The sequence below is a fragment of the Rattus norvegicus genome, chromosome 2 (assembly GCF_021556685.1).
Source record: "Rattus norvegicus strain SHRSP/BbbUtx chromosome 2, alternate assembly SHRSP_T2T, whole genome shotgun sequence".
In the NCBI taxonomy this organism is placed as follows: Eukaryota; Metazoa; Chordata; class Mammalia; order Rodentia; family Muridae; genus Rattus; species Rattus norvegicus.
The window spans coordinates 50,332,957-50,621,314 of record NC_141535.1 but is presented as its reverse complement, the minus strand read 5'-3'; the positions used below and the strand labels follow the sequence as shown (position 1 = coordinate 50,621,314).

Sequence of the window (288,358 nt, the reverse complement as noted above, 5' to 3'; positions counted from 1 at the left end):
TGCTGACATATGCTCTTTCCTGTTTCTTTCTGCAGGCACTCAGCGCTATGAGTTTTCCTCTTAGCACAGCTTTCATTGTGTCCCATAAGTTTGAGTATGTTGTATCTTCATTTTCATTAAATTCTAAAAAGTTTTTAATTTCTTTCTTTATTTCTTCCTTGACCAGGTTATCATTGAGTAGAGCATTGTTCAATTTCCACGTATATGTGGGCGTTCTTCCCTTATTGTTATTGAAGACCAGTTTTAGGCCGTGGTGGTCCGATAGCACGCATGGGATTATTTCTATCTTTCTGTACCTGTTGAGGCCCGTTTTTTGACCAATTATATGGTCAATTTTGGAGAAAGTACCATGAGGAGCTGAGAAGAAGGTATATCCTTTTGCTTTAGGATAGAATGTTCTATAAATATCCGTTAAGTCCATTTGGCTCATGACTTCTCTTAGTCTGTCGACATCACTGTTTAATTTCTGTTTCCATGATCTGTCCATTGATGAGAGTGGGGTGTTGAAATCTCCCACTATTATTGTGTGAGGTGCAATGTGTGTTTTGAGCTTTAGTAAGGTTTCTTTTACGTATTTAGGTGCCCTTGTATTTGGGGCATAGATATTTAGGATTGAGAGTTCATCTTGGTGGATTTTTCCTTTGATGAATATGAAGTGTCCTTCCTTATCTTTTTTGATGACTTTTAGTTGGAAATTGATTTTATTTGATATTAGAATGGCTACTCCAGCTTGCTTCTTCTGACCATTTGCTTGGAAAGTTGTTTTCCAGCCTTTCACTCTGAGGTAGTGTCTGTCTTTGTCTCTGAGGTGTGTTTCCTGTAGGCAGCAGAATGCAGGGTCCTCGTTGCGTATCCAGTTTGTTAATCTATGTCTTTTTATTGGGGAGTTGAGGCCATTGATATTGAGAGATATTAAGGAATAGTGATTATTGTTTCCCTTTATATTCATATTTGGATGTGAGGTTATGTTTGTGTGCTTTCATTCTCTTTGTTTTGTTGCCAAGACGATTAGTTTCTTGCTTCTTCTAGGGTATAGCTTGCCTCCTTATGTTGGGCTTTACCATTTATTATCCTTTGTAGTGCTGGATTTGTAGAAAGATATTGTGTAAATTTGGTTTTGTCATGGAATATCTTGGTTTCTCCATCAATGTTAATTGAGAGTTTTGCTGGATACAGTAACCTGGGCTGGCATTTGTGTTCTCTTAGGGTCTGTATGACATCAGTCCAGGATCTTCTGGCCTTCATAGTTTCTGGCGAGAAGTCTGGTGTGATTCTGATAGGTCTCCCTTTATATGTTACTTGACCTTTTTCCCTTACTGCTTTTAATATTCTTTCTTTATTTTGTGCGTTTGGTGTTTTGACAATTATGTGACGGGAGGTGTTTCTTTTCTGGTCCAATCTATTTGGAGTTCTGTAGGCTTCTTGTATGCCTATGGGTATCTCTTTTTTTAGGTTAGGGAAGTTTTCTTCTATGATTTTGTTGAAGATATTTACTGGTCCTTTGAGCTGGGAGTCTTCACTCTCTTCTATACCTATTATCCTTAGGTTTGATCTTCTCATTGAGTCCTGGATTTCCTGTATGTTTTGGACCAGTAGCTTTTTCCGCTTTACATTATCTTTGACAGTTGAGTCAATGATTTCTATGGAATCTTCTGCTCCTGAGATTCTCTCTTCCATCTCTTGTATTCTGTTGGTGAAGCTTGTATCTACAGCTCCTTGTCTCTTCTTTTGGTTTTCTATATCCAGGGTTGTTTCCATGTGTTCTTTCTTGATTGCTTCTATTTCCATTTTTAATTCCTTCATCTGTTTGATTGTGTTTTCCTGGAATTCTTTCAGGGATTTTTGCCATTCCTCTCTGTAGGCCTCTACTTGTTTATTAATGATTTCCTGTGTTTCCCTAAGTGTGTTCATGTCTTTCTTGAAGTCCTCCAGCATCATGATCAAATATGATTTTGAAACTAGATCTTGCTTTTCTGGTGTGTTTGGATATTCCATGTTTGTTTTGGCGGGAGAGTTGGGCTCCGATGATGGCATGCAGTCTTGGTTTCTGTTGCTTGGGTTCCTGCGCTTGCCTCTCGCCATCAGATTATCTCTAGTGTTACTTTGTTCTGCTATTTCTGACAGTGGCTAGACTGACCTATAAGCCTGTGTGTCAGGAGTGCTGTAGACCTGTTTTCCTCTCTTTCAGTCAGTTATGGGGACAGTGTGTTCTGCTTTCCGGCGTGTAGTTTTTCCTCTCTACAGGTCTTCAGCTGTTCCTGTGGGCCTGTGTCTTGAGTTCACCAGGCAGCTTTCTTGCAGCAGAAAATTTGGTCTTACCTGTGGTCCCGAGGCTCAGGTTCGTTCGTGGGGTGCTGCCCACGGGCTCTCTGCAGCGGCAGCAACCAGGAAGACCTGTGCCGCCCCTTCCGGGAGCTTCAGTGCACCAGGGTTCCAGATGGTCTTTGGCTTTTTCCTCTGGCGTCTGAGATGTGTGTGCAGGGAGCAGTCTCTTCTGGTTTCCCAGGCTTGTCTGCCTCTCTGAAGGTTTAGCTCTCCCTCCCACGGGATTTGGGTGCAGAGAACTGTTTATCCGGTCAGTTTCTTTCAGGTTCCGGCGGTGTCTCAGGCGCAGAAGTCCTGCCGCTCCTGGGCCCTCCCCCACGGGAGCCCAGAGGCCTTATACAGTTTCCTCTTGGGCCAGGGATGTGGGCAGGGGTGAGCAGTGTTGGTGGTCTCTTCCGCTCTGCAGCCTCAGGAGTGCCCACCTGACCAGGCGGTTGGGTCTCTCTCTCACCGGGTCTGGGAGCAGAGAGCTGCTGCGGGCCGGGATCCGCGGGTGTGGGACTTCCGGTAAACACAGACCGTGCCTCCTAGAGAAATTCTGCTTCCGTGTCCCAAGCTCACCAGGCAGCTTTCTTGCAGCAGAAAATTTGGTCTTACCTGTGGTCCCGAGGCTCAGGTTCGCTCGTGGGGTGCTGCCCAGGGGCTCTCTGCAGCGGCAGCAACCAGGGAGACCTGTGCCGCCCCTTCCGGGAGCTTCAGTGCACCAGGGTTCCAGATGGTCTTTGGCTTTTTCCTCTGGCGTCCGAGATGTGTGTGCAGGGAGCAGTCTCTTCTGGTTTCCCAGGCTTGTCTGCCTCTCTGAAGGTTTAGCTCTCCCTCCCACGGGATTTGGGTGCAGAGAACTGTTTATCCGGTCTGTTTCTTTCAGGTTCCGGCGGTGTCTCAGGCGCAGAAGTCCTGCCGCTCCTTGCAAAATACTTTTACCCACATCAGCTTCGTGGGGTCTTGTTTCTTCTCTCTTTAGCTTTCTGATTTTTATAAGTATAGATGTTAGATTCAAACTTTGAATTGGTTAGGCTATAGATATAGTTCAGTCAGGAGACTGCTTGTTTACCATGCCTGAGTTTGATCTCAAATAATACATAAAGTGGGTGTCATGGTGCACACTTGTGATTCTAACACTTGGGAGGTGGAGGCAGGAGGATCAGAAGTTGAAGGGCAGCCCTGGCTGCATAGCAGAGCTTGAGGCCTGTTCTGTGTTAGCTACAGAAAACCCTGCTTCAGAATAATGCACAAACATGAAACAAATATCCTTAATGTGCATAAAAAAACTAGGAACTAACAACCCCTGATAAAAGGAGCAACACAAGCGAATACATAAGTATATACTATATGTATTCAGAATGTCTCAGTTACTTTTCTATTGCCCTGATAAAACACTATGACCATGGCAACTTAGAGAAGAAAGAGTTCACTTGGGCTTATGGCTCCAGAGTCTGTCATGGTGTGGAGGCAAGGCAGCATACAGCAGTCACGGCAGCTGGAGCAGAAAGCTAACAGCTCACATCCTTTGCCATCTGCTCAAAACACAGAAAAATCAACACTGGGAATGGTAGGTAGCTTTGAAACCTTAAAGCTGTGTCCCCAATAATGTACTTCCCTCAAGCAAGTCTACACCCCTAGAACTCCACACAGGGTACCAGCAACTGAGGACCAAGTGTTCAGATACAGGAACCCCTGGGGGACATTCTTCAAACCACCATGCAAGCCAGCATTGCAGTGTGGCCACCCTCACTGAAGGATCAAAATCCAAACGGCAATGGGCTTTTGTACTCATTTTGTTGCTTACCGGATTGACAATTCAATAGCAGCAATAACAAAATGGAATCCATTATTAATAAAGATGTGGTAAGGCAAACACTACCATGCTTTTTTGACAATAGGATACTGTACTGAAGTACGTCTTCTTGATGGGAGTTTTCAACACAGGTCAACCGAATGTTTCTGTTAATGTTATGGAAGTTAAGATTTGTTAATGATATGGAAGTTAATACTATTTCCAGTAGTTTCAAGTCTAGGTCTATTCTTCCAAAAGACTGCATCCATACACTACAATGCCAACCAGCCATCCATGATGGAGTTGTGCTTCTACCTTTATTGAAACAGAATTATATTATAAAGTAGTAGTTAGTAAAGAAATGAGGAAAATTTGCCAAGCCATATGTTTATATATATATGTATATATATATAACTATATATACAATTCTGTATAAACATGAAGATTTCTTGTGAGTGATAGAATGTAGGTGACTTAGTACACTTTAAATAATACTTGAAGGTATTTCCAGGATAATCTCATTAAAAGTTTCCTAATACTCTTCTAAATTTCATTAAATCCAATGTTGGTTTTTTTTCCTTCTCTTCCCACTCTCCTGTATTTATTCATTAGCCTGACCTGGCATTCTTCCCTCCTTTACACTTATATGTCCTTGCAATTTACAGTATACACTAAAGTATTTTATTTTCTCTATAAACTTCATCTTTATAACTCCTTTGCTATGAAAGGAGTCCTCAGAAGGATGCTGGAAGGAACTCATTTTTCTTCCCATTGCTTTTCTAAGCCTTCAAAATTTCGTGTTCCCTCTCTAGATAAAATATAGCTCCTCCAATCTCTCCCTCGCTTATATTTTTATCATAACTCACTCATGTCATTATACATCTCAACAAGATGTGTGAGAGTTATTACTCGTGAGTAGATGTGAAAGAAACTAGAAAGTTGCAAAGATGAGCTTTTAGGCCACACAAAGGAATAAATAAATGGCGGGTAGCAGGGGAGTAAGTGAGCTGCAGGTGCCTGGATGTCTGTACATCCTTAAATAACCGGCTATGTGACTTTGAGGGTTAGCTTTGCCCTGCCTCTCACTGCCTTTTCTAACGCTTATCTTCTGCACTTGCCAATGATGCCAATGCACCTTAAATTACAATATGGATCTACTTTATATGTTTGAAAATTAATATCAGGATTGAGCTTAGGCAGATGTAGAAGGAAGCCAACATTCAATCTCAGATGAGTCTTCTGAGCAGATCAAGGGCCTTTTAATACCCTTGGCCTTCTGATCCCACAGCTGCTACTTTTTCTAATGAGTTTACCTATTTGGGGTCTAGTATCTCAACATGGCTTCTGCCACCTCTCTTGATATACCAACAGTATTGGATACTCTCTTCCTCCCAAGTCTTCACAGAATGGAGTTAAACATGCTACTGATTTAATAATACCGCTGGAAATTTCAGAAGGGTAGAAAATTGCAATTCAAAGAAGAATTTGTAGCAATTTGATTTTCAGGTGTATCTATATCTATCCTATAGGGTCCTCTTCTGTCTCTATTTTAGCACACGATAATTCATGTATCCCCTATATAACCAGAAAAGTTATAGGTGTCCCTTCATAGGCTGGGACAAGCTGGTTTATGATGACAAAATGAAGCAGGATGTTTTGATTTTTCCCAACTCTAGTCTAAAACCTATCTCCTCAGATCTCTTATAAATATCCCCATATTAATCTTTTTAAAGGCTTTGTGCCTTCTGAGAAAACTACTTTCAAAGAATTGTAACTTGACAAAAAAATCTATAAGAGAGTGTGACTTGGATTTAGAAGCCAAAAGTGTGGGAACATCTAAATTATTCTAATTCATATAATATCACACAGGGGTCTCTGTAGTCTAGCTGACCAGCTTCAGACCATACTGCTATCAATGGTATTTTATTTGTTTGTTTTTTTCTATTTTTCTTGTTTAAGAATATTAAAACTTTAAAATTTCCAATTTTTAGAGGAAATAAATTTATTGATTAGAAAACATTTTATCTCTTTTTCCTTGAAAACTTCAATCTAGAGTAAGACACTATCATATTCTTTTTTTTCTTTTCTTTTCTTTTTCTTGGAGCTGGGGACCAACACTATTATATTCTACATGCTTTCCTTCCCAGTAGCACAAAATCAAAGACAAGAACTGACCATTTTATTAATATAATACAAGACAGGTTGGTACAGCATCTCTAGAACCATCAACAGTTGGTGATACAAAGTGGTTCACTGTTCTTTGCTAAGAATCTTAGTGCTTGGCCAGTCCCTAATCCTCCAAGTGGAGAAGAACTGGTTGGCTCTGTATACTTCCTGGTCACTGCTGGCCTCTGCGTGCATGTGTGCAACCATACGAAATAACAGTTCTACCTCGTGCCTTATCTTTCTTCCATTTTGAGCCAACTAGAGCCTGACACTTTAAATTCTGTCAATTCAGTTACATTTTCCACTAGTATAGTATTTAGGTACCATTGGGCTTAAAAGATAAAAGGTGGATGGCTGAATAAATCAAATCTTCACTTTGGGGATAAAAACATACCAAGAAATCTAGCCATCAAATCCAATGCACGGGACTAGTGTTAAGTAGCTGAACAGAAAGAAATTTGCATGCCAGGTTGGATACTGTTTATCAGGCTTAGTGATCCATTCCTGTCTGAATTCCAGGATAAGACAGAAGCTTTAGTTGCTTATTAAATGGCATTAGGTGTAGTATCAGAATCACCACAGGAATGCCAATAGTGTGATAGCATCTTTGAATGTGGAGCTAGAAAGTTCCTGTACAAATCCTAGCTTTGCCTATTAGCAGTATTTCAAATGTGGGCAAAATGCTTAATTTTTCTCAACTTTCAGTTTCCCTAGTCTAAGCTGGTGAGTGTAATTACCTTTATTTTGGGGTGCCCTAATGAGGACAAGAGGTAACAGCTGTTAAAAGGCTTGGCAGACTAGTGAGGAACAATCACTGTGTGCTTATGTCACAAGGGCTTGTCATTTACACCTTCAGAGATTGGCTCTGTAGGATCTTGAGTGTATCCTGTACAAGTGGGACAAAACCAGAACATTATCCTCTCAGTGACATAAGCATAGCCTCACACCAGAAATGACATAAACCTTTTGCTGGCCAACGACTATTCCTCCCAATTCAATGGGTTACTGACTATAATCTACATAGGCAAATACCAACGCCATGGTAAAGTGAGAAACTATCCTGGGGTGCACGTCTGTGATCTTAGCTTGTGGGACATAGAAGCAGGCAGATCAGATATTCAAGGTCATCCTTGACTTGTAAATCCAAGTCCTGCTTGGGCCATACGAGACTTGTCTCAAAAAAATGAAATTAAGTGAATGAATGAATGAATGAATGAATACTTTTAAAAATGTCATAGGAAGTTCCATAAATTCTTATTAGTGCAATGGTGCAGTGATCTGAGTGTTTGTCTCCTTAGGAGCATAAACTTAAATCAAAACACCAAGGTACTGAGACCCAGAGAACTCATTGTCCCGTTCAATTGTGTGAAGACACAGCAAGAAGAGAGAACATGGAAGCCAAAACTGGGGAGGGGGGGGAGTCCTCATAAAGTGTGAAATACCCCTTGATCCTGGGCTTCCCAGCCTCAGCAACTGTGTGAAACACATTTCTGTAATTTAAAAGCCCCCCTGTTCAGGTCTCTCTGTTGTGGTTGTCCACGTAGATTAACACTCTTTTAAAACATCTCTCACTTTACCTCTGTGCCGCTGCACATCTGCGTACATCATTCACCTCCTCATTTCTCATTCTCAGGCATGGAGTCTTCTATCAGCTCACAATAACTTTGATCGAGTGGCGGCTTATGCTCCTTTTTTTTTCTTGTCTGTTTCAAGGCACTCAGCCCAAGTTCCTCTCAACTATCTCCCTCCCATCTCACAGACTGCATTATTTTCAATTAACTCCCAATAAGTCTTAATAGTCTGTACCCTGGCCGAGCCAGAAGAGTTAATCCCTGTTTAAGCTAATAGGTTCAACTTCTTCAACAAACAAATCTTTCATGAGAGCTGCTGACAAGCCAGAGAATTGGCTGACTGAGGTTTCATTGCTTCTCTTTTTCCTCGATCTTTCTCTTTATTCTACAGGATATTACTATTTCTATTGATTTCTGGTGCTGGAGAAAATGATAAGAAAGAAGAGGGCACAATCTAGTAGGAAGGTGGTATACTCCCTTTTTGCTACCCCAGTCTGTGCCCAGACATCTTCTTTCTTTCTGATCACCAATGCCTCCATTTTATTTTCTTCTTCTTTTAATTGGATAGTTTATGTACACTTCAAATGTTATCCCCTTTCCCAGTTTCTCTTCTGAAACACCTATATCCCATCCTCCCTACTCCTGCTTCTCTGAGGTGCTCCCCCACTCACCCACCCACCCAATCCTGCCTCCTCACCCTGGCATTTCCCTACACTGGGGCATTGAGCCTTCCCAGGACCAAGGACATCTCCTCACATTGATGTCCAACAAGGCCATCCTCTGCTATATATGCAGCTGAGGCAATGGTTTGCTCCGTGTGTGCTCTTTGGTTGGAGGTTTAATCCCTGGGAACTCTGGGGTGGGGTGGTGGGGGTCTGGTTAGTGGATACTGTTGTCCTCCTATGGGTTGCAAATCCATTCAGCTCCTTCAGTCCTTTCTCTAACTCCTCCATTGGGGATCCCATTCTCAGTCCAGTAGTTGGCTGTGAGCATCCACTTCTATACTTGCCATGCTCTAGCAGAGCCTCTCAGGAGACGACTATATCAGGCTCCTGTCAGCATGCACTTCTTGGCATCCTCAATAGTGTCTGGGTTTGTTATCCATATATGGGATGGATCCCCAGGTGGAGCAGTCTCTGGATGGCCTTAACTTCAGTCTCTGCTTCATGCTTTGTTTCCTTATTTCCTCTTGTGAGCATTTTGTTCCCCCTTCTAAGAAGAACTGAAACATCCACACTTTGGCATTCCTTCTTATTGAGCTTCATGTGGTCTCTGAATTGAATCTTGGGTATTCCTGGCGTCTGAGTTAATAACCACTTCTCAGTGAGTGCATACCATATATTCTTTTGTGACTGGGTTACCTCACTCGGGATTATATTTTCTAGTACCATCCATTTGCCTATGAAGTCATTGTCTTTAATAGCTGTACACTCCCTGTGTAAAGGTACCATATTTTCTGTATCCATTCCTTTGTTAAAAGACAATGCTCTGGGTTCTTCTAAGTTTTTGGCTATTATAAATAAGGCTGCTATAAATATAGTGGGGCAAGTGTACTTCTTATATGTTGGAGCATCTTTTGGGCATATGCCCAGGAGTGGTATAGCTAGGTCATCAGATACCACCATGCCCAATTTTCTGAGGAACTGCCAGACTGATTTCCAGAGTGGTTGTACCAGGTTGCAATCTCACCACAATAAAGGAGTGTTCCTCTTTCTCTACATCATCACCAGCATCTGCTCTCATGTGAGTTTTTTATCTTAACCATTCTAACTTGTTTGAGGTGGAATCTCAGGGTTGTTTTGATGTGCATTTCCCTGATGACTAAGAATATTGAACATTTCTTTAGGTGCTTCTCTGTCATTCGATATTCCTCAGCTGAGAATAGGGTTATTTGGCTCTCTGGAGTCTAACTTCTTGAGTTCTTTGTACATAATGGATATTAGCCCTCTATCAGGTGTAGGATTGGTAAAGATCTTTGCCCAGTCTGTTGGTTGTCTTTTTGTCCTAATGACAGTGTCCTTTGCCTTACAGAAGCTTTGCAATTTTGTGAGGTCCCATTTGTCGATTCTTGATCTTAGCGCATAAGCCATTAGTGTTCTGTTCAAGAAATTTTCCCCCATGGCCACATGTTCAAGGCTCTTCCCCACTTTTTCTTCTATTAGTTTGAGTGTATCTGGTTTTATGTGGAGGTCCTTGATCCACTTGGACTTGAGCTTTTTACAAGGAGATAAGAATGGACAATTTGCATTCTTCTACATGCTGACCTCCAGTTCAGCCAGCACCATTTGTTGAAAATTGCTGTCTTTTTTCTATTGGATAGTTTTAGCTCCTTTGTCAAATATCAAGTGACCCTAGGTGTATGGGTTCATTTCTAGGTCATCAATTCTATTAGAGATCTACCTTCCTGTCTCTGTACCAATACTATTACATTTTAATCACTATTTCTCTGTAATGCGGTTTGAGTTTAGGGATGGCGATTTCCCTCAGAAGTTCTTTTATTGTTGAGAACAGTTTTTGTTATCCCAAATGAATTTGCAAATTGCTCTTTCTAACTCTATGAAAGATTGAGTGGGAATTTCTATGTGTATTGCATTGAATCTGTAGATTGCTTTGAGCAAGATGGTCACTTTTACTATATTAATGCTGCCAATCCAAGAGCATGGGAGGTCTTTCCATCTTCTGTGATATTCCTCAATTTCTTTCTTCAGAGATTTGAAGTTCTTGTCATACAGATCTTTCCCTTGCTTGGTTAGAGTCACACCAAGGTAATCTATATTGTTTGTGACTATTGTGAAAGGGGTCATTTCCCTAATTTCTTTCTCAGTGTGTTTATCCTTTAAATAGAGAACAGCTACTGATTTGTTTGAGTTAACTTTATATCCAGCCACTTTGTTGAAGTTGTTTATCAGGTTTAGGAGTTCCCTGGTGGAATTTTTGGTGTCACTTAAGTATACTACCATATCATCTGCAAATAGTGATATTTTGACTTCTTTCTTTGCAATTTTTATCTCTTTGACCTCCTTTTGTTGTCCAATTGCTCTAGCTAGGACTTTGAGTACTATATCAAATAGGGAGGGAGAGGGTGGGAAGACTTGATTTAGTGAGATTCCTTCAAGTTTCTCTCCATTTAGTTTGATATTGGCTACTGGTTTGCTGTATATTGTTTTTACTATGTATAGGTATTGGTCTTGTATTCCTGATCTTTCTAAGACTTAACATGAAGGGGTGTTGAATTTTGTTAAATGCTCTCTCAACATCTAATGAGATGATCATGTGGTTTTTTTCTTTGAGTTTGTTTATATAGTGGATTATGTTGATGAATTTCCATATATTGAACCATCCCTGCATCCCTGGGAGGAAGCGTGCTTGATCATGATGGATGATCGCTTTGATATGTTCTTGGATTCAGTTTGCGAGAATTTTATTGAGTATTTTTGCACCAATATTCATAAGGGAATTGGTCTGAAGTTCTCTTTTATTTGTTGGGTCTGTATGTGGTTTAGGTATAAGTGTAATTGTAGCTTCATAGAATGAATTGGTGAGTTTTACTTCTGTTTCTATTTTGTGGAATAGTTTGAAGGGTATTGGTTTTAGGTCTTCTATGAAGTTCTGATAGAATTCTTCATTAAATGCATCTGGTCTTTGGCTTATTTTTCAGTTAGGAGGCTTTAAATGACTGCTTCTATCAAACCTAAGGATGATAGGTAGAGAAGAAAGTGAAGATTTCCAACTTAAAGTGCCAGTAAATATCTTTATCCAATTATAGAAGAAGACTTCCCTAACTTGATAGAGAGAGAGAGAGAGAGAGAGAGAGAGAGAGAGAGAGAGAGAGAGAGAGAACCATGAACATAAAGAAGTCTACAGAACTCCAAATAGACTGGACCAGAAAAGAAACACCTTCTGTCACATAATAATCAAACACACCAAATGCTCAAACAAAGAAAGAATATTAAAAACAGTAAAGGGAAAGGGGCAAGTAACATATAAAGGCAGACCTATGAAAATTACACCAGATGTCTCACCAGAGACTATGAAAACGAGAAGGTGCTGGGCCCTAAGACCCTAAGAGAACACAAATGCCAGCCCAAGCTACTGTACCCAGCAAAACTTTCAATTAACAGAAATGGAGAAACAAGATATGCCACGAAAAACCAAATTTACACAATGTCTTTAGACAAATCCAGCCCTACAAAGGATAATAGACTGAAAACTCCAACACTAGGAGGGGAACTACACCCTAGAAAAGGCAAAAAAGTACTTTTCAAGAAGCTCAAAAGAAGAGATTCACACAAACATAACTTCACTTCTAACAACAAAAATAAAAGAAAGCAACAATCACTTTTTCTTAATATCTCTTATCATCAATGGGCTCAATTCCCAATAAAAAGACATAGGCTAACAGACTGGATATGTCAAGAGGACCCAGTATTTTGCTGCATACAGGAAATGTACCTTGGTGACAAAGACAGACACTACCTCAGAGTAAAAGTCTGGAAAATAATTTTCCAAGCAAATGGTGGTGTACTCCTTATCCTGGGTGGAGTGTTACATGTGACTCAAGCTTCGACTTAAACAACAATTAAAAAAAAAAAAGGCACTGTGGCACACACCTTGAATCTCAGCTCTGGGGAGGCAGAGGCAAGCAGATGTCTGAGTTCAAGGCCAGTAGAGTCTACAAAGCAAGCTCCAGGGCAACCAGGGCTACATAGAAACCATGTCCTAAACAAATAGACAAACAAAAACTGGGTGTGTGATACCTGTGGAACACCACCAGAAGAACAAAAAGGATGTAGACCTTTGGATTTGACACACATATTCACACTCGCAAGGGGGAAGGTAGGACAATAAGAGGTTTGTGATAAGGCTTAAGTGGATAAAGTCTTTGTTGGATAAGCACGAGGATCTAGGTTCAGATCTCCAGAACCCACATGTTGTAGATTGAAAGATGATCCCCATCCCCACATAGCCACACATATTTGAATGCTTGGTCTCCCGTTGTCAGAACTATTCCTGGGAACAGTTGACAGTGTGGCCTTGTTGGAGGAGATATACTACTGGGCGCAGGCTTTGAGATTTCAAAAGCTCATACCATTTCCAGTTAACTCTCCCTGCCTTGTTCAGGTGGATCCAGAAGTGAGTTCTGGGCTACTGCTCCAGTATTAATGTCTGCCTGCCTGCTGCCTCTCTATGGATTCATGGCCTAGAACCATAAGCTCCCAGATCAGATGTTTTCTTTTATAAGTTGCCTTAGTCAGGCTGTTTTGTCACAGCAATCAAAAAGTACGACACTATGTAAGCCTGGACTAAAATCTCAGAATTCTTGTGGTAAGATGGGAGTAAAGACAGAAGATTCTGATGCTCGTAGGCCAACTCACCTGGTATGTACAATGGAGAATGAAAGCATAGCTCAAGAAAATGTAGAAGGCAAGAATCAACATAGGAAATTGTCTCATGACCTACATGTATTCGTGCATGCATCATGCCATTTGCATGTGTGTGCATACCTGCATACATACATACAAACACATACACACAGAGAAAAAGATGATAATAGATAAATAGATTAGAGAGAGAGGAAAACAATAATGATAATCTTTAAAATGAGTCTTGCTTAAGAAAAGAGAGGAAAAACTACCAATAAGTCCTTCATCTCCCCAAGAAAACCATTGTTAACAGCAAGTAGATATTAAAAGATTCAAATATTTCAATTTTGGTGGGATATTTCTCAGTTACTAGAGAGCTTAGCCAGCACGCATGAGGCCCTGGGCTTATCATTCTATCGCACTTAAAGTGGAATGTCAGGCCTCACACCTATAATCCCTATAATCCCAGCACTTGAAATGTAGTTTCAGGGGAACCAGAAGTTCAAAGTCAGGGCTGAAGGGATGCTTCTGAAGTTAAGAGGGCTTTTTTTCTCATCCAGAGGACCCAAGTTCAGTTCACAGTCAGGTGACTCAGAATTGCTTATGACTCCAGAGCCGACACTCACTCTTCAGGGCTTTTTCTACAAGAGCCTACACACAATTCCCCCATCTCCAACATGTACATGCACACAGATAGAAATAAAAGATTTTTGAAACAGGAAGTTCAAGAATATCCCTAGTTACTTAGAGAGTTGAAGGCCAACCTTAGTCATCTAAGACCCCAGTTCCAAAATATAAAAGGAGGAAGAAAGATAAAATGAAAGATTAAAATTCAATATGTAATATTGACTTAAAGTACAAAATATTATATTAGAGAGTGCTTGAGTTTCCTTTTCTCTATTTTTACTACTGATTGTGACTAATAGAAATGTTCAAGACATCAATCTAATAAAATTAGGGAATATTTTGAAAGTGCAACAATATTAACAAGATGGTGATTATTAGGCCACCTAATGTGACATTGGAATTTGAGCTGGAATGTTTGGAGAGCATTTATGTCACAACAATCAAAATGTTGTATTCATATTCTGACAGCAATCTCACTGGAAGGAATTTATTAGATAAATAAGTACCAGTACATAAATCATAGTATTACTAATATTATTTATAAAAGATTATTAAAATAAATGCTGTAGATTCATACATTGAAAGTAAAAGTCTCTTGAAAATAAATGATTCGTTGGTTGAGGTGACTAACACCTTTAATCCCAGTACTGAAGCAGGCAGGTCTTTGAGGCCTCCATGACATCTACATAGTGACTTCCAGGCCATCTAGGGTTACATAGTAATATCACAGATCCAGAAAGACAGACAGACAGACAGACAGACAGAGACAGAGACAGAAACAGAAACAGAAACAGAGAGACAAAGACAGGAAGAGGAGAGGGAGTAGAATCAAGAAGGAGGAAAAGAAAGATGAACGGGGAGAAGGAAGAGGATAAAAAGGAGGAAGAGGAGCAGGATGAAGAAGAAGGAGGAGGAAAAGAAGAAAAATGATATGATCAAACAGAAATAAAAATTATATAGCCTAGACCATGAACATTCTTTTAAGTAATATTAAAGAAAAGATCATATTTTAAGGACCGATAATGCAGGGTAGATATGAGCAAGGCACAATGACTACATATACCACTATGGCAAGAAGAATTACATGTCTGTATGCCTACTGAAAATGTTAATTGAGGCATTTTAATGTTTTATTTTGAATGTTTTCAGATGCAGTCCAGGCTGCTGAAAACTTGCTATGTAGCTGAGAATGACTTCCACCTCCTCATTCTCATTCTTCTTTCCCCTAAGTGTAGGGAATACAGGCCTACATCACATGTCTGACTAACAAAATTATACCATTAACCTTAGTATTTGAAGGCAAGGAATGGCATACACAATATCAAGTTCAAGGCCAGCATGGGCTACACTGGAAAAAAGGAAAAGGTAGAGACGTTGTTGAAGTTGGACAAGTTGTTTAAAACAAGCTTTCTCTACATGGGGATGGGTGTAAAAGTTGCTCTTAGAAGGAAACTGATGACTAAGGTAATTATCTTCAGGGAAATTCCAACTGGTGGTGGGAGACCAGAGCAGAGAAAATTTCATTTTTACCTTTATTTAAGTTTTGAATTTTCTTACCAGATATATGAATTGTGTTTTTATGTGGGAGTGAGGTGTCAGGCGAAAAAAATTCAAGGCCATTTCTGTAGTCTCTCTTTTGTTTTTGTGTCTAGATAAAGTGGAGGTTTATCTTTTTCAACTTGCATAAGTCGGAGTCCATGACTTGTAGGAAAGCCCTGTGTCTCCTGCCTGTTTCTTCTCCAGCAGAATTGTTGTTACTGTACAATCATTATTTCCGCGAGACAGTGACTTTCTTGGGAAGTTGATACAAAAGAGGGGGTACATTTTTGGTTCAAATTTCACATCCCAGACACAAACAGTATGATGTCATTTCTACATCGTTCCCTGATCTATCAGTTCACCAAGTTAAACAGCTGAAATCCTTTCTCAAACAAATCCTTTTGCAGTCAGCAAAATGAGGCAATTACATGAATAAGTTTTTCCACTTGGCCTATTTTTCTGCCCGTGGTTATTAATCAGTCTCACTCACCGCGTTTTCCATTTCACATACACTCTCAGGCGCTACTCCAGGTGGCTAAACATTTCGCATTGCCTTTAAAAAAAAAAGTCAGGCAAAATCCTTTGTCCACTGAGCAAAATAGATGTATTCCATCGCTGACTCCAAGTCTCTCCCAAATTACTGAAAATAACAGAGTGGCATCTACCAAGGGGCAGTCAGCATAGACAGCTCTTTTGCCTGATGAGACGGTATTTAAGTAGAAATGGTTACCTTAAACAGACGACTAAACGAGTTCCAGTCGATGCCTGCTGTCCGCCATCCCTTCAAAGCCTTGGATTGATTGTTCTAATGCTTTGCCTTGTCTTTCCATAAGCGTGTACACTGTGGCATCAGAAACAGCTGTTTCTCATAAAAAAAATAAAAAAACAAAAAACAAAAAACAAACCCTCTCTCAGACTCTGCCTCGCCGTCATCAGAAACACTGTTTCATTGTATTCCTTGCTGTATCTTTTCTTTAAACGTTATGTGTTCGTTTCGTTTTATTGTTTACAATTTTGTTTGCTTTGTCTTTTGAGACCGAATCCCACATATCGGAGGCGATGAACTTAAACATATCGCGGAGCTGGGGGATGACCTTAACTTTGAGATCCTCTTGCCCCTGCCTCTTACAGGTTGGAGTTAGAAGTGTATATCGCCACACCAAGTTTGTGGGGCGCTGGGCATCGCCGCCAGGACTCCCTGCAGACTAGGAAGCATTCTACCTAATTGAAGTATAGTTCTAGCCTTACTTTATTTTGGTTTTGAAGGGGCTTGAATGAACTAGGTACACTGCGCTGGCACCACAAAGAGACCCTTTGTCTCAGCCTCCCAAATGCTGACATTACTGGAGCATGTAACTATGCCCAGATCAGAATAGTATTTTTTTTTAAATAAGAGCATTTATTTATTTAATGCCGAAAGGTACAAGAATGTGTGTGTAGAGATCAGGGGACAAATTGTATGAGTCAGTTCTTTCCTTTCATTGTATGGTTTCCAGCTCTGGAGTTGGGTGGTCAGGTTTGGCAACGAGACTTTTTACCAGCTGTGCTGTCTTGCCAGCCCCAGAATCACCATTTCCTCACAGAAGTACTATGTACACACAAACAAGTCAAACTCAGTCAACACGGAGTGGTACCTAAGCCTTTACAAAGCGTCTAGCATCATTGTATCACACTGTCAATGCTTTTACCCTCTCCATGAAGCTTCTCTTGTACTTAGTCTGCACTCTAATCCTGTCAGATTCCTATAGAGTGACTTTCCCTGAGAGGTCACATAGTTGTGACAATGGACTCATAATGTGTACAATCTTCAAAGGAAGGATGGGCCCCAAGTCACTGCATGGCTATGTTGACAGATTCACAATGTCTACTCCTAACAGTACCATTGATCTTGGTCCACTCCTGGAATCTGGCATTTGAGCCGGGGATCGTAATATTTTACAAAACTTTTCAGGTGGTACTCATGTAGAGTCAAGGTTGAGAATACCTGTGAAGGGACATTCTGCCTGAAACTCACCTGTTGTCTTGTCAAATAAGTGCCCAGCTTCCTCAGGGACTCCAGAGGATATGTAATCACAAGTCAGAGACAGGAGAGGCCATAAAGTACAAGTACTGTGTGTGAACACATTCTCTCCTTTTCAACTGTTTGGAATTATCTGTGTCAGTGTTCATTTCTAAATGTCTAACTCTAGAAAAGATGTTTCTCATTCTACAGTTTACGGTTAGTTCTGCTATAAATATATACCAGAAAATAAATGTCTCACAACTCCCTCTCATCCCTCTCATCTCTCTCTCTCTCTCTCTCTCTCTCTCTCTCTCTCTCTCTCTCTCTCTCTCTCTCTCACACACACACACACACACACACACCACTTTTCACTTTCCTTTTTTCTGTTCCTAATGTCTTCACTGATATCCAGGAACCTCATCCCAATTGTAGAGAGCTTTGCACTTAGCTAATTAGCTTTCAAAAGTACCAATTACTCTCTCAAGACACATAAGAGTATTTATGTTTAATAGATCAGGAAATGGAAAGATTTCCCATATTAGTATATATGAAATATTGTCTATAAAATATGTATATCACATCAGTACTGAAATAATAATAATACATCTAACTCCAAGTTTTAAAACCAGGCCATTGAAGTACCTGTGAAAACCATGTACCTTAACAAGCAACTTTCCCCATTTCTGTTCAATCATTTATTGAATTCCAATGAGTGTGCCTTCCCATCTCTTTTTCCTACTCCGTTCTACACTTCAATAAAATAGCACTTCCAGTTTTCTCTGCCCTCCAACTTCACAGTGGGATAGCTACTAGGAGACAGTAGGAGATGCCAGAATGACAGATTATCTTGTTGTTTTATGGTATTTCCAGCAATTCCCATCTCTTCTCTGTAGGTCCAAGTCTTGCCAGAGGGTACCTCCCTTCATGGACCAGCTCTCCCCAGGCAATGCTGATCTTCCTTCTCACTGGTGTCTAGCCTCCTGGCTCCAAAAGCAAACTGCTGTTATCCTTCTAGGCCTTGGGGCACACTGTCTCCTGCTCTGAGTAGCTGACTCATCACGTCTGGTTTGGACTCCATCACCAGGGCAGCCAATCATTTATATTAAATCATTTCTGCTTTGAAGACCAAGAATAGTTTCTGATTTATAAATGGACACTAAAAGCACTTTTATCTCTAGTTTGCTAAGAACATTTATCATGCTTAAGTTTTATTGAATTCACATTGTATACTGCCACCCCCCCCATAGGATTTGTTGTTCCTCCTGTAATTTATTAATTTGAAGAATTGTATATATCAACCCATACTTTGGTTCCCTGTGTAAAGAAAAATGTTGGGTTCATAGGAAAAACACAATTTATTCTCCACTTTATACTATGTGATGAAATTTTTATCTTAGAATGCTGACCAAAAGTTCGTGGCATTTTCTTACGATTTTGTGTTCTTATGTATGCCTTGTATTGTATACCGTCACTCAAAACTGCGGTTGTCTTATTAACAAGTTAATTTCCCATCTTTTTTTCTGTCCTGAGATAGCTCTTTAAGATGGAAATAATCCAGAGGGTTTTTTTTTTTTTTGTATTTTAAATCAGGTACAATATGTAACCAGCTCTGCTTCTTCTAGTTTTCTGAGGGGAAAACCCTCAACTTTTGAATTGGAACTCTGTACTATATCAGGAACTCTGTGTTTTCTATGCATCTTAAACAAGGTAGATTTGAGCTATGGGGAGTTTCATGCTTTCTCTCCGCTTCTATTTCTTCTTCTTTTCTTTTCTTTTCTTTTCTTGTAAGTCAGTTTAGACTATTATTTCTGCCCCTGAATTCCATGGAACCGTTCTCCTTTCATCTACTGTCTTCAGAATTACTTGGTCCAGTAAGAGGGGTCAGAAGATAAAAGAGCTTGTCATAGGAGACCTGAGCTGATCTGAGGATTTTTCTGTTAGTTACTGGGCAACTGTTGTGAAGAGACACCATGGCCAAGGGAACTTATAGAAGAAAGCATCTATTTGGGGACTTGCTTATGGTTTCAGAGAGTTACTTACTGATCATCATGGCGGGCAGCGTGGTGGCAGGCAGGCATGCTGCTGGAGCAATAGCTGAGAGCTGTATCTGATCTACAGGCAGGAGGCAGAGAAAGAGCAAGACAGGGACTATTATGGGCTTTGGTAACCGGAACTCTCACCGACAGTGACACTTCTCTTCCAACAAGGCATGTCTTCTAGTCCTTTTTCAACTGTCCATCAACTGGGAACCAGACATTCTGATACATGAGCTTATGGGGGCCATTCCCATGCAAATCCCCACATCCACACACAGGTGGAAGGAGAGAACTAAGTGCACAGAATGGTCCTTCACAAGTCCTGCCAGCCCCACACAGTGCAATAAAGAAACTTTAAATTTCCCTAAACTTTAGAAAGGAAACTTGCCCACTTTCTCTTTGACTTATCGATTTAGCTTTTCATAACTAGTTATATCAAGGACTATTGTGTTTTTTGGGTCAGGTAAATTGAGGAAAATTGCTTGCCTTTTAAGTCTAAGGATTTGAGTTCATTCTTTGGAACCCACAGTGAAAGGAGACCCATGACTCTTTAAGTTTATTCTTTGAATTACACACACACACACACACACACACACACACACACACACACACACACCATGGCAAACATGCATGCACCTATATTCATACACACTATACGCTCACAATAACAGCAATAAAAACATTTTATGTTATGATTGTATTATTTATATTTTTATATCTGGAGACACACATATAAAAATTTGTATGTGTATGTGTGTATCTATGGTAAGTGGGTGTGTATGTGAGTGTGTTCATGTGTGCCACAGTGCACAGGTGTAGGTCAGAGAACAACTTTAGCAGTTGGTTCTCAGCCTGCTTAGTCTCTCTCTGTTGACAGTAGAGTCTTTCTTAATATTTCTGCTATTCAGCATGCTTTAGACTAGCTGGCTCATAAGCCTCCAGACAATTAATTTTTATTAGCATTAATATTTTTCACAATGTGCTTTTAAGATGTAGCCTGGCATTGTTACCATATATTAACAAAGCCACCTAGGGAATTTTACAAATACTGTTTATCTTGATTTTTTTTAAAAGTAATACTGTAATATATTCCTATCTATATTAGTACATACATCAATGACATTTTCCTAGAAAATAATTACTGAACCACTGACACAGTCATTCTGGAGACTAAAGCACAAATATGCCTATATTCTGTCCCCAAAATAATGATAATAGTTGACTTTGATACAAAGTATTATTTCTTTGCACTCCCACCAGTGGAAATGAAAGCTATTCATTTTTATGTCTGAGTGCTATTTTATATCTGGCAAAGATTTTAGAAGGCATCTCATTTCAGTGTGTGGTCTTTGTGCACCATAAAACTAAATTACTACACATGCAGTCATTCATCTCGAACAGACACCGTTGTTCTGTGCTCTATGTTAACGCAACCATCATCATTTTACTCATCAAAAACAGTTTCCAAAGGAAACAAATATATATTCTTCAGTTCATACATTTGATATTGGATTTCCCTTTTATTCTGATTTCTTGAAAAACAGGCGAGAATGATACGCTAGTTGTCAAGTCGATCATACATACTGCCTTCATCCGGTATTCTCCGTGTGGTCTACATTTGATCAGACTGGTAAGTAGCTCTGGAGACTGGCCTGTGGCATTAATCATTGCAGATAAACTCACACTTCCCATTGTCCCTGCCCTGTTCCTTGCTAATTTTTTTCTCCTATAACAGAAGACTTTAAAAAACAGACTCTGATATATTCTTCCCTCCTCCCAGCTTCCCACAACCGTTTAAAGACTCAACTTGACCTTTCTTCCTGTTCTTACTTCACGTTACCAGTGTGTCAATACCTGAGAGATCTCATCAAAGGCTTAATGTCTACACCCCACTGACTCACTCTTTATCACAATTTGATCTTCCTTATTCCCATTCGATTCGTTTCCCAGTAATGTAAGTGTTTCCCAGTAATGTAAGTTTTTCAGGTTTCTCTTCTGTAATATCTTTCTCCGAAGAGCAGCTGTTAGCCTTATTTGCCCTTATTTACAGAAAGTCAAACGTGCTAGTCTTCTCAGATGACAGTTGTTATCAAACTTGAGAATAAGAGCTTGATGCTCTGCTGAAAGGGACCGGATATAGATCTCTCCTGAGAGACACATCCAGGGCATGTCCAATACAGAGGTCAACGCTAGCAGCAAAGCAGCAAATTAAGAACAGGACCCCCTTTGGGGGAAATTAGAGGAAGTATTGAAAGAGTTGAAGGAGCCTGCAACCCCATAAAAACAACAATGCCAACCAACCAGAGCTGCCAGGGACTAAAGCACTATCGAAAGACTATACATGGACTGACCCAGGGCTCCAACTGCATAGGTGCAGAGAATAGCCTTGTTGGGGCACCAGTGGAAGGGGAAGCCCTTGGTCCTGCCAAGGTTGGATTCCCAGTGCAGGGGAATATGAGGGAGGGCAGTAAGGTTGATGTATGGGGGGATACCGGTATGGGGGAGGAGGAGGGGAGGGAATGGGGGCTTATGAACAGGAAACTGGGAAGGGGAATAACATTTGAAATGTAAGTAAAGAAATATATCTAATAAAAAATTAAAAAGAAATATATGTAAAGAAATATATCTAATAAAAAAATAAAAAAGGAATGTATGTAAAGAAATATATCTAATAAAAATTAAAAAAAAAAGAAAAGTTATGCCTTAAAAAAAAAGGACTTGATGCTCTGAAGACAAAGAGAAGGTCTTGTGGCCATGGCAATGAGCAGTGCTGACCAGAGCAGAGCCAGGCATTGATGGGCCCCTAAACATTATCACTGTTGCAAAAAGGAAGTTTTCTCCTTTTCTCCAGTGTTACAATCGTCTTGTTTTTAAATCCTCTGTAGTCTGCTGTTCAGAGCTGGATCTTGAAACCTCACAGTTTCTGTTTCACATTAGGCTTTGTTACAAAATAACCAAGTGGGCTATTAAGCCACACCCAGCCCTACTGCATCAGGCCATGTGATTTCCCAGGTCATCTGAATATACCACTCATTGCTACAGCCGGTGACTTAATTAGTAAATGAAGCAAAAAGCTCTCGTTTCTAAGTGATAAAGAAGAGGCACTGGCTATTATTTTGAGTTGCAAAACAGGTTATTCTGTCCTAGTTTAAAACAGAGGGGACAGGGATAGATATCAAGGTTTTTGTTTTTTTTTTTTTCTTGAGGCACACCTGTGGTAGAGTTACTTTGGCTGAGGGAAGCCACTGGAACAATTGGAGTCCATTCTCTTCTTTGTTCTTTCTAAGGTGTGTGTGTGTGTGTGTGTGTGTGTGTGTGTGTGTGTGTGTGTGTGTGTGTATGTGTGTGTGTGAGGGGGGGGATTCACACCCTTTAATGCACTGTTTCTTCCATGTGAAGTCTGGTTAGCACATGTGGTTAACTGTTGGAAGGTTACAAGCGAGCAGAGCTGTTTATCATGACCTTTAATCTTTACCTATGTTAAGTTTCTTGATCAGCTCATGATTGCCCTGTACCTACGTGTGCAAGATTTCCGAACGACTAACAGAATAATATAGAGTGGATATTATTTTGAGAAAAGGCAGACTTCAGAACTGGAGGAGCTAGGCGCCAACCAGAAAAGATTGCAGTCTTCCTCTGTTTCATCCTACTGTGCTCCTGCCATTCTTGTATGAAGTCAGGAATTAAGACAAACAGTTCATAGTTTTAAAACAACAAAAATGACTACCACAAGAAAGCAAAGGCTGGAGGACTGACTCAGCAGTCATGAGCACTTGCCGTTCTCCTAGAGGACTTGGGTTTGATTCCCAGAAACACATGGCAGCTCACAACCATCTGATACTCCAGTTCTAGGGAATCTGATGGCCTTTTCTGACCTCCTCAGGCACCAAGCGTTCACGTGGTATGCATCCCTCACAGATAAAACACATAGAAATAAATAAATTTTACAAAAAGAAGTAAGATTATTGACCCATAATTATCATTTCAGATACAAATATGTGTATAGTTTGAAAGAGAAAAGTGGGAACTAGAAACCCAACTAGAAACTCAAGTTACCTGAACCATTGGCTGACTAATATTGTTAAAAAAACAAAAAGTAATTTATTTGTTTGCATGTGTGTGAATGCACAATGACCTACATCTGCAAGTAAGGGGACAGTTTTCAGAAGCCGGTTTTCTTTTGACCTCCAAACCTTAATTTTCATATTATTGATCTTACTGATATTTTGATATAAGGTTTTTCTATATTGCCATCAGTAGCCTGATACTTGCTAGGTAGTCAAGATCAGCCTCAAACTCACAATTCTCCTGCCTCACCCTAACTTGAGTGGGTCACCATGGCCAGCGTATCTTTATTTCACAGTGACTGTACATAGAGAACTGGCAAGGGGCTAGGTGTAACTTCGTTCTTGACACAAAACACTCTATAACTGTAAAACCAAAACAATAAAATGGAATGTGTAAGTTCAGTAACCTTCCTTGCAACTACACTGCTTATCTTCAAGGAATTGAGGTTTTTGGAAGAATAACCAGGTTTCTCACATAATGTCAGAACTTTGACTACAGAATAATAATACCAGTTTTGTTGCCATTGATGTTCTTCTTTTTATTATTATTAATTTACCACATTCGTTGATGTACTCTTTCCTCTGCCTGGGCTCTAGTTAGCACATGCGGTTATTGTTAGAAGGTCACAGGCCAGCCCAGCTGTTTATCATGATATTTATCTTTTCCTACTTTGACATTTCTTGACTACTTCACGGTTGGCCTGGACCTCTGTCTGCAAGATTTCAGCACAGCTAGCAGAATGCTGTATAATGGCTCTATTGAAATACTGATGTAATCTTAAGCTACCTAATCTCTAGAAACGACACTAGTGGAATAAGTTTAGATTGCAGGTTAGAGAGACGGAGGGCTGGAAACATTCTTTTGATTCTCAGTTGTTTGCAAACACATCCCCCCCCCCCCACACACACACTTAACAATCGAGGCAGTCTTTTTGTCTGCCCAAGACCTGATTCTCATTCCTATCCATTTAGGAGTTGGTTGGGCACAGCTGATGAGTCTTACCATTTCCCCTTTCTTTGTGATTGCTTTAGAGTCTCTTTGAGACCTCAAAGACAGAAGAGGAAGTCACCTGAGAGTTTCTGGGTAAGGGTTTGCTCCTTACAAAAATGAAAGAAACTTTACTGCCCACTTTTCCCACCTCCCCTCTAACTCTCAAATTGATATCCACGATCTCAACTGTTGCAGCTGCAAACCCTGCACGATGAACTTCATGATGAAACCAGGTGATAAGGAAGCCAGAGAGAAGGAAGGAAGATTCCAGGTTTTAGACACAGTACCAAGTCACCACCAGCAACTCCAAGACAAGGAATCTTATGATTTTTTATTAAATACTATAATGTTAGTAAGGTGGTCTCCTTTCTTCTGCTTTCTTTACTCCTCTTCCTCAGCTGTGGTGCTGACAATCAAGTCCAAGCTACCAGTACCAACAAGACGTCCCTACTGACCTCCTCCCCAGCCCGTGAGTAAGGATTCCCATTTCATCTAAACACAGTTCTGCTGATGGTGGTTTGATTGACTTGGTGTCATGATTTTATTGAGAAAGGGTCCCATATTCTGTAGTTCAGCCTGTCCCCAAACTCACAGTACCTTTCCTGCTACTTCTTTCCAAGTGCTAGGATTACAGGCATAAGCCATCACATCTGGCTGTCTCTATTTTCTATTAGTCCTGTCTTGTTATATTAACTTTATTCTGGGGAGTCTCTCATTGCACTGTAATTGCATCACATTCATTTCTATTACCTCGTTTCTGTTGATAGCTCCATTATTTAATAACCCCATGGTTGCCTCTCCTTGTATAATGCAATCTTTTAGCATAATACATTAACAATATTGTGTTCTGTTTTGCGTGTGTGTGTGTGTGTGTGTGTGTGTGTGTGTGTGTGTGTGTGTGTGTGTGCATAGGAGTGCTGTCATGGGTGTGGGCATGTGAGGCCAGAAGTCAACATCAGGTACCTTTTCCAATCTATTTCTGCCTTCTTCACCTTGTGTGCTGGGGCACGATCCCTTGCAGATTCAGTGGTCTGTCTGGTCAGCTTGCCCTGTAAATCCCAAGGGCTGGGATTACAGGTGTGCCACCACACACACCTGACATTTCTGTGGTTTCTAGGCATTTAAACCCCTGGTCGCCCACTTGGGTGGTAGTCACTTTATCTACTGAGCCATCTTCCCAGCCTTAGCTCCAATATACATTCTTCATGCTGATGGTATGGAACTCACAAAATACATCCACCAAAGTGGTGACCAACTTTTTTATATTCTGCCACCCAAAGCTGTATGTGTGAGTTTTGATGCTTTGATGTCTCTAAATTTTAGAGATTTCAATTTCTTCACCTAACTGCATCTTCGTGTCTCATAATGTTGCCACCCTTCCTTGTTAACAAGATTTCTAGCTGGTTCAGGTTACTGTGCTCTTTGGTTTTTCTTGGTACACTACAGCCTCTGACTAATAACTACTGTAATTCTTAGGAATTTTAGGAAAATTCTCTTTCCTTTTTAGCAAAATAAAATTCCCCTTTTACAGGAATAACTCTTGGTTTGATCCTAGCCGTCACAGAAATTAAAGTCCGAGTAACAGAACAAAACACAATGGCAGAAGCTACCGACCATGAAGGAATCCTAGCAAGTCTACTCTCTTTCAGGAGGTGGGACTAACACCGTACACACCAGTGTCCTCCAGAGAGATTTCCTATGCTCGGGTTTAAAGATGGCAGCTGATAATTTGCCTAGACGATTAAGGGAATGCCTGCTCAGAAGACCGACGGATTAAACAATGGCAGATCCACATGCAAGCGGCAGACTAAGCTCGCAGACGCATATCTTGGATGAACGGGACACTTCTCCTTTTGCCAGATTTATTGACAATTCTAAAACTCTTTGATTATGGAGGAAATATGGGGCTATGTGATTGTAACCATTCACTCCTGACTCTCTCCATTTCCTAAGGCAGCGGTGAGCAAAACCAAACGGTGGTGGAGCAAAGCAGCTCACATCATGGGACGTGGGGAGCATAGCTCCCAGGATCTGGATTTCACTTCCAAAGGCTCACCTACCCCCACCTCCTGTTAGTTTCTTCCTTCTTCAGGATTTCATCAGCTAAGATTTCCACCCTTTCCTCACCAGAGAGGAGCCAAGACTTTTTAAAGAAAAATAATATATTTTATTGATTCCTTGTGAATGCCATCCATGTAACAATGTGTTTTGACCACATTTGGCCCTAACCAGTTCTTCGACTCCTCTGGCATCTTCCGCCCCATATTCCATTTCAGCTTTAAGTCCTCTTTAATATTATTTGTTTTATGACCTCTTAGTCTAAAGGACCGAGGTTTTTGAACACATGAACCTGTGGTGTATATTTTCAGTACAAACTATAATACTTAAATGTACATGTGTGTCTGCGTGTGTGTGTGTGTGTGTGTGTGTGTGTGTGTGTGTGTGTAAGAAAGAGACAGACAGAAACACAGACAGAGACAGAGACAGTCTGCAACTGTGCATTGTGGCACAGCCTGTAATTGCAGCCCTTGGGAGATGGAAACGGAAAATTAGGAGTTCAAGGCCTGCTTTGAAATCTTTCCATTTTATTACATTTATTTATGTTTGTATGCATGTGTCTGTATGTCTACCTGCCTACTGGTATGCACCTGCCATGGTGTGTTCATGCCCCAGGGTAAGTTTGGAGGTCAAAGGGCAAGTGGGAGGAGTAAGTTCTCTCTTTCCATTATATGGGCTCTGGGGATTGACTTCAGGACAGGTCATCATAGCTTGGCATTAGGTATCTTTATCTACTAGGGCCTTAATCATTGGCTCACTCTTTCTTTCTTCCTTCCTTCCTTTCTTTCTTTCTTTCTTTCTTTCTCTCTCTTTTTCTTTCTTCTTTCTTTCTCTCTTCATTTCTTTCATTTGTCTTCCTTCCTTTTTAAGGAATAACATAACAGTGGCCACAGCAGGCTTGTATCACTAGGTTATCAGCACATAGATGCCACTCTGATTAGCAGAAATTGTTAGCTGAATGCAGATGGCCATTATGCTAAACCACTGGTAAAGAAGTGAGAGAAAAAGATTGCTGTTCGTGTCCTTCTGTTGTCTTGCACATAGCTATACAGTTCAATATTCCCCAGTCCCTTATCTGCTTTTTTTTTAATCCATCTCTTTTATTACAGGGCACAGTGATGGACTTAGAGAAATGAACATCCTCCAGAAGTCTAGCCTGTTTGGTTTTGGTTTTTTGATTCAGGGTCTTATGTAGCTCAGTTGGCCTCAGATTCCCCATGCAGTTGAGGATGACTTTGGATTCCCGATTCTCCAGCTCCCACCTCTCAGCTGCCAGCATCCCTGGCATGTGATGACATACATTGCCAAGTAACTCAAAGTTCTTGAATTTGGAGTTGATGCTCAGTTACTAGAAAAAAAATGGTTTAATTCTTTTAGGAGAAAGTTTGAGACTTTTATGTTAAATTTAAAAAGGAAAGGTCTGTATCATTTTTTGACCAAACCAAAGCAAGGATATCTGTTTTCATGTGAGGCTTTTTCCTTTCTGAGGAATTCCCCAGTGCACCAGTTTAGAAAGCACCGCCTGCTTTAGAAACTAAAATGCCAAATGCTAGCTTCCCCAGCCTCCTTTGCAGCTAGGGTACAAACATATGATTTCAGTTTTGTCAATCTGTTTGCCAGTGCTGAATTTTGACTTGGGAATTAATAAAAATGAAACAGATTCAGTTATGCTTTCTCTGTTTCTCGTGCAGGCAGTATAACAGCTGCTAAAGTATCTGTTGTCTCAAGAACAAGTGGGAGTTGGAAGGGTGGCTTAGCAGTTGGCTTAGGATTGAGCAAGCCTCACAGTTGCTGTTCTGCAGGCTGCTGACTTCTCACTGGTGGTGGGGTGGTTTCCTCACTAGGTTTGGGGTGCATTTCCTGGCTGCTTTGTTTTGGGTCTAACTTTGTAGCCATTACAATAGTTCCAAAATTACTAAATATTTTTGTGGTAAATGTATTTACTGTGAAAGCCGGACACATTCTGCGCTTTTGACATTTAGAACTTCAAGATAGGGCCAACAAAAACGGCTTAGAGGGTGATGGCATTTGCGGCTGCCTGATGGCCCCAGTTTGATCTTTGGAACTCACATGGTAAAACGAAAAAAATGACCTCCACACATACATAGGAGGTACACACACACACACACCGCACACGTACTCCAAATAATCCAAGATTATGCAAATAGCAACTTAGCACACATTTATCTCTGTGTGTTCATGCATGCCAGTGTGCTCATGTGTGCATACACAGTGGTATGTTCAGGTATGTTCTTGTAATGTTCTCCCTCTTATCTTATTTTTTGAGATAAGGCTCTTCATTGGGTGTGGAGCTCACCGGTTTTGCTAGATTAGTTGGCCAAAGGGCCCATGGTCTGCTTGTCTCTCCACAGCTGTGCCAGGGTTACAGGTATATCAACCATCGTGCCTGGCTTTACGTAGGTACCAGAGACTGAACTTAAGTCCTCATCCTTATGAGGCAAGCATTTTACCTACTGAGTCAACTCCTTATCTCTAAGGATTTGTCTAAGTTAAGATGTAGTGTGTGTCAAGCAAGGTAGAATAGACAACTTCAGAGAGTAATTAATCTAAGGATCTCACACACACACACACACACACACACAGAGAGAGAGAGAGAGAGAGAGAGAGAGAGAGAGAGAGAGAGAGAGAGAGAGTAAAAGCTGCAGGTGTATGCTCCCTTCAGCATTGATTGCCATGATTGAAAGATGGACAGGAGAAGGAGATTGTCCTACTCAAATGTGTGGATGAATAATTAGGTTTGTTGAGGAATGTGTGAATGGGAACCACTGAGGCTTTGGAGACCAGCTTAATGCCTACTTCATGCTTCTATTTCAGTCACCCATAGTGAAATCAGAGGAGCAGAGTCCAGAGTCCCAGCATTTGTTCACATGGCAAACTGATATTTCTTCATTTGAATGCTGCTAAATCTCAAATGTACCTATATGCCCAAGTACAAGCATATTTTAAGTAAATTTTAGATTCATATAGTTAGGATATTCGATTTTGTACCTATACAGCTGTCTGTTATACATAAGATATAACATAACATGCATAGTAACTCTTTAGTACACATTCAGCATACACCTCTATCTGTGACCAAGAGATCGTCTCATGAGTCAGTTCCCCCACCCCAAAGGATAGAAGAAAATAGATGTCTGACAAGAACATATAAATATTTTTAGTGTTTGCATCATTTTACATTCCAGATCTATTAACATTGCTGTATTTTGAAAAACAAGAAGGTGGTTTATATTAGACAAATGTGTATGTAGGACCTGAGAATTCAGGGATTCCAAAGGCTTCTATATTCTGCAACCAGCCTAATGTGGTATTGCACTTATGCACTCTGATCTACAATTGTCAAGTCTAACCCAGAGCTCAGAACATTGCAGGGATCTGGCAGTGCCTGGGTTTGTATTAGCTTCTGCAGGGGTTTTTCCACCACTTCTTCTGCCTGCCATGTCTCCTGCTACTGTCTTTAAGCATTCCCTTAGCTGCTGAGCTAATGTGCTTATGTCTCCAATGGGGTTCGAGTGAACCTATAAATGATTAAGGATGCATTAGCTCTCAGGAGGGTTGCTGTGATTCCCTGAAGAAGAGGCAGCGCTTAGAGACCCAGTCGTACAATTTTCCTACACTGTGGCCTAGCTTTGAGGATGAAGTCGCATTACTCAGCAGTGAACAGTATAATTACTCACAGCAGTTCGCCTGGTGGCATATGACATCCAATTTACAGAATTAAAGGTAATGTGATTCAAATGAAAAATAGGTAGTTTTAAAGAGTGAATGGCCAGCTCGACTACTGAAAATGTCTGGGTTAGAGTCTCTAATGTTTGGATTTTTATAAGGTTTTCATTTTTAATTAATACCGTGTTCAACTTGATGTTATTCTATGGGGATTTTCTAGGATAAAACAAAACTAAATTTTGTCTGGCGTGATGGCATATATCTGTAATGCCAAGACTTAGAAGGCTGAGGCAAGAAAATCATGTTGAGTTTAAGATGCTACATGCTAAGACTATGTCTTTAAAAAGATTGAAGGAAGATGGGAATCAGAATTTAGTTGTAAGTTAAAATACAACGCTCAAAGAGTTTTGAAGTCACATTTTGCAGGTCTATTGGGATTAAAGACTCTAAAAAGATAGAGAATAACCAGGAAATAACAATATTGTATGAAATATGCTAAGGATAGAATTGCCTTAAGAAGTATGTTTCAAGGTCAACAAGGCATTCAAGTCCAGAAAAATAAATATATTTATTGCCAAGCCTGCCTATCTCAGTTTGATCCACAGGACGTATAAAGCAACAGAAGGTGGCAATCAACTCTAGCAAGTTAACTCCTGATCTCTGTATGCGTATGAGGGCACACACATCCCTAAATAAACATTTACATACAAAATCAATCAATAAATTTAATTATTAAAAGAAAACATGACTTGAACCTGTGAGATGATTCACTGGGTGAAGGTACTTGTCACCAAGGCTGAAAACATGAGTTTGATCTCTGCGATGAGACAAATCCTGCAATGTGCTCTGATTTTCCCACATAGCATGTCATACCGTGTCCCTCCAGTGTCAGAGCACAGGCTCATACCCCTTCCCCCCATCCCACATACATTAAATAAAGTTAATTTAATAAAGAATTCTAACTGGGAACCTTTCACAGTAGTCTCACATAACATAAACTATCTTGAGATAACTCTCATCAAGTAAGTAAAGATTTGTATAATAAAGCTTTAAGACACTGAAGAAAAAATAGAAGAAGACATCAGAAGATGGAAATGTCTCTACATTCAGGGATCTTTAGAAAGAAGGTTTTGTGTATGGAGGCATCACCTGTCAAATTATAAAACCTCTGGCCTATAAGAAAGCATAGGATAGAAAATGGGATGTCCCAGAGGCACAAAGGATTCTGGGATAGAAGCAGGGGTGGATAGAGTCACCAGGGAGGAGGTGAGAACAGAAGCACGGTGTCTGAGCAGAGATAATCAGCCACATGGCAGGATGTAGATTAGCATAAACGGGTTATTTTGAATTATTAGCTAGTCAAAGAATGGCCCTAGGTATGTGGCCTAGGTATCTGTAAATCTAGACTGTGAGTCTGAGTTGTTATTCTGGGAGCTTGGGGCAAGAGAAAAAATAGCCCACAGTACAACAGGGGCCAGTAAAATTAATATAGTAAAAATGGCCATCTTACTAAAAGCAATCTACAGATTCAATGCAATCCCCATCAAAAATCCAACATAATTCTTCACAGATCTTGAAAGGGCAAATTTTCAATTTCATATGAAAGCGCGTATACACACACACACACACACACACACACACCACTCCCCTCGCCCCAATAAGGTAGCTAAAAGAATCCTGAATAATAAAATAATTTCTGGAAGTGTCACCATCCATGATTTCAAGTTGTACTACAGAGGTATAGAAATAAAAACAGCGTCGTATTGGAACAAAAAACAGGCACTTGGAGCAATGACTTGACGGTCCAGATGTAAATCCACACACCTATCTGATTTTTGATAAAGAAGCCAAAAAAGCACTCTGGAATAAAGACATGTCTTCAACAAATGGTGCTGGTGCAGCTGGATGGCTGCATATGGAAGGTTTCAAGCAGATCCGTACTTAGCCACCCTGCGCAAGACTCCAAGTGGATCCAAGACTTCGACTCAAAAACAGACACACTGAACCTGATGGAAGAGAAAGTAGAGACCTGCTTGAATTTGTTGACCCAGAAGACAGCTTTGTGAGTAGAATACCATACTATCAACAATTCATCCACATGTCCTTGTGGAACTGAGGGACTTTGGTGTAGCGGAAGACACCTTTATTCAGACAAAGTGGTAGCTTACACAGTGGGAAAAGATTTTTATCCACTGTATATCTGACGGAGGGCCAATATGCAACATATATAAAGAACCCCTACAATTAGGTATCAGGAAAACAAATAACCGATTTAAAAAGGGGATACAGATCTAAACGGAATTCTCAAGTGAGGGGAACTCAAGTGGTTGAGTAACGCTTCAATAAAAGGTCTTTAGCTGCCAGGTAAATGCAGATCAAAATTTATTTGAGATTTCATTTTACACCTGACAGAATCACTAAGGTTAATAATTAAATGGAAGGTCATTCTGGCTGCGACGTGGAGTAAGGGGAACAACCAGCCACTGCTGGTGGGAGTGCAGACCTGGACAGCCACTATGGAAACCAGGGTGATTCTTCAATGGTATAGGAATTGTCCTACCTCAGAATCCAGCTCTAACACCCTTGAAGTGTCCTGAAGGGCACCTCATCCTACCACAGAGACACTTGCTCAACCATGTTCCTTGCTGCTCTATTCATAAGAGCAAGAAACTGGAAACAACTAGATATCCCTCCACTAACGAATGAATAAAGAAAACGGGATACATTTACACAACGGAGTAGTATACATTAAACTTGCAGGGTGGAACTAGAAGAAAAGAAATCATTCCGACTGAGGTAACCCAGAGGCAGAAAGACACAAGTGATATATATTTGCTTATATGTGGATATTGGTTGCTAGTTAATCAATGGTAACCAAACTACAATCCATAGGACCAGAGGTTAGATATAGAGGAAGGGACTAGGAGGAGATAGATAAATCTCCCTAGGAAAATAGAATACAAGGCTATGGATGGATGGGGGAGGGCTGTAATGGGAGTATCAAATGGTGAGAGGAAGGAAGAGGGGACAAAGGAGGGAATATAGGAGAAAGAACTAAAATTAAAGGCCATTTGAAGACTAGTATGGGAACCTAATAAAATAGGGACTCCTAAAATACATACATAGATGATCTAAATGAAATCACCAAATAATAGGGCAGTCAGAGTCCCAACTGGCCAATTCTTGTCACCAAACAAGCTTCTGGTACCAGGATTGAATTATATCTAATTGAGTTTGTTGGCCTAAAGGTTCCTATAAGAACCTTAAACAAACTGAGCTATTGCCAAAGATATAGGATGTTCTCTACAAATGTCAGCAAGGCTCCATTGCTGCGGACAGCGCCTACACAACTCATTGATCATGAGGAAATCAAGCTAGGCGACTACCTAGAGCCTTTGCTCCTATATTCTAAGGTCTTAGGAACATGAAGGTGCTCTGTGTGCCAAAAAAAAAAAAAAAAAAAAAAAAAACCCAACCCAGCCTCAATGCTTTGATTTACAATGGTGTCCTGCCTGCAAGAAAAGCCAGTGCAAAGGCAGTGCAAAGCTTGTGGGAGTAACCCAAGCAATATTGACTTGAGGCCCATTCCATGAGAAAGAACCCACTCCAGAACATTGCCCCGGTCTCCAAGAACATGAGACTGGCTAGCTCCAGAATTTAGGGAAAAACCAAACACTTCATAAACGAAACAAAACAACCGCCATCACCAACAAAACACCAAAAAAACCCAAACCCCAAACAGAAACATAGAAATAAAATGACTCCTAATGACATTCTACTGTACTCATTGATCAATACCTTGTACAGCCTTCATTAGAGCAGCTTCTTCCTTTAGCAGGCTAGAACAAACACTGAGAGCTGCAGCCAGGCATTCTGCAGAATGAGAGACCTTGGAACACTGAGCCCTAAGTGGGATGTCTCCATTAAATCCCTCTATAAGGGTTCAGCGATGCCTTCCCACATACCCGTGATGAGGAGGCAGACTAAAAACCGGATGGGACGGAGGGCACCAGGCCTTCTAAACACAGCAGGAGCAATGCACATATAAACTCACAGAGACTGATACCATTTACAGGGCCTGTCCTAGGTAGGGGTCCTAGAGCTGAAAGGGAACACATGACCCCATCCCTAACTCAGAAGCAATATCCAATTGATAACCACTTGCAAATGCAAACTTACTTTCCTCCAAGATAGTCTCTCACTTCTTAAAGGGAGGACTGCAAGCTCAGCAGTAGATGTCTACAGAGAACCAAGTCAACTGCATCTTTGTGGGTTTTTTGTCTCATAGTGTTGTCAGGGCTTTTTCTCCTTCCCTTCCTTCCTTCCTTCCTTCCTTCCTTCCTTCCTTCCTTCCTTCCTTCCTTCCTTCCTTCCTTCTTCCTTCCTTTCTTTTCTTTTCTTTCTTCCTGCCTTCCATTCTATCTATCTATCTATCTATCTATCTATCTATCTATCTATCTATCTATCATCTATCTATCATCTATCTATCTATCTATCTATCTATCTATCATCTATCTTCTCTCTTTTTACCCTATAAATCATTTTCATCTATACTATTGCCTCCAGTTTAGTGTTTTTGTGGAATACCTTAGTGGGTCTCTGTTTCTTGTACCTTCTCCTTTTCCTTTTTGTTTGTTTTGTCCAATTCCAATGTGCTAGGTTTTTTAAAATCTTATTATATTTCATTTTCTTATTATCACTACACGCTGGTTTGTTTTCTAGTGAGAGACAGAAAAGGGTGGATCCAGATGGGTGGGAAGGGGAGGGACTGGGAGGTATAGAGGGAGGGGAAACTGTAATCAGGATATATTATATGAGAAAAAAATCTGTTTTTCAATCAAAGGAAAAAATAAGAAAAATAGAAGAATTTTAAGCTGATCTAATCTGCTACAGATTTTTGTTTCATTTCTTAATGGTGAATGTGACATTTCTTGATATTTAGATTTGAAATTTCTTTGTAAAATGCATTTTATTATCTTGTTTTATGTGTATTTGTATGGATCTGACTGTGTGTGAACCTTGAGTGTGCAAAAGCAGCAGATCCCTGGAACTGAAGTACAGGTTCTGAGCTGCTGTGCAGGTGCTGTGGAACCAAACCTGAGTCCTGCACTGAACCACTTCCCCAGGACCAAATTTAGATTAAAAACAAAACAACAACAAAACAACAACAAAACCCCAACACTTGGGAGGCTAAGACAGGAAGATTATGAGTTTGAGAACATCCTGGATTCCACAGTAAGACTCTTTTAAAAGCAAATGAGAGGGAGAGAGAGAGAGAGAGAGAGAGAGAGAGAGAGAGAGAGAGAGAGAATCTTGTAAACAAATTTATAGTCTATCATATCTAAGTGTGTGAACTTGCAGATTTCCCTGACGAAAACTCCCACCCCCACCCCCCAGAGGCGTTTCTCTTTTAAAAATTTGACTGTGGATCAAATCCTAACACAGGAAAGGCCTTGAGTCTGGCAGGCAGATGCCACCTTGGCTCTTGTCCCTAGGTCTGTAGTCTCAGGCTCAGCTCCTTCACTTGCATCTTCCTTTAATATAGCTGCTGTGTCCTTCACTGAACTATGCCACTCACATTTCATGGTTACTAAACAACACTATAAATAGAACTCACCAATCGGCCTGGTATGTTAGCATTTAGAACTCACCAATCAAAAAAAAAAAAAAGAACTCACCAATCGACCTGGTATGTTGCTGTCTCTGTGATCTCTGTCCTTGGGAGGCTGAGGCGGGCAGCAGGACCAAAAGTTCAAAGCTGTTGCATGTACAGTAACAATCCATCTCAAAGACAACAGCATAAAACTCTCATAGTTCATCAGAGATACAGAGACTCCTCCATCTACCGAGGTTTGTTCCTAGGGGTGGGGGGGGGGAGTCTAGCCCACGCATTGTGTTGAGCAAAATGAAACCTTAATCTTAGCAGTAGAAGTTTCCCTATCTTTCCGTACAATCTCTTTAACCCTATACAGTTGAGAAGTTTGACCAAGGGCTGCAGAGATGGCTCAGCAGTAGACTATGATTGCTGCTCTTCCAGGGGACCTGAGTTACGTTCACACAATGCATGTTGGGTAGCTCACAGCTATATATGATTCAAGCTCTAGGGGATCAAAGACACCTGGCTTTTGAAGGTACTTGTACATAACTATGTGTACATATCTACATGCAGACTCGCACACCTACACATAATTAAAAACAATAAAAACATATCTATCTAAAGAGGACGGAAATTTGACGGTTTGTATATGCTTGGCCCAGGAAGTGGCACTATTAGGAAGTGTGGCCTTTTTGGAGTAGGTGTGTCACTGTGGGCCTGGGCTTTAAGACCCTCACCCTAGACGCCTGGAAGCAGTTTTGAGGAAGGCATATCAGATATCCTGCATATCAGATATTTACATTATGAAATAGTAGATATTTACATTATGATCGACAGAAATAGCAAAATTATAGTTACGAAGTAGCAGTGGAAATAATTTTATGGTTGGAAGTCACCATAAAACAAGGAGCTGTATTAAATGAAGGGTTGCTCTTAGACTCGCTTCCTATCTTCTCATTCTAAACAAAAACATACACACACCAAGAAAAAGAATCTATAATCCTTTAAGTTAGAAATGAAAAGGAGAGGGGAGGAGGGGAGAGGGGAGAGAGATTATAAAATCGAAGAGTTAAATCATGAGCGGATCCTATTCCCCCCCAATCCCACTGGGGGAAAAAAAAAAGAAAAGAGGTTTGTTTAGCTCATGATTCTTGGGAAATAAAAGAGGCTGCAGGAAAGGCTTGAATCAAGAAGCAGTACCCAGGGCCCTAGAGAGCTGTCCTTGAGTCATTGCCCTCCGCCTTCCTGGGCATTGCCAAGTTTGTTGCCCAACTACTCCGGAGGGCGAACTTACACTCCAATCAGATTCCCCCTCAGCAGGAGGTTACAGTGTGTCTGGACCTGCCAGTAGATAGTGATTTCCCTGAAATGCCACTGGATACAAGAGATTGGACGTAGCTCATGTGGAAGAAGCATTCTCTGTTGTTGACCCCTGCTCCCTAGAAAGCTGGCTTTTGTGCTTTGCAGAGCTTCCGCTGGACCAGTTAAGCACGTCTGACGCGCGTCAAACACAGGAGCTGGCAGATTTCCTTTTTGAGTTGGAGAAAATACAGTAAATGTAAAATAACTGTTGAAGTTAGTGGAGTGCAACAGTGTTAATTTTATTTTTATCTTTTTCTGTGTTCTGAAATTCTCATCAGGAGGAAAAATTAATCATTTTCTTCTTAAAAAAATGATTATTTGGAAATTGGGCAGTTAGCTTCTTTTAAAGTAAATTTTAAAATTCTTCCAGCTGGGGCTGGGGCTGTAACTCAGTGAAATAGAATTTGTCTCGTGTGTCAGAGGCTAGAGGTTCAATCAAGCTTTCTAACAGAAGGAAAAAAAAGTCGGTAAAATCTAATGTATGTGTCATTTTAAGAAATATGCTCCCTATAATCCCAGTACTCATGAGGCAGAGGCAGGTGGATCTCTGAGTTTGAGTCCAGCCTGGGTCTACAGTCAGGGCTACCCAGACACACACACACACACACACACACACACACACACACACACACACACACACACACCTCCCCTCACATACAAACACCTAGAACATCCACACTCAGAGATTAGCCCCTCAGGGGTTTGCTATGGTCTCCACACTATGACATACAACTATTCAGATTTTAAGGATCTGGCTTTATAAAGACTGACTTCATAATATTCTCCCTTCGGCTTCTAAACATAAATTGAGCGTGACAAAAGGAGAGCCAACAGGAAGGTGTTGAGACATTGTTTTGAGTGATTACTCTATGGGGTTTCCTTTCCAGAACACTTGACTTTCTAGTTTGTCCCAGTCATGGTCTTGTGGACTTTCTGCCACATTTGATTTCTTTTGTCTTTACTGCTGGTATCAGCAGCAATTGCTACAATAGTGCTAGGGGACAAGGCCCTTCTAAACGCAGTGGTGGTTGCAGCCTCCTCTCTCAAGTGTCAGCTATGATCTGAGACTGGCTAGACTGGTCTTGGTTCCCACTTTGCCCTGTGTAGCTTGCTCTTTCTCCTGGGATCCCATAGACTAAGTCTTGTTTTTCTCCTCATATTGGCAGGAGTCCAAGATACCAAATCAAGCCAAAATGCATTCTTGAAGTATATTCGTTGTCTTCTCCCTCCTCCTCTTCCTCCTTCTCTCCTCTTCCTCTTCTTCTACGTCTTCTTTGTCATCTTCATGTACCTTCATATAACTTACTGTTTGGTACACTCACGGGTATACCCAGACTCACCAGGCTGTAATGCCTACCCCACTGTCTATGAGGCTGAAGGGATAATTGAGCAGCATCTTCCTCTCACGCAGACTGACGGTCAGGGAGACTTGGGAAGAGTAGTGCAATCTGCTCAACTCAATTTTGTTTTTTTTTTTTTAAATAACTGAGCATAGTTTTATAAAATTTTTGAAGGGATTATGGTCTATTGATGCAATGTAATTATATTTTCATTCACAGATATTTCCCTTATGACTTTTTTTTTTAATGAGTGATTTACTTCCAGAAGCTGATGGGGAGGAGGGGGAAGCAGATGTATGAGGCCTACGACTCACAGCATCGAGGAGGCTAAGGTTAGCAGGTGGCCACGATTGGTTTTTATTTTGTTTTTTAAAAGACATTTTTGTTTTTCAATTACATATGCGTGTAGAGTTCAGAAAAGGGCCTCAGATCCTCTAGAGCTGGAATCACAGGCAGTTGTGAGCCTCCAATGTGGGCCTAGGGAACCAAGCTTGAGTCTTCTGTAGGAGCAGTACATACTCGTAAGCACTGATCTACCTCTCCAGACCTGACCGCCATGATTTCAAAGCCAGCCTAGTTAACATAGTGAGTTCTGGGTCATCCTATTCTACAAAGTGACATCCTGTCTCAGTTCTCTCCCCATTAAAACACAAAACAAAACAAAATGAAGGAATGACAACAAAAAACCCCATTTTTTCCATCTTTATTAACTTGAGTATTTCTTATTTACATTTTGATTGTTATTCCCCTTCCGGGTTTCCAGGCCAACATCCCCCTAACCCCCCCCTTCTTTATGGGTGTCCCCTCCCCACCCTCCCCCCATTACCGCCCTCCCCCCAACAATCACGTTCACTGGGGGTTCAGTCTTGGCAGGACCAAGGGCTTCCCCTTCCACTGGTGCTCTTACCAGGCTATTCATTGCTACTTATGCTGTTGGAGTCCAGGGTCAGCCCATGTATAGTCTTTGAAAACCCATGTTTTTAATAGCTTTTAATGTCAACAGATTATTCTATAACTGATTTTTCTGTCAGTGATGACAGTAACGATATTAGCTCTAATTTCTCTTTCATTACCAACTTCCTTCATAAACTAGAGGAAGTTAAAAGATCAGGCATGGTGAGGTACTCCTGTGGTTTTATCAAATTAGAGAGAAAGGCAGGAGGATCAGGGAATTCAAGGTCATCTGACACTAACTATACATAATGTTTTTAAGGTAGGCCTCAAGAAAACCATTTGGAGCAAGACATTTAAATATGAGGTATTCTCTACACAGGAAAACGGAAAGGCCAAAGATAGCGAGAAAGTCAGGCTTTGGACAAGCTGCTGTTAGGTATCTGAAACCAGGGAAAGAGGAAGCAGGCACTTGGACTGCTCTGATGCCAAACAACTTTGTAGGATCTGGTCAGTGGAGTATCTACACTTTCACAATAATGAAACTTGCACAACGACATTACTCTGAAGAGAATGCTCCTATGTCTTCCTTGGTTCATACAGAGGCTCTGTTGCTGCTGCAGGTAACATTCTACCGTTTCTACCTGAGCAAACTGGAAAAAAAAATAAAGCTGACTTTTCAGAGGCAATGCTTCCTGCTCAAAGGCAAGTTTTTCCAGCACAGAACTTCTCACATGCTTGCTTCTCTACTGAAACCAGGGTGTGTTCATGTGTGTGTGTGTGCATGCATGCACTTGTGCACAGGTGAGTGTGCTTATCCTTGAGAAGGAAGGGTCATCTGAGGCATGGGCAACTCTGGAGTTAGGGCACATCCCAATCAAGGTCACACAGATCTTCAGCTGAGTCGCTGCCTCTGCTCTTGAGAATTTGAAAACATGAAATTCAAGGGTAGAGGAAGGAGGTGTTGGGACAGGAGTTTTTATTATAGACAGAAAGCATACAGGGGAAAGCTTAAGCATATACTGAGGAAGCAGAGCTCTGAAAGCCAGCCTTGCTGTGGAGGGGCCCCAAGAGACGGGGAAAAAACCAACACTATTTGTCTAAGGGCTTTTTATAGGACTTATGGCAGAAACTTGGATAAAGACTGGGTAATTTATGTTGATATTGGTTAATTCTCTGAACATCACACTGGTTGAGAGGAATGAAGGTCCACGTGATCTATGCATGTCCCCCAGGCCCAGTCACAAAGATAAGGTACTCTTCATGTTCAAGTAGGGGATTGGTCATGCCTCCAAGACCCTCCCTGTCCATTTTGGATTTGTCTTTAATGCCTGTCGATCATGGCTACCTGCTGGCCATTACTGTAGACTGGCATTGCTAGTCATGTGTACATTAATGTTGTCTCCCCAACTTAACCCACGGTGGGGTCTACCAATTGTTAATTACCCTATACTTTTTGATTTTGTATTTATGTGACTCGTGTGTAGTTTTGCCATGGAGCTAACTCCTACCACAGGCCCCAATGTGTAGCCACTGTTGTTATGGTTATCTCTAATACGCCTTGTCTGTGGTGTGATCTGAGTAATTCTCTTTCCTGAAATAGGGGGAGGCTTTTCAGAAGTGAAGGTTAGTTGGTTACAGTTGGCTTGATTAGGAAACAAAGGATTATAATTAGGATTAAATTCGAATTATAAGGAAAACAACAATGCTTGTGTGTGTTCCTCAAGGGGCAGGAACCAGTCAGCCTACCAACATTGGCTCAGAGCCTTGCCATTTCCCTTATCTAGTCAGTTTGGTTATCTCATACCCAGTGTTTACCATAACTTTAATCCTAACATATTTCATAACCCAACCTTTGTTGTTTTTACCTTATTTCAACCACTAAGTTATACTCCCAGTCTCTCCCCTCCTCATTTTCTCTTTGCTGTTTTTGAGGCAAGGTTTCAGTACCTCAGGCTAGCTTCAAACTTGCTTGTAGCTGAGGATAGCCTTGAAATTCCGAGTCACGTGCTTCTGTGTGTCACACACTGGAACTGCAGCATTGGTCAGTGTCTACCAACTGATACACGTCATCAACTATTCTTCCTTCTTTCTTTTTCAGACACACAGAGACATAGACAGACAAGGGGAGAGAGGGAGAGAGGGAGAGAGGGGGGAAGGGGGGGCAGGGAATATGCATGTCCAGTCAAAGGACAACTTACAGGAGCCAGTTCTCGATATCTTTCATGAAGGTTCTGTAGATCAAATTTAGGTTACCATGCCTGGCAGCAACTTGGATCCCTGTCTTTTCTTTCATCAATAAACTCTCTCTCTCTCTCTCTCTCTCTCTCTCTCTCTCTCTCTCTCTCTCTCTGTGTGTGTGTGTGTGTGTGTATGTGTGTGTGTCTGTCTGTCTGTCTCTCTATCTCTTTCTGTCTCTTTCTGTTTGCCTGTCTTTCTATTTGTCTGTCTGTATGTCTCTGTCTCTCCTCTCTCTCTCTCTCTCTCTCTCTATATATATATATATATATATATATATATATATATATATGTATATATACCACATATATATATATATATATATCACAGAGAGAGAGAGAGAGAGAGAGAGAGAGAGAGAGCGCAAGAGAGGGAGAGAATGTGTGTGAGAGAGATAGATTGGGAGACAATATAAAATCCTGTCTAGTTTATACTTCTGCTATTAGGCAGCCCCGCACCTAAAACAACCTAGACAGTAAAGAAAAATATGTTAGGGTTGGCAACCTTTTTGTTGGAAGTTTGCTAATGTCAACATTTCAGGAGGCTGATGTGCCAAGTGGCATGAGGAAGTAGATTTGTACCATGTGGGATAGATGAACTACTGGCTTGGATTTAAAGCTATACCACTGCCGTGGACACACCTGGTACTGTCGGAATGCAGTTGAGATCGGGCCAGGCACAGTGCCAGCCTATGATGTAGGCTAAGATTGATATCCTTGGACAGACTATAACTTCCTTAGAACTGCAAGCCTCTAATATAGGACAGTTGTTCATGCCACCTTCTGCCAATTTTGCCATGCAAAGCCTGCAGGGATTGAGCAAGTTTTATTATGCATTTTCTCTTTCACAATATTTCTATGGAATAGAAGTAGGTGTGTACAGTCCGGGTTTGCAGTTTGGGCTGGCCTGGAACCCTCTCTATAGAATCTATTTGCATTGAACTTGCAGCCATCTTTAATCTCTTTGTTCCTGGGGTTCTACATTCTATGGATCATTGGTAGCCAAAGCCCTGTTCCTCTCACGTTTCCACGTAGTTGCACGACAAATGATTAATATTCAACTTTCTGGTGAAAAGGAAAAAGACCCACCATGTGGTGATTCCAACCTCTGTGGTGGAATATCCTGACCATAGCTAATTTCAAGGAGCTAATACGAAATCCCTGAATATGGGGTTGGAAAAGAAGTGCACAGGTGGATTTGAAAGTTCGGCGGTGCCAAACGCAACGCCACACTGCATCCGAATTATTCCACTCCTTGCAACACCGTTCTGCACTGTCTCTACTCCTGTTTCCTTTCTACACTCCGCGTCTCCAGCATTCCAGAATTTGTCTTCACCACTCCAAACTCTATGCTCTTCTGTTCCCATTTCGCTCCATGGAATGCTACAATCCCCCATCTCTTAACAAATATTTGCTGAACGTGGGCCGCGTTTCACACGTCGGCTGAAATAGAGCAGAAAGGCTGTTGAACGGAGCAAATCACTCAGGCTCAGAGCCTCTTAAAAAAGGAAGCCAAATAGTAAATGTATTAGGCACTGTTACTGGGGCAAGCCCAAAGGACACGCACCAGTTAACGGACAGTCTGTCCCTGGAAGTGTCACGCTGTGATCAAACCAGGCATATTGAAGACATTATTTCTTTGCTATGATTCACTTCCCATAGACTCGTATTATCCTAGGTGCGGTCCTGAGAAATAGAGTCAGCTGGCTTGCCGCGTCATTTTGATTTTGTCTTTTTGTAGCTAGGTGGTTGTTGATTATTTAGAATCAGGTTCTCACTCTCTAGCCAGGCTGGCCTGGAACTCAACACGTAGCCCAGGCTGGCTCCACCCAGCCAAGCCTCAAGCTTGCATGTCTTCAACTGCAACCTGCCAATGCTAACAAGCAACTCCATACCTGGCTGAGATGACTTTTTTTTTCAGACTAGCATCGGTGTTGTGTTATACTGTCCCTACATGCACATGGCCTCTAAGCACGTGAATGGGCACTAGACTCTAGATTTAGCATACATCATCACTGTCCCTTCATCTGCTACCCAACGTTGGCTGCCTGTCCAGGAGATGGGCCCTTGACTTGAAGTGGGCAGATCAATCCTTCCCCACTGTGTTCAAATGGTACCTGTGTGAAATGAGCAGAGAAAACAGTTCCTCATTATTTAAAAGAAATGATGTTGAGAAACAGAAATAGGAAGGGAGTCCTGATGAAACCCAACTTCCAGTTCAGTTCCTGAAGGGCCTGGTTTCTCTTATTCTTCTTTAATCCGGTATGTCGCCCATGTATGCTTCCCGACTCCTTGAGCCAACAAATCCCATCTACTCATTTCTGGTTCCAGTCAGAGGTCTACCATGCAACCTGATGGCTCCTGACACATACGATGCCTCAGAATGAGACTTCCGGAAGGCAAGGCTACACTGTAACTCCCAGGAAGTGGGTGGGCAATGCATTGAGACAGGTGCTTGCCCCGAGGCTCCCTCAGTCTACTTTCAGGATTTCCAGATAGTGGCAGACACATGGGCCTCACCGTTTCGAACTAGAGAGTATCTCTGTTCTGGGAATTACAAGTTACTTGTAGCAGATTCACCCAAATGATATGGTTGAAAAAAATCACTCTGTGCGCTGGTAGGAAAATGAGGAATTATTCGGTTGTACATAGGAGCGATGAATACATTTCTACTAAATCATGTTATTTCTGCATGTATAGATTCATCTCACTTCTCTCCTGCAACTGTTAAGGGACAGGAGCCTTTCTTCTTTGGATAAGAACATTGAGGCTTTTTGGAATCGAAAACAAGTGATGTTATAATTTAGGGATAGAGTACTTGCTTAGTAAACACAGTGTCCATAAAACAAACAGCAGAAAGAAGAAGGAGAGGCTGGTGGGGTAGTGCTGGTCTGTAAATACTAGCACTTGGAAGGCTGAGGCGGGGCATGGCTGAGAGTTTCAATCTAGCCTGGTTATAACCTAGGGAGAGACCTATCCAAGGAGGAAAAAGACCTTAAAGACCTGAAGAGGACAGAGCACACTGAAAGGGGGCTAGAGCGATGGCTCCGAGCTTAAGAGTGAGCATTGCTCTTTGAGAGGACCAGACTTCAGCTCCCAGCACCTACACCAGGTGACTCCCAACAGCCTGGAGCTCCAGCTCCAAGGGTGGCAATGGCACCTTCTGGCCTCCGAACAGGTACAGGTGCACAAAATAAAAACTAAAACAAGGAGGCAGAGAAAGGGCAAGGTAAAGAGGTGATCCTGGATGCAGGCCAAAGTGTGAATTATCTCATTTAAGTCTAGACCACATCACTATGCTTTTGATACAGATTTTATAAAAACAATTATTTGGAATAGATGCTGGCTTTGCTACATCCTGTTCCAGATGTTTAAACGTATCACACCTCAAGGGGCACGGCCAAAGCGAGTTTAGCTTTAAACCAAACCAAACCAAACAAACAAAGGCAGAGAAAATAAAAAAGAGAAATTAAAAAGGAAACAACAACAACAAAACCCCAAAACCACAGGAGTTGGGCGTGGTGGCTTAGTCTGGCCTACAAAGTGAGTTTCCAGGCTAGTCAGGGATACATAGGGAGGTCCTGTCTTTTTAAAAAAGAAGTCAGACAAAAGAAAAAAGAAAGTCCGATCTGGAGCATGAGTAGTATGTAAGAACACTCCTCTGAAGCCTTTAGGAAGCTTTACTGCAACCACCACTGCTTCTTGACTCTGGGACGGAAGAAGCAAGTCAGCTACTGAAGCATAACTTCCAACTTTTCACCTCGCTGTCTCAGAGCTGAGGCTTCCAATTGCTAGCACTGGATCTTTTGCCACCGCGTGCCTTGGTAAACTCTAGGTAACCTTGAAGCCTTCTCTACCCACTACCAAATGGAGACTAGTTTCCCTAGTGATCCATCGGGCCTGTGATTGGTGCCCACATGGTCCTGTATGAGGACCTGCCAGGATTGGTTTATATGCTATTATCAGTGGTTTTACCCCTTGGCTATAAAATCAGTTTTTTTTTTTTTTTTTTTGGCTCACTTTATGACAACATTAACCTTCAGTGAAGTCCTTCCAAGCCAGACAGGGAAGGGAAACTGAAGACCTTGGGTGGTCTGTGGATGAGCTCCTGAGTGTGGTCAAGTTTCAAGGGATATGGATCTGAGCAACTGTAGGCCTCCAATGAGTGCCACTTGTCACTGTAGTCAGGCTAAGGATCACTGTGTCCAAGGCCTATGAGGCGAGCTTTAACCCTGGAAAGCCCCACCTAACTGCTGTGGGAGGCTATGCTGTCTTCTGTTGTCACTAAGGGCTGTGGGAAACTGAGGATGACAAGAGGACAAGTGTGAGAACACAGTGTTTAAAAGGCTGGAGTTATACTGTAAGCCTCCAACCCCACGATAAGTCCTTCTCCCCACAGTGTCTCCCGAAATAAGTCTCTGCACTGTAAAGGGTTTGAAATTATATAATACTCCTCTAGGTTTATCTGCCCAGTCCTCAGGCCCCCCCAGGCACTCACTCAGGCTTGCTAGCACAGGAAAAACTTCCCCTACTCACTCACTGTTCCTATCCCGGAAGATCAAAAGGTTCCGACCACATGATTGATAACACCTCCTATAGTCCAGACACTGGTTGGTCTTAGAATGCAGAACAGTACACCTATGGTGTGCCAGGGGAAACTTCTTCGTAAAGATGCTAAAGAAAAGTACTTGGTGGAACTTGGTTCAGGTTCAGTAAAGGAGAGGATCTCAGCAGTATGGTTTTCCAGCTCAAGGTAACAGGGCCGGAAACTTTCCCTCGACTTAGTCCACAGAAGAGTGGCTTTTGAAAAGTAAGTCCCAAGCCAAGTATCCCTCACCTAGGGAGTCCCCTTGGGCCAATTTCTTATGAACAGAGCTGTGGGGAAGGGGAAGAACATGGGAGTTTTGGGAGTCTCTCAGAAAGAGCTTCATTTTCTAAAGAGCTCCTCAAAGAGGTCAAACTTCAACCTCGGAGCAACAAAAACCAAGAAGCAAAAGCAAAAGAAAACAACCCTCACTACTACTACCACCACCACCAAAAATCAAGGCATTAAGCAAATGGGAGAGTCCTGGGGTGATCTCCATGCTTTCTCCCTTTGCTTGATGTGATTACAAGGAACGACTTGTTCACTTTATTTATTTTTAATTCGTAAAGGTTTTTTCTTTTCCCCTTTCTCCCTCCCAGCCACTCCGGCTTGGGTTTCCATATGACTCATAATTCCTTCTGAAAGTGGAGTCGAATTCATAAAAGTGGTGGAAAGGGGGGGTGGTGGTGCGGGAGAGGCTGGGAGCTCCAGGGAGTCTTCACTACCTACACTGTCACTCAGCTCCCGGCGCGAGTGGCAGTCGGGGGTGGGGAAATCCAGCCTGCGCGGATGGCGGATACTATTAAAGCCCCAGCGGCGCGCAGCCGGGCCCGGTGACCCGCGGCGGGTGCGGGAGGGTCTGCGGCTGGCGGGCGGCGCTGCAGCAGCCTGGGCACGGCCGCCGCCCGCGGGCGCGAGTGTGCGCGGGTGTGGGAAGGCCGGCGTGCGGGCCGCGAGGGGTGTGCGCGCGTGAGTCGGAGCGGGGCTCGCCCCTCGCCGGCGCCTGCCGCTCCACGGCTGCCGATCGCTCTCCAGCGGTCCCCGGCCCCCTTCGGGCCCCTAGGTTCCCTACGGCCGTCAGTCCGGGCGGGGGAGGGAGAAAGTGAGACTCGGTGTCATCACCATCCATTGTCAGAACGGGAGGAAATTGGAATCCAGCAGCGGCGAGCAGCAGCTGGGCGGTCACATCTGGGAATGCAAAGCCGACCTCCCCCCCCTCCTCCTCCTCCTCCTCCACCTCCTCCTCCTCCTCTCTCACCCGGGATCACTTCCGAAACCACTTCGCCTTCAGCCCCTGCCTCGGCCAGAGGTTTCATTTTTAACTGAATATTTACGAAAGCTGGAAGCGTGCGAGGGGGGTGGGGTGGGGTGGAAATAGCGGCTGCTTCTTTTCCAGGGATTTATTTAATGGGGATGTGTTCAAGGCAAGAGAGAATTCAGAAGGATATCGACGTCGTGATCCAGAAGTCCAGAGCAGAGAAAGACTGCCTGTTTGCAGGTGAGTTCTTGCCTCTCGGATCCTGGGACCTGGAGCCAGTCTCCCATCTGACCACCCCAGTGCCCAGATTTCTGACCGAGACGCGTGTAGCTGGGGGTGTGGGGCGGCAAGTCCCCGTTCCGGGTGCATTTGGAAACAGCTGCAGCGGCATGAGCTGGACCCCCATGGGGAGAGGGGCACGAGCCTACCCCCCCCCCCAAAAAAAAACCAACCCACCAGGCCAGGGCAGTCTCCGGGTGCAGGACCCGCGCGATCAGAGCGAAGGGCCGGGCGCTGGATTCCAGCCATCGGCGGTGGCCGGAGCATCCGAGCTTTGCCTCCCGATTCCGGCAGCCGCGGCTGAACAGAGCAGGCTAAAGCCCGGCGGCTTTGCGCCATCGGCCGAGCGGCGGCGGCCGGGAAGGGACCGGCTGCGCTGCGCTGCGCGGCGCTGCTCCCGCCAGGCGCCGAGGCCCCCGGAGAAGGCAACGCAGGGCCGAGCTCCCGCCCCCTCGGCTGCACCCGCTCCTGGGCGAGCGCGCAGGACACCGCCCCGGGGAAGGGATGGATTCCCGGGGTTCCTGAGCTACGCAGGCCCAGCCTGGGGGTCGCTTTGCGTCCATCTTTACCCCCCCACCTCCAAGGCCGAGGGCAGTTTGGGCTTCGCAGCCCGAAGCCTGGCAGGGGCTGCTTCCGGCTGCCTGGCTGGGAAATTCCCGCTGTTGCCATGGCACCCGGCACTTGTTGCGGGGGGCGGCCTCCCGCTGCACCCCGCGGGGTGCTCCGCATCCCCTTCTGCACCGCCCTGCTGGCCGACCCTAGTTTTCCAGCCTTTGCTTCCCTCCCCATCAGGCCTCCCGGGCTCACATGAAATAGCAAGTTCAAGACAGAATTGGGGTTAAAAACAGTCCATCGGGGTGGCTTATAACAAGACTTTCCGTTTCAGATTTCAGATACTCAGACTCCACCTTTACTTTCACCTACGTTGGCGGCCCCAAAAGGTATTTATGTGTATAGAGTTGCTTCATTTCCTGTTCACACGGCTGTGTTTCCTTTGTTCTAGCGTCTTCCGTGTTTGGGTATTTTGCTTGTTTGTTTAAATCTTTGGACTGCTATCTAGCTGCATTCCTTTTCTATAGCAGAGGGAAAATAAATATGTTTGAAGTTTTTTCTTCCTTTCTAAAGCTAAGCTACAGAGGATGAGCAGAACTCTTCATACTAAGAAACTGTTCTGCTTCAGGAATAGATTGCTGTTTAGGCGTTCTGGATTTGACACAGGCGACTCGGTGCAAAATTGGTATATTGAGCATGGAGTAGAATACGTGAAAGACATAAAATGCCACAAAATAGTTTGATCGCCAGTGGTTATTCTGCCAGTGTGTGTGTTTCCATTTTCCTGAAGGTTGGCATAAACATGTGGTCTCCCAGTTCTCCAGACGTTTTCTTTTTTTTTTTCCTCCGCAAAGGAGTGGCTATTTTGGTTTTCGCATTTAGTTGTAGAAAAGATTTTGGAGAGTTATGTATGTAGCTGGAGTGGATGGCTTTTTCTTTGAGGGAAGAATGAGAGATGCATATTTTAGTAGTAGATTGTCAGGGCTTCGATGCAACGCAAAGCCAATTTTGAACCGAGGAAGTAGAATTTGCATCAAAAGTTTCTGTGTAAACACACCTTGCTCTCTTCATTTTTGTGGTTTGGGTTTTCTTTATGCTGCCTTAGAAGAGCTGCGGCTACTGACTTCGTCTGTGGAGGCTCCTCAGTCTAGTTCTGTTATTAGGAGTCGACATTCAAATAGCTTGACCACATTCCAAAATATCTCTTAGCTAATGGAAACATTTATGAATATAGAAATTGCAAAGAAGCTCTGCTCCGTAAATATTTCTTTAAAAGTTTAATAATTACATGTACCTTTAAAATACTTAGAATTTATGGTGCTTCATTTATCTCAAAATAAAATTTTGGAATGGTTATCCTATATCCAAATAAAGTCACCCTCGGGCCCAAGATTGACCTAACGTTGATGGACTGGTTGAGCATGTATCAGTGAATTATTAAGCTTCATTGCCTTTTGGGGAAAGAATAAATTATATTATTTCCTAATTTCTGAGAGTGCCATCATTTTTGTAATTATGGATCAAATTAAATTAGAGGATGTTTGATTAAATTAACGCTGCTCTTACACTTAATATCCAAAGGACATTATCATTTGACTGATGTCCTCTTGGATAACTATAAGGGCTAAAACATTCTTTGTGACAATTGAAATCATTCCTAGGCAGTCAGGTGGAGTCAGTTGTCACCTTCCTTTAGTGGATTGTGGGGACAGGAACACCCCAAGTGGGCTTTTCTTTGAGTTTGGTAGGGGTGTGTGTGTGTGTGTGTGTGTGTGTGTGTGTGTGTGTGTGTGTGTGTGTGTCTTTCTGTAGCCTAGCCTGGCCTACAACTCAAGGTAGTCCTCCTGCCTTAGCTTTCCAGGTTCTCCAGTTTCTGGTAAGACACTTGTGGTCTCAGTGTCTGTACTAGGAGGGGCACACTATGACTTTAATCTCTTACATCTGTTAGATACTGCAGTTAAGATTTTTTTATTAACCCTTCCTGAGCTAGACTTCAGTAGCTGGAGGTGGCGAAGTTATGAATGTCTCCAGGATCACGTCTAAGGTGTTGGGATGAACAATTAACTAATTAAGATAACATCAGTTTTCCCTGTAGGAACAAGTACCATAACTACTTTTAAAGTGAGAAGTGTTTCCTTTGCTATGTCATTCTATTAGACGGTAGTGTTTTTCTGTCGTGCCTATTTAAATATCGGGAGCTTGTGTGCATAATATGGAAAGAAAATTGGTAGAGCTCTGTGATTGCCTTGTTTTCTCTGAACAAATACAAAATCATTTAATACCGGATAATAGGTCGGTATATTTGTGTTGTGGGGCAGAAATTTTTCTCAAAAATATACTGCTTTCATTATCCATGTTGGAGACCCACAGTTATTGTCCACTTCCCAACCTGACATGAAGATCAGGTGTTTAAAATTAAAATATTCTTTTTGGATTTTTATTCATTTATTTATTTTTAAAATTGATTTTGATACAGTCCCACTGTAATTCAGGCTGGCCTGGGATTCACTGTAAAGAACACTGTGGCTTTGGACCTTCTGTTTGTCCTGCCTCTGCCCCCCTGAATGTTGGAGTTACAGACATGACCAAGTACACCAGCTGTGTCTTGATTTAATGTGCCTACCAACTTACGGTGTCAGATTAGTGTTGTCATGGCAAGTAGATTAGACTTCACCATCCAAGGAAGTCTTCTACAAAGAGTAGAACATGAATTGATTTTAGCTGCTATTTCATTTAAACCATTAGAAATAATTTTCAATCCAAGTTGTCAATAAAATTTAACATACCATTTAATATCTTACACTTTCTAAGAATGACTTATATGTCCCAAACATTATAAAAGGCAATTATTCATATTGCTACTAAAAGAAAGAATACTGAACTTTCATGTTTGCTTTGTTAAACTTTACTGTGTTTGTTGATCAGTGGAAATGCAGCAAGATAATTTGATGGCTCGGCCTAAGTATCGGCCTTATACATAGGGGCAAAGTACTGGTTAATATTAGGTATCCTGCCTTGGTGGACTGAGCTGAGGGGTGCGGAAGAGGAAATGGTTGGATTAAAGCTGGGAAAAGTACATGCAGTTCCTCTCCTCACTTTCGGGTGTTGAGGCTCAGAGACACTTCAACACGAGTGGCAAGGTTCCATCTATGAGGTTAACTGAGGAGAGCCAAAGTGTGAATCCCCTGTTCTCAGTCCACAGTGCTGAGGTCCATGCTGCTTCCTGTACCGAGGCTGCTTGACCCTCCTGAGGATGCGAGCAGGTTCACACAAACACACACACACCAGACAACAGAGCTGTACAGACACTTGCAATGTGTAATGTCTGTTGGTTGGGAAAAGATGTTAAATATTGTGAACTTTGCTCTTCCTGGCAGCTACCTCCACTTAACATTTGCTCAATACATAAAGTTTATTTTCACAACCCCTCTTCCCACCCTGGACCCCAGTGCTGCTTGATTTCCCGTGTTTGCTAAGAACAGACCTCAACTCTCCACAGTTTAGAGTTCATGCAAAAAGACATATTTTCCCCCTTACACTTTGTCATGCTTCTGACCTTCTGGCATTTTCTTTTTCCTAGACGAAGTAGCAGGACATTCCTTAAAACCTCAAAGGATAGGCGCCCTGATTTTGCATCTTGCCTGTGGTCAGACAGGGAGTTAGTGCCAGAAGAAGCAAAGGGATAAAAGGCGCTACACCAGATAACAAGGAGATAGGGAAACTGACAAAATCGTTGGGGCCAGAGGTTATTATAATAACTTTAGGCCAGAACCAAGGACACAGTTGCCCCAACTGTCTGACTGCAGATTGCTGTGGGATTCCCTGAGCTTTTAACCATGGAAAGATTGTGACAAATAAAACATAATTATGTTTTAAACAAACATAAAGACCTCTGGTTGTTAGAAGGTTCGAAGGGACTGGAGAAGTGATAAAGCTGGGAAAGACGTCTGTCACCCAACGATGAGCTGAGTTAAGTCTGTGGACCCACCAGTCCCCCTGAAAGTGTCCCTCAGTCTAGACTGGGATCCCATGGCTTGTGCCTGAGCAGGTGTGTACGCACACAAATGTGTGTGGATGTGTTCACAGGGTGCAGAAAAGACAAGTTAAAGTGTTTAGCTAACAAAGCATGCAAAAAAGAAGGGAAACACTGCAGAGTTTCTCTGACTTCTCTTAGTGTATTAGTTTATGCTTTTAGCGTTTTTACTATATTCGTATAAAATGCACACACCCAGAGACTGGATTATATTCTTCTGAGCAGTCACGTTCTCTTTGGCGTGTAGTCTGAGGGACTGAACACAGCATCTCCGTGTTCTACAAGTGTCCCACCCCTAGTCTGCATTCCTCCCCTTCTTTTGACTCTCTATTAGTCTTTCACTCTGCAGGCTAGACTTGAACTCATGCTATAGCCCTATCTAGTCTGGTCCTTGTGATATTCCCACCTCAGCTTCCAGAGGGGAGTGGCATTACAACCTTGGGTCACTGGTGCTTGCTGGGAGATCACGGTTAGAACATAATACTAATTTTTTCCTTTAGAAAGGATACATGTATAAAGGATACAGATGTAATAACCTGTTCGTTAAATGGAGGCATTCCCAGTCGAAAAGCATGACGGCATCCTAAGGATTGTAATATTTAAAACGAGTGTACCATATCCCTAAAATACCAACACCTGGGAGCCTGAACTTCAAAAATTATGTTTCAGGCCAGTCTGGCATATGTATTGAAACTCCATCATTAAAAAATATCTAGTATTTTGTATCAGAGATTATGAAGTTTGAAGTGTAGTATTCAGCAGAAGCTGTGCATTCGCCTGTCCATGTGTAACCTCAGCTTATGGGTAATCTTCCTTCATGACATACACCGTCATGAGTGGATTGACATCTTTTGGGGCACAGTTCCTTACCCAGGGAGATGTTCCGGAGCAGAACTCCTTGAAGTGTCTGCCACCTCCTGTTTCCCAGCATGGTCTGCCGGGTCCTTCCTTCTTATAGTCTGCCCTGCCTCCCTTTTGCCTTAGAATCCCTAAGCATTCTTCATTGTTGAGATGCTCGCCAAGACAAAATTTTCATGTCAGAAATCTTCCCCTGGAACCACTCCCTCTAGGATTCTGCTAGATGTTTCTAAAGCCGTGTCATAATACACAGATGCATGCTATATGTATGAAGGGCTTCCTCTTCATCCGCCCACACTACGGTGAGATTACAGAAGGTTCGTGTGCATCTGTGATGTCTAACCTACCCAACATCCTGGTTTACCAACGCAGTACGATGGGGTTTTCCCTCATGATGGAAGGGCCTAGTGTATCTGATATCTTAGGGCTAATCTGCTGAGTGTATATTGGCTTTGCATTATTATAAAGAGGAAGGCTTAGGTTAAAACGACCCACATCAGGGGCTGCCTTCTAATTAATTGCTTGCTTACATTTCTTTGTCAGCGTTTTAGAGAAGGAGCTTTGACCTGTTCACTGTGGTTTCCCTTGCACCTCAAGCACTGTCTACTACACGATTCTTTCTCTAAGGAACATCTAATTAAGATTAGATGTTTTAACAATTATGATATGAATGCTAAAAAAACTCTGGCAGGCACAAAGGGATTCTCTAACTTAGATGACCAAATATGGAGATTCTTGAACACTTGAGAGAGCCCTCACTCTGGCGATGCCACATGTAATATAATTGCGTATGATTCTGACATGACACAAGTTGCCTGGCCACGTTACAACTTCTGTTTTCTGTCTCTTATATTCAGGTTGCTTTGGGTGGGTCGGGGGAGGCAGAAACACACACAGTGCCCTCGTTTAAGATAAGATTCTAGTTATTTGGTAGACTAGAAATTTCAACTCTTAAAAGTAGTTAGTCCAGTTTAAAAAAAATGCAAGATTCTTGTCTTCAAACCAATTTTTAAGAAGGTCTGAGCCCACCCAAGTTCCCAGAGTGTTAATTTCATACACATGGGTGGCTTTAGGGAGAGACAGGCTATACGATTGCAAAAGGGCATTTGTTTTCTTTGGATTTCATTGGTAGCAAAGTATGTAGCCTTTTCATATATGTAGATTTAGTGTGTGGATGTGTGTGTGTGTGTGTGTGGTGGGGCGTGTTCATTCCATGAACATGATGTGACCCAAGTGTGGAGGTGAGAAGACCACTTTTGGGAGTCAATTCTTTCCTTCTGCCACACAGGTTCTGAGCATAGAGGAGGTTGCCAGGGTTAGCAGCAGATGCCTTTACCCACTGCTCTGGCCAGCCTTGGACTTCCTAGGAAAGGAGAGTGTATAAGCACATGGGTTAGGGAATCTGAATCCGAAGGGTGACAGAGGTAATCCAATCCTTGTTAAAAAGGTTCCATTTCTACTGTTCAGAAAGGGCATAAGAGCTCAATATAGAAATCCTGGAATACACAGCTATTTGAACCGTCAAATGCCCCTCAAGATTTCAGAAGAACGATCACTTTTTAAAAATAGAACATTAACGTATTTCTTTTGGCAGCAGGGGCTTGCTTACCATCTTTTAATATTACATTAGTTATTCTCCAAGAAAAAAAGAGAGAAAGAAAGAAAGAAAGAAAGAAAAAAAAGAGAAAATAAAAGAAAGAAAACACAGCTTCTTAAAAATGTCTTCCTTAAAGTGTGAATGCTGCTTGTGATGCTGGAATGACTGCAGAAGGGGAGTGTGAAAGAAACCAAGTAAGTAAATGGGGACCTGAACCCCCAGCACTGGGGATTGAACCTATGTCCCTTTTGCATGCAAAGCAAATGCTCTACTCCTGAGCTGTAACTCTTAAGTCATAGCTGCCCAGCTGGGCACAGCGATGTACATGTACAACCCTAGCACTTGGGAAGAAGAGGCAGGGGCATTTCTGCAAGTTCCAAGTGGGGCAGGTACGTAGAGAACCCTGACTTAGTAGAGACCGAAGTGGCGCTGACGCCCCCTCCCATCCAGCTGCTCCGTCTTGTGTAAGTCTAGAAAACAATTCATTATTAAATGAAATCTCAAGCCACTGCCGTATAGTAACCGGTGGTTTCGCATGAATAAGCTTTATTAAAGTGTATATAGTTAGGATATTTAACCTTTATTTTGTGGATTAAGGCTATACTGTTCACGATACTTATTTTGCTGAACATAGTCTCAGCAGAGCGCCTATCTCTCTTCTTTCACCTTCCTTGTTTACATTGAAGAAAAGTAGGCATTTTGCTGCTTACATTATAACTAAAGAAATTGAGGGTAGGGCAATTTAAAATAGGTTAGCTTTGCACAAGACAGTAGGGCTATAGTTCAGTCCAAGTCAATGTTTATGTAAGGTTTAGGGGAATTGGTTCAACTGGCCTGACCAGAGTTTTTGGGAATATTTGGGGACAGGGAGGGATTGCTAAGGGATGTTTTCCAGGGTTGGTATTGAAAAATCTACTGGTTGGCAAGAGATGTGCCTGGGCACAGTGCACAGCGTAATAGTTGGAAAATTATGTACCTTGGCCCTGGAATGTTTAGGCAAATATTTGACTAATCCATTTAAGTTCCCGATCATTACGCCTCAGCACTGAGGGGAAAAAAAAAACCTAAGAGAAATTTTCATCAATCCTGAAAATATTTTTTAAATTTTGTACCCCGATTTGCCTTCCTGTGGCTTGTGCTTTAATAGGTGAATCTTGCCTTAAGATAAAGACCACAGATTTAGTCAGTTTATTTTAGGCAAGTATTGACAACGAGATACTTTTATTTCACACTGTTTTTCTGTACCTCAGTGAACACCGGTAGGAAATAGGATAATAATTATTTCTATTTAATAGGCTAGGTCTTTAACTAGGAATTCTCCTGGTTTAGCCTCCTCCAGTGCCTAGATTAGAGGTGTATGTCACCACAGTTGGCAAGAAGTCTATTTTTAGAAATTTGTGTGTGTGTGTGTGTGTGTGTGTGTGTGTGTGTGTGTGTGTGTTTCATGCTATGCCCAAGTTCTCATGGGAAGGAGCTTGTGTGCTGGGGTGCATGTGTGGGTTGTCAGAGGACAACCTCTAGCTGTTTGGTTCTCACACCCCACCCTCCTTGAGACAGTGTCTCTTAGCTGCTTTTCCAGTGTATACACCAGGCTGGTTGTCCTTTCTTTACCTGCTGTCTCTCCCATGGAGTATTGGGATTGATTGCAAACACATGATTCCACATTCAGCTTTTACTGGCTTCCAGGGATCTGTACGCAGACCACCGGGCTCTACCCATCGGGCCACCTGTCCTGCCTCTTAGCCCCACTTTATTTTTGTGCTGTAATTCAGGTTTCCTCTTAAACACAGCTCCTGAAATGCTCCGCCCCACCTGCATGGTTGACGTCTCCATCTCAGCTCAGCATGTCAAAACAAACCATTTCCCCTTTAGAACAAGCTCTGTTCTCTCGCCTTTTCCTGGTCAAAATCCTAAGTTAAGAGTCTCAGGCTTCACAGATCCAGCTGAAGTCCCTTTCTGACGTCCCCCTTCCCCCCTCACTCCTCCATCAGGCCACACACACACTTAGGAATTGCTCTTGGCAGCAGTATCCCCCTGTTGCCCTCAACTTAGACTACTAGCACTAGTGTCCTTTAAGGTCCTGATTATTATATTCTTACCCATTCAATTTCTTTACCAGCTGATTTAAAGTATTATTATTTTATTTATTTATTTATTTATTTATTTATTTATTTATTTAAAGATAAAATCTTGCTCTGTAACTCCAGCCTGGAACTTGCTATATAATACAGGCTAGTCTGGAACGTGGGGCTGCCTGCTGGGATTGTAGGCATGCACTACCAGACCCGGTTTCCTTAAGTGTTTCCACAGCATAAAGGGAGTCACACATCCCTACTCAGCAGCTTTCAAATGTCCCCATCATTCCCCCCCCCCATCAACCTTAAATTTCTGGTTTGGCTTTCAGGAAACAGGTTCTGCATCCACCCCTTTTTGGAACATCTCAGGCTTCTGAATACTGACTCTCTCTTCTCTGTTTATTGACCACCATCTCTCCAACGAACAACAGTTTGATTAATTTAGCATTCTGCTTGTATAATGTATAGGAGCTTGTATAATGTAATTGGTTTGGGTACCACTGAGGTTGTGGATCTTAGGATCATAGAGACATCTGTGTCTTCCCAGTGGCGAATCCAAATCCACTCATTCAAATGTGTGGTGTATTTAGAGGTGGGTAGAACAGAATAAAAAAATGAGAGGACAGGACAGGACACAATCTTCTAGGATAAGAGAACACATGGATTATCGCCTTCTGTTGCTGGCCACTTGAAAACCCCAGCAATGAACGTTTTGAATGTTTTATCTGAGTATTCCTGAGATGACGTCTGGCTGAGGTACTGAACACAGGATGACAGGGCCGTACAAGATGGCACACTAGTAGAGGACCTTCCTTCCATGCACAAGGCTCTGAGTTCCATCCTCTAAATGGAGGATGACAAATGGGTCCACGTTCAGTTTAACAGGGAGGGAAGCTTCTAGAAGCTGCAGGAGTCAGACCAGTTCTCAGCAGGACTGCACTCCATGTTTATTTCTCCACACCTTCAAAGACAAAATAAAACAAAATGAAAAAAAAAAAAAACCCAAACAGCAAAATCAAATCAAATCAAAGCAAAACAAAACAAACCCACCAACCAAGCAACCAACCACCGCCAACAAAGCTCAACCACCCATGTCTCTGTTTCATCTCTGCTCAACCCGTAGAGGCCCTTACTTAGAACTCATTGATAAAACCGTTGGGGTTGAAATGAGGAACAGAAATGACTGTATTTCCTGGCCTTTCATACTTAGAAAGAAAAATACTAGAAACACAAAACAAGGACAAGATCAGATACCAAGTACACAGACTCTACCAGCTTAATTGTAAGTCAAAACCAGAACAAGGCAAAATGGTCCCAGAGAGATGTGTCAATATTTTGTTTAGACACTATCATTCCAGTGCCACTCAGTGTGCCAAGATACAGTGAATATTTATGTTTCTTCATGCCGGAGCGATATTATTTCCTATGTCATATGAAAGCATTCCCCAAATGTCTTATTAGATCTCAGGGCTATGGCCAGATATGTCGGGGAAATGCACGGTCGGTTGTGATTGAGCCGTTTTAATGGTTCGAGTCTTAAGAGTATTTTCTATAATGGTACTCATTACACACGTCCATGAGGTGAATGAAGCTTTCAGGGTTGCTCAGACTTACTCGATTACGGATGTAGACGGCCTCTGGAGAATTGTTTTTGTGGAAAACACTTTGGCAAACTCTGTGTCTTGGAGATAGTTCACGGGTAAACAACAATGTCGTGCCTGGCAATCTGAACCCCGAAGTTACTGAACCCTGAAGAATTTCTTCTTAGCTTTTTTGTTTTTTAATGAATGTGCTTTGTAACAAGGAGAGACCTGATTAAAAGGCAGCTGGTGTTTCCTGGTACTAACTTTCCTGCACATGGATTTGTTTCTGTGATCCTCCCTCTGTCCCCTGATTGTGCCCAGGTGGGTTCTCAGGTCTTCTTACTTACTGAAGGCCTGGGGTTAGTAGAGGCGTCCTTCCTGCATGATTAGAAGTCAGACTTAAAGAGGTGTTGTAGGTAGATAACGGTTCTGTAGAAATGCTCATTATATCCTTTAATTCCGGCTGCTGTGGCTACTGTAGGGCGTCTTGGTGAACAGTCTGGTGGAGCATCCTTTGGAGGAATTCATGATGGGGGAACTCTGGAATTTGTCCAGATAGTTCATTTCTTTGATAAGTTATATTGAGAAGGGAAAAAAAAACCAAACCCCAAACCAAACCAAACCAAATCAAAAAAGCAGCAGCAACAACCAACTAACCAACCAACCAACCAACCAACTAACCAACCAACTAACCAACCAACCAACCAACCAACTAACTAACTAATCAACCAACCAACCAACCATGAGAGAAAATATCTGTTTGGTTAAAGTCATTTCCCTGACGGAATCCCTGATAAGTCAGTCTCAGCCTCCCATGTGCCTAGAGCACAAGTGTAAAGTGCTTAACGTGCCCTTGTAAAAGGCGGCACCTGATAGCCGTAGGAAGTCCTATATCACTTTTGGTGGTATTTGACTGCAGCTCAGAGGCCTCGGCTTTCAGGTGCACTGTGGTGGACACTGAGGTTGGCAGGTATTTTGGATAGTTTCTGGTGATCATCACTGTCATCGTCTAAGAATTAAGAATGCTCCATGGCTTCTATGATTCAGGGAAGGTACAGGTATAGGACAATAACGGATAGTCTATTCATTTTAGGTTTCTTATTTAGATGTGCAAAATCTTAACTGGATGAATTGTTTGTGGCAACCCATGAGACAGAAAACACACACACACACACACACACACACACACACACACACACACACACACACACACATACACACACCCCTTAGTTTTGTTTCCTATTGCTGTAATAAAATACCCTAATTTAAAAAAAAAGGAAGGATTTATTTTATCCCACAATTCCAGGCTACAATCAGTAGGACTTGAAGCAGCTAGTTAGATCAGTCAAGAGTAGAGAGAATAGATACAGGCATGCTTGTATTTAGCTCACTCACTCCACTCTTACACAGCCCAAACCCAAACCCAAGCCTACAGGATGGTGCTGCCAACAATGGGCAGGTCTTAGCACCTTAGTTAAAATAGCCAAGATAATCCTCTACAGACAGACATGTCCTCACAGTAACCTGATCTAGACAGCTCTTTACCAAGACTTTCTTCCAAGGTTATCCTAGATCATGTTGAGTTAACAACTAGAAACAAAAACTAACCTTCATACCTTGTCATTGACCGAAGAGAGGTCTTAAGTATTAACTACTGACTTAGGTTGAATACTGAAACCTACCAGGTAAAGCTGATATAGTAATCATCTCTTACTAAAATATATCACAACTAGACACCAGAGAGAAAAATATCCACCAAAAAGTAGCTAATATTTTATTACCACTATAAAATTTGAAATGATTTCTGTAATGAGTTGGTCATATTTTTAGGGAACTGAGGAAAAAGTTTGACTAATTTGCTGTGAGCCAAATTCTTTTTTGTAGGGAGGAAAGGAGCCTAGTGGAGACGGTGATTTCTGTGTGTCTTAATTAGGTGATTTCAGTGAGATCGCTATTCTTGGTGGAATTTGGCTTCAGACTGGTAGAATTTGGGCCAAGAAATGCTTTAAACTTAATTTTTTTGAAATCGCACTAGTTTAATTTAAAAATGTGTTTCATGTGTTGACTTCCTATGCCATTAGCCTCACATTTCCTGGACCTTCAATTCTTGATGTCTAGCGCATGCAGAATCCTTTTCAACTGTGGGCAGTTGGCAGGGGGGAAATACCAAGTTGCTGTAGGAATTTTATAAAAGTTTCTGTTTTTTTGAGATAAGGAAATGATTTGCAGCGTCTGAGGACATTTTGAATATTATCCTGCTTCGAATGTATCTTTATGATCCAAAGCCTGTATATAAAGATTCTAAGCATAGAAAAATTTTAAAAAAGACTTATTTATGTGAATGTGAGTGCTTGCATGTATGTATGTGCACTTTGTGCCTGTGTGTCTGGTGCCTGAAGAGGCCAGAAGAGAGTGCCAGATCCCAGGGAATTGGAGTTATAGCCATTTATGAGATGCCTGTGGGTGCGGGGAACTGAACCTGGGTTCTCTGCAAGAGCAGCCAATGAACATAATTGCTGAATCCTCTCCAGCTCCAAGAATTGCTTTAACATTACCAAGGCACAGAGGTCTGAATCAAATAAATATAAAATAAATTTACTACTTTTATGAAGTAAACATGCCTTGGTCTCAGCTAAGTACCTGGAAATCAATCCCAATGTTACATTAATAGGAATCTATCATTGGCTATTTAGTATTCTAAGAGATACTAACAACCTTTATAAAGAGTTTTCATCCTTCTGTGGGGTACCTACTGTGCCTGAGAAATGTATTACTATGTAGGATGGACTATCATAGAGTAACAACATACAATATAAAATATAAAAAGACCCTATATACCTTAACACAGCAGTGGAGAGGTTCATTCATTTAGTTGCACTGATTCATTGTAGAGGCAGAGTCTCCTCAGAGAGGCCAGGTTTCCTCAGATTCCTTGTGCGATCTTCCTGCCCTTTCTTTTTCAGTTGTTGGGATCCAGAGGTCACCCACACATCTGGTTTATGACTTAATCCTCTCCCTGCCCCGAGAGTTTGCTATGTGTGATTCCATATACTTAGTGAAGAAAAATGTCATTAAAACAGGTGTGGTGCTACAGGCCTGTAATCACAACTCTTTGGAGGTAGAGACAGGGTGAGTAGGAGTTCAATGTCATTCTCAACCATGTAGCCAGTTCAAGAGCAGCCTGAACTACATGAGACCCTATCCCTCTCTCTCTCAAAAAATAAAAACAAAAACAAAAAACCAAACAAACCCCAGGAAAAAAAAACAGACAAAAGACAAAGAAAGAAAAGAAAACAGAAAGAAAGGAAAAGAAAAACTTTGATTAAATTTCCATCTTGTAGTTACTTAGATCTCTCTCTCTCTCTCTCTCTCTCTCTCTCTCTCTCTCTCTCTCTCTCTCTCTCAGTGTGTGTGTGTGTGTGTGTGTGTGTGTTCAGATTTGTATGTGTGTTGAATGTTGGCCTCACCTTGTGCCTTGTTTGAAGTAGGGGATGCTTGTTACTTCCCTGAGAAGTTTAGCCACAGCTGTTCTCCAGCCTAGGCTTCTGCCTTTTAAGGGATAGTTTCTAAGTGGAAATGGAACGCATGCAGTAAGAAACAGATCAGAATTAGTCTGGCTTGGTGGTTTACACCTTTAGTGCCTGCCCTTGAAAGCTGCTGAGTTGAGGCCAGCCTGGGCTACATAGTAAGCCTATATCTCAACGAAACAAGACAGAGCCATAAAATTGGATCTGAGTGAAGAAGTAAAATCTGCTATGGCACTGATCCAGTCAGCCCTGAACACTGTTGGCGCTGAGCTCTGCCAGGTTTTCGTAAGATCTATGCATTGCTATGAAAATACAAGCAGGAGTCACTTTTGTAGCCCGCTTGAAGGCATGCAGATATCTCGAGTGTTATGAGTGTCACCGTTGGCTGAAATGAAATACTGGGAGAATAAACGGACAGTCTAGTTAACTTGCAGACTAACCCACAGGTCATTTCTCATAGTGGAACATAGGCAGGTTCTACTTCCAGCTTAAAAAAAATAAAATCAAACCAACCAAACCAAGCTAAACCAAATGAAACAAAACAACTTTTTTTTTTTTTTTTTGGTTGTCAGAACAAATGAGTCATGAATATCCGATCCCATTAGAAATAAAATGTCATCCCTTAATCATTTTAGTAATCATAACTTAATGGCCCTTAAAAATGCTTCACTTTTTAAAAAGCTTTCAATAAAACATAGTCACGCACTTGAGATCTCTCCTTGCTTGCCTCCTTCCTTCTTCCTTTCCTCCTTCACTCCCTCCCCCACCTCTTTCTTTCCTTCTTTCTTTTCCTCTTCCTTCTTCCCTCCTTCCTTCCTACCTTCTTCTCTTCTTTCTCTTTCTGATCTCTTTCTCCTCCCCATCCTCTTCCTCTTCCTCTTCCTCTTCTTCTTCCTCCTCCTCTTCCTCTTCCTCCTCCTCCTTATCTCCTCTTGCTCCTGCTCCTCCTGCTCCTCCTCCTCCTGCTCCTGTTCCTCCTGCTCCTCTTCCTCCTCCTTCTCCTTCTCCTCCTCCTCCTCCTCCTCCTCCTCCTCCTCCTCCTGCTTCTCCTGCTCCTCCTTCCCCCTTCTCCCCTCCCCACCTCTCTCTGGCTTAGAATGTTAACTGACCTGTAGGAAAAACCCCATTTAATCAGGACCACTGAGAACTCACTCTGCAGTCCAGACACTAATGACCTGCAGGCAGTTCTCCTGTTTCACCTGTCTGGGGCGCATTACCCTTCCCTGTATCTGCAGAAGCAGCCTCACATGTACCCACATGTACTCCTGCAGCTCCAAATCCTCTAGGATTCCTCAACTTTTGTGAGGTAAAGGACTTAGTTGAAAAGAAAAAGGAGAAAAAAACACACAAGATGACAATTCTTTACAGTTTCCACATACCTGCTTTGGACATCCCAGCCCTTTGGCCCCATCTTAGTCCTTCCTTCTTCCCACGTTCTCTTTACCCAGTCTGTTGTTTGCACTGTTAATGGACATAGGTTGTCAGAGGTGTTCCTGGAGTGGCAGATTTTCTTGATGGATCAGAATAAATAGAAGGATTTGGTTTTGTGAGACTAAAAAATGTCTGTCTGTCTGTCTGTCTGTCTACTATTTATCATCCATCTCTCAGTGTGTGTGTGTGTCTGTGTGTGTGTGTGTACGTGTGTGTGTGTGTACGTATGTGTGTATCTGTCACAGCAAGTGTATAGAGGTCAGAGGAGAACTTGTAGGAATCTGTTCTCTCCACACGGCATCAGGGCGGGAGGCAAGTGCCTTTACCCTTCGACTGAATCGTCTTTCTGGCCTTCGTGATACATATTTGGTAGCTTCAAACCTTAAATTTTTCTCCCGGATTCTTAGTTACGGCTCTGTCCTGACAAAGCAGCGTAAGTGTCATACATAGAGCCATCTGTCATCTTGGCAGATGGCTACGCTTAGGTGACTAGAATTTGCTGAGTTGATCAAGGTTATGCCATTGGAAACTCGTTTTCCCAAGTGTGGTTACATTATTCACTTTTTTGGCTCTTGGAGATAGGGCTTTATTTAGTAGTAGAAGCCAATGTGGACCTTACTCAGTATATAGCTTAGGCGTGTCCAGAATTCATGGCCCACTTCCTGCCTCAGTGTTCACAGGGTCGGCCAACACACACCACTGACTTTACTCTAGAGTAGCAAAACCTGAACAGATTTAGGGCTTGATGAAATAGACAGGGGGCCTGGGATTATATGTGTAGCTTGGTGTAACGTCCTTCACTTGTAAATTGTTTATTTTATTTGAATTTAAGTTAAATGTTCTTTCATCAGGAATAGAAAGTAACATTTTGCTAAGCTAAATTTTAATGAACACATCATTTTGTAGTCACTTAATATTTTCAACTTCTGTGCTAGTACTTAACTTTCTGGATAGGAATGACTTGTCATGCAGGGCGATTATGGCCTTGTTACTGCAGAAGTGAAGTTTAGCATGTCAGTTGTTTTATTTCTGTGATTGTGTGTGGGCACGGCACAAAGATGTGGAGGTCAGAGGATGACTTCTGGGAGCTCGTTCTTTACTCCCACTGTGGAATTTGGGCATCAGACTCAGACTGTCACATTTTTCAAGCCAAGCCTCTGTAAGGCTGAACCATCTTACCAGCCCACCCTCTTAAATTGCACATATGTTGTTACAAACAATGGTTTGGTGGGGTGGGGAGACGGCTTAGAGAAGTGGAGTTCAGATCCTTTTTACTCACATAAAAATCCAGGTACTGGGAGTGAGGGAAGAGGAGGCAGAGACTGGAACGTCTCTCAGCCTGAGTTCCGAATTCAGTGAGAGACTCTGTCTCAAAACGTAATAAGGTAGAAGGCCGCAGAGATGGTGGCCAATGCTCGCACTGATCTTGCAGACCTAAAATTGGTTCACAACTATCTAACTCCAGTCTAGAAGATCTGAGTCCCCCCTCTGTCCTCCATGGGCACCCTCCTGACATCTACTCCTCCAACACTCCCATAATAATAAAAATAAGGTGGAAATCAAATGAGGGAAGACACCTACTGCGAACCTCTGGCTTCCACAGGCATATGTAAACTATTGTACCCATTTACCAGCACATGTGTACTCTACCCCCGGAAATTCGTATACAAAATTGCCTTTCGCTGCACAGAGACAATATGTGCTTGCTTATATCTCTTTAATCTTGCTGTTGTAAAATTAAGCTTAGAGGCCTTATACTATTTAAACATTTCAAATTAGGTCATGTAAACGTTGCATTGGACTTTTGATTCATAGAAAAGCATCCTCAACCATTGTAAGATAGATTTATAGTCACTAATTGTTGAGGTGTGGACCAGAAGTGGACACAGAGTGTCGCTGGTATTTTGATGCCAGTAAGCTGTTTTTCTGTGCTATCTTACATCTGAATGACAGCCTCTTTTTTCTCCCCCTTCCCAAATAAATATTGGAACATATGGTCTAATAAGCGTGCGTACATTGGGGAGGGCGGGATAGAAGGCTTCAAATCAGGACTGACCTGGAAAAGCTTGGGTCCCGGTTTCTGTGGCTCAGGTTGGGGGGAAGGGATGCATGGACGTTCTAGAAGCCCTGGAAAGTAGAGGGCAGATTGGCTGCAAAACGTGGAATCCCCCAGGAAGGGGTTGAGGGAGTTTTTGTGGTTAAGGCAGCAGGGACTCAGATTGAAGCCTTCCAACCTCCTAGGCACTGCCTTCCACTGGGTGGCACTGAACTGTGAGGACCCACTTACTGTGAGCAAGTGTTTTTAACCCTTCTCAGACCCATCAATCTCCGAGTACTGTAAATACATTTCCCCCCTCTGGCTACTTCACAAGGACATTGAGGATTAATTAAATCTAAAAGAAAGTAGTGCAGTGGACACCCTGGAGGCAGGAGAGCTGTTTACCACTTTCTCAGGACTCTCCCCTTACTCATCCAGCTTACAACTCTTCCCGGAGTTCAGATCACAACGGGAAACAAACATGGGTGTTTAGCACGACTTCCGCTTCCTTTACGTGTTCTTATTTTAGTTAAGATCTTATTTTTTGATCATTCCGTGTATGCATATGTGTATGTGTGAGTCGGGGCACATGCGTGTGGAGGGCAGAGGACAGCTTCGTGCAGTTACTTCTCTTCTTCCACCTTTGTGTGTCTTTTACATACCATGCGTGGGATGCCAGGCGTGGTGGCAAACGCCTTTAACAGCTGAGCCATCTCGCTGACTCCTCATACTCATTTCTGAGAACACCTACAGTTTGAGTGCACAGGTTCTAGCGTTGCTTGTGTCAGCAAGGCTCGATCTTTGATTGACAACATGCTAACATATTTATACTTTGCGCACTCAACGTTTTCTTTCGATATTTTGAAGTTTTTTCCCCACATCTACTCTAAAGTATGCATAGACTAAACTTGTGCCTTTTTATGCCTTGTACTCAGTGCTGTGCGAACTTCTTTTTGCCAAAACAATGAAAACGCATCTAGTCTTATTTTCTGTGGTGCATTTAGGTTTTTTTTTTGAGGCAGAGTCTGAATTTGTCGTGTACCCGAGGATGTCCCCGGACTAATCCTTCCGCTTGTGTTTCCTGAATGCTGGGGTCACAGGAATGTACTGCCAAGCACAGCTATTTTAAAGGAAGATTTTGTTTTTAGTTATTGGTATGTACGTGTATGTGTGTGTGGGCGTATATGCATGTGAGAGCAAGTGACTGGGGGCCAGAAGGAAGTGCTGGATCCCCTGGAGATGAAGCTGTAGAAAGTGGTGATACACTGCTCACGGGTTTTGGGAGCGAATGCAGGTCCTCTGCAAGAGCATCATGGATTCTTCACTGCCGAGCACTCTCTCCAGCCCCGAATGCTCAGAAGGTTAACATCATTGGTTTTGTCAAAACCACTAGGTCAGATTTGCAAAAGTGAGGTCTCTTATTCTCCAATTTAGCATTAAAGAAGTAGACATATGCTAGTCTACAGAATGAACTAAAGCATGGTAATATCTAAGGTCACAAATCAGTAACCATTTATAAACAATTTTAGAAGAATAGATACTATTTTCCAGGGAGGGAGGGGTGCCTTTTAGGTTGGTTCTTAGAATTTGACTTTTGTTCGTTTAGTAGTCTTACTAGACTGTCTGTTTATCTGGAATAAGATGCTGTTATTGTAGCAAAGGCTGGTTTGAGTTCCTGGGCTGCACAGTCTCTTTCAGCCTCCTGAGGAGCTGGGCCTAGAGGTGTGAGCCATGGCACGTGGCTTCGGGTTTATTAAATGATTGTTTGAATGAGTGACTTGGACTATGGCCTGACAATTAATGTTAACCTTTCCTTTTATTTAAGCACATGGAGATTGCTGTGTTCTTATGGTGTCTCTGGGTCTCTCCCCTGGCTTCGAAAAGACATAAAGATCCTCTGAATTAAGTTGAAGAAAGGAGAATTTTCTTGATTTAGTTCTCAGTTTGTACTATCTATCTATCTATCTATCTATCTATCTATCTATCTATCTATCTATCTATCTATGAATGCTACAGGACCTTTTTTTTTTTTATTAACTTGAGTATTTCTTATATACATTTCGAGTGTTATTCCCTTTCCCGGTTTCCGGGCAAACATCTCCTAACCCCTCCCCTTCCTTATGGGTGTTCCCCTCCCCATCCTCCCCCATTGCCACCCTCCCCCCAACAATCTAGTTCACTGGGGGTTCAGTCCTAGCAGGACCCAGGGCTTCCCCTTCCACTGGTGCTCTTACTAGGATATTCAGTGCTACCTATGAGGTCAGAGTCCAGGGTCAGTCCATGTATAGTCTTTAGGTAGTGGCTTAGTCCCTGGAAGCTCTGGTTGCTTGGCATTGTTGTACATATGGGGTCTCGAGCCCCTTCAAGCTCTTCCAGTTCTTTCTCTGATTCCTTCAACGGGGGTCCTATTCTCAGTTCAGTGGTTTGCTGCTGGCATTCGCCTCAGTGTTTGCTGTATTCTGGCTGTGTCTCTCAGGAGCGATCTACATCCGGCTCCTGTCTGCCTGCACTTCTTTGCTTCATCCATCTTGTCTAATCGGATGGCTGTATATGTATGGGCCACATGTGGGGCAGGCTCTGAATGGGTGTTCCTTCTGCCTCTGTTTTAATCTTTGCCTCTCTATTCCCTGCCAAGGGTATTCTTGTTCCCCTTTTAAAGAAGGAGTGAAGCATTCACATTTTGATCATCCATCTTGAGTTTCATGTGTTCTAGGCATCTAGGGTAATTCAAGCATTTGGGCTAATAGCCACTTATCAATGAGTGCATACCATGTGTGTTTTTCTGTGATTGGGTTACCTCACTCAGGATGATATTTTCCAGTTCCAACCATTTGCCCACGAATTTCATAAAGTCATTGTTTTTGATAGCTGAGTAATATTCCATTGTGTAGATGTACCACATTTTCTGTATCCATTCCTCTGTTGAAGGGCATCTGGGTTCTTTCCAGCTTCTGGCTATTATAAATAAGGCTGCGATGAACATAGTGGAGCACGTGTCTTTTTTATATGTTTGGGGCATCTTTTGGGTATATGCCCAAGAGAGGTATAGCTGGATCCTCAGGCAGTTCAATGTCCAATTTTCTGAGGAACCTCCAGACTGATTTCCAGAATGGTTGTACCAGTCTGCAATCCCACCAACAATGGAGGAGTGTTCCTCTTTCTCCGCATCCTTGCCAGCATCTGCTTTACCTGAGTTTTTGATCTTAGCCATTCTCACTGGTGTGAGGTGAAATCTCAGGGTTGTTTTGATTTGCATGTGCTACAGGACCTTTCTATGTAGCCCAGGACGGCTTCAAAATGAAATTATTGGTGTGAGGAGCACACAGTGGGGCTTGTGCTTTTTTAAAAGGGCAAAAGGTGTCTCTGAGATCAGTCACCCCAGCACTGTCCAGTAGATTGCTCAAAGGGGAGACGGGAGCAGAGCTGGTTGTATAAGAGAGCGGCACGTAGGCCTACAGTCACTGATGTGAGGCTGTGGGTGTGTAATGATGGCAAAGCAAAAGAAAAATTACAGGCCCCTAATTACTGCATCAAGACTAAGGGTAAGTGACAACCAAGACTTTATATGTCTTCATGAACTCCATTTGCTGCAACTTCAGGAGTGATGGAAACATGATAAAATGTCTCAATCTAGTCTTGATAGCATTGGCAACTTCTGCTTAGAGCATGTGAGCCTCTCAGAGAACTTGACGAATAGGGCGCTATTCAAGACGTAAGCTAGTGTTTAAATGAATTAGTGACTAGTCCCCAACTTTACTCACACAGTCACAATAATCATAAATTAAACATAAATAATAATAATAATAGTAAAGCCTTATTAGCAAGGTGGCTGTAAGGAAGACAGGAACTGGGAGATGCTGTTGATGGTAAGACTTCCTCCTGGTCCTCCCGGGGACTGGGAAAGGAGTGAGTGCTCTCTCTGTGTTAGGTGCTGGGCCTGTCAGCCATTCTAATGGCTGGTTCTGCAGGTAGTTCTGCCTCCCAAAGATGGTTGTTTGTAGTCACTGCTGCCTCAGCTGTGTGTTTCACTTAACAAACGGTTACTGTACTACTCTCTCAGGAATATGCATTTTATAGCATCCTTCTTGGGTCTCTGTATTTAGTTTAAACAAGTTATTTGGAGTAGACTGGAGAACAAGGCAAATAAGCCAGAGCTTCTGGAATGCCAGCCTTGATTGTGGGGAACCACACAGCACACAGAAGCATCTATGTCACGACATGTGCCTATAACAGTGCCCTTAGCCAATGACAGGGCATCCAACTCCACTCTGGTTTAATTCAGATACATTCCCTGTTTATGTGGTTCTAGTTGGCTTTCTGGCCTGATTGGCTCAGGGCTAACTCTTGCCTTCCAGGATTTGTTTTCTGTTTGTTTGTTGTGTTAACTATTTATTATTTTCTTTAGTTCTTGTCTTCCACGTCCGTGAGAGCTGTTCTCCCAGGGCATTGAAGAACAGCCTCCTCCAGTTCAGGTGCTTCGCCCTTTTCCCCATGTCCAGATGCCTCCTGTCCTCTGTCCCACCCCTAGAATCAAGGATCAGGGATAAAATGAGCCATTCCTAGGTTAACTATCTTGCTGGTTTGTGACGAGGTCTGGCTGTGTAGCCAAGGTTGACTTCTCCATAGACTTTCCTAATTCCCAGAATTATGGAGAGGTGCCAGTGTGCCCAGACTAACAGGGACATTTCTTGGATAACATTCCTGCCACAGGTTTTCACGTTTCTGTTTTATTGTAATTCTTCTTGGCTTAAGGGAATCTAGAACGCAGTTGGCTTTAACTTAGACAAATAGAGGTACCGTGCTGTGTGAGAATAGTTCACCCTAACCATAGTTCACTAGCATCTTCATAGAACACAAATGGGTATTGCATAAAAAGATGTTTCATAACAGAGCTTCTTCAGGAATGACATAACGAACCACCCCCTTCCAACTCAGGTCTAGGGGATAATGATATGAAATGTTTTATTTCACATAATTCTAAAAATCACCTAAAACTTTTATGGTATCCTTGACTCAGGTTTCAGGCCCACAGATTTATATGATGTACTGATGTGAATTAGTGACTACTAATGTTAATTAGCAATTAAATCATGTGTTAATTCTCATCTTCAGGGAACATGAAAGTTATGAAAGTTCTCAGGATTTATATTATGTCTTAAGAATAATGATGACTTGTCTCATTTCATTTTTCTCCCTTGGTTGGTAGAGTGGATGGCGAGAGAGACAGTGTCTTGCTATGTAGTTCAAGGTGGCTCAGGTTGGCCTGGAAACTACAGCTATCAGTTAGGAAAGTTAAGGATGTCATCATATATTAATGGTGGAAGTGTGGCCCGAAGTACTGACAAAAGAATGGTGGTTCGGATGTTTTGATTTTGGACAACATTCTTCAGGCCTGCTTCCTTATTTGTGACAACTAGAAAAGATGTTTAGAAGCAGCCACCTTTCCTTGACGAGTTCTTTGGGGTGCTGTACGGTTCTTGAGGGAAACATGATCTTCCAGGAATGTGTACTCTGCAACTGTAGGCTGGCTACTTGACCTTCTTCCTCTCCCCATCTGTTTTGCCAGCTCTTTCAGCCTCGATTTCCTTGGCATTCGCGGAGCTTACCTTTGGTTATACCGCAACAAGCAAACAACTGCAAAATTAGAGCTGCATAGTTCTACTGATCTTTGCTATTCCCCTTTTCTGTTCATCTTGGTGGGAGCCTCTACTCCATTAATTCATTCCTGGAGTCACACTGAGACATTATGTTACCTGGCAATGTTGAATTAGTTGTTTTTCTGATTAGTGGGTCAAAATAACCAATAAAAGAAACACAGGGGAAGAAGAGTTCATTGTGGCTCATGGTTTAAGGTACAACCATTATGGTGGGAAGACATGGTGGCAGGAATTGGAGGTAGCTGCTGATGTCTGCAGTCAGGAAGAGAGTGATGGATGCTCATGAATGCTCCAGCATGAAGTTGAGCCTCCCACATCTAGGGTGGATCTTCCCACTTCTCTTGACCTAATCGAGAGAAGTTCCCTTCTAGATCTGCCCAGAGGTCTGTCTCCTAAGTGAGTCTAGATTAGTGGTTCTCAGCCTGTGGGTCTCGACCTCTTAGGACACAGGGGTTGAAATGAGCCTTTCACAGGGGTCACCTAAGGTCATTGGAAAACACAGCTATTTACATTCCGATTCACAACAGTAGCAAAATTACAGTTAAGAAGTAGCAATGAAAATGATCTATGGTTGACAACATGAGGAACTGTACTAAAGGATGAAGCAAAGGATGTACCCAGGATGTAGTCATGTACCCCTGCTCAAGATCCCCTCAAGTTGACAATTGTGCATTGTCTCTTTGGTCTCCATTTAAAGTAAACAAACTTGAGAGAACTCTATGTGGATCTTCTATTACCACAGCATAGAAGTGACACTCACTGTGTCCTCTGTCACTGCAGGGTGATAGTTCACATTTTCATGTAGATATGGGTAACTGTAAAAGTTGTAGGAAAGGCAGCAAAAGATCCTGTGGTCAATATTTCTGATTCGGAAACTACCTTAAAAAGGTTGAAATTTCTGAATACTTCATAAGGTCAGTGACAAATACTTCATTTCTTGGGCTGGTAAAGGTCTCCACTATTCACCCATCTTTGCTCACCTCAGAAATCTGGTACTGTCTAAGGTGCCTGCCTTTCCCACTAAGGGAACACGAACAATCATCACATTCTTGCTGGTTTTAATTCCTTGAGTACAGTCAGTGGCCTGTAACAGAGGTCTGTCCTCTATAGTTCTCACTTCTTGCCTTCAGTCTAATTGCCTTTTCCAGATTTGATTTTTTTTTGTCCAAGTTTGCTTCACCCCATTTCACTCAACCCACAGCAAAACAGTCTCAGTTACCTACAAGATCATGTTACTTCCTCTTGACTGTTTCAAGTTGCTCTTGACCAAAGAGTCAAGTCCAAATTCTTCATGTGACACTCAGATCTCCCTCAGCTCTGATGTATCCACACACACCCTTTATGTATGTGTGCTTGTGCCAGGGTGCACATGTGGAGGGCAACCTGAGAGAATGCAATCTTCTTTCACCATGTGGGTTCCGGGGATGAAGCTCAAGTTGTTAGGGTTTACCCATTCAGTGAGTTCTCTCAGTAGCCCTTAAATCCCATCTCTTGACCATTTTAGCTTCAACTCATCACTCTCCACTACTCTGTTACTCTTATTGCTTTGTCAATGCTGTTTTGTTTGTTTGTGACAGGGTCTCAGTTAATCCAGACTAGGCTGGAGCCCACTGTTTATAGCTCAGGATGGCCTTTGCTGTGTTGTAGGATCATAACTTACATGTAGCTTACTCTAAGATTTTTTTTCAGAAAAATAGGTGTATTATTATTATTATTTGTATTTCATGTATGGGTGTGTGTCTGCATATATGTCTGGGTACTACATGTGTGTCTAGTGCCCGAAGAAGCCAGAAGGTGTCAGATCTCCTGGACCTGGAGTTATGGACGGTTGTGAGCTATCATATGGGCATAGAGAATTGAACCCAGGTCCTCTAGAAGAGCAGTCTTAACTCCTGAGCTGTTTCTCCAGCTAGAATTGTTCATCAAGAGTTGAAAGAGTTGTTCATCCAGTTGAAATGGAAACATGTCTCCTTGTTGCTGTACTATTTTATTTAGTTAGTAATGACATGATTAATAACTATATGATGATATACTGACAGTGGTTAATCGTAATAATAATAATAAAAGTCAGGTTTTTTTTTGACTAGTTTTATGTTACTGCTATAGTTCTAGGTTGTGCTATGCTCCAACTTTCACAGTGATGGTGACGGCAGACTGGGGCTGAGGAGCAGTGAGTGAGGGCTCTACCTTCATGAGGGACTGATGTCCCTGTGGGACCGGGGTTACTCCTGAGGGTAGGACTGCTCAAATGCAGGTTGGGCTTTTTTATTTTTTTAAAGACACATGGCTTTTGTCTCTGGCCATGGGTGATATGCCATGAAGGCCCTTATGAGATGCTTGCATTAGCTTGGATTTACAGTCTCTGGAAACACAAATCAAATAGATAACTCAGTCTTCCATACTCTGTAATAGTAATACAAAACTGACTGAATCAAACTGTAAAGAGCAAAGTTTATGCTCTGCTTAGCACAGTGTCCTCATTATTTAAAGCAAGGGTGTGTAGTGATGCCCCAGTGGTTAAGAGAGCTGGCTGCTTTTCCAGATGACCTGGTGCAATTCCCACTACCTACATGGTAGCTCACAACCTCCATGATTCCAGTTCCAGGGGAATCTCACACCTAATTCTGACCTCCACGGGCACACCAAGTATCCAGACCCACATGCAGGCAAAAACCCTACACACATTAAAGAAAGATGAACGAAAACTTTATTTCATCAAGGCTTTTGGTTGAAGGCCTGCATGGTCTTGGGGCATTATTGGACGAGTTTACCTGTGAAATATTGCCTTTGTTCTCGTGACTGCTTTTCTTACTTCCATTGATGGTTTGCCATGTAATTTTATGTCAGCTTGGCACAAGCTAAAGTCATGTGAGACGAGAGAACCTCAATCAAAGCAAATGCTTCCACAGGATCCGACTGTCGCAAGCCTGTAGAGCATTTTCTTATTTAGTGGTCGTTGGGCGAGGGCCCAGGTCACTGTGGGTGGTGCCCCTGGCTGGTGGTCCTGGGTTTTATGACAAAGCAAGCCGAGCAAGCCGAGCAAGCAGCATCCCTTCATGGCCTCTGCATCGGCTCACATTCCAGACTACTGTCCTGTTTGAGTGCCTGTTCCAACTTCCTCGAGTAACTATGATGTGGAAGTGTAAGCCAAATAAATCCTTTCTTCCTGAACTTGCTTTCGGCCATGGCACTTCTTCACAGCTGTAGTAACCCTAAGTAAGACAGGAATATACAAATTAATACTGTTTTTCTAGGTCTCTAATCAATTGACCCACAGGCTACTGTCTTTTAAAATTCAGGGTAACTTGGCTAGTTGTCCCCATGTCTTAAAAGCACCAACTAACTGAACAGCCTCTTGGGAGTTTATTCATCACGGCACAGCACTTAGAACAGTTATTTATAATTACTGTTATTCATCATTTATAATTACGTTTGTATTCATCTCGACTCTAACTTGCTTGACACAGGACTATATATTCTAATGTGTGCTGCTAAAATCACTAACCCAGAAAGAATTGGGAACTCTTAGGATTTGTAGTTTAAGGGTTTTGGGGATCTCCCTAAGAGATTCTTCATATAATTTAAATATCAGTGACCTTAAAGAGATTAGCAAATTAAAGTGTCAAGAAATAGATCCCTACTCCACCATTTTTAAGACAGGGAAATTTGGAACTCTGTATAGGCTAGGCTGACCTTTAACTTGAAGTCCTCTTGCCTCTGCCTCACACGTGCTGGGATTGCCATTGTGAGCATCATGTTTGGCTTGAAAGGAATATTTTAATAGCTTTTGGTTTCTTGAGACAGTGGCCTGCTATGTTACCTCAGGCTAGCCCCAGTCCTTCCCCTGGGATCACACAGGCCTGTGACACTGGGTCATATTGAACTGCATTTTAAATGCCTATTGTTTGTTGTGATTTTAATTACTCTTAGTAACCGGTTCCTCTCATTAATTTTTAAAAAGCATATCAAGATTTAAATGAATGGAAGACTAGTTTGGCCCAGTCTTTTCCTGCTATGCCTTACTTTTTGATGGATTAAAACAGTGTCTCACTCTGTAAAGCGTGCTCACCAGATTAACCATGTTGTGTAGGCTTCCTGGGAACTTGTGGTGATGCTTCTGCCTCAGCCTCTCAGGTCCTGGGATTACAATTCTGAGACTCCACGTGTAGTTTTCTCAGCCTTTTTAAATTTAACACTGTCGTTCCAAGATTTTCCAGGCAGGCCCAGGGCAGATACGCTCAGCCTTTGGTTTGAATCTTAGCCTTGTATTCCTGTATCAGGAGTTATGCTGACTGATGGAGAACATGTTCAGAGTCTAGGGAAATACCACAGAATAAATCTAAACCTCTCTTGTTCATTATATTCTGGTCTGTGCTGCCTATAGTTTTACATTTATTCAGACTGGTTCCAAAAAGTCTTAGCAGTTCATACGTAAACAAGTGAAAGTGATTATAATTTTATCGCCAAAAGATAATGTGTGGACTGTTGAATATATCCAGTCAGCACTCCTCCCTCACAGATACACACAGCTCTCTCTGTCAGTTATAGAGGGTAATTCTTAAACTTGTGTATAATGAGTGGTGTCTCTCGCCTCTAGCCCTAGAATCCGAGAAGCTGAAGCAGGAGGATTGCCTTGGTTTCAGTGCCAGCTATGGCCATATTATAAAATCTCAGAGACAGAACAACGAAGTGAAGGGTTATCAGCGATCTAAAGCAGCATTATGCAAGTAAAGCTTTTGTTTAACAATGCCAGGAAATGGTTGTGTAGGCTCTTCTGGTGTACCACATTTTGTGTTTAGGACACCTTTTTAGCATATTTCTGTTTACAGTGCCTTGTATTTATTAGCTGCATGTCTATTCACTTACGTAGCTGGAATGAAAGCTTGGGAGTGTAGCAGCCTGTGTGACGTTACCTTTCTGGAGGTGGCCTCAGAACATACGCCCGCCAGTGTTCTCAGGACAGCCCATGTAGGAATGGGGAATATTTTACAATTTTTGCCACTTACACGGGAGCAAAGTTGGCTACCATTATGACTTTGATTTTTTTTTTTTTTAGTCAGTTGAAGGTGAAAGCGAATAATATTCTTGTTTACTTTGTTCCTACATTTCATCAAAACCCTTTTGAGGGGTTCTTAACCACGTGTTTCAAGGCAGGGTATCTGTTCTGCTCCTATACACTTGGTATCCTTGAAGAGTTTTCTCAAGGTGGCTTTAGGAACCTTCCTTTTAACCACTCCTTGACAAAATAACTTTTCATTTTAGAAACCAGAACCTCATTTCCAGGCTATGGAGTGTCTGTGAAGAAATCAGTTCCCAATTACAGAAGTGGAATTAAAATACCTTATAGAGATTACCACATTGACCATAATATGGAGTAAGTGCTCAGGTCGGCCAGAAGTAGTGGTGTGATTGTGACCTTAGGGTGACATCAGTAACCCTTAGAAACAACAAACTGGTTGTTCGAGTCCACAGTAGTCATTCAGGCCTCCTGACAGAGTGGACTGGGTTACAAATGATTGCCGGGGTTTGAGCAGCTCAGCAAAATTGAATACTTGTTAGATGCATTTCATAAAAGCAAATGGGTAGGTCTGTAATTAGCGCTGTACATGTACACTAATTAATCATTATTATTGTCTCTAAAAGAGCTAAAGATTTGTATATGCTAATCTTTTAATGATTCCCTTAAACAAACAAGTATGGTCATGTATGCCCTTCCTTTGGTGGTGGTCCAGTTTTATTTTCGTTTGTGTCTGTTTCACTGCATTATTTATAAACTTAAGTTTCAAAAAGTTTGTGTGTGTGTATGTGTGTGTGTGTGTGTGTGTGTCTGTATGTATGTGTCTGTGTGTGTGTATGTGTGTGTGTGTGTCTGTGTGTGTATGTGTGTGTGTGTGTGTGTGTGTGTGTGTGTGTGTGTGTGTGTGTACACCCACCTTTTCATGTGCACAGGTTAGTTGGGAATATGGAGGTCAGTGGATAACTTTGTAGAATATGTTCTCTTCTCTCACTTTTCTGTGGGTTCTGGAGATTACATTTAGACCAGCCGGCTTTCTTGGCAAGGGCTTTACCTCCTGAGCCATCTCATCAGCCCTGAGAGCCTCTTTTGGAGACAGCCTCTCCTGAAGCTTACACTGGTGTCTTGGAACCTTCGATCCTCCTCCTCCTGCTACCTCCCAAGTGTTGCCACCCCACCCCACTTCTAAGCATTTTATCTTTAATCATAAATTATTTTGATTTTGAAAATAACTCTGCATTTACGTTTGTACTCCCTGAATCACAGTTTGATATATTTTTGCATATGAAAAATCCAGGCTTTGGTGTGCTTGAGATAAAGATTTGTGATTTTTAAGAGTTGCCTTGGGATTAAACATTTTTTAAAAAATTCACTTGTAGGGATCCGTTATTATTTTTCACTGTGGCATCATCCTGACATAGTTCAGCTAAATAATACTTTAAGCAAAGGTATGATTTAGATGAAAACTATACGCTATTAATTGTTATAAATTATGCAGCTCTTACTTATTAAATCAGTACAAGAGCACATAGAAGACTTAATGCTTATGGTGAAGACTATATATATATTTTGTGCAGTGAGAAATAACTCACTCAGAATACACGATGGAGCTGAAGATTCGGGAGTCCACACTGCAGGACTCATCTCATTTATTATCTCGTGGTCTTCCTTTAGATTGGTCTGTCTGCTGTATGAAAGTGGCGAGAACATAGACTGAAACAGAAATCATATATGTGAAGGCTAGGAGTTCATCTCATGCTAATTTTAAAACTGGGTGACTTCAGAAATTGGCCTAAAGTTTAAATTGAGCATCCAAGGTATTGCGTTTCACCGTGACTTGGTTAGCTGATCAGCCCATGAGCTTCTCTTTGAAAAGCTGGAACATCTAAGGTAGTTATAGTCACATCTGAAACACAGTAGGTCTTGTCACCTTTGCACTTGCAACTTCTTCTGTGGCTAGGGCTACAGACTGTTGTGAGCCCCATGTGGTAGCCAGGAGCCAATCCCAGGCCTTGAAAGAGTGGCCAGTGCTTTTAATCACTGGGAGAACCATTTGCAGTAAAATATTTTGGGGAAATGGTCTATCTGTCCTTCTTAAGCATGACGGAGAAAAAGAGAAAGGCTTAGGACACAAGAATAATTGTCTTCCTTTTTCTTTTTCTTTTTCTTTTTCTTTTTATCCTCAGTATTTATTTTGAGACATGGGCTTGTGATGTGGCCCAGGCTTGCTTCAAACCCACTGTGTAGCTCAGAGTAGCCTCAGACTGTCCAAGATCCCCTTGCTTCCAAAAAGCTAACCATATTCTTCTGGATTGGAAACCAGGACACAGATGTCCTTGGATATTGGGTCCTGTGGGAAGAGGATAGCTGCTGAGTCTTGTCTGTCTTGCTGTACTTGGACTTTTATCTGTTCCAGGGCGTGGCGAAGAACAGTCGTGTGTGTGCTTGATGTGACTGAGTGGATGGCAGACATTCGCCTGAGGAATATGGATCTTGGCAGAATTGGAATCTTCAGAAATATCAGCATTGATGGTTATTTAATTTGAAGAGTGTTTGTATGAACGTTTTCCAAGTCATTTCATTTTCATAGCTGCCTCTGTTTCCCAGTTAGTGAGCAGAGAGAAGTGTAGACTTAATGAGATGAGAGAAAACTGTATTCTGTCTGTCGACAAAGATATCACCACTTTAGACCCCTCCTAGGAGTGCAGGAGAACATGCGGGCACCTGAATTACTGCAACACCGTCCTCATTGTCACAAGAAATGACATGCTTGCTTGCTGCACATTAGGTCTAACTCAGATGTCCTGCGAGGCGCCTGATCTAATTCTGAAGTGCAGATACAGATTCTGGAGGATCTGTGATGGTCTGAGGTGGGAGGACCCTTTTATTCATAAGCTACTAGGTAGACTGTGCAGTGTAGTTTGAGTGGTACGAGGTTGCTGGGATACAGAGCCTTCAGCAGCCCCTCAGGCCTTTCACTCAACATTCATCGGCTGGTTTTCTTGACAGGTTAACGTCACCATTGGATAAGTAAAGTTTCATTAACCAAGTGCAGGGAGATTGTGTACTGACAGAGTCTGTCAGCTTTGGGAACTGATGAGACAAACAGAACTAAATGTGCATACTTGGTTGAAAGTCCCACTATAGGCATTATGTGGAGAAAAGTGACGCTTTCAGATATGGCCAGCAATTCAAGTCCCCTCCTTGTGCTATAGGAGAGGCCAGAGGCACCAGCATAGACTTCTGCAAGAGGGAACTGTGTGTCAAAGGTGAGAAAAAAAACCAACATTAAAACATGTCGTCTCTGAGCTACAAAGAGAGCTGGACTCTTCAAACGTAACAGTGAAGGTGCAGGTCTCTCTGAGTCTCCCCTGGCCCCTGATGGTCCAGTACGTGACTTTCCCAGCTCTAAGTTTTAAACACCACGAGTTGATTGAAAAAAGAAAATGTTTTCCTTGAGTGCTCTATGGTTTCCCAGCCTCAATTTCTGTTTGGCCTTTTCTTTCCTCCGGTAATGCAGTGACTTAGTATACTTAATTGGATCCACTATAAGGAAGTAAACAACTGTGTTCTAAATTTAACCAATTAAGCTTTGAGGCAATTATTTAAATGAGTAAGAATTGGAGTTCACACGTTCTTCTTCTTTTAACGGAAATCTCTGGGCTCTTTCTTATATTGAATAAAATGAGGTTTGCCATCATTTTTACAACGTTATGCCTCCTCCCAATGGGAACCATGTTCAATTAATGTGATAATGCTTATTTAGCTCTCGTCTTAGGCATTTCTAGCCATTCTTATTTATCTTGCAGAAATCTCCACTGGGTAATCATTACCTTTATAATCCTCACTCCCAAACCCGAGGCAGCACCTGAGACCGAGCAGCTCTCACCAGGGCACGTTTTGCTGTTACTGGACTTGGTGGATTTTCCTATCTCTGAGTCAGTGGAAATTCCCTGGATGATGCCAAGGAGAATTTATCCTTACATTAGAATTTATATTAAAAAGGAATTGATATCCAAGTCTTACATGTTCAAATATTAATCTCCAGCCGGGATTCTACCTTTTATTTTTAATATCTGCTGAATTCACAGTATGGATTTTTAATTTTAGAGTTCATACCCATTAAAGGTCTAATGTCGCTCCATGATTTTCTCAGAAGAAAGATCAGGTGGAAAGTGGTTCCCCTCCTTACTCATAGGAGATTCCTCATGGATATAGGATCAGGTAGGGGGAAGGGAAGAACCAGTGGGGTTTCACCGAGATGTGCAGCGAGGAGGTTCAGTTACTAAACATTCAGTATGCAAGTGAATTTCCTACCTGGGACAACACTTTCAATTCTTAGAGCAAATGTAATATGCTTCCTGTTTGTCTTTGCTTAAATCTTAATTTGCTCTCATTGGCATAGTTTTTGTCAGTGACGCAGTACGCTTGGCATTCTAATTGTGTGGCTATGTTTAAAGTTTGAAAGATCATTTCCCAGGTGCCTTTGATCAGTATGATTGGTTCTTTTCCATTTCCACAGTTTATAAGATTGCCAAACAGATAAAGTTAGCCTGAAGACTATTAAAGAATGAGTTGATTAATGACCCCCCAGAATAAGCTGTTCATTCTGCTGATAGATCTCCCTCTGCTCCGGGGACCCAGTCAGTGCAGGAGAAGGCTTGCTGTTACTCAAGTGACGTGGTCAGAGACAAACATCTAGAATTTCTTTGTTCTGTCGTCATTTTGTTTAAAGGTTCAAGAATCGACCTTGTTCTTACAGGGTTGACTCATGAAAATAATGGGCTTAATTTTGGAGCCGTGATGATTTTATGGAAGCATGAACCACTGCCCTTTTCTTGTTTTGACAGTTGACCTTTTAAACTTAAATAACATGTGGTTTTCCTGCGTTTTGTTCCAGTCTGTAGAACAGGTAATTTGGAACACATTCATCGTTAGTTGTACAGTTCGCGCACAGCTTCATAAATGTGGTCCTCCTGGAAAGAGAGGTCTTCCTTTACCATCTAAGAAGAAGCATTTAACATCAGTCACATCGTGATTATTAATATCATAGTCACGGGGACGGAACCTAAAGCAGCAGGGGTGTAGGAAATGCCTGCTACTCGGTTCCTACTCCTTCCCCACTGTAGCTTTACTTGTTTGTTTTCTGAGACCGAGTTTCTCTGTGTATCCCTGGCTGTCCTGGAACTTGCTCTGCAGATGAAGCTGGCCTTGAACTCACAGAGAACCACTGGCCTCTGCCTCCCCAGTGCTGGGATTAAATAAAAAAATTAAAGACAGTTTATCTGTGTAGTTTATGTTAACCTGGCACTCATGACACCCCTGCTTCAGTCTCCAGGCACCATTTTGGTTTGTCTATTAAAAAGGGCAGTAGACAGAGGCTTTTTGCTTTTGTTTTTCTAAATAAGTGTGGTGCCCTATGTGTTTACACAGTTGAAGTAAGTGGACCTGTATATTGTACAGCAATAAGTAGCTTGCCTCGTGCTCACTGATAAAGCATCAAAAGAGAAGGTTGGTTATGGTTCGAAGAATGTGTTTCTGTTTTAGTGGAGGTTTCTAGAACATCAGCTTTAAACTTAGCCTGAGTAACCCCAAGTGACAGTTTTTAGTACTTTGCATTGCACCAAATCATTTAAGCCGAATTTTATTTTATTTTTTGAAAGCACTTCAGCCAGGACAACAAACAAAAACAAAGCTGGAGGTTTGCTGAAACTAAGTACTTAGATGGCGCTGGCTTCTGACATCTTACTGCCAAGAGACTGTTGCAAACCTCAGACCTGCTACAGTGTTGCTCTCCCATTCCATTCAGCCTTCCTTTTTCTGTCTTCCACAACTAAACAGCTAAAAGGAGTTTATTTTCAAACCCCAATGTCAGAGTTCTTCAGTTTAAATAACGTTAAGTGCAGCAACAGGGTTAGGCAAGCACAGGCGGGAACATGAAACATGGTGGCTTTTCTTCGTGGAATGGTACCTTAGAGGCTCCCGGTCAGGTGACGGGAATGGGCAGACCCTCTCTCCATAGACCTTACCATCTGAGCCGATCACCAGATTCAAGTTCATACAAACTGAGGAGGAGGTAACGGCAGAGCAGATGGTAGTGAAGTCAAACAAGATTATCAGGATGTGGCTGTCACTTGGAACCTCCATCTCGTCTGTTCTGACTGGAGAGGATTTCAACATTGGAACTGTCTAGCTTGGACTTCCGTTCACAGAGCCGACAAAGGGCTTTGACCTGCCCTTCTGTGGATTTATATTTTCGAGGCCACCGCTCCATCCTCATTGCATGAATATTTATTGAGCACTGGTCTGCTCAGCTCTCTTCATTGTAGAGAACATCGTTGTTGGATCCTGAGGTCTTAATTGAGTCCACTTACTACCTGGTCTCTATTCCTTTGACAACAAACCAACTTGGGGACAAGTGCCTCCTAGTTGTCTCCAGCTTGGAGACAAGTGCCTCATAGTTGTCTGCCCCAGACCAAAAAAAAAAAAAAAAAAAAAAAAAGCCACTGGTGGAAGGTGCCCTTGGATGGGACATTTTGAGCCACCCTAGGTGTGAACTTACTTTTATGTTTGTACAGTTTACTGTGTTTGGGAAAGTGCAAAAGAGAAGTGGCCAGAGATTTTTTTTTCTGGAATCTCTTAGTGCTTTGTGTGTCTTAGCCTGCTTTTTTCCTTTTTGTTCTAGCAGGCTAGCTGTAAAGAATAGGAGTTTGTTCGCCTCATGATTCTGCCACTTGGGAAGCCCAAGAGCATTGCCTCTCTTCGGCTGGGCCCCTGATCAGACTTTGCTGAATCATATCATGGCTGGGGAGGTAGAGGGAGTGCAGCAGCATGGATTCCTTCTTATGAAGACTCTCCCATTAATATGCGAACGACATCTCAGAATCCTACCCTATCATCTCGTCTAATGCTCTCGACCTCAAGAGGACCAGTCTCTAAATACCATTGCCATATGAATTTGACATTAAGGTTCTAAGGCATGGAACCTATTGCGTTCAAACCATAGCACTGGGATCAGAAACGTATTAAATGTCTATCCATCCTGATACTTTTCTTAGCTTTTAGAACTTAACATTTCCCTTAATTTCCCCCACAGTAATATCAGATCTAGACTATAAAATGATTGCAGTAATAACTTCTTGTTAGCTTAGTGGGAGGAATAAATGACTCACAAGAATGGCAAATAATGAGTGTTTGGTGAATTACTGATAAGAATGGCTGTTAATATGCTCATCTTAAGAGTCTGCAGACGAACGCAGTAGAGGGTAGGAAAACCCAATCCTCAGGCAGACGTTACCGTGGGATCATAGTTTACTCATCTTGAGAACAGGAGCTCTTATTTATGGGTGTGTACCACTGCACCCAATTGGTTAAACTACAACTTCTTTTTTAGTCTTCTTTTTTCTTTCTTTTCCCTTCAGTTTTCCTTTCTTTTTTCTTTTTCTTTCCCTTTTTCTTTCTTTTTCCTTTTCTCTCTTCCCCCTCTCTTTTCTTCCTTCCTTCCTTCCTTTCTTTCTTTCTTCCTTTCTCTCTTTCCTTCTCTCTCTTTCTTTTATTTTATTTTATTTTATTTATTTTATTTTATTTTATTTTATTTTAGACACGATCTCTCTTTGTAACCCTGTTTGTCCTGGAACTCACTATGTGGGCTTAGCTGGCTTTGAACCTGACACAAGGGACCTCACTTGAGGAGTTGTCTCCATCAGGTTGACCCGTGGACACATCTGTGTGGCAGTTTCTTTACTGTTAATTGGTGAAGGTGTCCCTAGTCCATAATGGGCTGGTATTACCCCTGAGCATGTCATCCACAGAAAGGTACACAGACAGAGGTGAGCCTGGATCATGACTGGAATGAGCCAGTAAGTAACATTGCCCTGCAGCTTTTGCCTCAAGTGCCTGCCTCAAGTTCCTGCTTTGACTTCGTTGGATGATGGAATAACAGTGTAAAATGAAACAAACCCTTTCTTCCCCAAGTTGCTTTTCATTACAGTATTTATTAACAGGAACAGAAAAACAGAACAGGGGACTGAGGCAAGAGGACCAAGAGCTTGGCTAGCTTCGGCTGTAAATGAACTCATGGTCAGTGTAGTAGACTGCATAGCAAGCTACAGGTCACAACCAGACAAAACCCCAAAACCACTGCCACCACGACCACCACCACCAGACCACCACCACCAGACCACCACCACCAGACCACCACCACCAGACCACCACCACCACCACCACCACCACCACCACCACCACCACCAGACCACCACCACCAGACCACCACCACCACCACCACCACCACCACCACCACCACCACCACCACCACCACCACCACGTCATCTTTGTCCTCGTCCTTGTCCTCCTCCTCCTCTTCTTCCTCTTCCTCCTCCCAGATCTTGGAATTCAGATTATGGTTTGTTTTTATTTACTTTATACTCTAAGGAGGGGGAACGACATTTAGCAGAGTTTTCTAGTACAGAACAATGACCTATGTTTCTGACTTATTGATCTGTAAGATTGTACCGCTTTGGTTTTATGGCAGGCACTTTGCTAGATGCTGGGAATGTACTGGTAAATACAGGAAATGTTCTTGGTCTCAGTATGCAGTCAGGAAAAAAAAAAGGAAAAAAAAACCCAAAACGTTTACAGCATTATTGTAGAATATGTGACATAATAATGAAGAATGTGAACTCTGTGTCTAAGAAAAATGCAATGAGGGTCCGATGATAACACTTAAATTTGGTAACGGGTTTGAGTGAGTGTAAATTCTGTTTTATTGACTACTTGTATAGAAATAGTTCACAGGCAGGAGAGAACACACATCATTGACTGGTGTGTAAGGATTTTAAAGATTGATGCCAATATGAAAAGTATATGGAAGACATCCGTGACAGTGTTAAAAGGTGACCAGCATTTACCACACAGCTATTTGTTCAGGCACACTCGAGAGAGCTAGAGAGAGAGTGTAGTACAAAACTAAAGTGTTTATTGTTTTAAGTGCACATCTACAAGCCGGTTAAATATAATTCTCATATATTTTTCACCATTTTTTTGTGGTGTGAAATTATGCTAAGCACAGAAATAGAAATACACACTCAGAAACAAATAGAATCCATACCTTTCATTGAGGTGTTTCTCACCGGAAGCCAGGTGTGGTAGTATATACCTGGAAATCCTAGTACTTAGGATGCTGAAGCCAAAGCAGGAGGACTGTGGATTTCAGGCTAGCCTAGGCTACGTGTCAAGACTACCTCAAAGCACAAGGAGAGGGACAGGGAGAAGGAGAGGGAGGGAAGGGGGAGAGGGAGAGAGAGAGAAGTTTGTTAGTTGTTTGTTAATGTGATGATCACTCTTGACTTCCAACTTGATAGGATGAGAATCATCTAGAAACCTAGTAGAGCCTCTCTCTCTCTCTCTCTCTCTCTCTCTCTCTCTCTCTCTCTCTCTCTCTGTGTGTGTGTGTGTGTGTGTGTGTGTGTGTGTGTGTGTGTGTGTGTGTTTATTTCTAGAGACACTTAATTGAGCAGGAGACCTGCTTGCTGACTGTAAGAATGGTACTGGTCAGTAGGCTGCAGACAGGATGCAATACAGGAAGAGGTAGAGGAAGCCCTCCAATGTGGGCATTCTTCCTGTCTCTGGCCAGTGTGATGTCAGCTGCACTGCTCTCCATGGCCTGTGTGCTGTAAAAGACTGCAAACTGCCCTCCGGGCAGAGCACTTGTCATGGAAACACTAGGTCTGACTAATACCATACCCAAATGTTTTCTCTCTTCTCTAGACTGTTGGTCTTTCAGTCACCCACTCTATTTGCCTAAGCAGCCGTTAGCTCTGCAGCCCTAAACTTTCACTCTCAGGGATAACTCTTGGTGTGGAAATTTACAGCTGAAAAGGCACAAGAAAGCCCATGGTAAAGAGCCAGTGTTTGGAAACTTGGACCAAACTTCAAGTCTTAAAGTCTCCGAAGCTCTCTCTGTAGTCAAGATACCTGTTCTTTTACCTGGAAGGTCTACATTTTCCTTTCATTTGGTCCTGAGGTGTCTTTCTGGAGAATGGCTAAAATCTGCAGCTGCCAGACAGGTTTATCAAGGTGGCCATTAGACTGGAGAGATGGCTTGGCAGTTATGAGCACTGACTGCTCTTCCAGAGTTCCTGAGTTCAATTCCCAGCAGCCACATGGTGCCATCTGTAGTGAGATACAGTGTCCTCTTCTGGTGTGTCTGAAGATAGTGACAGGGTCACATCCATAAAATAAGTCTTAAAAAAAAGAGTGCCCACACCAGTCTCCTAGTGTGCCAGTAAAGTGAGCCACAGAACCTAGAAAAAAAATTCAGAAGCCTCTTCAAATAAAATAAAATAAAATAAAATCTTCTTGAATTCCAGAAAAGGTATAGTTTGGAAATGTTTATTTAAGCAGATGACTTTCCTGTTTAGATTTGATTTGAACTTCTGAAAATCCAGGATGGTTTCCATTGATGGTTAAGGCTAAAAAAGGTACTTACCTGAGCCCTAAGTCATCTGAATCAACCTCTTAATAATTTTAAGCCTTTGTTGGAACTGTCCCTTTTTAAGCACACTTGTCCATGGAGGGAGTCAGATTGAATTGTCTCGATTATGCTCTTATGGTGATTTAGCATTTTATTATAGTCTTTCTTGCTCTGTCATGTTATTGAAACCTATTAAAAATCCCAAAATTTGAGAACAGTGTACTTTAGGTCATTTAAAATTAGTTCTGTTTCTGAGATTCCAGCAAGTGTAGAGGGGAGACTAAATATCTGTTGTTCCTCAGATTTCCAGGGTCAGATTTGCAAATATACTCTTAAGCAATGGATGGTTCTGGGGTGAAAGGGTAGTACCAGGTCCAGGAAATACTGGCCGTGGTAATATGTGTCCAAAGATTCTGATTCAAGACACTAGCTTCTTTCTGTAACCTTATGCCCATAACGTTACGCTTTTTTCTCACAGCACTTGGAACATAACTCAGCTAGAAACAAGCAAGTATTTGGAGTAACTACAGTGAATTTGTTGCTGTCCGCGGGTGGTTGCCTCGGTGTTTGTAACTTCTGCACTTCTTGTTGGCTGAATGATATGCCTGTCACTGAACACCGAGTTCTGTAAAAGAAGTTGATTGTGAAAGAAGCCAAGAGTGCATACTGGAGAACAAATCATAAGTATCGCTAAGGACAGGGCTTGAGGGTATTTTGGGCAAAAGGAAGCAAAGTGATTTGAAGCAAGGAGAGATGATTGGAGATGCAGTGATTGTGCATGAAGAACCAACAACCTTTGGTATTTTTTTCATGAGATGCATGGGCAGGGAATGCTGGTGTGGGTGTGAAGTGATGATATAGTTTTTGGCCCTCTGACATGTCCATCAGATGACTGCCCTCTTCCTGAAAACAAACACACATGACAGGCATCATCTGCACGCCTCCCGGGAGACTAATAATTATCATTGTTCTTGTTACTGTGCATGTATGTGGTGTGTGTATGTGAGTGGGCACACGTGTGAAGGTCAGAGGGTGACTTAACACTGTGAGATCACTCTCAGATCACCAGGCTTTTAACTCCTGAGCTGTCTCTGGTCCCCACATCAGTCAATTTTGAAGTCTACTAAAAGCAAGTGAAGCCTTTAGAGCATTCATTCACAGTTCCTTTTGGTTTCAGCACAATGGTCTTAAGTGTTTACTCTCTGGCCTTTAACTTCCCAGGTTTTAATCTGAACCACTGGGGGAAGTACCTTTCATATAAGGCGATGTTGCATTTTATTTCATTTGGAGGCAGGGTCTTCTTATGTGTCCTAAACTTATATCAAATCTGTGATTCTCCTGCCTCCACCTCCCCAGTGCTGGAGTTGCAGGTGTGTGCTACCATGCCTAACTCTGAAGCAAGATAGGTTTGATTTGCTACACGTTAAAGAGGATAGATTTTGTAATTCCTTTGAGCTGTATTTAGCATTGGCTTAAATTGTTTTCTTAAATCACATTAAATCCTTTCTGCAGTTAGAGGATGTCAAGCACTGTGCAGAGGTTGCCAAATCTGCTGTAGGGTGAAGAGCCTGTTTTATTTTATTTAGCCTTTGAGACTGGAGGCACATCAAAGCCCTTATCACTGTATTTGGGATGTGGTCTTTATTGGTCTCCTGTGGCTGACTTCTGGCTACATAACTCCCTGTGACTTTTTGATGAAATGTGTAGGACTTCAAGACATGCCTATTTTTCTGCTATCTTTGAAAGTGGACTTTGAAGAACTAATTACTTGTTTGAGTCTATAACCACTCACTTTATTACTTTATTTAAATGTTTCCTCTCTGTGTGGTTACATCTAAAGACTATTTTTTCCAGTTTGGGGACTGGAACACAGGTTCTTGCACATGCTGTGCAAGGTTCATTCAATAAACCTAGCCTTTGGATTTTCAAGACAGTCTGTTAGATAGTTCAAACTGACTGGCCTCTTTATTTTTTTTATAAATTCCTATTTACCTACCATCCAATCATCCATATCATATATTTATGTAACATGCATGGTTGTTTTAATGCACATGTGTGTTCGTGCACCATGTGCATGCCTGGTAACCACAGATGTCCTGGGGTTGGGTTTACAGATAGTTGTGAGACACCCTATGGGTGCTGAGAATCGAACCCCATTTTCTGGAAGAGCAGGTAGTGCTTTGAGCCATTGAGTCCTCTCTCCTGCCCAATGGCTGGCTTTTAATTTGAGATCTATCTGCTTCAGTCTCCTGAGTGTTGGTATTACAGGTTTACGCCACTGTACCTAGCTACCATTGAAGACTTGAAGTAGTAATTTCAGCATTCCACATTATAAAGTTAGTCCTTTAAACTGCCCTCCTGCACATGACACCCACTAACCGGCCAAAGGGATTACGGAGACTTGAAATGAGGTGCAAGGGCAATATGCTGTAAGTACCAACATCCACACCAGATTTCATAGACTTAGTACAAGCAAGACAGTGTAAGATCTCATCAGTAACTTTCATATTAACCACATAAGAATGATAGTTTTTAAGTATACTGGACTAAATTAAATTATCATCATTTCTCTTCTTGATGAAGGATCTTGCATTTTCAAGTTGGCCTTGAACTCAACATGTAGCTCAGACTGGAATTCAACTCCTGATGGTCCTCCCTGCCTTCACCTCCTGGATGCTTGAGTTACAGACCCAATTAACAAAGTGTTACCACACCCAAATAATAAAATACATTATTGAAATAGATTCAGGCGAAATAGATTGAGGTGAGCGTGCAGTGTGCTGAGAAGCAGGGGGTGACCTTGGCTCTCCAATCCTTCTGCTTCGCTCTCTCAAGTGCAAGGATTATAGACGTGAATCACCATGCCCAACTTCATTTTACCTTTTTAATATGACAGTTTCAAATTATAAATGTGGCTTGCTACATCCTCCTTCTGGACAGCATTGCTTTTAAAATAGAAATATGTTCCGTATGTTCAAAATGGTTTTAGAATCCCAGATTCGTTGATCTATTTGAGGAGCTGTGAGATTACTTTAGAGCAATGTTAAGTACAAATGTGGACCTACTTCATGATCAATAATTTTTTTCCTGGTAGAGTTAATAAAAGTATTAATAGTGCCTGGGGAAGGGACTTAGCATTTCCAGCTGGGAAAACATTAAACCAGCCAAGGCCATGTCCTTATTACCATCCTGATTATGCTGTCTGCTCAGTGTAGATGAGACTCATGTAAACATTGAATATGTTTTAATGGAAATTTGTCTGACATTAAAAAATCATTACCTTAAGATTTTGGCTATTGATACAAATGGTCTGGTAGTGAGATTTGTTTTGCGTGGATGATGAATTTCCAGAGACCTAAGTAAAGATAATCAAGAGGTTTTCGACCCATGGATTATAATTTCCTCACTCATTTAAAGGAGATCAACCCCAGCAGCCATCACCTTGCTTCTTTTTACATCGATATTTCTCCATAAACATGGGAGACTTTTTTAAATAAAAGTACTGATTTGACAAAAAAAATATTCAACAAAGGTTGCAATAAAAGATGTTCAAGTGTGAAACATAATTGGATGGGAGAAAAGTACTCAATGAAGCTTTTAAAGCATGCACTTGTGTTACTGTTAAAATTACATAACCGATTAAGACAGTTTCTTTTTCTCAGGACCACGGATCAGAAGAGTGTGTGATTTTAAGGTCAAAGTGAACATTGCGATGTCTAGTTAGATTTCTGGGAACTACTGTCCACTTAAAGCTCGCTCACATAAAGGGTCAGGTCACTAACAAGTATGGTTGATTAAGACCTGAGGGTGAGCTGTGATCTCAGATTGAAGGTACCAGACCAGCTGCAGAACTAAGTGTGATAAATAGTCCGTCCATACAAAAACTGCACAGTCCGTTTATTACATCACTGTCACTTGAGATTTATTCTATATGTACAAGTGTTTTGCTCGCATGTATGCGCTTACCCCACATGAGTACAGGGTTTCGTCAGAGGTCAGAAGAGGGCATTGGGCACCCTGGAACTGGAGCTGTGGATGGTTGTGAGACACCATGTAGGGTCTGGAAATGGAGCCTTCTGCAAGAGCAGTAAGTTCTCTAAAGCACCGAGCTATCTCTCCAGCCACCCATTTATTGTGTTTTCTTTGTTTACTTGATAAATACTTTCAGTTTGGTTATTCTTGTTTTGTAAAGTACAGTTCAGGGTTTGATCTGCATCAGAAGTCTTAAAGTGCACACAAAATACTCGGAAGTCTGTACTGTCACTCCATTTGCCTTCTAGTGATGGCACATGGCTATGACAACCTCTGCAAGGCTCTCTTTCCCTCTGCTGCCCCTCCCTCCCTTTTCATTTGGTTTCTTTCATTTAGACGTTTTTAGAAAAAGTTCTGTTCTGTGAGACAAGGTCTCACAGTGTAGCCCAGGCCGAGCTTAAACTTAGGATCTTAGTATCTACTGCCTCATTGGTGATTCCTACAGTGGTCTATCAGAAAACCTGGAATCAAAGTGGCTCAACTCTGAGAGCTTTTATTACCTCAAAAACTGAGCAGAAAACAAAATATCAGACAGGATAGAGTGTATTTCAGGTTAAGTGTCATCAAGAACCTAGCTATGTTGGTTTTGTCCCAGAGCTTTGTTCCACATGTTTACAAGATGGTTGCCATTTAGTGTCAGCATCGTGAGTCAGCTTTCTTTTTTTTTTTTTTTTTTTTTTTTTTCGGAGCTGGGGACCGAACCCAGGGCCTTGCGCTTCCTAGGTAAGCGCTCTACCACTGAGCTAAATCCCCAGCCCCCGTGAGTCAGCTTTCTTGTCAGAGTGAGAAATCCGTCTTGACACTAGGCCAAAAAATATCTGGGTCTTTCCCTTTACCGTTATTGCCCCCACTTGGAGCTAGAGATGGGCCATCTTACTGTAAGAGTTGAAAGAAAGAAGGGCAGACTTGAGGATGGTGGTGGCCAGATGTTCTTTTTCAGACATATATTAAAAAAGGACTTGGGAGCAGCTAACACTGACTGTTCATATCGGGGTCCTTTAGAGTAACAGAGAAGATGGGATGATAACAGCATTTATTAGATTGGTTTATTCAAATAGGCTTTAGATTGTCCAACACCCTAGAGGCCAAAACCCAGTAGTTGCTCATACACAAGACTTTGCGCCTTGCAGTCCCAATTTGGCCCCAGAGTCCTGGTGTCTGAGGAGCCACTGGTCCCCAGTCTATACTAGAAGTGGAGAAGCTTGTGCTAATATTAGCATAGGAAGCAGCAGCACCAGCAGCAACCAAGCAAATTAACTCAGCAGCACGAGGGAAAGCCAAGTGTGCCCAAGGTGAGACGATCTACCTTTTCCGTGTCCTTTCTAGTTAGGACCTTCTGTCTTCTCCTAGAGGTGCCACACACATTTGAAATGGGTCTCCCTAACATCAGTTAAGGGCAGGACAGTTCCTCAATGAAGGACCCATGCTATGTGATTCTGAGATATGGCAAGTTGACATTTAATACCAACTATCATGGGGGCTGGAGAGCTAGCTCAGCTGTTAAGAGCATGTACCGCACTCCTCTAGAGGACCCGGGTTCAGTTCTTAGAACACTTGAAAGTACCTCTGGATCTAAACATCTATACATGTGTGTGTCTACTCTTCCCCCCCATATACACATAATTAAAGGTAATAAAAACAAGTGCTGTGCAAGATGCTGCCACTCACAGTGGGCTGGGCCCTTCCACACCAGTTAGAAATCATGACAGTCTCTTAAAGACGTGGCCACAGGCCAGTCTGATTGTGGTAATTCTTCAACTGAAGGTTTTATTTTTCCTGATATTTCTCTAGGTAGTGTTATGTTTGACAATACACATTACTGTTTTGGATGTGTTTTTATGACAGCTTTGTGACTGGATGTATTTTCTTCCTAAATAATCTTGAGATTTGTTTAGAATTTACTCTCTCTAACCCTCCTTTTGAGGTAGGATCTCACTTTGTAACCCAGGCTCTCTTAGAACTCATGGTAGTCTTCAAGTTTTGGCCTGACTGCTAGGATTACTGGAGTGCATGGCCATGCCCTGCTTGTCCATCTAAAACTTTCTCGTGTATCTAGTACATTGAGTTTAATTGTGAGGATAAGCCAGAGTTATCTACCCATTCCATGATCCATTGTAACTGTTAGGTGAGAAACTGCATGTGCTCTGCAGTTGTTCTAGACCAGTGGTTCTCCATCTTCCTAACTCTGCAACCTTTTAATACAGTTCTTTGTGTTGTGGCAACCCCCAGCCATAAAATTATCTTTGTTGCTATTTCACAACTGTTATTTGCTACTCTTATGCATCACAATGTAAATATCTTCTCTGTAGGGTATCTAATAAGTGACCCCTGTGATAGGGTAGTTAGACCTTCCAAAGGAGCAGCAACCCTCAGGCTGAGAACTGCCGTTCTGGACTCTAGATTTCTCAAGTGGAATTTGTGGACTATCACAGTCAACAACTGCCTTGGTTCTACCAAGACTCACACTGGAGGAAGAAATGACCTTATCTCTCAAACTGATAATAAACTCTATGTTCCCCAGTAATTGATGGGACATTCTAAAATTTATATCACTGCGACATTAAATCATATGCTACAGATAGTTTAACTCATCTGTACTAACTACTTGATTTTGAACATTTTTCCCTTTGGGCGTTTGATTTCAGGACTGTTCTGCCTCTGTCCTCCGAGCGCTGGGATAACAGTTATGTTCCGCTATATCCCACCTGTGCTATTTTATTTTCTTGAAAGTTTATGTCTGTGAAGTTACGTATTCTGCCTCCCTTTTATGGTACTCTAAACCAGCCACAGGCCAGTCTTATTGAAGTAAATTTTAGGAGTTATATTCTTGGTGGTTGCTTTTCGATGTAAAAACGTCTGGTGCCTGGTCTTAAACTTTTTTTTAACATAAAAGTTGTTTACCTTTCTTCTTGTTCCATTAGACTTATCTGTTCCCCTCCCTTTCTGTCTGCTTTTCTCTTTTGAAGCTGATTCTTCCTTACTGTGTGGCCCAGGCAGGCCTCAGTCTTCTTGCCTGAACCTCCTAACAGCTGGGATTATAGTCCCATGCATCCACATCTGGGCGTGCACATAGAACCTTTGGATTCTAAACATTTTCTGATTGCTAAAATCAGAAATGAGCCTGCTCGATAATCTCAATGACTCAAATTAAGGTGTTTAGAGTTTAGAAGATCATGTCTGAATCTAGGCTTGCATTAGTTATTTACCATTCCTAAGGAGAAGTGAAGTACTCCCATCCCCAGCCCCCAGCACACTTACACACACAGAATTACAGGACTCAGAATGCACTTAGGACGAGAAGAAGGGATAGCACTGGGAGAGGAACACCAGCAATGTTCTCCCCCTCCTCCCCAAGTCTCTTGTATTTACAGTTCTTCTCTTTAAGGGAAATTTGATGTTAATCTGAGCATTAGTTAGTTCATATTTTCTTACAGTGCATTATGATTCTTAAATATATTGACTGATTTCTGTAATTTTCCCATACTGGTAGTCATATTTTGCATATGAAATTGGCACTCACAGGCTTCATTTGTAATTTACACAAACATCCTCATAGCCCCTCTTTTGTTCGGTAGACTTGTCTCCATGTTAGACTTACATCTATTAATGTTCTTGGTATGAGTCATTATGTTCTTTGTAAACTGACGGAAAATCTTTCCTCGCACATTTGTAAGAACATTTATTGAATCAATAAATCAGATGCTTGTCAGGCATGCATCCGTGTGAATTGTTGTTTGTGTGTAACGTAAGCATAGTTCTTTAGGCAGACTCCATAAGTCATCATTCAATTACCATAAATATGTAATCAGTCAGTAGTTTATCTTCTGAGGCACAGCTCCTTCAGGAAAGAGGGTTTTGTTATATAGAAACTGCAGGTGGCCGCTGGATGCTTCTAGAAGGTATTTGAGTTCTCTAGACACCTTAAACTTAGATTTCCTGATGCTGACTTTACAGGAATAATTCAGTACATTTGAGGGCTACCTATAATTCACAATTCCTTTCTGGGGAACAGTATGACAAAACTGTGAAACTTTGATCAAAGCTGTTACGTCATTAAACCTCGTCTTTTAAAATCCAAATGTAATCCAGTGGCTGACTAGAAGAATTAGCATTTTGGGAAGATGCTCCTGAAGGAAGGGGAAGTGAGAGGGACTTTAGATTTGTCTGAATGATAGCAAAGCTTCTATTGGCGTGTTCCCTTGTTGTCAGTGCAGAGTTATTTATTCAGATATCTACATGTATGCCACAAAACCAGGCAGCAGTGAGAGCCTCGTGCGTCACTGTACTTACACGTTGTAACATGACACACGCACATTGCTTTCCCTTGGCGGCAGCCTCACATAGCTTTTGTTGAATACATTGCTTTGGTCTTCATGCCTCTGGTATAGCCTTCCTATCTTTCATATAGCGTTTTTAGTTTCCTCAGCAATTGGTGTCATTACCTAATGATGCATGCTTTCCTCCTAGAAGTCTTAATTTCTCCCCTAAAGTTGGAACTTGTTTATAATTTCTCATTAGCTTTTATTTTCCTGCATGTTTCCTGTTCATTGTCAATAATTTAAAAGCGTTCATCAGTTTTCTCATATGGCCAGATACACGAGGTAACTTAGCGGAGCTGCTTCTCTCTCACTTCCTCGCCCATGCTGAAGACATTTCTAGAACTCACCCCTCTCCCCCACTCTGAGCCATATCTGTGGAGGTCGATCCTTCATTGCAACCTTGAGATGTGGCCTTTGTTTTCTAGGTGCTGCGTTTGACTTCTTCTGTTGATAGATTACACCCATGCTGCCAATAAGAAATTGTGTTGAAAACCTTTTCCCCCATAATCTGGGCAGTGTAAAATATCTTTATTTCTTATTCAGTTTGTTTGTTTGTTTGTTTTTCTGGTCTTGTTTTGGGGATAGGTCTTGTTTTGTAGCCTGTACTGGCCTGAAGCTTGCCAGCATGGCTTGCCACCCTCCTGCGTCAGCTTCCCAAGTGCTGGTGTCACAGGCAGATGCCATTTTCAGTGTGATCTTCATTCTCTTGGCTAGATGGTGAAGGGAGGGATTTCTGGGTTTGAGTGCATTCTCATGTCTGACTTGAAAAAGTCGATCTCTAGTGTGTAACGCAGTTTCCTTTCTGATTCTGATTTCCACATATGGATCTTGTCAGTCTGTCTTCCAAGTGTTTGAGAGTTTTGTCTTTGTTGTAGTAAATATTCTCAATAGGGGGTTACTAATCTCCACCTTTGATCACTCAGTTCTCAGATAAAAGACATAGAGCTTTTATATTTACAATAAGCCTTAATTAGCATTAAAACTGGGCAGGTGTCTACCCTCCATGCTATTATGTCTATTTCTATTCCAATAACCCCAAGTTATAACTTGCCATGTTCCATTTGGGCTGCTCTTAATTCTAGTTGACGAGCCCACAAGGCCATGTTTTTTTTTTCTAAGTCACCTACTCCATGGCTTCTCTTCTCTCACCACTTCTCCCCTTCTCTTCCTCATGGTCTCCTGCCTCTGACCCCAAGCCCAGGAACTAAAAAAGTTGCCTATCTGTCTTATGGCCAGCTATAGACTGTAGGCTCCTTTATTCGCCACGAAGGAATAACTTGGGGGCAATGTTTACATAGCATTACTCGGATCTACCTGCAAATTCTCTCATCCCTGGGAGCAACCAGTCCTTCCTGGCCAGTATTTAACATTAGAACACATAGCAAAGGACCAAACTTCAACATGGTTTATCTCTGCAGTTTTGAAATTTAACAATGCAGTGGCTCAGTGTTGACTTTGAAACATTTAGCGGGATTGGGTTTTAGACTATTTTCTTAAATATTTGATAACATTTCCTTATTCCCTTTAATCCTTCTTACTGCGCTTTTCCACTATGATTACTTTTATACTCCTAAGTTCTTTATTCTATTTCTTCTTCTTTTTTTAAACATTTATTCTACTTCTTTCAGGATTTCATTAAATCAGCCTCTTGATTCTTCCACTGAATTTTTATTTTTTAAAGTTTATTATCTATTGTTCTGTTTTAAATTCTATTTTTGGAAGTAAGGGTATTTGAGATAGCACCTTGCTATGTAGCCCAGGCAGGCCTTGAACTCAAGGCATTTCTGCCTCAGCCTCCTAAGTGCTGGGATTACTGGCTTGAACTACCATACCAGGCTGCATTTTTAGCTGCCAATAAAGTTGATTTCTCCTTTCTTTTCTAGAATCTGTTATCTCTCTACCAATATATCTGTTATTTATATATAAATGCACAAACTTGTGTCTCCGTATTCAAGTGTATGTGCTTGAAGGCTTTCTTAGCTTCAGTCTATATTGTGTATTTAAATAGCTTCCGGAAAGTGAATCTTGTTTCCTTGTTGCCCATTTGTAAAACTTCTCCTCTGGCAGTGTCTGTGTTACTGTGAACTTTTCCATACACTTCTTCACCTCTGCAGCTTCCTCACATGGCCAACTGGACAGCTCATTCTTTTGATTCTTACCTAAACATTGCTTGCCTGGGGGCGAAGGCATTGATTCAGTGGTTAAGAGTGTGTACTGCTCTTCCAGAGGACTGGGGTTTGCTTCCCAGCACCCATGTCAGGTGTTCACGACTACCTGATACTCCATCACCAAGGGTTTTCTGTCTTCTGGTCCCCTAAGGTGTGTGAGCATGCCTTGATATGTGTGTATAAACACACATAGATACAGACAGACATAAACAGAAACGCACCCACATAGTTTCTTCTAGCATTATGTAGTTGGAAAAAGACTTATACTTTACTAAAAATCAAAGCAAAACAAAAAAACTTCTATTTTTCCCAGTGCTTTGAAAGCACTTTGAAAGCAGCACACTGGGTCACTCCTGTTTCACATTGGTTACTGGACTGGTAGCTTCAAGTCCAAAATAAACAAGAGATGTTTTAGAGTCTTTCCAAGAGCAGATTGATCTTCTTTTCGTTAACATCAGGCAATATTTTGTTTGAAGAAATATACATTTAGTGGTCACATTTCTCAAACTGTTTTGGCAAAACAACCTGTCAGAACTTTAGTGTTTTCGTGGTTCACTATTTCCTTGGTTATTGAAGAAGCACAGAGGACCAGGCTGTGCAGACCACCCAAGCCCAGGCCCACCTGCACTCTCAGAGCAGACTGAGGAAGCCACTGCAAGGCAAACCCTGTGTGTTCTAATATTGTAAGTGCCAGTGTGATGGTAAAGATGCGACCAGGGAGGTGTGAGAGAATGTCGGATGGGAACCAAATTCAGATCTGGTGGGAAGGGAAAGGAAGATATTTTGGTGTAGGGAATATTTAAAATAGCAAAGTGGGAGGAACTTAAGGCCATCTTCTCTCTCTCTCTCTCTCTCTCTCTCTCTCTCTCTCTCTCCCCCCCTCCCTCCCTTCCTCCCTCCCTCCCTCCCTCCCTCCCTTCCTCCCTCCCTCCCTCCCTCCAAATTCTGTTCCTGATATTAGGTTTGACTATCATGGTGGTTCGTTTTTCTTAACGATTCATGTTAGTGTCATGAGGTTGATACAGTCAATCCAGAGAAGTAATGATGCCAGCCAAATGTGGTTCTCTTTTTCAACTCTGGTTGTTAAGACAGAGGGTGGGACTCAGAACGCTTGGCTTCTCAACCCTCCTCCATCAAGTGCTTGCTATGCAGGTTCAGTTTAAGCTCAGGCACGCTGCATTTTCCTATCTATAAAGTGGAAGCGGTAACCGTGAGTTGCAGACCTGTAGTGAGGTGTTAGTGAATTGATCCTCTAAAGGATTTAGTTGCTTATACGTGTCGAGTGCTCAGTAATCATGAGCTCAGTAAACAAGCTTGGGTAATCTCCTTTAAACTTGTAATTGGATAAGGTTGAGGAGGAGGCCAACGGCTGGCCACATCCTAACCCTGCAAACATATTACTTTATGAGGCTAAAAGGGATCTGCCATTGTGTTCTAATTAAGGGTTTTCCAAAGCAAGATTATCTTGGATAATAAAGGTGAGCAGAGGGGAATTACAGAATCCTTATAGTTCAGCGGTGCCAGAGAAAGAATGTTTGAGAGGCATTGACTGAGGTTTAGGGATGATGCTTTGCTGTCTGTGACAATGGAAGAAGCTGTGAGGTAAGCATCATGGGTGGACTGTAGACATGGGAAAAACAAAAGATTTTTTTTCCAATAGAACATCTCAGGGGAATGTCTTCCTAATGAAGCGTTTAGTTCTGGTCAAATCCATTTGGACTTCTGCCACTGAGTTCATGGTGACTTCTTATAGCAACAGAGGAAGCAAACACTCATAGGAGGCATTCCCATTTTATAGAGAAGAAAATAGGATGTGGGTGGCAATCTGATTGGCTGAAACTGAGACTGTGGAGGGGGTTCTTGGGGGATTCATTGGTTTTATGATAGAATAGTCCCACAGGGAGGCAGGGACTCCAAGCCTCATGGCTTGGTGACACCTTCTTACCAGCTGTTGGTGTGGGTCTCCTGCCTGTAATTATTCTGGTTTCGGAGCTATGCCTCTCTGGTAGCTGAAGGCCACAGACCGACTCTCTTTTCCTTCAGATGCTGTTGGCATATAGCCCACTGTTTGATCAGAGGTATAAGTCTTCTCTGGTGGGTCTTCTCCTTTCTCATTTTGGAAATTTGTGTTCGTTTCTTCTCCTTCACTCATTTCAGTAGGAGTTCATCAGGAAACAAAACCAGTGCTCTCCCAGCCACTCACCACTCAAGCAGCATACTAATATTTGACTCAGGACAGTGCCTCCTCTCATGTCTGTGCACTGGAAAGACTGCAGACAGAAGCACATTCAGCCAAGATCCCTAGCGAAAGCACCACTCCTGATGTCCTTATGAAAGCCTCTATAGTTACCTCCGCCTTCCCTCATGACCTTCATGGTAGACCAGTAGGCAGAAAGCAAAATGTTCCTATGTGCTTTGCCAAGACAGACTTAATGAATGCTTCTCGTAGTTTAGAGAAAGTCCCGTGATTTTATGTGCCTATCTATGAACTTGTGTGCTCACAAGCCCCTTACCTACATTTGATGAAAGCATAATTTTGGAGAGTGGGAGTACTTGTCAGAGTCTCCTGATACGAGTCTCGGGACCTTTATGAAAGCTTGGTTCTATTGTATATTCATGTATATTGCATGTACAAAAACTGATCATTTAATAAGGGATATGCTGAATGTCAGAAGTTTAAGACTTGAATTGGAGTTGGGGATTTAGCTCAGTGGTAGAGCGCTTGCCTAGCAAGCACAAGGCCCTGGGTTCGGTCCCCAGCTCCGAAAAAAAAAAAAAAGAAAAAAGAAAAAAAAAAGACTTGAATTGGTTTTTTTTCTCCTCTCTTGTAGGAGATTGACCTCAGGGGCTTTCACATGCTATGTGAGCCCTTTGTGCTCTTGGGAAACTCCATTGGCCCCAAAGCTGTGTATTAAAAATTTCCTTCTCAGGTCTTCTTGTTGTTGGCAGTAGTGACAGAAGAACACACTAATGTGTTTCTTATTACTTTATATGAACAAGTTTTTATTCAACCAGAAATCTCAACTATTGTGTCTTTATATGCCGAGTTTCTTATTCACCTTCATTGTACAGGAAGAATTCAGTGTAGGTATGGTAGCACGTACTTGCAATCGCAATCCTCAAGAGTCTGAGAGAGGAAGATCATGTGATTGAAGTTACTCTAGGGTAGCCTGTTTCAAAAGACAAAACCAAACGAAAACCCTCAAACAGAAGAGAATAGCTTTTCTCCAGTCTGCTTTCGCATTATAACTTCCTTAATCATTCTGGGTTAAAGATTAAGTACTACATTGGTTCCTTGCTTACCCATCTATTTTTACCTTTTTTTTCCCCTTTAGTTTATTTTTATGTGTATGAGTGCTTTACCTGAGGAGGCCAAAACAAGGAGTTTGGATCCCTTGGGACTTGAGTTACAGGCAGCTGTGAGCTGCCACAAGAGTGCTAAGAATCAAACCCTGGAAGCTCTGGAAGAGCAGCCAGTGCTTTTAACCACGGAGCCAGCTTTCCAGCCCGTATTCTCAGCTTTTTTTTTAAGCAACAGGATTTATTTATATGTTTATTTACGTGTGTGTGTGTGTGTGTGTGTGTGTGTGTGTGTGTGTGTGTGTGTACTTGAGTGTACATGTGAAGGTACCTGGTGGGTATGTGTGTATGTACATGTGTGTATGTGCATGTGTCTGCAGGTGCCTGATGGATCCGGATTAGGTCATTGGATAGCCTGGAGCTGTTGTTGTGATTTCTCTGCTGTGGATGCTGTAAATGGAATTCCGGTTCCAGGAAAGAACATGTTGTGTTCTTAACCACTGAGTGATCCCTCCAGTCAGTTTCTAGCTTTCTAGTTCCAAGTACTCACACCGTTATCAACCATTTGCAAAAATCACACCCAAGTCATGCAGGGTGGGCTGTGTGCGTGCACAGTTCTAGTCCCAGTACTTGGGAGGCAAAGGCAAGAGTATCTGCACGAGTTTAAGGCTAGCCTACTCTACAAACTGAAGCTTAGGTCAGCTAGGGCTCTTAGTGAGACCCTGTCTCTAAAACAAATCAAACATAAACTCCCCACACCTTCGAAAATGCATCTGAATGAAAATAATGTTGCTCCTGCAAGAATCCTGAATTTATTATACCTAATACATTTTTTGCTTTTCAAAAGTTCATCAATAGACTCCCATGATTCCATATGTAGACTGATTTGTTATTTTGGAGCCTCCTGCAGAGTAAGCAAGAGGCTGGTTGTTCCTTAGAACACGTTACAGAGGAGACAGGCTCTCAGAGGGAGATGGCTTGGTAAGCTGGCACAGGGCTTTTCAGAGGAAACAGTAATTATATGGGGGAGGGCAGTCCTGATTGTGAAAGAACACAATTGGAACAAATTACATTTAATGATCTAATTGGCATTTATTAGCATTCATGAGCCGGGCAGGTTACCATCTAGGAGATAGGAAGGCTCTGTGGGAGCTGAGCAGAGGCATCAGTCATTCAGGTAGAGAGTCCCCTTTCTGATGCTTGTGTTAATTTTCCACATTTTGGGAAAAAAAACTCTTTCATTTTTCAAAATTCAGTTTGACTATGGAGCACCCAGCATGAGTGACTCCATTCTGCCATGATATAATCTTTTGGACCTAAACAGTTTAGTTCAAAACTGGTCTTTGGGCTTTATTTTCTGTGACTGGGTACCTGTGACCAAACGAGCAGAGGCCTGCAAAACAAAACCTCAGACTGCAGGGACGTGCACCATTAACTTTTGCTAATTATGATAGCATTGGACTCCTTTACGGTTATTTTAATATATTTGACACCCTGTGTGTTTAATGCTGTAGGAGGGATTCATGCACACAGGGGGAAGACTGGGTGCTTTCCCTTGTTCAGAGTGCTCTGTAGCTGTGCTTCTTTTGCAGGGCAATGGGTACTGGAACTAAAGCTGCACTCTAAGCAAATGCTCTGCCAGCGAGCTGTAGCCCTGATCCCTTGTGTTTATTTTTCTAAATATTGAGACCGGTTGTCCAAGCTGGACTTGAACTCGCTCTGTAGCCATGGAGGCTTTGAATTTGCAGTTCTGCCTGAGCTTCCATGGTGGCGTGGAGAAAAGGCTTATGCAACCATGTCCAACCATATCTAGATCTTAATTGTATAAAATAATCAATACAAGTATTGGCTGTTCTTTTATATTCATTGCTATTCAGGAGAGAGAACAAAGCCAGAGACTCTCAAGTGTGCTCTGCATCTGTTACAATGAAATGCATGTTATTCTGTGTGTGAGATGTGCTGCGTGTTAAGTAGCCGGTCACCCTAGAGTCATTAGCCCCACTACCTCAACTTGTAAGAAGCCTAAAGCTATTTGTTGAGGAGACACATTTTCTAGACGGTGTCCTTGAAACTGTACTGGTTGCATTTTTCAAGCTTAGATTGTGTGGTCCTAAGTGTGTCACCAAAATTTCATTTCCCATCTAAGCCTGTGCTCAGAGCAGTTCACATTTGGATGTGAACACCTGAGAGAAAAACACAGGCAGAATGGCTAAGCTGATGCTTCTGTGGAGTTCCCAAATCTCCAGAACCAGAGGTGGCAATTCTGTTTAAGGAAGGAAGCGTCCAGCTCCATTTCACAGCTCCATTTCAGGTGACCTTTCTGGAGTCTATACACTATTCAAGCGGTAGATGGCTCGTCAGATGGCTCATCAGCCCCGAGCCCTGAAGAATGGAAAAAAACAAATGGCGGATTGGGCCAGAGGTCCATCTGAAACCTCCCTTTGCTTCTTCTTTCCCCTGTCAGCCTCTGTCCTCCCTGCACCTATTTGCTGAAAGAAATGTACCCCACCAGTGGGAAAGTGGAATCCATTGTGAGCTTCTCTCCAGAGGAACACAGTTCTGGCGCCTTCAGATCTGTATGGACCTGTGAATATCCTTTTATGTCAGGAACTTGGATTTTAGAACTCGCTAGCTGCCACGTAGCCCGGTATAGTCAGAAGCAGTCCTTCACCCCACCTCCTGGAAATGTGGAGGATTGGCAGCGGGGAATGTAACAAAGCAGGCGTGTTAGCCATGGAGAAGTGAGTGTGAAAACTCAGAAAAATAACCAGAGCACTAAACTTAGGAAGTTGGTTATTTTGGAGAAATGGGACATGAGGGGATGGATTAAGGACTTTTGTTTTTGTCTCTTCTCCCTAACCTTCCCCCCAATCTATTAACAATGTGTCCTTTGCACTTGCTACTCTCTGTAAGACCTACGCCTCTTGTTTATCCAAAAGGAACGTTCAGACATTGCCTTAGGAAGTCTGAGATCCACAGCAGCTTTTTAGAGGGACAGGAAGAGGTGGTCACTGAGGAGGAACACCCTGCTTAGCACCCCTAGAATTTACCACTCGTGGTGTCAAGTAGCCTCTTGTGCCCCATAAATGCCCTTCACATACTCTGGGCACTGAGAAGTACAGACTTGAGTTGGACGTGTCCTTCCTTAGGGCTGGCCAGGAATGTACCTGTTAACTTCTACCAAACAAAACACAAAAGTGAGCCACTGCCATTGAGTGAAGAATACAATACTGCTTTCCCCAAAGAGATAGAGTAAGTATACGTAATACAGCATCTGATAGATGGTTCATTAGAACCTGAGAACTGGCTAAGCCATTAGGAAGTTTAAGCTAATCGTGATATTCATTGTAGCCTGTGTGTTTTGTAATTTATCATAGCATTTGCACACACAGACACACAGAGAGACACATATGCACATTCATATTATGCATGTATGTATGTATGTATGTGTGTGTATATATGTATATATGTAGGTATATATATATCACATATGTATATATGTATATATATGTATATATGTATATATATACCACAACTGACTTAGTTGAGAGAGCATATTTAAGTTAATCTTTTCTTTCATATCATCTGTCCCCACCCCAGTTCCCTCATCCTGAAGGCCCGAGAAGGGTGATTTCCAGCTACATTGCTGGAGCTTTGAGTGGCCTGTGGTAGAGTGAGGCCGTGGCAAGCTGTTCACATATGGCACTGAGACAGATTACAGTGTGTAGCTTGTAAAGCTTTTTATGGGTTTTGAACATAGGTGTCATATTTAGCAAGAAAAGGACGAAACAGCTCATTATTGGAGAATAGTTTTGCTTTGGTAAGAAACCATCATTTACTATATAGAAAATATAATGACAAAATTACTAAAGCTGCATTAGAAAAACCCCACATACACACACTTTTCTTTTCACTGTATGCACCAGAGTGGAAGTGGCAGGAAGGTAGCAGCACATGGGTCATGGCGTGTGTGTGTGTGCGTGTGTGTGTGTGTGTGTGTGTCTGTCGTGTGCAGGAGGCAGTTCATTCCCTCCATCCCTGCCTGGTGAGCTTCTCCCTACTCTGAAGCAGACTCTGACCTGTCACGTCCTATGCAGTCTGTCCTGCTAGACTCCTCTGGTCTGAGTCCATCCTGTGCTTTGAAGTTCACACCTCCACAGCAGCATTGAGAACATGAGGCCTACTGTATTTTTTCTTGTTGAAGCTGTTTCCTTTCTCTTTGCTACCAGTTAAAATGCTCCATAGTTTCCACAGCGTGTCTTGCACGGCAACTCTGGAATCAGGCATGGCCGTACTGAGCAGTTGTTTTTCAGAACCTTTGTTTTCCTGCTTGCCGAAATCCACTTTAAAATGATCTATATTTGTTTTTTCTCTTCCATTAACTTCTAATTAATGGCATTACCAGTGAAACTGAATTTCTGGAGTTAAGGGTTGAGTTTTCATAGTAATGAAATTTGACAATAAATCAATTATGACTATTGCTGCAGGCTTCTGTGCACTCACCAAATTCTGTCTTTAATATATTTTATTGTCTCTGAGAATTTCATATGTACATATGTGTTTTGATACTCTTCAATCCTTCTCCTCCCCTAACTCTCCCCGATCCCTGTTGTCATGGTCTTCTTCATATTCTCTCTCCTCTTTCCTGCTCTTCCTCTCCCCCCACCCTTCAAAAATAACCCATGGAGTCTAGTTTGTGTTGTCAAGATACTCGTGTGTGGGTGAGGCCATCTACTCCACCACGTTTATTTCCATACACAGTCTGACGACACTTCTCAGCTACCATCGGAGTTCTGATTGTGCACCGGGTTCCAGGCAGTAGGATGCAGATGGTACTGGTGCATGCTTGGCCCCATTCTTCACATCATCGATGTTCAGGCTTCCTTGCATGTGATTGCATGCAGAAGAGGACAAAGCTTTAGCAGACAGTTGGGTGACAAGTCAGTAAGCTTGCCTCTCTCAACCGTGGAACAGCACTCACTCCAGCTCTCTGAATGCTCTGAGGTCAGCCTCCATTATATTAAGCTACTGAGATCGGAATTGCTATAATATCTGCTGGCCTGCTGATACACTTGGTACCGTTTAAAGGTTTGTTCTTTCCTGTCCCTCTGGGGCAGGGAATCCAGCTCAGTGCTCCGCAGCAAGGAGAAACGGGACATGGTTAATGCAGAGTGCTGTCTCCAGTGAGAAGTTTTGTCAACAGCTTTAAGAATAAAGACTTATGTACAAACCCCATACAATTGACTTTACCCCAGATCTTTCCTAACACTGCCGTGTGATGTGAGCTGAAGACTCTCTGGAAGCGGTACGGGCACTGTGCCTCAGGAAAGCACTTCAGTTCACCCTCAGTCATGGACGTTTCTGCAGCAGATTATTAACTTTGGTGATGGTATTGTTTCACAGCCAGGATACTGGAATGATCTGCACTACAGCATGGCAGCAGCAGGCAGTAACTCAGAGGCTGTTTAAAACAGTTTACTGATAATGGGCAGCAAGTTATGCATTCTTGTCCAGCTCCTCCCTTTGATGGAGGAGCTATCTTGCCCTATAAGTATAGCAATAGCTTTTCCTTTACACAAAAATATCAGTACATTATGATTGAAATTCCTTTCCTTAGAGAATCCACTTAAATGTGTCTGATAATGAAGCAATTTATTTTATCAGTAGTTCTTTGAAAATGCTATGCTTTAGAAACTTTGGAACCTAGTACAGTTGGCTAGACTCATAATTCCAGAGCCATGGAGGTAGAGACAGATGGATTCTAACTTTCAGGTTGGCCTGGGTTATATAGTAGATGTAGTCTCAAAAGTAGGAGAGAGAACAAGAAAAGTGAAAGGAAAAAAAGAAAGAAAGAAAAAGAAAGAAAGAAAGAAAGAAAGAAAGAAAGAAAGAAAGAAAGAGGCTTGCACACTTGCCTAGGGTTCCAGAGTAAAGGCTGGAACTGAGAGGCTGCTTACCCTCTTCCAGAAGGCTTTGGTGGGGCCTGTGCAGCAGTCCCCAGACTTGGGAAGTCAAAGCAAAAGGATCAAGAGTTCAAGGTCATTCTTGGCTGTGTACTGAACCCAAGGCTATCCTGGGCTCCCCCTTCCCTTCCCTTCCCTCCCCTCCCCTTCTTCCCTTCCCCTCGCCTTTTTTCCTTCCCCTTCCCTTTTCCCTTTCCCCTCCCCTTTTCCCCTACCCTTCCCCTCCCCTTTTCCCCTTCCCCTTCCCCTTCTTCCCCTTCCCTTTTCTGTAATCAGCCCAACTTCCCTCCTTCCTTCCCTCCCTCCCTCCCTCCCTCCCTCCCTCCCTCCCTCCCTCCTTCCCTCCCTCCCTTCCTTCCTTCTTTCTCTCTTTTAGCAAGGTTTCCCTTCCATAGCCCCATCTGTTCTGAAATGTCCTGTGTGTCCCAGGCTGAATGGGAGCATTCTAGTCCTCCTACCACAGTCTCCTGAGAACTGGGATCACACCCATGTATCAGCAAGGTGGCCCATCTTAAATTTATATCCTTGAGACATTTAATATTTTCAAAAATTTCCTTTGGAAGAATCTCTTATCTGCTTAAAATCTTAAATTGATAATTCAGAATATCCACCAGGAGATATATATATTTAATTTGGGTTCACAGTCTATCTGTGTAACATGATATGCCTGTGAATATCAGGACCAAAAGCAGAAACTGTGGAAACGGTGACCGTCTGTTCACCCTGCTCCCCTCTCTTCCCCGACTTGGAATGAACAAGTACAACTCAGTGATGTCACTGTCCTGTGAAAATGGATTCCTTCCTCTCCCTCCTCCATCAGAAATGCAGATTACAGGCTTTTCAGGAGACACCTTAAACATAAGTTAGACCCAGTCAAAGGTGTTGTTTCATTTCCTCCCAGACGACCTTATACACAGCACAGGGCAGAAAGTCGATGTGCTTATCCTGAAACACTGAAACCAAAAGTTGGTTGGTTTAGAAAAGAACTTGTCGCTATTGTTAACATGGCGTGTAAGAATGCCAGTGTGTCACAGGACGACATGGTGACACATAGTGACTTGGAAGGTAGTTTTTCTCCCCTCTAGCCATCTGTCTTCACCTCATTTGCTGTTCTTAATAGAAAATTTACTCTTCTTTAGAAATATTTGGAAGCAATGCAGTCAAGCTATATTATGGTACCTTTAAGCATACTTTAGTGCTTTCATTGATGATAGAGGTATAGTTGATGTAGTAGTTTGCTAACAGTTAAAATATGTTTGTGTGTGTGCTAGCTACAACTTATTATTGTGTGATTTGTATAGTGATCTTCACATGTGTATGCAGTTAACAAGGGATGCTCAACTCTAAGCAACAATCCTGTGTTTGACTTCTCACTGTCAGTCTGGGGAATTATTAGCAAAGTATTTCTTCTGAGCATGAAAACATATTAACATGTGAGGTTTGTATTTGAAATTCAGGCATAATTTCAAGTGTTCACTGCTAATGTGGCTCTTAATTAAAGCAAAGTTAGTTGATTAAAAGATATGTTAAAAATTATTAGTTTACTAAAAAAACTAGTTCCAGGTCCCCCAGGGCAGTATTTCCTGCTGCAGCTTGTCCTGGGCTAGGGCAGGTGTCTTCAACTTAGTTAAATTTGCTGACAGCAGGTCTGCCAGACTGCCGCTGGTCTTTCCAGGTTATAAACAGTGAGCTTTTGTGCCTTGGTTTTTTGGCTCTAAAATGGCACTGCTAGTGTTTGTGCTGGTAGTATCAGTTGGGAGCTGACTGTTTAAACAGTGTTTGAGGTTACCGTCTGTAATTGTAGTTTATATGCAGGATTCCCTTCAAATCCAGGAGAGGGAGGAGGCCCTCACCTGGGCTGTCTAGTTTGGGTTTCGATGGCTTGTTCTCGGAAGCTAGCAATTGTGGAGTGCTTTTCCCGTGGTTTATCTGGTTATCAGTTGGTTGGGCCTGGGTCTGAAGCATCTTTAATTCACCTAGGAATACAGTGACTGGAGGGTTTCTCTAAACTTGGGAACCTCTATACCTGTGGCAATCCAGAAACAGAGTATAGGTTGATTTATTAAACGATATAATCAAGTGCTAGGCAAATAAAAGATGTGAAATAAAAACCCACTGAAAGATTTCAGTGTAATCATTTCCACTGTTTCCTTTGCAAGTTTCTCTCCTCAACTGCAGGCCCGTTTCATACATATAGTTTTACCGACAGAACTTCAGATTTAATCTCACGGAGCACGGGAGCTGCTGCTTCTTGTTGAACCACAGCGATCAGCAACGAGAAATGTACTGTAGATTGCCAGTGGTGTCTCAATTAAAAATCCCCGGAACAAAGCTCCACCGACAGTTGGCTTGGGCATGGTGGTTTGAGAGAGTTCCCTCACCAAGGAGCAGGAAAGCCCAGGAGTGGCTTTGCACACTGCCGTCTCATACAGGCCTGTTGGTTCCAGAAAGTTCATTGAGATGGGCAGAACCACCAGAAGCTGTGCAGGCTCTGTGCATGCTTGTGCCAGAGGCACTGTCACTACTTGTTGGGGGTCATCCCCGTTTCTGCTGTCACCTGTTGTCAGAGGGGAGAAGCAAGGTTCTTTAGCTTAGGGCTGTATTTGGAGGGGGGAGTGCTTTGAGGGTAAGGAGTTGGACCTTAGAATAATGCCTCCCTCTGTTTCCTGTAACATTTCTTTCTGTGAAAAAAAAAATACAAAAAACAAAAAACAGTCACCTTTTCATTGCTGCAGGGTAAACAGGGCATCTGTAGTTCCAGATCAGAACCATAGGAGCTTCTTGGGGCCTTTGGAGCTTGTGAAGCAACAGGCAGTTCCTCTGTAGTGGTGTCCTTTGTGAGTGTGCTGTAGTGGTTGGTGTTCCGGGTGAGCGCTCCCCTCTGGTACTTTCCAGGTAACCATTTTTTTCCCCCAGCTTCCACCTGCCAGGAATGTAGCATTTTTATGATCCTCCACCCCTTTCTCTAGATGCGTATTTGAGACCCTTCCTTGTGCAAGGAACTGTAGGCAAATTTAGGCTGCATGAGTCAGATGGAGCTCACGGTGCCAGACACTCATTTGTGCGGTTCGAGTCTGCTCAGTTCCCAGGCCTGGCTCCTGCTTTTCTCTGCCTCCGCATGCTTAGTGAAGGTGGGGGCACACGCCTGTACTCCAGCCGCCACCCTCTTTCCGTGGTGTTCTTTATTAAGGACTGGGACACGTGCTTGGGTCTGACTTTCAGCCAGGGTAGATGGGAACTGTATTTTTTGTGAAATAAAATAGTTCAGGTAACGTACCTTACAGGCTTGTTTTAGTGCGTTTCAACAAAATATGGTAATGGCATCTGTGGTCCATGTCGCTTACCATTTAAGACTCCAGCCCACAGTCTGTCTTCAAGGAGACGGGTTCTGCATTTATTCGGGAAATCAGGCTAAAGAGAGGACATTTGAAAAAGAAGCATGGTTCTGAATTTAGAACCCACTTCTAGTCCTTTCCTTATACTTGCCCATGAAACTTCCTGTTCTCACCGCTCCCATGAAAGACCTCATCTTTGACAAATTTCATGTCCTTACTTTGCGCAGATTCTCGGTAGTTTTCCTCTCAAGTATATATTACAACTATTCCTTGCTGTGTTTGGGTGATATTTTACTTGTGCTTTTGTACCCGTGCTCCAAGTTTCCCGGAACCTTTTGTCCTGTTTATTTTGATTTACCACCTTTCTCAGCACAGAGTTGGTCCTCAGTAATTATTACCTGAGCAATTGGTGGAATGGATTTACTCCAGCCAACCGTTAATGGAAAACCAATTCGGCAGGCCACCCTCTCATTACTTCTGTTCCTTCTGTGTTCTTTCTCTCAAGGTTCCATGTCTGTCATATTTGCACATCCTTCTCAGTGTGCCCATAGAGCTGTGCTTTTAGTCTTTGTGGGCCAGTTGCTATGAAGGCTTTCCTAGAGCCCTGCACGTTTGCGGCTCGAATGTGCTGGGAGGTGCACATTTGAAGAGGAAGGTCTGAGCCTGGAGGCTGGCAGACAGGTGCACAGCCTGCATCAGTTCTCTCTGTGTTATCTCTCTAGGTGGGAAAAAGGATTTGAGATTTTCTCCTGAATTCTAATGAATACTTCCAAACCACTATCCTGTTTCCGTTTTTAAGTGACAGCATTTGTGAAGGAGCTTCCGTGCTGTTTGACACCTTGGGCGTTAGAATGCAGATAGGTGGAGGTAGCCCAGCCTGCCTGACTTAGAAGAACAACCCGAATGTAATGTTTGTGAGTCCATTCATAAAGAGTGATACATTCATCTAAACATTGTACTTCTTCCCCTCCCCTCCCCTCCCTTCCCTTCCCTTCCACTTCTCTCCTCTCTTTTCCTGTTCTTTCCTTTGTGTTTTTAAAAAGTAGAATCTTTCCTTGCAGTCCACACTGGCTTCCATTTTGGGATTCTCCTGCCTCAGTCTCTCCAGTGCTGGCATCTCAGGTGCTGGCTCATTTTGACTTCTCTGGAGACTTTATATTTCCACTTTGGCCTTTAACTTGATCCTTGAAAAATGGCATCATTAGCTGAGTGTGACAGAACAACCCTGTAATTCCAATCCTCAGAAGGCTGAGGCAGGGGAATCTTTTTTCCTTTTTCCTTTTTTTTTCTTTTTTAAAGAAGTTTATATATGTGTTTTGTCTGCATGTGTATGTCTGCACACCATGCATATGCAGGGTGCTCAGAAGCTAGAAGAGGGCATTGGATGCCCTGGAACCGCAGTGATAGGTGGTTGGGAGCAGCCATATGGGTGCTGGGCATTGAATCTGGGTTCTCTGCAAGAAGAGCGACTGCTCATGACTGCTTGGCTTCTTTCCATTCCCAGGCTGGGTCATACCGACTGCTGACATGGCGTTAGGGTCATACATCTTCCAACTGTGGTGTTCTGTATCAGTTTCCCCTTAGTCTGTTTTTATGTTGTACCCTTGTTTCCCTAGGCATCCCATTTCGAAGTTAGCTTCTGTGTTTCTCTGCTTTCTAGAGAAATTATGCAAACCTTTCTTTGGCATCCTGAGGAGCCTTTCTGTTACTTCCCTTCTGGCAGTTGCTGCCTTTTCCTTTCCAGGACCACCCAGGGGGAAGCAAAACTGACAGCTGTGGGTGTAGTCAGCTACGTCTGTCCTCAACATAGGACCATGAGTCCTGTCACACTGAATTTCCAGCCCTTGGGAGGTGGAGGGCGGGGCCTCTGAAGCTTAAGCCATCCTTGTCTAGTATCATGGACAAAGCCAGCCTAGGCGGCAGGAGACCCTGCCGGCATCAGTTAACCTGTTCTGTTGCTGTGACAGTGTACCTGGCGGAAGCAAGTTACGAAAGGCTGTATTTAGCTCACAGTTCCTAAGCGTGGTCTGTGAAGGTAGGAAGCCATAGCAGGAATCTAAGGCAGCTGGGCACATCCATCCTTTCTATAGCAAAGCAGCAGAGGACGACAGGCTGTTTCTCAGTTTGCTTTCTCCTAGTTATTCAGTTCAGGATCTCAGCCCATAGGATGATCGCCCACAGGAAAGTGGGCTGTTCACTTCAGTTAACGTAATCCCTCACGGGCAGGTGCAGAACTTGTCTTCTAGGCCATTCTATCTCCAGTTAAGGTAACAACATCAGGCATCAAACTATCTCAGAAAGAAAGAAAGGAAATTCAACATAAAAAGCAAAACTAGTATTTTGAAATTCCCAGTACATTAGTATCAATACTTTTGAATTGATAGCTTTTACATAAAAACTTAAAAAGATTGTTTATAATGCATGATTTTGACATAACTCTTAAATTTTATGTTGAATATTTTAGTTCTTCCAGTTTCACTCTTTATTACAGGTGTGTGTGTGTGTGTGTGTGTGTGTGTGTGTGTGTTAACTTCGATATACAAACTAATAAGATGAGAAGGGACCACAATGTTTTTTGATGTGGAATGGGGCAAGTCAACAGCTCAGTTTATGTTGAGCTGTCCTACAGCAAAACAGTTTTTCTCATAAATGCAGGGGCTGGGGATACAGGTAAATTGGTAAGTGCTAAAGACCTGAATCAGATCCTGAGAACATGTATGTGTTTATGTATGTGTCTGTGTACATGTCTATATGTATGTCTGTACATGCCTACACATAAATATATGTGTGTATATATCCAAACACACACATATCTAGAGATAGAAAATGTATGCACATATGCACACATACATAGACACATAGACACATACATGCATACACACATACATACATGCATACATACATACATACATGCATGCATACACACATATGCCAGGCGTATTGATACATTTACAATCTCCGTGCTGGCAAAGCAGAGACAAGACACATCCTAGGGGCTCTTTTGGTCCATAAGAGACCCTGCCTCAGTGGCTCCTAAAGAACACCTAAGGTTGTCCACTGGCTTCTGCCAGCACACATGCACCAGTGTGTAGCCCTGCTCATATGAACGTGTGTATACTCACATATATGACAGACATCAGACATTTGGTATTCTGGGTTAATCATTAATATTCTGTTAATTGTTGACAAATATTCTAGAATGAACTTCCTAGACCCATTTAATTAACCAGATTCCTTTCAACATATGCTTGTTGTTGACCTGCTTTGACAGCTATGAACAGAGTGAAAATGTCTCCTTCTTAGAGGAGCTGTGCTTTCATACGTGTTGCTTTGAAAAGTCAGCACCAAATAACGTCAGATGTCTCCTTTTATAAAAGTCACGTAGGATATAGAAGGTAGTGGGAGAAAACCTCTTTCCTTCATATTTTCCTCTTGAATACATTTCACAATTGGTTAAATCAAATGATGCTGCCTGCTGTTCACCTGTGCTGTGCAAATGTAATCAGTTATGGAAATGGCAAAGTAAGCAAGGGCATCTGGTCAAAGATCTACGCTCAGAACCAAGTACAGTGTGATGCAGGGCACATTAATAGACTTCTCTGGGTCTTAGTTTTCTTGCCCAGAAGACGAGATGAAATACGAATGATCCTTTTAGCAGGAGAGCTTTTGGAGTGCTAGAGAAACAAAGTTTACTTCTTGATTTCTGGATAAGCTACTTTCGTTCACACCGTTCAATTATCCCTTTACTTATAGCCTCTTTCATCCATCTCTCCCGGGTCAGCCGTCTCTCCCAGGTCAGTCGTCTGCAGTGGCTTCCTCTACGTTTTAACTGATGAATGGAGAAAGGCTTTCGACACAGATGACAGCTTTAGTTTCTGGGTCAGCTTGCAAACCTGAGGCATAAAAATCCTCAATGGTTTTGACAAGGGAGCGGAGTGTACATTACAAGATAGTGTGGCCTTTCAACATTTTCCATGTTTTACTGGATGTGTATTTCCGGGACAAAATTTATTTTTGTCTGATTTTGTTTTCCTTTTGATACAGGATCTACTCTCGTCCAGGCTAGTCTTGAACTCACAATGTTGCCAGGGATGGACTTGTACCCTCACCTCCTTAAAGCAGGCATTAAGAAAGCACTGTGTTTTGATAAAATGAGCAACACTTTTTTAATTTACTAATCAAAGGTGAAATATAATCAATGAAGAAGTTATCACATCTGCTCAGTAGCCGATTAGCTTTGAGGAGGGAAGCTTGCTCCACGGGCCTTGGCTCATCTGGGGCAGTGATTTGTTTTGAGCAAGTAATGTTAGATTCTGTCATAGCGGGGAAACAATTACTTGCCCATAGCACGATCAGTATGAGAAACCACAAGAAGCCACGTGATTTAGCAAGATGTCAGGAGACGTGGCTCCAATTCCTGATGAAACTGGATGTTCTTCGTGTGCTCTCGGTGGGCATCAAGGCACACTCCCGAAACCCCAGCATTCTTTGGGCACATCTCAAAAACGAACGGAATAAAATACACATTTATTTTATAAAACCAAGTGGTGCATAGCTGGCTTCTGACTCCTCTTCCACCCTAACCCTCTGAAATCAAGGCTGGGATGTAGACTTTCTGTTCTCATTTCTAAAACTTTTGGATTGGGCCACAAGAGACCAAAGTCAGAACACGAAGTTGCTCCAGTTTGGATTTCTTGTTTCAGTTTTTATTCTTCTGTCCAAAAACAATGAGTATGTCGCCAGCTGGGCTGAGTCTGAGGAAAGTGTAAAGCAGGAGTCTACAGCAGCGCGTCTTTGATGTACATGCCTGGCTTGTGTGTACCTCAGAAAGCCTTTGTATGTGAAAGATGACAGGATGCTCTGTTGTAGCCCAAGTGGAAGGGCCAGGAGACAGTTCCTTTTGATTTCCACTGTGAAGATACAGTCCTCTAATAACGAGAATGTTGGCTTTCCACGTGAGTGCTTTCCACGTTTGTAGATGTGGGTGCTGGAAAGCCCGAGTTAAAGCACCCAGCACTCAGGTTTATATTTAGTGATAGCATTCTTACTATAACCACTTACGTGGTTTCCCTCAGTTCCCCAAGTAGGCCTCCTCATCTACAGTGTTGTAATATAGATTGGATAAAGTTTGTCCTCCAGAATCTCTGACTAGAAAAATCTCTGAAAATCAAAACAGATTTATTTTGTGAATTTTGCCTCAGTAAATTTAATGGCACATCAGCGTGAAGGAACCTGAGGTTATTGAAGTTTGCCTTAAGCAAGGTAATGAGAAATCAGGGCAGCCACGCATCTCCTTGTGGATAGCTTTTCCTTTAGAGACAGCATCTGACAATGTAGCCATGGCTGGCATGGAACTTTACTATGTAGAACAGACTGCTATCAAGCTTGTGTTTCTCCTCCAGTCTGTGTCTCTCAAATGTTGAGGTAGCAAGTAGGTACCATGAAACCTGACTCACCATGGTTGTTTTGTTGAGACAGGATCTCACGTAGACCAAGCTATCCCCAAATTCCTGTATGTGAGGCTGGCCTTGAACTCCTGATATTTCTACGCCACCCCTCCAGTGTTATAGCAGTTCATATTTGTTTTAATCCCAGTGTCTCACGGAGATTTGATGTAACATACTTTCTAAAAGATGAAACTTTTAGAAATGAACTGTCAAAGTGTGAACACTTTGATTTTTCCAAGTGCATCTGACTGCTAAGGTTTCACAGCACAGAGATTCTTTTTAATTTTTTCATTTTTTTTATTAACTTGAGTATTTCTTATATACATTTCCAGTGTTATTCCCTTTCCCAGTTTCCGGGCAAACATCCCCCTCCCCCCTCCCCTTCCTTATGGGTGTTCCCCTCCCAACCCTCCCCCCATTCCCGCCCTCCCCCCAACAGTCTAGTTCACTGGGGGTTCAGTCTTAGCAGGACCCAGGGCTTCCCCTTCCACTGGTGCTCTTACTAGGATATTCATTGCTACCTATGGGGTCAGAGTCCAGGGTCAGTCCATGTATAGTCTTTAGGTAGTGGCTTAGTCCCTGGAAGCTCTGGTTGCTTGGCATTGTTGTACATATGGGGTCTCGAGCCCCTTCAAGCTCTTCCAGTCCTTTCTCTGATTCCTTCAACGGGGGTCCTATTCTCAGTTCAGTGGTTCAGCACAGAGATTCTTACACAGCGCAGGCGCAGTGCTGGTCTTTACCATCGTCTCTTTCCACAGTAAGAACACTGCCTACTCATTGCTAGCGGTGGAAATGAAATAGATCTCCGGAAAGAAGTAAATAGGCATTTAGTGACTGCCCCTCAGAAAGGATGACATGAGAGGAAGAGGACTACGTTCTATGTGAGGACAAACTGAAGAAACACAAAGCCATCATTCTTATTTACACAGAGCGTAATAATGTGCAGTGAACATTACTTGGAATGTTTATAACCATGTTTCTGCTGAAGGTATAACTGAACATTGTGTTCTGTACACACACGTTAAAGAAGGCTTTACAAAATTCTGAAAACGTGACGTTTGCATGAAGACCTAATTAAAGGACTGCTGGGGTCATTTGGTATGGCTGAATTACTTGGCTTGGACACCTAGTGGTGTAAGTTGTCATTTGAATGACAGATGCAAACCCAGACAATAACATTGACTGGGCAGCCCTTAGCTACCTTTCCTCATTGTTGTTGGAACTGTAGGAGCTGGGACTGAACAGTTCTTGCAAAGCAATGCCTTTTTATTTCTGGTCCGTGGTCAGAGGTGACTGACCCCAAATGGGTGAAAATCTGCCTTCTGATATACTGTCAGTTCAAGTCTTTAACAGGCAAGGGAAAGTCCAGATTAATTCCAGCACATGTGTTTCATTTTGTTGAATTTCCTTTCAAGACAAAATCTCACCATGTACTCCAGGCTGGCTTCCAACTTGCTGTATAGCCCTCCTTGGCCTTAAATTCAATATTATGTAAGCCTCCCAAATTCTGAGATTGAAGATATCATACCTGGCTCCTTATAACCACTTTGTAAAAAAATATTCTTTTATTACCTACCCACCATCCAACCATCCAACTAACCAACCCTTTTTGGTTTTTAAAATTCTTAATTGAGTAGTCCTTTTTAAAGCTCTTAAATTGTCCTATGATTTGTTGACTTTAATAACACTGTCATAAGCAGTCAATTCTTGAAAAATTATACCCAGAAATAGATAGCAGTATTTACTGCTACATCTCTTAACTACACTAAGGGACAGGAATTGTGGCTGTTGAATCACTTACCAAATGGCCCATCAGCTTATTGACTCATAGCTTCACAATTTGTGTGATCTATGCTAGCAGTTTGTTCATGGGTGTTATCACTCATTAACAATTTAATATCTTTTTCCTCTTGTCCCATCTTGTATTGTAAGAGGCTTCTTTTAATATCCAGTTATGATCCTTATTTTCTCATCAGGTCAGAGACCCTGCATTCCATACAGATGTGGCTCCCACGCTTGTCCACTATTTCTTTCTATCTGTTTCTTTGCCAAGGTCTGGAGAATTCTCAGACGCTGTCTGTCCTCTTCCCGTTTCAAAGCCTCCTGTCAGTGGCTCTGTCCACATAGACATTTCCTTACTTTCCCATACTCTCAGTGGTAATCAGTTGTCCTTGCCAAGGAGGAAGGGGAACACGATTTGTTTCGTTATGGAGATATCTTTATAGATATTTGGAAGTCTTAATGGAGCCTGTAGTTTAAATAATATTTAAGTATGGTGAAAGTGATCAAAAGTTTTTGAAAATCTAACTTCAGCTTCTGTTTTCACTGAAAGATTTATTTATTTTTTTACCTCATTTAGATGTTGATCTTCCTATCTGTTGGTTCATGTGAAAGTCAAACTGTCTCCTAGTGGATCTTTTTTGGGGATAGAGGATTGAGGCCAGGAAGCCTCATGGGGGAAATTCATCTTTCCTCTCAGTTGTAGTTATAGCTCAGTGGCCCTGCCAAGAACAGAAGGGACAGATTGGGTGGTGTAGATGTGGGATGGCAGTTCTTCCTTTTGGCTGTCTCCAGCAGATTATGTCAGGAGGTCTATTCATGATTCTTCATGATAACAGGGCATTGATGGGTTGCTGAAAACCCCACAATCATTTTATACTTATTGTTTGAAATGTACTTACTGTAGCATAAATTTGTTTCTCCTTCCTGTTTCATGTTCTCAGATCTGGTCTCAAGGATGCTAGGGTACATTTTCCGTCTCAGATTAACTGAAAAACTAAGTGTTAGGCATCCTGTGGAGAGAGGGGTATTAACATTCTCATCATTAGTCTTTCTTTATAGTCTGCATTCTGAGACGTTTCTTCATTGAGTTTTCTGGACCGATGGGTGTATTTGTCTTTGGAAATAAAGGGTGACTTGTGGATTCTAGAGTTTCCCTGTTTCAGTAAGGATGGCAACACATGGGTTTTCTCTAAGCATGCAGTGTATAAAAAGAGAAGGTGAGACAATGGGATATTTTTGCTCATCTTAAAATTTAAATCACAGCAAACATGATTAAAATATGCAAAACCAACTTCCAGAGAAATCTATTCCAGAGTAATGTTAGTATCAGAGTTCCAAGTATCATTATCACCGCTATGTGCTATGGTTGATTGTTATGACAGAACTTCATCTTGGACAGAAAGATGTGATGATTAAGAGAACCTCTTCCCTCCCCCTCCCCTCCCCTCCCCTCCCCTCCCCTCTCCTCCTTTCCCTTCCCCTCCCCTCCCCTCCCCTCCCCTCCCCTCCCCTCTGACTATGCAGCCCAGGTTGGTCAGGAACTCAAGCACCTGCTTTAGCCTCTCCAATGCCAGGGTTCCGTGTGAGCATTCAGTCTACCCAGATACAAGGATATTTTCATGGGCTCAGTGGCTTCCAGTGAGCTTCTCTGCAGGAACAGTGCTGTAATTAGATTCTAGTGTGTTCCTTCGCAGTTCCCACTGGAGCCTGTTAAAACAATGTGTGTTCTGTAACTTATTTTATGAATAGTAATATGACCTACAAATATTGACCATCATGGCTTTGAATTACACCTTCTGTTTGTTAAGCATTTATAATGTTGCAAATATCAAGTGTAGTGTACCTCGTGATTTTGGGCCTGTTGAATTATAGATGGACAGATTTATAAATAGAAGACGTGACTCCTTTGTCCTCATTTCACATTATAGAGTGTAATAAAATTCTGTTATCATGATTTATTTCACCTACACTGTAAACTAAGTTATGTCTCTTCGTCTGTTCCTCTGAGTGGAAGGCAACTCCGGAGTGAACATACTTGTCATAATTTGCTATAGGTTGTTTATCTTCTGCAGGGATAAAGTCTATTTCTTTCCAGCCATGACTTAAGATTCATTAAATGTCATTGCAAAGGAGCTAAATGTTTTTATATTTTGAACACCTCTTAGGATATACATATATATCTAGAATCAGGAATTCAACAAGATACGCAGAGAAACTAGATGTCATAAGGGAAATAAACATTAATGTGAGTAATAGTCTCGGAGGGCTGGGAAGATGGTTCTGTGGTTGAGTATGCACATGTTACTCTTCCATAGTACATAGTTCAGTTCCTAGCGTCACATCAGGTGACCCACAAATGCCTGTTACTCTTGGCTTCCTTGAGTACCTAAAAACGCCCCCCCTCTCTGTCTCTCTCTGTCTCTCTCTGTCTCTCTCTGTCTCTTTCTGTCTCTCTCTGTCTCTGTCTCTGTCTCTCTCTCTGTCTCTCTCTCTCTCTCTGTCTCTCTCTCTCTCTCTCTCTCTCTCTCTCTCTCTCTCTCTCTCTCTCTCTCTCACACACACACCACAAAATAAAAATCTTAAAAACAGGTAAATAAATAAATGGATGGATGGATGGATGGATGGATGGATGGATGGGTAGATGGATGGAGCGATGGATGGATGGATGGATGGATGGATGGATGGATGGATGGATGGAGCATTCCAGGAAGGTTTGAGATGAGGAAAGGTTGATTAGTGCTGAGTGGGTCAGTTTGGTTAGTGGAGTAGGATCTCTGAATGCCTAAGAAAGTGAACGTAATTTAGTTCCTGAAGGATGAGTCCTTTAGGTCGAAGCCAGGAGATAAAGGTTCCCAGAGTTTATTAGGGTATACAGTCTCGTGTGAACTGTGGAATGTAATTTTAGCATTAAATTTAGCGTTTTCCCCTGTGAATGTATTTATAAAGTATATTTTAAGATGATTAATAAAGAAACAAAAAAGCAAACTATCATCAATGCATGCGTGCGCACATACAAAAATGTAAAAAAGGGTTTAAAAAAGAACCAAAGTATTTAAAGTCGTGTCTTCTGTGTTTATATGGTTGCCTTAATCCCAACTTAAAGCCCAAGTTAATCTAAAATAAGGAGATATTTACTTTTGGATTCTAGATTACAGATGCTGCTTTCATGGTTTATATGAGAACCATAGCTGCAGACCATCACGGAGGTGCATATTTTCTAGCACACAAATTCATTTGTAGAGCCGAGGAACTGCTTGTGTCCGCACCAGTTTCTTACAGCTGATGGCCAGTTTTCCAGTGGAAGATATAGAGTTTGTCAATTTTCAAGTTAAGTTTTTTCTTAGATGGTTTCCCCTGTGATAATCAGTAATTTTTCAGACAGGGAGTGGTGATGCTTACCTATGACACCAGCACTGAGCTCACTGAGCAGCACCGGAGGCTGAGCTCCTCCTCCTCTCCTAGCCTCTGAGATCAACAGTGTGTTTTCTGCTTGTGCAGTGAGGAAGCCTCCATGCCAGCGCTCCACTGAGATGCACATGCAGACCATTGTCAGAGTCCTAGTGTTGTCAGAACTTGCCTTTTCCTTCCTAGAAACAAACAGCTGCCCGTCTTAGTTGTTTTTGGCTTTGAGGCATTGCATAATCACTGGCTTAAGAGTGAATTGTATTCATTAATTGAATGCTCATCAATTAACTTCATGATCAAAATATGTCAGTGTAATTGTACTTTTTTTGCCTTAAGCTTGTGCTAAGAAAACATTTTCAAAAGCTTAGGAAACAGTAAAACCATCATGTTTTCAGTAGGCTACTCACAACTGATTTGGAGACTGAAAGCTGGGACACACCCTGTTGGGTTGATTGATATCTTCCCCAGAGAGTGCAATCTAAAAGGAAGCAAGAGAAGTGTTGAGGGGTCTGTGGCTTTCTAAACCCAACTCAACATACACAGAAGGTCTGGAAGACTAACTTAGAGAGACAGACATTTGTGGTCCTTTTTTTTTTTTTTTTTTTAGGTAACCTTTGTATTTATTATTCTTAGGTCATAAATTCTCTTGAAGTTCAGAAAATTAAGTCACTACAATATTCTGTACATCAAATTCACTCAGCATAAGGCATAACATTAAAATGTATATTAAAATTAGTATTCAATGTAAATTAGGATGTCCTTGTTTAATACTGTAAATTCTGATACTTTCAGTTTGACAAAAATATTTCCTGTTGGCTTAACTCAATAAAAAGAATGTCATGGTTCATGAGTTAAAAGTTTAGAATGAGATTTGATGAGGGAATCTGTCTCTGTCTTTGAAGTTTTCTTCAGTTTCAGTCTCTCTCTCTCTCTCTCTCTCTCTCGCTCTCTCGCTCTCTCGCTCTGTGTGTGTGTGTGTGTGTGTAGTCTCTGTGTGTCTGTGTTTGTGTGTACAGTCTCTCTGTCTCTGTCTCTGTGTGTCTTTGTGTGTGTGTACAGTCTCTCTCTCTCTCTCTGTGTGTAGTCTCTCTGTGTGTCTTTATGTGTGTGTATAGTCTCTCTCTCTCTGTCTCTGTGTGTGTGTGTGTGTGTGTGTGTAGTCTCTCTCTGTGTGTCTGTGTGTGTGTACAGTCTCTCTCTCTCTCTGTCTCTCTCTCTGTGTGTGTATGTATAGTCTCTCTGTGTGTCTTTATGTGTGTGTATAGTCTCTCTCTCTCTGTCTCTGTGTGTGTGTGTGTGTGTGTGTGTAGTCTCCGTGTGTCTGTGTGTGTGTGTACAGTCTCTCTGTCTCTCTCTGTGTGTGTATGTGTAGTCTCTCTGTGTGTCTTTATGTGTGTGTATAGTCTCTCTCTCTGTCTCTGTGTGTGTGTGTGTGTGTAGTCTCTCTCTGTGTGTCTGTGTGTGTGTGTACAGTCTCTCTCTCTCTCTTTGTGTGTGTGTGTAGTCTCTCTGTGTGTCTTTGTGTGTGTGTATACAGTCTCTCTCTCTTTCTCTCTCTGTCTCTCTCTCTGTGTGTGTGTGTGTGTGTGTGTGTGTGTGTTTACAGCAGACACTTTATGGTGTTGGTCTTTCCTACCTTTACATGGATTCAAGAGATTGAGCTCAGATTGTCAGGATTGAACAGCAAGCAGTTTTATCTGCTGACCCATTTTACTGTTTTGTTGTTGTTTGTTTGTTTGTTTGTTTGTTTGTTTGAAATAGACAATTATGTTCCCCCAACTGGCTTCAAACCACCCTGTACTAGAGCATGACCTTGAACTTGTGACCCTTCTGTCCGTACCTCCAGACTGTGCCACCACATCTAGGTATCGCAGTGCTGGAATCAAACCGGGGCCTTCTTGCCTCAGCTGCATCATCAGCCCTCAGGATCTGTCTCTGATTGGTTTGTTCAGTGAGCTTCTTCTCCTACCTCATGAGGGGATTTCTTTTTTCATACAGCCTTTAAAGTGAAGCTGGGCAGGGAAAGCCATGGAGGGATTTTGAGGAGACCTGGTATTATCTGTCGCTGTGGAATTGTGTTTCTACACAGTCTTTATTGTGAGGCTGGGCAGGAAGTAGAGAATGAACTCATTTTCACTGATTTAGTCTCATCACACAAGCAGCCTTGCTCTGCACACCACCCTCCATGTAACCCTCCGACAGCACTCAGTGGTAGATGGTGTCTCCCTAACCAAATAAACAGGAGAGCTAACTGCTCTCTAATGCAGAGCACAGTTCTAGCTCACCATAAGCTAAATAAAACCCACACTTTCCACTTTCTCTTCATTCACGGGTTGCTCTTCAAGTTTTGAATGCTTGTTATTAGTTGTAAAGTCATTCTGAGTAAGCTTATTTAGCATTGAAAGATAAAAGAATTTGTATATTATAAATAAACTCAAATATAGTGCTCTCTGTGGTAAGTACACTCTTGTACTTTAAATATACTGTAGACTTTTGTATGAAACTAAGATATTGTAAACATAATAAAGACAAAAGTTCAGCTGTTTGGAGACAAAACAATAGTGTGCATCAGTATTAATCACCAGGAAGGAAACAGGGCCTTGTGCATTCATAGACTTACGGGAGAAGCAGGTGGGAGTGAGTCTTGCAAGTGGGTGTGTAATTTCAAACGGTGACTGCTCCGACTGAGGTCCACAAGCCTGGGAAGAGATAAGAACGCATTTGCTCAAGCGGCACATTTGAGCTGAGATCTCAGAGGCAAAAGTCGAGGAAGCAAGACCCAGAATTCCAGACAGGGATGGGGCATGCTCAAGAACTGGGCCTTGCCTAAACAAAACTCTAAACCAACACAGCCCAACTCAGATGGCCCAGCAGAGCTCTTGCCTGGAAAGTCTGACTGACAACCTGAGACCTGCATTTGATTACTGGAACCCACATAAAGTTGGAAAGAGAGAACCAACTTCCCACAGTTTTCCCTGGCTTTCATTTGCATGCTTTGGGAAGCCTCACACACTCATTATAAACACCCAGGAATAATAAATAAGTTAAAACCACTTGAGAAGAATTGGTTTTTGATGTTTGTATGTGCATGCGTGCGTGTGTGTATGTGTTTCATCCGCACATATGTGTGTCTATGGCATGCATGTCTGATGCTTGTAGAGGACAAAGACATCATTGGATCTTCTGGAACTGGAGTCCCAGAAGATTATGTACCGGGACCCAAACCTGGCTCAACTGCAGGAGTAGAACTTGCTGCTGACTCCTAAGCTGTCTTTTCCAGCTCTGTCTTCCTTTGCTTTGTTTCGTTCTGGCTGGGTTATCTGGAAAACACAGAGCAGTGACGGGAGATGGGATGAGACTGCTTGGCAGCATGGCGCACGGCCTGGAGTCGCTGTTGAGAACGCTTTTGATACTCTATAAGAAGCGAACTTGTCACAAACTCACTTTAGGTACCGTAATCCTTTGAGGGATTTGCTCAGATGTTATAATGCTGCCCCTGGTGTTTATCTCTCGAGTGTTGATAGTATTTCTCCAGTCATTTCCTGCCATGCAAAAGCTTGACTTCATGGATAGAACTGTTCTCTTTTATTCAGTCTCTCAGCCCTGGTATGCTGTGTATACAGCTGCGTTTTTTTTTTTTTTTTTTTTTTTTTTTTTTTTACTTTTATGACCACTTGGAGGTTCAGATATAAAACACTGAAGGTAAAGGCCTGTAAATCTGAGTGACTGTTCATCACTTGAATATTAAATTCATTTTGGTTGCACACTGTGCAGAAGAGAAAAGCCTAGAGATTACTTTTTGAGGGCAAAATATGGAAATAATTATGTAACCAGTTTCTCACAAATGTTAAGTATTGGGCGATGGCATATTCTGCCTGGTGTTTTATGTGAACAGTACTGATTCTCCTATTTTTTGGTATGGGGGCCTTCAGCAACCAGGGTAGACACTCTTCTTCTTAGTTATACCCCAGCCCTGGGATCTGTCTGTCTGTCCGTCCGTCTTATGCATTTTGAGACAGAGTCTCAAGCTCTGGCCGTTCCAGGTTTATTCTTGTGAACGCAGGCTGGCCTTGAACTCAGAGACACACTATCCTCTGCCTGCCGAGTGCTGGGATTAAAGGTGTGTGCAGCTATACCTGGCTGGCACCTATCTCTTGATGAATTTGCATCTGCTTCTTTTTCTGTCTCCATTTACATATGCTGCTGACTCTGGTATGTGACTGCAGATGTCATAAATGAAAGAAGCAAACTGCACTCCTCAAAGCAGTGGTGTTAATTAACTGCAGTAGCATCCACCTTCCTGAGAAAGAAGGCGCTTTCAATTTTAGCTCCACCCAGAGGATGATCTCTTAGAAATCTAAGTGTTTACCTCTGGTCCAGAAGTGAGGACTTTCATCCAACTGTCCTCTCACTTTAAACACAAACAGGAAACACAAACAGGAAAATCATTTCTTTATGTTGGTCATGTTATTTCATCCCTTCAAAGTATAATAGGTTTAAAATTATCAGAATGTTCTAGAAATGGGAAGATCTATGATTGATTACTTTAATATTTGGTCAGCATCTCCAGTCCTTTGCAGCGGCCGATCATTTATCTAATTAGCTCAAGGATATGTTTCCTGCAGTGAAAAGTCTGTCCAGTAGTCCCGATGCTGAGGAAAGGCGGGGCAGACATTAGCTCAGGGGCCAGGGAGTTTCTCCATTGCCACTGGTGGGTTTAACTTAGGGTGTTTAGTTCATTCGAGGATTTGGAATATTTAAACAGTTCCCAATCAAACATTTTTCCATCTGACACTGGTGGTTTTCCACTAGCCCGCTTGAATTGAGGAGAAATGATATTTCTTTCCCTACGTTTTCAAAATGGTAGCAGTTTACATAAAAACTTTAACGTGTAGTATACCCCTGACACACAACTTGCTAATTAATGTTGAATTGCTATAGAAACTGTACAGAAAATGACTAGCGCTTCCATTTTTTACTTATTTATTTCTAAGTCCTTCCGTCTTGCGTACCGTTGGGTTTTAGCTCATACCCTAGGGGAGCTCTGCAAGCCACCTGCTACCATCATTTTGTAGACTTGAAAATGCGAGTCTCAGAGATTGTGTGATGGTGACATCCAGAGTCCAGCTTACTTTTTCACATCACAGGAGGCTCAGATGGCATGTGAGAGAGAAGTCTCAGACGCACTGTTTTTGGTTATTGCACATATGTGCACAGTGTAAGGCTGCAGGCAACATTTTCATAAAAATATAAATTCCCCCTTAGGTAGCAAATTGCTGTAGTGTTATGCTCAGGGAATTTGAAAACTATAGCCTGTGCATCCTTCCGTCTTCAAAATTACATGTTGGGTGGTATGTCACCATGTCCCGGCCCTGAGAATTTGAGAATCAAAATAGTCGTTCTTTCCCTAAGGTCTGGAGGAGATTCAGTGCCCGGGTCGAGTGGTACCTTCAGGAAGGAAGCTGCCCTTCTGTCGTGGTGGTCAGGGAAGTTGGTGAGGAACTTGGCCTGGGATTGAGTCTTGAAGGTGCATGAGACGTACACCAGGCAAATAATGCTTTGTAGGAGTAATAGTAATACTTCCTGAGTAACTCGTGTGTCTGTCTTACTGGTCTTACCCCCTTTAGAACACATATTGTCTCAAATCTATACAATCTGGGGTGTGTGTGTGTGTGTGTGTGTGTGTGTGTGTGTGTGTGTGTGTGTACACATGTGAGAGAGAGAGAGAGAGAGAGAGAGAGAGAGAGAGAGAGAGAGAGAGAGAGAGAGAGAGAGAGAAGGAAGAGAGATAGGTCTTAGTAATGAGGGGAAAAGAGCTCGTCATTCAGGAACCTGATTAAAGCCTCTCCCCAGTTGAGTATGATTTCTTCCAGCACAATTAATATTTGCTGTGGAATGGCCTATGATGAAGTCAAAGATCCTGCTTTTTCTGGGGGAAAATCAGTGATGTGTCTGCAGCCACCACTGCCATGGAGCGATGCCTGTCACCCAGCATGGCTGTAGTGTAAATAGAATGTGTGAACAGCACTAGTGTCTTGTCTCACTACACGGTGCAGTTGTACTGTATGCAGGGAGACTCTTTCATTCAGAACTTTAGGGAGGGAGAGGGAGCCACTCTTCTCAAGCAGTATTTCTGGAAGTATATATTTGTAATACATATATATTTATTATGGAATCATGTCTCATCATAGCAAATGTGTTTCTTTTACTGTGTCGGAAATACCTCCTTGTTTTGAAAATAACAATTTTTCTCCTTTTGCTGAGGGTGATTTGAATCTCATATCTCCTTGTCTCCATCTCTTACATTCTGGAATTCCAGATTTGAAAGTATTCTTAGGGTAAGAATGTAAAGCAACTGGTAGAATGCTTGCCTGGCATGTCCCAAGCCTGAGGCCAGTCCTTAGCACTGCATAAAACTGATATGCCATCTCAGAGTTGAAAGTAAGATAGCAAGTTCAAGATCATCTTTAGGTCTACATGGAGTTCAAGACCTTGCTTTGAAAACAAAGTCTTCTATCCCACTCACTGCCTTTTAAGTTGGCCTAGGGTTATAATTCTGTTTATACAAACTAATACTTAGGAGAGTGGGCACTTACAATCTCATCCTTACTGTGCATGTGTGTACCACAGCACGAGTATGGAATTCGTACTCATAAAACTTCTCTCCCTCCTCTCCATGTTGGTTCTGGGGATCAAACTCAAGGTGTCAAACTTGTGTTGTTTGGTGGCCCGTGCCATTACCTGCTTAGTTACCTCTCTTACCAGCCCTCATTTGTTTATTCTAAGTAGTGTTTTTCTTGATATCTTCGTAGATTTCCCCCCACTTCTATAATGGCATCATTATTATAAATTATAGAACTGTGAGACTAATAGAGCAAAAATCCCCAGTGGACTGCGGACTTATGGGATCTTTCTAGCATATTGGTAGGTTAGGCTTGGCCGAAGTGAGAGTTGTCTGAGTCCTTTTGTCTGGATGCAGGTACTGTGGGTCTGTATGTGGGTCGCTAGTGGGAGAAATAGTTGAAATGCCCAAGGGAGTAACCAAATGGCAGTCTCCTTTACCTTAATAAGAAATGAAATGATTTGACAGCCAGAGGGCAAATTGTTATAGGTTTTAGAAATTTGTCATGATTTAGAAAAGAAAAGAGAAACCAGAGGAATCTACGAGACGTAGGGTCTAGGGTCACTGGGCACAGCCTTTAATAGCTGATGTTGCGGGCCTTGCCTGTCCATGTGTGTCCACACAGCTTAGTGTCCTTTCGGCAGCTGTCAGGGGTCTAGGGGACAGTGCCGAGCACAACCCAATCTACCATTTGGAGCCTTTGGGGCAAGGTTGGAGCATCACAGTGAAGGAGCTAAAGGTACTGTAGAGAGCATTTATCTAGAGCCAGGCAGAGGATGGCCTGAAACCTGGACAGCCCAGTGAAGACCGAAGGAGTGAAAACACTGGAGGAATCAGAGCTGAAGAGTAGAACAGGAAGGTTTGACTTTGTATAAGAGATGCCGTTCTACCGTCAGGTCCAGACCCAGGGTCTGGAGAGGAGGCTGAGGTGAACAAGGCCTTGGGTCTCTATGCAGCTTAGCATTGTCCTGATGTCTTACTGATCTGGGTGATGGCAGGGTATCAGGGAAGTGGGAAAGTGCAGTAGAATCTCCTCGTCCTGGTGTTACACAGCAATCCCAGCTAGTGATTGGTGAAGAATGGGGAACACTGGCCTTTGACCTAGGCAATTGGTGATGCTTTCTTGGGAAATGAAACATGATAATGAGTGAAAAGGTGAATGTCTCTGGTTTTGAACGGGATCAAACAAGCAAACTGCCCTGAGTAGTCAGTCCCTAAGGCACTTAGGGTGAGCCTCGGTTGGGATCCAAGGGTAGGTCCCTTTCCCTCAGCAGTACCAAGGAGGCAGAAAGCTTAGCCTGTATGGCGGTGGTGAGGGTCGTTTCTGTTGGTGTTTTCAGCCTCTCATGTCCGGGTGAGCAAAGAATCTTGGGACCTGCATTAACTTCTGCATTTTGCTTTTTTTGTGTGTGAATTCTAGAAATCAGATGTAACTAGGAGCTGAGAGCTTTCAAGGCTCTATTATTAGGAAATGTGATTTAGATATCGGGAAGGAGGCAAAAGAGGCAGCTCACAGGACAATGCTGGATTTTGCTTGTTCTATTAAACCGTGGGTCTTGTGGAGAGAAAAAAAAAGAGCCCAGGTCCCAGAAATTTTGCTTTGCAGATGGCCATGGTGTTTGGGGGTCTATTATAAAATACAGGTATTGCATTTAGCACCCGTGATGTGTCTCTCCTGATCTAAAATTCCTTTATTTTCAGTCTGGGTTCTCACTTCTATTTTAAGACCCCGTCTTCTGTTACCTCATGTATTAGCTACCTTTCCCATGCTGTGATAAAACACTGTGACCAAAGCAGCTTACAAAGGGAAAGGTTCACCTGGCTACGGATCCAGAAGGCTAAGAGTTCACCACAGCAAGGAGACACAAAAGCAAGTGGCAGTCCTGGTGGCTGTCACAGCTGGCTGACAGCTCACATCTTGAACTGCAAGCACAGAAGGTCACAAAGTCCACCTCCAGTGGCATAACTTCATCTAGCAAGGACACTTCTCCTAAGTGCGACGAATTAGATACCAAATATTCATACGCAACTTAAATATTGCTTATTAAAACCACCAACTTCCATCTTTTAAGTTTTTTTGAAAATTACTATCATTATTGTTTATTATTGTTATTTTGAGACAAGGTCTTTCCCTGCATCCCTGCCTTGCTTTAAACTTGACTAACAAACCTGTCATCTTTCTACTATTTTTAAATAGTTTTCTTAAGGCTTAGAAGGTGGGGATGAGGAGAAAGTTTGTGTCTTTGGTCTCTCCATTAGATGATTCAGGAGGAAAAGGATACAAGGTGCAAATGATGAATTTAAATGCAGGAATGACCCTGGGAATGGTTCCAGTAATAGGAGTAAAACCCGCGTGTAAGGTTAGGTATAGGCGGAACATTGCATGGCTCCTTTCTGATGGCCTTCTGGCTCCGCCGTTGAGCGAAGTCTTTCCTCGGGCCAAATACTATCAGAGGAATTACCCAAGCAATAGAAAAAAATTTATGGATTCCAGCTTATGCTTCTGACCCGAAGCACCTCAAGCTGCAGTCCCATATATAGATCATACCAAACAACATGTCAACTGACCTGAAGTTCTCTGACAAAGCTCTTTAATATATTCACCACACAGCATAATCCAGGACTAGGAGGGCATTTCCCCCGAGTCTACAGCTTGCTCCATGGTTTTCTCCTGTCATCTTTTATTTTGAGCTCGTCAGTATCCCACTTGCAGCGTGTACAGCATTCATTATGTACAGCACATTCTAGCCCTACTCTGGAAGCTACTTCAGGTTTTGCCCTCTGCCTCACTCCCACCCCTGCCTGCCACCCATTTGGCCCTACCCATTAGAGTCTTGAGCTTAATCATCCTTGTCTGCTTGTGCTCGATTGTTTCCCTTAGAATTCTGCAAGCTACAGAGTGAAACTGATTAAGATTTTACAGGCCTGGTGATTTTCCTGCTGGTATTCACCCAGAGATCAGGCTTTAGGCCAGGGAGCCGACGAGTCATTCTGCAAGGCTGTTGTTTTCTGCTTGATTCTTGAAAAATTAGGCCTGGTCATGAACATGGGACCGTCCCCCACCCCAATTTTATGAGGCCATTAGCACCTTAAAGTAAAACTGTCAGTGTTGGCTTTAGTTTCTGATAAATAATATATTCCTTTTTTCATAAGTCAAATTGAATTCTCCAGAGAACATCCATTCATGTAAAACTCCTGTTATTTTTAGTGCTTGAGGCTCAGTGTGGCGATGCACGCTTAATCCCAGCATTCTGGAGATGGGGGCCAGTACAAGGGTCAATATCAAAGTCTCCCTGTGCTACATACTGATCTTGAGGCTAGCTTTGAGTTCCCTGAGACTATGTGTCCACAAAACGAAACAAGACAACCAGAAAGAACGGGAGCTGGGCTAAAATTCCTGAGTGACTGCTGCTGAACGACTGGTGGCATAATGGGACCTTGCACCGAGCCATCACAGAAGACCTGGGGGGGATAGACGTAAAATCTCCAGGCTCTCTGAACTGAGACTGAAGTTGAGTTTTTTATAAGTGACTTTTTCTATATTAGCTAGCTAGTAAGTCTCCAAGCAACAACCGGGCTTATGCTAGTCTATAGCAGACTCCCAGACTGGACAATGACAGAGGAATGGACTAAGGGTTGTTTTGACATTTAGACATTGATTCGAGTAAAAATGAGGTCAAATAATTGAGTTGAGATCATAGGGTGGGGGACATGGATTCAACTTGGAATTGGATGTAATCTCGGTTCAGGTGCCTGGGTTCTCTGTCATGTAGGACTGCCCCATTAGATAGGGAAGACAGATCAACAAGAACTTTACTGCTCTCTAGTAGATTCCCACTGAGTTAGCAAGTGAACCGTGGGGAGTGAACTCACATTGGGTCATAGTGTTTATTTCTCCTACCAAGGTTGAGTAGTGCCAGTGACATGGATGTTTTACCTCCTTGGCACTTGACTCAGGGCCATGATTTCAAAAGCTGAGGTATCGGCTAGGACCTGGCATCTGCCGTTTGCTCCCGTCTCCTCATTTCCTCCCCGTGCATCCCACCACCGTGCTCTCATTTTACTACTACAATAGGGTGATAATTTGGGTTTTCCTTGTATCCGACTTGAACATCACTACTTGAGTAATTGTTTTTAAAGATAATAATTTCGCCTTAACATCATTGTGATTCTTACTTTACAGTTGTGTACATGAAAGCATACATTCAAACACACACACACACACACACACACACACACACACATCACACTGGAGATGGCAGAATTGGAGACTACTGGAGAACTGCGTGGAGCTAGGACATTAAGATGAAGGGATTAATGGTTCTGGGGCTTGATTATGTAATCTGTATGTGTCACATGCACGACAGAATGACATAGAACATCACACACACTTTGTGTCTATTTCTCGGTTTTGGTGTTCTATGTGTTAAAAGATGTAAGCAGCATCCTGGGTGGAAGATACATCAACCTTCGTACATCCCTTGCATCCATACGTGAATCATACCTATTTCAAGTTAAAAAGCAAATGACTGTGCTTCATACTGATTAGGCTCTCCTGTGCCGTGTTCATTGCTTGATATTGTGAATTAGTCATCCATGTTGTCTCCTTTGTTCTGCTTAAATATGATTTCACATTACCATGACTGGCATTACTAATTGAGCGGCAAAATTTCCTTTATGAACAGTAACATATCTTTTCTGTACTACTCTACTAGCCCATTGAAATGCTACTATCGTATGAGTTCTGGGTATCGTGCACTAAAACAGTTGACTACGGATATGAATGAATATGGAGCTTGAATCTCAAAGGATTTGTACTCTTATGTATAGCCACAGAGAAAGAACAAATACATTATCTAAATGTCCATCATCTGAAATAAGTTTGTAGAGGCAAAAGGATTCCTGAGAAAGGAGTTGCAAAATTGTTGACATACATTTTAATTTTTTTCTGAAGCCATGTAGTCCTCAGAACTATATGCATTTTGTTTGTTAAAATGGTACGAAAGACTGAATTAAGAATAACTTGGTGACATGCATCTATCGTCTCGTTGATTTTAAGTCAAATGGCATATTTTTGTTTTTAAACAATACTAGTGGGGAAGCAGTGTTAAAAACAGATGTTGGGTTTGGGAGCACAGCTGGGTGCCAGTGTGTCTGGTGTGTACAGGGTCCCAAGGTCTTCCCTCAGCAACACACACATGCAATTTAAATTCTCGAATGCGGTGCTAACTACAGAACACACTCTCTGGTATGGAAGGAAGACACGGGGATATCAGAACCAATTGCCCATTGTGAGGAGCATTTGTGTATTACTGAGATGAAAAGACCTGTGTATACTGAGGGGAAGGTAACACCCGGAGAGTAATGACTGTTTCAGGAAGGTTTGGGGAGACCTCCTGGCAAATCCACATCTGCCTGCTTCCTGTCTCCCCTTTCAGTCAGCCTTCTGTGTGGGCAGTGTGCTTACCCTTGAATTTGTGTAAACAGATGGGCAGCAAGGGGTTGGATTTTCTTGTGTTAAAGCATGACTCTTTCCACAGTAACCTAAGCCTCTGTCTTTTCCCTGTCTTTACAGTGTATCCTACTCAGTACACGTTTCAGAAGACTATCCAGGTATGCTTTCCCTTCGAGTTTTTATTAAGCACTTCTGACCATGTTGTTGTTCTGGAGATTTGGAATATGTGTACGTGCATGGGGACCATGAATCATTGGCAGAGGAGGCATAAAGACAGAAGAAGAATCCTGTTGATTTTGTGATTGTCTAATACTGGGCCCAAAGTCAAATGTGATTTCCTGATGTAGACATTATCACCGACTCACAAGATAGCCTCCTTTATAAAAAAAAATATTAAGTGCTTACTGCAAGTGAACACAGAAAAGAATTACTTGCTAAAGAAAAGTTCGACAATATCTTTATAAGAAATTATGAATACTGCTTATTTTTAAAAGCAAACTCACACAGGCCAGGTGGCGGTGCACACCTTTGATCTCAGCATTCAGGAGGCAGGGGTAGGTGAATCTTTTCAAGTTCAAGGCCAGCCTGGCCAACATAGTGAGTTGCAGAATAACCAGGGTTCCAGAGAGAGCCTATCTCAATAAATAAACTAACGGCACGCACACAGGTATGCACACACACACATGAGTACACCCACAGAGAAAATATTTAAAAGAAATAACCACTAGGTATGTTTCCCATATAGAAGCACAGCTAGGCCAGTTGAGAGAATCTTTGGTTCACTTGTAGTGATGCAGCCTGGTAAACCAAGTGGCCCCCAATGTGTAGCGCCCTCTGGTGGTGAAGAGGCGGTACTTTGTTCGATTTTTCTTTTTACTTTTTTTCTCAAGTCATTGGAGTGAGGCTTGGAAATATAACTTGGTCATGTGTAAAAACTTAAATAATATATATTTAACTTAAAAATATCTATTAATTTTACTTTAGGTGTATTAATTTTTGTTGGATCACTTGGAGCTAGTGTTACAGGTGGTTGTACGCTTTGAATTGAGTCAAAGTTCGGTAGAAGAACAACCAGTGTTCTTAACAATTGGGTCATTTCTCCAGACCCTTAAATTTTATTTTTATTTTATTTCTCGTTGTAATCTTGGGGATTGAACACAGTCTTGTGCATGCTAGAGGAATGCTCGCCCACTGGGCTACGTGCCTATCAGTTGAGAGGAATTAATTTTCTTATGCACTTGGCATTTTGCCTGCATGTGTGTTTGTGCATCTGTGTTTGCAGTGCCTGTGGAGGCCATAAGAGGGGGTTGTAGTCCCTGGGACTAGAGTCACAGACAGTTGTGAGCCGCCATGTGGGTTCTGGGAATTGAACTCAGGCCCTTCACCATCAAGCAAGCTCCCCAGCCACTAATATTAGAAATTTCTAAATAAAACATTGGATTTTATAATTTGTATTCTTCTTTTTATCAAAGTCTCACCTTGGAGCAAATTTGTAGTAAGTTTCCAAAATAATTTCATTTCCACAAGGCATCAGAGTTTCGATACATGTCTGATCTCAATTCGAGCAGGTCTCAGTTTGCTAGTGGGAGAAGTGGGTATTCTGCTTTAAGTGCTGAGGCTGAGGTCTGAAATGGCTGACATGTTGAGTACATCAGGTACAACACACACAAATAAGGTACTAAGTGCTAGTTTCAATTCGATCTAATACCGAATGTCATTATGGATGATGGGAAAAATGCTAATTATGACACTCACACTTAAAGGGTATGTGCTGAAGAAGCCAAGCCGTGCTGTGTAGGGACGTGGGACTGGGTCATAAACTATCCTCACCTCAACTCTGGTAATTGTTGCTTCTGGAGATCAGTGCTTTTCAGAGGCTCTAGAGTGAGCATCAATGTGACAGTATTTGTCGTCTTATTAAATTTGAATACAGATCTAATGGATATTAGTTAGTTAATAGGTTTCACTTTTTCAGACTGACGTTATTATATGAAATTATGTTTGTTTTTCCTTTATAATAACCATCAATTCCTTCCCTTCATCCCCACAACCTTCGTTGAATTTCTGGAATAAATCTTAATAATAGAAGATTTGGCAGCTTTGTAACAAAAGTAACATGTTTCCACTTGTCAAAACAAAGCATCGTTTCTTTCTTAACTGTGTTCCAGAACATTAATGACTCCTGAATGTACTGAATCTCTACTTGGCCTCCGCTGAGGGATAGCTCGTTCCCTCCTTTAAATAATAAGGTTACGCCACTCAGCATCTTGTTGTTACCTGTTGGAGCTGTGTGTGCTTTGCTTGTACTTGGTGTTATGGGCAGTCGGATGCTAATGGAACCTCCTGGCTCAGATCATTCACAGGGCCAGCAAGAAAGCCTGCCCACGCCTGTCTTTATAGATGTGGTAGGGCATTACCATGCTTATTGATTAATTTCATCTCTGAAGTTTTTCTCCTGAATGTCTTTTTGAAAAGTTCCTATGTTATTGAAATATCTGCCTTGCATTTTTTAAGAAAAAATATTTTATACCATTTGGCCTATTATTGTAAAGAACAGTCATCCGTATCTCTGTATCTGGTTCTCTCTCAGTTCCCAGTTGTGTTCCTTATATTTGTTCTTCTTTTCCCATGCTTTGGCTTGGTTTGTGTGACCCTTCCCTGTATTTAAAATTCTTTTAAGCAAATTGCTTCATTTACTGTTTTAGTCTGAATTAATAAATTCAATACTCTAGGCACTGCCTTCACTAATGCCATCTGGTAGTGCCTCTGGGCTTCTTTAACTGCCTTTTGAAGATGGGTTGGCTCAAGTGTTAGCTGACCACCTAATCTTGTTGGCACAGTTCCCCTTTATCCTCCTGGTCCCCCTCTGTCAGGAGCTGTATGCCACAGCCACTGAAGTCCCTAGGGACAGTTGTCAGCTTACAGCTTGTTCCGCCCACTCACGCCATCACCGAACACTCATTTCATAGCCTGTGTCTATGAAATGAAGATTTAGAGTCAGTCTTTCATGGAATCGAGCACGTGTAATGGCGTAGATACAAGGTCACTCTTTAAAATGAAGTGAAACCACCAGGCAACCTTCTGGCTTCAATGAGTCTTCTTAAGAAGATGTTTGTGGTGATGGATTTGAAAATGGTGTGTGCACTGCAAGTCACAAGTTGGCTCTGCTCAGACGAAACTTCTCCTTATAGTGCTCACACTTTCTCTAGTTAGGCTTAGCTACTACTGTGGTGACTGGATTTTCCCATCTCTTCTCTGTTGGGTCTAGAGGAATGAAGTGGTATTTTCCAGATCCTTTGTCCCCATGGTTCCAGAGCCTCAAACGTCCTGTGTAACTTCTGTGGGACTTGGAATGCTAGCACTGTCAATGCAGAGGCTTTAACATGTAATGGTTTCTACAGTTACCAAGTGTTTATCCCTTGTAAGATGCTGTAGTTTTCCAGTGATCATGGTTTTCATATTTAAAACATAATCCAGTGACAAAGTATTGACTTCTTAAAACAGAAAAATCCAAGCTTCACCCTGTAATAATCATGTAATCAATTAATTAATTTACATTAATTAATTTAAGAGAATTAATTGCCTTTAGTTTTCATTTCCTTGTCTTCTATGGGAATGATAATTGGTTGGCCTGAAACATATATGACAAAAGATGGCAACATTGTAGAGACAATTCAGGGAAGATATCCAGATTATAAGACAAAATCAGTATAACTAATATTTATCAGTAAATCACCCTTTCTCTTAAGTTTCATAGCAACCATGAATGGAATGACTTGACTTAAATGACCCTGTACTTGAAAGTGAGTAAAACCTGTGAGACTTGCTTTTCTCTATCTGTACTTTTCCATCCCTTCCCATTCCATTGGGAAGCCAGGGTAACGATGGTGGTGCTCCGTGGATGAGAAACGGAAATGCTCACATGGTTAATAGCTTAAGAACGCTCTTTACACCCATGCAAAACAAACTTAAGAACCTGTCTCCAGCGGATGAAGGAGGAAAACAAGACAAAGCTTAACCCCATGAGGAAAACGAAAGCCAATTGCAACACTCATCGGAAGAATCCAGTGAGGAAATTCAAGATGCAGTGTCCTTCATTGTTCTGTCTGAGGGATTCTGTCATCTTAAATGCATTCCCTAGCCCTACTTATTTCCGACTTCCCCATCTCTAAGCAAATGTGCTGCTGTCACCCATTTGAACTACTTTAGGGAAGTAGTTATTCAAACAATAGCGAAGATGGATCAATTCATACAAATAGCACTATGCTTATCAACATACTTTCCAGTTACAGAGCTAAGATTATGCCTTAGGTTAAAAGGAATGTGTAGTTAGTTGACTTCAGTATCTATATTTTTAAAAAGCTTATGTCAAACATAAATTTGTTAGTGAACAAATATATGTGTATGTGTGTGTATATATGTATATGTATATATGTATGTATATATGTATATGTATATATGTATGTATATATATTATATATATTATATATATATATGTATGAATGATTACTCACACACACTCACAAGCACACACAGTGTTTAAATTGATTACTGTGATTAAAGCAGCTAACATATCGTTCTCTTCCAAGCTGTGTGTTAGGTTCCTGGAACTTCTTCTCCTTACACCTTCACATTTGTACTCTCTGACCAACACTTTTCCACTTCCCTATCCACGGCTCCTGGCAACCCCCATTCCAACACGACTCTCAGCTTCATTTACTTCAATTTCTTTTGATTTCATGAGCAAAAGAGCAGCAGTAATTTGTTGGCTTTTGTCTTCTTTCACTTACCTGAGCTCCAGGCTTACTCACTTCACTGCAGAATTCTTTCTTTTCTTCTGTTTTCAAATGGCTGAGTAGAGCACTGCTTTATGTGTATTTAGCACCGTTCCCTCACCTGTGCATCTGTTGATGGATGCCTAGGTTGCTTCCACATCTTTTCCATGTAGAATAAAACTCCATGGTGCAGGAGAATGCACATTGCATTTCAGTGGACATGCCAGGAAATGGGCTGGGCAGCTCAATAGTCCAGAAGAAATGGACAGATGAGGCCTTTCAGGATCCTGAAGAATCCGAGCAGAGTAGTAGTGACTAAGGAGGCAGTCAGTTCCCTGTGTATAGGGAAGACAGAATTAGTTTCATTAAGTAGCACATAGCTTCCCATCAGTAAGAATGACTAAATTTAAGAAAAAAGAAATATCTGGCTCTGAAGGTAGCCATACTAGCCTTTACCTACCATCCCGGGGGGGAGGAGAGTAAGGGAATCTGAGGTATGAAGGTATCATTAATGTCATACACTGTCCAGAAACACTATGTCTGCATGTCTAAATACCAAAAAAAAAGAAAAGAAAAACAAAAATACCACAACACTGAGGAAGTAAAAGAGGAGGAAGATGAAGAGGAGGAAGAAGAAAATGAAAAAGAAGAAAATAGAGAGCTCACCTGCACCCCCCCCCCCTTATTTTAACCACTAATGTGAATGCGTGAAGCGCCTCACAGAGGAGAGTCCAGCTAACTGGCCGGTGTCTTGATGTGAAATTCAGGTGAATTCACACATTCTGCTCCTTGGTTTGTGATGTGATGCTACTTAGTAAACATGAGCATGTCACACTGTCCCTTATGTTATCTCAGAATTAAGCACACCCAGTGTATCGGACAGGGTTCTCCAGAGTCACAGAACTTAGCAAATGTCTGTCTATATTGACGGAATTTATTGTGATGACTTGCAGTCTGTAGTCTAACTAACCCAGCAATGGGCAGCTGTGAACGGGATGTCCAAGAATCTAGTACTTGCTCTATCCCACAAGGCTGGGTGTTTCAGCTGCTCTTCTGTATAAGCTGGATTCCTAAAGAGGCAGGTTCCCCCATAAGTGCGGGCAAGTAATTGCAAGCAGTCAAAGAATGAATCTTCCTTCTTCCAATGTCCTTGTATAGGTTTCCAGCAGAAGTTGTGGCCCAGATTAAAGGTGCCTGGATCTGGGACTTTCTTTGTCCCAGGCTGACCTTGAACTCAGAGATCACCTTGCCCCAGTCTCTTGGGATTAAAGGCATATACTACCTTGCCTGGGCCTAAGCTTTTCATGGCCACTATGCCTCAAGATTTCCCTTTCACGATCCAGGTCAGAAACTTGTACCTTTCAGCCTCAAGAACTGGATCACAGGTGAGCCCTCCAATTCTGGATTGTAGTTCATTCCAGATATAGTCAAGTTGACAACCAGAGATAGCCATTATACCCAGCTTGATGTTAAGGCTAATCAGAGGGGTGTGGCAGACTTGTCTTGTTGCCACTTGGTCTGTACCACCCCATCTCCCCTCATGATAACTTAATAAAACCTCTTTTTCATGGAGAGTTTTCTGTTGTGATTGAGATATATATATCACACTTGAAGGAGACAGGTAGCAAGTCTATCAATTAAAAGTCAGATTCTCACTGTTCTGACACAATATTATTATAACCTGTCTCAATAGGTTTTTTAAAAGATAGATCATTTCAGTTATCTGAACAGAAAATGGTCCATGTTTCTATTTGTTGAGGGTGTTTTATTTTTAGTAAGTTAGCAGTGTTTGTGTTATAAGAAATTTGCATTCAGATTATTTTACTCTTATTTTAACTTTTGGTTTGTGTTTTGAGGCTGTGTCTTATTGTGTAGTCCTGGCTACCTGAGAATTCACAGTCTAGTCCCAGGCTGGCCTTAAACTCATGGAGATCTTCCTGCCTCTGCTTTCTGAGTGCTGATGTTAAGATGCCCTCATACCCAGCCTATACATGGGCACATACATACATGTATACTTACATATGTGTATATATATATATATTCCTATCTTTGTATCTATGTATCTATCTATGTACCTATCTATGTACCTATCTATGTACCTATCTATGTACCTATCTATGTATCTATCTATGTATCTATCTATGTATCTATCTATGTATCTATCTATGTATCTATCTATGTATCTATCTATGTATCTATGTATCTATGTATCTATGTATGTATGTATCTATGTATGTATGTATGTATGTATGTATGTATGTATGTATCTATCTATCTATCTATCTATCTATCTATCTATCTATCTATCTATCTATCTATAGCTAGTCCAGTCCGTGTGTGTGCTTGTGTGTATGCAATGTGTCTATGTGTGTGTGTGTGTGTGCCCACGCACACACGCTATGCATGTATTAGAAGGTCAGAGGACAACTTTTAGAAGTCAGTTCTCTGCTTCCAACATGCGAGTCCTGGGCATTAAACCCAGGCCATCAGACTTGGTAGCAAAATCTCTTCTACCCTTAGCCATCTTGAAAGTCTGTATTATGGGACAGTTGTTAATGAGCTAGCAGGCTTATAGTTGCCCTTCAATCATTAATGACAAAGATAGATGAACCTCTGGGTATTGTATTATTATAACATTACTTTACCATAGATAAATATTTGTATTTACTAGAGAAATAGGTCCATTTATAGATTTTTGTTCCAGAGGCAAACATAGCATAGTGAATAAGGATTTAAAGTATAATTTAATGTTCAGTGTATGGTACATTTAGAGAAAATTGATTTACAGGAGAATAATTCTTGTGAGCTGTGGGGCTGCAAGTGGTGAAAGGTATCCTGATTCCTGGTCGAGACAGGAATCCTAAAAGGGATGGCAGGCACATTCCTAGCCTCCCAGGTCAGGGTCTCACTAGCTGCACCCCCCCCAATCTCCTGTAGAGAGTTTGAGACAGACCAAGTCACTTAGAACAATGCCCCAAGCCCCTCCTCCACAGGTGAGGACATGACCATAGGTCACATAGGCTCAGGACAGATCAGTTGTAGAGACAGGACCACACCCCCGAATATGTAGATGAGGTGACCCAGCCAAAAAACTGTATTTAAGGGTCGTGTTCAGAATTAAAGTTGTGCAAGGATCACTCCGTCCTCTGAGAGCTTCTGTCATAAGAGCTGTAACACCACCTCTTGGGGAAGAGATCTGCTGTCCCAAATTTGCCACCAGAAGCCCTCTTTACCCCTTGTCAGCTAGTCAGTCCCCTGTTGGCTAAGCCTGACCTGAAACAGAGGCAGAACAACACCTGCTCTGGCCGAGTTTTCCTCCTTTCTCCTGGACCCGCCAACCTAGCTGGAACAGAGATCTCCGTGGAAAACCTTCTGCACGGAGGCTCACAGTGAGCCTTAATGGCAGCTTACCTAGCAGCAATATGGAGACTTGCAATTTCAGCAAATTGCTACCTAGAGTTTCCACCCATCCCTTTCTCTGTCTCCTTTCCTTGCTGATATTTTTGGTTTTTGTTTCTGACAGGGTCTCCCCATATGTCCTGGATTTCTTTCTACTGTTGTGGTAAACAACATGACCAAAAGCAGCTCAGGGAAGAAAAGGTTTATTTGGCTTACATGTCACGATTACAGTCTGGCACTGAGGGAAGTCAGGGCAGAAACTCGAGCAGGAGCAGAGGCAGGAATTGTGAAAGGGTGCTGATTACTGCGTTGCTCCTATGGCTTTCTCAGTTTGCTTTCTTATATAACACGGAACTACCTGCCCAGTGTTAGCACAGCCCACACTGGGCTGAGTGACACACCCTCCCCTTGCAATAAATCAAGAGAATGCCCACATTCTCAGACGCATCCACAGACGAATCTTGAAAGAACCAATTCTCCTCTCGTCCTGTGTAACTCTAATATGTCTAAAGTTGACAAATCTAACCGGTAAACTGTGTAAAGAAGGCTGGCCTCAAACTTAATGACCCTCCTATGCCGGTCGGACTCAAGTGTTGGGATTGCAAGTGTGTGGCCATTGGGTTTGGTTTTGAGTTAAGAGAAGAAAACAACAAAACACCAAATATCCTTAATTATCTCCTCAGTTGTGTTCCTTGCCTTTTGAAATAGACATTGATGTTGAGCAGACTATTGTCCTGTGAGATGAACCAAACAGCGATATGCCAATTATCAGCTCCCCCAGGCTATGTTAGAAATGTCTGAGGAGCCAGGCCTAGTAGAGCCCTAAGAAACAGGCAGGAGGAGGCCAACTCTAAGGGCTTCATAGGGAGTCTCTGTCTCAAACCCTTCCCCCTAACAGAAGGAAAGCATGATTTTTGAATATTTCTATCTAAGATGTCTACATTTGTGAGATGCTATGGGCACCTTTGAAAAGGCCATAATTTTATGCGTAATTTACACCAAGGACAGCCTATGGTTCCCTTTCCTTGGAGAACAGCAGTATGCCCCTAATGAGAACTGGATTAAAGTGATGGAGATATAATTCTGTTTCTTTTGTAGAGGATATGCACTAATTATTCTGTGTCTTTCCTCATATTTCTTTGCAGACAATACATATGTGTCAAGTTCAGAAAATGATGAGGATGTCCTAGTCACCACGGACCCGATTCCTGTCATTTTCCATAGAATTGCAACAGGTAACACTAACGCTATAGTTTTCTCATCTTAGCTCAAGTTTGTAAACTGTTGTTGCTCAGGTGCTTTTTGTTTTCAATGAGGCAAATACATATATTTTCCTCTCGGAAATTCATATGTATAATTTTTATATCTCAAGTATATTAGCTTTTCAATAATGTTTAAATGTATCATGTCAGTATTACTCCTGAAAGTATTTCCATCCACAAGGACACTGCTAGACAGACTGAACCCAGCAGCTGTTCGCAACCTGTGGGTCGTGACCCCTTTGGGTGGTTCAAACGACCCTTTCACAGCGGTCAGATATCAGATATTTACAAAATTACAGCTGTGATGTAGCAACAAAACACTTTTGGGTGTTGGGGGGGTCAGTTGAGATCCCCTGGAATACAGGAAACCTAGGGCAGTCAAACTACCTTGAAGTGAGTTGTAGGACCTGAGGGACATCTCTGTACTTGCTCTTTAATTGGTTAACGTTTTTATGCACAATGAGAAACCAGAAGCTCCTGTGTGATCCATCTTCAAAGTACCTCTTCCTTCACAAAAGGGGGAGAAAAGCCTGGAACATTTTTGTCTAGGAACTCATGAAGTTTTAGCAAATAATACTCTAAGATCCAAAGTAATGAAAAAAATTCTTTCTTGCAGAATTAAGAAAAACAAATGATATTAACTGCTGTTTGTCCATAAGATCTAAATTACAAAAGGAAAATGGGGAGGTATGTAAATGACATTTCATTCGTCCCTTTTATTTTGATAGCATTTAAAACTTACCAGGTATTGTATTTAGTATATTTCGATGTGTGTATGGTGAATGAAACACAGACCCACGGCATTCTGTTTGGTGTTAAGATTAACCTAAGGAAGATGTGTCTGCTAAATTAATAGAAAGGAACCTAAATAAATGAAATATACATGCCATGTAATTTATTCTTCACATATAGCAGTATAGCTGACAGAAAAACACCCATATGCCTTCTTCATCAATGTGAGGGAAGGCCCTTGGTCCTGTGAAGGCTCGATGCCCCAGTGTAGGGGAATGCCAGGGTGGGGAGGCAGGAGTGGGTGGTTGGTGGGGAGCACCGTCATAGAAGCAAGGGGAAGGGGATGGGATAGGGAGCTTGCAGAGCAAAAACTTGAAAAGGGGATAACATTTGGAATGTGAATAAATAAAATATCCAATAAAAATTGAAAAGTTAAAAACTAACATAAAAAGCATACCTTACTGTATACAGTTTTGATGACATGTATGGGTTTTTTTAAAGCCAAAATAACAAAGTCACAGGAATAGAGTTATATTCTAGTGGTTTTTATCTGTTTTTAAAAACTTAAAACAAATTTGTTTCATATCCTTGCTTTAATTTTTTTTTTATTGGTGTCCAGCAAGGCCATCTGTGATCTATGAGTGGCTGTCAGGGCAGAGAAAGCACGAGCAAAATGAGACGACAGTTTCTCAGTTGAAAGTTACGCTTGCTTGGGTTCTCGCTTGTCCTACCCTTCACTGGAGTTTCCCTTCATTGTCCACTGTGAAAACTACCGCTTTAATAAAGCTGTCGATGACCCAAACCTGTTAGAATTTCATTTGATCCAGAGTCCTGCTTCATTTCATTAAAAACCTGAAATTTGGGCATGATTAGCAACACGGATGATGGAGTTCTGACCTTTTTCCTCTTCCTTCTCCTTTTCTTCTTCCTCCTCCTCTCCCTCCATTTTCTTTCTTTCTCTCTCTTTCTTCTTCCTGTCCTTGTCCCTCCCCCTTGTTCTTCTCCTCCTATATTAAAAAAATTGCTAATCATGACAGGCATAGCAATACTAGTGTGAATTTTAATTGTTCTTGAGATATATGACAGATGTTTGGCTCAGTTAATTAAAAACTCAGACATCAAATTAAAAGCATATTAAATTAAACATTTCAAAATTTGAATTTCTAAGCAAATCATTCATGTATACTGAAAGTTCTCTTTGTATTATGATTCATATTTAGTTACATAATTTGATTTTTTTTACCATTGCATTCCAAGCTTCCTCTTTCATACTGTTGCTTTGTGTTGGCAATGGAAGCGAACGCCATCTTGGATAGATAGTGCAGATGAACTTTTAAATAAGAACTGAATTAGTGCGAGCCTGTCAAAGATTGTATCAGAGAAGAGCTGCAAGCATGACTGATCATACACAGTTTGCAGTGTACCTGTAGGGAAACTGCACGTATTAGCATCTGGATCTTCAAGGAAGGTTTATTGTCAGTAGACGTCTCTAAATGAACCAAGTGCGTCTGCAGTGTTACCTCTGTTGCTCCTTTTCTTCATTTTTGAAGTTACGCTGCACCAACAGTGTGTTCTGTATGAAACCCTCTCATTCTGCCCAAACCTGTTTGTTATGGCTGCTTTCTGGTTTGTCTTTGTCATTTGAAGGAGTCAAGGCAGAATAGTACAGTGGAAGAAGACTCGGAGGGTGACAACGACTCTGAAGAGTTTTATTATGGAGGACAGGTAAGCGGCCCTACCTCCCAATGCAGCCATGTTTGTCCTGGGGAAGGAGGGAGCCCAGAAGTGGTGCAGGCCTCAATACACAAGTAGAAAACATCAGTCGTTGGTTTTTCACTTTCCACACAGTTTCCATTCAGACTTATATTGTAGATCTTTGCACTGGATTCAGCTACTGGAATTAGTCTATTAATTAGTTACGGAGGTGTGGGGGTTTGGCTAGGATTATTATTTGACTGTTCACATTGTTTATTATTGAATTTGGGTTAGCATGCAAGGAGATGGGTTTCACTCAGACATTCTTACACATAGGCATTCTACTCTGTTCTTACTCACCCTTTCCCCCTCTTTATGGTCTTCCTTTCTCCAGTCCCCTCCACCCTTCTCTTTCATCAAAGTGTGAGAACTCTGTTGATCCTCCCTGTTTCTCTTCATTCACTCTGGCAAGGCCACCTTCCTTCCCTCTCTTAGTGACTTTCAGCACCCCACACATACCTAGATTCCATGGAGTGAAAACAAGGACACTTTGTCTTCCTCATAGACTTTGTAAGAAATATTTTTACATGTTGTTATTTCTAAGAAAAGCATAGATTGTTAGTTGTAAATCAAAGATGATTGATATTTACAAATTCTGATGGGCAATAATTTTCTTGAGAAATACTTGTTTCTTGGTAAAGATATATGAAGAAGATTTTTAAATCTGCATATATAGCATGCCTACATATGTATTATGTAGGAGATATGTAACTCTCATGACTCTTTCAGAATAATGCTAAAATTTAAAACCAGGCATGTTATTTTAAGATACAACCATTTAATACATTGCTAGGTTTCTGTGACCTCCTTGATCAAATGCCTTTGTAGTTTGTGTCTGTGCGGGAAGGATAATATGATAAAATAGGCCTTTAAAGATAGTTAGTATGGAAGAGAATTAATGTGACAGAATAAAAAAATCAGTGCTTGCTAAATCAGACATACACAAGGCAGTAGAAACATGGGCATGGTTAAGTAGGTTTCCCTCTATGGAGTAACTTTCTAGATGTTGGGCAGTTGTCTAATACTGTCACTCCCAACACATGACAAATGTTACCTGTCTTAGTTAGGGTTTTACTGCTGTGAACAGACACCATGACCAAAGCTAGTCTTATCAGGACAATATTTATTTGGGGCTGGCTTGCAGGTTCAGACAGCTTCATCTAAAGGCTGCTAGTGGAAGACTGGCTTCCAGGCAACTAGGATGAAGGTCTTAAAGCCCACTCACACAGGGACATACCTACAGCAACACGGCCACACATTCTAATAGTGTCACTTCCTGGGCTAAGCAAATACAAACCATAACATTACCAGTATGTAAAAGAGGCTTTCCAAATCTGATTTTTTCCTTGCACTATTCATTCTTCCAGAGGGGAATTTGGTGCGTTCCTTCAGTCTAGATTGTTTCCAGGATATCTGCCGGTCATTCATTCCCTTTAAGCATTTGCATTTCTGCAGATAATCACTTTTAAAAATGAAATGTAGATCACTAAGATCATTGGAAGTAGAAAAGGCTATCTTCTAGGATGTGACTGTGTAGCATAAGTACAAAGAAAGAACCCGGTCTCTTGGTCTCTTCTTCTTTGCTATTGGAAGGCATAATGTGCTGGAGTATTCCATCATGCAGACATACGCTTGATTTACCTGATGCAAATTGGAACAGTAGTCATAAGTCACACTGAATAGAAATGAATGTCATATGAAGGATCACTTCAGAGCACAGTAAATAGCTCAGAATAAGAGAAACGAACAGAAGAAAACCAGTGTCAGTCGTGTGGTACTCAAGTATGCCATGGCTCTTTTAGTGCCATGGTACTCTTTAAGATTTCTTTCCTATTTGAGCATGACAGTAAGAGACAAAAGACTAGATTGAAGACAGGTAGATAGCAGACACAGATTAAAAAAGATATCCCAGTAGACTTTTCAATTTAATGATTCACCTCTTGGGTGCTGTGAGAGAGTCAGCCTTGTGGTTCACCAACTTTTGGATTCTGGATTTATTCTCATCCACCTTACTCTTCTGGAGTTGGGATCAAAGATATGTCTGTTGATCTTCTGCTTGCATAGCAGAACCAAAGGGGAGGGAAATACTGATGTGGCTCATGGCTTGTACAGAAGGACCAGGAACATTGTGAATAGATAAAGAATAAAAAATTGGCATTCCTACTGAAATCTACATACTAACAATCTACGTTAATGGGAGGATCAATAGTTCTAATTCTATATACATACGGACAACTGAGAAGCATGACATTCTCAATAGATACTTACATGAACAAAATACCTATATGCATGTATAAATAAATCAATGATTAAAAAGACTAATTGTAGTGAGAATCTTGTGGAGAATCTTGTTGAAGTAAAAAGGTTAATGTTAAAAGGTCTAATGTTAATTTTAAAACAATGAGCTATCCTCGCCATGTGTGAATAGAACTTTTCGAAGGTGCTGTTGGTCCACCTGTAATGAACTTTTGCACAGCTCTTTTTTTTTTGCCTCTTGGTTCCTTTGACTCTTTTCACTTAGTTCTGAACTGTCCTTCCTGGCAGGTGAACTATGACGGGGAGCTGCACAAGCACCCTCAGCTAGAAGCTGATCTGTCTGCAGTGAGAGAGCTCTATGGACCACATGCAGTTTCTCTCAGGTAAATGGCTTCCGTACTTTACCTTGCATTTGTCATTAGGGCTTTCTATTAGAGTAAATTAAAAAATTCTTTACAGTGATTATGTTTAGAAATGTTTGAGGAATTCCATTGTGCCTCTCATGGTGCCAAAGGACAGCTTTATGGCTTTTCTTTACATATTAAAGTAAAATTAGATGCATTAAAGAAATAATTATTTTGAGTGTTAGTTTGCAAAAGGAGCAGTCTCTAGAAGCTATGGACATACACTTGTGATTTCAGCACTTGGAAAGCTGAACCAGGAGGAATGCCAGTCTGAGTTGATTCAGGGCTATGTAGCAAGTAGCAAGGCCGTGTGTGTGTGTGTGTGTGTGTGTGTGTGTGTGTCTTTATTATTTACCACAATAGATAGTTCTTTCATCTGTGCCACATTGATGCAAACTGTGAAAGTAAATAATGCAGAAATACTGGTACCCAAATCATGTGGTGAATGCATGACATAATACATGATAGTTTGAATGACAGTGTGTTTTAGTCTGTAATTAGCTATACTCTGGCTATAAAAAGTTCATCTTACTCTTTTTTTTCTATTCAGTGTAAGACAACATTTGTGCCCTTACACTGGCATCTACAAGTCAAGCCGGCTTCTTTTAGAGTCTCGCTCTTTGTATCTTTGCATACATACAGTGTAGTTTCTAAGTCTCTGTGGAATTCTAGGCTTTTTTCCTGACTTCAATTCAAGCCCTAACTACCAACTGCCAGCTGGACTCCATTGCTTCAGAGCTCAGGTCACTTGCAGAAATTGCCCTTTGGTTGAGGCATACCCCTAAACACCTCAATTCCAGCCCTAACTACCAAATTCCCCTGCCGGGCCAGGTTTCCCCAGGACTCAAAGCACTTGTACAAGTTACTGTCTTGTCAGGGATCACTGCCTTCACACCCCACTATGAATGCCAGCTCCCTGAGCCCTCCTCAGATCTCTGCACGGATGGTTTAGTCTGTATTCTGGGCACCCAGCATTTGGCTGTTGAGTATATTATTTCTGTTGTTTTATTAATAATCTACTGACTAGAGAGATTTGCACTGCCTTTTGTTTATTTGTTGTATCTTGATTTGGTTGGCTTTTTGACTCATGATCCTGGAACTTAACATGGTATGGGGATGCTATACAAAATAGAGGATTCATGGTGGATTCTTGACAGTTGGTAGTGGCATCATCTGAAAAGGGACAAAAGGACACATGGTCTAGTTATCACTCGACCTCTCTAGTGGACACACCTGTATATTGAGAAGGTGAACAAGTATTTTGACTTGGTAACTCCACACAGCGTTAAATTACAGTGGTCATGTTCTTCATTTAGATTTGAGAAATAACTGATCAGTGCCTCCTCTGGCCTAAATAACTGAGGACCGTGTTTCCAAACATCTCTCTTGCTTTTGGAGATCCATCATACACATACAATTGTGCGATTATCTTTGGTAAATGAAATTTTTACAGACTTTAAAATCTTAGCCAGATAGTTCTGATCACCCCAGAGTTGAGCTATAGTATGGTCCAGCATAAGCGCTGTGAACGTTCAGTCTTCCAGAGTAAATCCACGTGGGTAGTGTAGGAGCCACCAGTAAATTATCCAAAACCATGGCTTCTTTTTTTTTCCTATGATAGTGGAACTTTTCTTGAAAACTTAAAACTTTGATTTTATGTACAATAATATTGATAGTAGAAGGCTGAAGTAAGAATATGATTCAACCAGAATTCAGCTTCCCATCTTCCTCTCAAAACATATAATGTGGGGCTGGGGAGATGGCTCAGTGGTTAAGAGCACTGACTGCTTCTTCCAGAGGTCCTGAGTTCAATTCCCAGCAACCACATGGTGGCTCACAACCATCTGTAATGGGATCCAGTGCCCTCTTCTGATGTGTCTGAAGACAGCTATAGTGGTGTACTCATATAAATATAATAAATACATCTTTTAAAAAAACATATGTTGTTGCTTAGAAAATTGCTTTAGTAGATGCATTTTTAGTTAAGACTTTTCTAGAACACATTTCCACATTTCCTGAGCTGTCATATGACTGTGAAATGTTTGTGTCTTCACCCAGTATTTGTCTGGCCTGTCTGGTGATTCATTTATATTTTCTGTCAGTAACAATGTTATTGACAAGTATGATGTGTTATAACTCTATAAGTGCTTGGAGTTCCAACCAAATGAAATACCTAAAAGTCAACAATGACTTGAATTTTTTCTCCTGGTCTATTTTTCTTATAACAGTTTTGATCTCACTTAAATCTCAGTACAAACCATGTTCTTGCCTTGTCTCGATATTTTTTTTTCTAGTTACAAAGGATGATTGCAGAATAAGTAACCTCTTTAGGTCTCATGATATGAAGCAAACAACAGCAAAACTTGTTCAGTTTACTTTAAGTAAATAAAATGAATTTATAGCCTATTCCAATCCTTAGACATACTGAGAAATGGTTATTTAGGCGGAAGGCATTGTACTCCTCCTTGCAGAGTTCTAAGTCTATTGAAAGCAGACTGTTCTAATTAGCAGTTCTTTAGCTTAATTGAGATGCATAAGAACTTAATGGAGTTTGAAAAGCAAAAGTACCTTAATATGCACGATAGGCTATTTGGTGTCTTTCTTTTTTCCTTTTTTAATGTGACACCTAATGAGAAAGGCAGCTAACCACATCTGAGCTCCTTATAAGAGATAGAAATAACTGATTGGACAGGTTGAAGCAAATCCCTTTTAAATGTAGGCAAACACAGATATAGAAAAAGAAATTCATAAGAGATTTATTACTAAAATTGATAATGGAAGCTCAATCTGTCCCTCCATCAAAAACAAGGTAGTGGCCGCATGGACCTGTGTGTTTAAGCGTTGGGGATGACTTTGCAGTCTTGTAAATGGGAGGTGTGTTGGATCCTGCAGGATAAATATCTGGTGGTCAGACTAAATGAGTTTCATCTTGAGTCATGTTAGCAAGATGTACTAGTGTGCTTTTCATTGTAAATGTAGTTCTCTGGTCATGTGTTCCTAAAATAGTGTGGATTAGCGTCATTTGAAAACAATTTGAGATGAGTAATTTTTAGAAATGGAAGGAAATTTCTCATCACTCTGGAGAAGAGATGGTTTTGGTCGTCACCTTGTGAAATACCAAATGTCAATCGCAAATAACTGATCCTTTGTGATGATGACATCTTCCCTTATAAACATCGCATCGTCCCAGTGCATACCCAACCTCTTACTGTAGCTATGGCCTGATGCACTGTGGATGCTCCCAGGTTCTTGGGGGTTGTACATTTTAATCTTATTTTACCAAGAGGCTGCTGGACTAAGCCTCTCCGACTTGCTGTTTGGAGAACCAGAGTATTCTGAGGATTGGATGGTTGAGGAACCAATGGGCAGCATTAGAAGGATAATGACAAACTGTTATATACTAAAAGACATGGGGTAACTCAGGATGTCTACCTTCTTCCGGTCCTCTAACTTTCTACCTCTTTCCTAAGAACTGCTTCCTCTTCTTTGTCACGTGATTAGATTGTCTTAAATTGACACCTTTGGTCCTAGGCATACACATACAGTAGTTCTCGCCAATGTATTATGTGCACTGGACAATGAGTCTGTGTGTCTTCTGGGTGTCGTCCCCCTTGGCACCTCAGTGATGACAATGACTACTCTAGTGCCATGTGAGGTGAGGTATTAAATCATTAGCATTGAGCCATCGAGGTCTTAAATATGTTTGTCACCACAGAAGTCTGTGATTCAGCAAACGAAGGTCTCAACCTGTAGGTTTATATCACCCTGTCTAGCATACTGATTCTCCACACTCTGGATTGAGGGCATTAAAAAAAATCTCTTAAGTGAAAATCAGGGAACTGATGAGAGGATGTTCACAGTACAAAGAAACTGAAAGAGAATGTTTTCCAGATGCACAAATGTAATTGAGACATAAGCTTCAGTAGCTCAGATCCTGCAGGCCTGCCTCTGCTCCCAACCCTGGACTTTGTTCAAGCCAAACAAATGACCACAAAATCACAGCAACTTTCTGTTCTTTTCATCTTATGAATGCACTATTGTTTCAAAGAAATTCATATTTCTCTCCTCATCTGCATCTAAAGTCTTCTCAGCTTGTCTTTTAGAAAATTTTATAGCCGTGTTGGATAGCAGTCTTAGAAAAGCTTTAATCTTCCCAGACTTTCTTCCTGATGCCTAAGTGTGCACATTGCTTGTCCCATTCACAAGCACCTCTCCCACACTGGGCAGAAACACACACTGAGATTGACATTCAAGCCGCAGTGTTTCAGATGCTACAGGAAGGTGTGTGTTTCTTCCTAAGTATCGTCTCAAAACAGCCCCGTGGTTGAAAGCAGAAACAATTAAATCATAGTCAACATTTCTCAAGAACCTGTGGTAGAATTGTGGATATAATATATACATATATACATATATTTTTTGATTGTTAATAAGTGAAAGTTAGATATCTAAAATGTTTTTATAATAAACATGTTCACAGATTATTTGATTCAAGTTGTTGTAACTATTGTAACAGTATAATTAATACACTGGGGTTTATCGAGAAAGGAAAACCAGCATACATGAGTATTCATATTCATGAGTATCATATTCAATACAGTGTACATTTTAAATATATGTTAATATATATTTGAATGTCTTGTGAGCATTTCTTTTCTTGGGAGGAGTGTATTTCTGCTTACATTTTATAGTCCATCACTGCAGGCTGCCAGAGCAGAAGTGCAGAGAAGGAACATAGAGGCAGGAACTGATGCTGAAGACATGGAGCAGTACCGCTCTCTGCCTTGCTCTTCAAGGCTTGCCATGAGCCTGCCTTTCTCCCTCCTTCCCTTTCTTTCTCCTTCCACTCCTCCTTCCCTTCCTCCCTCGCCCCCCCAACTCACTGACTACCCTCTGTTGTCAAGACCTATGGAAAGTTACTCAGACAAAGAAGAGGTCTTGATAACTGGGTCATTCCATCTGGACAAACTGTAATCATGCTTGTAATCTCAATGGAAACCATGAAATTACCAGCATTAAGGAAAAAGGACATCAGCACAGAAATGAGATTGTATATGCTTAGTGCCATTTGTGAACTCTGAATGGTGACACCAGTGGAACCATTTTCAGGGACGTGTCTGGACAGCACTGCAAATTGCCTCTTAGTTGTACACTAGTACTCTGCCATGGTGACGCAGAATGCCTGTGACCATGTACCTCACTACCTTTAAATAAACAGTGTCATAAATAGAGAAGACACTAAGTTTTGATTTAAAAAAATGTTAGAAATCATACATGAAATAATAACTATCTTAATTGCCACAATGAATGGTTTTAAAATTAAGCATGCCACCTGCTAATCAATCAGTCTTTTCTATTAGATCCTTTAGAGACTCTTTTGTGGGTTAGGATTTTGTATATGTCTGTGTCTTTCCTCCTGACTCTTAACCACAGTCTTCAAGCTAAGACAAACTCAGATATTCTACTAATGGAATTGTATAGAGGAGAGGAAGAGGAGGTGTGGTGATGAAGAAGAAATGAAGTCGTAACCTTGATAGACTGGCCACTGTGATTCCAAGTAGTTCTAATCCCTTTAATAACAGTTAAATAAATGTCGAGAGCCTCCAATAAGTCATTCCATGCATTTGACTTCATGATCACAGAAATTACTGTAAGGATACAGGTATGCAGAGATTTCCTTCTGAGGGAACATTCTGTCTGTATTCATGGTGCAAAGCATCAAATGCATTCAGGTGTTCTATTTGTTTCACAGTTGCTCGGCTTTAATTGCAACCATTTAAATATTTGATTATGAAGAACAACACAGAAAGCGCTAATCATATTGAAGAAGAGAAATAACAAAAAAGAATCCCTTGTGTACCATATGTGAAGATTAGAGGGAGATCGAAGCAAAAATGGTGATGTCTGGTGTCTTAGTCAGGGTTTCTATTGCGTTGACAAAACACCATGACCATAAAGCAAGTTGGGGAAGAAAGGGGTTTATCTGGCTTACATGTCGTCCTTATCACTGTTCATCATTGAAATGGGTCAGGACAGGAACTCAAGCAGGGCAGGATCTAGAAGGCAGGAGCTGCTGCAGAGGCCATGGAGGAGTGCTGCTGAGTGGCTTGCTACTTCTAGTGTGCTCAGCTTGCTTTCTTATAGAACCCAGGACCTCCAACCCCAGGATGGCACCACTCTCAATGGGCTGGGCCATACCCCATTAATTACTAAGAAATTGCCCTATAGCTGGGTCTTACGGGGTTATTTTCTCAACTGAGGTCCCCTCCTTTCAGATAACTCTTAGTTTGTGTTTCAAGTTAATATAAGACTAGCCAACACATCTGTCCAGGTATGGTGACTCACGCCTGTAATATCACATGTATGAAGCTGAATCAGGAGATCTATGTGTTTGAAACCAATCTGGCCAGATAGTGAGACCCTATCTCCCAAGAAGATGATGCTGCTGAGTTAATTTTATATACTTTATCTATTTCTGATATATAATAGCATCGCCTTTCTGAATACAGGCTAGGTATGTGTTTTTATAAAATGTACACCTTTCTAAAAAATAATCTTAAAATGGACAGTGTATTCATACAGACATTCTTTGATGCCTATGAGGGTAAGGTAAAAGAGATCTAGACATAATCTTTACTGGGCATTACAAAAAGCCCAGGAAATCTAAGATGATGGAAGAAAAGTACAAATGAGGTAATCAAAAAAGTAGAATATTTATTTTCATTATTTAATAGATTGCAGTGTGTGTGTGTGTGTACATGTGTACATATGCTTGAGGGCATTTGCCTGTAGAGGTCTGAGTCACCTTGGAGGCGTTGATTCTTTCTTTCCATCACATGGGTCCTACGGATCAATGTCAGTGCCTGCTCCGTGTTTTACACACCACACACAGGTTTGGGTTTGGGTATAGGTCGACAGACACCACATAGACATTTTAAGTTGTTTGACACCCTCATGTATTCATCCAATGAATTTTAGTTATTTCCATTCTCTTTCTTCACTATTCCCCTCTTCCCCTGGGACCCATTTCAACAAGTATCCCTCCTGCATGGGTGTCTGGTGTGCATGGCCCAGTGCATTCAGTAAGAGTCACTGGCCCGAGTATAGATAGGAGGTGATGTAGTATAACCCCATTGTCTTTGCCATTTTCCACTTGACTACGTTTTTACTTGACTGTTTATTAATTTCTTCACTATTAGTAATGTTAAATTGTTTACTATGTAAGGATGTGATGGTATCGTTCATTGATCTTTAGACTGGTATTCAATATAGAGTGAAATAAAGTGGTGGTTATTAACCATTGGGCTAGTTTGATGCTTGTATAAATGACATGTATGTGAAGAATATTAAAACTGCTATTTTGTTTTCATTCATACATAAACATACCTATATGCACGTGCTGGCACACATAATTTCAAGAGTTGCTTGGTTCATGGTAGCTAATTGTGCCAGTTCCCTGAGTCACAGTATTCTCCCCCCATGAGATTGTCCAGTACCACTACCACTCAGAGGAAAATTTAATTTCATTAAATTAAAAACTATTCTGTACAAAAGTCGGTTTTCATAATGACTTTCTATGACCCAGGGATACAGTTTTTAGCATATGCATGGAAAAAAAGAAAGGTGGGAGAACAAGACAATCTCAAACTGGATTGACTGTAATTCCTCCATGTGGGTCACCCTATCACGGCTTAGTTGTTGTCACTGTGTCAGACTCATGGCTACTCATACTCTTAATACTGTGTAACAGCACATGGACCAGTTTCCAAGTCACCAATGCTGGAGGTAGAAGGAGTATCCATTTCCATTTCATTGTGTGTCCCCCTTACCTCCTTACATCAGAAACTGCTTTCTTCAGTTAAGATCAGTTCCTTTTCCTCTGAGTGGTTGGTGACACTGGAGCAGTCACATACGGGAGACGACTGTGACTCAGGGAACTGGGAACTATTTGGTACCATGACCCAAGCAACTCTTGAATTTATGTATGCAAGCGTGTGTGTGTGTGTGTGTGTGTGTGTGTGTGTGTGTTCTGTTGTATAAATAGGCCAAGAAAGAGAGCAATCAGAGTAAACTGAATTACTTTACTCATATCCAAGGTCACTTCTGATCGTAAAGTCACCGATCAGAGTTAGTGACTACACTATTAATTAAGATAACCAATCATGTACAAACTATTTTTTAAAAAATGAAACTATTCGTGTTAATCTTTGCTTTTAGGGAATATGGAGCTATCGATGATGTAGATATTGATCTGCACATAGATGTCAGCTTCCTGGATGTAAGTATCAGTTTCTATAGTATGACTGGTACATTTAATGTACATTTATCTTTATTGAAAGAGACTCAGCTTGGATTATTTTATAGCACCATTTCCTCCTGCAGCTGTTAAAGTGATTTATGAAGATTGATCAATGAAGCTGAGATAATACATCTTTCTCATTGTTTTTCCATATATTGTAAAATGTCTGTTATAATAGCAATTCATTATATAAGTTCTCATTTTTATTGTCATACAGGAACTCAAAATGAATGAATGTTTTGGCCTTCTTTTTACAAAATACTGTTTTTTGAAATAATTTGTAGACCTTTATAATGTATGCATTATTCCATTAACCTAAATTTAAAATTTGGGTGTTATTTTTTCTTATTTTGAGGTCTAAAAGAAGCCAGACTTATTCTTTCCATATATTTGTGCAGGAGGAAATTGCTGTGGCCTGGGAAGTGATTCGAACAGAACCTATTATTGTCCGACTACACTGTTCTCTTACACAGTACCTAAATGGCCCAGGTTAGTCTTCTTTCTCTGTTGCTTTGAAGATTAACTATGAACTGTGCAAAATGGATATGCATTTGCTAATTGTGAACTTGTTAGGCATCTTGATAACTCTGTGGGTTCTGTGCTAAGCAAGATGATGTATCACCCATATAATTATAGAAATGGCACAGATAATGCTGAACTCAAGAGGCTCAAACCGTTTCTGTAAGACAAACAAAAGGAAGCCTCAGAGGCTCTGAGCACAGGTGAAGCTCAGGACAGATATGTTGGACTGACCTTAGACTTGGTTACTTCATTTCCCTGTTTATCCTACCAATGACTCCCAGAGAATTTCCTCAGAAAACCATAACAAGTGGAGGTCGTGAAAGCACGTTTGCTCTTTGGATTCCTGTGGGATAGCATTGCTCTATTCAACTTATGGTTGTTAAAAGCAAGGTATTCTACTATAAGCAACTTTTGCCCAAATGCATCTTCCTACCATTGAGTGTACACACACACACACACACACACACACACAATATTCCAATTTCATCTGCTTATATTAATCTAGTTACTTTCTTCTGTGATCACCCCAAGACTTTGTTCCTCGTGAGCTTTCATTGGGTTCACTTGGGGTTGACTGAAGTTCTCCTCACCCCACTGGTTTTCAGTCACATGGGATATGAAGCTGGAGGGTTTAAATGTCTCATTAAGTTGGAAAGACGTCATGCTGCATTAATGACCGACAGTTTATATGGTGATCAGCTGGCCTGCACTGATGTTGGTGACCAGAGTCTGCCTCACACTTGACATGTCCAGGTCTTTGGGCTTTCATCATGATGGACAAGGTCCAAAAAGCATGTTTCTTGACACAAAGTGTGCCTGCTTAACTTTATCCTGACAGTGGTTCAAAGGCAATGGGTTCTCATGTCTGACCTTTTAAAAATATTTAAATTAGGATAAAATTATGTTACTTAATTTCACTGAAGCACCAGGTTTATGAGATGAAATGAAGTCTTGTCCATATAATCCTAACACGTGTATTGATCACATATAACTCTATTGTCTTTCATATTACATATCATTTCTATCATTCTTTTATTCCTCGTATCCAAGGACTTGTGTTTTTGCCAGCCTATCACCTACTCCGCCCATTGATTTAGTTTATAACTCAATGTTGAACTGAATGATCACTCTACATATTTATTTTGTCTGTGTTCTAAACTGAGCCCACAGTATACCCTGTGGACCATCTGGGCTTTTGTTTGGTTTTTCTTATCCAGTCCGTATTGTTTTGAATGTTAGCTGAGATCATTAGCCAGGGATTGTCCAAGATTCATTTTCTTAGCTGTGATTCTTCAGTTTGTCCAGCAGGAGCTGAAATGCTCTTCACAAGGTTTTGTAAGTTTTTATTTTTTTCTCTTCCGATAAGAGTTGGAGAGGAAAACAGCGTCGTGGTGACCTATATCCTGAAGTTCTGACAGCTGGGAAGCTGGGCTGGGAACTGTTTGCTGTCACACCCTGCTCCCTTGACACCCTTTAGGAGCATTGGTTCCCCACCCTGACATCATCTTCCCAGCCCTGCATGGCTCTAGCTAATAGCTCAGGGATCCTAGGTAGACTGTACGAAGACAGTCCGCTTCCTTACATATGTGCCCTACACTCCCACAATTTGGATATGACTCCTATGAGAACAGTGGCGTATATATACTCTCAGATGTAATGCATGCTTGACTCCTACTGACAGGATAGCACCAAAGGGGATTTACCTCATTTTGTGCCCCTACTGCAGTGTTCTTTTTCAATCATGTTCTCTGCTTTGCTTACTGGGTTTGCTGGGTCTCCTGAGAGCAAGTCTTAATAACTGTTTGTGCCAGATCCTCACTTCGGGTCTCCAGAAGATTGTGACTTGTTGCTGCTCTGCTTGCCAGTGTGAACCTAGAATAGTAGTCTCCTGATATAGCCAACTTCCTTAAGGGCAGTCGACAATTTAAATTCTGAGAGTTAAGCAAGGTCATGTCAGCAAAGCTCATGAGATCATGCTGCATACAGTGAGGAGGGCAAGGTCACATTAGTGGAGGCTGTATATAGTCACAATGGCAACTGGAGCTCGAAGCCATTGTGCTGAATGATGATAATGGCTAAGATGTCTACCCCTTATCTAAAGGACATGCCCTGGGAGTGGCATGAAACCCATCCCAGGAACACCTTCTGTATTGGAGGAACAGAGATTACAAGACTGTGGTCTTATTTACTTGGAGTTTTCTTACACGGTCTCAGAAATCTCCTCATATATCTTTATTCATGAATGGTGTTGTGCCATCAACTCACCGTGGTTAGAGCAGGAGAGGAACCAGCAACTTCATGAGGGTGGAAATCCTGCCGGGCTGATCTGACTCGTTATGATCAGTCTTCAAGAACTTACTACCTGTGTGTGGTTCATTTGCCCCTCGTATGAGATGAGTTTGTGACTGATGGCTTTGCATGCCCTCTCTCACAGGGTGGGTGGGCATTTGGGACCAGCAAGCAGGTCCCTGGAAGTTAGCTTAGACTTGTTTGTTTGGTTTTTAATAGTAAAATTTTCTTCAACTTTTTTTATTACTCCGTTTGCCTGCGATTTGGCTGCTTTTCTCATAATTCCCTAACACACTAGTTAAATTGTAGGTTGTTCAATTTTCTACTTACATATCTGTCTTACTAGTAAATTCTTCCAGTAGTTACTACTTCTTGTTGAAAACTTTGGGAGAACTCGATTTAAAATGGACCATGGTGCATACATATGAGAAGGTACAGAGATACCATGACTGAAAAGAGACAACCATTTTTTTTCCAGGACAAAAATTGGGGTTGTCCTAACTTACAATTTTAATTATTGCAAGCAGATAAAATGATGGAAATTTTTTTTATTAAATCTTATTTAGAAGGCAATTTTTATACTGTGGATAATAATTACATTATTTTTTTTCAGAAATTTCTACACGCATGCTATGTGCTTTGATCAAATCCAGTCTCTTCTAATTCCTTCCTCCATTCTCCCGTGATGAAGGTCACAGGCATATCCTTCCCCCCACCCACCCCCGCTTCTATTCTCACACACCCTGTCCCTCTCCTTTATAAACCTTCTGAGGCTACTCAGTGCTGTAGCTACTTGCTAGTTGAGGGTCACCTACTGGAGCCTGAGCAGTTTCTCAAATCCCTGAAGAAAACTCACTCTCCCACTCTCTGTCACAGTAGCCATCAATGGCCAGTAGCTTCTGAAGTAGAAGGCAGAGTAAGTCTCCCCATCCATTATGGAATTTTGGCTGGCTTGATCCCGTGCATTTAGTCACAGCTTCTGTGAATTCCAAACCTACTGTGTCCAGGAAACACCATTTGACTGTATTTGACCAGTTCTTCCTGCTGTTACAGTCTTTTTTGCCCACTCTTCTGAGGTAGGAGTGAAGCAGGAGTGCGGGATAAATGAGATGGTATTTCTTGAGGGGTGTTTTGTAGTTTGTCTTTAAGGTATCAACATTTATAGTAAAAGAAACTTGTAAAAATTTGTGAGTAATCCAAGATTTAGACTGACCTACTTAGAAGTTATTTTTGAAAATCATTCTCTCCTATGTTCTAGGAATATATGACTAGCACTAATTTGCAGTACAGTATTTAGTTGGTGCTAATCTGACTGTCTGTGAGTGAAAAGCACAGAAGAAATAGGACACGTGTTGTACAGTTTGAAATTAAAGATGATGATTTTTTTATTGTTTATGGTTTAAACACTATTAAGCTTGTTACAGTAATATGCATTACATAGATTTATTGATCTGTAGGGAGGGTTCATGATTAAAGGCACAAGTCCTCCTTTGTTGGAAATGTTGAACAACTGCCATTAGTAAGGTCTTTTGTTTGAATAGCTCATTATTGCTATGAAGCCTTCATGTCCCAAAGAAAATTATATGAAATAAGAAAATTTTATTAACTTTTCTATTATTTTAATGTGAAAATACATCTCTCTTTCTGTCAAATTCTATTTCTTTTTCACCTTGAATGAATCTTGTGTGAAATCTGGGAGAATAGACATTTCTTTTTTTTTCTTTTCCCTCCCATGTGAAGTTTTTACTTCTGAGAAGTGTATACAGGACAGCAGCTTGGTAGTCTTTGAAGCCCTTTACAAATTCACAAATTCCTTTGACAGTTTCATAAAATTTTACCTTTATACCCCACCCACACACTATCCTCTCTTACTTCTTCCGTCTTCTGCTGAAGCCTTTCTTCAGTACAACAAACTCCTCCTACGTTGATGTCCTTTCTGTCTCTCTCTGTCTCTCTCTGTCTGTCTCTGTCTCTGTCTCTGTCTCTGTCTCTCTCTCTCTCTCTCTCTCTCTCTCTGTGTGTGTGTATGCACACATTCGTGTGCTCATGTGTGTGTCCCACTGAGTTTAATTATAGTTGCTTGGATGAGCATGAGTGTAATGTTATTTACAGGAACACAGGCAACTTATCAGTGGCTATTACCACTGAAGAAAACATTAGCTTGCCTGTAGGCCAGTTGTACTCAACCTTCCCTAATGTTCCTTAATATCGTTCCTCATATTGTGGCGACCCCCCAACCACAAAATTATTTTTGTTACTACTTTATAACTGTACTTTTTTTTTACTGTTATGAACTATAATTAAATATATGATATAAAGATAGTTTTTGGGTGACTCTTGTGCAAAAGGATCATTTGACCCCCAAGGGGGCCATGACCTACAGGCTGAGAACCCCTGGTGTAGACACTCTGAGGGTTAAGGCCTCCTGAACATGATCCCAGGCTTGTGGATCCTTTGCAACTAACCAGAGTTGTGATGAGGTCATGTGTTCAGTGCCATGCCATGTCCTAAAGACTCACAGATCTCTTCCCCAGTGTGTCTCTCCCGTATTCTTCCCAACCAGTTTTTGGTCATGTTTCCTGAGCTATAGAAATTCTGTTTAGGGACGAGTACTCCACGGTGGTGTAGACCTGCTTTTCTTCTAAGAGAGTATTTGTCATGGTTTCTTTTTTATTATTATTAATCACTTCATTTGTTTACATTTCAAATGGCATCACCCTTTCTGGTTACCCCTCCATGATCCCCCCATCTCATCCCTGCTCTTCCTCTTCACCTTTGCCTCTCTGAGGGCGCTCCTCCACCCCCACACACACTCCGGCCTCATTGCTCTAGGAGTTGTGGCCTCCTTTGCTCTGCTCTTTTATTCGATGAAGCGTACGATTTTAGATGAGTTTATCCACAAGTCCTGGCTCAAACTTTATAGTTCAGAATAATTTTCAACTCATTATTACTGGTTTTCAGGAAGTTATTAAGTTTTTAAAACATTGTTAACATTTTGCATAAAATGCTTTTAGAGTTACTAAAAGCTAAAGATAGTGTTGAGTTTCCCTGTGCTCTCCATGCTGCTTCCTTGACTTGTTTATATCATTTCATTAAAAAGAATTACTTATGGTTAATTACATCTAGTTTAACAGGATTAGTCATTTTATCACTGGAGCTTTGGAATATCTTTAAAGTAGCATTTTATGAGATGTTTTTGTGTACTCCTAAGTTTTTAGGTCATTTAGATTGTACTGTTACTGAGGAGTGAGTCAATATTTGTTATTGTAGTTTCCTTAAAAATTAATCATTTTGATAAAGTATGGACACTCATTGCCTAGTCTTCTATGCAATGACTAAATCTTAAAATTTGTTTGTTATTTTTAGAATTACCTTTAATATTTGCTGGATAAACACCACTGCCATTTCCCTACACTTTCTCCCCTGAAGGGTTTTAATTTTTCCAGTGTCTTTGGACCTTGCTCTACCTTAAAAGTGTGCTAAGACCCTTTGGATTTCTGTCCCTTCTCTTCTTAGTCACTTTTTATTTTTACCCATGAGAAGATTTGATGTTTGAAGTCTTGGAGAAAAACACAACATATTTCCTTTTTTCTCTTTTAAAGATTTATTCTTATTTTATGTGTGTTTTGTCTGCTTGTATGTCTGTGCACTGGTGTGTGTGTGCACGTGCGTGTGCATGTGTGCGTGTGTGTATGGATGTGTGTGTCTGTGTATCTGTGTGTGTCTGTGTATCTGTGTGTGTCTGTGTTTGTGTGTGTGTGTGTGTGTGTGTGTGTGTGTGTGTTGCACTTGAGGCCAGAAGAGAGCATCTGATCTGCACCTGGAGTTACAGACATTTATGAACCTTATTGTGGGTACTGGGGACTGAACCTGGGTCATCTGCTGGAGCAGCCAGCTCATTTATCCGTTGGGCCATCTCTCTGGCTACTTACTGAAAAATCCTATTCTTTCAAAAAACATTGCATAACATTTTCAGGATTTTTCTTTCGATTGCAGTGACTTCTTGTTTGGGACACATGAAATTGGACAGATGACCAGTGTCCTTCGCTTTTACAGAAGGGTTAAAACGTCTTTAGATGGAACTCATGGGTGTTTGGGGAAGGGTGTGCACCCATCCTGAGTAGGGCGGCGTGGACTAACACCAGTGCAATGTGTGTGACTGAGCATGGCTTCCCAACCCTCACTGTTCTGGCACATTGGGTGCCCAGGTGGTGTCACAGTGTGATTTGTGCATGAGTTTTCCTCCACTTTTACACAACTCTATTTCCTTTCTGCCCTATTCCACTTTTTTTCCTCCCAGAAAATTCTCACTAAGAAACTTTTTCCCCCATCTGGAAAATTCAATAAAACCCTTGACCTCAAATCCCCTTTCAGTTGCTCCTACAGTGCAGTGTTTTCTTGTCTGTCAGATTTTATTATTATAGCTTCTTCTGCTCCCTTCATTTCTTCTTTCCTCTCTTATAATCCACAAGGACAAGGTTATGGGGCCATCACTTCACATACAAATCAACATTTCCTGTGGCTTCATAGTGCTGAATGCCATGTGACCAGTCTTGAGTACTCATCTTAACTCTGCATCTTTTTTCTTTTGGTTGTTTTATTTATTTACATTTCAAAGGTTATCCTCCTTTTCTGTTTCCCCTCCCCTCTGCTTCTATGAGGGTGCTCCCCCACTCCCCCACTCACCCCAGCCTCACTGTCCTAGCATTTCCCTACACTAGGGCATTGAGCTTTCACAGGACCAAGGACCAGCTCTCATCTTAATTGATAATTTGTTATTTCACTTTTCTTTGGAAAGCATTTTATGAATGTACATTGATCATCTAGTGTTCTGGAGACTCCGCCCTCTGGGCTGTCCTACCTCAGGCTTCTGTGCCGGATGCCTGAGTACTCATGCATGTACAGCTTCCTCCCCAGCAGTGTCTACTCCCTGAGTAGTTTGGCCTCACAGTTTTACAAATGTGTGAACAATGGCTATTTCAGATTCACAGCTCTGGTGCATATTTCTACTCCAATGCTCTCTACCTTTTATTGGCCATTTTCACCCTTCCTCTACAAATATCAAATTAACCATTTCAAATTTAAAATATTTAAAATCAAATGATCATTTTTACTTCTTTAAATAACTATTTAAGGTAAGTCACTAATTTTGAGAGTTATGTAAGTGTATATATGTAACATGTATATATATGTACACATACACATACGCACATAATATACATACATGTATATGATAAAATACGGACATCAAGAACACATACAGTAAAAAATAAATCTGTGCTTTATCTTCATTTCCTGCTGTTTAAAAACTAGCATTGTATATCAACACGTTGCACTTACAGTTTAAGAATGTTACGTGAACTGTCCGAAGTGTGGTGCTTATTTTGAGATTCTTCTTCTTATTCCTGTGTACTAAATATCAGCGTAGACAGATATTTGCATAATCATGCAACCTGTACTTATCTTATATTTCACACTTAATGTAACTTAAACGATGTTGTGAAGAGCAGTGTTCATCCCTCGTCCGCGTGCGGGTGTCTGCACATGCACATCAGTAACAACTCAGTCATTTTGTGCATGAGTCTCAAGTCAGAATTTAACTGTGTCCCTCCCCTCCCTCTCCCCTTTTCAGTGCCCACGGTTGATGTCTTTCAGATTTCGACAAAAGAGCGGTTTGGATTGGGACATCAGCTGAAAAAGTAAGTTTGCTGAGGAGTAAAAAATGAATTGCTTTCTGGGAGAACCGGGTTCTCATTTTGTACTTTCGCTCTGTTTCTGTTCTCCTACATCTCTTTCAAGCGAGTCCCTGGGGATGGGGCATCATCTTGACACAGAGAGTTCTCAGAACTCCCTTTCCAGCTTCCAGGACCCATCTATCCTCCTGTCCACATCCACTCATCCTTCCACACCCCACAGTCTACCCTTCTTGCTCATGTGGACCCAGACTTCTCGGTCTCTGATGTGTCCAGCAGAAGGAGCAAAGGCAGGAAGGTGGACAGGGGAAGGAGAGACTTCTCCTTTGAGAGTCACCTTGAGGTAGTTTGTTGTTTTAGTACGTTTTTTCTGTCCTGCCGAGCTGTTGAGCATTTTATATCTGCCCCTTCCCAACATTCAGTTGCTGGTTTCTGCTACTTGTTCCTCTGGCCTGGAGAAAGCAGCAGGTTAGCACCCACTGGCTCTGAGCCATTACTGTTTCCCACATGTATGCTTTGAAGCGTTCTTTTGTGAGTTGTCCCTTTCTTTCCTGGTCCTTTACTAAGAGTATGTGTCTTAGTTATTGTTATTGCTGTGATGTGTCATCAAGACCACAGCAACTTTTACAAAGAAAAACATTTAACTGGGGCCGGCTTATAGATTGGGAAGCTTAGTCCATTACCATCATGGTGGGGAGCATGGTAGTTCCCAGGCAGACATGGTACTGGAAAGGAGCTGAGAGTTCTGCATCTTGATCAGCAGGCAGCAGAACAAGACTAATGTGTCACACTGGGCATAGCACATGAGACCCTCAGAGCCCATTCCCACAGTGACATACCTCCTCCAACAAGGCCACACCTCATGATAGTGCCATTCCCTATGGCCAAGCATTCAAACACATGAGCCTATTGGGGCCATTCCTATTCAAGCAGCCACAGTATCTCAGCTTATCTTTTTTTTTAAAATAAATGGACATGGTTGTCCCAAAAACATAGTGTTCATAGAATTTATTTGAATAGGGCAGTGCATTCTTTAATATGTCATCATTAGCATTTACGGTCTATCATTTATGTAGTCACTAAGATTCTGGCATACTTTGGTATCATTAATGGATATGAAGGAGAAATAAATGGTGATCGGTTGGGAGTGTTGAGAAGAGGAAGCAAGCTTTTGTTTCTGGTCCTCTTTTTTTTTTTTTTTTTTGAGATCTTCCCTTTTTGTTTCTTTATTGCTTCTAAGCAATAAAACTAAAATTAGGCAAAACATTTTCATTTGAATTTTAAAAAAAAGGAGAGTTTTAGAAACCATAGCAAATATATATGGTAATTAATATGAAAATTTTAATGGCAATGTTAGCTAAAGATTGTTTTTGAGATATCCAACTTTTCAAAATACCTACTCCCACACTTCTGTTTGTTGATTTGTTTGTTTGAGACAAGGTTTACTGTGTAGCTCTGGCTGCCGTGGACTCACATGGTAGACCAGGCTGTCTTTGAACTCTCAGAGATCTCCCTGTCTGTCTCTGTCCTCCAAGTACCTGAATATCCGGTAGTTTAGTGTTGAAAGCAGACAGATTTAATATAAAGTAACCTGACATTCTTTCTTTTTTTTTTATTAACTTGAGTATTTTTTATTTACATTTTGAATGTTATTCCCTTTCCCGATTTCTGGGCCAACATCCCCCTAACCTCTCCCCCTCCTCTTCTTTATGGGTGTTCCCCTCCCCATCTTCTCCCCATTACCGCCCTCCCCCCAACAATCCCATTCTCTGGGGGTTCAGTCTTAGCATGGTCCTCTTAAAACCCCACAGGAACTAATTCTTAGTGGCTTTTAGCTCTAATCACTTTGATTTTCTGAATTCTACCTCTGTTTTACCTAATACCCTGTTTTTTGTTTTTTGTTTTTGTTTTTTTGTTTTTTGTTTTTTTAATAAAAGGAAAAAGAAAGCACTGTCGATAGAGCTGGATAGGAGGGCATTTTTGTCTTTGAGTAGAAAAAGATCAGTGGTGAGCCACAGACCAAGGAGTTGACTTTTCAGCTTTTCTTCAGTCAGGTGCATACTGCCACATAGGAGGGCATAGGTCACATGTGGGAAAAGCAAGACTGTGTCCATCCTGAGTGCTTGTGGTTTGACTGAAGGAAATAACTGCTGTACACATGGCCTCCTTTGGTGACCTTCCATACACAGGGAGCCCAGCTCTATATTTAGACAGGATCTAGATGAGCCTCAGGATCCCATAAAAAGGTACCAGACTACATACCCCAGAGAGTCTTTAGCAACGCAAAACAATTACACACACTATTGGGATAGCACAGGATGAGCGTATGCAGGTCCAGCATATTATATTTTCAGCCTCACATCTCTGTGATGAAAATATTCCAAAGCTTCCAGCCTTGAAAGGCACGGACAGCATCCTTACCTGTGATCATGGTGCTGAGCAACAGCACACAGAACTGATTTCTGTCTCGTTGTGCCTTGGTACTCATTGCTCTAACTTTCTGCCTCCCACCTCTGCACTGTCTCCAGCCTCCAACCGCCATTCTATTCTATAATACCAGCTAGAATATTAGCTAGAATTAGTTTGCGCGCAGGAGCGAGAGGACAGTTTTAGTTCCTGCATAGAGATGAGAGCATGTGGTCCTATTCTTCTCTGCTTGGTTTCTGTTACTTAATATGACCCCCAGTTCCATTCATGATCTTTGCAAATGACAGGATTCTGTCACTGTCCTTGTTCCTGCTTCGTTGTTTGGATTTCTTTGAGATAGAGTCATGCCGTGTAGCCTAGGTTCCACCCTTAGGGTCTGCCTTTCAACTGCTGGAATTACAAGTCTGCACTGCCACTCCCAACCAATGGAGTCGTCTCTGATGGGCCCTTAGGTCGTTTCCATCCTATGTCTGTTTTGAGTAGTGCTGCAGCAGACATAACCGTGCAAAAGATGCTCCTCTACAGATCTCGTCTGTTTGGATAAATACTGGTGGGATTGCTAGGGCATGTGTTAACTTTTTCTAATAGTTTGAGGAAACCGTGTTCTATTTCCCAAAGTGACTATCTAGACTTTCTGACTTACTTTCTGACTTACATAACTAACTACCTTCCTTCCTTCCTTCCTTCCTTCCTTCCTTCCTTCCTTCCTTCCTTCCTTCCTTCCTTCCTTTCTGAGAGAGAGACACAGAGAGAGAGAGAGACAGAGAGAGAGAGACAGAGAGAGAGAGAGAGAGAGAGAGAGAGAGAGAGAGAGAGACAGAGAGAGAGAGAACGTGAACTGTGGAGTTCATTCTCTTTCAACTTCACGTGCTTGTCAGAATTTATAGCAAACGTCTTACTTACTGAACCATCTCCTTAGTCCCTATAATGGCCATCTTAATCTAACCAATATCGTGGGTTCCCTTTTGTACACATTTTCGTTCTCACTTCCTTTCTTCTGTCTTCAAATGAGAGCCAAAAATCCTGACTGAAAATATTGATATATACCCCAGTTAACCATGGCCAAAATATAAATAGTAAGTTCTGCACTTGTCAAATTTACAGCTTTTAAAGTCTGTAAGAATTCTTGAAGGACTATTTATTCTTTCCAGTCCATAAACTTGATTTACTGAGAGCCCGTTAGATCCTGTGCACTAACGAAGTGGCTTAGATCCTTGATCAGGATGCAGCCCACGCCTCTTTCCTTCAGTTTAATGAATTTTCATTTTCATCTTATGCCAGCACTTATTGAGTAATGTTCTAAGGGAAAACACTTTAAAATCCCTGTGCCAGCTCCCCTCTCTCTGGTACTGCAAGTCTTATGTGATGTCTGGGCCTGGCCATATCTTAGGCCTCTAGGATTGTCATCAGAGTGTATGACACTACAAAGGAGGCATCCTTGGGGAGATGTGAATTAGGCATGATTGTACTGGAAAGAGGAGTGAACTGTTCAATGTTGAGTCTAGATGGTCACACAAATGTGGAATCAAATAATTAACCCTTAACATGTAGGATTCCGTGTCTCTAAAGCTAAATTTAATTAATAATGGATGTTTAATACAATGTAGTATTTATGCAGTGTCCTCTTTCAAAGACTCATGGGATAGCTTTACATTTCTGTGCTGGAATTAGGGAGGCCTCTCCAGTGCAGTTGCTTTCACTGCACTGGAGAGCTTGGGAGGACCTTTACATTATGTCTCAGTGGATATGATTTTGTAAGCCCTGCTTGTTGTTGTTGTTGTTGTCGTTGTTGTTTATGGGATGGTGTTCATCACAACAAGATAAGAACTGAAAAAACACAAAAGTACCAGAATAAACAATGTTCTGCCTGTAGCGTCTCAGGAAAGTATCGCATGAATTTGGACAAAGGAATAGTGTCTGTATCTGTAAGCCTGAGAACTTAAAGAATGTGTGCTGGGGTTTGTGCCTAAGAGATTCCTGTGTGTTATGTAACATTTTCTGTTCATAGATCCATCCTGGTGGTTATTGTTCTTTGCAAATGTTACTTGCTTTTATGAACGAATTTTAACTATGTAGATGATTTGCTAATATGGGCTAGATTAGTTTTCATGTCGAATTTCTGTCCCATATCTGATTAAGTTTCCTTGAACTATATGTGCTTTTGTCAGTGGTTCTTCTGGTCCTATATAGTCAAAATAATATAATTTGAAATTTCTGGTCTCATCTTCATGATAGTTTGTAAGATGAAAAACTTGTTATTTTCCCTAAACCATTGAGGGAGGCCATTTTGGAATTTAGGCTACTTCTGTTTTAGATAGAATTTTACTAAGTACATAACCACATTCAGGCTTTTCTGTGATCCTTTATCCTGCTGTTCTCAGGCACCAGGACCAAGTGCTTAGCATATGTCACTGCCCTTCCAAACACTGACACAGATTCAGTCACTTACTCTGCACAGAACTTCCTGACACACAGGAATTTTTACCATTTTGCCTCAGTGATGAAACTGAACTGCAGAGCATATATGAAGTTTCTTAAAAGTCAACCAGCCAGAGAATGTTAGAGTCAAATCTATTTCTAGTTCAGTACTCGTGAACCACGTGTCATCTGTCATGTTAACACATGTACCCTGCTGCCATTTATATGTTAAGGAATGTGTTCGTCATTGAGTGAATATTGTGTGAGTGTCAAGTCAACCAAAGAGCTTAAGAGAAAATACTTAGACAATTGTTCGTGTCTGACCTGACATAAAAGTTGTGATCCATGGGATGAGGTGTCTGCTATTAAAGGTTGACTCCATCAGTAATTGTGGAAAGAGCCGTGAAGACGTGCATGACATTATGCCTACTTGATCAAAGTTAAATTCTGTTTATGGCGAGAAAATAGTGTGGGTCTTCTTTGGTCTCATATACATGTAAAATGCAAATGTAGAATTAGGTAACAGTTCCTAATTTGTGAAGTTCTGCATTTATAGTAATTCAATTTACACATGAACTATATGACCCAAAATTTAAATGAACACCATTAGAACAGTTTTACCAGATGGTATTGGCTGAAGCTGGCTATCTCATGTGTGCTGTTCTTCTGAAGTCAACAGAAGGCACATCATGATGTTGCCCTTATATATTCTGTCTGTAAAGACGACTCTGAACCTTTGGTCAGAAAGTAACTGAGACACCACTTGTCTAGGTGTTCTTCATTTAGGAAATACTTAAATATTCTATGGCTCTGTGTTACGAGAAAGTATTATGTATATATGTATCTGTATGTATATATTTACATACACTTTGGCTTATCACCGACATTAACTGTTGTCTTAGTCAGGGTTTCTCTTCCTGCACAAAACATCATGACCCAGATGCAAGTTGGGGAGGAAAGGGTTTATTTAGCTTACACATTCACTTTGCTGTTCATTACCAAAGGAAGTCAGGACTGGAACTCACACAGGTCAGGAAGCAGAGGCCATGGAGGGATGCTACTTACTGGCTTGCTTCCCCTGGCTTGCTCAGCTTGCTTTCTTAAAGAACCCAAGACTACCAGCCCAGGGATGGCACCACCCACAATGGGTTGGATCCTCGCACCTTGATCACTAATTGAGAAAATGCCTTACAGCTAGATATCACGGAGGCATTTCCTCAAGGGAGGCTTCTTTTTCTGTGATAACTCCACCTCATGTCTTGACACACAAAACCAGCCAGCACAATTGACTCCTTGTCAACTTGACACACAAGCACATCACTATTAAGCCTCAACCCTTACTTTCTTATTCATCCCCAAGATCTAAATAACTTTAAAAGTCCCACAGTCTTTACAAATTCTTACATATTAAAATTTCAATCCCTTTAAAATAGCCAATCTCTTTTAAAATTCAATCTTTTTTCAATTCAAAGTCTCTTAAACTGTGGGCTCCACTAAAATGCTTTCTTCCTCCAAGAGGGAAAAATATCAGGGCACAGTCACAATCAAAAGCAAAATCGGACTCTAATGGTCCAATGTCTGGGGTTCCTTCCACCATCTTCTAGGCTCCTCCAAAGGCTTGGGTCACTTCTCCAGCTCTGCCCTTTGTAGCACAGACCTTGTCTTCTAGGCTCCAGCTACTTGTTTTCCACTGCTGCTGCTGTTCTTGGTGGTCATCTCCTGGTACTGGCATCTCTAAAACACTGCCGTCTTCTGCTGTAACTAGGCTTCACCAATAGCCTCTCACAGGCTCTCTTCATGGTTCCAAGCCTCAACTCCTTTGCATGACCCCTTCAGTCCTGGGCCATCAACTGCAACTGAGGCTGCACTTTCAATGGCTTTCCAAGGCCTCTCACAGTGCCGAGACACAACTTCTCTTCATCACCCCTTCATGCCTTCAAAACCAGTCCCACCTTGGGTGACTTACACCAAGTCCAGCCACAGCAGGGGGTAGAAACTTGGCTATCTCTGGAACACAGACTCTTTGTGTTCTCTGAAAACACTTCCCAGAAGATTTCACCTCCATGGTGCTGGTCTCTTCTTAATCACCACTAATTTCTTAGCTCTAGCTGACCAGCATCAACAGTCCCAGTAATGAATGCAAAATTTTCACTTTAGTAGTTCTGGTATCTTGTTAATCACAGCTGTGATTCTTCAGCCCCAGCTAACCAAAGCCACAGAAACTCCATAATCAAAATAGCATCAGCCCTGATAAAGAGTCTTTAATCTTCCTTCTGAAATTTCACGAGCCAGGCCTCCATCTTCTGCACTGTTCTCACCATTATCTTCCAAGCTTCTACGGAACATCCCACAGAGCTCTTAACAACCCAATGGCTCTTCTGGCCTAAAGTTCCAAAGTCCTCTCTCAGTCTTCCCCAAAACATGGTCAGCTTTTGGAGGAATACTCTACTAGGCTGGCACCAATTTGTCTTAGTCAGGGTTTCTATTCCTGCACAGACACCATGACCAAGATGGAAATTGAGAAGGAAAGGGTTTATTCAGATTACCCTTCCACATATTTGTTCATCAGGAAAGGAAGTCAGGAGGAACTCAAGCAGGTCAGGGAGCAGGAGCTGATGCTGAGGTCATGGAGGGGTGCTGCTTACTGACTTGCTTCCCCTTGATTGCTCAGCTTGCTCTCTTATAGAACCCAAGACCACCAGCCCAGGGACGGCACCACCCACAAGGGGCTGGGCCCTCCCACCCTTGATCGCTAATTGAGAAAATGCCTTACAGCTGGGTCTCATGGAGGCATTTCCTTAACGGAGGCTCCTTTCTCTGTGATAACTATAGCTCATGTCAAGTTGACACCCAGAACCAGCCAGTACAACTGTCTTAGGAGAAGTAGCTGTTTCTTTTTACATCCAAGGACAAGTAGGACTCGTAGCATATTTAAGAGCTACCAATGTTAGCTGGCAAAGCCACACTTTGGAATAACAATGTAACAGGGAAGGGAGAGGTGTTCTGACCATTTAACCTGTTAAGTTCTTGGTTCTAATTGGCTTATCCAGCATGCACTTGGTGGCCCGCTTAGGTGGTAGGCCACACAAACAGGAACTTTCTTTAGCATGGGAAGGAAAGAAGCTAAGTCTAATTGGTACAGAAAGTGATTCTGTTGAGTTTTCTTTTTATTAGTAACAAGGAGAAATAATGATAATACACTCATCTCCCTGAAATATCGAGTACAAACAACAACAAAAACAACAAATAAAACAAAACAAAAAAACCCCACCAGTCTGCAGACATTAAATAAAAACAGAATAAAGATGGCCCGCTCTTCAGCTCTGAGGCCAATGCCCTGTGCAGTCAGCATCCCGGAGTCACTCAACACAATTTATTCTTTTGTTTTCTTTCACCATTTCTGCTCCCCTAAGGGAGCCTCCATGACTCTTCTGAACACATCCCAGATAGCAGGAGAAAGGCTACTATATCGGGGTAAGACATGGTGAACTGGACTAGCTGAGACCTGCAGGATGTTGAGAAATTTTGGTAATTGTCTTCTTCACACCTTCTCCACTGAACAGATGCCTTATTCGAATGCATGGAATAATAACTATTTTCTGGAATTAAGAGGAAAATTTTCACATACAAGACTGTTTGAATCCCTGGCATAGTCTAGCTCATAAACAAATGCTGGCATCAGTTTTCTCTCCTAGAAGCAGTTTATAGAAATAACAAAAGAACATGACAACCAGGCTTGAAGGGATTTTTGAAAGAAAATAAAAATGTTGAATGCATAATGCACATAATATGTAATCGTGAAACTTCACACGTGCGGAAATCTGTCACTAAGGGATCCTCCTGCCCTGTGACCGGGAAGATGGGCTGCTTAGCCTCAGCCTCAGGTTCTTTACTGATTCATGCTGTCAGAGTCCATAGGATTCTTTTCCATTAAGTACCAAGGAAGCAGATGGTGTGGAAAATTCTGAAGCTAGGAATTACCAAATTCCAACTTTATGTTATAACTGAAATATTTTAGGGATATACAATTTTTAAAAGCATATACAGAGGTAAATGGGCTATGTTTGAGGACTATAGTTTTTACACTTATGGCTACATACAGTTCTACAATCTGGTTTTCTTTTCCATGAACCAAGTCATAGCTGGAACAATGAAGTGGAAATTGGCTTCACTTCAAATAATTTACATAAAAGTTATGAATCCTGGAGGATGCTCTCCGGATTCTCTCTAAACCATTTATTTCACCAATTCTCCAGCAATTTGAGGAATTAAATTACAGCAGTACTTTATTTTAATTTATTAATAAGTAGGTTTCTTAATCACTTCTATGATATAAGTCATCATAAAAATGTCACGGTAATTTCTTACGTTCTGGCTTCCTTCACATCAAAATTCTTTCACAACTCAAACTTAGCCTTTTACTTATGACTATGTTCTATATTGCCTTGATAATGCTTTCTCAAGGCATTAGACACGAAACTATTGGTGGGCACCTTATTGATGGGCATGGTGGCACACACCTTGTACTAAATCCCAGTACTAAAAAGGCGGAGGTCTTCTGAACCCTGGGGATTCAAGGCCATACTAGCAAGTTCCAGGCCGGGGCTACCTAGGGATGCCCCTGTTTCAAAGCAAAACAGCAACAACTCCCCCACCCCCATCCCCCCACTCTCCCCTCCACCAAACCAATTGGCCAACCAACCGTCCAATCAATGAGACCCACAAAACCGGAAGTACTGGTTTAGGTGGCCTTAGGACTTGTGCTAACAGTTGTGCCTTTGTGTTGACAGAATCATGCAGACATTTGTTTCTCAGCAGTGGAAACAGAGCAAAGAAAAGTCCAATTGCCCGCACGGTAAGAAGCTGTCGGAGAAGAAGGTGAAGTCTCCTCTACATTTGTTTTCTACCCTGCGCAGGTTGGTAACTTCATCCTTGTGTCAGTGCTGAGCCCCCATAGAGTCCACCTTCACCTAGTTAAAAATTATTCTTTCTTGTTAGCTGTCCCCTTATTTTCTTTATGAGTTCCAAGAAAAGGTTGAGCTACTGGTGTCCCACCTAAAACACAGATGGGCATCTGTTTGTTTGTTTGAGTTGACATTGGAAAATGTACTAAAATTAGATTTTTATTTGAAAATAGAGTTTTCTCCAAAAGTTCATTCTTTCTGGGGTTCTGGGATAGGTCAGAGGGAGAAGCCAGACTCCAGTCTTCTTGTGCTAATCAGCAAAGAGGTGGTTTCGTTCCTGTGACCCATTCTGCACCGAGAGCAGGGAGGCAGTTGATCGGGTGGCAACATTAGTCTGGTGGTTGAGCTGGGGCCCTAAGTTTAGGTCCAGTGTTTGCTCTGTGTTAATTGTTGCTAATTTCCAAGGTCGCCCAGCTATCCTCCCCCTGGATGTGGCAAAAGCAAATCCAAACTGAAACCCGAACAAGACGGCATCTCCAAAACTCATAAGCTGCTGCGGAGGACTTGCTCCAGTACCGTCAAAGCTGACGATATGTGTGCCAAGTCGCACAGGACTTTTGGGCGCTCGCTGTCCAGTGATCCCAGGGCCGAGCAGGCGATGTCCACCATTAAATCGCACAAACTTTTGGGCCGGCCCTGTTCCGCAGCCAGCAAGCAGGAGGACTGCCTCACACTAAAGTCCCATAAGTTATTGACTCGATCTTGTTCTGGAGACCCACGATGTGAGCACAACACCAACTTGAAGCCCCACAAACTGCTAAGCAGGTCTTACTCTAGTAATCTCAGAATGGAAGAGTTATATGGGCTGAAAAACCACAAATTGCTCAGCAAGTCTTACTCCAGTGCCCCCAAGTCATCGAAAACAGAGCATTTCAAGGAACCCAACGCAGAGGGCAGGAGGCTCTCGCTTACCTCAGGGCTTATCGGTATTTTAACACCATCATCGTCTTCTTCCCAGCCTCCTGTGCGTAAACACTTTCGTCTTGCCTTCTTAAATGTAGCAAAGGGGCAAGAGATTTGTTCGCATTTTTTTTAAAAATAAGACCTGAGAGAGGAAAGAAGCAAGACAATGTTTTGTTTTTAAATTTGTTGTGTTTTTCCTTTGGAAATATTAGTTTTGTGTACCCAGTTTTTACAGCTGGCCCAGAACAGTTAATATGGGTTCTGAAAAAAATGTAATTACTGATTTACATTTCAATTCATAATCCTATCACTGAATACCACTAAAAATCGAAGGAATTCAATTAGATTTTCAAAGCTGTTAATCTTTATTAAGTAGGCCATTTAGTCTTCTCACTTTATGAGTGGTAGAGAACACTTGTCTCATAATTAAAAATAATATTCTAGTTATACATTAGAAAATTTTGTCTGCAAACATTGTGATCAGTGATAGAGTCCAATAGTCTCACATGCGGTTTTTCTTGGTGTCCATTCTGTGCTAACACAGTTTTGGGGGCAGTGTGGGGTCAGTAGATGACCGTATGATTGGTATTGACTATGAATCAGCCTTACACAAAATTGGCCTCTCCAGTGATTAACATTACAGCCAACTTCTAACAGACTTAAATCATACATGTAGTTATAAAATAATGGTTGAAAGTTTTGGTTGCTGTTTTAAATACGCATACATTGTGCCAGTTTAATGATTCATAGGGATACACCCAGCCTTATATAAGTTGACAATATATAAGAGACTGCTTTTAGGAAGTCATTTTTACAAAGATTTTCCCCTACCACTGAATCTTAGCTACTACTGTAAAGTTACACCTGCTTTAGGAAACCTTGGCAATATTTGTAATTTTATATGACTATTTTAAGGTATGCTTTAATGACGTGGAGAAAGTTGTGTCAATCCAGTACATAAGGAATGTTTTCCATAATAGTTTCACCAAGAAAGATAATTTCAGATAGTTTGTAAAAGAAAATGCACGTATTTTTCCATGTTCTTGGTTAGCCCAGTAAGAGATTGAGTACTGCAACCTTTGGTAGCAACCGTATAATTTTCCTTGAAGGAATCATAGCAGGTAGTAAGATTTGAATATTCTAATGAGGGTGTGGACTTTTTTTATTAGTAATAGAATAAACTAACTTTCTTTTTATGTAATAATGACAGCTACTAAAAGATGAGAAGTTAAGAATATAATTTTGTTTAGGGAAAGTTGCAAATTGTGCAACCGTGACAGGATTAGTAAAGAAATTAAACATTTCGATATTATAATATCTGACAATACAATACTAATGTGGTCTTCTGCATTCATTTCTGAAGAAGGTAAGAGCTGCAATTGCTGTATTTTCCCCAATGAAAAATTACTTTTGTTTTAAACTTTGCTTTTTATAGACAAATGGTGCAAAATGCATTCCAATCCGAGACCGCGGCTTCCTGGTGCAGGTATGAGTTAAGACCATGTACTGTTGGGAGTCCCTAGTCCCTGCTGGGATCGCACATCACTTGAGAACAGCACTGCTTATATCCTTGTGTTGTTTTGTCAGACCATTGAGTTTGCTGAGCAGCGGATCCCTGTACTGAATGAATACTGTGTGGTGTGTGATGAACCACACGTGTTTCAAAATGGCCCCATGCTTAGGGTAAGTTCCCATTGACTGCTCTTCCCCATTAACATAACACAAGCAGTAGCATTCCAATATAAAAGTAAGTAAACAAATAAATGCATTTAGAATAAGTACTCCCTAGGGCAAATTATTTAATGTATACAAAGTGCTATCATTTGCATGGAAAGGAGTTAATATGACTTCCACTGGCGTTTGTGTAAGCAATTTCCTCCTAAGACTGTGTTTACTGTGTCTGTCATCTTTTTATCTCTTTCCATTTATTTCTATATTGGCAATAAGTCTTATAAACTATCCTTATATGCATACTTAATAACACATGGCTTCTGGGGACAGCCCTTTATAAGGCTAGGCAACTAGGCTACTTTAGTGTGTTCGTTCAAAACCACATAAATTAAGACAATATAGAAAGAGGCTCCGTGCAAGTTCCGCTCAAGCACACAGTAGAGTTGGGAGAGTCAGAAGATGGCTCAAACTGCCAATTCAGGGACAGTGTTGTCAGGTCGCCCGAGATGTGTGGAAATCAACCTGTGTGTGTGCTTTGGAGACTGAGTTGTTCAAATTAAAAAGTGGCACATTTTTTTTTGCAATAATAATTTTATAAGCTTTAATCGATAAAGGTTGGAAAAAAAAACAGTTTTTAAATTGAAGTTTATGTAACCTTTGGAGTGGTTTCAATGAGCACTGTCCCATGTAGGCTCTTGTGTCTGCATACTTGATCTCCAGTTGGTGACGCTGTTTGGGAAGGTTAAGGGGAGAGCCTAGCTGGAGGGACCTCATCGTTAGGGGAGGGCTTTGTGGATTTGTGACTTTCGCCATCTGCTTCCTGTGTGGGGTGGAGATGTGATCTCTCATCCTTTTACTTTAACCATGCTGCTATAGCTTGCCTGCTCTCCCAGTCCTCAGGAACCATAAGCCAGAATAGCGCCTTTCTTTTCTAAGTAGCTTTTCGGCATGGTACATCATCACAGCAACAGGAAAATAACTTATACAGTCCTCAGGTCACTGAAGCACATAGCTAAGTGTTTCTAATATAGTCATGATTATAATCACTGTCACTAATTCCAGAACATTCCTACTTCTTAAAGAACTCCACAGCAGTAACAGTCCTTGCCCTCTTTCCCCAGGCCCCCCATCCTGGTGCCAGCAGCCACTGATTTACTCCATTTTTCTATGGATGCCTACAAGGTTCATTCTTGTAACATGGATCAGTACTCGGTTTCCTTTTTATCACTCAGTATTCTGTTTGATGGATGGGCAAACCACATAGGCTTATTCATTCATCAGTTGATACAATCTCCAGGACCTAGTAATGCCCCCCCTCTGGAATGGCTAAATGGTTTGCATACTGAATATACCCTTCTCACCATCAGTATGATGACAGTTCCACTTTCTCCACATCTACAGTCCTTCTTTATTCTTTCCTTCAAAAAAATTGTGTGAGTTCATGTGTGAGTGAGTGTACATATATGTGAATCTAGCTCTCTAATTTTGGTAACATCATAACGCACGATTGTTTTCAGAATGCTCTCTTGCATTTATTGTCCACTTATGTATCTTTATAGAAATGTCTGTTCAAAACTTTTTCTTGTTTTCATATTGTATTATTTTAATTTTGATTATGGAATGGTACATATTCTTTATTCCGAATATTATATCTTTATTACTAGATCCTTAACATATAAATAAATCATAAAGACTTTATTTTGCATATTTTCTTTCCATTTTCTTGATGTTTTCATCCTAGTAAGTTTTACACTTTGATGAGCCTAATATTTTTCATTTCTTGCATTTTTAATGTGATTCTAAAGAACTGAAATCTAAGCAGTGCGAATTAGCTTTGTTCTCCATTTACAAGTTTGAGTTGGGAATTTATTTGGACTCCCTTGTTTGCTCTATCAGTTCTGTGGCCTTCTTGTCCATTTTTGCAAATGAAAGCAATTGTAATTTGTAAACGTTTGCATTAACCTGCACATCAGTTTGGGAACTCTTGTCATCAGCTAGAAACTCAATATTTGTCTGTCCATCCAAGTCGATCTAATGGAATCCCAGTGTCCATGTGATGTCACTAGGAGTGCGATACAGAGGTGGGGCTGCACTGGGAGGTGGATCCACTAGACCAGGTAGCCGAGAGCTCCCTTCCTACTCTAGCAAATGGGACAGAGTGGCATCTGTCACTGGCCTTTCTCTTATACTCCTGCGTGACACCAACAGTGGTCCCCCAGCAAATTCTGAGCCCATTGACTGTCTGGCTTCCAAACTATGAGAAATAGAAGGGTTTTTTAATGGCAGTCTTCAAAGACTGACACAGTTGTATGTTAATTTTTCCAGAGCATGAACACAGGATATCTTTTACTTACTTAGATATTTTAAAATTTCTTTCCATGCTGTTTTAAACATTTTAGCATATGAGATCTATGTTTATTTGAATAATTTTTATGTAAATGGATTTTATGTAAATTTAAATTTTATTTGCAGGTGGTTCTTGCTTGTATAAAGGAATACAAATGATATTTGTAGATTAGCCTTGTATTCTCTAAGTTTGCTGACTTTCTTTATTAGTTCTAATAAGTGGTTGCTGACTTCTTTTAATGACTCTCTGTAGGAGATTTCTTATGTTTCTTAGTTTCTTTTCCTGATTCTATGATAGTTAAGAGAAACTGGTTAAGAGATAGTTAAGAGAGCCAGCCCATTGGTTAAAAGATAATTAACATATAAAGAGGGGAGACTTACTTTTGGCTGGTTGATTAGAATACCCTAGTCCATGATCAGTCAGTTACATTACTTTGACGTATGATGGGGCAGCATATGACAAGAGGCATATGAGATAGCAGAACTGCACATCCCCACCCCAGGATCAAGAGAGCACAGAGTAGCTGGGACCCCACAATGCCTCTTAAGCACACACACCTGTGAACTAGTGCACAATAAGTAATGCTTCTTTAAGTGTCCGCCATCACTCTGGGGATCAAGGCTTTAACACACAGCTCTTTGGGCAGTACTCAGATCTGAGCTACTCCAGTCTTTTTCAACACAGAGGATTCTTGGTTGTGTGGTTTAGAAGTGTACATAACAGGGCATTTATTTTGTTGCGACTTTTGCTCCTTCCAGTTTTTATTTCATTTATTTTTCTAACTACTACTGAAAACACAACTATTAATTTCTGTCTCATTAAACTGTCCATTTCTTCCTGTGGTTTCATCCCCATTTATTTCGCTCATATATTTTGGAGGAATGTGCTGTGCTACCTGTATATTCAATTATATTATGTGTTCGTGATCCTTTGTATCTATTGTCTCTCTTAGGCCTCATTATCCTTAAGTCTGCTTTAGCTCATGTTATCATAGTTGTGCAAGCTCTCCACTCCTCTCCCTCCTCCTGCCTCTCTCCTTCCTACCTACTAATAAAAACATCTTGGTTTCCTATTCATTTTCTCTATGCATAATGTCTATCCCTGTTTATCTTTTTTATACCAGCCTTGTATATATTTGTGTGTGTGTGTGTGTTTGTGTTTGTGTGTGTGTTGTTGTGATGTGGGGACAACACATCAGAGCACATGTGAGATCAGAGGACAACTTTGTGGAGTCAGATCGCCTTCATTGGCCTTCAGCGACTTCCAGGAATAAAGATTATCAGGCCTACGGGAAGCACTGCACTGGCCAGGCTGTGTAGCTCACACTCCAAATGTCTGGGCTTCCTCCCTGATGCCGCTAAGCATAAAACACACGGTTTACCTCCTGTTGTATCAACACAGATTTAAAATAATTGGTTTATTTAGTTTGCCTTTAAATTAGAAAGAAACTGATCAAAGTGATAAAAATAAAAAGGTGCATGCATGTAGTGTTCTTTTTTTTTTAATTTATTTGTTTGGTTGTTTGGAATTTAACCATTTCAGGTTCTTACCTGTTCTCATTATATCTTTGTGTGCCCCATCTAGGGCTCTTGGGGTTTTAACTTGAAGTATTTCTTTCATTATTTCGAGAGGGAAGTTGCACTAATGATGAACTCTCAGATTTTGTTTGAGAATATTTTCATTTTTTTTTTAAGTTTGAAGGACAATAATGTTGACACAAAATTATTTATTGACCTTTCCCCTTGTTTTTATTTATATTTCTTTTCTCTTTGATACTTTGTGTTACTGCATGCTTTTATTGTTCTTGTTTCCTGAAGACAAATTAGTGTGTGTGTGTGTGCGTGTGTGTTTGTGTATGTGTGTGTGTGCGCGCGTGTGTGTGTGTGTGTGTGTGTGTGTGTGTGTGTGTGTGTGTGCGCGAGTGTGTGAAGGGTTCCTCCTATGTGAGAGCTCCTCACAGTGCTTCTTTTGGCTTTGATTTTCCGTGATTTTTTACTTAGATTCTTTGTCTTGGCTCTTTAATCGTCTTGTAAAAGTTGCTCAGTGCAGTGTCTGTATTCTTGCCGGACCCCGTCCATCTCTTGCCTTTTTTCTATACCTGAACCTTTATTATTTCTTTATATGCATTTATATATGTCTTCCTTTCTTTTTTCCTTCCTTCCTTCCTTTTAGCTAGGAATCCTGAGTATACTAATGCAGCTGCCTGTGAATCAGATCTCTGTCCTTTCTAGAACTTATTTTTTGGCAAATTCTTACCTAAGTGCCTTCCCACTTTTTCAAGGGTGTGTATTTGTTGAGCATTCCTTTAATACTTAGCTTGGCTGTTTACAATTCTACCTTAGCCTGAGTTTCCTCCTTGCAATAATAAAAAATAACCTAGAAATGATATGTAATACCATCTCCTGATTTTTGTTGTTGTTGTTGTTTAGTGGTTTTGGATTGTTTCTTTTCTCTCCTCTTCTTCTAAATTAAATATGTGGTCTCACGGCTTAGCATTGGCTAGCCAATAATGTTTTTGTTTAGTTCAGACTCTCTTCAGATTTGTGGCAGTCTTCCTGCCTAAGCCTCTCAAATGCTGGGATTTTTCACCAGGAGCCACTGTGACTGCAAATTTTTCTTGGGTGCATGGAGTCCTGGCCAGATATGTGGCCTTTCTTCCCAAGCATCTGTAAAGCCTACATGGTCCTCCTGCATCCTGTTCATCCTCACGTGTCTTTCCTCCCAAGTGGTTTTGTTCCTTTGTTGTTTGCCTTGGTTGTGGTTGTTATTTACTGCCTCTGTTATGGCCAAGGACACTGACTAGTCTTCTGTCCTAATCCTGGGTATAAGATTTAGTGCTGGGTGTGCAGATCAAGCCCAGGACAGGTGTCTGTCCATAGACAGGGTCCATCATAGTTCTTTGTGAATGAACTTCATTCCTTTCTCAGTTTCAGGAAATGTGAGCTGTTATGAATAGTTCACATTCTTACCACATTGTAGCTGTTTGTTTGGAGTAAGTGCTTCTTATTAGAAACTAAGCTTCTTTCCAAAATGATTTGAGTTTGTTGGGCCATTTTGAATAGTGTTTGTAAAGCTTTTATAGGGAAGTGGAAGGGTAGGTTATCACTAATATGTTTTTGTTGGTATCAGTGTTTATTTCAGTGTTTTGAAAGAAATGCACTCTACTACAACCATGTAGAAAAATCAAGGTTTTAGTTTGAGAAACCATAAATTATGAATGAATGTGAAGATCATGATTGACCTAATATGTGTCCTGATTATTTATTGAGGAGGGGGATCGATCATTTTGCATTATGGACAGGCACTGTGCTTAAATTCTTTGCTTATTGATTTCTCACTACACAAACTAGTGATTTGCTCCTGTGGTTCAAGGAGGGTTTTTATTTTGTTTTGACTTTTGTTGTTTTGTTTTTTGAATCGCAGAGAAAAAGCCGTTTGTTCAACACCGTTCAGACAGTATAACTAGATTGCAGAGCCTTGAGCCTGATTCTGTCCGACTTCTGCACTCTCCATCTTCAACATTAACTAAAGGATCTTGAAGGTCCCAAGGTTGAGTCTGTCCCACTCTTTGAGGGGGAAAATAAAAGATGGTCTTGCCCTTTAGAATGTTTGAAAATATAAATCACACAGCCTATAAATCAATGATTTTTTATCGGACATTTTTAGTATCTCAAGATTCACATAGATAAATAACAATTCTATTAGAATAATTTTCAGATTTTATGATGTATTTATTTTTATTCAGGGGAAATAGACGACAATTATTCTTACAGTCCATATGTTTTCTGAAAGTCTACTTTTATTTTGTTCTCAGAATAAAATACATGCTCGCTAAAATGGCGTGCGTTTGTTAAATTATTACAGGACTAAGAAGAAAAATGTCCATGTGACACATGGAGCACGGCAGCTCCAGGTCATCTGTCTCTGCAGACCCCTCCTAGGAGCTGCAGTTGCCAACATTCCAGCCTTGACCTTGAGTTTATCCATGACAGTCCTGTCTCCACTGCAGAGAACAATAGGGATCCATCCATAGCAGACACTCCTTAGGGACGTCTCATGTGTGCAAAGCACTTCGGGTTGTTAGCACACAATCCTCTGTGAATCCCATTGCCTCCGTGACACAAGTGAGCAAGGGTGCATTTTATCCAGTGATACGTCGTCCGTGGTTCGTAATGAAGACAAGGTTCTAACTGGGCAGAGTGGCACCAGAGAAGACTCTCAACTTGCAGACTTGAATGATTACATTTTTGTCTTTTGATATTCGCTGCACATAGGGATTGGCAGCCGATTCTTCGTGGTTTAATTTGCTGGCCATTCATTTTTATTTTATTCTTTCTGCCTCCCAATTTTGTTTGTTTTCATTTCTGCATTAGTGAAGGTTAGAGAGAAAACAATATTCTAAATAAATATTTCTGTAGCTAGTTATTAGGTCGCTCAGTGTTGCTGTGACAGAGCCCAAGGCTCTGACATTTGACCTTCCTAATGCCGTGACCCTTTTATGCAGTTCCTCAAGTTGAGGTGACCTCCAGCCATAAAATTATTTTCATTTATACCTCATATTTGTAATTTTGCTGCTGTTATGAATCATAATATAAATAGCTGATATGCAGGATATCTGATATGTGACAGGGACATTCCACCACCAAAGAGGGCCCAGCCCACAGGTTGAGAATTTATGGCCTGAGGAAATCAGAGAAATGCCTTCGGCCCTTTAAATAATGATGTCAGTGATGTGCAGTCATGTCAGCCAATGAGAATCAAACCATCATCTCATGTGGTAAACAGAAGGAACCATCTTTCAATTCTCCTGCAGAGGCTTTTCTTAATTTCGGCTCAGTCAGTAATTCTTGTCCTGTGTCTCTCTTGTATTTACAGTTCAGGACATTTTGCTGTAAGTTTAAGGGTCATGCATAGTTTCTCATTGGATTTGAAACAGTGATTCCCTGACCATTGCTTTAGTCCTGCGACACATTTGCAGGTGTGGTAAATCCTGAGGAGGGTGCATTAGAACACACACCCAGCTGACAATTCAGTAGACAACCCTTGGTTTTCCTCAGCCCCTGAACCTCAGTCCTTGTCTTCCGTGCTTGCTTATTACTCATTATTTTTCTTTAAGTCTGCTTTTCTTAAGATGCAAATGTCCTTTTCCTCTCGGCTCTTGTAGTCCTAAAACGTTAGTTCCTGCATTCTCCTGTTATTCTACTCAGAGGACTCCATTAGTGCGTGTGATACATACTTTCTGAAAATGTTACTTAGAAGTGTCCCAGCAGGCCAGTTTTCTCCTTATGTGCTAACAACGTTTCTAAATGACACTTGAATCTGTAATACCTGGAATCTGTTAACACAGGAGTGTTGTAGAGTCTGGGTTCTTGCCACTGTGGTGGATTGTTAGCACAAAAGCAAAACACAAAACCTGGTGATTGAATCTGGCCCATCTGAATGCACTGGGGTGTCAGTGCAGCTCACGTTTCAGAGAAGCCTTCAAACGTTCAGGAAACAGGAAAGTATGGGAGTGGTGCCTGAAAGCATCTGAATTCCCAGTGGCCTTACCTTCTGCTCTGCTGTTGTGTCTTACTCGAGCCTTTCCTGTGAGCTGTTGGTCTCTGATGGAGAAAACCGTGTCAGTGTGCGTTAGCCTCCCTGTAATCACCAGTACTGGCTGCCATTCTGTGCCCCTGCTTAAGTGACACGTTTCCTGTTTTCCGTACATGTTAGTAAGTTAAAGAGTTAAGATCACTGTCAGCCACCTTCAGTGCACTGGGCCTGTGACAAATCAAAACATCATAGTAGTGGCAGCATGTGACAGAACAGGAGCAAAGAGAAGCAGAGGGAGAGAGATGTGAGGTAAGGCCCCAGAGACCTCCTCTCCACAATCTGGAGCACTGCTGCTTTTCAGCATTTCTCAAGTTGGATCAACTGTTAATGACTCAGTGGATTAATCCATTGATTTGGTTGGCCCCTTTTTCATCTAAACGCCCCCAAAATCCTGTCAAGTCACCTTCCCCTTCTGAAACCTGCACTAGCGACCAAGCATTCACCCAACAGCCAGGTCCACCCCATGAGTACACTTTGCCCATGAAACTAGAAATACAAAGAATTACAACCTTAGAGGTGTGGTTCTTAATAGGTTAACATTCTCATTTTTCAATACTTTTTAAATCAAGAATTTACCCTTAAACTGATTCTTTTCTCTTTTTAATTGGAAATACTTCAGCAATAACTTAACACTTTCGATTATCTAAAATGTACACAATGCTATATGTACTACAACAAACAGCCTTTATTAGATACTTCAATATTTTTTTATTCAGTACTTTTTTTATGTACATTAACAGAAAGTCACTCTGGGACCAGGTAGGGCAATTTAATTTAATTTATTTTGTTTAGCATGAGAACAACTCTCCATTGCTAAAGGAACTGTTTATTGATCCTGCCTAACTTTTTTTTTTATCAATTCATTGAGTTGGATGTTATTTTTATTCCCATTTTACAGATTTGAAAACAGTTGCGTACATGCTCCATGGCCAACAATATCCAGTTGTAGATTTAATATGTTGGGCTTACATGAAATATTTAGTCTGAGCGAAAAGATCCTAGCGGGAGTGTTTGACAACCGTCCCCAACACCATGCTTTGCTCTCTGTATAAATGCATAACAAGAGCCACCAGAGTTGTAACATTTCTATTCTCAGCAAAGGGTAATTTACATTCATGGAAAACGCAAATTTCTTAAAATACAGTTAGGTCCTAAAATATTCTTTGAGGCTTAGAAATGGTTTTGGAAATATGTTTTCATTGCTCACATTTAAATTGCTTCGATTCAAGGAATTTGAGGTGCATTCATCTCAGCTAAAAGGTCTACAGTGAAACATATGTAAGGACACATGTAACAGTTCTCCATACTTTTAAGTTGGTAAATAACGAATATTGTGTAGTAAATATGCCTGTTGGTGATGGCGGGGCTTGGTATCGTTTTATAGGCTAAATTATAGGGAGTTGATTGCTCCTACGCAACGTATAATTATTAAATCTTACAGGTACGTATTCAAACAAAGTAAGAATTAAGAATGCCAGACTTGAATATATTTATGCTTATGTGATTTCTATTAATGTACATGAAATAAACTCATTATCACACTGATCAGTTATTAGATGTTCAGTGGCTACATACTATTTAGAATTAAAATTGTCAGTCATGGCAGTGTTTAATGAGGGGCACACAGGAGTCATTTTAGAGTACAAAAAGGCTAGTCTACTGTGTAACTCCTTACATAGTGCCAAGGAGGAGTGTTTTTCTTTATCTTCTTTGAATACGATTCCCTCTCCGTGAAGCAGAAAAGCCTATTTTTTTCTTCGTTCTTTGAGAATTTTTATGAATGTACACAGTGTACTTCCTATATACCAACCCCATACTCCATATGCATTTTCTCCCAGAGAGACCCCTGCACCCTATTCTCACCTTCATGTTCTCTTTCCATAGCTGACTTAGACCATTCAGCGCTGTCGACATGTGCATGCTTTTAGGGTCATTCACTAGAGGATGGAGTCTAGCAGAGGCCACTTCTCTGAACAACACTGCTCACCCCTGCTGTCTTAGCTGTCAAAGCACCCCAGCTAGAGTTGGGACATCATGACACTCTTCTCCATCTGTGCTAGAACTGTGACTGGCTTTATCTTGTGCAGGTCATGTGCAAGCTTATATAGTGGCTGTGAGTTCATGAGTGTAGTGGCTTTGTCATGTCCAGAAAATACGTTCTTGGCAATCCTCCTCAACCCCTGGCTCTTAGAATCTTTCTACCCTCAGAAGGATAAGAGTCAGAGGGAGGGATTCAGGGGCACCAAGAATACAAGGCCCTCTAAATCAGCATGATCAGAGTTCTCATGAACTCACAGAAGGAGACTGAAGGAGCATGCACAGGACCTGCACCAGGTCCCCTGCATACAAAGTATGCTTGCCAGTTTAGTGTTTTTTTTCTGGGATTCCTGAGTTTGAGAATGAGTGGACGTCTAATTCTTTGCTTTCTCCTGGGCTCCTTCCCTTCTGTTTGCCTTGGTCAACCCTGATTTGGTTTTATTCTGTTAGTTTACATTTAATTAGTCCTTATATGTCTATTTGTTTTCTAATGAGAGACATAAAGGGTGTGGGTTGGGATGGGAGGGGAGGGGGAAACTGGGAGGAGTTGAGGGAGGGGAAACCATAGTCAGGATATATTATGTAAGTGGGAAATCTATTTTTTTAATTAATAAAAGGAATAAGTCTTTTTGTGCTTTTCTAGAATATCTCCTGAGCTATGTGGGAGTGAGGTCTAGATGTCCCACTTAGGGACAGACATGCCACAGTTCCTCGTTCTCTGCATTCTGATCAGCTATGGGGGAGACACCTAATTTTAATTATTTATGTAATTCCAGAAATTTCTTTTAGGACCATCTTGCATTGACAATTCGAATTAACAAATATAATGTAGATAAACAAGAAAAGCGTATTATTGTACAAAACACGTATGTAGATTTAGAAACATTGATCACAAAGTTAGATGTGTTTTGCTTCTCACACACTGAGTAGTTTTGACAGTGTACAAGCTCTACCTTAGTGGGGTTTAATATGGTCATAAATTGATTGAGACCACTTAACCGTCTAGTTGCTACATTAAAAAAGGGGAAATATGTTTTTGTCAGAATGTAATTATAGTTTTACTTGTACTTTTTCATAATAATAGAAGATTGTTTGGGTGGTTGTTTTCAGAAAACATATTTCCTAGCTTCCTTAATTCTCCTCCTCCAGTTGTTGGGGTGCTAGGATGTTTCCAGAAACCAGCTTTACACACTTGAGGATGGGAAGTCGGTTCCTTTTAGTCAAAATGTTTACAAATAGAAACATGTCCATAAAGTAATTGTGTCATAACTGCAGCATAAAAATGCAGGTTTCCCGTTTGGAAAAACCTGGACAGTTGGCGAATAGAAGGGACTCGGAGCTTTTTAAGTGAGGGCCCGGGGAATGAATGCAGAAGAAAGCGTGAAAAACATTTCACTGTGTGAATTACCAAAGTTCATGCTAAACAGAATCAGAGACGAGCTTTAGTTTTTCAGAGCGTCAGTGATGAGGTGTATATATAGCCGTGGTCATCAACTACGATACTTTCCATAATTTCTTCTTGTAAGTTTTTAATGAAATCTTAAATACAGTATACTGAAGTGTTTTATTTCTGTTTAAAGCAGCAGCATAATACTGAAAATTACTTTCTGTTACTTTTTTAATTGAAAATAATTTTTCATATTTTTCATATATCCTGAGCATGGTCTCGGTCTCTCTCTCTCTCTCTCTCTCTCTCTCTCTCTCTCTCTCTCCTCTCTCTCTCTCTCTCTCTCTCTCTCTCTCTCTCTCTCTCTCTCTCTCTCTGTGTGTGTGTGTGTGTGTGTGTGTGTGTGTCTATGTATGTGCTTGCTGTGTGCCTGCTCCATTCATATCTGTACACACATTTAAGTGAGTGAATCTGATTATTAAATGTTCAGATAAAACTGATGAGTACTCCAATCACTAAATAAGCCATACCATGTTATTCATCTTGGGAATTAGTGTATTGTAGTTATTAGGTGGATAGTGGGCTCTTTGACTGGAGTATTAGTCAAAAGAAGGCACCTTCCATGTTGCCATTCAGTGGGTCAAGTGGTACACAGGTAAGTCCTGTCAGTCTGTCGTGATTCCAAACTCCTTCTCCCTGAGTTTTCATTCACGTGCAACTTCACTTTTGTTATATTGAGACATGGATATAATGCTGTCGTAGTTAATGTGCAGTCATGGCTGCTCCCGCTACATCATCTCACAGCATTCTGGTCGACTCCCAAGAAAGTGATCAGAGGAAAAAGCCTCATGTCTTTGGGGAAAATTTGAGGCATAACTACAGTTACCCATAAGAGATCTAAGATTTTAGAATATAGCAAACAGTGAAGTAAAAGGAAAACAAGTCAAAATTGAGCAGTCTGCTCTATTTTTATCCAGAAACATACATAGCACTGACTATAGACGTTGTAGAACTCCCCCCCCATCTCTTCCCACAGTTTCACCAATTCTGAAACAGAATCAGTTTACACTGTGAGGACCAGCAGAAGTATATAGACTCTACCCGCAAATCATCCTTCTTCTTAGACTCTCTTCAGGGACTCCGCCAAAGCACTGTGATAACTCAGGCTTTCTATCCATAAAGCCACACGCCTGGGCCTTCTCTGAACATAAAGGAGGTCCAGAATGGAGCCACACTTTCCCAGTGGCTACGCAACGGACCAAGCCACCCACTAGAAGCATCGAACACAGGAGCAGTGACACTAACAGATGCCTTTTGTCTGCTGTGCAGAGGCACAGTGGGTTGCATTGTGTTAAGGCTTCATCAGCTACCTAATGCAATGAGACTGGGGAGATAAGATAAATCAAGGGGATGACACTATATTAGATTTGAAAGATGAGAGCTCCTCCAAAGTAATTGGAGAGTGTATATTTCAGTGCCGTTGACCTCACGAGGTTATTGAAGTCAAGAGTCTGTGCAACAAATGCAGCAAAACCAATCTTTCAAGAGCTCGGTAGTGAGTCAAGTCATGCTTATTTCTCACAAATAAGTTTCCTAGGGAAAGGTGAGATTCGCCCATTATATCTTTTCCTTAAGCGTAGTTTTTGTGCGTGTCTTCATCACATCCACAACTTGGGGATATATTTTTAAAATGAATACATCTCACATGCATTGTATTTTGGAGCGATGTATTTTACTGCCGAATATTGTTTTCATCAGCTGCTAAGTTGTTCTGAATGGAAATACCTACAGCTTACCGGCATGGTTCATTTGTTATTATAGCTGGGACTCTACCAGGTGACTACTGCTACTTCTCTGTAAGAATTTGGTTATTAATATGTAATATGATAAGGATTTTCTTTCTTCAAACTCTAAGCCTCCCTACTTCCCATTCATTGTGTAGAGTAACTTTACATCTGTGAATTGAAATGGAAAAATAGACTGTAACTGACTCGTGTTCTTTTGCAGCCCACAGTGTGTGAGCGAGAGCTGTGTGTATTTGCTTTTCAAACCCTGGGAGTGATGAATGAAGCTGCCGATGAGATAGCTACCGGAGCTCAGGTATCCATGCTAACTGGGCCTGATTTTGATTTGAAAAATTTGTTCTGGTCCACTGCTGTCTTCTCCTTCCTATTCTTCAGGGAAGAATTCTGATAGTTTCTTCTTGAAAACAATCTGACACTTAACTATTTTCCTTTAGATCTGTGTTTTGTCATTTTTTTGCAGTGGCCTGGGGGGGAAAAATGTAAACAACCTTCTTTTAAAAGTATTTGTCTTCCATGCCGAATGGTGGGGGAAACCTTGCTTATATTTTATGTAGTTTTGTTTGTTTGCTTGTTTGTTTGTTTTGATACAGTTTTACTTCCATGAAGTAGAAGCCTATTATATCTGTCTGTCTGTCTCCCTGTCTGTCTATCCCTCCATCCAACCAACCAACCATCCATCCATCCATCCATCCAACCAACCAATCATCCATCCATCCATCCATCCATCCATCCATCCATCCAACCAACCATCCATCCATCCATCCATCCATCCATCCATCCATCCATCCATCCATCCATCCATTGCCTACTCAAAATGTCCTGGAACTTGCTGTGTGTGTGTGTGTGTGTGTGTGTGTTTGTGTGTGTGTGTGTGTGTGTGTGTGTGTGTGTACAGACATGGGAAGCCTCCAACTCATAGAGCTCTAACTGTCTCTGCCTCCCAAGTGCTGGGTTGAAGGTAGGAACCACCAAGCCCAACTTTTTGCTGTTGCTGTTGTTTAGTGCAGGGTTACATTAGGCCGTTTCATTGAGACAGGGTTCCGGTATGTGCCCTGGACTGGCCTTGAACTGAACTTGTAACCTCGCTGCCTTGGTGTCCCGAGGGCTGGGATTATAGTCACGTACCATCATGTTCCACTTCCTGTGCATTTTTAAAATGCTAGTTTTAAATCTTTTTGGATGTAACTTTCCCTATTTATGTCCACACTGAATTACAGCTGTTCAGTTGAGTTCCTTCTGTGCAGGCAATAGAATTTTTTTCTTCATTCAGTTTCCACAAACAGGACACTCTTGTAGGATCTGAAGAAGGGAGGCAGCTTGCTGTAGATAGTACCGGTCTTTGTATAACAGAGACAAGGTGATTTCCAGTACTCTGCTTTTCCTAGTATGTAGCAAACTTGTAATGGCTGTGTGGATATTCCATCTTGGATTAATCTCCTCCCCTGTCATGCCATGTCTCTAAGAAAGCCCCAGAACTTCCTTATGCATCATTATCTAACTCCTACTTCACTGTCATCCCATTCAACAACACCAGATGTTCCAATGAAGCATGCGCCCCTTGTATACCTAGTCTCTACTACACTGTATCCAGCTCCTTAGCACAGACCTGTCTTGTTCTTACCATCGAATCTAGAACAATGCTATCACACACGGTGTGCTCAGACAGAGACATACTCATGAACAATCAGGGGCAACACGCACTCGTTATTTTAAATCAGCGGTCCACTGTTGACCAAATTTGGTATAAAGTCATGAACTACTGACGTGGGAAGTGGGTCCCAAGGCTTCCAGATTACAGTGGACTGCCATGAGCAGGATGGATAGCACCAAAACATGACAGAGCCTGTCAGTGACTCATCTCTTCTGTTTTCTAAGGTGGTAGACCTCCTCGTGTCCATGTGTAGATCTGCGCTGGAATCTCCTAGAAAAGTTGTCATTTTTGAGCCATATCCTTCTGTGGTAGATCCTAATGACCCTCAGATGTTAGCCTTCAACCCCAGGGTAAGTGACCCCCCCAAGCCCACCATGCATAAAGATCCTGAGAACCACGATGGAGACTTGAGTCTCATGGCAGTCATCCCTGGGAAGTCTGTCTTGTCAGTTGTCTCCATGGTAACTTTAAGTTTATAGTGTATTCTTTGGGATTCCATAATCTGACTAGAATAAAAGGAACATGAGCCAAGGGCTACTGCCCCCTTTCTTCTTTATCACCTCAACCTCTTATTTCCCCGGTTGTTTCTCACTGTCTCCCTAGAAAGTAACAGCAGTTAAGTCCCTATTGTTAAAGTGGTTTCTTAAGAGCACCATTTCACAAACACTTAAAGCAGAATTTTTCTGAAATAACAGAATTTCAAATTGATTGCGAGCCAAAATTGCTTCAGTTTATATTACTGTTCATCTTGCAATCATTTTGGAGAAATGAATATGCAATATACCCTCATAAGCTCTTCCCCTTCTTGTTTACTTTCTGCATAGAAATGAGGGATCTTCTGAGCACACACTGTCACCTTAGTCGTCGGTTGACAGTGTTCCAGTCTAAAATTAAAGCGGCTGGGAGATTTGAAGTATATCTTCTTCCAGAAGGGTTCTAAGCTTACTTTATTGCTTATTGCTTTGGTTTGGTGAAAAGCCAGAATCAAGAGTCCAAAACCTTTTTGTGTTTCAAGAGTTTATCCCAGGGAGGTGAACATCATTTTGTGCCCTAACATAAAGAAAAACACTTGAGTTTTCTTCCCTTTGATTCTCCATATTACCCCTCTGTTCCTGTACCATCTTTTTACACTCTTTTATGTCCTGTCATTGTTTGCACATTTGCTTTGATAGAAAATGCATGTACAGAAATAATATATTTCTCTAGTGATAAGTAACTTGCAAAGGCCTGTAAGTGAGTGATGCATTCTGTCTCCTTTGACACACAGAAGAAGAACTATGATCGAGTAATGAAAGCTCTGGACAGCATAACTTCCATCAGAGAAATGACACAGGTAAGAATGTGGTAGAACTCACGTATGGTGTGAGTAAAATGCTACTTTAAAAATGTCCTCCGAATAACCCCATTATGCAATGTTCAGTTTTTTCCTTCTATACAAAGCATAACTAAAATCATAAAAGTGTACTAGGATGGTTTGCCTGTGTCTTAGTGAGGTAACACTGATTTTAAAGAATAAATGCATAATTGTAATCTTAATATTTTGTTCTTAAATGTAAGTTCCTTAAGCACTTGAAGTTGGCATGATCTTTAAAAACAAAGTTTAAATCTAAGAAATATTACCTTCAATACTAACTGATGCTAATAATTTTAGACTTCGAGTGTTAAAAAAGACAGAGAGTTGGGTCAATAGGGACTGGCGTTGCATATGTACAGCTGCATCTAGTTACAAGTATTTTTGTTTTGCGCTGGGTTCCTTTGTTTTGTTTTTGTGTGTGTGTGTGTGTGTGTGTGTGTGTGTGTGAGAGAGAGAGAGAGAGAGAGAGAGAGAGAGAGAGAGAGACTGTCTCTCTGTTGTGTGTGTGTGTGTTTTTGAGTTAACATCTCAACTAACTCAAGCCAGCTTTCAGTTTGCTACATAGCTCAAGATACCTCAAACTTCTAATCTTCCTTTATCTATCTCAGTGATGGGATTACTAACACACACCACCACAATAGCTCTAGAAATACTCTCATCTCCTTCTCTCCTCTCTTTCTCATGTGTGTGTATGTGTTTGTGTGTGTGTGGGTTCATGTGATCCTAGATTTAGATTCATTTAGAATTATTCTTTAAGATACAAATTCCAGGGCTGGAGAAATGGCTTAGGGGCTAAGGATTGTGGCTGCTTGTTCCCAGAACCCTGTAGTTCAACATCCAGTGTCTCTGACTCTCTCCCCTAATCATATTTGTAGACCAAATATCAATGTATATAAAAAATATAAAATAAAAATAAAAAAGATTCTAAAAGTCCATCAAATATGGTGGGTATAACACAGACCCTACCTATAACCACTTTGGAAATGGCAGCCCCCTTGGGAATGTGACATTATGTTTCTTGTCCTTTAGGGAGGCTGTGGAAAACTGTGTTGAGCAGGATCTAGGTTTGCATGCAAATTATACATCCATGTGCTGTAGCCTAGCTCTTGGAAAAGCACATTGAAGGACTGAGGACTGTAGAAGGAAGAGGAGTCTTCTGCCCAGGTCCACTGAGTTTCTACCCCTCACCCTCACCCCTCACGTCAGGGCTGTCTGTACTCCTCAATTGAACATTCTCACACAGACATTCACAGTTCCATCTCTTGTCCTTGATTGCCCTGGTCATTATTTATTGATGTTGACCAGTATCCATTCATTAGTCTGTTCACTCATCCAGTTTGTTCATCCAGCAGCTGGTATTAGACAGTGGCACCTGTGAATATCCATACTTCACAAGTGATACCATTTGTTTAAGTCTCCCGTTTCTTCTAATGACTATTCTGGGCTCATAACTTGTAGTACTGTCTGAATTACTTTTCAAGTATTTGTGTGAGGAAAGAAAAGTATAAAGTTGCATTTTCCATAGGGATAAGAAAGAAGAAACAATGCCACATGTTAAGTGAAGATAAATATTTTTAGTCATGTTAAAAAAATTGCCATATAGTGTTTGTACTGTTCTTCAGAGTCTAGAGTCTAGACCCACATATCATTCCCAGATTGAAACATGGCTACATACTCTGACTCTAGAATCTGCTTGCTGCCAAAAATTGTGTCCTTTATTCTGGGTCATGTGTAAGCTATTTTAACTGGAGGCAATAGAGAAGTTGAAGCATCAGCCTAGGAAGTTAGAGGCCACAGTTGCATAACTGCCTCAGCACAATGTGGCTCGTGACCTTGGGCAAGTTGCTTAGCTGCTAGAAGCCTCAGTGTCTTCCCACAGCTCTCCCGTTAGGAAAAACAACTGCATTTTCTTTTTCATCTGTCCGTCAGTCTGTCCGTCCATTCATCCATCCATTCATTTATTGGTGCAGAGTGGCTTCATAGGCATGCTGCCAGGCCTTATAGAATAAAATTATTTAATCTTTTTCACAGTATTATACTAGCCTGTGTTTTAAAGCTAGCTCAGAACTGTTAAAAAGAAGTTGCTCCTTGCTCTGTAATAAAGTGTTTAATTTGTCAGTAAATTCCATTTAATTTCTCTTTTGGAGAAGAGCTCTTACATAACTTGTCTTCAGCTTTCGTACAGTAGTGTATCATGGCTATATGTTTTCCTCTAATATTGAAATTCAATGTCTTCAATATCAAAGAGAAAGAGTGTGGAATGCTTTGCTAAGGGGCGGGGCACTTTCTCTTTTGAGCACCGCCCTAGAGGAAGGGCTACTGTGAGCTGAACTTCCTTCCCTGCCACTTTCCTTCAATCCCAAGAGGGCTGCGTTGTACAAAGGGAATTGAAGGCGCTGTGAGGAAGAGAAGATTCAGGAAGAGGAGGAGAGCCAAAGGGAGGGATGTAGACATGGAAGGTCCTGGAAGGAGCTAAGTGGAAAATCACTGCAGGCAGTATGACGAAGGTGGTGGCTTTGTATCTATCTTCTCAAGAGTGACATAGAAGAACACAGTGTGGGTTGGGGGTGTAGGGAGGCAGTTGGGGATGCTAGAGAGTCACTTCCAGTTTTCTAGTGAAGGTAGAATCCAGGCTAAAAGTTGGATCAAGTCTTAGTCTTTCATGTTATTTTTAATTTAAAAATAACAGTATGATGTATCCCTTCCCTCTCTCCTTCCCCACTCTCTTCCATGCCCCACCTCAAGCATACTCCCTCTCAAATCATGGCCTCTTTCTTTCCCTCAATTATTACTATTTTACACACACGTGCACACGACTAGATGTATGAATGCAACCTACTGAGTGTTTAGTCTTTCTTTTATGTTTGTGGGATTGACCATGTGCTATTGGATAATCAGCTGGGGACTCATTCCTCAGGAAGACTACTTGGTCTCTCCGAAGTTGTTAATTACTGTAGCTCTTTAGTGAGGGGTGGGGCCTGTGCCATCTCTCCCCTCCACCCTGGCAAGCAAACTGTTGTTTTCTTTGTTCAGGTCCTGTGTTTAGGCAGCCATATCGTTGGGTTTTCATGACTGTAACTTCCTTGTCATATCTAAAGGCAGAATCTCCCAGCAGGCTTTCTGGTCTTCTTACAATCATTCTAAACCCTTTTCAATGGCGTTCTTTGAAGCTTAGATGTAAGGATTTCATTGTAGATTTATTAATTGGGGATGGGTACCACATGGTCAATTATTATCTATGTTTTGACCTATCTGTAATGAGCTCCATCTGTTGCAAAAAAATTTTTATTTTTGTACGAGCTACAGTTACCTAAGGGTGCAAGTATTCAGGATGAAGTTAAACATTATATTGGTCTGGGAAAGTGGCAACAGCATGTTCACCTCTAAGATGCATGACCTCATGAGGCATGGGTAGTTGTCTTGGTTTCCAATACCAAGGATAAATTCCATTTTTTTGAGAAGGCCTTAAGTTCAGACCACTATTGGTTCTTATCAAGATATGAGTGCTGCTATTGCGTCAGTGGGAATATCTTGTAATGCTGGGTTATTGTGATTCACAGGCTTCACAACTGGGATGGACCTTGGCAGTTTAATAGCACCACTTGGTACTATGAAAGCTAGTCCTCAGAGAGCAAGCATTCAGGTCAGATCCAACAGGAATCTTCTGAGTCCTTTGTCCAAAGTACACAATGTCTTCAGCATTAGCCTCCAAGTTCTGAGAAGTAACCAAGGGCAACAGTAATAGCCCATATTGTTTTAAGAGTCTCTTGGGCTCCCCTGTTGGTCAAATCTCTTAAAGCTAGAAGGCAAAACCATTCATGATTCCCTTCCCCGTGTGTGAAAACGATGATTGCCTATTCCCATGCCAAGCCCAGACAGGGTTGGTTTAGCTAGATTAGACTATGTCACTTAATCTGATTTTCTTTTTGTCTGGAGAAAAACGTGAATTTTAAGGAAAAATGAAGGAATATAATTTTATCTTTCAGGCACCTTATCTGGAAATCAAGAAGCAGATGGATAAACAGGACCCCCTTGCTCATCCACTTCTGCAATGGTATAAAATTGTAGCTTTTCTCCTAATGAAAATCAGTAGCCTTTTCTGTTTCTGAGGGGAAGGGACTATTTCATAAGCCCTGCAGAAGCCATAGTTCTACAAGCCTGTGATACCTGGTGATTTTTTTTCTACCCAAGAGTCCTTAATGACTCTCGATTTAATTAAAACTAGTATATCACAGGAGGAGGAAGGAGAAAGATGCTGTTATGTGCACAAATAGGAGCACACAGTGCATTTGACAGCAGTAAGTTTAAGGTCTTAAAGGATCCGCCTAATTAGATTATGTGCGGAAAGCGTTTTGGTTCATTTAATTTTCTAGTTCAGTGAGAACTTGGTGATAAAATTTAATCCTTTTCAGTCCTTTTCATTGGGAAAAAAATCTTGAAGCACGCTTTAGATATTTTGAATCTTAACAAGGATAGGAAAGTGTGCCTGACTACTGCAGAAGATGTACTGTTTAAGTGTGAGCCTTGGTGAGGGAAACAGCATTTAGTCCCATCCTGTATTCTAGGAGGACTCTACAGCAGAGAGGAGAGGTGACCTAAAGAAACGTACCTTGCTTTGATGCCTGCTTCAAGCAATTTGTCCTTTTTCATATGCAAAGACTAGACAATAAGAGTTTATAAGGGTTTTGTGTACATGGCTTTTTGAAATTACTTAAATAAAATTACCATAGTTATCTTAGAGTAGCATAGTTACACATATTACCAGAGACTGATCTGTATGAACACTGAGAGTGACAAGCAGTGGATGAGGACCTGTTGGAGGGTGAACTGGGAGGAGGATAATGACTGGACTGTAAAAAAAAAGTGATTAAAGATTGTACAAAATAGTTGGGGATTTAGCTCAGTGGTAGAGCGCTTGCCTAGCAAGCGCAAGGCCCTGGGTTCGGTCCCCAGCTCCGAAAAAAAAAAAAAAAAAAAAAAAGAAAATAGAAAAAGAAAAAAAAAGATTGTAAAAAATAAAACAAAACAGACAAAAGAAAAATAAAAGTCCGTCATCAAACAGACAAGAGTCCAGTTTCCTCAGGTTTCTGATTACTTTTGCTTAGTAAAATTCCACAGACCATATGATCTAATAAGACCATGACAAACTTTAGGTAAAGAAATTTGTCTGCTGTATTAGGATCTGTTATTAAGGTTGGGGATTTAGCTCAGTGGTAGAGCGCTTGCCTAGGAAGCGCAAGGCCCTGGGTTCCGTCCCCAGCTCCGAAAAAAAAAGAACCAAAAAAAAAAAAAAAAAGGATCTGTTATTAAAATACTGACAGATGTGGAAAAAATAACACTTTTACTGTCTCACATTTTCTCATCATGCTTAAGGCTAAAGTAGAAAAGTAAACAATTGAAATGTTGGGGTCCCAGATTGCTCACTAGACACAGGGGAAATCAGGGTCCCATGTTAGGGCACTTTCATACATTAATAAAAGAATTCAATAAGGGACTCAAGCAGAAGCTGGGGGAAGAAGGGATCAGGACAGGACAGAACAGCACAGAACAGGCGACCTGTAAAACCCTCTGAAGCTGCCCAGGGGAAACGGAGGAGAAAAAGGAAAACAGACCATGCCATTTAAGCTGCCATTGAAGTCAGATATATGGTGGACAGGCAGCCATGGTGTGGGCAGAAAGCTTTAGGCAAAGAGTGAAGAAGGCTCAGATGCTGTGGAAAGCCTAGGTAGTAAGGAAATCGTGCTTAGGAAAAGAGATAGAAGCACATTGTGCCTTGATGAATAGGAAAAGTGAAAATTCAATGATTTTATCTTACTGCCCCAAGCCCAGTAAAGCCATTGCACCAGCGAGTGGGCATTCTGGGACGGAAGAGTAGAGCATGTCATTAATGTACTGGTTATTCCTCTCTCTGTGCCTTGGCTTTAGCCTGCCTTCCTAAACATGGTCTTTTGGTCAAACACTTTGTAGTCCCCTCTTCTATCTTATACACAGTAGACTATGAAGCATTCACGGTTTGAACTACCTGGGTTAAAATGGTCAACCTCAGTGTCAAGTATGTTGACTTTTATGGTTAAGCCACTGTCAACTCTGTCAACTCAGATATCCTTACCTGTTTTGACAAACAGACTCGTTATTGAGAGCCATTCTTTATCCAAGAGATGTTGGAAACAAAATGATTAGGGCCACGGATCGGTTTCTCACCAATAGACCCTCATTATTTTATAGTATTGAATTTCCAAAAGTGTTCATGTCGCTAGTGGTTAGGGTTGTGCTTTCTAAAAATGACATCTTCGCAAGTTTTACGGTACTACTTTCCCAGTGAGTTTCTCAGATGAAAAGCATCCTTTTTGGTTGTTGCGGTTATGTAAGCTCCTTAGATTGTGTTAGCAAGTAAACCAAGCTTCCGAAATCTATGGAAAGCCACATTTCCATCATTTGCTGATTATCGTACAGAACAGTCAAGATGTTTGTCACGAGGTTGTGGCTGACCGATCATTTCAATTTCAGGGTCATCTCCAGTAATAGGTCACATATTGTGAAACTGCCAGTCAACAGGGTAAGTTCTGTTTTCATATAAATGGGAAAAAGTGGTAGCTGGGTGCACTGACCTCTATGGTTCTCAGGCAGCTTGTCCAAAGGTGGACATGACCCAGCCCAATTCTTCAGTTTTCATTTGTGCTTGAGCTGCAAACCCTTTTGAGATAGGAAATCGTTATCCAGTATGTACCCTGCTCCTTTAAATGAATTGAAAACATCAATATGAGAGAATGTATTCTTCCTATAAGAGTTTGAAAAGTGACACCTAGGGAGAGATTGTGCTGCCAGGCTTCTGCCTTTCCAGATCCGAAACGCTGGATACAAACTCCTTATCAGCCTAAGTAGTGTTTAAAGAATCTTTCTGAGAAGGTAGTGGTCCCTGGTTGCAGTGCTCATTGTCACCTAAGAGCAGCATTGAAACTCTTCTGTCCTTATTTTCAAATCTCCGCGTGGGAGATTGCTGCCTGTTACATTCCTGGGTAAGTATCCAAGCTGAAAGGGAAAGAATTAGGAAGTCATGTCGAGCAGTTCACCTGATCTTGTCCTGTGGTTAAAGAGCAAAAGCATGCAAAGAAAGCCAAAGGATGATCTTCATTTTAAAACGGTGTGTTAACTCCAGAATAATAATTACTGGTTTTGTGTGGAGCTGCCAATACATGACCTGAGTTCTGTAATAAAAGTCCTTGAGAACAGTCCAGTGCGAGCATAATAGCATGGCGGAGTCTAAGCATCAGTGTCTTAGGCTTGTCTGCCACCTTTGGCCTTCTGGCTCGCGCAAAGAAGTCACTTCCCATGGGTGATTCCATCGAGGTCTAACTTAAGTGGTTTTCTAAAATGCATGTAGGTTTTTAAACCAGTCCAAAAGAGTCATTAGTACAGAATTTCTCTGTTGAAATCGGATAATTTGGATGATCCCTAAGCTGGTAAAAGGTCCACGTGACATTGTTTATTATTCCTTTGCATGACAGCAACTGAAGTTCATGCACACTCCACACCAGTTCCTCCTCCTCAGCAGCCCACCAGCCAAAGAGTCCAACTTCAGAGCTGCCAAGAAGCTCTTTGGAAGCACCTTTGCCTTTCAGTGAGTATGGCTGTGAGGAAGGGCGGGCCCCTTCGGTCTCCCGGAACTGAAGGGGAAGAGAACACTGAGGTTGGCACTAACTGGCAAATCAGCCATTTGAATTTGAATACAAACTCCTTATCAACCTAAGTAGTGTTTAAAGAATCTTTCTGAGAAGCTAGTGGTCCCTGGTTGCCGTGCTCATTGTCACCTAAGAGCAGCATTGAAACTCTTCTCTTGGAAACTCAGAACTTCTGGAAGCATCATGTCTTCTTACTGACTTTCTGCCTTTGCTGTTTTCCACCCTACTCCCGTGTTTTAGTGGCTCTCACATTGAAAACTGGCACTCTATCCTGAGGAATGGTCTGGTCGTTGCCTCTAACACACGTCTGCAGGTAACATTTTTGCATGTTTTAGTAGGAGTCCATTTATTCTTAAGGGGGAGATGTGAGCTCTAATGCATTTATTTAAAATATTATCTGGAATTTCTAATAAAGATGAACACATTTTCACAAAATAACTGAAGCAAGATGGATGGATGCCTGACAATAAAGGATTCTCTAGGAGAAAAAGTGAAAGTCACACTTTGAATGTAAGAAGTAAAATAAGACGATGCAGAAAGGAAAACCTTCCAGATATTCCATCCATTATTCTAAAAGCGTATTTCTTTAGTACTGTGGCTCAGTGTGGGTCCTTTTAGAGAAGAAAAGGAGGCAGACTTCAGCGTGGGGCACAGGGGTCGGAATTGTCAGTCTGTTTTGCTTGGAGTCCTGAACTCCGCTACACTTTTGATTTTTGCTTATTCCTCTTCAAGTCCATACCTCCAAATTGTCCCTTCATGCACAAAGAAAAGACATGAAGAAGGAAACAGCCCAGCCCAGTCACCTGTACAGTAACAACACAGGGGACAGCATTAACTATGCATGTCGGCAAGCTTAACTCCATTGTTTAGGTACCAAGTTCTTAGTACTAGCCTGTGAGGACCCTACAGTATAGAAGTGAGATTGAAGAATTTTAAATGTGCTGAGTAGTTCGTCTTTCTACTCCTCAAAATGTTTCACCCCATGAAACTCCTCATAACTTGAAATACTCAGTGGAAGAGTAGACTGGCAGATGAGGTGCATGATGATTTGTGTTCATATTGCGACTTGTGAGTGTCCCTGAGGACAGGCTCTTCAGCAAGTCTTGATTTTCGAATTTTAGATTCATTAGAGTAACATTAGATTCATTAGATTCAACAGAGTATAGTCCTTTGTGACTAGTGAGTCTCTGTGTTACTGGTTGAGTGGAGAACACTCTTCGGTTCTTTTTCCTCTTATTTTTTTCTTTATCCACTTATTCCAAATGAGATGGCGGTCCTCTTCTTACCTTTGACCCAGCATAAGTGTACTCTCATTCTAGTTAGATCTAATGGTCCAACATGAAACTGATTTGACCTCTCTTGTATGATGTTAATTCAAAGCACTGACCGATGTCTTTCTCTCTCTAAAAATCTCACATTGTAGCTCCACGGTGCGATGTACGGAAGTGGGATCTATCTTAGCCCAATGTCGAGCATATCGTTTGGTTACTCAGGTAATCCAGCACTGCTACTTGATGAGCTGGGGGATGTCGGAGGTGAACTGAAAGCATACGTTGTAGGCAGTCTGGAAAATTTTAAATGTGGAAAGAATGATCTTCTGTTTATTGGCATTGAGTAGTGGAATTTATGGTTAGTATGTCTTTGCATTTTTAAAATTTGACTATGGAGTAATTAAACACTTTGTAAACAGATTTAAATTACACAGAATAAAAGAAATCAAATAACAATTTGTCAAGAAATCTTAGTATTTGATTCTTCAACTACTTCCATAGCAGGGGTGTTTTTTTGTGTGTGTGTGTGGTGTGTGTGTGTGGTGTGTGTGTGTGTGTGTGTGTGTGTGAGAGAGAGAGAGAGAGAGAGAGACAGAGACAGAGACAGAGACAGACAGAGACAGACAGAGACAGACAGAGACAGAGAGAGAGAGGTGCACACTACATTTTCAGGGAATGTTTTACACATGGTTCCTGAATGCTAACTCTTAGTATTTCAACATTGCAGGAAATAATACTTAGAGAAGTCTGTTAACTAGGAGACCATTAACCTGGCCCATCTGTCTATTCATTAGTCAAGGTCTGTGCAAATTCAACCACAATAAGTTTCTTTTTTGTGGTGACATAAATTGAGTACTTAAACATAGACTTAAAACTATCAGTGATTGAAAGGACAATAAAAGGCTGATGGAGAGAAAATGTACAAGTTTAGAAGGCTACAAAATAGCAAAGAAAATGGGAAATAGAAACACATAATGAAGAATTCTAATTAGGCAGAGTCAAGTATGGTGGTACCATGTGACTCCTATTGTTTGGCAAGTTGACTTACATATAAGGGTAAACAACCCCTTTATTCTGTCCCTAGAGTCTTCAGATCAGGTAATGTAGTGAATCAGTTTATCATGTGATTTTTTCAGTTTCTCAAAGCATTCACTGTGTAGCACTCAGTTGGCAGATGGGTTGTTCTGGTTGGTCTAAGAGAGCCTGACTTCAGGCCGGAAACCCGGTGGGTGGGGATGAGCTGGAACTGATACCCAGTTATCTAGATATGGCTGATCTAATTTGGTGAAGCCAAAAGCATTAAACTTTTGCAGAGTGCTGAGAGAATCAGGCAGCTTTTGGGTGGCTTTTTTGATCTCGTTTCTCAAGTCATACACCTGTATATATGCATAGTCAAAGCCATCACAAGACCTTCTCTATCTCTGTTGATATTATCTGTTGAAGGAATGACAGGTTACATTGTAACTGAGCAAATAAATTAAGAAATACTATTGTAAATGGAGGTGTGGTAGGGGCTTGTGTTTGTGGATCCCATTCCCCTAACTGCACTGCCTTGTCTGCCCCCAGTGGGAGAGGAGGAGCTAAGTCCTGCAGTGACCTAATGTGCAGGGGTGTGTGGGGCATGAAAGAGGGGATAATGGGGGCGGGGGAGATTTTCCCATCTCAGAGGAGAAGGGGAGGAGGAATGGGGAGGATCTGGGGATCTGGGTAGGGGGTACTAGGAGAAGGGAGGCTGATATTGGAATGTAAAGTGATTAAATAAACTAATAAAAAAGGAAATTCTGTTATAGTGAGATATCAGCATAGCCCTAAAGATAAGTGTCAGACAAAATAGTATTGAGACAGGCAATGGAAAAATAACTAAACTCAGATTTAAAACTAAATATGTTTAGCTAAATAATGTATCTTTAGCATAGACAATGAAAATGAGAACAACAGACAAAATCAGTATTTTTGATTTCTGCTTTTTATGCTAGTTCATAGAATCTTTAAATGGGATCATAGAAACAATTGGGTGGAGACTAGGTATAGACTGAACGGATGTGAAATTTTTCCTTGGCGTGTGCATTTTTCTAGAAGAGAGTCCATAGACATTATCAGAATCTGAAGGGCTCTTGACATATTTCCAAAAAGAGGATTTGGGATGTAGCTTGATGATAAAGACCTTGAGTTCTGTCCATAGCCCAGGTTGGGGCAGGGGTAGGGGTGTAAAATCTCCAGAGATAGATGAAGTTGTGGTTGGTTTTGAGGTCTGAAGACATAGAGCCTAGACCGTGGAACAGCCCTGCATGCAGTACTTTGCCGTTACCCCTGTTCTACATGTTAGGTCTGCTCCTACCTACCCATGCAATCCAGGGAATGCCTGGCTTGGAAAAGGTTAGACGAACTTACTTTGCAAATTTCTGAGCAGCTTTGCTCCTGCCACCAAGATACTCATTGAAATTCAAGAATTTCTCAGTTTCTGGTGTGGTACTATGTTGAACATTCTCATAGATTTGGTTTTTACATAGTCTACAATGAACTATACATTGATTCTCTTTTCCTATGAGATTTCACAGCAGAACATCCTAACATGACTTTAATAGAGCAAAAGCTAAAATTTATGACTGAGCATAGAAAAAGGAACATGTAGTTGTTTGAGTTAGATTGTAATTTCTACAGAGAAGCGAGTGTATATTGGTAATTTACAATGCCACGGTGAATTCTCTCCTTTCCTCTGTCTGAATTTTCCACTCTGTATCTTGTCCTAGTCCTCAGCAGTCAGTAAGTATGGAAGTTAATTCTAATTAAACATTTTAAAATCAACTTCTATAAGTACTCTGTAGTATATACAAAATAATTTCTATCCCTATTTTCAATGCTAAGAACAGAAATTCCTATTTCACAACTCTTCTGGGATTTCCCAGACATGCAGACCATCAGCTCCAGGGTCTGTGGTACAAGCAGCTGTTGCCTCATCCTGACTGCATCTGGCTTGGTGTGATTAGACGTCTGCCTGCAGTACAACTTTTGGCACACATCGATTGTACTTTCCTTTGCCTCAGTCAACTGTATCTTAGTTACTGCCCCGATGTTTTTCAGGGATGAACAAGAAGCAGAAGGTATCAACCAAGGACGAGCCAGCTTCGAGTAGTAAAAGCAGCAATGCGTCACAGGTACTGTGGCCACTCACAAGTTGGAGGGAGGGCAGTGAACTGCAGCTTCATTAGACAGCAGAATGTCGATAATTACTGAGAATTATCAAGCTTAAAACATGTACTTTAAGAGGTCATTACTCATGAGGGAGTCAAGGGCTGGAGAGACGGCTCAGCGGTTAAGGGCCCTGACTGCTCTTCCAGAGGTCCTGAGTTCAAATCCCAGCAACCACATGGTGGCTCACAACCATCTGTAATGAGATCTGATGCCCTCTTCTAGTGTGTCTGAAGACAGCTACAGTGTATAAAATAAAAAATAAATAAATCAAACTCACTCTAAATGCAGAAACCTCATTGCTTATAGGTAATAATATACATTCATGAATACACACACACACACACACACACACACACACACGGTGTCTCATTTACTACCAGAGTCTAGAAGACTTTGAGGAATAATACTAGATAACAACTCCATCCTCTTTACAAAACAAACTACAAACATGCTTAAGTCGATGGACTATTAAATGACAAAGAAAAATACAGAAAGGGATGTTTAATGTTATAGAGAAGTTAATACTGGGGTAAATGCTAATCGCATGGTCAGGAGAAAATACTTCTGAGAAGGATGGCCTTTGAGAGTAGCATTAGAGATGGAGACAGCATGAGACACATGACTCTGAGAGGAAGAGCACAGAGAAGACTGTGTCCAAACCTTCTGCTCTTGAGTTGTGGGGAAACTGACACCCATCTGCTCACAGTGAACTTTGCTTATCTAACATCTGGAAGTAGAGCCAGCTTCTACATGAAGTGCTTCTGAAACCTCTGTGGCTTAGTAAATATTGCTGTAAGTGAGGGTTGGTTTTGTGGTCGATTTTAATGTTTGAAAATATCATGCAAATTTCAGTGTTTGCCTTTATATAAATGTGTTGGCCTCCCCAGTAAAACTAACTCGGAATTCTAAATTGTTTGTTCTGAGACTACTGAACTCTGTTTCAACATTGCTTCGGTTCCCTGGCCTTATGAGTGACTTGACAAAGATTATTTACACACATTAAATGATGTAACGAAAACAGCTGGAGGTTAAAAGAACACATGGATATTGATAAATAACTCCACAGCTGTTTTATCGGTTCATGTTTATTAATGACAAGCACTTGTTGTTGAAGCTTACTAGAGTACTCCGTTTTAATTTTAATTATTTTTAAATTGTTTTATGATTTAGTCTCAGAAAAAAGGACAGCAATCCCAGTTCCTGCAAAGCCGTAACTTGAAATGCATAGCCTTATGTGAAGGTGAGTGCCTGGGCCGAACATCCTGGCTTTATTTCAGAACTGTAATTTTACAGAGAGTTCATGATGACGTATCATCCTTTAAGACCACCTCTGAGGGCACTGTGGGAAATAAGCGTAAATGAGATTGTAGAGAGCTAAACTGAAAGTGCAGAACTGGCATGGGTTCAGACAGGGCTGTCTTATTCCTGGCAGATTTTCCAAATGTAACTCCACTTTCAGATAGTGTAATTATTTGTTCTCGTGATGCTTCCTCCTCAAGTTGGTGCTTGACTGTGTAAGATAATGAAAACCTTGAATGAGCTGTGCGCTGAGAAGATAACACGATAGGACTTTCCATTCCTTCAGGGAAGGTGTTTCATTCTGAACTCGGTGCAGAAAGATTGAGAGGTGGTTTGGAAAATCATAGGCTTTGCTCTTGCTCTAATGTCTGACAGGCTTCAAGTCATCTTTTCTCTCTGACTCAAGACTTTGAGTAGCCTCTAGTGTCTGTCTCAAGTGTCTACACCTGACGGTTATGTGTGACAGTAAGTTGCTGTCTGTGCTCTCGGGACCTATTTGCTTCTGATAGTAGTCAAATGATTTCCTCCATTGTGAAGTGGCCTTTTGTTGACTTCATTTACATTTATTGAGAGCTGATATGGTTAGGTATCCATTATATGTTTGTTTGGACAGCTCTTTTTGCATTTAGATTTCTGAGAGAAGGACAGTAGTTAATTAAAAGGATTCCTGGTCCTTTAGAATTTAATAGGCTTTTAATTATGTCTTCCACTTACAGTGATCACGTCACCTGACCTGCACAAACATGGCGAGATATGGGTTGTCCCGAACACGGATCATGTCTGTACACGATTCTTTTTTGTGTAAGTCCAAATGCTCAGATTTGCTCATTACTGTGTTTTTTACAAATGAAAGAATGACTTCAGTATTATTTTCCCACTTTAGCTGCCAAGTAAAACACACAAATAATTGAACTTCTCATGAGTCTAATGATTGTTACATGTCAGTAAACTTATGGAGAAAAGTGATACTACATGCTCTTAATCTATAAGAACTAAAGGAAAGCCTTCTAGATCTGCTTTAATGATGAAAGGTTTTAGAATGGGGAACAGAGAAGGCAATAATGAAAATGTTCTATAAAAATTAATGGGCACTTCACTTTATATAGGCTGGCAAGGTATTGCATGTTGTCCTGTGTATTTGTTGGCACACAGTAGACAAGTGTTTTCATTCCAAATCCATGGATGTAATAAACCTTCCTGAGTCTTCACTTTATCTTTACCTCTGTAGTCCCACTTCTCCTGCCTGGCCACACCTTTTTCCTGACCTCAGCACAGAAATGACTTTAAGAAAGAACTGAGTTGTTGGTTTTATAGTTTGTGGAATATTTAAAGACAAGTTGGAAGTGATCTGGGTTCCTTTATAAGCCTGTCAATGGGATGGCATTAAAATTGGGACAATCCATCATAGGTCCACAGAACCCATGTGTCTGTTGTTTTGGATCCAAGCGTATGTGGACAGCTTGTACACAGTGAGAGATTCTATGGAAACTATGATTTTCTTACAGCATTTATTGGCTGGTTACAGGTTTCCCAGCAATGGGTATAGCAACTAGAACAGGCTTTATGGGTGAGTTTGAGGTCCAACTCCACAGAAATAGGGAAGAACAATCACCAAGTTGTATAACCTCTCTAAGCTTCATCAACAAGATGAGAACAGTGTGCTTACCTGCATCTCTTAGAGACTCAACAGCAAGCAGATGGCTCACAGAGAACATTGGTACTTTTATTACCCACAGTGAGATGATTTGCAAAGGTATAGCCGTGGGGCCTCAGTGCATCTAGAGGAGCATTTCGGATCTAATAGCAGTAGGACGGTTATACATCCTCAGGTCCAGATGGCTGAGTCAGGAAGAGGTCCATTGGCAGGACCTCTAATTCACCCAACTCTACTCCAAGTGGAGGCCAGTGGAGCTCATGGCTGAAGTCTGTGCAGGTCAACCTAGCAGGGCCAAATGACAGCAGAAGGCCTGTGGCTACTAGGAAAGCTGTCGGTATGCATTACATTGCAAGATTATTCTGAGATTAGGCCAACGTAGATCTCAAGTACAAAGCTCATAAAACAGTCTCATTTTTCTCAGCTAGTTGATTATTATCCATTTCTTCTGGAAATAAACTTCAATTACAAAATTACCTTATCTATCTAGGAGGCTTGAGATGTTGATAAAAGGATAACTCCATGGTCTTTTCGTGTGGTCAGCTCTCCTGTACCTTACCAAAAATTCAGATTTATTGAACAGAACAAACAGCCTTACATACAGAAGTAGCTCAATTCTCAATATGACATTTTTAGATTTTCATAAATGATACATAAAACACATGTAGAGGACTAACTGTAGGTGAGAAGGACTCCTGCTCTCCACAATAGGGAATAGAGAAGCGGCACTGTCTGATGAAAACCAGTGTGCCCAGATGCTTTCAGAATGACTCAGGGGAAATCTTTATTAAGATAATTTTCACTGCTTTGTAAACACTATGAGATGCTATCTTTTTTTGCACCCTCAGTAGACAGAACTCATTAGGTAAGACTGATAAATTCAGAACACACCAAAGAGAGAATGCATCTAGTCATTATTGTACGTTCTGATTACAGCTTTTAGTCTCTTCCTTCAGAAAAGACACAACCACATCATTGTGCTTCCCCTATGAGAGTAGCAGCTAGGAAAAGAATAAGTCGATAATTAACCATTAGGCTATAACCCAATCTATAATATTTTTTCTTATTTAAACAAATATTTTATTACCTGGTGTGGTCACTGATCCTAGGAGTTATGCTTGATGAGGAGGATATAAGTTAATATGCATTTCTGATAAGTATTAGGTGAAGATGCTGAAAATTAAGACAATTGCCAGGCTAATCCATTACCCAGGACTATGGAGATCGCAATATAGTTATTAAGTGTCTTCTTCAAAATCTCTCTCACATCTCAGCAACTCAGGAGAAAAAATCTAACCTAATAGGAAAATGCTATGGAACAGACTTGTGTGAGACAAGGTATTAAAATAAAACTGAAAAGACCAGACTGCTTATGAGATGAGAGGTACATGTTTGCAAAGTATTTTTCTTTCTTTTGTGGGGGGAATCCCCAAAATGATTCAACTAAGAATAAATACTTTAGGCACAATGCAGTCATACGGGTGTTATGACCAGCTCCCAGCCCACTTCTAGTAGTATTCATTGTAAAGCTTGATTTCTCTACCAACCATTGGGACACTTGTATAAACATATGAAGACCTACTATGTGTAGAAATGAGAGAACTGACTTCCAAAGCGTCAGGAGATGGGTTGAAGCAGAAGTCCAAGCACACAGAATGTCAGGTCACACTCACGGACATGTCTCCCCCTCCGCTTTCCTTTTTCTCTGAGTCTTCAGTCATACTCATTACATAGCGTAGGCTGGCCTAAAACTCTCACCAATGGTCCTACCTCAGCCCTCTGAGTGCTGGGGTGGTAAGTCTGTAGGCTAGACCATGTAGACTATTTCACTATGAACAAGAGAGTTTTGAGAGCTAGAGATGAAAATTTACTGTTGTGAATATTTTTTGTAATTAGGATAAAATGATTAAATCAGTGGCCAATTGATCTGACAAAATGGCCAAGCTTCGGTTCAGGAAATGACCTTGAGGTGGGGGAGGATGCCCTGTTCCTAAGCCGCATAGGTACGAGAAAAGTTCTGGAGCAGTTTTGCAAATCCTGCTTGTCTGGAGAGGAGAGCCTACGTGATCAGAGCGCTAATGTATCCTCCTCTCCAAGACAGAGCTGTCTGTGAAGGCTCGGTGTACATTGGTAAATAAATGTAGAGTAGATACCCACTCCTATCTCTGAAAACATTTTAGCAAGTCCTCACGTATAACAGCAGGAAGGGTCACATAAAATATTTGTCTGCAGAAAATGAAGCCAAATATGTCCTTGGGCCAAAGCAGTTCTTAGTTCTATATACATTTCAGGAATTCCTCTTCAGTGCAGTTTGCCTTTTTAAATTCAAACATCTCCTGTTCAATACAATTTTCTTGAAATTCTCTGATCTCCAAATAAACCCAGTTTTTCCCCAAGCCCGATCCCTTTTCGAACTCAGAGCTGCCCTGTCGCTTCCTCACAGTCCACGGTAACTGCCTCTCACTCGTGAGAGTGCTTGCCAGACCCGTCTGTTCTCTGCAGTGCTTATGTACTGTGAGGGTGGAGGTCTGGGGTGTAGCTTCTCAGCCCTGCCATTGCTTCTGGTTTCCTGCCTCAGGTACCAAGATCCAACTGTTGTGCTCTGATTTTCACGACTGAGGCTCTGTACTTTCTTAGTGAAGCAGAGTTTCTGTCTGCTACTCTGTCTCTCCAGTTGTCTTTGTATACATGCCATTGATCTGGTAGGAGACAGTGAAGACCGGCATTTTAACTGCTCATTGGATATTTGCTCTCAAAGATCCTAACAATACCTTTAAAAAGTGAAGTTATTTTTTTTAACAATACTTTACCGAGTGGAACCATCATTTAAGATCTTTGTCACACTCGTGTTTCTAGCTCTCACTTCTCATCTGATTCCTTCCTGCTTCCTTCCTCAGAAGCTTCTCGGTGTATCAGTTCTGTGCGAACTGGGTAATGCCCAAGGCACATTTCTGTTGTATTACCCATTTTCCTGCATGGCCTTCTCCCTTGCCCAGGCTCCTTGAACTCACTGACTGTGTTGGTCCATTTGTCTGTGTGTCCATGTTGTTTGTCTGGTAGGAGTGGGTGAAGACCTGCATTTTAACTGCTCAGTGACCATTTGCTCTTAAATATTTTAACAGTACCTTTTTCAAAAATCAACATCTATCAAATGGGACCCATTATTTTAAATTCCTTTGTAGCATCTCAGTAACTTTTGTCTATGCTGAATTATGGCTTTCAGTGTCCTTTCGTTCACTTCCTTATATTTACCTGCTTCTAAATATTATCTTTTTTGCTATTTTCTCCTGTAAATGCCTCCATTCCTATAGATCTATCACTGTCTCCCACAGAATTCATTTAAAAAGTTACTGGTTCTTCCGACTTTTAGTTTTATTGCTCTCAATGAAATTTTGTTGCTCTCCCATGTCAGATTTATTAACTGCTGTGATTTTTCACCAATACAGGTTTGATAGGAAGAATTTTTATTTGGGGGGATTGTTGGTCGTGGTAGTGGTTTGGTTTTCTGAGACAAGGTTTCTCTGTGTAGCCCTGGCTGTTCTAAAACTCAGGAACTCTGTACACCAGGCTGGCCTTGAGCCCAAAGCTCTACCTGCCTCTTTTTCTCAAGTGCTGGGAGCAAAGGTGTGCACCTCCATGCCCAGGCTGATATACAGAAATTTAAGACAAGAAAAAAGGAGAAACATGGTTCATCTTTTCAAGCTATCAGGCATTGTGTACTGAGCAGGTGCTCAAACTCATACCCACGTTCCCAGTGCCTTAGGGCAACCTCAAGCACAGCGTTTTCCTCCTTCTCTGGCTTCCTCATCAGAAGTGACACTGAAATCACCTTTAGTTTTGTGTACTGTCTCTGTACTTCTAGACTGCTTTGCCCCTGCCTCACCCCTGTAGTGTTTTGAACAGTTTTGCTTCCTCCCCTCCTGAGGTTCTCTTTATGAATGGGTACTCCTATCACAGACGGCTCATGCAGGAGCAGCTAGTGCATCTTGTATGAAGGCATCTGCAAAATACCGAATGATCTATGATAATGGAAAGATTATAGGTGACTTTGATGTCTCGTCTATTTTATCAGTGATGCCTTGTGGAAAGCTGTATCAGAAAAAGATGTGAGGCTTGGAAACGGGGAGATAAATCTTTTAGGAACCAGCATGCGGATGAGAGCAAAAACCTGAGAGATGCTGAAAGGGGTGAGGGAGTTTGCATGTAAGCAGGAGAGGAGGGACTGGAATTCATTGTGTGCTGGAAATCACTGAGCCGGAGACTGAGGAAGAAGAGGCAAAGCTAGCTAAGGAATGAAATAGTGCAGCTGAGAGAGAGACAAACGGACATACACGAGGGAGAGAGAGGGAGGGAGAGAGAGGGGGAGGGGAGGAGAGAAGAGGGGAAGAGCAAGCAATACAGTGATGAGCTATGTTATGTATTTTAATCATAGGACATAACATATCCCAAGCACATCAACCAGGATCCCAGGCAGCATTTTGGTGTCTTAAGTAAAACATTAAGGTCAGGGGGGAAATGTAGAAGGTTGAGCCAAATTTGGGAAATTATAATGATTTACATAAAAATCCTATGAGCGATCAATTTCACATCACACAGAGCAGAGATAATAGTGTGTAAGCTGAATGTCAGTTAGGCTAAGCACGTCATACTCATTGAAAGTCCAGTCACATAGGATGTGCTGGGTGTGAAGAGTGTACAAAAACTGTAACAGAGAATGCATCCACCTGAACAGGACGATTTAAAGCTACACCGAAGCAGTAATCTGAAGTTGGAAAGTCACAGAACCCTAGCCCTCTGCCCTCTCTCTCATGGGAGGATGGTTTTCTCTCTCTCTCTCTCTGTTCAACTCTTTCTCTCAGCCTCCTCCTCTTCAGATCCTAATGCTGGAGAGTTAGCCTATCTTGGCCAAACATAGTGTCTACCTATATGGAGGGCTGCCTGCCTCCTTTTCAAGAAACATGGACGTTATCTATGTTTATACAACAACCAAGTCAGCAGCACGACTTTTCCTAGGGTTTCTATTTCCCGTAACATTTCATTATGGCATTCTGTACATATGCACAAAGCATTCCAATTGCAATCTCACCCTTGAATTCTAACACTGCATTGAATTGCATTCGGTTCTCCACCTCCTGTTAATCCCCTTCCTTTTCTTAAATATAAGATATTATATTTTGCTTGCCCAATAAAGAATAACTGTACATAGCCTGCCCCAAATTTCTGATGTAGTTTGAACAACTCTAACGTTTTACTCATTCTTGTTGAAAAGGAATGTTTTAATTTATGACTTTGTGTGTGTGTGTGTGTGTGTGTGTGTGTGTGTGTGTGTGTGTGTGTGTGTGTGTATGCATGCTTTCATGAGCTTATGTGTACCATGTGCATGCAGTTGTCCTCCTGGGGGTGTCAGATTTCCCAGGAGTGAAGTCATGTTCAGGTGGCTTTGAGCCACTTGCTGTAGACACTGGGAGTCCTACTCTGCAAGAGCAGTGAATGCTCTTACCGCTTAGCCATCTTTCCAGTCCATATATGTTCTGATTGTTAATGGGGCATTTACTGCTCGATTTCCTGAGAAAATGTTAGTGCTTGAACCATGCGCTAGGCATTTTAATGAATACCCATCTTACAGTAATTAATGTTACAGCATCAGGATGGAAGAAACAGGACAAGTTGTATATAAACTAGTAAAATTGTATGGTAAGAATCAAATGAGTTTATCAATATTCTGGTCCAACTCCAGTCTTGGAACTTAGACTAGACGCAAGTGGAATTATCACTTTGTGTTTAAGCAGTGTATTATGTAAGGAGCTAAGTTCCCATTTCTGTGTGAGAGTGTTTTATTTTCCCACCTCGTGCTATCTCAAGAGAATTTAAGTACGGCAAGGAAAAGACAGAAGCATGCATTAATCTCTGAGACACTGTGCTTATGCCTCTGGTTATCTATTTTGAAGTAATTACCACTTCTCTACATCTCCTTTCTTGAAGCCATTTTTATGTCATAAAATTAATTCATCACCTATTTCACTCCGAATATTATCATTTCAAGTTTGAAAATTTGTTCTTTGGAAATCCTTATTGCCTAAGTCAGCTTATTTGAGGAAATGAATAATTTCAAATGTAATTATCTCTTTCTCAAGCACTTAGCCAGTGCTGTCCTTTAGAACCGTGTCTTCACGTTTTAACTGCTAGGCCGAACTTAGCTGACTTGCAGCCTTATGTGAAGTGCCAACGTAAACAAAAATATATTACAAAGAGGACAAGCCTCTTTGATAAGGAAAACTGGAGTGTTGATTATATGATGCAATAGCTAGAAGGTGGCCTTGGCAGGAAAGCAGGGGTAGAATGCAAAGCCAGTGCAGCCAGATGAGAGAGGACAGCTGAAGCATGAGGGGACTAAAGATGTCAAGAATATTAGGAACATGAAGGTGAAGGTGCCAGATTCTTTGCCAGATTCTTTGCACTTGAGGTCACAGCAGCCATTGGGAGAGATGCTTGCATTGCGAAAGACACTTTGATGTCGCTACAAGTCTGGCAATGCATTATGGGAGATGAAGCACTTACTGTTGAAATGTACAGAAGGGTATAAATGAAGGGCCAGCATAAAAGAATGAACAATGCCAACTTTCAGCTTTCACATGCAAAATTGGTTACAACTAAGAGCAAATTACCTTGTGGTTTTGGTTTCCTTGGATTCCTTTTAGGAATCAGATGGGTTTTTGAAGCCATTTCAACAGTGCTATCTTTGTCCATATTTCCTGTTTTTTGCTTTCTGTTGTAGCTATGAAGATGGCCAGGTGGGCGATGCCAATATCAACACACAAGAAGGAGGTATTCACAAAGAGATACTCCGAGTGATTGGGAATCAGACTGCAACTGGTTAAAGGACCACCACATCACAGGATTTGAAAGCCTTCCTCGGGTTCAAAGCTGGATTTTGAACTGAAGAAGATGACAAAATAATTTATTGTTATTATAAACAAAATTAACCCTTTGAATACTGATTTTTCTTTTCTTAGTATTTCTAAATATTTCATTAAATGCCTAAAATGGTATAAGATTTACCAATTGTAGGGTAATGGAATCCAGTAAATAAAAATTGAACAGCACTTAAACCGAATTTCGGGTTGCATACACAATAAACAGATTGAAAAAACAGTTCTGTGCTGATATTTTTATATGAAATTCTCTAATTGGACATTCGGTATTATATACTGCTACTTTAGGGTACTGAAATAGAATCCAGATCGTTTTATAATGACTTCTAAATCTACCAGACAGACTGCATTAAGAACAATGTCTGCACACTGCGGTGCGCTCAGTCAGGATGAGTCATACCAACATTCGAAGGCCATAGGAGGGATATTCCTACTCTCGTGTCTTAGAAAACAGCAGTTAGGTCCAGAGGCAGTGCCACATGCCAGAAGGCATGTAGCACACCCATCCGTAGATGTCATGTTTCAGGATGTGTGACTGAGCCACGTGCGTGAATGTTCGTACATGTATTTTAACAACAGAGATGGATAGCCTCTTCATTCTGTCATTTAGTGAACAGAAAATCATAATCAATAAGCAGTAAGTCTGGACATAAACCATGATGTGAGCCAAATTTACTATAGTTCATTCACATACACAAAAAATACTTATACACCCATTTTCCCCCAATAATTTGAAGAAATATTCCACTGGTTGATATAACTAATTTAAAATGCTATCTGAATGTCAACTAGGGGAAAGGTAATGTCCCTGATGGCTTAAATCTGTATTTAAATACCTAGTTGATTTTTAAAAGGGACTACAGAATTAACAGAGAGTGCACACTTCTTATTTCTCCCAGTGGAGTTTATTTGTACCATATCTGTGTTTTTATATTTTTCATCTGCTACCTCTTGATTATTTTTTTCATATTGAGAAAGAAGGTGAACTTTGAAGCTTCTTTTACATTAAAAGAACACAAGCTCACAGAGAAAACACCCCCACTTCAGCGCTTCTTCGTCAAGAGTCAGCGCTCATCCAGTCCTTTCTGTTTCTTTGATTCTTCAATTCATCGGCATTTCAAGTTTTGACTGACATTGTTTATTTTGCTATATGAACGATACCTTTGGAATCAGGCCATTCATGAAAGCATTTTAATTAGTGAGTCTGCCACTCTGCTTAATCCCTAAATCAAGGCCACATCTGATTTTAATTTATGTAAACAGAAAAACTACAAATGTGTCATCATTTGCAAGTGTGGTGTGATAACTTGCCTGTTTATTCCCTTTGGCATAGAAGGTGAGAGATAGGTCATGCATATTGTTGGGGGTTGCAGTTTAGGAAGATTTTACTGATCATTTGTTTTCCTGACACTGTAAATAATTGAAATGCCACCATTTCTGGAAAAAAAAAAAACATAGACTTGAAGAGGTTAGGATACAGATCAGTTTAGTAATGTCTGCTCAAAAAGCATCGATTTGTTCTGACTTCTCCCTCTGAGCGTGGGAGTAATATCCGCGTGTTAGGCCTGTATTGAGTGTTCAGTGATCAACTATTTGAAGACTGGTGTGGGATGAAAATACCATTTGCTTCTTTCAACCAGACCCCCTAAGTCACTGTAACAATATTTTAAGATACTTTCTAGGCAACAAAAGTAGTTTACAGGCATTCTAGTTATGATAATAATATAAAGATGTAGTTCTTAAATTTGAAATGGGGGTTTGTCTTAGGAAGCTCCTAATAGGTCACCAGTGAGGAACCTCGAAAAGTTGGTAGAGTGCGTCCTAGCTCAATTGAGAAGCCCTGACCCAATCAATTATGGCTTCATTTAATAGTTGGAATGCAGGACTAGAATCTGAACCTGAAAGGTAACCTCTACTTGCTTTCAAGGGAGATAATTTAGAGGAAGGAAAGCTGGCATCAAAAACTTCTACTGCCAATTTAAGAGTACAAGAAAATTTGCCTATCCAAGTAGAAAAGTAATTGGTAGTTTAATACCCATTTAATACAACACAGTGATGGGCGTTTTATGATAATTAAATGAGATATCTTAAGATGATCATCGCGTTGTATTACTTTCCCAGAATTAGTTTCCCACAATTGCATCAGAACTTTTGTAAGCAAATATTCTAAAAAGAGTAAAACTTTTATTGAACTTTTGAAATTGGAACTCTTATGATACATTAATGAAAATGCTTACATTTCTAAAGGATGTAATTTCTACTAATGCCATTAGTAGGTGAATACCCTACTTCCAAAACTCAAGGTCTCTAAAAATTTCAGAGACAACTATTATCCTATGACTCAGTCACCCCATTAGGGTGATTTTACTAGACGACTCTCGACATTTTAGATAGTACTGCAGTTTAATTATCGTTGGAAAAATCTGTCCATTGCCTTTTATAACAGTATTATTAATTCTGTGGTCATTGCTACTCAGTATGACCTACAAAGCAAACTTCATTTGTGACTTGTAGTAAGGTCCATTCTTTCTCATGTTGCTAATTTTATAAAACATTTCATTAGGAAACATTCTTCCTCTTTTGCTACAAAATAGAGATGAAATGACTGGAAATTGAAGTGGAGAAAAATGTAATGAGGTATAAATAATCCAGCACTGCAGAGTGTGTAACGGTGAAGCACTTGGATGTGCCCAAGAGTGCGATAGGCTGGTAGTTAATCTCAGTCAGATGTTGGGTTTGAAGGGTTCTTTTTTTTTTTTTAATCTAAACTTGAATTTTAAGAGTGCCATGTCCTTAGAGTTGCTGTGAAACTCCTTGGAAATTTTAAGAATTTGGCATAGAAATCACCCAAGTTTTCCTCTATTGATTAAAAGTAAGCATTTAATATGGAAGTCTATAATCTTCAATATCTTAAAGACTAGAGGACTTTTACCAGTGCTTTCAGTACTGAAATTTCATTAATCATAACTTGTTTCAGGACATGCAGTTTCAGAAAGCATTCAGGACAAACTCATTCACAACTTTCATCACATAGTAATTTAATTTCACAGAGGGCCACTCAACCTTGGATCATCTCTCATCCAAAAATTAGAGATATCATGGTCACTTTTGAAGCACATTAAAGAAACAATATTCTATTGGTCTGCTGAATTCTTCATTCTAACACTACCTCAGCACTAAAGAGGGACTGCTTATCAAAGCAAATTGGTTTCCAGAGTAAGAAACAAATACAGACAGAAGTCATCAAATAAATCAACAGTTGAGACCATACTAGACATAGACATTGCCAGCTGCTTCCTAACAGCTGTAGTGTAGGCCTCGTAGTCACAGCAATTAATGACATAGTTAACGTGTTATTGGAAAGGATTTCAGTGGCATAATTAGGAGTTAATTAGCTCACTGTAAGATTCATTTCTACATGGGCCACTTTGATGTCCAGTCACTTAAGAGCCACAAGCAATTATGGACTCTGATGATTTAAAGAATTTAAAGAGCAAAACAATAACAACATAACCCCAGTTGATGTGCTAGAATGACAACATGAACATTCAGTTATGCTGGCAACTGTTGCCTACGAAATTTTTGTCAGCTCATCTATGGGTTTGATGTATATTATTACCCAGTAAAATTCCCTTGGGGACTTTGTACACACCATGAAATATAGACTAAGTTTTTGTAGGTCAAAAGTATTTCAAGTAGCTTTAGACAAAACATATCCATGAGTGTGAAAAAGCTGTATTGATGAGTAGAGTACCTTACACATTTACCAGCAAGTCAGTAAAAATAGTACTTATTTACATAGTCAACATAATTTAATGTTCTGAAAACAGTTTCTTCAATCTGCCCAGTATTTAATGTATCATTTGAGATTTTAAAAACGGCAGCCACTCCTTTGTGTAAACATTAAGGTATGCCTATGTTTCTTTGACTATCCAACCTTCTTTACAAAAAGTTTCTTGACTTTTGTGCACAGAATAGTATTGCAACCTGCTATTCAGCCTTTGGTGCCTTCCAGTTACCCTAACTATTTAACACTATGTACATGATGTAAATACTGCCAAGAGATCACTAAGGCCAAATATTTTCTCTATTCACTTTCTATTGCACTTGCTTTCTATCGCTCCTTCGGCCTCTTGTATCCAGCTTTGTAATAGTTCTAACCTTGTAGCCAATGTAAATGTTTACTTTCAATAAATCTGAATTTGTTCAACAAGTGTCTATGCGGGCACTCTTTTGCAGGCTCAGGGAGGGTCCGGTGGTAAATCTTGCTTCTCAGGATTGCATATTGGATGTTCTCAACAAGACCTAAAAGTGGTATTTCCAAAAGTGATTTTCGCTTTAGCGAAAAAGGAAGGAAAAGCTCTTTTCGTTATCCCCTCCTCACATACCTGCACGTATGTCACTGGCCGTGAAGATGCTGCTGTAGCTTCAGGCTCCAAACCCGTTCTGGTTCAGAGAGGTGGGGTGGAAAAGATGTTTAGGTTTTTTAAGTTTCTGCTCATGGTCTCTGGGTTTAGTATCATCAGAATCATTTCAGATGAATCAATTTTTCCTCGACTAGTCATTGCAAAGTTATCTGGGGGAGGCCAGGAAGGGAGTGAGAGCATTTTTACTCTGTGGCCTAGTCTGGCCAAAGACTCAAGTATGTAACTCGGGCTGGCCCAGAATTTACAGCAGTCCTTCTGTCCCAGTCTCCTCAATGTGAGAGTTACAGGCATTGAGACTTCATGAGTAGTGATAAGACTTTTAGTGCATGTGCTGTAGAGGCAGACACACAAGGTTTTTGAACCACCACTTTTTATAAACCACTTCATTAATTAAATAAGATACTAAGTATCTTAATATACTTGACCCTGTAGATAGTAATAGTACCTGTTTAAATTCTCATAATAAAATAACATTTTTGCTTGTAGTAGATTTATAATTGAGAAACTTTTTTTTTTATTATTAACTTGAGTATTTCTTATTTACATTTCGAATGTTATTCCCTTTCCCGGTTTCCGGGCCAACATCGCCCTAAACCCTCCCCCTCCCCTTCTTTATGGGTGTTCCCCTCCCCATCCTTCCCCCATTGCTGCCCTCCTCCCAACAGTCACATTCACTGGGGGTTCAGTCTTAGCAGGACCAAGGGCTTCCCCTTACACTGGTGCTCTTACTAGGCTATTCATTGCTACCTATGAGGTCAGAGTCCAGGGTCAGTCCATGCATAGTCTTTTGGTAGTGGCTTAGTCCCTGGAAGCTCTGGTTGCTTGTCATTGTTGTTCATATGGGGTCTCAAGCCCCATCAAGCTCTTCCAGTCCTTGTCTCATTACGTCTAGAAATAGTTGGTAAGAATGCTGTATGCATGTTGGCAGTCAGTGTAAAGACACAACAGGTTAGATTTTATATGATGCCTATGGGCTTCGATATATTTTTGAAACCAAAACAGATTGGGGATAAATCAAGGATTTATTAAGTCTAGGGATGCTGAATGGAAAAGTCAAACCCAGTGCTGCTGGAGGCAGAGCAGATCGTGCACATCAGAGCAGTAAGGAAAGCAGTACAAAAGACCCATGAGGTTAGCTGGACACACAGTCTCCTGTCCCAAACTCAGGACTGAAACCAGCAGTAAAGGGAGAATTATACCTCAGGGAAAATAGGTGTGAAGAAGTAAAAGTCTTGGATGAGCCTACAGAAGTTTTAAAGGGAGTTTGCATTAAATGAGGAGGAAACTAGATTCTTTTAGGTTGGTGTTGTGATAGGGTACTGTTATCTCCTTACTTGACTGCATACTTACACAGTTCTCATACTTAATCTGATATTCACTCTAGCCTTTGGAGTGTCCAGATTCATGAGACTTTTGACAAATTTAAGACATCCTTGCCTTTTAGCAGATAATATGCCCATGTGTTCAATGTCTTAATTTATTTTTCGATAATGTGTTTTTATTCGATGACCCAGAATAACTTCAGGACCTTTCATTTCCCTCAAACTCTCTTGCCTTTCTCTTCATGGGGACTCTTCCAGGGTGTGGCTCTCAGTCCTAGAGTCACTTCACTTATTTTCACTACTTCTCAACTGCTCTACTCTTGTAAGGATCACTGGTTTGTCGGCTAAAAAGCCTTCCTTGTTTTTAAAAACTTTACACTGAAAATCAGCTGAACATTATTAGGCTTCTGCTTTGTTCGCAAATGTTAGTCATTGGATTCAGACAGAAGTGAATTGTAATTCACCTAAGAAGGCATTTTTCAAAGGTTTAAAACCTATCAATTGCTTGAAATTTGTGTGTTTTCATCTCATAAATATTTGTTTATCAGGCATGGTTTTATATGACAATTTATAACTTAAGAGACAGTTTCACATAGATGTTCTGACTTCCTCTTCACCGTAACTATGAACAACATGGATAGCTGGCCCTGCTCTCAGCATTCCGAATCTCTCGACCAAGCTTTTCCTAATAAACCACATTTGTTATTGACAAGAGAAGAGGTTGACAAAGCAGATGATACAGCAAAGTGAGATTTAGAGTGAACTTGTAGGAAGAATCAATGAACAGAGTTTCGATTGCTGTAATAGCTCTATTGGGGAAATGTGAAACACTGCTGCGTGAGCTAGATTGGATTTTAGTCTAGGGAGGTTGAAAGCCATTGTTCATCAATGTAATTGGCAATGTGAAAAGTTGTCATCCCTTGGATGAGTGACATCAGGAAAGCAGAAATTTGAAGGCATGGAGCTATTTATACAGGGTTTTCTGAAAAAGAAGTAAAAGACAAAAGGGAATTTTGGAAAGCTCCTGAAGGAAAGCCATTGTAATGGAGTCCAAGAGAAGAAAGGGTAGAGCACTCATAAAGGACTGAGAATAATATGGCCTGGGTGGTATGTGTACAGTAAAATTCAGTGAATGCATATTCAGCCATGAAAGAAAAGGGGGGGATATTCTGCACCACAGAATAGAAGCATTGAAGGATAAATCTCCCATTCATCTAGGACACAGCTCTATAAACACTGATATGGGTAAGAATGCTAGTAACAGTTTCTTAAGTATTGAGATGTCCCAATATGACTTAGAATTTCCACAATTACATTGTGTGTGTGTGTGTGTGTGTGTGTGCATGCGTGCGTGTGGGTGCACATGGGCATGTGCCTGTGTGTGTCTGTGTGTATGCATGCATTGCACTGTAATCTGGAGGACATCTTAAAACTTATCAACCAGGAATGTGGCATCTTTCTCTTTAAACTCCAGTTGAATACACAGTTCACTATGAATATCTCTGATTTCTTCCTGTAGTTTGATAAATCCTAAATATGCATTCTCCCTATTTCCATTGAACTTCAAAAGAATGTGATCAAATACCACAAAGCAAGTGTCTTTATTTGACAATTCAAGGACACTGGAAACTAATTAATGTCCCTGCTTGTCACTATTTTTTTTTCTCTTTTGTCCACTTACTAGTGAACCAAGAAATGGCCTGAGCACTCACCTCATGGAGTTACAAATCAACCCCTGATTATTTTGTTCAAGTTAACTATCATACCCGTCTGCATGTGGACTGTGTACTCAAGTGTCTTGTTTGTAACTTCCTTTGTTAAGTTTTCAGTGAGTTATACAGATGCCCTTCAAATGGCTTCGCATGACGGAATCTACTTTCATCTGCCAGAGCAGACTCAACACAAGAGTAATTGGTTTGTTCTACAGATGCTCCCTGACATCTCATATTACTCAGATGGAGGATTTGAATGGCTGACAGAGCACACATTAGCCCTTCCTGCTATAGTTTGATTCCAGCTAAATAGGCACCTAGAGCTTCCCCAACTCCCAAGCCAGAGTGATCTTCTAAAATCTGATTTCTAAGTTCTTTGTCAAAATACCTTCAGCCTCCCTCATTCTCTCACTCAAAAACTCCTTACACATAACCACTGAAGATCTGACCCCTGTTCCTCTCCACCCTTATATTAAATGCACCCCTCAAGCGATGTGACTGCATGGTTGGCTTAATGTGAAGAGCCAGCTGTTTGTCACACCCTCACACATGCTCTCTCCACACCCAGTCCTTATCTTCAACTGCTGTTGGCTATGAATGTGTTTTCATTTTGTCTGAAAAATTTCTTCATATTCTAACTCCAAACTAGATAGTCCTCATAAATCTTCTGGTATCAGCTCATCTTTCTCAGCACAGTCATTTAAATGGTTAGCAGTTTCCCTGCTTCTTGCACCATGACTATCAGGTTTAGGTTATTTTTCTTTTATTATTATTTTCCATTATTACAAAATATAATTGTTTTCATTATGACATTTTCATACACATATATCATTCTACTTTGGTCATAGTCCATCCATTGTTACATGTGCTTGTGTAAGCCTCCTTCTCATGGTGGTCCCCTTATTTCCCTTATATTTTCCTCCTGTTTTATTATACATACATATATAGATCATATATAATACATAATATATACAATGTGCACAATATATCATATGTATTATATATGATATATCCATGCATTTTAAATGTATTTTACATGTATGGGTGTGTATGTCTGCAAACCATTTGTATTCCTATTACCCTTACAAACCAAAAGTGGGGATGGAATCTTCTGGGACTTTCAGAATTTCAGTTGTGTGTTTAAGGGTTGTGGTGGTTGGAATATGCTTGGCCCAGGGAGTTGCACTATTAGGAGGTGTGGCCTTGCTGGAATAGGTATTGCCTTGTTAGAGGAAGTATATCACTGTGGAGGTGGGCAATGAGACCTTCCTCCTAACCACATGGGAGCCAGTCTTCTCCTGCTTGCCTTTGGAACAAGATGTGGAACTCTCATCTTCTCTACTACCATGCCTGCCTGGACACTACCATGCTTCCCACCATGATAATGGACTGAACCTCTGAACCTGTAAGCCAGCCCCAATCAAATGTTGTTCTTTTAAAAGAGTTGCTTTGGTCATGGTGTCTCTTCACAACAATGGAAACCCTAAGACAGGAGTATTGGGAGGTGAACCTGAGGTCCTCTGAAAAAACAGCGAGTTCTCTTAAACATTGAGCCACTTCTCCAGCCCCAGAAGTGATTTTTTATAGTACTTTGTCACTTGGCCACATATGTACTGTATAAAATCACAAATGTCCCTCTGATAAAGATAGTTTTTAAATAAGTGGCAGGATTTAAAATATAATAGGTATTCCAATTGATATAAATTGTTGTATTCATAAATCTAAACAATTTGCTATTCCATGAAGTACAACAAGCCAAAGTTATACACCATCATCATCCTTATCGTCGTCATTGCCATTCTCCCTCCCCATGGCTCTATTACTGCACAAAGATACAGGATTCTACAGACTGAAACATCTATCAGCTCTCTCTGTCATCCTTGAGGAAAATGTTTTCATCCTAAGTATAGATCAAAGGAACTTGGACTGAAAAGTCATTTGGAGGACCCTGAACAAAACATAAAATCAGATACTTACACATTTATAATTTAATGATAGTAATTTGCATAGTAGAAGCATCATTGCTTTGCTAAATAATTGCTGTAAATAACACGCATCCCTGACATATTTAAGAGTTCATTTACAGGTCATTAACTGCTTGGCATACAAGAAAGTGGGATACTTTATACTACTAATCTATCAATAAAAATAAATGAGTAATGGAATTAGCACATCTGTAATTACTAGTCAGTGGGTAATTAAGAGTGCTTCCAAAGGAATTGAGTTCTTCTGACAGGGTATAAGTTCTAACAGATCTGAATTTTATTACACATAATACTCTGACATCTAACTTCATTATGTAGCTGTGTAATTGACAACATTTCCGTTCTTTATATATTTCGTGCTTGACTTTTTGGTGTCTATTTAATAGTTCAAAGTTATAGCAAATCTAATTTTCTACTTCAGTTGTACATTAGCCTTAGAGTGATCTCACTTTCTGTCCCTTATTCTTTGAGAAGTTTTTTTTTTTAATTGCTGCCTGGTACAAATATACCCATAATTCAAGATTAAATTCACTCCCTCTCAAGTACATGAGCTTCTTGGCTCATCCAGCCCTATATACATCTTTCTCTATGCACTACATCCATAGCACATTTGTAATTCTTATTGAGCCTCAACTTAGAATTATCACCTCTTCTAAGACTCTTTTGTCGAAACAAACATTAAATTCCATTCCTAAATACTATTCTTTGTAAACTGGTATAATGTCCCTGTGTTAACATTATGTTTCATTGTGTGCATTTACTTTGTTAAACACTGATTGTTTAATTTTTAAAGACTGTTTAATGGCATTGTGTTTCTATTAATATTACTGAAGAACATGACAAGAGATTGAGTCCAGTCTCAAAAGACGGAAGTTGTCACAATCTGTCCTCCACTTTTTCTATCAAGAATGACTTTGGGAAGGAAGAGGTGGCCCCTGTGATATCATACCACAACCATTTAATGAATAACTGGTGCTTCGCCATTGCCATGTCATGGGACTTTGCTTAAATTGTTGAGTATGAAAAATACTGCTTACTCATTGGATGAGAGGCATGATACAAAGCGGTGTACTGACAGAATGCATCAGAATACCACACAACTCACATTTCAATGCACAACTCAACACACAGGAATAGACAAATGTAAAATTCCGATGAACATACTGATATATTTGGTATCAGTTCTGATATTATCTGCTTCCAGTGATCAAGTGCACTGTGTCAGATTCCATGGTTCTGGTTAGGAACATTCAGAGAAGCCCACCAGTGCACAAATATGTGTGTGTGTATATACATATATATATACATATACATAATATACATATATATGTATATTATATTCCTATCAAAAATAGTTTCCTAATTGCCTTATTTCTCTTCACGGCATCTCCTTCCCGAAGTCATCACGGGGAAACTGTTTCTATTGCATCTTTCATCTTAAACTGGAAGGTTAAATCCAGAATATCTGACTCTTATTGTCAGTGCTTCTTTGTGTTATCTGTCTAAAATACACCTTTTTTATTTGTTGAATATACTGGGCCATGACAAACATTCTCTAGGAGATTGTCTTCACCTTCAACACAAGGTCATTGCAAAAGACTCCAGAGGCCAGGGGAGATAACTTGTTAGACGTGGTTACATTTACTGTCTTGTCTTGCATCTTGTCTGATGAGGCAGGATGGGAAACCTATAGATATTTTCTTGCTCAAAAGATGTTGTGGTTTCATTCCCACCCAAATAATCCTACCTCCTCTAATAGCATTTCAATCCTGTGTGAAGAGTGTTCCCCGTCCTCCCTCTGAGTGTGGGAGTGATAAAATCACTGATTTACCCACCACTCCTAGCCAAGCCAAGATTCTCAGTTTCTGAATCTAGCAAATTCTGTAATCTGGATTTTATCATTTCTTTGTCTTCTCCTTGCTCTATGTTACTTTTTTTTATTACTAGTTCTTTGAGAATTCCATACTATGTGTTTCCATCATCACCATTTCTCAACTCTCCTCAGATCCATGCTTGCTAACTCAACTTTGTATGCTGTTCTAAAAACACATGCACACACTCACACATATGCCTGCATGCACCCCACCTTTAAAATCAATTTATATTACCCAAATATTGTTGCATGCCTGGTCTTCTTTCATTGGGTATGGTCAACTCATCTTTTAGAGAAAACTCTCTCTCCCTCTCTCAGCTACCCAGTCCCTTCTTCAGACCTGTTAGTTTTAACCTTTTTTTTGACATCTTGAAGTCTTACCATCTTCTGATTACTGTTTTATATACATTTTTCTTCTATACCCACTCTAATACGTATCAACTTGAAAATCTCTCTCTTTAACTGTCTGGAGATCTTTTATTATGTATGAGTGTTTTGCCTATATGCATGTATGGATTCCATATGTTTGCCTGGCACTCACTAAACTCAGAAGAGTCTGTTGGAAACCCTGGAACTGTAGTTATGGATGGTTGAGAGCCACCATGTGGGTGATGGGAAACAAACTCAGGTCCTCTGCATGAGAAACTTAAGAGTCATCTAAACTAGAGAGCCATCTCTGCAGCCTTGACAGTGACTTGAATATTTCTTAAGAATCTTGGCACATTCTTTCCTAGTAATAACAACAGACTTGTTTGTTTCTTCCACTGGATCTAAAGCTCTTCTGAGTAAGAAATTGGATATGTTTTTATTTCTTGGTAACTTCCACCACTGAAAGGAACAGTAAATGTTTTCAAGTAAATTAAAACATACATTGTTGAAAGCCATGTTGGGAAAATAATGATGTTGTTATTGCTGCTGCTATTGCTGTGAAGGAGGAGGGAGAGGAGGGAGAGGAAGTGGAGGAAGAGGAGGAAGGAGAAAGAGAAGGAGGAGGAAAATGAGGAGGGGGAGGAGGAGGAGAAGAAGGACGAGGAGAAGAGGAGAGGGAGAGGGAGAAGTAGGAGGAGAAGGAGATGGAGAAGAAGAATGATTTGTTACTTTCCTTTGTTTCTTCTTCCTGTGCAGTGCTGAGAATGAAGAAGACCTAATGTATGGCAGAGATCAATCAGCTACATTCCAGGTGCTTCATGCCTTTCTTTTAAGTCATTTCTTGATTTTTACTCCAATATTAGTAAACTATAAAATCAGAGTAATGTATCTCTACCCTGTTTTTTGGGTTCAGTAAAACAGCTACCTGTCCTGCAACCAATAATAGGTTAAAAAAATTCTCTCCACTCTATACCTACCCACCTAAACTGAGTCACAAGATGTTTTATTCTTTACTATTTTGCCTTAAAGTACAGCTATCTGATCACACATCACATCTTGTTTTCCTACATCAAAACCTGCACAGCCCTGAGAAGATCAGCGTCTTTGTTACCTACAGAGTGAAAGGCAGCAGCCTAGCACCAGACTGGATGACTGTTTAACCTTACAGCTATGTAAACCTCGAGCCTGCTGTCATGAATTTTTCTCATGCTCATGAGTCACAAACCTCCTGCCTCTGCTCTGGAATTCTCAAGAGTTTCACCTAGACAAATTGATTTTGACATTAGATGAAACTACTTTATACCTTTGGGTATCCAAAGCCTAATTCCCATCCCTTCCCCAGATAGGAACAGAGAGGTGAGAAAAGTTCTTAAGAGATTGTAGGAGCCAGAGGAACAGGGAATTTGCTGTGAAACTTTGTTTCCTAGGAACATCATATGCTACACTGGTAAATGCTCACCGACATGACTGCCTAAGCCTGAGATGAACAAAGATGATACCTATAGACATACGAACATGGATGTGAAGGAAGCTCCTAAGTTCTCAACCTTACACAAAGAACTCCAGGCAGCTAAGAAGAGTTGAAAGCTGGAGAAATCCTCTTGATTAGGAAAGAGCACAGGAATTGGTTATCCAATACAAAATGATCAGTCCTGCAAATATACATAAAGGAAACGTTATGGAGGTTGACCAAGTGGTTTTCCTGAATATAGGATTGTACACACATGCACTCAAGAGTGCCTGCACGTGCGCACACATATACTTAACAATACTTAATGAAAAAGAAGGCCATGAATTTGAAAGAGAACAAGGGGAAAATATGAGGGGTATTGAGTGGGGGTTGAATGGAAGAAGGGGAAATGTAAATTACATTATAATCTCAAAAACAACCCCAATTTAAAAGAGCTTTGCATCATGAACAACTGGGTGATTCCCCAGAAAACCAAGAATAACCCTGGCTTCCTTTACTGATAAATGACTCATTCCAGACACAGTAGGCAGAGGAAGGGACCCCCAGTCACGAAGGTTCTTCAGGGGATGAGGGGAACAAGACAGCTGTGGAATAATGGGGCAAGAGTATCAAGAGGTATTGTCTTCTTGGCCCCCTAACAGAGGAGCCCAGAGTGATCAACTGTAGCCACTACTCACTCTAGCATTTTTACTTCGAACTTAAAACTCAGTAACTTACTTGGTTTTCTCCATAATTCTGTGTTCCAGTAATCTGGCCATTGGCATCAGGACAAGTGCATATTTGGCCACTGTTTCTCATTTTGTTTATAATCTATGGAATGATAGTTTTATGGAGCATGACCATCTGCATACTTTTACCCACAGCTCACTTTCACAAAGTCCAAGGACATGTGTTAATTGGACATGCACCATTCTGGTAGGTAACACAGTGAAGAGTTAGTCTTATCAGGTTGTGACCCTGTTGACAAGGTTCTATCATCTAAGAGTTGCTTACCCACAGAAAGCAAGGTGAACAAAGTTTAGGAGTCCAAATAACCAACACCATGTTCCTCATGACCATGGACAGCCCTCACAGCAGCAGAGAGACCAAAGTTAAATGTTTAAAGGCAGTGACATCTAATAAAACTGTCAGAGACTCAACGTTAAATATTAAGTTCAGGCTACAAGTGATTATGTGCTTCGTGACTGAGCAAATGTTCAGTATGCTCAGTTTGTTAAAGAAAACCTGTGAAGTATTTATTAGCCTTTTATTGTTTTACAGTTGCAGCTTGGAGAATGGATGAATAGGCTGTAGGCTCTCCAATTATAATGTCCTGCCCTCTACCTCCTCAGGATTTCTAGACCCTGTGAAACATGACACCTGCCATCTTCCCAAGCTCCTTTCTTCCTCCCACACTGTGAATTCAGGCACTTTCTCTTTTTGCTCCTGTCCAGTCAACACACCAACAACCCTTTGTTCTTATGCAGTGCTCAAATTCTGTCACTCAGAAGGTTCGCCCTAATCTTTGTCGTCCATGTTTCATCTCTCTGTCTCCTGAAGTTCTATGCTGAGTTCAGTCTTCTTTCAGTTCTCTGCAGGCTTTCAGTGGCATTCGTAGCAAGTACTTTCAAAAAGGATTTTGTTTTTTCCCCTCTTAATACCCTGTTTAAACCACTAGGATGGACAGACCTGTCCTTTGAGTACTTGTGTGATTGCAAGTTTATTAACATTGCCACCAAGAGTAACCAGCATATATAGCTTCATATACAAATTATGAGGAAATATTGATTTATGAAAAAAACAAATTTTAAGGCCAAAGCTATAATCAAGAAAATTAATGTGAGCCAGGCTGACTAGATCATGAGTAACCAAATTAATTTCTAGAAGCTGATGGGTTTGTAGCAAAGATAAAATGGATGTAACAAAACACCAATTAATATGCACTGTATGATGTATTCCTATAAGGTTTAATATAGATGAAACTAATTAATACTATTAGATTTCAGTATAGCAGTTATTATGGAAGAAAGTAAAATCACTAAAAACATCATGGGGGCATCTCAGGATGAGAAAATACTTCTTTTTCTAATAGAATATTTTTTAAATTTTAGTAACATACAAATGCATACCTTACAGAAATCCTTGGGGCTTATGCATATGCATGCTACATATTACAAATTACACGTGAAAATACTTTTTAAAATTCATCAATATCATTTAGCAAGTATAAAATGTATACGTTCTGTAAATACGGTTTTTAGCATCCTGCCAGTAAAAGAATTAAGAAATGAAAAAAAAATGCTAGGGAGGAAAGAGGTATTTACACTTTCCATCCCTGTAAAGATCAGCATATAGTAAGCACACAACAGGTAATTATTAAATAGGCAAATTGAATTAATCAGGTCATCAATGACAAGTGAATGGGCAAATTTCGGTTTAAGGAAGATTAGCTACACAACCAAAACCAAACAAACAAAACACAAAAGCGAACAACAACAAAAACCATAGTGAAGATAGTTAGCTATATGTCCTTCCCCTTACAGCATCTGAACTGATTCTTTTAAAAATGATCTCACCAGTCTATTAATGTCTTTTGGGGTCTTGTAAGGCCAAGGTCTCATAGTTACTCATATGTATCGTATGCCTTTGGGTCATACTTGCTACATCCTTGTTCCTTCCTGAACGAGCTAGTCACGCACTAGGGAAATGAATTAGTGAAAGCAATCACAGTTAGAGCTTGTAAACAACAGCTACTGAAGCCTGTTGAGAATGAATCATATGCTATGCTGAAAACCAATCTGTGTTCCAACAAGGATGGTTAGGATCTGGGCACACGGAGGAAGGAAAGGAGTCTTTTAAGCAACAAGAACAGCAGGGTAACCCCCCGGAGAGTGGAAGCCCTAAGTGGTTTTCTGCTACTTCATTCTCCGCTGGTGCCTGGGCTTTTGCTTTATTTTACCTCATTTGTCCATTTACTCGTGAACGTCTGGATGCCTGGTTAAGTGATTGAAATTAAATTTGCCCTTTTGTCATTGCTTATAGTAAGCAATTAAAGGCATTAGACTACATCTAAATATAGCTCGTGAAGGAATCAGGTGACTACCATGGCCCAGGTACTACAGTTGACCTCAAGTGGATTCAAAGAAGGGGTATCCCAGCCCTTGAGTTTTGAGAGTGTTTAGTCTCTGTGGTAATCAGTAGTAAGAATAGCAGTGGTGCTTGACAGTGTGTGCAGGACATCCTTCTCACAATTTCATATATATCACTCATGTCATAATTCAAATAACTTTTGTGGTTGACTCTAACTATTTTTCATACTCTATACATTAGAAAACCAAAGCTGGGAAGGCACAGAGACCTGCCTGAGATCATATGGGTCACAGGTTCACTGCTGTCCTGTTCAAGCTCAGACACTTACCTGTTTCATGATTTCATCTCCCTCATCTTCAGCCCAGTGCACGCCAAGTGGCCAAGAGAAGGCAGTTTTTATGTAGCTCCCTGAGCTACTTTTGCCATTTAGAATGTCCCAGAGAAAGACCTTGTCAGAGGAGAAAGTCACAGGAAGGAGGATAACGGCTGCTGATATACATGCTGCTCACACTTCTGGAGCCTTGCCAACAAGTTCATCAGAATCTTGGAAGTGTCTTCCAGAAGAGCTTGAGATCTGCTCTCTGGACACCCTCTGCAAGAAGAAATTGGAGACCTGTCACCTTCCAAGTACAACAGAACAAAACCTGGAATTTGTCATAGTTTGTGTCCCCTGGAATACAGTGACACTGATCATCCTCAAGACTTGCAAAGCCTAGGAAAGATAACGGATTGAATAAGATGTAAAGCCAAGTATCACTGAAACCTTAGTGCATACAAAGAGCTCAGGAGGCCATTAGTCAGGTGCAGAAGGAACCAGTCATTGATAAAGGTGACTTATCCAGTGTGAGTTAATCCTTTTCTCAGGCCACCCTACAGGACTTAGCAATACAAATCAAAAGCAGAATGAAATGCTCACCCTGTTCATGAGGACAGGGTACAGGTTCTGATGTGGTTCTCACTTCCCTGGTCAACCTTGTTTCATCTCTCTTCTCTCCTTTGATGCTGTGCTGTGTCACTGGGGAAACGGAACCTGCAGACTTTGACATGTTATTAGCCAGCTTCCCAATGGTCTTGAATGGTTGAAGAAGGCAATAACTGTAGATTGAAGGTATGGGAAAGAAGGTATTTCTATGGCTTCTCTGTATCCCACGTGGTGAAATTACCTTGGCGGTTGTCAGGAGGGCTCTTCTGCTATTCTCTTTAGGAGGCAGCTTCTCTCACGAGAACCCATCTTGCATGTGGAGGGTTCAACATTTGCTGAGTACAGCACTGCCTTCTATGGTTTATTTCTCTGTCAAGCTGTAGAATATGAGTTTTTTCCCCTCAGTGGCTCTAGACAGCATTTGCAGACAGATCACCATGACTGCAGTGTTTAAAGGGTGACCCTGGTCCTTGGCCTCATGTAACACTTCTCCTCTAGCCTTACTTCTCTGAGCGAGAGCAGTCTCCTGAAATCATTGACTCCTAGACTGACTCCCTGTGTCCAGTTTGGATTAGAATCTTCTCCATCTGCAACCTGTCACCTTGCATCAAATCTTCTTTGCTATAAATACTCAATGTTTTGACCTTCCTTCCTCCATCTTTTCTTCTTTCCCCTCCCTCTTCTCCTTTCTCTCTTATTTCTCTTCTTCCTTTCCCCGATGTTTTTCTCCTTTTTTCCTTCTTTCATTTGTCTGTTTGTTTTTAAAGGAGGCATCATCACACTGTATAGCTAAAGACTTGGTCTTCAGACCAGGTTGCACTTGAACTTTGAACAATCCTCCTGCCTCTGCATCCTGGGTGCTGTGATCAGAAACATTGCACTGTTAATATCCTGCTGTGGTTTTTAATTTAGACTTTGGTTACTATAACGACCCCATACCTTTTGTCTAGAATTGAGGTTATCCCACATTTCGTTGTGATTCTCTTACAGGTGTTAAACTCATAAATGAGAAAATGATGGAAATGATTGTGTTAATCAATATATTAAAATGAAAATGTGGAAACAAACTACTGAGACATTGAAGGAAGAGAATTTTTGATGTCCTTAAAGAATTTAGGAATATTTGGGCTTCATGGGAGAAATTGGTAGGCAAAGAGTAGTGATTTCCAAGTATTAGAAAAATGCAAATAGAGACTGACTTGAAAATGTAGAAGTCCTTGGACTGCTTAGTGTTTTTTTCATGAACATAGTATAAATTTAATGTCTGAGGATTGTGAAGGATAAACACAAAAGAAAATAAGGTCCGAACTCAAAGGGACTCCATATCTATGCTAAGGAGTTCAGATCTATGCTGCAAAATCATTTAAAAATCACAAGCAAGGAAATTAAATGTACATAAAAATTTCTGGTAGCCATGGCATGCCATTCTGAAGGAAAAACATCCATTTTATGGCCACTTAATGCCAACATTTTGTTTATTTTATTACAAAGCCCAACTCTCTGTTAAAACTTGTCTTGTTAATAGTGACTTTCAGTGGCAATTGATGCCTTAACTGTGACTGTTTTGAGGAATGCTAATTGAGTAAAGCCCTCAGGTTTTACGCTGCTCTACTACAGTAAATATTAGCACCTTTTATTTTCTTTTTAACCACTGATGCACCATCTAATGTCAGAGGTGTGTTTCCCTTCAGCTGTCAGATGGCTGCAATGTGACAGCTGGCTAAGACTGGACAATAATCTTATTGACAGACAACAGTTGTGCAGAAAATAGGACTAGTGTCGGAATATAGGGAAGACAGTGTCACTCTGGAGTCTTTGCTAAGCATGTCTTCTATCCTACATTCCTAGAAGAAAACCTCAGATCATTGCTTGTGCTCAGGGGGAAGAGTGTATCATGATCATTTGGATGTTAGAAGATCCAGAGAAGACGTTGCAGCATCTGCTTAAAATTTTTCTTTTAAACTATTGCATTGCCTCTGTTCTTGAGGTTTTGTGTGGTTGGGATAAATGCCTTGGTTTATAACATCAGAAAATTCAGAGGCTGACTCAAGTACATGACTCATATAGAGCAGTCGGCCCACCCTCCTCCCAGCATTTGCTGGTTTTTTTTCATATGGGATTACGTGCAGGCATAGAACTCGGTCACTCCTCAGTACACACCCCAAGCACAGCACTTTTGCTTTTCTTTGACCATTTTTATTTCCTAAGGTCTTTTCAGCATCCTGCCACTGTGGTCTCCTCACTGGTTCTTCATAGATACCCATACCAGTGGTTTTCAAGTCCTCCATCCTTTATAAATATAAATTTAAAAGATAAAATTTCACACTCTTAGTTGACTAAGGAAACCTTTCTATTCCACCAGGTTCCAATAAGGAGTGGTGACCTTGAGTCTCCATGAGGGTTTGACACAAGTGATCTTCTTGTGGAAATAGTACTATGACTTAGACATCTTCAGGGTGCCTTGGCGACAAAAGCCTTTGAATGGGACGAGAACATGGTGTTGACATGTCAGGTCAGTCATCTTGAGGAACAAGTTTGTGCATGTGACATTGGAAAGTTGTAGGATTTTCAAAAATCTAATCATAGATCAACTTCATGAGAATCACAAGGTAGAAAACCTGTCCTGCTATTTAAGCCTTGCTTGTTTGTTATTCTTAGAAATGCTGTGAAAGCATCAGTATGAAGCAAAGCACACTCTAGCTTGGGACAGATTCCTTTGAGAATGCTTTTAGTTCCTTTGTATTTCTAAAGGTCTTGTTTCTTAACGAGTATACATTACATTCCTTTCCATTCCCATTCTCCCTCCTCTCTCCCCGTCTGCTCCCGTCTCTTCTCCTCCTTTCTCCTCCCTTACTTTCCTTTCCCGTCTCTTCCCCTCTCTTCCCTTCCTTTCCCTTCCCCTCCCTTCCCTTCCCATCCCTTCCCTTCCCTTCCCCTCCTTCCTTCCCCTTTTTTCCTTTTCTCTTCTTTCCCCTCTTCTCTCTTCCATTTTCTCCCTTCCATTCATTCTTCTTTATTTCTTTTTCTTTCAGTTCTTGAAAATGTTTGCTACTTCTGTTTAAATTTTATAACTTCTATTCCCCTTTGATAGGAAAAATCTCTTTGCCCTTTGAATTTTAGTCTCTTTATGTGTCCACATGAACACACATACACATGCCACAGCATGTGTTCGCTCTCACAGCCCATCATATGGGTCCTAGATATCAGGAGATGGAGCTAAGGTTATCAGGCTTGACAGCAAGCTCTTCTCCCACTGAGCAACATCTCGCTGCTCCCCCTTTGTTCCTTTTAAGATATAGGATTTCTTTAAAATTTAATGTTAAATAATTTCATGTAAAAATATACTGTATTTTGATCAAATCTACCCCACTCTTTGCCCTTAAAACATCAGGTACAGCTCTTTCTAACCACCCCTCCCACCTTTCCCACACAACATAGGCCATTCTACTGGGTCTGCTTAGTGCTGTCAGTATGTGCACGGGGCATAGAGCCATTAGCCACTGGAGCATTAGCAGTCTGTCACAGACTGCCCCCAAAGGAAGCTGATGCTTCACCAGCATCTATCAATTGCCAATATCTCCTCAGCTAAGTGTGGGCTTCCCTGAACCTTTCCTCTCTCCATCCTGGAATTTCAGCTGGCTTCATCTTGTATGACTTATGCATACAGTCAGAACTGCTTTGAGTATGTGTTTGCAATGGTCCTGTCATGACTGTAAACACTGTTCTGGAGCAGTCCTCCATTGCCTCTGGCTCTGAATTTTTCCCACCTTCTGAGATGAGCTCTGAGGGTTGTATGGAAAAGATGTGTAACCAAAGGGTTTACATTCAACACTGGGCTGCTTGCTTATCTATGTTCATTGCTATTCTAGTCACAATATCCAGGCAATGGAAATAGCTTAGTTGTCCATCAACTAATAAATGAATAATGACAATATGGTACACGTGCATAATGGTACTTTGTTCAGCTGTAAAGAAAATGTAATTATAAAATTTGCTGGCAAATGGGCGGAACGAGAAGTAATCATTGTGAGTGAAGGTAACCCAGACCCAGAGAGACAAATGCAACATGTTTATTCTCAGTTGAGGATCCCAGCCCTGATTCTGTGTGTGTGTGTGTGTGTGTGTGTGTGTGTGTGTGTGTGTTTACAGTGGAATATCCATAATATTGGGAAATTAGAAGGTGGTGTAGAGAGGATTTCAAAGGAGGGAGGATGGTACAACACGGGTAGTATAAAGGGCAAAGGGGGGTGACAGACCAGGAAGGACTAAGTAAGGCAGGGAATGGAAAGGCAGGGAGGAGGAGAAGGTGTGGAGAGGAAGAGATACCAATAGTAGAGTTACTGGTTTTGTTGTTGTATTTTATGTGGCCAGTCTCCCTGTGTTATCCAGAATGACCATAAGCTCCTAAATTGAAATGCTCCTCCTCCAAGAGCCTGACTTCCCAAGTATCTCATGCTTATTCTTGAGGCCTTTGGTTTTACTTTTCAGAGATATGACCATACAGGGTCATGGTAAGGATTTCTTGGTTTTCTTCCTTTTGAGAATGAGTCTCACTATGTATCTCAGACTGGCTTTGAACTCATGATCTGTTTTTCTAGTAGACTGAGATGACAAGCATTCACTACCTAGCATGCTTTCCTTCTTGGATGGATTTCTCTCAGATAGCTATGTTTGGATTTGCTTCATCCAGACCTCTAGCTTTATGCTATATGTCAAATTTGAGAAAAACAAAGATTTTCAGCAAGTATCAGAGTAGTTTTCTAGGTCTGCTCTTTTCTCTTCAGAGATCCCATCATGCAAATAAAGGAGCCTTTGCTATAGGTTTAGACTTTTTCTGCCAGTTTGAAATGACTCTCTCGGATCACTGTCTCCATTTTGTCACTAAGATTCTTATTTCAGTCACTGTGCTTGCCAGGGTGAGTGTTCCTCTTTCTTTCTTCATGTTTTCTCTTTCTCTCCTGAGGCAGTCTCATTGTAAGATTTCTACTTTTTCTCATTTGTTTCCAGCATTGTCATGTAAGTGTTTTGTGATTGATACTGTCATAAAAGATGACAGCAGAGACTATGGACATAGTTAGCTCAGTTAGTAAAATGCTGGTCTGAGGTGCAGTAGACCTTGGGTTTGCTTCTTAGAACCATATAAACTAGACATGGTGGTCCATATCTGTAATCCAGGTTCTCAGGATGTACAGACTGGGGGCAGCAGAGTTAGGGTGCATGCACCCCTAACTAATGCCCACACTCAGGAGACCGAGCCAAGACTATCTCTGAGTTTCAGGACAGCCAGCTAGAACTACATAGAAAGACTCTGTCTCAAAAATCCCAAAAAGGTCACAACATCTTTGTCAAAGAATTCTAGCACCTGTATCATCTTGATGGTGACTTCTACTGTCTTTTCGTTCTGTTTCAGATCTTTTTGGTTCTTGTATAACAAATGACTTTCATTTGAAACTTGGAAATTTGGACTGCTAAATCTTAAATTTCTAGATTTATTTAAATCTTCCTCCCTCTCTCCTTTCTTCCCTCTGTTCCTCCCTACCTCCTTTCCCTCTTTTCCTCCCTCTTTTCCTCCAGTAGATCAGATTGGTCTGGAACTCACTATATATCTATGACCTTAAAATTTCTAATCTACTTGCCTCTACATACTGATTACTGGTGTTATAGTTATGTGCCAGCACACCCATAAGAAGTTTTCACCTTTATGTACTCAAAATCCCCCACTTAAATCTGAACATGAGCCATATTTGTCTAGATTCATTTAGATCTTCAATGACATCATTTTCTTCCACTTTCCACTGTTTTATCCATTTAAATTGGTTTTGATCTATAATGTTAGGGGGAAGGGGTTCCTTTTGGGAGTTTGAGTTTTGTTTGTTGGCCTATGACTTTTAGGGAAGGGATTATGTGTATTTAAAACCTGAACATGAAAACAAGTATCCTATGTGCACTTCAAAATGGTAATGCAGTCACTGGACAGTATACCTTCCTCCTACCACATGACTCGACAGCACCAACCCTTTCTGGGAGTTTGTCTGCAATTTTTTCTCAATTCCAGTTAAGGATGATGGGAAGGAAACATGATTGAGCAGTCAGCACGCTCTTCAGCACCCCAAGGCTAAAGCTGAAGGGAGAAGGATTTTTGAGTTGGAGCATCAAAAAATATTAATTGAGACATCTTGCCAAGCCTCCTACCTTTCAACATACCCTTTCAAGGTCAGAAGTACAAGTTGGCTCCGTTGAAATATTAATGAAGTGCTTTGCTTAAATCATCTTGATTCAGGTAAGATTTAGAAGACAAGCAAGTATGTATTGTAGCTTTTAGAATTTATTTTCCCTCCAAGGGATAATCTTTTCTCAGTTCCGTAGTGCTGGGCCAAAGTCCTTCTTTCAGCTCACTTGGACTCTATGAGCAACCGTCTGATAGAAATGGGCCAGAGCAGGGCTGCCATCTTTGGACACCTGGCAACAATTCTTGGCAGTTGACATAGAATGGAACACAAGTCTTCCAAGCCTCCTACCTCTGCTTTGCCTCTCAACTTTCTGAATCATCAGAACCATAGACCCAACAAAACATGTCTTCTCTGTGTCTTGATAAAAATAAAATAAGGACTCATTTTCAATCAACCCTGTAAGCAATGGAGACATAGCTTTCAGACGTGAAGGTGAGGAGATCGTGAGTTTGAGGCCAGTCTGTGTAGAGAATACATCTAAAAACAAAACAAAATCTGGAGTAGAATCTCCTTGCCAAAGTTAAACATTTATAAAGAATTTCATGGACTCAATGTGGAAAATATAATGTTTTCACTCTCAGTAAATAAGCAAAAAGTATATAAGGAGATTTCAACTAATTTTTAGTCATCTTGCTTTTAAACTTTATATAAGGATGCGAATTTAGGAAAGACCCGAAAGTCATATTTTACAGTTTTATGAGTTAGAAAGGAGAGCTTCAGGAAAGAAGTTTCCTGATACCCTTTCCTGTTGGCTCCCTAGAGTTATAGGTGTACCAATTTTAGCGTAGGCTCATGATGGCTACTTCTAGGGCAATAAAATACTTTTGTTGAAAGCTGCCTTGTCATTGCCTGCATGTTTATTGCTACACAACCCAACAGTGGATTAAAAGAAATAAGTCAAATACTACAGTGCTTTATAAATACTGGTGCTACTTTATGTGCCTTTCCCAGAGAGAAGATGGCACAAGGTAAAACGCGCTTCCACAGCCTGTTGCTGCTCTCTGGGCTGGAAAGGGCTGTTAAAACCCAATGAAACCAGAATGTCCTGGCAATTGCCTTGTGGTATGCTTTTCACAGATGCTCTCAGCCAAAAACTCGGGCAGCAGAGTTTGTTGAGTACCAGCTATCATGACTATCACCTTTAGTCATGCTAAGAATTTGTGAGAAGCAACAGCATCCTCTAAAAGACTGATTTTGGTGGAAAGACAGCTGCTGATCTATGTCCCTCTGTGCATAAATCCAAGGCAAATGACTTCTGCGCTTCACAACAGAAACAGCCCGATTACCATTGATAAGTTGGGAGCAGACTTACCAATGGTCTAATATAAGACTTAATAGATGCAGGACAAAAATGAGAAATGTCCTAAGTAATGCATGGAAGTAAGGGAGACACAGTGTGTGTGTGTGTGTGTGTGTGTGTGTGTGTGTGTGTGTGTGTGTGTGCGCGTGTGTGTGTGTGTGTGTGTGTTGGAGGGGAGGGGGGACTTGTAAGGCAGAACTAAGTCTGAAAAATAACGTTAGGCACTACTCTAGAGCCAGAAGGGAGTTAAACAAAGTCAAAACAAAATAGTGTTTTCCAGACCCAGCAAGATGCACCTAGAAGCCATGACAGCCTGCAGAAGACCAGTAAGTACTTCAGTCGAAATAAAATCCCAGCAGAGAGTGGGGGATGTGGCCCCACTCGTAAATGGGCAGCTACTGGTGATTACCAGCTTTGGGGAGAGGGGAAATGAATTTTCATTAAGGATATAATCTCTGATAAATTGAATATTTTCCCATGGATGGCCCCATACTCAGGAGTATCTAGCCAGAGCTAATATATGAGTATGGAATAGTAGTAGATATGAGAAGAATTAGGAGACGGGGGTGATACACACACACACACACACACACACACACACACACACATATATATATATATATACACATATACACACACACATCTCTGGGTAGAAAACATTCATGAATTCATGTATTTTGTAGTCCTTGCAGACATATGGTAAAGGGAATCTTATATATAAGAAAACACATTTAACTAATGTTTATTCAGTAAATAACTTTTTTCATACAAATCTTGGCCAAAAGTCAAAAGGTAAAAGATGTATTTTTTTAAAAAATAACTTATAGGACTTGGGTGGTAAATGGTCACATCACTAAATAGCTACTCACAGGATAAAGGGTGAGCCATCTAGAAGGAAAGAGACGAGAGACTTCGCACTGTCATATCATAGCATGTCCTGGTGTATATCATTATTGCCTTCACATGCCACAGGTAAGGAGGCCCAGGGACTTGTCTGAGACCACATTAGCTGGGCAGTGTGACGCGTGTTCTCTGTTTCCCAAATGGCAGGCCGGGTTTAATGTGTTTATGTTCACATTTCCTCAGCTGCTTAAATGCCACTTAGAAAAGCCACTCGGGTGCCGCTGCAGTCCCTACTCCAGCGGGGCAGGGTCTTCTGGTCCTAATCAGCAGGCACCAATGACAGGGCATGGTGAATTCGCGCCTCTGTGTTGTTTTAGGTTTCACTGAGATCACCTTAGCTTCATGCTGGTCTTTCCTTCTTATGTTCCCCAACGGATACTTGACGTAGCCGAGCAGTCCCTTCTATTAAAATCACGCACACCCTTTTTTTTCTATATGATGTATTTTTAGTTACAAAAAAAAATAAGGAAAGGGCAATGTAAATTTTCTAGACAGTCTTTCTCGGAAATATTTACCGACCACTTATCCCTAAGATTGCTTCAGGGTTTTTCCATACTATAGTAATCCCTAAATGCCAGAGGTATGCTGGACCGTGTCACTCCTCACCTCGCCCCCTCCGTCTCTGGGAACATTCTAAAATACATGCAATTACTTTATCCCGCAGTTGGTGTCTCTGTCATATTCTGCAAAGGCTAATGTAGTGCTGTACCTGTCACAGGAATATTGAAATGCAAGGACTAAATTTTGGAGGTCTGAAGTCCCGAATATAATTAGAGATCCCTCTCTTACAACTTTCTTTGAACTCCAAAGCACTTTGTTTTCTATCCATTTCACACAGACAAAATAGAAGCAGAAAGAAATGGAATGCCCTCTGTCTTCCAGCTTTCCTTTTCTTTCTTCCTTTTACATTTAACAATATTCTTCCTGATGGAGATTGCTTATAATTATTTTTAAAATATTATTTTTCAGTACACTGAAAAAGCAAAGCTGATAAATGTAGCTGTCTTGTTACTTGTTTTGCTCTGTTCTCTATTTTCAGATTGTAGCTCATATAGCCCAGGCTAGTCTCAAACTCTCTGTAGAGCTGAGGCTAGTCCTGAACTCCCAATTCGTTTGCCTCTCTATCTCTAGAGCTGGTCTTTTATGCTCTGATTATCTGAGGTTTCACACAGATAGTATGTTGGGTTGTTTTTTCTTAGTAAGAATTACAGAAGTTGAATTTCTAAGAATTTTGAGCTCTTACCAACTCTCCATTTGCTGATAAAAGGCCACATCTTCAGACTGTAAAATGCACTATGACTTTCTCCTGTGTCAAGTGGGACTGGGAAACACATCACTTACACGGGTGGGTTCAGTGCTCCAAGGCCGAGTTGCTATACCCTCTGCTCCTGTAAGGATCACACACATTGTCACATGGACCCAGGTGACATAACGACTCGGGTATGAGGATCATACAATGACACATTAAGAGAATAGTCACATGTGGTTGAGCTCAACATGCAGCTCATTTTGACAGGATTGGAAGAATGGTGATAGAAGCTTTATTGTTTACATTGTTTAGTCTTGAGTGTCCCGACCGGAAGACGTGTCAGCCATTCTGAGGATGATTCTTGAGTTCTGTCTTGTGGTGAGGGAGCACATCTCAGCAAACGATGAAGCCTGTTAAGGCATTTACTAACTTAAAGAGATTTCTATAGTGCTGACTGGGCACCCTTCATGTTGTTCTCCTAGCTTCCTTGGCCAGTCCTTCCTGTATGTGTTCCTTGAATTTGCTCTTAAACTGTTAGCAATAAACAATCTTCTACTTCAGTTGCAATTGCATAAAATAATATCTGTATTCGTTACTCTGTTTAAACAGAGTATATGTGTAAAATCTAAGTTTAAAATCAAGCAGGTAAAATATTTCTTTTTTTCCCTTTCCAATGTCAGTGAACTGGGTGGTGCTGAGTTTTAAACACGATTTTGTTGTTTTCATCTTTGGTTTAGACTTTGTGTGTGTGTGTGTGCGTGTGTGTGTGTGTATGTGTGTTTGTGTCTGTGTATGTTGTGTGTAGGTGCATATGTATGCACATGTGTATGGTGGGCAGGGGAATATATCAGGTATAATTCTTGTACTGTTGTTTGCCTTGTTTATTTTCATTTGTTGTTTGTTTGATTATTGAGATAGAATCTTTTCATATGTATAGCCCCTGCTGGCCTGGAATGTACTATGTAGCTGAGGCTAGCTTCAAATTCCCAGAGATTTGCTTCTTCTTCCCAAGCAGAAGTAAAGGTGTGAGCATCCACATCTTTCTTATTTTGTTTTGAATGTTTAGTATATCTGTGTGGGTATGCTGTGCATATGCATCTGTGCTCATTTGTATGCATGTGGGTGTGTATGTATGTGTGCACATGCCCAAAGTGTGTGTGCATGCCTTTCCGCTCTGTGTGTGTGTGAGTCATAGGACAACATTGTCTTTTCCCTTTGGTCTAGGCTCTCCTGGTCCCTGCTGTGTGTGTTAGGCTAGCTAGCCTGCAAGATTTCCATGGATTCTACCATCTTTGTTTGCCAACCTGCCACAGGAATTCTAAAATGGCAGACACAGAACTTTCTGGATCCTGTTTCTGGGAATTATTAAAATACTACTGCTCAGATAAGATCTGTGTTTTGCTCTCGCACTCTTGCAAACCCTTGGTGATATTTCCCAGAGGCTATGCACAGTGTGATGACACATAGTTCTCCTCTTCAGCCAGACACTAAAACAGCTGGTAGCACTGGGGATGTGGCTCTGTGTTAAGAGAATTAAACTAAGAGTAAGATCCTAGTGCCAAACCCCACCAAACAAAAAGGAAAAAAAAAAGCAATCTAGCAAACCAGTAAAATGATATCACCTTTGAAAAATATTGGTTTTTTTCCTTAAAAAGTCATATACTTTAATAAAAATCATGGTAAAATGTTTATTGATATGATTTTAAAGTGAATGAAGTATCTCTCTTTCTCTTATGTAAATATCCAGAAATAAATTCACAAGGGGTCTTTTCAACCCCTCAGTTTCAGTTTTAGATTTATTGTTCCCAAATCCTCAACCCTCATTTAATCGTGTCTCTTTAATGTTTTATCTCTGAGTGACAAATCCTTCATGACAAAGTGTATATTGATTTGTTCTTTATTTTGTCTAGTCACCCCACATTGCCTACGCCCCAGTCTCTCTCCTAGAACCAGTCCACAGAGCTTTCTCAGACTGATTCATTTGTACGCTGGGAAACTAAGAAGCTGGAAGAAAATGAAGGCAGCCTAGAGTAGCAGAGTAAGAACAGGTTGTAGTCCCCAGATGTGGCTCACAGGAAAATAAATTCCTATCCTAGATCATAACATGAGAGAGGAGATGGGTTATTTCCAGACTAAATTCCACAGAGCTCTATGGCTCTGAGGGGCAAGGGTCAGGGCTGAGTGGGTAGATTTCTTTCTTTCTGTGCCAACCAGAAAATAGCCCATAATATCTTACACATCAATACTTAGGGCAGGGGAACATTTGACCAAAGAGAATTTGTATTAAAAACAAAAACAAACAAAACAAAGAAGCCACTAGACAGATTGATTTCTGAAGCCCCTCCCAGGCCCTATGTGATGTGAGAGCAAGGGACTCTCAAGGAAATGTATATATCTCCACTAAGACAAGGTAAACGTGCTCTCTGCTCTGTACTTTGTGAGTTAAGAAGGGACCAGCAATAAATATGGGATAGATACATATTCTAAATGAGGAAGATGTGGAGAGAGCCTTTATGTTCCTCTCCTGGATCCTAACCTCTTCAATACTAATTCATTCCTCTGGCTGACCGGAATCTCACCCTCACAGTCAGCCACTCTCCCTTTAATGGGGCCACAAACTTCTGAGAAACAATTTTACCTTGATCCAATAGAATATGATTGAGTACCGACTTCCAAAAGTTGTGAGAGGCGGTTTCTTTTCTCTGTGGGCTGAAGTTTATGGAACATTTGTTCTGCTGTTCGGATGGGAAAAGAAAATGAGCTTCAAGATCTACCAAGCTATTGAGGTAGAGGATGCTTTTCAGATGAATCAGAGCCATAAACTATTGCAACGAAGTGGCATCTTTTCCCCTCAAGGGAGACTTTCTTACATAGCATCTCCCTTCTCGTTGCCTTAACTCAATAAACTATTTAGACAAGACACTATTTCTATTTGACAACATAGAAAATTGAGGCATGGTGATGTGGACCGACGTTAAAGAATCCACTATTGATAGGAAAGGCTGAGATAGACAGCATAGATTTTAATCCTTCACCTGGTTGGTGATTTTACAACCAAGAGAGTGGGTCTCTTTTTAATAACAGAAACTTGCCTTAGAAATATGTTCAATACCAAACATTCCCCAAGCATGCGTCTCATGCTCACTTGCTTCCGTCTCTAATCCACTTTCCTTCTCCCACCACACAAACCTTGGATGCTCCCTTATCGGGTCGATTAGCACATACATCTTAATGAAATGCATTTCAAGTAAGTTATAATTACCATCTGTATGAGAGGGAGTCTGTGCTGGTCGATTTCCAATTTGTAGTTTAATTATATTTTGAGAAACTGGTTTTTTTGTGGTTGTTTGTAAGAAATATAAACAAATAGTCATGGTCCCATTGGAAGAGGTGAAGGGGGAGTTACTGTTTGCTCATTTCAATTCCAGATAAATAAAAGGTAAGTCTGACTTTGCTTGAGTTTAGATGGCTGCTGTTTAAATGTCTTTCCTCTGAGACCCTTTAAAAATATTAACACTTTAGCCGAAAATGAAATCGCAAGGTTGGCAATATTTTATTTTAAGGTGTAATGGCTTTGCCTTATTCAGTGATCTGATTCATTTTTTTTCATTGAATATAGATTTGTTTCATATAACATATTATCATTGTGCTTTCCCCTCCTTCTCCTCTCCAAAAAGTTCTTCTCCAAATCCTCTCCCACTTGAATCCATCCTCCTTCTGTCTCTCATTTGAAAACAAACAGGTTTTAAGGCCATAGTAATAAAATGAATTAAAACAATAAAGGCAAACACATCAGAATAGTAAAAACAGGATAAAAAGAGCCCAAGAAAAGGCACAAGAAACAGATATAGATACAGAGGCTCACTCCTTTGAACACTCAGGTATCTCATAAAAACACAAAACTAGAAGCCATATTGAGTACACACAAAGGGCCTGAAAAAAAGAAGAAAACATTACAATTAAAGTTAAAACATTACAATATGAAACAAGGGACCTCCAAAGATCATTGTCTTTGTTTTCTTTGGCATGCAGCCTACTTTAAGAATTGTTTTTGGGGTTGGGGATTTAGCTCAGTGGTAGAGCGCTTGCCTAGCAAGCGCAAGGCCCTGGGTTCAGTCCCCAGCTCCAAAACAATAACAACAAAAAAAAAAAAACAAAAAAAAAAGAAAGAAAGAAAGAAAAAAAGAATTGGTTTCTCCAGTGAGACTCAGAAAAGACTAAATTTTCATATATAAGTGATTATCAACTGGAGATTGCCTCTGGGTTAAGGATGAGGGTATATGTCCATTTCTCCTTTATGCTCCAGGACGCCACCCATTTAATACAAACCCATGCAGACTCTGTGCACACTGCTTCAGAGTCTATGAATTCATATGTGTACCAGATCTGTTGCATCGAGAAGGCCTTATTTTCTTGGTGTCCTCCATCTCCTCAGTTTCTTATACTCTGATTCATCTTCTGCAGTGTTTCTTGAGCCCTGTTGGGAGGGATTAAATGGAGACATCCATTTAGGGCTGAGTGTTCCAGGTCTCTCACTCTCTGGATGTTGTCTGGCTGTGGGTCTCTTGTATTTGTTTCTATCTGCTGCAAGGGGAAAGCTTCTCTGATAATAGCTGAGGAAGGCACTGGTCTAGAGTACAGCAGAATGTCATGAGGAGTCATTTTATTGCAATGTTCCTTTAGTTGAACATAGCATTTGGTTTCTTGCTCACCCAAATACTATCAGGTATGGGATTGAAACCTAGCTTTTAGGGGTAAAGGCTCTAAGTGGTACCAGAGTGACTTCTTCATGTTCAATGAGTTTTGTATGTGTTATCTTCAGCAATAGAGGTTTGTCATCAGGTTTTCTTTTGTTTGTTTGCTTTTTTGAGAGAGAGAGAGAGAGAGAGAGAGAGAGAGAGAGAGAGAGAGAGAGAGAGAGAGAGAGAGAGAGAGAAACATATAGTGATGGCTACAGCCTGAGTTGTTTGGGTGATTCCATTGGGACCCAACACAGTTAGATATAACCCATTCCTGTTGCAGGAAGCTTCATTTGGGGTCAAGAGATATCCATTTGGATCTCTCCCCCCACCATTATTTAGCAATTTCATTTAGACCACTTTCATATATGTCTATATTTTAAGAAACTACAATTCTATTAGATTTCTATACTACACCTCAAACGGCTCTTAATTTTATCTCTCTCGTATAATTCCCTCACCATTCCCCTTCACACCTGCCTTTAGTTCTAGTGCCCCATTCCAAATTCATCCATAACTATCTATTCTATTTCCCCTTTCTAGAGAAATCTGTCTTCCCTTTGTCCATTACTGTGGTTCTCTGCATTGTAGCTTAATTATCACTGACTTAACAGCTAATAAACACATATAAGCAAATGCAGACCCGACTCCTATTTGTCTTTCTGGGTCTGGGTTACTTCACTCATGATGATTTGTTTTTATCTAGTTACCTACAAATGTTGTGGTTTCATATTTTCCCCAGTGACTGAGTAATAATCAGTTTCGTACCACGTTTTCTTTATTCATTTTTCTGTTGAAGGACATCTAGATTGTTTACAGGCTTTGGTCACTATAGATTGGGAAGCAAAAACCAAAGATAAGGAAGTGTCTGTATGGTAGTATAAAACATCCTTTGGTATGCCCAAGAGTGATAGAACTGGCTCTTGAGGTAGATTGATTCCTGTCTTCCTGAGAAGCCAGCACCCTGGTTCTCTTAGGAACTTTTTAAGTTTGCATTCCACCCAGCAATGAGTGTGTGTTCTACTCACTCCACATCCTCACTAGCACGAACTGTCACTTGTTTTACAGATTTTAGCTATTATCATGAGTATAAGATGAAATTTCAAAGTAGCCTTGACTTGCATTTCCCTGAGGTTTTATGGATATTGAACATTTCTCTTTCTCAGCCATTTGGAGTTTCATCTTTTGAGAATTCTCTGCTTAGATCTATTCACCTTATTTATATTGGATTATTTGTTTCTTGATATCTGGGTTTTTGAGTTCTTTATATATTTTGGATATTAGATCTCTGTCAAATGTGTAGGTGGTGCACTTATTTTCCCATTCTGTAGCCTGCTGTTTTGTTCAGTGTTGGCATCCTGTATCATACAGAATCTTTCACGTTCATGAGGTCCTATTTATTAATTTTTAGTCTTTGTGCGATACTGCTGTTCTGTTCAGAAAGTTCTTATAAGATGAGTTCAACGATATATGCCACTTTCTCTTAAGTCAGGTTTTAGGAATTTGTCTTTATGTTAGGATCTGTGATCCATATGGAGTTGAATTCTGTGCAAGGTCAGAAGTATGTATCTGTCTGCATTCTTCTACATGCAGCCATCCGTTTTGACCAACACCATTTGTTGAAGAAGCTATCTTTTTCCAGTGTGTATTTCTTGCTTCTTTAACAAAAAAATGTGTGGATTTATGTCTAGAATTTCAGTTCAATTCTTCTATGGACTACGTCTGGTTTTGTGCCAGTAGCATGCTGCTTGTGTGACTACATCTCTGTGGCACAGTTTGAGGACAGGGATGGTGTTAACTCCAGCATTTTCTAATTATCACTCATCATTGTTCTACCTATCCTGGTTTGTTGTCTTTCCATTCGAAGCCAAAAATTATTCTTTCAAGATTTGTGAAGAACGGTATTGGAATTTTGATAGCAATTGCGTTGAATAAGTAGATTGCTTTTGGTAGGGTGGCTATTTGTAGTGTGTTAATCCACTGACCCACAACCATAGGAGATTGTTCTATCTTTTGATATCTTTGTTTCCTTCCATTGTCATAGCTAAGCCTTCAAGTACTATATTCAGTACGTATGGAGAGAATGCACAACCTTGTTTGTTTCTGATTTTAGTGGAATTGATTTGAGTTTCTTTATATTTAAGTTGATGTTGGCTATGTTTTTGTTGTAAACTGTCTTTATTATGTTAAGATATGCCCTATATCAGTTTTATTATGAAGTGATAATTAGATTTTGTCAAAGGCCTTTACTGCATTTAGTAAGATGGTCATGCGACTTTTTTTTTTTTTTTTGTCTTTCAACTTGCTTATACAGTGAATCATTTTTATCTAAGTAAGCATCTCTGCATGTCTGAGATGAAGCCTTCTTGACCATGGTAGATGATCTTTTTGATGTATTCTTGTTGGTTTATAAATATTTTTGTTTGTTTTTGAGAAGTTTTACACCTATGTGCAAAAGGAAAACTGTTCTATAATTCTCTTTCTTTGTTGAATCTTTGTGTGGTTTGTGCATCAGGGTAACTGTGTCCTCATAAATTGAATTCAGAAATATTTCTTCTGTTCTTATTTTGTGAAATAATTTGAGGAATATTATCTCTCTCATGAAATTTTTAATGACTGGGTTATAGGTATGCTTAAATTGCTTATCTGATCTTGATTTAACTTTGACAGTTGGTATATATGGAGATAATTATCCATCTTTTTCAGATTTTCAAATTTGGTGGAGTACAGGTCTTTGAAGCATGTCCCTATGATGTCCCCAAATTTTCCTGGTACCTGTGGTTATGTCCCTTTTCATTTATAATTGTGTTAATTTGGTTGTTCTTTCTCCACCTTTTCTCAACTTGCCCATGTGTTTGACAACCGTATAGTCTTAAAGAACTAGTTTTTTGTTTTTTTGATTCTTTGTATTGTTTATATTTGTTGTTGTTTCTATTTTATTGATTACAGTCCTGAGGCTAATTATTTCTTTGAATGTGATTTTTTTCTTTTTGTTCTAGAGGTTTCAGGTGTGCTAAGAACCTAATAGTATGAGATTGGTCCAATTCTCTGTGCAGGCACTTAATGCTGTGAACTTGCCCCTTAGAACTGCCATGTTTTGCAGTATAAGTTTGGGTATGCTACATATTTATCTCATTCAGTTATATTAAGTCTTTAGTTTCCTTCTTAACTTTTTGACTTATCTTTTTTTCATTACTTAGAAAGTTGTTCAAATTCATGAGTGTGCACTCTTCCTGTTGTTTCTGCTGTTGGTAATCTGCAGTTGTCAGATAAGATACATTTCAATTTTATTGTATCTACTAAGAATTTAATTTGTGTCTGAATATGTGGTCAATTTGAGGGAAGTTCCATAAGGTGCTAAGAAGAAAACATATTCTTTTGTGTTTAGATTAAATATTTTGAAAATATGTTAGATTAATTTGGCTTACGACATCAGTTTGCTCCAGAATTTCTCAACTCAGTTTTCATCTGGGTGACCTGGTTCTCGGAGAAAGTACTTACTCATTTAAGCTGTAGTAGTGTTCTTTTTATAAATGTGAGTCTCCCCATGTTTCGTGCATAGATATAAAGAATTGAAATATCATCTTGGTGTGTTGATACTTTGATTGGTATGTATTGTCCTTCCCTATTTCTTCCTTTTAATTCTGGTTTAAAGGCTATTTAATATTGGAAAATACTAAAATGGCTATACTGGCTTTTTTCTTAGGTCTGATTGCTAGGATTATCTTTTTCTATCCTTTTATCGTGAGGTAATATCTATCTTTGATCTTTGATGTTGATATGTGTTTCTTGGATGTTAGCAGAAGGAAAGGACTCTATTTTTTAATCCATTTTCTTAATCTGCATTGTTTTATGGTTGAATTGAGGTCACTGATTTTGAGAAATATTAATTAGTTTGCTGGCATGGTAGTAGTGTGTGTGTGTGTGTGTGTGTGTGTGTGTGTGTGTGTGTGTTGGTCTGATATTATCTATTCCTATGTTTTCTTGGGTGTGGTTAACCTCTTCATGTTAAAGCTTTAACTGTAGTGCCATTTGTAGTGCTAGATTTATAGATATATACTCTTGAATTTGGTTTTTATCACAAAATATCTTTTTTTCTCCATCTATTGGCATTGATAGTTCTCTTGAGTATTATAGTCCAGGCAGGTATTTGTGGTCTCCTGGAGATTGTAGAACATCTGTTTAGACCCTTCCAGCTGTTAGAGTCTTTGTTGAGAAGTCAGTTGTTATTCTAATATGTTAGGAGATGTTATCTGCTTTGATTTGTTAGCATGATCTTTTCCCCTTACAACTTCTAATATCCTTTTTCTGTACATTGGGCGTTTTGATTATTATGGACAGAGGGTGATTTCTTTTTTGATCTATTTGGTGTTCTGGATGTTTCTTATACCTGATAAACACAGTTTTTTTTAGCTTTGGGAAATTTTCTTTTATAATTTTATTAAAGATAATTTTTCTGTGCCTTTGACTTAGGCTTCTTCTTCCTCTTCCTCTACTCCTATTATTCTTAAATATGGTGTTTTCATAGTGTCTCATACTTCTTGCATGTTTTCTGTCAGGAGGTTTTTTAGCTTTAATATTTCCCTTGACTGAGTTTATCCATTTCTTATATTATGTCTTAGTGCCTGAGCTTATTTCTTCAAGTTCTTGTGTTCTGTTGGTGATGCTTTCCTCTGGGGTTCTTGTTCAAGTTCCTAAGGTTTTCCTTTGCAAATTGCCCTGTTTATAGTTTGTTGATTCTGTTTCCATGTTCAGGTCTTTAACTGTTTTATTCATTTCCTTCCACTGATTCCTTGTGTTTTAATAGATTTCTTTAAAAGATGTATTCATTTTCTCTTCAAGGATTTCCATCACATCTACAAAGGTTATTTTAAGGTCCTGGTCTTGTGTCCCTTCTATATTGCATTTGTAAAAACCTTCTTAGTAGGGATGCTGAGAAGACATATTGTTCTGGATGATGTTGATTTTACACTGACAACTGGTGTTGAGATGATTGTAATTGTACGTTCTCTTCTCTTGTCTTGTCTTTGTTGGGTGTGTGTTTTGTTCCTTGGTTTTTGTTACCCTATCTGATTCTTAGGAGATGTTAGTGACTGGGTTGTCTGATAGGAAACCATTCTAGTTGTGATTACTGGATGTTCTGGGTAGAATGTTTTTCTAGGCATTGGGAGCTGAAACTTAGGAATGGGAATGGGCTAGAGCAGGCTTGAGAGCATGCACAGGAGTGAGGAAAACATGTTGTTGGACAAGAATTTGTTTAATCTCTTTGTAATGATATCAGAGAATAAGGAACAGCCACAGCATGAACTGCTACAGACATGAACATGAGGCTAGAGGATTGGACCCTGAAGACTGGAGGGAGAGGAAAAGATCTACAGTCAGCCTATCTGTTTTGCTAGACAAAGTAGCCTGGGAGTTACCAGGGAATGCCTATTGGTGTTGAGGGCTGGGATAAAGCAGAGTCAGGTGAAGGAAGTTTGGAGGGTAAGAACTGTGTGATCCATTTGAGAAGGAACAGAGAAGAAAGGGAGGTCTGAGAAGGTTGTCTGCTGCAGAACTTGTGATGAGACTAGGGAATTGGATCTGGAAGAGAAGGAGGAAGAGGAGGAGGAAGAGGAGAAATAGGGGAGGAGGAAGAGGAAGAGGAGGAGAAGGAGGAGGAGGAGAAGGAGGAGGAGGAGAAGGAGGAGGAGGAGGAAGAAGAGGAGAAATAGGGGAGGAGGAAGAGGAAGAAGAGGGGGAGGAGGAGGAGGAGGAGAAGGAGGAGGAGGAGAAGGAGGAGGAGGAGAAGGAGGAGGAGGAGAAGGAGAAGGAAGAGGAGGAGGAGGAGGAGGAGGAGGAGGTCTGACTGTTGCCTACCTGCTTAGCTAGTGTACTTGCTTCTCTGTAGGCTTGACTGATGGGACTACAGGAAATACTTGCTGGTTTGAGGGCTAGGAAAGTTAGTGGAGAAGAACTTCAAGACCAGGGAGAAATGGGCATAGATATGAATGGGAGAGTACAGCAAGTGGTTTTCTACAAAGCTGGGGTTGAGTCTTCAAGCTCTGGATTTGGAGGAGAGAAGGGTGTGATGAAAACCTGAAGTTGGGCTATCTGTTTCCTTTGGGGAAAATGAAGGTTGAAAATCTTTAGTAAAAAATGTTTACTGTGATGTTAAGAGATTTTTTCTACATCAATTACAGCTGTGCCACTTGCAAGGCATGCTCTGCAGTGCGGCTCCCTGACAATTTATGGCTCTCTCTAGCTTGAGTTTCCTCTCATGTAAAGAGGGCTCCGTTTTTCATTTGGATCATGAATTTAAAAAAAAATCATTTGAAAGATAAATCCATTATGCTATTCAGAATCCACAAAAATTATTGTCCCCCAGAAACTGTGAATGGGTTAGTTATTTTCTGCAATTATTAATGACCTTCATATGAGCCTCTGATGAAAGTCCCACTTCCCCAGTTAATTATGTGGGGAGCCTTTGGGGAAGTTTCCCGGTTTGGGTTTCTTTGAGCCACTTCTGTGGTACTCTGAATTAGTTCATTTCTGTCTACACTATTTCAGCAATAAGTTATGTGTGACCCATTTTTTTTTGGCATGCTTATCCGGGGATGGTCCATTATTGACGTGGTTTGGAGTAGATACAATTCACTAATCTTAGTCATCAGAAATATGCCCTACTTAGGGAAAATTTCTATTCAATTTATTTTTCAAATGCAAAAACCACTTTTAAAAGTTCTTATCTACAAACAACAGAGAGTGGTTTTATCCTCTAAGAATTCATCATGAGCCACTAGAGAATTTGATATATCCTTAACATCTAACTTATTCGCTTGAAGTACATTTCAGCATCAATCCCTTAGGTGATTAAATGAAATCCATTCAACCATTTACTGGCAGAGCTTGAAGATATACGACAGAAATGATGGTTCTATTTTATGGGGAAAATATGACTGAAATTGCTACCTTGACACAAAACAAAACTCTTCCATGTTTTGCAAGTGCTTTAGGCATTTAGATTTGGAACAGATATGAGTTATGGTGACCTTGTACAACTTTATCATTCTGCATAACTTTTGTTTTTCCATTTTCTCTCCTCCCCTTAACATAATCCTTATCTGTTGCTCTATGTCATATTCATTTTGTAGCACAGGCACAGAACTTTCTGGAATAGGATATCACTCTTAGCTCTTTATATTCTTCTTCTATGTTGTTCCATTTGAGTAAAATGCAATCCAGAGAATGAAAAAAAAACGAAAGGCATCTGACAGCATCTTACCAGCAGAAGAGACTGTGAGATCATCTGCAAAGTTAGTTTAGCTCGGGGATGGCGAGATAAGTATTTCTTGCTCTAGAGAAGTAGAGAGTTGAGTAATAGCTCAACTCAATGAGAGTTCATGAATAGCTCAATAAATCAAGTTTTAATGACTTTGTTCATATACGTACAGGATCTCTCAAGTTCAATTCTATAGGGCAGGCTAGAATGCAGGAGACCCAGAGACTTGTTCATATTGTAGTCTCAAGTTCAAAGGCAATCAGAACCATAATTCTTTCCCTCTTCAAAAGATCCCTAAATGACCACAACCTCTTCCAGTAAGTTTTTTTGGTTAACTAATGGGCAATCTACTTAAAGTTTACACGCTTTAATGTCAATCACGTCTAAAAATACATATCCACAACAACATGATACATGACCCAATAACAGGATACAATAACCTATGCAAGTTGACACATAAGCATCACAATGGATTTTATAATATGGTTGTATAGCAAATCATTGTAATCCTATCTGGTTCAGCTCCTGTGCTGACTGTAACTGTTAGGCACTGTTAGGCTGTAAACCACTGTTAGACAACTGGCGAACATCACATATCAGCCTCTTGTCATGAAGTCATCTTGAAGTGAAAATGGGCACCTCCCAATGATCATCTCCATGAGCACCAGATTCTTTTTTTTTTTTTTTTATTAACTTGAGTATTTCTTATATACATTTCGAGTGTTATTCCCTTTCCCGGTTTCCGGGCAAACATCCCCCTCCCCCCTCCCCTTCCTTATGGGTGTTCCCCTCCCAACCCTCCCCCCATTGCTGCCCTCCCCCCATAGACTAGTTCACTGGGGGTTCAGTCTTAGCAGGACCCAGGGCTTCCCCTTCCACTGGAGCACCAGATTCTTAATCCATCCCAGAAGACTGCAAGAGGAATGGCTGCACACTGAATGAATGCTCACCTTCTTGGATCACAACACAACATCATGTGTTTTTCTATCTATAACAAATAGCATTATTGTCCCATTAGTTTTGTACAATAGATTCCTATTTCTTTTAGGTAGGGGTATTTTGACCCCTCTCTGATGAAATATGTGAAAATGGAGTGAAAGGAAGTGCCAGTGGACAGGACCCCCCCATTCTTACCACCTCTCCCTCTCTCCCTTTTTAAAACATCTTACTGTAAGCACTGGATGAGGTTTGGCTTTTCCATAGTCACACATTGGCATTGTTGTATCTTCAGAACAAAATCATACTAGAAATTGAAAATGTATCTCTTCGTTTGAAATAGTTCCTGCATAACGTCTGCTTTATGGACTATGTTCCATTGTTTTAGACCCTGCATGTGGCTTCATTGGCTCTAATTTATTATGCCACCCTTCACCAAACCCAATTATGTGCCTTCTCAAGTCATAACATATTGCTGTGGTAAGCAAGCCTCTTGGTTAAAAAAAGCGAGGCCTCTTTGGTCTCCTTCTTATGATTTACAAGAAAGCACCGTTCTTAACAAATCTGATGAGAAGAGAAATGGAGACAGGGTTAGGAGAGGAGGTTGTGGGATGAATGTCCAACATAGTGGTGGGTGTTTGTGTTGATAAAAATAAATAATGACAATTTAGTTTAAACACAGTAGCCTTCCTTAAGAGAGCAGAGAAGTATTTTAGAACCCTTGCAAGTAGGCTGGTTAACATGTTTTGAAAAGATAATTTCAACAAATCATAAGGGCAAAGGTAAATTTGAACCAGTTTCATTTACATAAAAGTGAGAATGTTGATTAATAATGCATTTATTTACATGATAATTTTACAATTGTCTATAAAAGTGCTCTATCTTCCCAATCAAGCTCAATGTCAGATTTTGAAAGACAGTGGGGCTCACTCGGGGGGAAGAACTTTTACTACAGTGACAGAAAGGAAGCCCACGAATCAGATGATCTATAACCAATATAAGGAAAACATAATAACTATAGGTAACTGTTAATAGCATTTTCAGAATACCAGGGCCTAATCTGAGCATTTTGTAGCAAGGAATTATTGAATTCTCTCAATATTCCTATTCCTCACCTGTGCAGCTAAGGACACAGAGACATGAAAGCTTGGTGGTCTAACACAAGGTGAGCAAACACAGGCACTGTGGCAAAACACTCATACTCTCGTACTCAAACCCATGGAACAAACTACAGAAGAGTTCACACAAAACATCATCATCAATAACAACAGCAGCAACAGCAGCAGCAGCAGCAGCAACAACAACAACAGCAGCAACAGCTATCCCTGAAGGACCAGAGAAGTAGAGAGATAAGGAGAAGGGGGTGGGGAAGCACTGCAGAGTAAGACGTGATAAAAAGACCAGGGAGGGGGAAGGACCAAGGGTTTGGCAAAGATGTCCTGAGCCTCAGAGAGCTGTCTGTAGAAAGGAGTGGTCCATGAAGTGAGGAGCTGGAAAAAAATAGAAGAAGTCAGTTGACGAAGGAGTTCAAGCCAAGTGCAGGTCTGGCACTTAAATCCAACAAGACTAATGGAACCCCTTGGAGGCTCCTGAGCATGGTAAGTCAATGAAAATGGATTTGGACAAATAATGGTTGTTTTGTTGTGGCGCTACAGAATAGAAACCCATTGGAGAAAAGAAATGGACTGCAATAACACCTGTAACAAACCCTCCTAACTCTGAGAACATGGTTGAGGTTACATGAAATTTCTGTAACCTCATTATAGCGACACTGCACATATTCTATGCCAAGCAAAAGGTCTCAGGGCGCTTCAGGAAACTCTCAGGAGCTCAAAAGTTTACTTTAAATTGTGAAGTAAGTCTGTAGGTTGCTGGAGCCCAGGGACCTCAGTGGAAGAGTTAGGGCTAAGGAATAAAGGAGATTAAGGGAAATGCAGCCCTATAGGAAGAACATTATCAATTAACCCAACCCCATAGAGCTCCCAGGGACTAAACCACCAACCAACGAGTACACATGGAGGGATCCATGGCTACAGCCGCACATGTAGCAGAGGGTTGCCTTATATGGCATCAGTGGGAGGGGAGGCCCTTGGTCCTGGGGAGGGATGCCCCAGCTTAGAGGGATGCTAGAGCAGTGAGGTGGGAGTGGGTGGAGGAGCACCCTCATAGAGGCAAAGGGACTGGGGTCGGATGGGGGATTTGCAGAGGGGAGACTGGGAAGGGAGACAACATTTTGAAATTTAAATAAACAAAATAAGCAATAAAAATTGTGAAGTAAAACAAGACAACATTTAATATATTTTAGAGACAAGCAAATTATTAGCTTAACCTTTCCAGTTGAAGTGGATTGTGTTTTCCTTTACAGCTTTGTATGTTGAAGCAGTTTTATTTTCTAAGGCTGCAATTACAAAACCCACTGGAGTACAGGAGTTCACATGAAGGAAGAAACAAGGTTTGGTTTTGAGATTTGAAAAGCTGTGCAGTACCCATAGTGGAGCATCCAATCAATCCACTTGTAAAAACTTGGGTATATAATTGCAAGTCCAAAGACAATCGTTCCAGTGTCTATGCACAGGGACATGTTTGTATGAACATGCATGTGTATCTATATGGAAAAAATTACTCAGTCATCTAATGTCTGATTGAGATGCTTAAAAATGCCATTCACTGAGTAGTTTATTAAAAACGAAAAAACAAAATAAACAAAAATAACGCAGGCTTTGTCTCCAATTTCTGTTTGGGAAATACCAAATCAAATGCTCAGATTTCTGGTTTATGGTATTACTTTGCTTCATGTCTTCACAAGTTAGAACCAGGATAAAGCTCTTCTGAGTCCATTTTGTAAAGATATTAGCACTATCAACTGCTTCTCCTTCATTATCTAATCTGTCTTCCCTGTTTATACAATCTCTCTAGAAGTTCAGTTGTCTCTGTATTGGAGGCACACAAACATGTAGACTAGCAGGCTTCGTCACCTGGGAAAACCCACAAGCCATCCTAGAGATTACGGCTGTTTTTGATACCTTCTACCACCCGAGGAGTGGGTTTCAGTGTTCTCTATCTGAAGGCTTTAAACAACTGGTATGCATAAAACTGAAAAAGAAGTGATCAAGTGTGGTCGTGCATGACTACAGTATCAGCAAGTGTAGGAAGGTGGAGGCAGAGGCAGAGGCAGGGGCAGGGGCAGGGGCAGGGGCAGGGGCAGGGGCAGGGGCAGGGGCAGGGGCAGAGGCAGAGGCAGAGGCAGAGGCAGAGGCAGAGGCAGAGGCAGAGAGGCAGAGGCAGAAAGATGGCGGAGGCGGAGGCAGAGGCCGAGGCGGAGGCAGAGAGACTGGGAATTTTAAACTTGGTCTGATTGCAGTGATTTCCAGCGCAGGTCTCCGTTACACAGTGAGACCTTGTAACAAAGCAGATGAAGGAACTGGAGTGGGGAAGTTGCAAGAGCTCTAGCTCCATAGTAGCTATTGTATCATTTAGGAAGAAAAGGAATTTGGAGCTTGGGAGATGACTGCTTAGCAGAGAAGAACATTTGCTGCTTTTCCAAATAAGATTCTTATTTGGTTCCTAACAACCATGATAGGAGACTCACCCCTCTAACTCGTGTCAGGGATCTAACACCCTCCCTCTTCTGGTCTACATAGTATCTGCACAGAAGCCTGTTGCAAGCACACACAGATGCACACACAGATGCACACACACACACACACACACACACACACACACACACTCACACACACACACACACACACACACGTAGCCACACACAGACTCACAGACACACATGCACACACAAAACCAAAAACCAAAAACAAAACCAAAAACCAACCAACCAACCAGGACCTTCAAGTTTAACAAAATCATGCAGATACTTAATCTAACTGCCAAATATATGCTTCATCCCTTATCCAGTTTTATGCAGGGTTTTTTTTAACTTTGGAAGAAATAGCTCCCCTTCATACAAAGGCTATCATCCTTTAGTTTTCCTCTCTGTTCCTCCACAGTGTCGCTGCTGTTGAGACATGTGACTTCTGACTTTTGCATTCATCTTAAGCGCAAGCATTTCTCTCTGCCTGTGCACCTATCCAGGATGTATATTTCTCCCCTGGCTGCCATAGATGTTGAGAAGCACAGCAGCCTTTGAGGAGTCTTCCTGTGCTCATCCTTCATCCTTCTCCTCCAGTCAGCAGCAAAATACCCTGTTATTTCCTTACTTAAAACCTTTGCTAACTTTTGAATTCATTCCATGTTAAAAATAGTATCATAGCTACTGCAGTGGAAAACAGACCCCACCTGACTTGCCTCTATCCTTTCAGATCTCTGTGTCACACTGTCTGACCACAGTGTACACTAGCAACTTTAAGATTTCTACTCTAGCCTTTCGAAGTTGAGTCTGAAATGTCCTCTCAGACACCCCAGGAGTGTGCTGGGGCTCCTTCCATGGTTCAGGGGACAGCTCAACTGTGCTTTCAACCCATCTGCTTCTGATCTCAGTGGCATAATGAGTCCTTCTGCATAGTCTTAGGCTTGGACTGGTCACAGGTATTATTTACATTGCAAATAATCACACCTTCTCTCTCCCTCTCAGGGTTTCACTACATAGTTCAGGAAGTTTTAAACGCATGGTTCTTCCAATTCAGTCTCCCAAACCCTCCAATTCTCTCACTAGAATTGCATGTTGCCAGGTTAGGCTTCATCTGTATCTATGGCTTAACTGGCCACACTAAACAAGAAACTGTAGTTGGGTCAGAGTGGATGTCAGCATTCACTAGCACCATGAAGTGTTTCTGCATTTCCTGGGTTTTCCACAATGGTCCTAGAATGAATAAATGAATGTATGAGCAAAGGGAAGTATTTGTTCTGCTCTATCCATCCACTAGGCGTGTGGTTAGAATCTGAGCTAATCCACTGGATTTGTGCTACTATGCTGGGCACTCCAGTAGTCTGGTCTCCTTGTTGGTGTGTAACTTCGAGAGTTCAAGTAACTTAATATTCCAGGTCTTTTTCCTTGGATTGTTCTTTCTATATAGTCCTACCTACTAGCAGGGTTAGTTTAGTAGTTAAGTGATAATGAATATCTTCTACTCATGAGAGATTTCTAGAGTAACTATTACTTTCATATGACAAATTCTACACTAGCATTTCTATTTATAGATATCCCAGAAGTGACGCTCATGACTCAGGGTCAGGAAGTCTTGAGATATCTGCTATACACAGCGAAGGATGATGCAAAGCAATATTTCAGGTTCCTGGAAAGAAATCTTATCTCTAGCCTTGTACTCTATTAAAAATACCATTATCCTCCAAACTCTTAGGGGAAAACCCTTATCTGGTGACTGAAAATACTGAGACTTCTGGGTAAAGCTGAACTATAATCGAAAGGAATTTTAAAAGGAAATTTATTTGCATTACATGTTTACACAGTGTTTTGAGCTGTCTTAATCTTAGTAAATCTATGTGTATAATCATTAATTTAACATTTCACAAGTATGCAAATATTAATTTCTTAAATACAAGGGGGGCAGGTTTTTTTTCTTTTTTTTCTTTTTTTTTTAAATTTATTTAATACTTAGTAATAATTCTTTGGTTTCCGGGCAAACATCCCCCTCCCCCCTCCCCTTCCTTATGGGTGTTCCCCTCCCGACCCTCCCCCCATTGCCGCCCTCCCCCCAACAGTCTAGTTCACTGGGGGTTCAGTCTTAGCAGGACCCAGGGCTTCCCCTTCCACTGGTGCTCTTACTAGGATATTCATTGCTACCTATGAGGTCAGAGTCCAGGGTCAGTCCATGTATAGTCTTTAGGTAGTGGCTTAGTCCCTGGAAGCTCTGGTTGCTTGGCATTGTTGTACATATGGGGTCTCGAGCCCCTTCAAGCTCTTCCAGTTCTTTCTCTGATTCCTTCAACGGGGGTCCTATTCTCAGTTCAGTGTTTTGCTGCTGGCATTCGCCTGTGTATTTGCTGTATTCTGGCTGTGTCTCTCAGGAGCGATCTACATCCGGCTCCTGTCAGTCTGCACTTCTTTGCTTCATCCATCTTGTCTAATTGGGTGGCTGTATATGTATGGGCCACATGTGGGGCAGGCTCTGAATGGGTGTTCCTTCAGTCTCTGTTTTAATCTTTGCCTCTCTCTTCCCTGCCAAGGGTATTCTTGTTCCCCTTTTAGAGAAGGAGTGAAGCATTCACATTTTGATCATCCATCTTGAGTTTGATTTGCTCTAGGCATCTAGGGTAATTCAAGCATTTGGGCTAATAGCCACTTATCAGTGAGTGCATACCATGTATGTCTTTCTGTGATTGGGTTAGCACACTCAGGATGATATTTTCCATTTCCAACCATTTGCCTACGAATTTCATGAAGCCGTTGTTTTTGATAGCTGAGTGATATTCCATTGTGTAATGTACCACATTTTCTGTATCCATTCCTCTGTTGAAGGGCATCTGGGTTCTTTCCAGCTTCTGGCTATTATAAATAAGGCTGCGATGAAAATAGTGGAGCACGTGTCTTTTTTATATGTTGGGGCATCTTTTGGGTATATGCCCAAGAAAGGTACAGCTGGATCCTCAGGCAGTTCAATGTCCAATTTTCTGAGAAACCTCCACACTGATTTCCAGAATGGTTGTACCAGTCTGCAATCCCACCAACAATGGAGGAGTGTTCCTCTTTCTCCGCATCCTCGCCAGCATCTGCTGTCACCTGAGTTTTTGATCTTAGCCATTCTCACTGGTGTGAGGTGAAATCTCAGGGTTGTTTTGATTTGCATTTCCCTTATGACTAAAGATGTTGAACATTTCTTTAGGTGTTTCTCAGCCATTCGGCATTCCTCAGCTGTGAATTCTTTGTTTAGCTCTGAACCCCATTTTTTAATAGGGTTATTTGTTTCCCTGCGGTCTAACTTCTTGAGTTCTTTGTATATTTTGGATATAAGGCCTCTATCTGTTGTAGGATTGGTAAAGATCTTTTCCCAATCTGTTGGTTGCCGATTTGTCCTAACCACAGTGTCCTTTGCCTTACAGAAGCTTTGCAGTTTTATGAGATCCCATTTGTCGATTCTTGATCTTAGAGCATAAGCCATTGGTGTTTTGTTCACGAAATTTTTTCCAGTGCCCATGTGTTCCAGATGCTTCCCTAGTTTTTCTTCTATTAGTTTGAGTGTGTCTGGTTTGATGTGGAGGTCCTTGATCCACTTGGACTTAAGCTTTGTACAGGGTGATAAGCATGGGTCAATCTGCATTCTTCTACATGTTGACCTCCAGTTGAACCAGCACCATTTGCTGAAAATGCTATCTTTTTTCCATTGGATGGTTTTGGCTCCTTTGTCAAAAATCAAGTGACCATAGGTGTGTGGGTTCATTTCTGGGTCTTCAATTCTATTCCATTGGTCTATCTGTCTGTCTCTGTACCAATACCATGCAGTTTTTGTCACTATTGCTCTGTAATATTGCTTGAGTTCAGGGATAGTGATTCCCCCTGAAGTCCTTTTATTGTTGAGGATAGTTTTAGCTATCCTGGGGTTTTTTGTTATTCCAGATGAGTTTGCAAAGTGTTCTGTCTAACTCTTTGAAGAATTGGATTGGTATTTTGATGGGGATTGCATTGAATCTGTAGATCACTTTTGGTAAAATGGCCATTTTTACTATATTAATCCTGCCAATCCATGAGCATGGGAGATCTTTCCATCTTCTCAGGTCTTCTTCTATTTCTTTCTTCAGTGTCTTAAAGTTCTTATTGTACAGATCTTTTACTTGCTTGGTTAAAGTTACACCGAGGTACTTTATATTATTTGGGTCTATTATGAAGGGTGTCGTTTCCCTAATTTCTTTCTCGGCTTGTTTCTCTTTTGTGTAGAGGAAGGCTACTGATTTATTTGAGTTAATTTTATACCCAGCCACTTTGCTGAAGTTGTTTATCAGCTTTAGTAGTTCTCTGGTGGAACTTTTGGGATCACTTAAATATACTACCATATCATCTGCAAATAGTGATATTTTGACTTCTTCTTTTCCGATCTGTATCCCCTTGACCTCCTTTTGTTGTCTGATTGCTCTGGCTAGAACTTCAAGAACTATATTGAATAAGTAGGGAGAGAGTGGGCAGCCTTGTCTAGTCCCTGATTTTAGTGGGATTGCTTCAAGTTTCTCTCCATTTAGTTTAATGTTAGCAACTGGTTTGCTGTATATGGCTTTTTCTATGTTTAGGTATGGGCCTTGAATTCCTATTCTTTCCAGGACTTTTATCATGAAGGGGTGTTGAATTTTGTCAAATGCTTTCTCAGCATCTAATGAAATGATCATGTGGTTTTGTTCTTTCCGTTTGTTTATATAATGGATCACGTTGATGGTTTTCCGTATATTAAACCATCCCTGCATGCCTGCGATGAAGCCTACTTGATCGTGGTGGATGATTGTTTTGATGTGCTCTTGGATTCATTTTGCCAGAATTTTATTGAGTATTTTTGCGTCGATATTCATAAGGGAAATTGGTCTGAAGTTCTCTTTCTTTGTTGGGTCTTTGTGTGGTTTAGGTATAAGAGTAATTGTGGCTTCATAGAAGGAATTCGGGAGTGCATCTGTTTCAATTTTGTGGAATAGTTTGGATAATATTGGTATGAGGTCTTCTATGAAGGTCTGATAGAATTCTGCACTAAACCCGTCTGGACCTGGGCTCTTTTTGGTTGGGAGACCTTTAATGACTGCTTCTATTTCCTTAGGAGTTATGGGGTTGTTTAACTGGTTTATCTGTTCCTGATTTAACTTCAGTACCTGGTATCTGTCTAGGAAATTGTCCATTTCCTGTAGATTTTCAAGTTTTGTTGAATATAGGCTTTTATAGTAAGATCTGATGATTTTTTGAATTTCCTCTGAATCTGTAGTTATGTCTCCCTTTTCATTTCTGATTTTGTTAATTTGGACACACTCTCTGTGTCCTCTTGTTAGTCTGGCTAAGGGTTTATCTATCTTGTTGATTTTCTCGAAGAACCAACTTTTGGTTCTGTTGATTCTTTCTATGGTCCTTTTTGTTTCTATTTGGCTGATTTCGGCTCTGAGTTTGATTATTTCCTGCCTTCTACTCCTCCTGGGTGTATTTGCTTCCTTTTGCTCTAGAGCTTTTAGGTGTGCTGTCAAGCTGCTGACATATGCTCTTTCCTGTTTCTTTCTGCAGGCACTCAGCGCTATGAGTTTTCCTCTTAGCACAGCTTTCATTGTGTCCCATAAGTTTGGGTATGTTGTACCTTCATTTTCATTAAATTCTAAAAAGTTTTTAATTTCTTTCTTTATTTCTTCCTTGACCAGGTTATCATTGAGTAGAGCATTGTTCAATTTCCACGTATATGTGGGCATTCTTCCCTTATTGTTATTGAAGACCAGTTTTAGGCCGTGGTGGTCTGATAGCACGCATGGGATTATTTCTATCTTTTTGTACCTGTTGAGGCCCGTTTTTTGACCAACTATATGGTCAATTTTGCAGAAAGTACCATGAGGAGCTGAGAAGAAGGTATGTCCTTTTGCTTTAGGATAGAATGTTCTATAAATATCCGTTAAGTCCATTTGGCTCATGACTTCTCTTAGTCTGTCTACGTCTCTGTTTAATTTCTGTTTCCATGATCTGTCCATTGATGAGAGTGGGGTGTTGAAATCTCCCACTATTATTGTGTGAGGTGCAATGTGTGTTTTGAGCTTTAGTAAGGTTTCTTTTACGTATGTAGGTGCCCTTGTATTTGGGGCATAGATATTTAGGATTGAGAGTTCATCTTGGTGGATTTTTCCTTTGATGAATATGAAGTGTCCTTCCTTATCTTTTTTGATGACTTTTAATTGAAAATTGATTTTATTTGATATTAGAATGGCTACTCCAGCTTGCTTCTTCTGACCATTTGCTTGGAAAGTTGTTTTCCAGCCTTTCACTTTGAGGTAGTGTCTGTCTTGTCTCTGAGGGGTATTTCCTGTAGGCAGCAGAATGCAGGGTCCTCGTTGCGTATCCAGTTTGTTAATCTATGTCTTTTTATTGGGGAGTTGAGGCCATTGATGTTGAGAGATATTAAGGAATAGTGATTATTGCTTCCTGTCGTATTCATATTTGGATGTGAGGTTATGTTTTTGTGCTTTTCTTCTCTTTGTTTTGTTGCCAAGACGATTAGTTTCTTGCTTCTTCTAAAGTATAGCTTGCCTCCTTATGTTGGGCTTTACCATTTATTATGTTTTGTAGTGCTGGATTTGCAGAAAGATATTGTGTAAATTTGGTTTTGTCATGGAATATCTTGGTTTCTCCATCTATGTTAATTGAGAGTTTTGCAGGATACAGTAACCTGGGCTGGCATTTGTGTTCTCTTAGGGTCTGTATGACATCTGTCCAGGATCTTCTGGCCTTCATAGTTTCTGGTGAAAAGTCTGGTGTGATTCTGATAGGTCTGCCTTTATATGTTACTTGACCTTTTTCCCTTACTGCTTTTAATATTCTTTCTTTATTTTGTGCGTTTGGTGTTTTGACTATTATGTGCCGGGAGGTGTTTCTTTTCTGGTCCAATCTATTTGGAGTTCTGTAGGCTTCTTTTATGCCTATGGGTATCTCTTTTTTTAGGTTAGGGGAGTTTTCTTCTATGATTTTGTTGAAGATATTTACTGGTCCTTTGAGCTGGGAGTCTTCACTCTCTTCTATACCTATTATCCTTAGGTTTGATCTTCTCATTGAGTCCTGGATTTCCTGTATGTTTTGGACCAGTAGCTTTTTCCGCTTTACATTATCTTTGACAGTTGAGTCAATGATTTCTATGGAATCTTCTGCTCCTGAGATTCTCTCTTCCATCTCCTGTATTCTGTTGGTGAAGCTTGTATCTACAGCTCCTTGTCTCTTCTTTTGGTTTTCTATATCCAGGGTTGTTTCCATGTGTTCTTTCTTTATTGCTTCTATTTCCATTTTTAATTCCTTCAACTGTTTGATTGTGTTTTCCTGGAATTCTTTCAGGGATTTTTGCGATTCCTCTCTGTAGGCTTCTACTTGTTTATTAATGCTTTCCTGTGTTTCTCTAAGGGAGTTCTTCACGTCTTTCTTGAAGTCCTCCAGCATCATGATCAAATATGATTTTGAAACTAGATCTTGCTTTTCTGGTGTGTTTGGATATTCCATGTTTATTTTGGTGGGAGAATTGGGCTCCGATGATGCCATGTAGTCTTGGTTTCTGTTGCTTGGGTTCCTGTGCTTGCCTCTCGCCATCAGATTATCTCTAGTGTTACTTTGTTCTGCTATTTCTGACAGTGGCTAGACTGTCCTATAAGCCTGTGTGTCAGGAGTGCTGTAGACCTGTTTTCCTGTTTTCTTTCAGCCAGTTATGGGGACAGAGTGTTCTGCTTTCGGGCGTGTAGTTTTTCCTCTCTACAGGTCTTCAGCTGTTCCTGTGGGCCTGTGTCTTGAGTTCACCAGGCAGGTCACTTGCAGCAGAAAAGTTGGTCTTACCTGTGGTCCCGAGGCTCAAGTTTGCTCGCGGGGTGCTGCCCACGAGCTCTTTGCGGCGGCAGCAACCAGGAAGATCTGCGCTGCCCTTTCCGGGAGTTTCCGTGCACTAGGGTTCCAGATGGCGTTTGGTGTTTTCCTCTGGCGTCGGAGATGTGCGCAGAGTGCAGTCTCTTCTGGTTTCCCAGGCGTGTCTGCCTCTCTGAAGGTTTAGCTCTCCCTCCCATGGGATTTGGGTGCAGAGAACTGTTTATCCGGTCTGTTTCCTTCAGGTTCCGGTGGTGTCTCAGGCAGGGGTCCTGCCGCTCCTGGGCCCTCCCCTACGGGAACCCAGAGACCTTATACAGTTTCCTCTTGGGCCAGGGATGTGGGCAGGGGTGGGCAGTGTTGGTGGTCTCCTCCGCTCTGCAGCCTCAGGAGTGCCCACCTGACCAAGCGGTGAGGTCTCTCTCCCACGGGGTTTTGGCAGGTTTTACAGTAAACACAAAAGAGAAATGAAAACGGTAGAAAATCTGGTTTTCCCCCACCAGGATTTTAGACATTACATTAACCTGTAATGGGACAGGTTAGACATCTTCATGCAAATACTAATGCTGAGAATAAGGTGAATGTTCATGGAATCCGCAAGTGCTACAGAATATAGAAGTGTGGCTGACAGAAAAGAGAGACAATTTAAGATTTATTTTGTTGTTGTTGTTGCTGCTGTTGTTCGCATTCGGGCAGAATTTTTCTATGTGGCAAGGATAGCCTGGAATTCACTATTTAGCCCAGGCTGGCCTTGAACCTGTAGAAGTCGTACCTCTGCCTCTGTATCTCAAGTATTGGGAATGTACACAACCAACAAAAATTTTTAGCTAATAAAAATGTTGTATAAAGACTATGGAATTCTCGCTGGCCCTAGGAGAACAATTTTTATGAGCATTATTCTTTAAAGTAGTAAATAAAATAGAAGTATGACAAGAAGCACAACATTGCCAGTGGATTAAAAGAGGCAGGACATTCCAGAGGTTGGTGGCTTAAGTTGCCAGATGGTCCTGCAGGTGACATCTACTGTCTTAGTTACTATTGCTAGTTACTTAGTTCTAACTTCTAAGTTAGTTCTAACTTAGTTACTTGGTTCTACTGCTTCCAGGAGATACCATGGCCAAGGCAAGTTTTCGAAGAAAGCATTTAATCTGGGGGCTTGCTTAGAGTTTCAGGGAATGAGTCTGTGTTTATCCTGATAGGAAGCATGGCAGCAGAGAGAAGTGGACTTGGAGCAGTGCCTAGCTGCGAGCTTTATATTCTGATCCACGGGTGGCAAGAGAGAGACTGCGCTTGATATGGGGTTTTTATCTTTTTATTTATTTTAAGTAAAAATGATCAAAGGAATAGATTTTAATTTGGGGGAGAAATGAACAGCGTCTAAATAATTGGTGAGTATATTAACACGGAACCGCGATAGTTCCATGGCTCCCAAGTACAGAGAACCACTGGAAATAATGACCACGGGAAGAAAGGGAATTCATCCTTCACAGGCGTGAGCCCATTCATCGAGACGCACAACGCAGAGTGCTTAGCCCTGTAATTTCCTTTTTAAAAAAATAAATTCCAGCCATTGCCCTGTCCCAATCCCCCCCACCTCCCACTTATCACCCCATTCCTCCTCCCCTTTGCCTCTGAAAGGGAGGGACCTCCCCTCCTTCACCTCCACCTCCACCCCCACCACCCCACCCTGCTTCCCTGAGGCCTTAAGACTCTCCGGAGTCCCTTAGGAGTCTAGGTTAGTTGAGAATGCTGACCTTCCTATGGGGTCATCATCCCCTTTAGCTCCTTCAACCTTTCTAACTCTTCCATAGAGGTTCCTGACTTCAGTCCAATGGTTGGGTGTAAGTATCTGCATCTGTCTCAGTCAGCTGCTGGTAGGGCATCTCAAAGGACAGCCATGCTAGGCTCCTGTCTGTAAACATGTCATAGCATCAGTAATAGTATCAAGCTTTGGTGCTCCCCCCAGACCCCCCAAATGAGATGTATCCCATGTTGGGCCAGTCACTGACAGCCTTTCCTTCAGTCTCTTCTCCATTTCGCACCCCTGTGGTTCTTTTAGATGGGAACAATTGTGGGTGAGAAATTTGTCTGTGGGTTGGTAACCCCATCCCTCCACATCTGGCCCCGTCTATCTATAAGAGTTGGAGTTTTTGAGTTCCCTCTTTGTACTGTTGGGCATTTTGGCTAAGGTCACCACCATCAACTCCTGGGAGGTCTCTCACTTCCCAAGTTTCTGGGACTTTCTAAAGCATTCTCCTGCTTCCCATCCCCTCAAGGTGCGTATTTCCATTCAGTTTCCTTGTCCTCTGGGCTTCTCTCCTGTCCTCCCCCTCCCTGCCCATAGCTAATCCAACTCCCCCTTTCCCTGCACCTTCCCCTCTCCCACCCAGATCCCTTCTCCATCCACCTCCGGTGATTATTTTGTTTCCCCTTCTAAGTGGGATTGAAGCATCCTTACTTGTGCCTTCCTACTTGTACTTTGTGGGTAATATCCACTTATCAGTGAGTACATACCATGGACCTCTTTTGGGTCAGGGTTGCCTCAGTCAGGATTATAGTTTCTAGTTCCATTCATTTGCCTGCAAAATTCATGGTATTCTCAATTTTAACAGCTGAATAGTATTCTATTGGGTTGTTTCCAGATTCCGGCTATTACAAATCAGGCTGCTATAAACACAGTAGAGCATGTGTCCTTATGGTATGGTGGAGCATCTTTTGGGTATATGCCCAGGAGTAGAATAGCTCTGTCTTCAGTAGAACTATTTCCTATTTTCTGGGGAACTGCCGGATTGATTTCCAGAGTAGTTGTACAAGTTTGCAATTCCACCAGCAATAGAAGATGTAGGTTTTTGAATCACAAACTCTACTTCCACTAACATAACTTGTCCCACAGGACCACACCTCCGAATCCTTCCCAAATAGCTCTCCTGACTAGAACTAGAACTCGAGCAAAGATTCAAATATATGAGCTTTGGGAGGCTATTCTCATTCAAACCACCACATCCACTAAAATGTCCAACGGCGCATCATGTAAATGGGGTCCTAGTGGCTGGATCCTCTTGTATCTTTCACTAGAATTTAGCAGAAGGACACAGGACATTTTCTTCCTCTCAAGAAAATAAGTAAATATGTGAGTCGATAGATGCACCAGTAATTTTTAATACTTGAGTCAATAGGAAGATGCAGGCTCTTCTCCCAGACCACTAACCTGGTCCATACTTTTCTGTAATGACTAAACTCCAGGAAGAGGTTTTGCCTGAGCAGATAATTGAAGTTTCAATGACATCATTTCTTCCAAATCTGTACCTCATTAGTATTTGTACAGAAGCATCTAATATCAGTATCTCTCATTGGGAACGTGTAGTTGCCCCCTTAGGAGGTCGTTCTGACTAGGAGAAAAAGTTTTGGGGAAGTGAACTCCATAATAGATTCTAAGACCAACTTTTACATTAGTCTCAACATAGTTTTGTTTTCTATTTTTACTTCAAATATCTTTGATTGAATAGAAGGCTAGAGGTTTAGATTTTTATAAAGATCATTCAAAACTCAAAACAGACTCTCGCAGAATAAAGAATGGTAAATAGCTTTGTGTTTATGCCTTTCTGTATGCAGTTCAAGGATTCAATTTAACCTAAAAAAAGTGCAATTAAAATGTAAGTGCTTTGCACCCCCTTTAAGTCAATAGGCAGTAGAAGTTGCAGTGCATAAGGTACTATAAAAATAGCCATGGGGAATTTGAAAAGCTTAATGTATGGTCTCCGCATCACAGAAAAGAGGAGATATAATCACAGGAAATACAAAACGTATAAGGCAATATGTTAGGAGATTCAGTGATTTAAATTCAAAGACCAACGCCTCATTTTAATTGCAAATTACACAATTGCATTTTCATGTTTTCCAATAAATGAGAGGAGTTTCTTTCTAAATCACTGTCTTGGAGGAGCGACTTGGCCAGAGTAAGTCCTTACTGAAAGCCAGAGATGGGCACCTCTGGCGTGGAGCACTGATTCTGAACTAGCACAGCCTCACACGTACACTTGGGTTGATTGAAAATGGTGTGTCTTTTTTTTTCCTATTCTTTATTTTTCGGAGCTGGGGATCGAACCCAGGGCCTTGCGCTTGCTAGGCAAGCGCTCTACCACTGAGCCAAATCCCCAACCCCGAAAATGGTGTGTCTTGAATTCAAGACTAGAGAGGCAATTATTATGAATGACTACATTGTGAGAGGAAAGAAAGGTTTCTTTTTCCCCCCCAGCACTGTAAAATCAAAGCATTATGTTTCTCAAGTAAATGAATGAGAGTATTAATTTTTAGGCAATCATACATGGGTATTTAAAAATATCACTTAGGTATTTGAAGTATTTACAGCAGAAGTCAGCACCCATACGCACCCTCCAAAGGCAAGGATTCTGAAGAAGGAAGCTGCTGAAGATTAGAGTGGCCTAGCTCAAGGGAGATTTTCTTTCCTATGTACAATCAGCAGTAGTATTTTCTCCCTGAATACAAAGAGCCTTGCCGCATAAGTTAGCCCAGTATCCCAGTTTCTGTAACATAAGATTTTCTAGATTACACCTATTAATTTAATTATGAACAAGCTAATAGGTGCAAAAAATATAAATTTCAGCCAAAGTTCATTCTATTGTTAGGATCCAGATGACATCATCGATTTTGAAAAACAGGTACTATTCATTCAAATACTTTGACTATTGCAGGATTAAGTATCTGTGTAAAATAAATAAATAAAATAAAATAAAAAAGGAAGGGGAGTCACAGGGATTTGCATGCCTGATTTAGATGTGGATCCCATAGTGGCCTCATCTCAGTTCTACTGAGCTATCTGGTGAACTGCTGGTATCACACACTCACGCATTCCCTACAGTGCTGAAGTAGACATCCTACCTAAGGCCAGCCAGGCTGGCTCTATTTTACCTAAGAATCTGGAATTGAAGGAATTATAAAACAGACAGGAAGCCTGTCAATGAGAGGAAATCATAGAGATGGTTGAGTTGCAATCACAGCAGCATAATCGGACATATTAAAGGGAAGCAGGAAAAGCTGGTTAGCAATCAAAGCTTCTAGCAAACACTTGTAATCCCATAGCTGAAGTGATGAGGCGGAAGAATTGTGAGACTAAGGGGTAGTTTGGTCAACACAGAGTGACCCTGCTTCAAAAACTAATAAAACATCAAATCACAACAATTACAACAATAAACAACAAAAAACCCGAAAACTGATCAGTGGGGTGTGAAAGAAAAGCAAGCAGCTGTATCAGAAGCCGTAGTCCTATGCTGGACACCCATCTCACTTTGATTCCTATTATTCTGACAAATACCAAGCATTTAGTTCATGCTACAGCTAACTGTCCACCATGGAAGAAAGTCAAGGCAGGAACTCAAGGCAGGAACTGAAACAGTCCGTGGAGGAGTGATGCTTAAACGTTTGCTCCTTGTGGCTTATTTAGACTACATTTTTTATTAATCATTTTATTCATTTACATTTCAAATGATATCCCCCTTCCCAGTTTCTCCTCCACAACTCCCATCCCATTCCCCTTCCCCTTTGCCTCTATGAAGATGCTCCTCCACCCACTCACCTACTCCCACCTCACTGCTCTAGCATCCCCCTATGCTGGGGCATCAAGCCTCTCTAGGACCAAGGGCCTCCCTTCCCATTGATGTTAGATAAGGCTGTCCTCTGCTATATATGTAGCTGGAGCCGTGGATCTGCCCACGTATACTCTGGTTGGTGGTTTAGTCCCTGGGAAGTCTGAATGGTCCTGTTAGTTCAGATTGTTCTTCCTATGAGGTTGCAATCTCCTTCAGTTCCTTCAATCCTTCCCCTAGCTCTTCTGTTTGGATCTCTGTGCTCAGTCCAATGGTTGGCTGTGAGTATCTGCATCTGTCTTAGTCAGGTGTTGGCAGAACCTCTCAGACTGCATTTTTAAACAACTCAGGACCACTTACCCTAATGGTACCACCCACAGTGGGCTGCACTCACCCCCATAGCAAGAAAACTTACCACAGATTTGCCTCCAGGCCAATCTGAGGGAAGCAATTTCTCACACTAGGGTTCATCTTCTAATGACTCCAACTTGTGCCCAATTCTCTCTCTCTCTCTCTCTCTCTCTCTCTCTCTCTCTCTCTCTCTCTCTCTCTCACACACACACACACACACACACACACAGTGTACAGGTATCTACAGGACAGAAAGGTAGTTCCATATTTCCTGGAAGAGCCCTCCATGTATGACATGAACGGTGGCAATGTCTACTTGGAAGCAAGTAAGACCAGCACAACAGATGCCAACAGGATATACTGCTGAGATATCCTCATGAATATCACATGAACGCCTCAAGATATAACTGTGTATGATCTGTATTCATAAGGTGACGAGGCAGGTTGGCCACTAGACTTCCAGCAACTAGTATTGGTGGACTAAGCCCTTCCTAGCAGCCATTGGTTAGGTTTAAAGGATCTTCCAACCATGTGATGGCAAGAGGATGAGCTGGGGATTTCACTCTGAGGTAGAGTGCTTTCCTAGTATGTGAGGCCCTTGTTCAAATCCTGGTACTGAGAAATGAGAGAGGCAACAACTCCTAGGTGGTTGCTTTATAAATGGTGACCAAAGAAGAAAACACAGTAAGTTTTTCATTTGTGTGCTTGTATCTTGGGGAAAAACGGCATTCATTCCCAAGTAGTTGTGGTAGCTATGGATAAGCTAGTTACCTTCTCAAGTCCATAACTGTTCATCTGTCATCATCTGGACAAGAGGAACAATGCACCAGAAATATTCCTGCACCAGAAATCTTTATTTCTGTGAAATTGTGAACATCTTCCATTTGTTCCGGTTTCTTAAAAAATTGTGAAAGTATTCCATGACAGCAAATTCACTTATGTTCTGTTCTTCCTGTGAGTAGGATTTACTGTCTAGGTATTTTACTACAAATCAGCATTTGTTACGATTTTTCTTATAAGATGAAGTGCAAGGGGCCACTTTTCCTAACAGATTTCAAAAGTGTATATTTTCTTTTAACTATAGATGGGGGGGAAAGCCATGTGCTGAAATGAATCTTTCCCTTATGAAGCACAGGCCCTCAAAGCTATTATAAACATTTCTTTGGTACATGTCAGTACCTTAGCATTGGGAAGAAGTAATTTAGCTGTTGTTGAAACTCTGATTTGTGTTTGCTGAAGTATTCCAGGGGCCCCTTTATGGAAACCTTCCTGGAACTCCTACCAAGAGTGGAAGTGCTCCATCCGAGGTTTGAAAAATGAAGGGCTGGTAAGTGCAGTGCAAGAGGCTAATAAATACACCTATGTGTTTGAAAGGCTACAGAACATTATGTCCTTCATAAATCCCAGCTGGACACAGGAGTCAAAGAAAAGCAAGAGTGGAGACACAAGATTGCAGGAAAAAAATGGTCTCCACTGTAAAAACCAAAGGAATCAGGGGTGCTGTATAACGTTTGTCCTTTGTAGGGTCAGTTGGGTGGCTTAGGGTCTGCTTTGAAGGAAGCAGAGTGTGTTTGGAACCATCTTTTTTGTTGCCGAATTGTAGCACAATTTCTTTCCTGGGATTTAATTTGTGTGTGTGTGTGTGTGTGTGTGTGTGTGTGTGTGTGTGTGTGTGTTAAAGCACCATCCTGGATGCTTGGATATGACTTGAGAATGAATTGTCGACTTCCAGGTTCTACCCTAGGACCAAAGTTCTTCAGGTTTTTTAGTTACTTTCCTTTTTTATTTTTTATTTTTTTGGCAAAGATCCGACTATTTAATAACAAAAGCTACCCCTCCCTCCTTACTCAATGATAGCATTCTGAGCACAGGTGGGTCCAGCTATACAGGAGGCCGTGGAAAGCCAAGGAAAATGAGGATTCCAGACCAACTCCTGGATTAAGACTGTGTCAGGTAGAGGCCTCTTTGCCTAGACACTGGCATGAACCACATGGGAGGGCTGGGGCTGGCCACACACCACCCAGAGTATGAGAGTCTTGGCTTGCTTCTGCCAAGTCCAAATCTCAGTGAGGGGTGCCTGGAGGCCTTGTCCTCTTGGCCCTTTTCTCAGATCTCGTAGCTTCATCATGGGCTTTTTTTTTTCTCGGAGCTGGGGACCGAACCCAGGGCCTTGCGCTTGCTAGGCAAGTGCTCTACCACTGAGCCAAATCCCCAACCCCCATCATGGGCTTCCCTCTTCACTGCTAGCTTGTGGGCTTCTCAGATTTTTGTGCCGCTTGCCAAACATGATCTCTTGGTAAAGGACTTCTCTTGCTTTTTCATTATCACCCTGGCCAGGCACTTGTCCTCACTTCCTTCCTCGTTGTTTGTCTCCTAGCTCCATAGTGCTGGCCACAACCGGAGGCTTCTTTCCTTCCAGTCTTTGCTGCTCCAAGGCTGACAGGTCATCATCGTCGTCATCGTCGTCGTTGTCGTCGTCGTCGTCGTCCTCCTCCTCCCCCCACCCCCCACCCCCCACCCCCCGTTCATCTTTGACATCTTCCTCCTCATTTTCCAGTGCAACGTCACTGTCACCTCCGTTGTCATTGTCTTCATCATCCTCGTTTCCCTCTTCCTCTTCCAAGTTGCCTGTGTCTTCTCCCCACTGCAGGAGCTTCAGCTTCTCAGGGGGAATGTAATTTCCTTCTCAGATACCAAGGGCGAAAGGTGTGGGAGCAGCTACACCCCAGTGAAGTACTCTGCCACAGGGAGGAGGAGCCGGACTTTCACACAAACACCCACTGGTACACAATACCTTCCAATGATGGGGGGTGGGAGGGCTGCTGCCGTGGCCTGTCGGTCAACAATCTGGTGGGTGACGCAAGAGTCTGTGAGGTCATAAGCTTCAAAGCACAAAGCCTTGTCCCAGGATACATCCCCACCAAAACTCCTGATGAAGACCAAGGCCTCACGGGGCACCTCTAGGTTCAGGAAGAACTTCAGGCCTTCGGAGATTTTCGTGTGCTTTTCCTGTGCCTCCAGCTCCTTCCTTTGTCCTCCCTCCTGTGCTGTTGCATTCCCATCAGGAACTCATCAACCTTAGCTGTGCCTCCCACTCACTGTGGCATTCTGCACTATGTCATCGCTGCCCAAGCCCTGCTCAAGGTCTTCCTGTCCATTAAAGGCATCTGCTATCAGGCTGAGGTGCTGGGCCAACCCATTATATGGATTGCACTTCCATGGTCATCCAGCAGATGTGAACTACAGGGTCATGGCGACCTTCACTGAATTCTATACCACTCTCCTGAGCTTTGTCAACTTCCTCCTCTACCTGTCACTCAACCTTCACTACCTATCCAAGCTTGAAGGTCAAGCCCAAGCAGAGACAAAGGTCAGCCAGGACATGGATGCATTGTACTCTGAGAGCTCTACAGAGAAACTGGCTGCTCTTAGTGCCAGCCTGGCCCGAGTGGTGGTGTGTTGCGGTGGAACCGGTTCGCAAACATACTCTGGCCATTGGTACTAGTGCTAACTTATCTCAGATTAGTATCTCTCCCTGTGGCTCTCTGATAACCTCGAACTCCTTGGTCCCAGCTACCTGGTAAAATCATGACTCAACAAATTGCAACCCAACAATCAGATTTATATGTGAATTCTCGATCCACAATATATCTACACAGTAAACTTAACAACCAATTGATAAGGATATAAACCACCTACCTAGACAAGATAAATTTGCCTATAGAAATCCATTTCAACTACCTTGGCAATTCACCTGGATCTGGGTCATCTTTCTCCATTTCCATCTTGATTCTCTCCCTCTTCTGTCCTTCCTAGATCCCCCCTCCCCAAGCCTACCCTTCCTTCTCATCCAATGATAGGCTTCACCTTATCCTGGACCTGCCTTGCTGCATAATGACATCATCCTATAGTGGTGCCTGCTATAGAGTTAGTTTCCTTTTAAAGCCACAATGGCCAAGCATTTTATTGTCACCCAGATAAAATTCTAGACCTGCAATTCTCAACCAGTGGGTCTTAATCTTTCGGGGAGTTGCATGGTTGATATCCCACATATCAGGCATTTGCCTGACAATTCTTAACAGTAGCAAAATTACATTTATTAAATAGCAATGAAAAATTGTATGGTCAGGGGCCATCACAACATGAGGAATTGTATTAAAGGGCTGTAGCACTAGGAAGGTTGAGAACCACTGTTGTAGGATTTAAGGGCCAGGTGCATTGGACTGACACATGAAGAAAGACAGTGAGGGTCTAAAAAGAGAGAAGAGAAGGGAAAATCTAGGAGTCGGATGACAACACAGATGAAGTGAGTATTGCTTATCTTTGAAGAGTCAATGTTGAAACTTGGGAATTTTGAGGGATAATCGTAGATTCTTTGGGAATAGAGTGAGAACAATAACATGTTTCATAAAGCAGAAAAGGTAATACTAAATATTGGTTAAGGACATAAATGTAAGAGCCCACAGAGTGTGGGTTTGAATCAGAGATGTTTTGTTGGCTGGCCATGAGTGTTAATTACCTTCTTTCCAAGGTGACGTCATATCAGAGGGTTTCGGTGGCATGCAGCAATGATAAATTTTCAGATTCTCCGTATAATATTGGTACCCTTCTCCTGTGCCTGGCTTACCTCACTTAGAATGGTTATCTCCTGCCCCATCTGCTTGGAGCAAACGACAGGACTTCAGTCTTTTCATAGTTAAGTGGAATACCATGGTACACGCGTGTCGCGGTCTCTTTGTCCATCACCAGCTGGCAGAGCTTCAGCTGTTTCTTCATCTTTGTTATTGTGAAGAATGATGTGATGAGCAGATATCTCTTGATGTGATTTCATTTCCTCTACTCAATGAGGACTGTTATAGAGGGGGGGAATGTTGTAAATTAGATCCTCTGCCAGCCTGCCTTTCAAGCTACTCAGCCGCAGCAGCCTACATCATTACCTGCCACTGCCAGGTATAGTTATTTCCAGTGTCTCTTATGAGTTGCCTATTTCCATGTGCAACACATGTAGTCTTTAAAAGGTCCCCAGTCACCCCAGATCACTGCTTCTGTCTTGTTCACTTTCCCTGTCTTGTTTTCTCTGTCTCCAGGTATGTCTGTCTGCCTCTGTCTCTGCCTCTTCCTCTCTCTCTCTCTCTCTCTCTCTCTCACACACACACACACACACACACACACACACCCCACATACACACACACCCCACATACACACACACCCCACATACACACACACCCCACATACACACACACCCCACATACACACACACAAACACACACACACACACACACACACACACACACACACACACACCACATACACACATGTCCCCACTCTAAGATGGCCTTTTGCTTTCCCCACTTCCCCAATAAACCTCTTGTGTTAGAACTGTTGTGTGGTATGATCTCTTCGCTGCACTCCTTGGCCCTAACTTGCTAGGGTACCTTCTGCCCCTTTATACTAATAAGAGGGTTGGCGGGTCACAGATAATTCTTTTAGTTTTTGTTGAGGAATAAGGTTTGTGCTAACACACTTCGCTTTAACTGTGTGTGATGATTCCTTTTCTTTTTCATCCTTACCAGCACTTGCAGTTTTTAGTCTTTTAGATAGTAGTCATTTTCCCAGGGTGAGCTGATACCTCATTGAAGACTTTAATTTGAATTTCCTTGATAATTTGAATTTCCTTGATAATTGAGATTTTTCCTATATGCATTTGTTTGTATGTCCCCACCCCCAGAATTGTTTATTTATATCTATTACTACCCATTATTATCATATTGTTTACTTTTTTCCTATTGTGTTTTGGGAGATTTTTAATCAGATGTATAGTGTGCAAAATTTTCTTCCATCCAGGGCACCATTCTTCAAACTGTTGTTTTCTTTGAGGAGCTTTTTACTTTATTCATATTTTGGTCTTCTGTGTTTTGAGAATCTTCTTCAAGAAACTGTTGCTCATTCTAATGTCCTGATTCATTTTCCTGTTTTCTACTAGTGTCGTGTCTTTGATTTACTTTGACTTAACCTACTTAATAATTAGTAAAGGGGGTTTACTTTATTCAATGAGTGTGACTATCCCATTTTCTTAGCACCTTTTACTGAAAAGATTGTCTTCTGTTCAACGCATGTTCTTGGGATGTTTGTCAAGAACCAGTTGGTTCTACATGCATAGTTTCCATCTACACATTCAGCTCCTCTGTCTATGTATTGTTTGTGCCAGGATAAGAATTACTTAACCATAGTTTCAGTTAAACTTCAAAACTAATATCTAAGGAAGATTTATGAAGTCCGTTTTGTTAATGAGTTACCTGATGGGTAGAGAAGTGAAATCCTACTTTAGTAATCTTTAGAAGGTTACTAAAGAACGAGTCTGCGTTCTTTATCTGGCGTTCAAAACTCCCAGTGAAATGAACAAAGCTTTAAAAGCCTTATCCTTGAAACTAGAACGTAAAGCAGAAAGAGTTGATTTTAACCTTGAGCCAATCAGTAATCAGTTGTATCTTCTTCAAAAAGTCACTTAACCTCCCTTCGTCCCCTGGGTCTTAAATCTTTTCTAAAAATTGCTATTAAGTGAAGGGACTATAGTGTGTAAGAAATTGCATGCTTATTATATTTCTTTCAGTAATAAAAATTGTCTTCAGGGTCTACGGTTCTAGAAAGACTTTTAATTTTAATTATTTCTGTGATGTTCATTAACATGGCTGCTAGTGCAACGACTGGTCTTCAATGAAGGTTTTAGTTTCTGTAAGAACCAGAACAAGGAAAAACAGGAAGTGGATAACTCCCATCAAGGTGTGTCTGATCCCACCAATGGCTCATCAGATACTTTGTAAACTCTTGAGCACCAAACTATACAGAAGTTCAGAGACATTTAACAACAGTTTTGCATTGATAAAAGAAGAGTCAGAACTAGAATTTTACTCCCTATTTCAGTGCTAATTTGAAGTATCACTTTAGGCAGACTACTGTCTGCTAACGTGATATTTTCATCCTGGGAGAAAGATCCAAGAGTCAATATTTTAGTTGTTTCATCAGATTTCTGTAAGGACTGTCCCCATGTCCTTTGCACTGCGCCTATGCAGAAGCATTTTCATCCTGCATAGCATTTGGAGGGCTGCATCTCCTTTGTGTTTATGTAACTCATTGACTACCCACACTATTAATCTATTTTGTTTTCTATTGTTAAGGATGAAACCCAGGGCTCTGTGCTTAATTAACTTATGTTATAACACTGAGTCACATCTGCTGATCCTGGCATTTTGACCAGGTGCCTTATCATCTGGTCCAGATAGGCTTTGAACTTGTTACATAGCCCAGGCTATCCTTAAACTCCTGGTTTGGCCTCTTTACTGAGATCACAGGTATTTGTATCTATGCCCAGCTCTACAAATGACTAATCAAACCTTAAAGGAAAACTGTCAGTTTACCAGTTCCCTACTCACAAACCTTCCATAGCCCCCTGCTTGATGGACATAAGCCTACAGGACTGAGGCCTGTCAGGACTGGTAAATGACATGTGACAGAGATGATGCAAACTTCAGATTTGTGAGCTCAAAATTGTTTTTAAAATTTAATTTGTTTTTACTTATTCAATTTATATCCCACTTACTGTCTCCCTCCTACAGTTCTTCCCTGATCCCCTTCTCTGGGCAGGTGGGTGCTCCCTGTGTATCTCTGCACCCCTGCACACACACTTGCACTTCAAATCTCTGAGAAGCTAGGCGCTTCTTCTGCTACTGAGGCAGGACAAGGCAGCCCAGCTAGTAGAACATATCTCACATACGGGCAACAGCTTTTGGGATAGCTCCCGCTCCAGTTGTTCAGGACCCACATGAAGGTCAAGCTGCACATCTGCCAAATATAAGCAGGAAGTCCTAGGTCCAGCCTGTGTATGCTATTTGGTTGGTGGTTCAGTCTCTGAGAGCCCCAGGGGTCTAGGTTAGTTGACTCTGTTGGTCTTCCTGTGGTGTTCCTGTCTACTTCAGGCCCTGCAATCTGTTCTGCTATTCTTCAGTAGGAATTCACAAGCTCCCATCACTGTTTGGCTATGGGTGTCTGTATCTGTCTAAGTCAGCTGCTGGGCAGAGCTTCTCAGAGGACAATGTGCTCCAGTCTGCAAACAGAGTATCATTAATAGTGTTAGGGATGGGTGCTTGCCCATTGGATGGGTCTCTAGTCGGACCATTCCTTCAGTCTCCGCTTCCTCCCTTGCGCCTGAATTATTGTAGACAGAATAACTTTCAGGTTGAAAGTTTTGTGAGTGGGTTGGTGTTCCTATCGCTCCACTGGGGTTCCTGTCTGGAAACAGGGGATGGCCTCTTCAGGTAACATATCCCCAAAGTAGTCACAGATAAGGTCCCTCCATTTATTCTTGGGTGCCCCCCTTGTTCCAGGCCATGTCATGTCCTGGAGATGCCAAAATTCTTAAATGTACACACAGAGTCCTTTGTATTCCCAGTTATTTGTCCTTATTTCTTTACGTATCTCATGGGAAGCTACCCCGTGCTCTAAGAGATCCATCAGGGTTTCCTCCCCATGTCTTTCCATGTCTGCTGTCTCTGTCCTGCTGCTCAGTGAATGTTAGATTCCCCCCCTCCACATTCCTCTTCTGGTATGGACAGAAATTACAATCATGATACTGATGTCCTAGGCTGTCTCCCAATCAATTTCCCCACGTAGCCTACTTTTCTTTCTGGGAACTTCTATCTTAAGCCAGTTTTTGTTCTTTGTTAAGTGTATTTTGTTTTTTATTATGTGCATGCATTTGTGTCTCTGTGGCTGCATGTGCATTTGAGTGTAGGTGCCACAGAGGCCAGAGGTGCCAGATCCCCCCGGAGCTGGCATTATAGGTGGCTATGAGCCATCCATCATGGGTTCTGGGAATTTAACTTGGGTTTTCTTTAAGAGCAGTAAGTTGTTTTATAGGCCACTGTCCTATCCCCGATACTCTTTTTCTTAATGTAAGGTATCTTTGCTGTGTCCAGTAATCACAGACCCTTCTCCACATGTGTCTTTAATCCATTCCATGTTTGAGCATTTCCCGTCTGTTCCCTTTACCACCTCACTGAGGCCTGGAATCCTGGCCTCATGTTCTCCTCAGAGCTCTGACTTCTGTATTTTTACACTCTTCTTAAACACTGACATGGCAGACTTTTAAAGGTGGGTTTCTAGTCTTCCTACCTTTTTTTAAAATTTATTACTTTTTTGCTATCAATTTTATAAATTTCCCCCTTTACATGTGTCTTAGTCAGGATTCCCATTCCTGCGTAAACATCATGACCAAGAAGCAAGTTGGGGAGGAAAGGGTTTACTCAGCTTACACTTCCACATTGCTGTTCATCACCAAAGGAAGTCAGGACCGGAACTCAAGCAGGTCAGGAAGCAGGAGCTGATGCAGAGGCCATGGAGGGATGTTACTTACTGGCTTGCTTCCCCAGGCTTGTACAGATTGCTTTCTTATAGAACCCAAGACCACCAGCTCAGGGATGGCACCACCCACAATGGGCTGGGTCCTCCCCCCTTGATCACTAACTGAGAAAATGCTTTACAGCTGGGTCTCATGAGGGCATTTCCACAACGGAAGCTTCTTTTCTATGATAACTACAGCTCATGTCAAATTGACACACAAAACTAGCCAGTACATGATCTTTTTTAAAACTCATATCTCTAAAAATCCAAATTGAATACAAATTACCTGTAAGACGCTGAGAAAGAGAAAGGGTGTCACAGGATTTTGTTTCAGGTGATGAATTTTATTAGTTCTTGATAAACTTCATAAAAGCCACATTTTCATGTTGTTAACAATGTGATTTTTTTCCCACCTCCTTCAAGAGATGCTTAACAACCCCAAGAGGATGGGAAATGAGGCAAAACAATGGGCTCTGGCTCTCCTCTTTAAATGCGAGTTAGATAAGCAGGAGTGGTGGGTTGCTCCTCTGACCATTTCTACCTGCAAAGAAAGAGATGCGTACCATTAACATCTCTTCCATTCAATCCAGGGAACTTGCTCCCCTCTATCACCAACACAGAAGAAGGGATGCTGTGTCACCTTGGAAACCAATGCTTTTATTTTTTGTTTTTTTCTTTAACGGACTGGCACCTTCTACTTTCTATCTTTTGTAACATTAACACCCAGGAACAGACCATTAAACTGTGAAGTCCAAGCAGAGGAGACACCCTCCAGGAGACTATGGAAGGGCATCAAAAGAGTCCCATGCACAATCTCCCTGGCCTGTGGCTGTGCCCTTGGGAAGTAGAAACTATGAAGTGCTAAAGACATTTCTGCTGAGACTTCAAGGAACACATGTGATCAGTCCACACACAACCCTCTCTAGACTACTAAAAGAAAAGAAATTAGAAAGAAAAGAATAATTATTTAGGTGGAAGAGATAAATAGGAAAAATGATTACCTACCAATTATTGATATCATAGCAATTTTACTAAGTGGAAAAAATAACACGCGGATATCAAAGGGTTTATTAGCAAAATCCAGTCTGAACTTAAAAAATGAGCCAACTGGATAAAGAACAGGGTTGTGTTCTAGTGAGAAATCTGCTTCTGCAAGATGCTATGGTGAGAGGAAGCACCATAATCAAGAGAAGCTGCTGGCCTAAGCAGAACGACACAGCAGGGAGCTGTAGGGCATGATGCTGCCCGGTATCAGCTGATAGATCACAGTCTTTTGGGCCATGATAACAACTTTCGATTTTAATCCTAAAAATGAGGTGAGATTCAAGCCTGGTTTTGAGAAATTGAATGATCCCATGGATGTTTTGAAAAGATAAATTGCAAGAAAAATAGTTTGGGGCAGTGCAAAAAGTAAACTAGATATTCCTTTGCTATGATTTGGACATGAAATACTTCTCCCAGTTAATATATACTGGGGAACTTGGTTGCTGGTCAGCTTTCAGGGAGTGGTGGAATTGATTAGATTCTTGATAGATTCATAGTATAATGGTATTGTTGGGAAATGGTCAAAGTAACGATACAATGAGTATCACTGCGACATGCTTCTGGAAGGTTCCTCTATTTCCTCTATTTCCTGTCAGCCTTGAAGTGAGTAGCCTGCCCTGTCACACACCCTCCCCTCCCCACTGTGACCATCTGAGATACTTCAGGCCCCAAGCAATGGATTCCGACAAGCTTGGAGTGCGATCTCTGAAACCAAGAGCCAAAATAAGTAGTTCTCCCCTATCAGTCGTTTCCCTCGGGTTTTTGCCATAGTTCTAAAAGAGTCTGAATAACATAACCTTTTAACAGATTGAACTCCAATGTGAGAAGCAGCTGGGGTGCTGCTGGAGCCCTACCTTCTTCATTGATGTCCTTTCTTGCAGACCACACCTCCAACCCCCAATGCAAACCTGCATCCCAGAGGCAGGATACTTGCCTGGCTCTCTGTTTCTTGTCAGGTAAAGAATCATGTGACAGGGTAGGAACAAAGAGCAGAAAGTGATGTGGTCGCCCTGCACTGCCCCCCCCCCATCCTGGAGAGGTAGCAGGCACATTCTTGCCCACCAGTAAAGAAATGGAACTGATTATTCTGTAGGTGGCATTTTCTTTTTCAGTATCAAACTAATCAGCGTCCTGCTGTGGTGGGGAGAGACGCTAAATTGCTGAACTCGCTGCCTTTCAACTGAGATAAAGCAGAGCACCTGCACTCTGGGCCCTAAATAACTGATGCTTATTGTCCCTGGGGACTGAGTTGTTGATCCTAATGTTCTCACCAAATGCTAACTTAGTGATTACACCATGTCTGCCTAAATTATCGTTGTAATTTCGGGAGAAAAGCTTCTGTTTGGCCTGAACGAAAAAGAAAGTATGAGTTTTTACATAAAAGAATTTTTTTGACTGAATCCCCTTAAGCACAAACACAAAAAATACACAAAGAAGCGACATACTGTAATTGCTTGCCATTTCTTGTACTGGAATGTATCTAACTACGAGTCTGTTTTAGTGTTCTGCAAAAACCAGGATAGGGCTAAGTTTGACAGCAAATGACTCTAAGCACAGCATGCAGTACCCAGAGGCAGGATAGCCTGGGCTACATAGGGAGACCCTGTCTCAAAGCAAACAAGCAAACAAACAGGAAACGCTGCACAAAAGAACAGAGTATAACTGCCATCCATTTCATCTTAATCATAATCAAATAAGCATTACTGAACCATCACTGTGTATCTCAAGCTGCAATGGATATTTTATTGCACCTGTTAGCTTTCAAAGAACGGCCCTTACTCGTCCCATACTTAGCTTTCTCATGAAATTATTTCAGTATGACTTCTGTGCTCAGGAAATGAGATATATCTGGGAAGTCTACATGTATGTGAAAGGCTTTGTCTTCTAAAGGCACAAGACATTCTATCTTCTGATAACCTCTGACATAATTGTTTATGAACACAAGTTTATTTCAAATAACTGGTTCCCAATGAACCATCCTACACAGTTCAGTTTCTCTAAGTAACTTTTATCTTTTGGTAGTCTGGTTTCCCATTATATCTACACCCTACACTCATATCATACATGTATGTATGAGTCACGTTTTTTTTTCAGCTGTATGAATTTGCTAATGGAATGTCACCCCAATAAAATATTCCCTTTCCTTTGCTCCATTAGTGCTAATATTGAACTCACAATAGCTTGATAAAGGTCCACAGTCTGTGTGAAAGCTTAACAGATATGTAAAACATGTGTAGGTTTTTGAAGTAGGGGCAGGATAAACAGAAAATGCAGCTGGTCCTTACTACAGGCTTAGGGAAAGGCTTGGTTGTTTAACGAGAGTTGAAGCAGGAGGTAGACACAGGTGGCATTTGGGAAATTTCCTTAGAGATTGGCACATATCCAGGTGACTCTTTCTTCACCACAGAGGGCAATGGGGATTGTGATACAAGGGAAAATTTGACAACAGGGGCAAGTTGTAATCTAAATTTTGTGAACCAAAATGAGACACTCCTGACAATACCTACTTCTTACTTTCGAGAATTTTGTGACCATTCTGATATACAAGGCAGAGGGCTAGAAGAGTATTTCCTAAACAAATGAAGTAATTCCAGAGGGAGAGAACCAATTATTTTCAACAAATTTGAGGGTTCTTAATGATGTGGCCATATACCTATTGAATCCTTCTGTGACACTTACCAAGGCAAAGTCCTGCTAGGCACTTAGGTCTCCCAATCATCATTATACTAAATTTTGGGAAATCTCTCCTGAAAGATAGAGATGCAAACCACTATAGGAAGGAAGATTAATTTGGAAGACAAAGAAATCATTCTTGGCATACAAGAGAACATCAGAACAATATTTTTAAGACCTATTAAGACCAATTTATGCTGTTCAAGTAGTCTTGGATGTATGGTCTTCCACTGGAACATGGTGTGTATCAATGGATACATATTTCGAGAAAACTGCCTCTTGCTCTTCCAGTAGATAATGATTGCTACTTACTCCATGGGGAGGGGTGAGATTGTGTGGCCAACTTTCCTCACCATCTGGGACTTGTCTCGTTTGGGCTCATGTGAGTTTTGTACACGAGGTCATAATATGTTTTCCTACATTCATACTGCCTTGTTCTGTCTATAAGATTATGTTTCCTTGAAGTCATCCACCATCTCTGGCTCTTATACTGTTTTTGCACCCTCTTTTGCAGTGATCCCAGAACCCTTGGAGAGAAGTAGAGTATATATGTTCCTTTTAGGCCTGAATATTTTACAGTTTCTTATTCCGGGCCATTTAAACAGTTGTGGATCTCTGTGCTAAGTACCATATACTGTAAACAGAAGCTTCTCAGATGAGGGTTCTGAGATGCTCTGATCTATAGATATAATGATGAGTCACTAGGAGTTATTTTTATATGGTGTTAGGTGAGAGTTTAATGTCATTGTCTTGCACTTGCTTTTGACCACTTGTTAAAGAGATCAACCGTTGTCCCACCATGCCATTTTGGCAATTTGTCAAAGATCAGTTGACCACATATATGTATGAGTTTTCTTCTTTCCCAGTTCTCTATATGTTTTGAAATCTGGTGTCTCTAATGGCCTAAGGACAGGAACAAACACTTTAACTAAGAAAGCATAAAAGTGACCAAAAGGTATATTGAAAAAAATCCCTGTATATAACTGATTAAGGTTGGGGAAATTAATGTGGCAATAGGACCTGTTATCTGTTAGGCTTGTTTTTATTAAAAGAAAACAAACAAACCAATAGTTATTTGAACAATACAAAAAAATTCTAGTGGTATTTGGATAAATGTGGGCTTTTGCATACTGCCAGTGGGATGCTATAAAAAATATTGTGGAGGTTCCTAAAAACTTAAAACTACAACTACCATGGAATCCAACAGCTCTTCTGGGCATTTATCCAGAAGAACTGAAATAACTTTTATTTTCATTGTGGCATTATTCACCATAGCTAGAGTGTGTAAACAGCCTGAATGTCCTTCAACAGATGAATGGATAGAGAATATGTGATCTAAATATATAATACAGTGCTGCTCAGCTTTGAGAAATAAAAGAAGGAAATACTCTCGGAAACATCAGCCCAGATGAGCCTTGAGAACATTATGTTAACTTAAATAAGCCAGTCACAGAAAGACTAACTCTTCATTATTCTATTTATGAGATATTTAAGACCATCTTCTTCAGACAATCAGACTGGGATGGTAATTACTAAGGACTCAGTGCATAGGGGATGAAAGGGTTCCCAAACAGCAGGCATGGAGTGTCAATCAAATATGGCAGAAGGGACTCAAAGATACTTGCAGGTTTTGCATTTATAGTTAATGGTTAGGAAGAGTAGCTGAAAAAAGTTGTTGGATTAGTCTGGTGTTATCACCACAATAAGAACAAAATTGAGGGAAGAATTCCTCTAACAAAGTAATGAAATAAATCAAAGTTAGAGAAGAGTGGACCCAAGAATGCAAAATAGTGTTTGAGGGTGGTACCTGTCCAAGGATGGCATAGCAACCAAATCAAATTACGGAGGAGGTTTTCTAGGAAGCGTGCAATCTCAAAATCAGTACACTTTTGTGAAGAGTAAAATATATAAAACTACAATGAGCTCTTACTGTTTTTCTGTACATTATCTAGCTGTCAGGGATACATCAGTAGGCAAATGTGGCAGAGAGAACACCCTAAAGATTACCACAAAGCCCAGATACTCTGAGCCACTTCCAAGTCTTGTTTTGCAAACACAGCTTGCTCTCAGAGCTCTGTTTGTTTTCCCAGACATGTTGGCCTATTGCCTAGGTCCATGATTTTAAACCTGCAGTTAATACCAGGACATGAGCCCATTGGGCCTCTGATACTTTTGTACTGCCCTTTGACTGAACATCTGCTTCTGATCTCCTGTAAGAATGTCTCTGGATTTCCTGCTCTATTAACAGCTTCCCTCAACATTTCTTTTAGTACTAGGAGCAGTTCCTGAAACACTAGTGCTGCCAGAGTGAAGAGCAGAACTTTGACAAGATCCATACTCTTTCTTCGTACCTGCTTTTTTCCACCAAAGAAATCTGCACCTCTTCTTGTCTCCGATCATCTGAGGGATTCTCTTGCTATTACTGCCAATACTCTTCCGGAAACTTTTAAGGGTGTTTACAAACTCCATCAATAGAAATGGCATGCCTGTCCTTTGAACTGATTAGTAAAAAACAAGCAAGTAAGATAGAAAGGCACTGTGAGTTTGGCTGCCCTTAGAGGTGTTAACAGGAACAGATCTTATTACCTTAAAAAACATTATCTCTTACTTATAGTGAGTGTCCCATATTGACCAATCAGATGAGTTTAACCAAGGATTCGTTCATCAACCTAACTTCCTTTTCTGATCATTTTCATTAAGAGTTTGGCTCTTTGCCTTTTATTTTATTGTTTAATGTTTGAGAATGTCCCACATGCATACATGTTTTGATCAAATCCAATCCCCCATTCCCTCTGCCCCAATTCCTCTCTAACTCTCTCTACCACAATTTCTTCTTAATTTCATGTATTCTTTTCCATACGACCACAACCACTGAGCCCACTCAGTGATGCAACTATTGGTATGGGTGGAAGATCATCTGCTGGAATGTGGGTTGTTTCTCAGGCACTCTATCCCTGATTTAAAAAACTAAACCTTCTTCACACAGTAGTCATCAATTCCTAATAGCTTCTCAGCTGGGGGTGAAACACTGTGACTACCTCCCCTCTTCAGGATTTTGTCTGGCTTGATCTTATAAAAGTCTCATATATCTTTCCTTCCCCTTCCCCTCCCCCTCCTCTCCCCCTCCTCTCCCCCTCCTCTCCCCCTCCTCTCCCCCTCCTCTCCCCCCTCTCCTCCTCCTCCTCCTCCTCCACCTCCTTCTTCTTCTTCTTTTACTACTAGAACTGTGAGTTCATATGCAACTGCCTTGTTGGGTCATAAAAACAGTATTTATTTGTAATTATCCACCACCTTTGGCTTTTAACAGTCTTTCTACTCTTTCTTCTATAATGGCTCCTGAGCCTTATGATGAGGGGACATAGTGTAGATGTTCCATTTTGGGCTAAATACTCTGCAGTCTCTTATTTTCTGCACACTGTCCAGTTATGAATCTCTGGGTTAATTGCCATCTACTACTAAAAGAAGCTTTTCTAATACTTGAAGCAATTCCACTATAGTAAGGAATGAGATAGGAATATCCATTATTCCCACTCCTTCTAAATATTGTGGTGGAAGTCCTAACTCAAACAATAAGAAAAGAGGAGAAAATTAAAGGGATGCAAAAGAAAGAGAGGAAGTCAAACTATCCCTATTTGCAGATGACATGCTGCTATATATTAGAAATC

General features: G+C 41.2%; 2 protein-coding genes, 1 long non-coding RNA gene, 1 other non-coding gene and 1 pseudogene across 20 annotated transcripts in view; 2 read left to right on the top strand and 3 right to left on the bottom strand.

Annotated features, from left to right (window-relative positions):
• LOC147996083 (uncharacterized) overlaps positions 1-26,681 on the top strand; it is a 106,480-nt gene extending 79,799 nt beyond the window's left edge. Inside the window, exons 2-3 of the long non-coding RNA XR_015670979.1 lie at positions 20,951-21,036; positions 26,114-26,681. This is a non-coding gene — a long non-coding RNA (uncharacterized LOC147996083). The remainder of the gene's footprint in view (positions 1-20,950; positions 21,037-26,113) is intronic.
• Positions 26,682-46,205: 19,524 nt separating this feature from the next.
• On the top strand, positions 46,206-218,600 carry Parp8 (poly (ADP-ribose) polymerase family, member 8). Of its 9 annotated transcripts, none has more exons than XM_087618213.1 (27): positions 46,206-46,445; positions 47,617-47,718; positions 48,644-48,698; positions 132,542-132,579; positions 141,741-141,830; positions 142,474-142,544; positions 144,237-144,314; positions 146,889-146,983; positions 155,219-155,279; positions 155,699-155,789; positions 163,744-163,810; positions 173,440-173,565; positions 174,019-174,577; positions 175,952-176,002; positions 176,104-176,199; positions 189,561-189,653; positions 191,234-191,359; positions 192,277-192,342; positions 196,350-196,417; positions 198,871-198,919; positions 199,869-199,981; positions 200,283-200,355; positions 201,466-201,535; positions 204,395-204,468; positions 205,676-205,745; positions 206,521-206,605; positions 214,234-214,610. In XM_087618213.1, the coding sequence occupies exons 2-27, from the start codon at positions 47,628-47,630 to the stop codon at positions 214,334-214,336; spliced, it is 2,559 nt and encodes an 852-aa protein (XP_087474339.1). In that variant the 5' UTR covers positions 46,206-46,445; positions 47,617-47,627; the 3' UTR covers positions 214,337-214,610.
• LOC147996082 (uncharacterized) lies at positions 111,006-129,723 on the bottom strand. Of its 9 annotated transcripts, none has more exons than XR_015670934.1 (8): positions 129,535-129,716; positions 122,965-123,043; positions 120,752-120,822; positions 120,339-120,526; positions 118,490-118,646; positions 117,839-117,949; positions 117,508-117,658; positions 115,460-117,405 (listed from the first exon to the last, which is right to left on the bottom strand). XR_015670934.1 is itself a non-coding variant. In XM_087636197.1 (8 exons), the coding sequence occupies exons 3-6, from the start codon at positions 122,203-122,205 to the stop codon at positions 118,615-118,617; spliced, it is 312 nt and encodes a 103-aa protein (XP_087492323.1). In that variant the 5' UTR covers positions 122,206-122,356; positions 122,965-123,043; positions 129,535-129,712; the 3' UTR covers positions 117,591-117,658; positions 117,839-117,949; positions 118,490-118,614. The 9 variants fall into 9 exon arrangements, 4 of the variants coding, with proteins under 4 accessions (XP_087492322.1, XP_087492323.1, XP_087492329.1 ...); XM_087636197.1 differs by lacking the exon at positions 115,460-117,405 and adding an exon at positions 122,185-122,356 and having other exon boundaries at positions 117,591-117,658; positions 129,535-129,712; XM_087636203.1 differs by lacking the exon at positions 115,460-117,405 and adding an exon at positions 123,570-123,664 and having other exon boundaries at positions 117,591-117,658; positions 129,535-129,642.
• Positions 218,601-269,709: 51,109 nt separating the features above from the next.
• Positions 269,710-269,790, bottom strand: Trnaa-agc (transfer RNA alanine (anticodon AGC)). Its single transcript has one exon. It is a non-coding gene; the product is annotated as a tRNA-Ala (tRNA).
• A 3,852-nt stretch (positions 269,791-273,642) lies between these two features.
• On the bottom strand, positions 273,643-276,120 carry LOC134485777 (pescadillo homolog; annotated as a pseudogene).
• Positions 276,121-288,358: the final 12,238 nt, after the last annotated feature.

Bases quoted from the DNA above. Each gene is read 5' to 3' on its own strand.
- Parp8 (XM_087618213.1), top strand. From the start codon at position 47,628: ATGGGGATGTGTTCAAGGCAAGAGAGAATTCAGAAGGATATCGACGTC. The intron at 48,699-132,541 runs GTATTTATGTGT...CTGTCTTTACAG, and splicing joins TACGTTGGCGGCCCCAAAAG to TGTATCCTACTCAGTACACG. The intron at 205,746-206,520 runs GTGAGTGCCTGG...TTCCACTTACAG, and splicing joins ATGCATAGCCTTATGTGAAG to TGATCACGTCACCTGACCTG.
- LOC147996082 (XM_087636196.1), bottom strand. From the start codon at position 129,580: ATGCTGTGTGGTGAATATATTAAAGAGCTTTGTCAGAGAACTTCAG. The intron at 123,665-129,534 runs GTCAGTTGACAT...TGTGTTTTCCAG, and splicing joins GCTTTGTCAGAGAACTTCAG to ATAACCCAGCCAGAACGAAA. The intron at 118,647-120,751 runs GTGAGTAGCCTA...TTGTTTTAACAG, and splicing joins TTTCAGTCTCCAAATCAGTT to GCTCCAGTGGGAACTGCGAA.